Source organism: Canis lupus, chromosome 6 (genome assembly GCF_048164855.1).
Source record: "Canis lupus baileyi chromosome 6, mCanLup2.hap1, whole genome shotgun sequence".
Taxonomy (NCBI): Eukaryota; Metazoa; Chordata; class Mammalia; order Carnivora; family Canidae; genus Canis; species Canis lupus.
Genome location: NC_132843.1, coordinates 55,969,500 through 56,257,857, shown reverse-complemented (window position 1 = coordinate 56,257,857; position 288,358 = coordinate 55,969,500). Strand labels below are relative to the sequence as shown.

General features: G+C 38.3%; 6 protein-coding genes, 1 long non-coding RNA gene, 9 other non-coding genes and 1 pseudogene across 31 annotated transcripts; 14 read left to right on the top strand and 3 right to left on the bottom strand.

Annotated features, from left to right (window-relative positions):
• The first annotated feature begins 30,895 nt into the window (after window positions 1-30,895).
• RC3H1 (ring finger and CCCH-type domains 1) lies at window positions 30,896-105,319 on the top strand. 5 transcript variants are annotated; one of them, XM_072830687.1, is made up of 20 exons: window positions 30,896-30,958; window positions 63,728-64,101; window positions 67,890-68,010; window positions 68,886-69,125; window positions 69,769-69,944; window positions 72,862-73,062; window positions 76,160-76,292; window positions 81,861-81,979; window positions 83,933-84,045; window positions 88,276-88,557; window positions 88,877-89,091; window positions 91,116-91,486; window positions 92,508-92,675; window positions 96,649-96,801; window positions 97,729-97,942; window positions 98,511-98,601; window positions 98,863-98,995; window positions 100,371-100,541; window positions 101,468-101,583; window positions 102,783-104,656. In XM_072830687.1, the coding sequence occupies exons 2-20, from the start codon at window positions 63,871-63,873 to the stop codon at window positions 102,934-102,936; spliced, it is 3,402 nt and encodes a 1,133-aa protein (XP_072686788.1). In that variant the 5' UTR covers window positions 30,896-30,958; window positions 63,728-63,870; the 3' UTR covers window positions 102,937-104,656. The 5 variants fall into 5 exon arrangements, with proteins under 5 accessions (XP_072686788.1, XP_072686790.1, XP_072686789.1 ...); XM_072830689.1 differs by lacking the exon at window positions 30,896-30,958 and adding an exon at window positions 30,995-31,124 and having other exon boundaries at window positions 100,398-100,541; window positions 102,783-105,319; XM_072830688.1 differs by lacking the exon at window positions 30,896-30,958 and adding an exon at window positions 30,995-31,124 and having other exon boundaries at window positions 76,166-76,292.
• A 15,225-nt stretch (window positions 105,320-120,544) lies between these two features.
• SERPINC1 (serpin family C member 1) lies at window positions 120,545-131,095 on the top strand. Its single transcript, XM_072830684.1, has 7 exons — window positions 120,545-120,756; window positions 122,153-122,522; window positions 122,833-123,048; window positions 123,860-123,997; window positions 125,726-126,116; window positions 127,510-127,574; window positions 130,866-131,095. Exons 1-7 carry the CDS (start codon window positions 120,716-120,718, stop codon window positions 131,040-131,042), a joined length of 1,398 nt encoding a protein of 465 aa, XP_072686785.1. The 5' UTR covers window positions 120,545-120,715; the 3' UTR covers window positions 131,043-131,095.
• A 524-nt stretch (window positions 131,096-131,619) lies between these two features.
• Window positions 131,620-160,820, bottom strand: ZBTB37 (zinc finger and BTB domain containing 37). Of its 4 annotated transcripts, none has more exons than XM_072830681.1 (5): window positions 160,559-160,820; window positions 159,330-159,524; window positions 157,201-158,160; window positions 155,654-155,753; window positions 131,620-148,371 (listed from the first exon to the last, which is right to left on the bottom strand). In XM_072830681.1, exons 3-5 carry the CDS (start codon window positions 158,121-158,123, stop codon window positions 147,883-147,885), a joined length of 1,512 nt encoding a protein of 503 aa, XP_072686782.1. In that variant the 5' UTR covers window positions 158,124-158,160; window positions 159,330-159,524; window positions 160,559-160,820; the 3' UTR covers window positions 131,620-147,882. The 4 variants fall into 4 exon arrangements, with proteins under 4 accessions (XP_072686782.1, XP_072686781.1, XP_072686783.1 ...); XM_072830680.1 differs by lacking the exon at window positions 160,559-160,820 and adding an exon at window positions 160,057-160,141; XM_072830682.1 differs by lacking the exon at window positions 160,559-160,820 and adding an exon at window positions 160,057-160,141 and having other exon boundaries at window positions 157,201-158,157.
• Window positions 160,699-160,778, top strand: LOC140636120 (small nucleolar RNA SNORD74). Its single transcript, XR_012033440.1, has one exon. It is a non-coding gene; the product is annotated as a small nucleolar RNA SNORD74 (small nucleolar RNA).
• Window positions 160,821-161,189: 369 nt separating the features above from the next.
• Window positions 161,190-161,251, top strand: LOC140636132 (small nucleolar RNA SNORD75). Its single transcript, XR_012033452.1, has one exon. It is a non-coding gene; the product is annotated as a small nucleolar RNA SNORD75 (small nucleolar RNA).
• Window positions 161,252-161,693: 442 nt separating this feature from the next.
• Window positions 161,694-161,762, top strand: LOC140636130 (small nucleolar RNA SNORD77). The gene has a single exon (XR_012033450.1). It is a non-coding gene; the product is annotated as a small nucleolar RNA SNORD77 (small nucleolar RNA).
• Window positions 161,763-162,065: 303 nt separating this feature from the next.
• LOC140636121 (small nucleolar RNA SNORD44) lies at window positions 162,066-162,127 on the top strand. The gene has a single exon (XR_012033441.1). It is a non-coding gene; the product is annotated as a small nucleolar RNA SNORD44 (small nucleolar RNA).
• Window positions 162,128-162,370: 243 nt separating this feature from the next.
• Window positions 162,371-162,435, top strand: LOC140636131 (small nucleolar RNA SNORD78). Its single transcript, XR_012033451.1, has one exon. It is a non-coding gene; the product is annotated as a small nucleolar RNA SNORD78 (small nucleolar RNA).
• A 275-nt stretch (window positions 162,436-162,710) lies between these two features.
• LOC140636116 (small nucleolar RNA SNORD79) lies at window positions 162,711-162,787 on the top strand. The gene has a single exon (XR_012033436.1). It is a non-coding gene; the product is annotated as a small nucleolar RNA SNORD79 (small nucleolar RNA).
• A 174-nt stretch (window positions 162,788-162,961) lies between these two features.
• On the top strand, window positions 162,962-163,041 carry LOC140636122 (small nucleolar RNA snR60/Z15/Z230/Z193/J17). The gene has a single exon (XR_012033442.1). It is a non-coding gene; the product is annotated as a small nucleolar RNA snR60/Z15/Z230/Z193/J17 (small nucleolar RNA).
• A 567-nt stretch (window positions 163,042-163,608) lies between these two features.
• LOC140636118 (small nucleolar RNA SNORD47) lies at window positions 163,609-163,686 on the top strand. The gene has a single exon (XR_012033438.1). It is a non-coding gene; the product is annotated as a small nucleolar RNA SNORD47 (small nucleolar RNA).
• A 158-nt stretch (window positions 163,687-163,844) lies between these two features.
• Window positions 163,845-163,921, top strand: LOC140636111 (small nucleolar RNA SNORD81). The gene has a single exon (XR_012033431.1). It is a non-coding gene; the product is annotated as a small nucleolar RNA SNORD81 (small nucleolar RNA).
• Window positions 163,922-168,533: 4,612 nt separating this feature from the next.
• On the top strand, window positions 168,534-174,033 carry LOC140636063 (large ribosomal subunit protein eL34-like; annotated as a pseudogene).
• Window positions 174,034-176,531: 2,498 nt separating this feature from the next.
• Window positions 176,532-205,310, bottom strand: DARS2 (aspartyl-tRNA synthetase 2, mitochondrial). Of its 7 annotated transcripts, none has more exons than XM_072830672.1 (18): window positions 205,184-205,310; window positions 204,402-204,595; window positions 203,673-203,772; window positions 201,230-201,296; window positions 199,437-199,538; window positions 198,951-199,046; window positions 197,597-197,720; window positions 196,828-196,874; window positions 195,571-195,677; window positions 194,372-194,441; window positions 192,669-192,848; window positions 191,498-191,605; window positions 189,008-189,070; window positions 183,558-183,710; window positions 180,986-181,204; window positions 180,659-180,769; window positions 179,040-179,115; window positions 176,532-178,053 (listed from the first exon to the last, which is right to left on the bottom strand). In XM_072830672.1, exons 2-18 carry the CDS (start codon window positions 204,520-204,522, stop codon window positions 177,839-177,841), a joined length of 1,959 nt encoding a protein of 652 aa, XP_072686773.1. In that variant the 5' UTR covers window positions 204,523-204,595; window positions 205,184-205,310; the 3' UTR covers window positions 176,532-177,838. The 7 variants fall into 7 exon arrangements, with proteins under 7 accessions (XP_072686773.1, XP_072686772.1, XP_072686770.1 ...); XM_072830671.1 differs by lacking the exon at window positions 205,184-205,310 and adding an exon at window positions 204,999-205,152; XM_072830669.1 differs by lacking the exon at window positions 205,184-205,310 and adding an exon at window positions 204,999-205,144 and having other exon boundaries at window positions 204,402-204,684.
• CENPL (centromere protein L) lies at window positions 204,883-228,467 on the top strand. Of its 3 annotated transcripts, XM_072830678.1 has the most exons (6): window positions 204,883-205,827; window positions 208,511-208,679; window positions 209,575-209,742; window positions 214,443-214,694; window positions 217,841-218,383; window positions 221,608-226,372. In XM_072830678.1, exons 3-6 carry the CDS (start codon window positions 209,578-209,580, stop codon window positions 221,677-221,679), a joined length of 1,032 nt encoding a protein of 343 aa, XP_072686779.1. In that variant the 5' UTR covers window positions 204,883-205,827; window positions 208,511-208,679; window positions 209,575-209,577; the 3' UTR covers window positions 221,680-226,372. The 3 variants fall into 3 exon arrangements, with proteins under 3 accessions (XP_072686779.1, XP_072686780.1, XP_072686778.1); XM_072830679.1 differs by lacking the exons at window positions 208,511-208,679; window positions 221,608-226,372 and adding an exon at window positions 228,383-228,467 and having other exon boundaries at window positions 204,884-205,827; XM_072830677.1 differs by lacking the exon at window positions 208,511-208,679 and having other exon boundaries at window positions 204,886-205,827.
• KLHL20 (kelch like family member 20) lies at window positions 227,935-282,640 on the bottom strand. The gene is made up of 12 exons (XM_072830675.1): window positions 282,496-282,640; window positions 281,492-281,555; window positions 264,460-265,033; window positions 256,591-256,749; window positions 255,721-255,815; window positions 253,083-253,198; window positions 247,219-247,402; window positions 245,168-245,311; window positions 234,935-235,068; window positions 233,800-234,008; window positions 231,961-232,067; window positions 227,935-229,485 (listed from the first exon to the last, which is right to left on the bottom strand). Exons 2-12 carry the CDS (start codon window positions 281,512-281,514, stop codon window positions 229,401-229,403), a joined length of 1,830 nt encoding a protein of 609 aa, XP_072686776.1. The 5' UTR covers window positions 281,515-281,555; window positions 282,496-282,640; the 3' UTR covers window positions 227,935-229,400.
• Window positions 228,516-232,172, top strand: LOC140635684 (uncharacterized). Its single transcript, XR_012033031.1, has 2 exons — window positions 228,516-230,037; window positions 231,341-232,172. It is a non-coding gene; the product is annotated as an uncharacterized lncRNA (long non-coding RNA).
• Window positions 282,641-288,358: the final 5,718 nt, after the last annotated feature.

Sequence of the window (288,358 nt, the reverse complement as noted above, 5' to 3'; positions counted from 1 at the left end):
GCTGAAAGCGGCGCTAAACCGCTGAGCCACCCGGGCTGCCCACAAAATACAATTTTAAAGCATAAAATATAAGCAGTACTATATTACTGCTGTATATATTAAAATAATGTCCTAATAAACAATTTTTCTCCGGATGCCTGGGTGGCTCAGCGGTTGAGCCTCTGCCTTTGGCTCAGGGCATCATCCTGGAGTTCCAGGATCGAGTCCCACATCAGGTTCCCTGCATGGAGCCTGCTTCTCCCTCTGCCTGTGTCTCTGCCTCTCTCTCTGTGTGTCTCTCATGAATAAATAAATAAAATCTTTTTTTAAAAAAAGTTTTTCTCTATATATGCTTAAAGACTAATCTATTTTATTTTACTTTTTAAAAGATATTATTTATTTATTTGAAAGAGAGACAGAGAGATAGAGCATGAGTGGGGGTGGAGGTGAAAGGCAGAGGGAGACCATCAGGTAGACTCCCTGCAGAGTGGGGAGCTCAGTGCAGGACTTGATTCCATGACTCTGAGATCATGACCTGAGCCAAAGTCAGATGCTTAACAGACTGAACCACTCAGGTACCCTAAGGCTTATCTATTTTAGTATAATAATGACCTAGTTTCCTCTTCCTCCACAAATAGTGAAACATTAGTGAGAATTTTTGACTATCACTTTTTAAAAAAAGATTTATTTATTTATTTATTTATTTATTTGAGAGACAGAGAGAAAAAGAAAAGGAGTTAGTTCATGGTGTACAGTGTGGGGCAGAGGAAGAGAGAGAGAAGCAGATTCCTGGCTGAGCACAGAGCCTGATGCAGGGCTTGATCCCACAACCCCAAGATCACCACCTGAGCTAAAACCAAGAGTTGGGCACTTAACTGACTGGGCTAAGGTGCCCCTATCACTTTTTTGTGTGCTATTAACTGAAGTTAAAATACATTCTGAGTGTTTTCTTTTTCCTTGAAGTGTCATTGTCGTTGAATTTTCCCCAAATTTAACACCATAAAACTGAACATAGCAACTCCGGCTTCATGCTTAAAACCTGAGAATGGGGGGCCTGGGTGGCTCAGTCAGTTAAGCAATCAATTCTTTTTTTTTTTTTTTTTTTTTTTAAGCAACCAATTCTTAATTTCAGTTCAGGGTTTAGTCTCTGGGTTGTGAATTCAAGGCCTGTGTTGGGCTCCACCTTGGGCATCAAGCCTACTTTGAAAAAACAAACAAGCAAATAAATCAATAAAACCTAAGAATATTGTTAGCCAAAGTAAATGTACTCAAAATGCACAAAATGCAAAAGTAACATGAAATAAAATACTCAAACCCCTGGAGAGTTGATTCCATTAATTTCATTTCTTGGAAGTAAATTATCTGTGTTAGGGACTCAACAGATCCTTTTTTCCTTTTCACTTCAAATACAGTTGCACTTCTGCCACTGCGTTGCTCATTTTCTTCTTCCCATAAGTATCTAGGAGAAATGGAAAAAAAAGAACCAATATTTTAACTCTTGAACTTTCAAGAGGACAGTATATGGTATCAAGAATGCTGAGGTCTGCCAGGAATACCGACTGGTGACTCACAACTTCGAAACCAAAACTCTCTGGAAATTGCTGTCAGCTGATTAAGAGCCACTGTTCCAGAAGTTCATGCTCCCTTCCTGGGATAGTTCTCATCCAATAACAGGTCAATGCGAGGTTATAAAATCTGGCCTCTTATCTCAAAGTGGGACAACTCTGAAGGGACTTCCAGATCTAGAACTTCTTGTGGGATCAGTTGAGGACTCTGTTGTGGCTTCATGGAGGATCAACTTCCCCCACTGCCCTCAGTCCCTTGTAGCGTCGTCCCTGAGAGAAATCCTCAATAAATCTTTGTCCACAAATCGCCATCTAAACTCTGCTTCTGGGGAAACACTGGAAAACATATGGAATGATTTTCCCTTAGCAGAAGTAAACTGATTTATACTGATAGGTCTGTACTCTTTTTCTCAGCATTTCCCTTTGTCAGTGTTTTTTTGTTGTTGTAGTTCCTTTTAAGTTCCTGCAGCAGCATGTTGCAGAACTAACCTAGGACACAGAATCTTAACAGGAGCAGTAAAATGAAAGCTGGATTATTCCTTGCCTATTTTATAACTACCCAAAACATCATTCTTGACTTGGTGAGTTAGGGGAGAAGATGGAGTCTGTGAAATTAAGTAAGGCTGATTGACTTTCCTGAAGATCAAACTCATGACCTTGGCATTATTTTGCTAATAGGCTCACCCAGAAAACTTGGAAGTGGGATTTAAAGACTGATTCTGGAAATCTTGCTATCCCTGTTCATGACAATCATCAAGAGTAATCCCCAAACTGTATTTTTCAGAGCTTTACCATTTCTCCAATAGATTCTGGTTCAAGAAGACAGATTGTGTATATGAATTTATCACCTCTCCTGCCTAAGACTACCCCTAAAATTAAGGTAATTGGACAAGAAACAACAGTAGATTAAAAAAAAAAAAACAAAAAAAAACTTTAACAAGCTTTTGAAAAACTGAAATCAGATAAAGTAGTAGTAATTCATTCTGCAGAACAGAAACTGAATAGCCCCAGGGAAAAAAAATTCTGTGGCCCTGCTATGAAAATACTGGCTCCTGCCTAATCATCCTAAACTATGTAAATAGAACAAATGGGCCCAGAGAAGACAGAGACAACGTAGGAAGAAGAAAACTCTTTTTAAAACTCCAAAACTTTCAGAGACGAAATTATATGATGCCCATTAAAAAAGAAACAACAAAAACCAAATTGTATTTAAAAAAAAGAACACAAAAGATATCCTAGAAATTAAGAATATAATAGCCAAAATAGTAATGTAATTATTTTTTTAAAAGATTTGATTTATTTATTCATGAGACACAGAGAGAGAGAGAGAGAGAGGCAGAGACAACAGGCAGAGGGAGAAGCAGGCTCCATACAGGGAGCCCAATGTGGGAGTCGATCCTGGGTCTCCAGGATCACACCCTGGGCTGCAGGCGGCGCTAAACCGCTGAGCCACCCAGGCTGCCCTAGTAATGTAATTAGAAGGGTTGGGAAAGAAAGTTAATGAAATCTCCCAGCAAGCAGAGATAGAAATGAGAAAATTAAAGAGAGACCAAAATCCAAGATGTAGAATTCTTGCAAAAGGAGGGTGTAGGGACACCTTAGTGGCTCAGTCAGTTAATTGAAATCAAGTCTGACACTTGATTTCAGATCAGGTCATGACCTCAGGGTTGTGAGATGAAGCTCCAGGCTGGGCTCCACACTCAGTGTGGAGTCTGCTTGTCCCTCTTCCTCCCCCTCTGCCTCTTCTCTTTCTGCACCTCCCTCTGCTCATGCCCTCTCTCATGCACTCTCCCTCTCTCTCAAATAAGTAAATAAAATCTTAAAAATAAATAAAGAAAAGAAAAAAGTATTTTATTTTCTAAGGCAATCACTGGGAAGTATAAAGAGGTGGGATAAGAAACTACTGTTTGTCTTTATAACTTATTTGGTGCTACTTGATATTTAAAAAATTGTAAGTATATAACAAATACTTTAATTTTTTAAGTGGAGCGAAATAGATACAAGTTTAAAATAAAACAATTCTCTCTAATATTTTTTAAAAAAAGAAAGTACTGAGCAGTAGAAGCTGAACACAAAATGGTCCTACGTCCTTTATCAAAAAAAAAAAAAGCCAAACAAAATCCCACTTGTTTTGTCACCTTGACAAAAGGTTCATTAGAAAAGGTAAGGATGACTGAGCCAATAAAATTCAAGTTTTAATGCACTTCACTTGAATGGCATGTGTTTATAATGAATTTAGAGAATATATTAGTGGTGATTTATTTAGCATGACTTATGGTTTAACTTGGCATTACAACAGTGGGCACAGTTAAACTATGCCTTACTATGTAATTATGGCTATTTGAAGTTATTGTATTGCTGACTAAATGACATATTTATTCATTTGATCATGTTAAGAATTCTAGGCTACTTTTAAATGGAGCAAATGCAAGGTAGAATTAATCAATTCTTTTGCCTTAGCTTTGGTGCTAAAACTTCAACAATATTTTTTATTTATTCTATTTTTTATTTTTTATTTTAGGTATGCTCAACATGGTGCTTGAACTCAAGACCCTGAGATGAAGACCTGAGCTGAGACCAAGAGTCAGACGCTCAACCAATTCGACCCAGGCTCTCCAAAACTTCAACAGTTCTTATGGATGTTTTACACCTCCCACCAAATTGGATGTTTACCATTTTTGTCCCTCTCTAACATCAGTAACATATGTCTTTTGAGTTGATATCCAGTAGGTCCTTTGACTACAGTTAATAAAACAAAACAGAAGCTTTCTTTCTTTTTTTTTTTTTTTACAGGGAATAATACATTTCTTTCTTTTTTTTAAATAAATTTATTTTTTATTGGTGTTCAATTTGTCAACATACAGAATCACACCCAGTGCTCATCCCGTCAAGTGCCCACCTCAGTGCCCGCCACCCCTAGTTCGTTTCCCAGAGTTAGGAGTCTTTCATGTTTTGTCTCCCTTTCTGATATTTCCTACTCATTTTTTCTCCTTTCCCCTTTATTCCCTTTCACTATTTTTTATATTCCCCAAATGAATGAGACCATATAATGTTTGTCCTTCTCCGATTGACTTACTTCACTCAGCATAATACCCTCCAGTTCCATCCACGTCGAAGCAAATGGTGGGTATTTGTCGTCTCTAGTGGCTGAGTAATATTCCATTGTATACATAGACCACATCTTCTTTATCCATTCATCTTTTGATGGACACCGAGGCTCCTTCCACAGTTTGGCTATTGTGGACATTGCTCAAAGTAGAAGCTTTAAAATCAGGTAATGACAATTATTAATTCTGTTGCTTACTAGCTATGACAGTAAGTCTGTTACTTAGCTTCTCCAGGCCTCAGTTTCTACATTTTTAAAAAAGTTTATTTATTTATCTTTGTACATATGTATGTATATATTTAAGAAAGAGAGAATGGAAAGCACGAAAACAAGAAGGGACAGAAAGAGAAAGAAAATCTCAAGCAGACTCCCTGCTCAGTGTGGACCCCGACACAGGGCTTGATCCCATGGCCCTGAGATCATGACCTGAGCCAAAACCAAGAGTCAGACATCTAACCAACTGAGCCACCCAGGTGCTCCCAGTTTCCACAGCTTTAGAACAGGGATACTAATCTTACCATATGGTATTGTTGATAAAGTTAAATAAGAAGTCAGTGTGTAGAATAAATGCCTAGTAAAGTGTGTAACACTTGACTTAATAAATGGCAGGTGGTATTATTGTTACTTAGAGTTTAGAGATTCTGTTGTTTGATTTTGTGACTTAGTTTTCTTATTTTCCCATAACTTTGCCTTATGACATGAGTATGTACTTTTATTTTATAAACTTAACTAAAATGAATTAAAATTTGGCTTTCAGGATTCTGTGAAGCTCTTTCTGTCTCTCTCTCTTTTATTTTTCCATGAGGAGCTTTGAGATAACTGTGTTGTTTCTGTTGTGCTGGGACTTCCTGCAAAGTGTTCATTTCATGGCCATATTTAAGAGGAGCCAAGGTGATCATTGTTAGAGTTAAGAGATGGGTACATGGGGTGTTTGTTATATCATTCTATCTACTTTTGAATATATTTGAAAATTTCTATACTAAAAATCTAGAATACAGGTGAGCTTTCAATAAAGGAAAAATATAAAATCAGTTCCCCTGAGCAAAGCATTTATTGGTATATATCCTCAATTGTTTGGTGAGTCAATTAAGAAAACAAAGAGTCCATTTCTTGTGAATATTCTCCATTATAGATTCTATTTCTGTTTTTGTTCTTATTTTAAAGAGTAGCTTACATAGCGATAATGAACATTTAATCTCTCTTTAGCTATATAGGCCTTGGCAAGCTACATACCTGAAGGAGAGACACTCCAGGGAAATCTAGGTGGGAAGCAAAGTGTTGATGAGTCAGCCTGTGGCACACTTTCTCTGCATTGATACTAAATCAAAGTTTCAGTTAATGACAAGAACTGCTTTGTTGCTGAAGCACTTGTCTTGGGAGTGACAATAAGATTGAGAGTATAGCTATTAATAGACCAATGCTTCCTTCTTTTTTGTGGTAATATTTGTTGCAAAAGTCCAAGTATTGTTTGTGGAAACCTAGATAAGTCATTATTTGGATAATTATTCTCTTAGTGAAACTCCCTTGGTGTTTTTTAGTCAAATAAAAATAGTGCTGCCTCTCCTGTTCTAAACTATTTGACTGGGCTGTTTATACTTTAAGTTGTGCCAAGCCTACAAAGGCTTGCCTACAAAGGCTGTGTTTTGCTGGTCCTTCAGGTGATTCATCTACCATATACACATAAAAATTATAGTTCAGAAGGTTGTTGTAAGAATTAATTAATGTTTGTCGTGCCCCTTATGATCCTCAGATGAAAGGCACTAAGGAAATGTAGCATGCCTACATAATATAATAACATCAGTACACACTGTAAAGAATGTTGGGATCTTTCTGAATGAAAGGTGGAGTATGAACTTCAAGTTAGTTTTATTAGTGTTTGCAGAAGAATCAAACAGTATTTGGAAGAGATTTTCAGGTGAACACATAACTGACAAAAGAAGGTAGTAGCCAATAATTCTTGTTGTAGACTAAGGAAATGGAGTGTTTCACTTTTGGATTCCTACATATGAAAAAGGGGAAAAAAAGAAAGAAACAAAGAAAAAGAAGAGAAAAGATAAAAAGCACATGCTCAAGTCTCAAAGAAGGCAACCTACACACAATGATGAAGATCCTTGATTCTTGAAATTCTTTTCCCATTGAGATAAACATTTATAAACTGGCCAAAAAGAGTTTATCAGAAATATTTGATCTTTATGTGACTCTTCAAAGTTTTACATGTGGTTGGGGGAAGAGAGTTCAAAGAAAGTGAAGGGAATGTGGGAAGAAAAACTGGTTAAACATAAATGTCAGTGGACAAGGGAGAAACCTGAAAGTTATTTTTTTTTTTAAAGACTTTTTTTTTTATTTATGATAGTCACAGAGAGAGAGAGAGAGGCAGAGACATAGGCAGAGGGAGAAGCAGGCTCCATGCCGGGAGCCTGACGTGGGACTCGATCCCGGGACTCCAGGATCGCGCCCTGGGCCAAAGGCAGGCGCCAAACTGCTGTGCCACCCAGGGATCCCCTGAAAGTTATTTTGAACCCATCCTTCTAGTTCATTCCTTCTGATGTTGAAGGCCGAATAATATCTTCTTCTAAGCATCAGTTCCTTCTGTCCATTTCCACCTGCCTCACACTGGATCCCTTAGCGTCTCAGATGTGGATGACCACAGTAGCCACCTGACTAGCCTCCCTGAACACTCACCCTGTGTAGCAAACTCATCACACCCACACCCTGTCCTGCGATCATCAGGTGCCCCCACTAACCTAGCCTGCAGTAATTCTCTATTCAGTGACATTGTACTCCTTGGAAGTTACCCTACCTTCATAGTCTTTGAACCACAAAGATGTCATATCCCTCCCCTTTACCAGTCTACATTGAACCCATTCCTAAATTTTGTGATCAATTTTAAAGTCTCTCCTGACTATGCCAGCTCTGAGTCATCCTTTTCTTTTTTGACTTTTTCAGAATCTGGGCACCTAGAGTTTGTATCATGGACTTTTACATTTGTTGCTCTTACCTACACAAGTGAGGGCGAGGACTGTTCTTTTTTATTTACTTATTTAAATTCAATGAATTAGCATATAGTGTATTATTGGCTTCGAAGGTAGAGTTCAGGGATTCATCAGTTTTATATAACACCCAGTGGTCCTTACATCACGTGCCCTCCTTAATGCCCATCCCCCAGTTACCCCATCCCCCCATCTCCCAAGGACTGTCCTCTGTACACACTAAGCGTGATAGAATGAAGCACTTACAAGGAGCACAATAAATGTTTGTCTGATGGCTGATCTTGACCATGGTCTACTGCCATCTTCCTTTTTAAAAACTAAATTTATTTATTTGAGAGAGAAAGAGTGAGTGAGCATGGGTAGGAGGAGGAGCAGAGGGAAAGGGACAAGCAGACTCCTCACTGAGCAGGGAGCCCAAGGCAAGGCTGGATCCTGGAACTCTGAGATCATGACACAAGTCAAAGGCAGACACTCAACCAACCGAGCCAACCAGATGCCCCTGTCATTTCCCTTTTAAATCAGAGGATGGGGTCCTCTGAAGAGCTCTGGCTTTGGAGTCAGACTGAATGAGAATTCCTCCCTGCCACTTATATTCCACCTCCATTGTTGAATGTGTTATAAAATTTTTGTTTTCTAACATCCCCAAATCTACTAAGACAAATAATAGATATGTTCATCCTACCCCTCACCAGTGAAGAAGGCATCAGATCTGGGAACAAGAGCCATCAGGTTGCATCCTCTCGCATGGGGGAGAAAAATCTTTCATCAGCTACATCCTAAGCCTAAAGAAGCATTATCCCCCTAATTTGTGACTTCTCTTGCTACAGTTCTACTCTTACTAATAAACTTTCTGGTTTTTCAGTTTCACTGATACCAGAAAAACTGAGTTTGAGACAGAGGGTAAGAGTTTCCAGCCACTGGAAAGGAATATATCACTTGACATTACGGCTGTTACATTACTGTTGTATGAATTTAGTCAATGTGAATTGTCTGTAAGACACTCATCAACTCTGGGTAATTGAGAAAACCTGGTTTATAAGAAAAGCTGAAGGGTGCCTGGGTGGCTCAGTTGATTAAGCATCTGCCTTCTGCTCAGGTTAGGATCTCGGGGTCCTGGGATAGAGAGCCCCATGTCACCTCCTGGCTCAGTGGGGAGCCTGCTTCTCCTGCCCCTCTTCCTGTTCATGCTCAAGTGCACACACACACTCTCTCTCTAATAAATAAATAAAATCAAGAAAGAGAGAGAGAAAGGAAGAAAGGAAGAAAGGAAGAAAAAGAAAGAAAGAAAGGAAGGAAGGAAGGAAGGAAGGAAGGAAGGAAGGAAGGAAGGAAGGAAGGAAGGAAGGAAGAGAACAAAGAAAGGCTGAGGAGCAGTCACTGGGCAATGCTGATCCTGCCAAGTATTCCGACAAAGAGGGTCTACTAGAACAGCTGGCTCCTAAGCCATATTTCCACTTAGTCGCTGGGACTGTTACACACTTCTGCTTGTCAAACCATCTGTCCTGATTTTTGCTACACCAGAGGATCAAGAAAGTAGATGTTAGACCCAGGCAGCCTTAGTTTGAATCAAAACTCATATAATAAGTCACCTTGAGCAAGTAGTCACCTTGAGCAACCATTCTGTCTCTAAATTCTCTTACATAAATTCAAATACTGACTGCACCCACCTCATAAGGATGTCATGAAGAACTAACATATGCAGGATGCCTGGGTGGCTCAGTGGTTGAGCGTCTGCCTTCGGCTCAGGATGTGATCCTGAGGTCCTGAGATCAAGTCCCACATCAGGCTCCCAGGCTGCTTCTCTGCCTTTCTCTGTATGTCTTTCATGAATAAACAAATAAAATCTTAAAAAAAAAAAAAAAAAAAAAAAACACCTCACATATGCAAAATACTTGGAAGAGTGCCCAGCATGTAAGTGCTCAATAAATAATAATTATGCAAAAAGCAAGTTCCAGGAAGGACTATGATAAAATTAATTTAGCCCCAGTCTACAGACTCATTTTGTTAAAATGTGAGGACTAATTAAAGAACTTGTTGACATTTTGTGAATATTTGTTACTTCTCTGTTGTTTGGTCAGTTTCTTTTAGCCACACATTTGTTTCCCCATAGCAATGAACAGGAATTCCTTAAAAATAAGAAGGACCTCTGGGCTTTCTTTCCTAAGATCAAGGATGGTTAGAGAAAGCTAAAGAGGTAGTTTTGTGGTTTTTTTTTTTTTTTAAGATTTTTATTTATTTATTTGAGAGAGAGAGAGAGAGAAAGAGAGAGAGAGAATGAGCAGGGTGAGGGGTAGAGGAAGAAGCAGACTCCCCCGTCAAGCAGGGAGCCTGATGTGAAGTCAGGGCTTCAATCCGAGGCTCCATCCCAGAACCCCAGGATCATGGCCTGAGCTGAAGGTAGACGCTGAATCAACTGAGCCACTCAGGTGCCTCTAAAGAGGTAGTTTCTAAGATAGTTTCTAAGAATGTATATGGGTGGTAGCAACTGTGAAGAAGAAACGAATACAGGAAGAATCCCATAAACCTGAAGGAAGCAAGGTGCCCGGAGGTGTCACTGGATCTCCAGAAATGTTCATAAACTCCTTACAAACCAGAGCTTCTGACTTAACTAACCATCTACTCAATGCTTTCTTCCTTTTTTTTTTTTTTTTTCAGTGCTTTCTCTTAGCTCTGCAGAGAGATAATCTTCAGTCCTTGGATAGGTAGAGTTACTTGTACTACAAATGAGCTAGATACCCAAGAATGTGCAAAACATGCTTTTTTGTGGACACTCTCCTAGGAGACTGAGATACATTGTATCCAATATGATTTAAAACACTGATGGAATTTTTAAAAAATCTACTCCAACTTTCAACATTTCTGAGTCTTTAACGTCTTATAAAAGCTCAAAACCAAATTGATTTTTTGGTTTGATTCCAAAATCTCCACTAAGTATATTTGAAAATATGTTTTCTCATATCCAACTATACTGGGCTGTTTTTTTCCCTCCTCTTCTTTGGCAGCACAGCCTGAGAATCCAGATTCAGGAGCCAACTATCAGGACTCAGTTCCCAGCCCTGCCACTTCTTGATGAGTGATTGCAGGGCAAGCAACTTAGTGAAGATAATAACAATAATAATAATAATAATACCTGTTTATACATGTGTTATAAGAATTAAAATTCAGTACTTTTAGGACAATGCCCAACACATAGTAAGCACTCAATAAGTATCAAGTCATACTTTTATTGTTGTCATTTATGGAAGTATCTAAAAATGAGATTTGATACGGCTTATCTAAAAGGAAAAGTGTGTGATTCCAGGGTCCTAGGATCGGGCCGAGTCAGGCTACCTGCTAAGCAGGGTAGCCTCTCTCCCTCCCCTCTGCTTGTGTGCTCTCTCTCTCTCTCTCTCTCACACACACACACACACACGTGCACGTGTGCGCATGCTTTCAAATAAATAAAATCTTTTAAAAAATAAATTAAAGGCAAAGTGTGGTGAGCATATGATTTTAAAAGATACTGCAGCATTGATTTAGCTGCCTAGCCTGTTTCTTCTGGTTCCATCCGGTCTTGGTGGAGTTAGTAATCAAGGTCCTCATTTTCCATACCACAAGAGTGGGCACATACTATGGGTTAGGCCAATCCCTTCCTCTCCTGGACTGCCCTGAATGCTGTGCCGAGGATGGGGTTGAGACTGGGAGTCTCTCTTCCTTTTGCATTATGTATTATAAGAATATAACCTTGAGATTACCAGCCACATTCTCCCTCCCCTTTCTGCTGCAGAAGAGAATGATACCATCAGACAATGATTGGCAGATAGTCCCAAGAGATGCAGAAAGAACACATTTCTCCCTGCCTAAACAATCTAACACAGTTACATGAGTCAATATATTCATCGTTTTAGTAAAATTGTTTTGAATGGAGCTTCTATCATTCACATGTGCACATGCACACACAAGTCCTATATTTTCCAGCACAATTCCAAGTTCAAACATTCTGTTTTATTATTTCCATAATTAATACTGCTAATAATAACAGCTACCATGTATGTCACCTTGCATGTGCCAGGTACTGTTCTAGGCACTTTATGTATTCTAATTCAGTTAAAGCTCCCAACTATGCTACAAAATGTGTATTATCATTATCCTTATTTTATGGATGAGGAGAGAAACATAGGAATTATTATTTTGTTTTTACAGAATTTATTTATTTATTTTAGAGAGAGAGCACATGCATGCGAGCACAAGCAGGGAGAGTGGTGGAAAGGCAGATAAAAAGGAAACTCCTACCCTGGGCAGGGAGCCTAAAGTGGGGCACAAACTCAAGATCCTGGGATAGTGACTTGAGCTGAAGGCAGATGCTTATCCAACTGAGCCACCCAGGTACCCTCAAAGAGTTTAATTAATTTGCGTAAGACCATGTAGATATAAGATGGAGGTAGGATTCAGATCAAGATGGTCTGAATCTCTAGTCCATTTTTTTTCCTGCCTAACCATGTGCCACACGGTCCCTGGTCATATACATGCTGGTAGAAATTAAACTCTCAATAGTGTGCACTAAGAAGGACATGGAAAATGATCCAAGTAATACAGGTGTACTAATTTGAAAATGAGGAAGAGGGAAGAACACACAGGCCAGTTATATTCCTGTATCTACTAAAGCATACCAGAAAAATCACAGTAATCCAAGAGTCTCCAATTTAGGTTAGTTCCTTAGATATTCTTCTCCCAAATTCCATTCATTCCGCCATGCCATTGCATGTTCTCTAGCCTTCTTCCAACTTTAGAGAAGTCTTACACAATTTTTTGTTCATCTCTGGGATTCCTGAAACATTTGATACCTCTACTGTTGTACCTCCCTTTTAACCTGGATCCCATTGAATTCTGGCTTAATTGCTACCCCCTCCTCACTTGGATGGAGTTGCCAAGAACTTCCTACTTGCCAGGTCCATTGAGCATGTATTAGTAATATGTTACTTGTCAGATACTGTTGCTTTTTGTTTTTGTTTTTGTTTTTACAGTGTTCATCTATCCTTCTTTTTTTTTTTTTTTTTTTTTAATCTATCCTTCTTTGAAGCCATACCCCTGGGTGTTTGGGTCACTACTTCTCTTCATTCTCTTTTTCCATTCTGATTATCCTTTTTAATCTCTTTGTAGCACCTTTTCTTTTTACCATTAAATATTGATATTTCAGGGGGCACCAGCCTGGCTCAGTTGGTAAAGCATGCAACTCTTGATCTTCAGGTCACAAGTTTGAACCTCACACTGGGTGTGGAACTTACTTAAAGATAATTTTTTAATGTTTTAAATTGATATTCCAGTTCAACTTTCTAAATTCTAGTCAATCTTTATTTTTTTCTAGAAAGTCTTCCCTGTCACCTACCCCCAGAGAGTTCATCAAACCTTCATCTGGTCTGGATCTATGCTTTGCCTGTGCTTGTTGCCCTTCTGTTGTATCATTATTTATCGCTACTTATATCTCTTTCCCTTTAGGCTGAAAATTCCCACAAGGGAATTTTTTTTTCATCTCTGTATCCCCAGCACTTAGCAAGTTTTCACCACAGAGCAGGCTCCCTGTAAACGTTTCTAAAAAAAATAAATAAACCAGTTGTCTGGTTTTCAACTGCAGAATATTTGTCTATTATGACTCAACTTGACCTTTCTTCTATAAAGTAAGATGCCTAGAGACAATAATTATCCAAGTAAGTCGAAGGACACTTGAATACCCAGTAGTGAATGTCTGATATCCAGTATGTCTGAACATCTATTTTCCTACTCATTGATGATACCAATGTGTGTATACTTGCCTGTTCATAGGGAATTAGGGAAGAGAAGGTCATTGGTACCTGGCACAAAACTCAAAATGCCTGGTTCGTACTCCTGGTTCTATCACTTATCACTTAGCTCAGTTATTGTAGGCAGGTTATTTGGCTAATGTGAAGCATGAATTTTTTTTTTTTTTTTTTTAAGAGAGGGAGGGAGGAGGAGCAGAGCAGAGAGAGAGAGAAAGAGAATCTTAAGTAGGCTCCATGCCCAGCACAGAGCTTGACACAGGGCTTGATCCACAACCTTGAGATCATGACCTGAGCCAAAATCAAGAGTTGGATATTTAACTGACTGAACCACCCAGGCTGCCCAGCTTAATTTTTTTTTTTTTAATGATAATAAAAATCTCTACTCTAAGTCCTCTATCCGGCTCCCTGTTCCACGGGGAGCCTCCTTCTCCCTCTCTTTCTGCCTGCCACTCCTCCTGCTTGTGCTCTCTCTTTTTGTCAAATAAACAATTAAATCTTAAAAAGAAAAATCTCTACCCTGCCTAAGCTCGTAGAGTTGCAATGTAGATAAGATGGAAGAGATATATACATGCTTTAAAAACTGTTTTAGGTGGTTCAGTTGCTTCTAAAAAACATGAACACACTCAGATTATGTCAGGGAGTGAATGGCTTATTGGAAAGATACCTAGGGAAATTTTAGAAAAGAGAATAGAAGCAGAAATCTCAGCCACAAGTTTCAACCAACCAGAAAAGCAGGAAGTGACACAGTCCCTGGGTCACACAGGAGTAATGAGAACCTGAGTATAGCTGAACTGGACAAAAATTGTAATGTGATTTCTAAACTGGAAGTTTCTTCAGAGTCCAGCACAGATAAACTATCAGCCCCCCCAATCCTAACCACAAGAACTTGCTAACTTTTCCTGAGTGCCCTGCAGTTGACAAGTCTTTTCTCTCTGCCTTTGTTTCCCTCAGAGTGACTTTCTGCCTTTTCTCCTCCAACCAACTAACTAACCTCCTAAATCTATAGATCGAATACCAGACAGATTGTTGCTAAGGACCTGATGGCAAAGCTCTGGCTCCAACTTCCCTCATAGGAAGCCCGTCAGCCAATTGTGGGCTGTTCTTGAGTTAGAGCTGCTCCCCTGGTCCAGTTGGTGGTGGCCATGGTGATAGAGCCAAGAGGAACAAACACACCTACTTATTTCTATACTCAAGATTCTTGCTTTAGATTAACCACAGGAGGATGCCACTAGGCTAAAGGGACAAAGGGAGGAAAGATTGGTTTTTATTCTTTTTTTTTTAAGATTTTATTTATTTAATCATGAGAGACACTGAGAGAGAGGCAGAGACATAGACAGAGGGAGAAGCAGGTTCCCTGTGGGGAGCCCGATGCGGGACTCCATCTCAGGACCCTGGGATCACGACCTGAGCTCAACGACTGAGCCACCCAGGAGTCCTGGGAGGAAGGATTGTTAAGAAAGCCCAGGGACCAGGGTTACTGGGTAAAAGCCTGCACAGCTGCAGCTGGAATAAGGAAGGACACAGTTGATCCCCCGGATGTCAACCAAAGCAGGTGGAAAGGGGTTTGATGAGAAACAAGCTGGCTTCCTTTTCCTGCTGCTCTCCAAACTCCTCTAATTAGCCACACACACCAGGAAGTCAGAAGAAGGTCAGTCCTCCCTGTGATACAGAGTTTAGGAAAGGCAAGAAATGTATCTGCAGGCAAACAGGCTCAGGACCAGCTCTATATCTAGTTAACTGAGTCAATTCTTTGGTTTACTTGGGAATGACTAAGAGGGTCAGAGATGTGGCAATAAAGACAGTACATTGGGATGAGCAGAACTGGTTTTGAATCTTAGCTCTACTATTTGTTCTGTTTTATTTGCAATGCGTTACTTAAACTTTACAAACCTCAGGGCCTTATTTTGTAAGATGGTGATAATAATACCCATATCCTATAATTGTAAAGATTCAACATAATAAACATAAAACTTACAACACAGGGCAACCCTGTTGGGACCCCTCTCACTCCTGAGAGCTTTCTCTGTATCTTCACTTAATAAATTTCTTTCCCTTTACTCAAAAAAACAAAACCAAAACCAAAAACAAAAAAACAACCCACCAAACTTACAACACAATGTCTAGACGTGGGGAATGCTTTATTGAGATGGAGGTGGTAGTGGTGGAGATGGTGGTGACAGTGGTTGTCTACCCCGTGCTCCTGACAGTCTATGTTTCATCTCCAATAGCCTGTCTTAGCAGGTTTTTCAAAGCTACTTAAAAACATAGGCATCACTGGGCCTCTGAATAACCTTACCAATATTAAGGTTACCTGAAGTTAAAAAGTCTGAATTGTTAAAATGACATAAAAGTTTCTGCAACTCACCAAGAATATTGTAAGGTGATTTGTGCATACAGATATGCTTCATTTTATCATGTTTTGTGTGTGTGTTTTACTTTGTTTGTTTTGGGGTTTTTTGTTTTTTTTTGTTTTTTTGAGAGAGAGCACATGAGCCTGGGGGAGGGGCAGAGGGAGAGGGGGAGAGAGAGAGAATCTCAAGTAGATTCCCTGCTGAGTGTGGAGCCCAATTTAGGGCTTGATCTCACAACGCTGAGATCATGACCTGAACTGAAATCAAGAATTGGATACTTAACTGAGTCACCCAGGTGCCCCTATTGTGCTTTGTTTTATTGCACTTACAGATACTGTGTATTTTACAAAATTGAAGGTTTGTGGTCACCCTACATTGAGCAAATCTATTGGTGGCATTTTTCCAATAGTGTTTGTTCACTTCATGTCTGTTTTGGCAATTCTTGAAATATTTCAAACTTTTTCATCATTATTATATTTGTTAAGGTGACCTGTGACCAGTGATCTTTGATGTTACTATTATAGTTGTTTGGGGTGCCATGAACTGCACCCATAGAAGACAGCCAGTTTAATCAATCAATATTGTGTGTGTTCTGAGTGCTCCACCAGCCAGCCATTCCCCCATCTCTCTCCACATCTTCAGGCCTCCCTGTTCCCTGAGACAAAACAATTTGAAATTAGTCCAATTAATCCTACAATGGCAAGTGTTCAAGTGAAAAAAAGAGTCACATGTCTTCCACTTTAAGTCAAAAGAGGAAGGCATGTTGAAAGCACAGACAGGCTGAAAGCCAGGCCTCATGAGCAAAACAGGTAGCCAAATTGTGAATGCAAACGAAAAGTTCTTGAAGGAAATTAAAGGTGTTACTCTAATGAACACAAAAATGATAAGAAAGCAAAACAGACTATTGCTGATATGGAGAGTTTCATAGGCCTGGATACAAGATCAAGTTAGCCACAACATTCCCTCAAGCCAAAGCCTAATACAGAGAAAAGCCCTAACTCTCTTCAGTTCTATGAAGGCTGAGGGAGGTGAAAAACCTGAAAAACAAAAGTTAGTTTCTTTTTTTAAAAGAGTTTATTTATTAATTTGAAAGATAAAGAGTGAGAGAATGAGCAGAGAGAGTGGCAGAGGGAGAAAGAGAAGCAGATACCCTGCTGAACAGGGAGCTGGATGCCGAGCTCCATCCCAGGACTCTGGGATCGTGACTTGAGCTGAAGGCAGATGCTTAATTAACTGAGCCACCCAGAAACCACTGAAAAAGAAAAATCTGAAGCCAGCAGATGACTATTAAGAAGCCATCTCTGTAACTGCAGCAAGTGAAGCAGCAAGTGCTCATGTAGAAGCTGAACAACTTCTCCAGAAGGTCTAGCTAAGATCATTCCTGAAGGTGGATACACTAAAGAAGAGGATGATTCTAAGAAAATATATTTATGTTCTTACATTCTAAGAAATTTTCATATTATATTCTAAGAAAATGCCATGTAGGAGAAGTCAATGCCTTGCTTCAAACTTCAGAGAACAGGCTAACTCTTGTTTGGGACTAATGCAGCTGGTGACTTTAACTTGAAGCCAATGCTCTTTTATCATTCTGAAAATCCTAAATCCCTCAAGAATTATGTGGAATCTGCTCTGCTTGTGCTCCAGAAATGGAACAATAAAGACTGGATGCCAGCACATCTGATTACAACATAGTTTACTGAATATTTTAAGTCCACTATTGAGACCTACTGCTCAGTAAAACCTATTTTTTTCAAAATACTATTGCTCATTTGAAGAACTTTTTGAGCTTTGATGGAGATTAATGTTTTTATGCCTGCTAACATAACATCCCATCCTGTAGCCCATGGATCAGGGGGTAATTTCAACTTTCAAATCTTCTTACTTAGGAAATATATTTCATAAGGCTATCACTGCCATGGATAGTGATTCCTCTGATGGATCTGGGCAAAGTCAATTGGAAACCTTCTGGAAAGGATTCACCATTTGAGATGCCATAAGGACATTTGTGATTCATGGAAAGAGTTCAAAATATTAACATTAATAGGAGTTTGGAAGAAGTTGATTCCAAACCTATTGATGACTTTGAGGGGTTCAAGACTTCAGTGGAGGAACTAATTGCAGATGTGGTGGAAATAGCAAGAGAACTAGAATGACAAATGGAGCCTGAAGATGGGATTGAATTGCTGGAATCTCATGATAAAACTTGAATGGATGAGGAGTTGCATCTTCGAGATGAACAACGAAAGTGGGTTTTTGGGATGGAATCTGTTCCTGCCTAAGGTGCTATGAAGATTGTTGAAATGGCAACACAGGATTTAGAATATTACATAAACTTAGTTGATAAAGCAGTGGCAGGGTTTGAAAGGATTGACCCCAATTTTAAGTTTTTCTACCATGGATAGAATGCTATCAAACTGGATCACATGCTACAGGGAAATTTTTCATCAAAGGAAGGGCCAATCAATGCAGCAAACTTCACTGTTGTCTTATCTTAAGAGATTGCCACACCACACCAACCTTCAGCAAACACCACCCTGATCAGCAACCATCACCATTGAGGAGAGACCTTCCCACAGCAAAAAGATTTTGACTCTCTGAAAGCTCAGAGGATGCTTAGCATTTTTAAGCAATAAAGTATTTTTTGAGACTAAGATTTATTTATTTACTTAATATTAACATTTTAAAATATTTCATTTCCCTCAGCAACATGGAAGACAATTGAGGGCACTGTTAAAACACTTAAAATCAAGAGATGGTTGGGCCAAGAAATATCCCAACCCCATTTTTGAGGTGAGGTGAAGGATTGGTGCTAGGCCTCCAAACTTGGCTATGCTCTGGCACATAGCTGAGACAACCTAGAGATAGGACAGCCTTGGCCTCATCCCCACCAAGAGGCAGACTTACCTGCTCACAAATAAGAAAGAGCTAAATTATGTTGGGGATTGTTTCCCAAATTTTTTAGTTAAGGTATTTACATTGTCTTTTTAAAAGATATAATGCTATTTCACACTTAATAGGCTACAGTATAGTGTAAGCATACTTTTATATGCATGCACTGAGGAACCAAAAAAATTCATTTGGTTCTCTTTATTATGATATTCACCCTTATTGCAGTGGTCCGGAACTGAACCTACAAAATCTCTAAGGCTCCGTCTCTGTGTCTCTAGTGAATAAATAAATAATCTTTTTAAAAAATCATTTTGACCTTTTATTTTGTTTTTTGATAAGATAAATTCTTAACTATCATTTTAATTTCTTTAAATGTATAAGTTTATTCAAGTTCTCCATTTCTTCTCATGGTAACTTTAAAATTTCATATATTTTTAGAAATTTTTGCATTTAGTCTAGGTTTTCAAATTTATTACATATAGCTTCTGTTTTAATTATTCCCTGCCTTATAAGTTCTTTCATATGTTCAAGATTTTAAAAATATTTTGACCATGGATATGAGGGCGATCTGGCTGCAACATCTGTCACCCCATTGATCAGCAAGTTTGATTTGGCTGATCTAGCTGGTTAGGCAGCCAGAGTGCATTCCCTACTCCGAGTGCATCCCTCCCAAAGCTTTGTGCTCAATGGAAGAAGACCACCTACCCACCAAAGGAGGACTGTCCTTGAGTCAAGGGTATGTGAGTAGCTACACTCCCCTGCTACAACCTCCAAACAAGCTCCCTAGGTTCTTTCATAGGAGAACTTAGGATAGTCAAATTTCCAAGATTCCAATTAAAAAAATTATTTTTTTGACCAGCTTTTCTGGTTGTTCTCAAAAAAGGATTGATTTCAGTTTCCTATCCACTGGTATCAGAAATAGATGTTTCATTCTTTTTAACTGCCCACTTTTGACTCACACTTTAAATATTTATTTATTCTTTGAAACATTAAACTTATTGATTTTCTGTGTTGAAAATAATTTCCACATCTGAAAATTCTATGGGTCTGATTCTGCCATAAGGGCTCATGATGCCCATTATTTTGGATGATTTTTGCTGATTTGATGCTGTGGTTGTTGTTGTTGATGATGATGATGGCATTGTTTTACTATGAATTATGATATTCCTTTGAACTTTTAGTGGAAATTCTTTTTTCTTAAGATTTTATTAATTAATTAATTAATTTATTTAAGAGAATACAAGTATGCATGAGCAGAGGGAGAAGCAAAGAATCCCAAGCAAGGCTCAATCTCAGGACCTGAGATCATGACCTGAGCCAAAATCAAGTCTGACACTTTACCGTCTGAGCCACCTAGGTGCCCCTTCAGTAGAAATTCTTAAAACTGGGGATTCAAGAGGGCTCCTTCAGAAAGGATTTACTTTACTTCTTTTTAAAGATTTTCTTTATTTTGAGAGAGAGAGAGAGAGACAGAAAGAGAGAGCACTAGCAAGGGGAAGGGTAGAAGGAGAGAGAGAAGACGACTCCCTGCCAAGCAGGGAGCTGGACACAGGCCTCGATCCCACGACCCTGGAATCATGACCTGAGTTGAAGGCATATGTTTAATAGACTGAACCACCAGGCACCCCAGATTTGCCTTTACATCTATCAGGTGATTGGGGCATTTTAGCCAGGAGAGATTGAGAGATTTTTGACTCAATTGACGCTCATTGACTTGAGAGATTTTTGGCCCGTCCAAGAAGTGTGAATTCAAAATATAAACCTATAGAAGGGTTTGTTGCAGTAATGAGTTTTCAGGGAAAAAAAGTTTCTTCTCTTCATTCAGCACCAAAGTGTAAAATAGGTAGCATTTTCCAGCTCCAAGGAGGGGAGAGGTATTTATTTATCATTCATCCTATACTGAGAGTGCAACCTTTTGGGTCTTGCTTTATGAAGTGAAACTCTCGTGGTAGACTTTTTTTTTTTTTTTTCGTGGTAGACTTTAAATCTCGAATCTTGCTTTGTCTTTTGTGCCTCTAGTCCTTCTTGGCTGTGAAAACTGACTATACCAGAAAAGGCAAGTTCAGCTTACTTTGGTTTCCATTGCCTACCTGCTTACCTCTGTAGCATCTTCTTTGCTAGGTTCCTCTTCACTTTCTCCAGCCAAACTGGATTTCTGTTAGTTCCTGAAACAAACCACCATTCTTCTTGCCTTGCTGCGTTTGCATATGCTGTTTTCTCTGCCTGAAAGATTTTGCTCTCTCTTTGCCTCACTCATTTCTGCTCATCCTGTAGCTTTTAGTTTAAATGTCATTTTCTTGAGGAAGCTTCTGTTCGACTCAGATCCAGTCAATTCTCACTGTTAAATATGCTATGTACTTTGGCCTTCACACTTGTGGTTGTTTAATAATTTATAAGTATTCTATCTTCCCTGCTAAACTATAAGCTCTGGAGGAATAGACTCTATCATATTCACTGCTGTACTACCATAGCACAGTGACTGGCACATAACCAGTTATCAGATATGTATTGTGATTGTTTGTGATAAAGTGGGTGCAAATTAATTTCATTCTGACTTTCATATAATTAGTTGAGAACATCTGGGGCTCAATTAGATGTTGTAGAAACAAGGTTATAAGTCTCTGCAAAAAAGAACCACAAATGAATACTTCAATGGTGGTAGTTGAAATATTTTTGCAAAAAATTATAAAAAAGAATCCCTTTTCCATGTAATCTTAGCAAAGAGGGCTTTGATTGTCCCAAAAGAAATGCTTGATTAGGAAGATTCTTGTTAGCAGAAGGAATTCAAGAGAAAAGTAAAAACCACTTTGCATTTGTAAAAAATTTTAGTCAAGAGAGATTTATATGAAGTCTTTCTCTTGAAAAATGCATGCAATATTAGTTTTTAATGTAAGCACTAAACATTCTTGGCAGAGCTAGTAAAAAAATCAAATCAAAATCTTGAGAGGAGTGCTTATTATTTGGGTATAATCAATGAACTGAGTAACAGAAGGGAACATGTAATTTAGGACACTTCACTTAAGTTTAATTGAAAAGAATACAGATGAACTCTTAAGTTTTGAAACTCCAGTGACTAGAGTCATAAAAACAGGACAAAACAAACAAACAAACAAACAAAAAAACCAAAACAAAAAAACACCAAACATGGATAACTTCCATTAAAGCGAGTAAAGGGAAACTATATGAGAAATGGGAAAAGTGGATTATTTCTGCAATCTCTTGATTTCTGTATCCTTCCTTTATATGTAAATCATCTCAGTGGCTAATTGAAGCAGAAAAGGAATTTTCTGGAGGAACAGTTTTTTTTTTTTTTTTAATTTATTTATGATAGTCACAGAGAGAGAGGCAGAGACATAGGCAGAGGGAGAAGCAGGCTCCTTGCACCGGGAGCCCGACGTGGGATTCGATCCCGGGTCTCCAGGACCTCGACCCGGGCCAAAGGCAGGCGCCAAACCGCTGCGCCACCCAGGGATCCCTGGAGGAACAGTTTTGATGGTAAGGAAGGGAGTAGAGGGAAACTGGATAGCCAGAACCACAGCTAACGTTGGTCCTGAAATGGCCTGGTGAGGGGATCACTGCCATTGCCAATAAATGCTGGATACCACCAGACTCTGGGCTCTGGGTATCACAGGTTCCAGGGGATGAATTCTGCTTATTCTGTGTAACTGAGTCCTGATTTAAAGTCCTAAGTAAGAACATCCAGTCTACCAACGTTGGTTCACTTTCCCTCACTCTAGGGTGACTGGGCGGGGTAGGGGTGGTGGTGGTGCAGAGGGCACTTGGAAGAGCAGAAGGCAAGTATCTGGACTTTCTGGCCCCTGTAGTGGAAGAAGAGATCCTGTCACCCACAAAAATTGCCAAGTGGAAAATTTCCAAACACTGTGAAAGGGGGAGGGTAAGATGCTGGGCAGCCATAAAATTACAAGTAACTCATTATGTAGGTCCACCTTTCAGAAATACAAGGAGATGTAGGAGAATCTTGCCCTATCCAACAACTATTATATCATTTCTACAAATGGAAGCAGTAGATCACTAAATTACCAGTCACTTGATTTAAATAAACTCACACATACACATAGACGCACATACAAACACACATATTGATCCACTGATTTTTCTTCTAATTTATCATTCCTATTGAGAAAGGGAAACATTTTCCTTTGTCCCAGATTAAATAAGGGAAATAGTCACATGTTTCATTAAACTACAACCATAATGCAGCCCTTTACCTCAGAGGATAAATCTGATGATAGTGTGTTTGATGAAGAAGTTACAATTGAGAGAAGGCAAATTTGGCCATGTGGAGAGCCATGAAGTCTTGTTTAAAAGATAAGACCCTTCTTTTTTCTTTTTCTCCCTACTTATCTCTCTGCTCAAACTTGTGACCCTGAAAACAAGAGTCACATGCTCTACTGACTGAGTCAGCCAGGTACCCTAAAGGACACCTCTTAAAAGATGCTCTCTTATTGCCTCCTGCTCAAAGAGGGAAGCTAGTCTGGTGTTAATGCTCTCCCCTTTACATTGGTTATTGAATGCTCCATCTATTTTATCTGATATTTGTAAATCAAGAGCATTAGGAAAATCTGCCCACTTATGAACCCAGTTTCACATTAAGTCTTATATAGTCATCTGTTTATATGACAATTAGTCATATGGGATTACTTATAAACATTAGGTCTACGCTGTTGTTGTTTTAGAAACTAATTCCTTGGAAGGCAGGACTTCTGTTTAGTTAATTGTGTGTAACACCAAACATTGGTCATTACATGTAAAGCTTTTAATGCTGCTGTTCAACATAATAAAATACTTTCCCTGCCATTGGCAAATAAAAGCTCTCTTCACATAAGACTAGGTTGGGAAACAACAGTCTGGGGGGCACATCCAGCCCACCATCTCTTTTTGTCTGTTTTTGTACATAAAGTTTTATTGGAAGGCAGTCATGCTCATTTATTTATATTTTGTCTGTGGCTGCTTTCCTGCTACAATGGCAGAGCTGAGTAATTGTGACAGTGACTGTATGGTCTGCAAAGCCTAAAATATTTGTTATCTGGCTATTTACTAAAAAAGCTTGCTGACTGGCCCTTGACATACATCAGTAGTTCTTACCTCAGACAGTAGGATAGGATCATCCGTAAAAATACAAAAAAATTAAAGATCCCTGGCCCCACATTATTACCTCAAATGTGAATTTCTAGGGTCAGAGCTGGAAATATAGTTTTTATTTATTTATTTTTTATTTTTTTAAAAACTTATTTATGATAGTCACACACACAGAGAGAGAGAGAGGCAGAGACATAGGCAGAGGGAGAAGCAGGCTCCATGCACCGGGAGCCCGACGTGGGATTCAATCCCGGGTCTCCAGGATTGCGCCCTGGGTCAAAGGCAGGCGCCAAACCGCTGCGCCACCCAGGGATCCCCGGAAATATAGTTTTTAAAAGTTCACCACAAAAGAGAATCATCAGCCTAATACAACACATACTACCTAGTATAATTTTAATAACTCTCCCTCATTGAGTGTCTGATAGACGTCAGGCATTGTATTAGATGTGCTACATGTATTTTCTCATTTTAATATCCATAAAAACCATCTTAGATACATTTTACAATCCTTAATTTATAGTGAAGGAAATTGAAGCTTTCTAATTGTAACTTATACAAGCTCACACAACTAATAAGCGTACAGCAAGGGTTTTTTTTTTTTTTTTACTAGGTCTTCCTACCTGTTCAAGATTATAAACAGGAGACAAATATCCAGGCGAAGAAAAACTAACACTTATCCCCAAGATTTGCTTTTCCTCTGGGGGAACTGTATTTCCCATTACCAATGCTACACTGGCCTGCATGAGAATGCCTGTCCTAAGTATGGCAGCAGAACTCTCCTGTCGATAGACAGTAGCATAGTTGAGAAAACAATAGAACATTCAAACAAGATTTCATTCAAACCCAGAGGATAATAAAAGGGAAATAAACTCAAGGAGTAGCATATAGCTGAATATTCATCTTCAATGAAGAAGCTACCATAGAGATATCTTCCTAATTGGTTTATGATCTGCCCCAAGTGGCAGAGCTCATATTTATGTGCATATGTATTTATGTCAGTATGTATTTATTTTTAAAGATTTTTTTATTTTTATTTTTTTAAGATTTACTTATTTATTTGTGAGACAGAGAGAGAGAGCGCATAAGAGCAAGTACAAGCACGGTGAGGGAGGGACAGAGGGAGAGAATCCCAAACAGAATCCCCCTCCCTGCTGAGGAGGGAGCCCAACGTAGGGCTTGATCTCACCACCCATGAAATCATGACCTGAGCCAAAACCGAGAGTCAAATGCCCAACCGAGTGAGCCACCAGGTGCCCTTTAAAGATTTTATTTTTTAACTAATCTCTACTCTCAATATGGGGCTTGAATTCACAGCCCTGAGATCAAGAGATCATGCTCCAGTGACTAAGCCACTCAGGCATCCCAAGCTCATCTTTAATCCCTAACCTCTTGGAAAATCATAAAGAACTCTAAAGACTCCCCCCAAGTCCAGATCCTAGAAAGGCATGAAGCAAAAGAAAATTCCTCTCCATCTTATTTAAAGCATATCTTTCAAGTTCTGGTCTCCAGAATAATTTATACATGAATGTCCAACTTGTTCTTAACCGGCTTGTCATGACATGATAGACCTCATATCGCCTAAGAGATACTGAACATACATTTGTGCTAGAGGATATCATTTGGTTATAAAATGTATTTGACCTTAATATATCTATAATTTCTTATTTAGAGCTAGAGAATATCATTTGGTTATAAAATGTATTTGACCTTAATATATCTATAATTTCTTATTTAGAGCTTTAAATGAGGGTCAAATCATCAGCTATATAAATCCTTTCATATTAATCTTAAGTCTATTCAAGTTCTATCTGAATAGACCTCAAATTCTATCTGTTTTCCGATAACACTTACTGTGGTATGACTCAGATAATTTTGGTAATCAATTTTTCAATTTCAGTATCCTATTTGTTATTGCTAATTTATACCCAAAAAGCATTGATATTTTATGATATAAAGACTAATTAGAAAAGCTTCAGTTTTAATAGAATAAATTGAAAATTGTACCTTCATAAGGATGCCTTTTATAATTATGATATTCTTAAAGTGAGCATTTATTATTGTTATGGGCTGAATTGTGTTCCTTATCTCCAAATTCCTATGTTACAGTCCTAACCCCTAGTACCTTAGAATGTGACTGTATTTGGAGATAGGGCCCATAGAGAGGTAATTAAAATAAAATGAGATCATATGGGTAGGCCTAAGCCAATATGCCTTGTGTCCTTATAAGAAGAGACTGGGATTTAAATAGACACAGAATAAATACAATGTGAAGACAAAGGGAGAAGATGGCCAGCTGCAAGCCCAGGAGAGAGTCCTTGGAAGAGACCAAACCTGGCAACACCTTGATCTTGGACTTCTAGCCTCCAGAATTATGAGAACATTTCTGTTGTTTAAGCCACCAGTCTTGGTATTTGTTAAAGCAGTCCTAGAAAACTAGTACAATCGTGAAATCCAACAAAGTTTTTGGTAAATTTTGCCAAGGGAAAAGTGGAGCTGCTTTCTCTTGATCCTGTTTATATTAGTGTGTAGAATGGGCCTCTTGCCTGAAAGTTGTTTGATGTCTCTTTCATAGAGGTGTTCTGTTTACTATCACCTCGGAATAAGTCTCAAAAGGTCAGCTGAAGTTCAGAGATGCTCAGTCTTGGGCTAGAAGGCCTTCATGAAAAGTAGATTAGTTTGTTATCTAAAGATCTATCATAGCCGCTGACTCAGGAAGCAAACTGGTGAGCCCCAGCACACTTTGGGGCCCAACTGCTCCATCCTGGAAAAATCCCAAGGGGGGATAAATTGAAAGCAGAGTTCCTGGCTGGGTTCGCCAAAAACGTTGCAGAGGGAGCAAACTCAGATAAACTTGTCACAAGAGAAGCCAGTAACTCAAGAGATGAGAATTTGGAAAAGAGGAAGAGAGAAATCTATTTGGGTGTGCGCAGCTTGGGGATGTGGCAGGCTTAAGTCTTGACAACGGACCTCTCCACTAGCAAGATGGACATCTAGAGTTTGATAGAGAGAGGTTCGGGGGATGGGGGGGAGCTGAGTGCAAGAAAGCAGGCAGAGAGCTTGTGGTCATAGGTGGAGGTTGGTATGCATTCAGCTCATGATCATGGGCAGGGACGGGGATATGAGGGGATATGTAGGGAGTGGTCCTCTAGGCCTTTCATTGCTATCACGGCTTTTCTGGTCTGGTGTCATTAAAAAATGCTTTCATCAATGCCTCAGGGAAGGACGATAAGAAATAAATACAACAGATTTTAGAGCATGAGTTAAGCTGTCTGGTCTGTTTCTGGTTTTAACTGTTTGGGTCTATCTACAGTTGAACTAACAAGTTCAGAAATAGTTTCAGGAGGGACTCAGAAACATGTTTATTGAACTCTTTTGGGATCAAGCCTACAGAGACCTACCTCCAGAAACCCCAGAACTAGCTTGTGCTACATCTGTCATGATTATGTTGGATTGTTACCCTAAATCTAAGGCAACCTCTTACACCTAGTTTGTAAATACTGACTTGGGCCTGGTTTCGGACTGAACTCTAAAGGTGAAGGGTAGGTCAGAAACTACTGGTTTCCTTATATTTCCTTAGTGTAACTACTTAGAATATCTTCCTCTTTTCCATTTATTTTCTCTCCATTTATTTATTTAATGAACAGTGGTAAGAGGTGTGTCGACTATGGGAGGGAGTAGGTTATGGAGAATCTATGTATGAGGGAGGGTTGGGTGGGGAGGATAAAAAGGATTTATTTGGACTCCTACCCTTACTTTACCTAACGCAGTCTAGAAAATCCAGGTGACTCAGTTCTAGTGCTGTTTTGTGCTCGCATTTGTGTTTGAGGATGTCATTCCCTCTCCCTCCATAAATGATTTACATTGGAGAGGTCTCAGGTTCTAGCTGTACTTTAACCAGGTTTTTCTGTTAATCTAAACTCTATTCACACACCCTTCTGTCGCCTGTTCCTTAATCCTTCCTCATCCCCATCCTGCCCTGAGCTGATTATACTTCCATGACTCTGGGTACATATCTAATATCATACATAGTTATTTTAACTTGTCAAAATGTAGTCTCTGTGACATTAGAATGATTCCTATTAATTCCTCCCTTTAACTTTCATAGAACCTTAAACTTTCTATGCAATAATGATCCAGTTTATTTTATACTCTAGTTGTTTAAACGCATATCTTATTGTATTGTTCTTACTAGCTTGTTGAATTTCTTTAAAGCAGAGACACATGACTTATTTACATTTTCTCCTCCTATTCCAGTTCTCTACACTTTCTTCAATAATACGATATTTATCTATAAAGGAGTTGGGTAGATTTGTGATCTATCCAACCTTTCTCAGTCTCTGTTTCATAAAAGTTGGTTGTATCTAAAAATCATTTCTATTTTTAAAATAAACAATGTCTTAGATTGACAATCACACATTCCAGAGTATTATTTAAGGATGTGCTAGCTTAATCACTCTGTATAACTTGAAAAACAAAGTTTCGTCTCATACACACACACACACAAGACAAAATCAAAGGAAGAACAATCGAGTACAGGCATATCAGGAAATACATTGAAAAAATTCATAAGGCATTATTTTAACTGGTTTTGTGTAATCTAAAATCTAGCATTAGAGTTCATGCTAAGAGCAAAAATGTATTTGATGAGTTTCATCCTCATCTGATGAAAAAACTGAATACTACAATGACATATACTTAAAACGGATATTTAAAAATTATTTGAGTACTTATGTGTCATGAACTGTTTTAAGTCCTTTACATGAAATGACTCATTTAATTTTCATAGTATACCCATGATGGAGGCCAGGGCAGAGTCTAAATTTCTAGGCATTCTATATGAGAATTAAATAATAAAATGCAAAATAAAACTAAATTGTTTAAGTTATGTTAAAACTGCATAGTAGTGATTTCTAAGCACAAACAACTGCAAAACATATAAGCTGTTTGTCTTTAGTAATACATTCTTTAGAGTGTGATCTTAGCTCTAGGAAGTTCTCAAACACTCTTTCACTGGATTAATACAAATCGCTGGATTAAAACATACAATTTTAAGTGGTTGAAACGTTAAATATATGTATCAATTTCAACATGTCTTATTAAATCTTATTTATAGTACCTCTCAAAACCCTGAAAAATGTTAGTACACAGCAGTAGCAAAAATTTTAAACAGCACAATCAGGGGGAGAAACAAGCTTAGTTCAGTAGCTAAAATTCTTACTGCGTTATTAATTTGGGAATACCATCCAGAATCTCTATTTTTTTTCTTGCTAAATAACCATATTATCTTTCTTCTAAATAGCCGCAGTCTCAAGGAACAAATTATTCTCGTAATCTACACATCTGCCCTAAGCGGGGAGTTCAAAGCATGTAAATGTTTCTCATACATTAGCTTTTATTGTAAACACTCAAGTAATTTTCAAAGCTGCTTTTCTCCTTTTTCTGCCAAATGTTTCTGTTTAATTATATTAGTACAATGAATTCTGGGAAGCCCCTTGGCTTTAAACCTAGGTTTAACCGAAAAATTGATGAAACAAAAATAAACTTAACTTCAGCATCGTATTTTATTTGCAAGGGATTTACCGACGGAGGTACAAACTATTCGTAGTTTAAAGCAACTGTGTTATCTAGGTAGCTTGTAAGGAAAGTTGGGTTATTTGCTTCACCTCAACAGGGAAGTTGGCTTGTTTGCCTAGCAACAGCCGCTAAAACCTTCTGTTGTGGAAGGTTCCCTAGGAGGGAGAAGCGAGGAGGAGGAAAAACAGGAGGAACAGATTAATCTGTTTTTCCTAGCAGGGGAATGAGGCCTGGCTCCTTGAAGAGGGAAAGGCCATCCGAGAGGTAGACGGCCTTTAGATTAGCACACACTGACCTAATCCCTCTGTGAGAGCTGGAAGTTAGTTCTTTGTAGGATTGGGGTTACCCCCGGGCGGGCTGAAGGCGAGCTTACGGATTGAGCCCACTTCAAAGGGAAGTGGATCCCAGTCGATAGAAGCACGTCAGGAGGTCTTCTGGAAAGAAGCTGGAATCGCAGTAGCAGGAGGGGCTCAGCAACTGAGAAGACCGCCGCGCAGGGTTTGGGAAAGGTGTGTGGTGTGTCTTACACCTATTACAAAGCCCCGTTCTAACGACGGAGTTTATCGAGCTAGAGGCGGCAGCTTCTCTACACATAGCCCTGGCCTGGGGAGTGCTGATGTCCGCAGCGAAGAAAGGGCGGGATAAGCCAGAGATCCCCGCTCTCTTGGCCAAGACCTGAAGCCACAAAAGGGGAATCACGGCAGAGGGGTGCTCGCGGGGCGGGGTGTCCGTGCGAGGCCGCCCCGATGCCGGACGCTCCATCTGGAAATCAGGCCTGAACGGCGGGGGGTGTCCCTCCGCTGCTCTCCCTTACAAGCACGGGGTTGGCGAAGCGCGCTGGTCCGCACGGGGTCTTCCCGCTACCCCCAAATCAAAATGGCTTCTTTTCCACGAGGGACAAGAAACTTTCAATCGTCGCAAGGTTCGCTTTTAGAGCTAGGAACTCGTCCACGGGCCGGACCTCCCCGCCCCACCCCCCGCCCCACCCCCACCCCCACCCCGACAGGTATCCCCGTCCCCTCGGGCCTCCAGGCGGTGTCGCCGCGACGGGAAGCCCGACCTCTCTGGGGACTCGGTGAGACGCAGGGCAAAGCTGGTGTGATCGAGAACGTGGGTGACACGCACGAGAACAACAAGTCCTCCGGGGCGGGGGGCGCGGGGCGCGGGGCGGCCGCGGAGGAAGCCCAGGGGCGGAGGGAGCGCGGGGTTCCGAGGGGACGTCAGACATTTCCCAATCCCCGCTCGCCGCCCGGCGCCGCGGCGCTGCTGGGGGAGGGCTGGCGGGCTGCGGGACCAGTTCGGCGGCTCCGGGCGTGGGTGCGCCCCGGGGGCTGGCGGACGGCGTCGCGGGCCTCCCTCCCGGGCGTTGGCGGCCGGTGACTCAGAGCTTTCCCCGCGCGCCCCGCCCCGCCCCGCCCCCCCGCGCGCCCCGCCCCCCGGGGAGGAGCCTCGCCCTCGTCCCCGCCCCAGTCTCCGGGGCGGGCCGGAGCCCGAGGAAGAGGAAGGGGACGAGGACAACGAGCGACGGGGCGGAGGAGGAGGAGGAGGAGGAGGAGGAGGAGGTGGAGGAAGAGGAGGCCGACCAACAAGATGGCCCCTGCTGCAGGAGCAGCCTCAGCAGCAGCAGGTGGGAGGCCGGAGGCGACGCTGGCGGTGGCGGCGGCGGCCGTGGCCCGGCGGCCTGGGACAGAGTCAGAGTCGACGGTGGCGGCGGCGGCGGCGGCGGCTGCCGCGGCGGTGGCGACGGCCGCGGGGACTCGGAGCTGAGAGGAGCTGCTGCTCGGACCAGCGCGGTGAGCGAGCAGCAGGCGGCGGCGGCGGCGGCGGCCCGGGCCCGGGGAGTGCGGCAGTCGCGGCCCGGCCTCCGTCGGGAACAATAGGCGGCCGCGGCGGGGAAGGGGCCGTCCTCGCCCGCCCTCCGCCCCTCGGCGGCAGCGCCCGGCCCCCCGCGCTTCCCCCGCCCCCCCGGGGCCTCAGCCCGGCCGGCGGCGGAGGGTCTTGTCCGCGGCCGGCGTCCCGAGGCCCGAGGCCTTGGAGCGCGGCCGGGAGGGCCTGCAGGAGCGGGTAGGCCGTGGGGAGGAGCGGACGCCGCCCTGGGCGAGGGGAGGGGGCCCCAGGTGCCCGGCCCGGCGCTTTCTCCTAGGGCCTCGGGCGGGGTGCAGGGTGTGCGCAGGAAATGCTTTTTGGACCCCCGGCCCGTGGGGGTGGGGAGGTGAAGGCGGCTGTAGACGGGCACCGCCTCCGCGTCCCTGCACCTCGCGGCTGCCCCCTTCCCTAACCCCTTAAGCGCTCTCCTTCCTCGGCCAAGCGGGTTTCACGGGCTCTCGAGCTCCCTGAAGCTTCTGGAGATGGAGCCAGGTGGTCTTCTCTCTTGCTGATGGCGATGGGGAAACTGTGTATGCGGGTGTCTTAAGAAACATTTTGAGTGCAACAGCCAAAAAAAAAAAAAAAAAAAAAAGCCTTACAAGGTAAAACGTGATTATCGATAAGGGAGGGGTGGGGAGGGGTGGAGGGCTGAGGGATGTTCTTAAAACGTCCCTTCGCTCCGGTTCTCTCTAAACCTAAGTTATGCCCACGTCCCGGGGGAGAGGGAAACAAGGGCTCTTTTGGACCAGTAATAATATAACTCTTGACATCCCAGAATAGTCCACGAAACTGGAAACAAAGCCACTAACTGGCGAGGCGAAGACAAATCGTAGTGTCTGAATAGGACTTTGCTTCAAACGCACCGTTTTTGCACTGTTAATGTGCCTCATAAGAAATAACTAACAACATGAGCCCAGAATGGACCTAACGAAGCATTTCTTCAGGAGAGAAGTGGTTTCCCATCTCCAGGCTAGAACTTCTTGTGCTCTGTCTCCTGTTTTGATTTTGCCTTTCAGTCTTTTATTCTAAGACTAACCGTTGCTTTGGGTTTGATATTTGGTTTCTAAAGCAGATGTTAGTAGGATTTCAAAACTTCTTTGTAACTTTCAAAAACTGGAAACAACTGTTCTCTTTTGAATGTTTAGGCTTTTGGAGAGGCAAATAACAATTACACCCGGCAGTGATGCCTGTAACTTCAACAGTTAATTGCGACAACACCTAAATTTAGGTGTTTTTTTGTTTGTTTGTTTTTTTGTTGTTGTTGTTGTTGTTTTTTGTGGCATCTACCTCGTCCCATCTCCACTGTTGGGGCGGGGGCGGGGGGAATGATTCCAGTTACTTCCATTCCAGTTTATATGTAGGTTTGCAGATATTTATATTAAACTTGTTTGGATGCAACCGGGAAGATTGCTTTCTACTGTTTAACATTCAGTTACTTGGTCCCTCCATTCGTGTTCTTGAAAGGAAAATTGACCTGTGCAGAAAAGATGCCAGTTAATGTCTTCCATCCAGTTTTAGGGTAAATTTCTACTTAGAATTGTCTGTGTTATAATTCGAAGCATTTTTAGTGTATGTGAAATTTAATGAGTGGCACTAGTCCTTAATTCTTTCAAGAGAATTGACTGTAAATATACTAACAGCCAAATAAACATGGAGGTTGCACTATCTTGTTGTTTAGAATTATAGTGGAAAAATATGCATAACTCATTTTATGCCTAGTGTAAATAATGTGGATGTTTTTAGACTTTAAAGTGATGGGGAAAGAACAACTTTCACATGGTTCCAGCTAATAAGTCTCAGAAAGAATACTTTTTTTTTTTTTTTTTTTTTAAGTACTGGAATCCATAATTCCTTTTTTATGCTGGATTTTGTTGGGTCAGCACAAAATGCAAGTAGAGTCTATCTTGTAATGACCTTATATTTATCTATGACCCTAAACCTATTAGACCGTACAAATTCTTAAATTGTAAGTGGTTAGTGTGCTTGGTTATTAAAAAAAAAAAAAAATCTTGTGTGAAGGACCAATTTGCCTCTTAATATCATTTTCCTGAAAACAAAAGATTTTTAAATGTTGAGGTTTTGTGTTTGGATGTTGGCTCAACAATTTATGGGTAGGGTCTGGGTCCCTATTTATGTTTAATTTTGAAAATTTTTTTAGAGAGTTCTAGTTTTAATAGTTGTCAAAACTATTTTAAGATATGATCCCCGCATTGTCATATTTTTTCAATGTTTAATCCGATAATTTCAGTTTTTCAAGTACTATTTAAGAATTTCTCTAAGGTTTGGAACCTTAAGAATAGCTTAAGAATTAGATTTGAGAAGAAATTAGATTTGAATTTTCTTGGTAATATTAAAAGTTACTATATATTTGATTAATTTGAAGAAATTTGAAAGGATTTTTTGTACATAAAAATGAGTTTTTTAAAGCATCTCTGTTGAATGAGTAAAAATATTCCCATTTAAATTCTCCTATTTTTGCTGTAATATTGGTGTTATTATTCTCATTTTATATATGAAGAATATGAGGCTAAGAGAAGCTATGTAACTAGCAAAAAGGCCACATAATTAATAGGTTACAGAGCTTCCTCAAACCCAGGTCTTGTGGCATAAATTAGATGCTTTACTACTGCCACCATGTGTCTCAATGTTTAGTTTTGAAGCCTCTCCTATGTTGACAGATTTCCTTTTTTTGACCAGGAACTATGCTTTGTAATACTGTACTTGCTTTTAGCCCTAATACCTTTCTATTAACATTATTTATACCCTGCCAAATAATCACTTATAAGTTTGAGAAAGTATTTATTCATGTGAATTACAAATGAAACGCATATTTTTGTTTTTAGCAAATTTAAATGCTGTTGATCTAGTAACTCATCTATTTACATAGGAGAGATTTATGGCATTACTATAATGGTTTCATGGCTTTAATTTGCTATGTAAACAGTTACTAAATTGTGCCTTTGAACTATTTCATGGTAATTTAAAAATGATTTTAGTAACAATCAGGGATATTCAAGCTGGGTCAGCTAACATTTGAAATTCTTCATTTATAATTTTTTAAAGCCACAGATCATTTAGAATTCTGCAGCATTTTTTATGTCTAGATCTTAGGGATTCAAAATGGAATTTTAGGGGGGCGTCTAATCAGTCTACTTTTGGATATATCTTGAGAATGGTTGGTACTCAACAAAGTGAAGAATACACTGATAAATGATCCTTGTTTGGTGGATACCTCGGAGCAAGATGTTCTTTGGCAGGGTATACTGACCTGGTTTAGCTTTGGCCCTGTCAGCACTCAGGAGTTCAGGTATTCTTTGGCATTAGATTCAAATGGATTTAAATTCCCACATCAGTCTGTGTCATAACAGTCACAGTAGATTTCACAATTAGCTGATTCTGTAGGATGCTCTTGAAGATCTCCTTCTCTTGTTTAGTCCTGGAGTCTAGGACTAGGATTTGGACCAGGACTAGCCTTGGAGATTGTTATGGCATAAGATTAATTTTGTCTGGCATTATACAGAAGATTTTTTTTTTATTTCAGAGTTTAAGTAGATTCTATATATTTTCAAGTGACTGGTTTACTAATCCTAAATAATGTCACCCTATATCCCCAAGACTGTTAACTTCAGCACAATTATTTATATCCATTATTGGTCAGATTTGTGCCTGTTCACTTCTTACATAATATTCTTGTTTACTCTTTATGTAATATTAGACACTTCTTATTAGTTCACAGTATTTTCTTAATTGGTTGAGGTTTGGGAAAAGAATTCTAATAAAAAAATTTGCGTTGACCTTTTAAGCACGGGTTAGCTGACTGAAATTGTGACCTGCCAAGGAGGAATAAATATTTTAAGGTTCATTTATATTTTTATTTTTTTTTAAGATTTTATTTATTTATTCATGGGAGACACACAGAGAGAGAGAGTGAGAGAGAAGACGAGAGGAAGAGGCAGAGAGAGACACAGGCAGAGGCAGAAGCAGGCTCCATGACGGGAGCCCGACATGGAACTCAATCCTGGGTCTCCAGGATCACGCCCTGGGCTGAAGGTGGCGCTAAACCTCTGAGCCACTGGGGCTGCCCTCATTTATATTTTTCTTTGAGATTATTAGCAAATGTATGTCATATGTTAGCAATATTTTGATGTTAAAGCATTTTAGCATTGATGTCAGTACTTAACTCTCTGATTATTACTATGCATATATGGTAATAATTTAACTTGTAATGCATCTAAAAATCTCCAAGATCTAAATAGCATTTGAACATGGTAGCAATGTTTTTGAAGAAGAGTTCTAAGGGGATCATTATATACATATATGTACATATATATTATATATATATCTTAACATAATTTTTAAATTAAGGTTCAGTTCATTGAACATAAAACTAGTTATTTTAAAGTAAGCAGTTTAGTAGCAGTATATTCACAATATTGTGCAACTACCACTGTTTAACTCCAAAACCCTTTTATCACCCCCAAAGGAAACTCTGTACCCATTAGACAGTTACTCCCCATTTCTCCCTCCCCTTGGTCCTTAGCAACCAGCATTCTACTTTGTCTCTGTGGATTTAACATAAAATTCTATTGAATCAAGATTAAGGAGCAGTACTATGTATAATTGAAATTGCAGAAAAAACTTTGGGATATGATTGTTAGGAATCAAAAACCACCTCATTCTTTGCATGCTTCTCTTGAGTACAGTAGGCAGGCTGCCAGGGACTCTTTATGGAAGAAAAGTTGAAAGTCACAGCAATTTGCAGTTTTAATTTTGATCATTCCAAAGGAGTTCTACTCAAACTCTCAGACTCTTTTGTATTTCCGTATTGGGTTATGAGAATTAACTAAATTATAATGTTCTATGCAAATATGAGCACTAATATTTGTTAGTTTGTTCTCTATAATTTATTTGCCTTTTGATTTTTCTCTTACCCCTCCTTTTTTTTTTTCTTAATGTGTAGAAGAAACTTGAAATGTTAACAGACAAGGTCTTTACCTGACATTATATTGGAAGAAGATTTTTAGGTTGAAACTCTTTGATCTTTATGTATCTAACTTTATAATTATTTTATTCTGATAATCTTTTAGGATATGTAGAATTATAATTTGCCTGACTCTGCTTTTAATCCCATGTTGAATAAGTCTTAAAAACCTAGGTTTTAGGGACGCCTAGGAGGCTCAGCAGTTGAGAGTGTCTACTTTTGGCTCAGGGCGTGATCCCAGAATCTGGGATCGAGTCCCACATCAGGCTCCCTTCGAGGAGCCTGCTTCTTCCTCTGCATATGTCTCTGCCTCTCTCTCTGTGTTGCTCATGAATAAATAAATAAGTCTTTAAAACAAAACAAAAAACCCCTAGGTTTTGGCTCTCCAGGTGACTCCCACCAAAACATGGACACTATTACTGAAGCAGTTGATTTCTGGCTTTTTTGATTGGTTTAGTTCATGAATTGAGAGAGAAGACTATTAGGCTTTTTTTCTTTCTGGAATAATGTACAGACTATTAGGCTTTTTTTCTTTCTGGAATAATATACTTGGACTTAAGTAAGTAAGTAATCTCTACTCACAACCCCAAGATCAAGAGTTGCACACTCTACCCATCCATGTAAGCCCGGCACACCCCTTTAAAAAATTTTTTTTTCTTTTTAGTAATCTCTACACCCAGAATCAAGAGTCGCATGCTCTTCTGACTGACCCAGCAGGTGCCCCAGACTTTGTAAATTTAGAATTGCTAAATTTGAAGTTTAGATTTTGGGCTTCGGAAATACTCTTGTATCTTTATCTTAAATTCAAAATGGTAACCAGCTTCCCCCCCCCACCCCGGGAATTAAATTGAGATCTTAAAATTTATGGTGAGAAGTGCAAAATAGGTTTCGTGTTATTAGTAAAGATTTGTAATAGTTGCAGAAGATCAAGGTGGAGAAGAATATTTTAAATTTTGATATTAATCTCCTTCCCCCTCCTTTAAACATGATTTTAAGTATTCATATTTTCTTAGTTGTTTCCAAATGTCAGAGTTCTCCATCAGACCTGATCCATATTATTCTTGGTGACCTTGATACCCCTCTGGCCCTAATCTTGGAACCAGAAGGGCATATGAAAAGTCACCTTATTGATATCCCCTTTTTAACGGTAAATTTATTTAGTTAAAAGAACAACTTAAAAAGTGATGAGAAAGAATTACTTAAGAATATTTAAAAATCGGGACGCCTGGGTGGCTCAGTGGTTTAGCGCCCACCTTCAGCCCAGAGTCTTATCCTGGAGACCCAAGATCAAGTCCCGTGTCGGGCTCCATGCGTGGGGCCTGCTTCTCCCTCTGCCTGTGTCTTTGCCTCTCTCTCTCTCTCTCTCTCTCTCTCTCTGTGCCTTTCATGAATAAATGAATAAAATCTTAAGAAGAAAAAAAAAGCAAAAACGAATATTTAAAAATTAGTGGTTTCCTTTATAGTGATTTTTTCAGAACAGTATTAATTCTTTGTAAATATTTCTTTGTTTTTATATATGCCTCATTAATTTTTATAGCAACATTGGAAAGCTAAGTATACTAAATTAATAAATTTAATCATTGGAATGCTTTAGTTGGTTAATCATTGGACTCTTGTTTTGTTTTGTTTTTTTAAAGATTTTATTTATTTATTTATTCATGAGATAGAGAGAGACAGGCAGAGGGAGAAGCAGGCTCCATGTAGGGAGCCCGATGTGGGACTCCATCCCGGGTCTACAGGATCAGGCCCTGGGCTAAAGGCGGTGCTAAACTGCTGAGCCACCCGGGATGCCCCTGTTTTGTTTTGTTTTTAAAGATTTTATTTATTTATTGGGGAGGGGCAGGCTCCATGCAGGGAGCCCTACATGGGACTTGATTCCTGGTCTCCAGTATCACGCCCTGGACTGAAGGCGGCACTAAACCGCTAAGCCACCGGACTCTTGGTTTTGGCTCAGGTCACCATCTTGCAGTCCTGAGATTGAGACAGAGTGGGGCTCCATGCCCAGTGTGATGTCTGTTTCAGAATTTTTCTCCCTCCCCCTGTCCCTGCGGCCCTATGCCCACCCTGTGCTCTCACACCCATTCATGCATTCTCTGTCAGATAAAATCTTAAAAAAAATACATTTAATCATTAAAATAACATCTTTAAATGAGGTGATGTTTAGAGATCTATGCTAAAAAATATGGTTTAGTGGAAGATTTCTGAATGAAATAGGATGATTGTATTCTTAGCTTTATTATAGAATAGTAGTTCCATCTTTCCAGGTCCCAGTTTAGAATAGGAAGTATACAAAAAGACTTAATTGTTACAAGATTAATGACCTCATCATCTGCACTAAGGCACTGATTTAGGAGCTCTCTTGGTTTGTACATAATTTTAATAAATTTGATTATCTGTTCTTTAATCCCATAGCAGATTAAAAGGTGCAAATTAGCTGTGGGAGTAGAGGCACTGTAGGTAAAAGGGACAGCAAGGGGGGCGTGACGGAAAAAAAAACACATTAGCTTGGGGCCATTTAACACAGGTACAACACCTCATTAGACTCTGTCATTAATTGATTATTGTATTGTGCTGTATAACCTATTCCTGATGATAAATTCATTGTGGGAAAATTTAATTATGTTCAGAATTTTGGGAGTCCTAAAAATATTGACATAAGCTTTGGAGTCAGAAATACCTAGGTTCCCATCTTTTATCACTTAAGTTTTATGATTCTTCATTTCTAAAAACAAATGGTAATACCTTCCTTTAAAGATTTGTTTTGGGGGCACTTGGGTGGCTCAGTCAATTCAGATAAGCAACTTATTCGATTATCTGCTCAGGTCATGATATCAGGGTTGTGAGACTGAGCCCTCCTTACCTCAGGCTCTGTGCTGGGTGTGGACCCTCCTTGAGATTTTCTCTTTCTCTCCTCCTCCCCCCTGCTTGCATGTGTGCTTCTACTCTCTCTAAAATAAATCAAATCTTAAAAAAAAAAAACAAAAAAAAAAACAAAACTTTGTTTTGAAGTTTGAGATAATATACATTTTTTTTTAATTTTTATTTATTTATGATAGTCACAGAGAGAGAGAGAGGCAGAGACACAGGCAGAGGGAGAAGCAGGCCCCATGCACCGGGAGCCGGACGTGGGATTCGATCCCCTGTCTCCAGGATCACGCCCTGGGCCAAAGGCAGGCACTAAACCGCTGCGCCACCCAGGGATCCCGAGATAATATACATCTTTAGTATAGTACCGGATACCTAGTACTCATTCAATAAATGTTATTTTCCTCCTTAAATTGTTTAACAAAAATCGTTTTAGAAAGATACTCATCTAGAATATTTGAAATAGTTTTGCTACTCAAGCTACATATAAACTGCGTAGTTTAGGACAAAATGTATGTGTACTTTTTTTTTTTTTTTTTTTTTTTTAGGTTTTATTTTTAAGTAGTCTCTGCATTCAGCATGGGGCTTGAACTCACAACTCTGAGATCAAGAATCACATGTTCTACTGACTGAGCCAGCCAGGTGCCCTATATATGTACTTTTGAAGTAGTGGTTAGGAATGAGATACCATTCTCATTTTCTGTCCACATCAGTCTTTCATTAATATGGATCTGTGCTATTCAGTACTAGTTGCTAGCTACAAATGGCTACTTAAATGTAAAATTTTTAATAGACTTGATTTTTTTAGAGCAGTTTTAGGTTTACAGAAAATTGTCTTGAAGGTGCAGAGTTTCCATATACACCTTCCTTTCAGTTACCTCTATGAGCATCTTGTATTAGTGTAGTGCACTTATTATAATTGATGAGCCAATGTTGATAAATTGTTATTAAATTCCATAGTTTATATGAAGATTCACACTTTGTGCTATATAATTTTATGAATGAGATTGTTTTCTTTCACTTAGCAATGTAACATTTAAGTTTTTTCTGTGTCTTTTTGTGGCTTGGTAGCTCATTTTTTTTTAACTACTAAATATTCTATTTTATGGATAAACTTAAGTTTTGTTTTTTTTTTAATATTTTATTTATTTATTCATGAGAGACACACAGAGAGAGAGAGAGAGAGAGAGAGAGAGGCAGAGACACAGGCAGAGGGAGAAGCAGGCTCCACGCAGAGAGCCTGATGTGGGACTCGATCCAGGGTCTCCAGGATCATGCCCTGGGTTGCAGGCGGCGCTAAACCACTGCGCCACCGGGGCTGCCCTAAACTTAAGTTTTAATTAAAATCAAATAAAACCTAAAATTTAGTTCCTCAGTTGCACCAGCTACGTTTCAGTGGCTCAATAACCACATGTGGCTCGTGGTTACCATACTGGAAACTGAAGACGAACATTTTCAACATCTCTGGAAGTTTTATTGAAGAGTGCTGATGTAAACTATCCTCCCAAGGTCCAGTTCTCTGGTTCTGTTCACTCTCACAGAAAACTTACCTCTTTACATGATCTCAGCTTGTCCTCAAGTCTACATTTTCAATGCTTTGTGGCTGGCAGCCCTGAACTTCACATAATAAAATTTATTCCCTGCAAGAAACAGCCTTTCCAAATAAATATTGTCCATTAATGGTTTCCTCAGTTTCCTATCAAAGTATCATCTTTTACTCCACTTTTCTGTGTTCCTAGAATCTGGAGTCACTTTTTCTTTTCTCTAACTTTTTCGAATATTCATCAAGGATATACAGATCTCAGAATAAATGGCAGTAGTGAGATTAGAATCTAATTGCCCAATATTAATACTTATAGATAAAAACTATAAATTTAATAGTGATATTATTCTTTATTAGAATTTTAACGGAATAAAAAAAAGAATTTTAACGGAATAAAATTATCCCATTTAGCTGCTTTCTTTCTATATAATTCAGTTATGATGGGAAAATATTAAAAAATATTTTTGAGTATGAGTCATTTTAGATAATAAAAATTAATTTCCAAGACTATTATGAATTAGCTGGTAAGGGTGAATAGAGGTGAACTGAACATTATTGGTATCCAGAATTCTCTTTTGGCAGTTGGATTTACACTTGGATTCTATTCAAACTACATTTTAATCTGTAAAATCCAAATTGGTTATCACATGAACTTTTATCTTCCTTGTTAAAGTTTCCAGAGCTTGAAAAGTGGAGAGCCTTATGTCAGTCTCTTTTGCTTTATTGTGTTTGGTTCTGATTTTACCTTCCCTGTATACTGGTCATTGCTGGCTCAAAATTCTGTTTTTGTGGTGACATGCTGTTAAAGAGTGGTAGTCTTCCATATTTAAGTGCTGTATTTAAAAAAAACAAAAAAAAAAAAACAAAAAACATGCACTTTGGATTTTTTTTTAATTAATTTATGATAGTCACAGAGAGAGAGAGAGAGAGAGAGGCAGAGACACAGGCAGAGGGTGCAGGCTCCATGCCCCGGGAGCCTGACGTGGGGTCGATCTCGGGTATCCAGGATCGTGCCCTGGGCCAAAGGCAGGTGCCAAACCGCTGCGCCACCCAGGGATCCCTGCACCTTGGATTTTAAGCTTTGTTTTGAAATGCTTTCCCAATAATTAGTCTTTTAAAACCCATGTTTTATATGTCAAATTTTACATTAATTACCCCATTGAAAGAAGCTTTTGAACTGTTTTTATTGAACGTTCTTTGCTTGAATTTACTTTTCTTTAAATTTATCAGAGACTGAAATGTAAGGCTCTCCATATATTTAGAAAAATTGAGTTATAGGTTCTGTGGATTGACTCATTAACTGAATCAATTTTTTCAGAAATGTAATTTTAATATGATAGGTCTGTAGGTCTGCAGTTGATGAAAACCTGTTAATAAGGGCAGAGAAGGCCAATTTATTTTCTTTCTGTTGCTTTTTTTTTTTTTAGAGATGGTTTTGTGAAATAAAATCCTTAGAATAGATAATCTCTAAGTGCATTTAGGAGCAATTTAGAATATCACAAAGGCCAGAGTAGATCATGTTCTTATGAAAGCATCATTGAATATTGAAGTAATAGCACCTAGTTTCCTAATGATTAACATATGTTAGTTAATTCCTTGTACTCTGTGTCGAGATAAAACTCAACAGTCTCTTAGGTGCATAATGACAAAATGGTAAGGGGGGTGGAGGGGAAAGAAGTAGGGAGTAAAATCCGGTCAATAGATTCTCCATATTTGGGAAAGATTTCAGGTTCAATTGTTAATTTTTTTAACTCTTTAAGACTTTTTGTAGAGCAGTTTTAGATTCACAGCATAATTGAGAAGAAGGTACTTAAGTTTCCCATATACTTCCTGCTGTCAAACATGCACATTATCAGCATCCACCACCAGAGTGGTATATTTATCACACACACAAAAAAAGATTGATGAATCTATATTGAGATATAAAGTACATAGTTCACATAGGGTTCATTCTTAGTTGGCACATTCTGTGGGTTTGGCAAATGTATGATGACAAGTATTCATGGTTATAGTATCATACAGAGTATTTTTTTTTTAATTTTTATTTATTTATTCATGAGAGAGAGAGAGAGAGAGGCAGAGACACAGGAGGAGGGAGAAGCAGGCTCCATGCTGGAAGCCTGATGTGGGACTCAATCCTGGGACTCCAGGATCGCGCCCTAGGCCAAAGGCAGACACTAAACTGCTGAGCCATCCGGGGATCCCCCAGAGTATTTTCATTACCCAAAAAAATCCTGTGTTCTGCTTACTGATCCCTCCTCACCCCAACTCTTAGCAACCAATGATCTTTATTGTCTCCTTAGTTTTGCCTTTTCCAGAATGTCCTGTAGTTGGAATCACACAGTAAGTAGCCTTTTCAGATGGCTTCTTTCTTTTAGCAATGCATTTAAGTTTCGTCCATGTTTTTTGTAGCTTGATAGCTCATTTCTTTTTAATGCCGAATAATATTCCATTGTCTAGATGTACCACAGTTTATTTTTACGTTCACCTACTGAAGGACATCTGGTTGATAGCTTCCAAGTTTTGGTAGTTATGAATAAAGCTGCTGTAAACATCCATTTACAGGTTTCTGTGTAGTCAAAATATTAAACTCCTCTGGGTAAATAGCAAGGTGAATGACTGTATGGTAAGAGTACATTTAGTTTGTAAGACACCAACAAATTGTTTAAAGTGGCTGTCCCATTGTCCTGTTCTATATCTTTTTTTTTTTTTAAGATCTTATTTATTTATTCACGAGAGACACAGAGAGAGACAGAGACATAGGGAGAAGCAGGCTGCATGCTGGGAGCCTGATGTGGGACTCGATCCTGGGACTCCAGGACCACACCCTGAGTGGAAAGCAGACACTTAACTGCTGAGCCACCCAGGCATCCCTGTCCTGTCTATATCTTTGCTACCATTTGGTGTTGTTGGAGTTACAGATTTTGGCCATTCTGTTGGGTGTGTAGTGGTATCACGTTTTAATTTGCATTTTCCTCATGGCTTTTGATGTAGAATATCTTTTCATGTTTTTATTTGGAATACAATTAAATTTCATTTCAGTAGGCTCCATACCCAGCATGGAGCCCAGCATAGGGCTTGGACTCATGACACTGAGATCAAGAGTCGGACACTTAACCAACTGAGCCATCCACATGCTCTAGAATATAATATTGTATAAGTGGAATCATACAATATGTACTCTTTTCTGATTAGCTTATTTATTCTTATATTTTTAATTTACCACTTCACTTTTAGTTTTCCTAGCTTATACATATTTTTAAAGATATATTTAATTTTGGAGACACTTCTACATTAATTAAAAAATTTATTGTGTGGTGATACATCCTGCTGTCTTAATCCCATTGCCATTCAGCTTTATCTTTTATGTGAATTGTCCCAAGTTGACTATCTTTAGAAAAATGAGACTTGTTACTGTCAGGCAGAGAAGTAATTTTTTTCAGTCATTGAACAATTATTGAGCAAATATATGCAATGCAACATACAATAATACGGACTTTCTCATTACATGAAGGTATTTCATATTTCTCAGAAACATGAGAGGAATACCTAATATATGCTGGGCTAAAAAGGATTTCTTGAAAGAACTTCCTGAACTAAGTGGGACTTTAGGATGAGTAGAGGTTTAACATTCTAGATTTAGGGGACTACTTGAACCAAACAAGACCTAGAGTGAAAAAGAATATATTGTGTGCAGGGAAATTTGATATGTCTGTTGGTAAAGAATAAAATATGAGGCAGATAGTGATGAAAAGTCAGATTGGAGGGGTAAGTGGGGGCCACATCCTAAAGATTTTTATGGCATGTCAACTACTTGATCTTCTTCAGGCACCATCAAAGAAATTGTTGTTGATGTTACTTGTTTTTTAAATTGAGGTATAATATATATGGAATTAAGCGTGTCTTTAGGGGTCTATCTTGATGACTTTTTAAATATATACACTTGTAATATACCAGATCATTACCTAGACCAAGATATACAGGGTCTCTAAGAGCACTTAAGAATTCTTTCTTCTTTTTCCCAGACAATACCCTCCCTACTGTCACCCACCTTTCCTAACAGTTATTCTGACTTCTAGCACCATGGATACTTTGCCTCTTTTTAAATGAAGTCATGCATCATGTATTCTTTTTCCTTCCTCTATAAATTAAATCTTTCAGTAGGTGCTATTTTGTATCTGGCTCTGTTTATTATAATTATCTGTGAAATACATTCACCTTATATGTAACATATCAATCTTTTATTATTGCTATATAGTATTCCATTGTGTGAATTTATTACAATTTATCCATTCTATTGCTGGTTATTTGGGTTGTTTCCAGTTTGTTTTGAGCTTTTTATGAATAAAGCCACTATGAACGTTCTTGTATATGTCTTTTGATGGACATAATTAGTCTTCTCTCTTGTAAAAATACCCAGGATTGGAATTTTTTGGGTCATTGGTAGACTTTTTTTTTTTTAAGATTTTATTTATTCATGAGAGAGAGAGAGAGGGGCAGAGGGGGAGAAGCAGGCTCCCCATGGGGAGCCTGATACGGACTCGATCCCAAGAGCACAGGATCGCGCCCTGAGCCAAAGGCAGATGCTCAACTGTTGAGTCACCCCGGTGTCCCTCATTGGTAGACTTTTGTTTGGCCTAAGGAGATGCTGCCAGTTTTCCAAAACGGTGGCCAACTTACACTGCTGTCAGCATTGTATGAGCTTCTAACTTCTTTAGTATTGTTTTAAAAATTTTAGCCCAGGACACCTGGGTAGTGCAGTTGGTTAGGGATCTGACTCTTGGTTTCAGCTCAGGTCGTGATCTCAGGATTGTGAGATCAGGTTCTGTGTCAGGCTCTGTGCTCAGTGCGGAGTCGGCTTGAGATTCTCCTTCTCCTTCTGCCCCTCCCATTCATCCTCACTCTCTCTAAAAATTAAATACATGTCTAAAAAAAATTAGCTCTTCTGGTGTATATGGAGGTTGTATCTGTCATTTTTTAACTTAAATTCCCCTCATGTATAATGATAATCCTTTTAAGTTTTTTTCATTTATTTATTTGGGAGAAAGAGAGAGCAGGAGCAGGGAAAGAGGGAGAGGGAGAAGCAGTTTCACCACTGAGCAGAGAGTCCAATGCAGGGCTTAATCCCACAGCCCCAGGATCATGACCTAGCCAAAGGCAGATGCTTAACCAACTGAACCACCCAGGTACCCCTTGTAATGATAGTCTGTAACTTCAATTGGCATATGGTATGCCTGTTGGCCATTTGGATATCCCCTTTTGTGAAATGTTTGAGTCTATTGTCCATGGTTTTAGTTGAGTTGTTTGTTGTGGAAGCAAAACATAGGTGAATGACCAGTAGCTGTGAGGAGGATAGAGGAAGACGAGAATAATGTAGAGGCAGATTGGTTAAAGGGTTACTACTATGATCCAGATGAGAGAGACTGTGGTCTGTGAGAGCAGTGTCGTTGTTTAAGGGCTGCAAATTCACATCCTAGGGCACTGTCTGGCATACAGTAGGTATGCCTACTTAGTATTTTTTGAGTGAATAAATATGGGTCCTCAGAGAAGTAGAGATGGAAAGAATATATGATCCGTTTAAAATAAAGTGATCAAGTAAGACTCTTCATACGGGAATTCATATATTAAGGCTTAAAGGGAAATGAGAAAAAAAGGTTCAGGATTGGAATAGTGGGCAAACTGATCTTAATTCCTTAAGATGAAAAAGCAGAGCTCCCTGTTTTTACCAAAGAATGTAATAATATTAGTACATAATCCATTTATTGTGCAATCTAGAGCAGTTAGACTTACCTCAGCCTTTATTCCTTGCTGTCTGAAACACCCATAAATATACTGCACAAAACTGAGCATGAATTTAATCTCCAAAAGGTCATCATTATGTATATTGAAGGAAGTGTTTTGTGTTTAATTCTGACATAGTAGCAACAAATTAGTGAATTCTCTAACAGTAGCTAACTACTTGGGAATCAGCAAAATATCTTCTTTTACAATTTTTACCTGTTCCAAACCACTTTATATAAATAAAATACATTGTAGCTATATAAGCTTCTTGTTTGGAGGCCATGTAGCAGTTTGTCCATTTTTTAAAACTCAAAATGAAATTTTTGCCAGGGATAGTCTAGAAATAATTCTAAGTTGGAAAATGAATCCATACCTCTTATTTTGTTGCATTACTTTTCTTTCTTTTTTTTTTTTTTAAAGATTTTATTTATTTATTCATGATAGTCACACAGAGACAGAGAGGCAGAAACACAGGTAGAGGGAGGAGCAGGCTCCATGCAGGGAGCCTGACGTGGGATTCGATCCCGGGTCTCCAGGATCGCGCCCCGGGCCAAAGGCAGGCGCCAAACCGCTGCGCCACCCAGGGATCCCTGTTGCATTACTTTTCAAGCATGTGTGCTTGAAAATCACTGAATTGTTTTCTGGAAATAGTGTAAACTCTTTCAGATGTATTCTGTAAAAATAAAGTAATGTCAGTGCCTGTAAGCCTTGGTTAGTAGATTATGGGGACAATACATTTTATTAATACTAATATTTTATTATTGTTACACATGTTAGAACATGTCTCTAATGCAAAAATTCCTTAGGCCAGAACATACACTGAAGTATCACCCAGCTCTTGCATCCCAAGCATGTTGTGGCTTACCTATTCTGAATATATCTTCCTGTTTTCTCGTTGTTGCCCAGTTCTAGAATCAGTCAGCCCTATGGTAGCCACCAAGGAAGTCCAAGGCACAGGCTCCCTGGAAAAAAAGATAGGAGCAAGCAAAAGGAAAGAAGTGGGGATTATTAGTGTGACATGCTGCTTTGTTTTTTGGAGTAAAGAGGTGACTCTTGGTTCTCAAGTTTTGTTATTGACACCTGGTTTTTGTTTCTAGTTCAATACCAGAAATCTGCTGATAGTCAAAATCCAAATGTCATCACTGCTTCAAAAATGACTTTATGAAGGGTGGTTTTCTGACTGATTAGTTTAACTGGAGTGTTTTGTAGCACTTTAAAAATATAAATGTAGAAAAAAAATCTAACAAATACAATGCTAAATGAAAGAAGCCAAAATACAAAAGAATATATACTGATGATTCCACTGAATAGAGGTGGTTTTGTTTTGTTATTTTTGTTATTTTTATTTTATTTTTATTTATTTTTTGTTGTTTTTTTAAAGATTTTATTTATTTATTCATGAGAGACACACAGAAAAGCATGTTCCATGCAGGGAGCCCGATGTGGGACTCGATCCCGGGACCCCAGGATCACGCCCTGGGCCAAAGGCAGGCGCTAAACCGCTCAGTCACCCAGGGATCCCCCACTGAGTAGAGTTTTTAAGCAGGCAAAAACTAATCTATGGTATTAGAAGTTAGGATAGTAGTGACCTTTGAGGAAGAATAAAGGAATAATGATTGGAAGGGCTGGTGAGGGGACTTTCTGGGGGTAATGCTGTATATCTTGGGTATACAGTTGACCCTCAAACAATTATGGATACCGACCCCCCCCATGCGGTCAAAAATCTGCTTATAGCTTTTGACTCCTCACAATTTAACTACTAATAGCCTACTGTTGATCAGAAGTCTTACCCATAATGTAAAGTTGATTAACATATATTTTGTATGTTATATGCATTATATACTGTATTCTTAAACCTAGAGAAAAGAAAATCAGAAGGAAGGTAAAATAAATTCATAGTATTGTATGTATGTTATTGAAAAAAGCCATCTGTAGGCAGACCAGTACCAGGGGCAGCCCTGGTCCTGGGATGGTAGTGTTCTACAGCTTGGTGGCCTTGGTTCAGGAGGGCAGCTCCTGGGTGGCTTGCTGGCTGTGGCAGAGGCCTGGAGGCACAGTACAGCTATCCTGTCTTGCCATATAGCATTGACCTGTGCTATAAGGAGCTGTGGCCATGTGTAAGTGTAGCTGGCCTCCTAGAGACTCTGGGCCCTGAGTGCTGTTGGGCAGAGGCTGGGGAGTGTGCCTGGTGAGGAACCAGTGCTTGGAGGATTGGAAGGTTGAGGGCCCTGGATGTGATCCTCCTTCAGCTTAGCCTTCTGCCTGCCCGCCCCCTGGTGCTTGACCCAACCCCTCATGTACACATTCCCTTCACGCCGGGGGTGACCTGAAGTCCTACACTGTCCCAGGGCACCCAGGGACTGCTGACTACCTCCATGGGTTTCCCTGGCGTTGCCAGGGAAACGGGCACAACCTCTGTGTCAGTTGCCTTTGTTTTGTTCTATGGAGACTGGGGTTGGCAGTTATAAGTAAATGCCTTGTGGTTTTTGCTGTTAACTCTTTTTAAAAAATCAGTATAAGTGGACTCATGGAGTTCAAACTGGTGGTGTTCACAGGTCAACTATACAGGTCAACTGTACAGATACGCTTACTTTGTGATAATTCATTGACCTGAACATTCTTGATCTATATGCCTTTCTGTATGTATGCCATACTTCAATACATATTAAGTATCTTAAAACACATATAAGGTTAAGATTCATTTTCTATTTTAGTCCTCTGATTATTTCTCAGTGAAATGTCCTAATGTTCTTTGGGATTCTCCCCAGAAAACATAGAAGTTGCTGTAACCTAATTTTTTTCTTAAATAAACTAGTAGGCTTAAACAGTTCCAGGATACCTGCACTAAATCAATCTTTTTCTTTCTTTTCTTTTCTTTTCTTTTCTTTTCTTTTTTCTTTTCTTTTCTTTCTTGATTTATCTATTCAGAGAGAGAGAGAGGCAGAGACACAGGCAGAGGAGAACAGGCTCCATGCCAGGATCCTGATGTGGAACTCGATCTCAGGTCTTCAGGATCACACCCTGGGCTGCAGGCCGCGCGCTAAATGGCTGCATCACTGGGGCTGCCCTAAATCTACTTAATTTAAAAGTAATCATGCTCAAGTTAAACTGCAAACAAGGACCATTTAATTTAGATTTTTAGTTTTGGCTAATTAAAAATTACAGGTGTTGAAAATTAGAAAACATTTATTACAGTGGAAAATGTACAGGCTTTAGAGTGGACAAACATAGGTTTGAATTATGACTAGACCACTAAATTAGCTGAGTTTTCTTTCCTTCATTAGTAAAGATGATAGGTATCTCAGGTTATTGGAGGATTAAATGCAATCATCTACAAGTACTTGGCACTCAAATCCCACAGTTTGGGGATGGAAAGGGAATAGATTTGGAGAGTATATAAAGATAGTTGTGAGTAGGTAAAAACAAGTATAACCTGCTGAAGATCACTAAGGTGAGGAATGGTAAGGAAAGTTAAGTCTTTAGGTTATAACCAGTAAAGACTAACAACATCCAACTTGGGAACCTAGGAATCTATCAATATTAAGAATTAATAATTTAAAAAAGAGTTAATAATGCTTCTCTGGAACAGCAGCATGGAGGATTGTTAGTATAGATAACAAATGTATTAAGTTGTAATATAGTAAAAAGTTTCAGATGGATTTAAATTGAGCCTAAGTGGAACATGTTTTGTCTAGAGGATTTGTTGTCCATGCTGTGCTTTGAAAGTATTACCAGTGACATACTTAAATGCTTTTCCCCTTAGTTACTGTTAATTTATGCTGTAGAATTAAGAAACTAAATTTAGGAATGTTGTGTTTATGAAGGTACTTCAAAATATTAGTAATTTTTAGGGTCTTAGAAAAAGGATAGGTAGATATTCACTTTTTTAAAAGGTATAATTCAATTGAGAGAAACTTTCAAATTCCAGGATCAATATTACATTCAATATTACTGTATTCTCAAAAGACTATGATGAAATTTAGAAGTGTTCTGTTGTTATATCTTAATTATACAATTATTAGATATCTATCATGGAGTAACAAACCACCCCAAAGTTCAGTGGCTTAAAACAGTAACTGTTTTATTTGTGTCACACTTCTGAGTCAGATTTGGAGCAGGATTTAACTGTGTGTTCTGTTGCTAGTCTCCACTGAGGCCACTTATGCAGCTTCAGTCATCTGGCAGCTTAGATTGGGACTGATTGCTCTTGGGGTTTGAGCTTGGACCGTTTTACTCTGTTCTGTTGGTTTTACCTTTCGGGACTAGTTCAAGCTTCCTCACATAGTGGCACCATGTTCCAAGAGAGTGGGGGTAGAAGCTGCAAGGTCACTTAAGGCCTAAGCTCTGAAACTCCTCCAACATCACTTCTGTTCCATCCTACTATTCAGAATAAGTCAAGGCCATCCAGATTCAAGAGGTGGGGAAATAGACCCACTCTCTTAATAGAAAGAGCGGCAAAGTCAAATTGCAAAGGAGGAATTTTGCAAACTGACACACAAAATGATTTAAAAACCTAAGGAGACAGTCTTACAATGGTAAAGATAGACACACCAGGGTTGGAATCTAAACTCTACCAGCCCTTACTGGCCGTGAACTTTGAGAATATGGTTTAACTTTTCTGAGCCCTGTTTTTCTCAAGGGTCTAATAATAGTTTGCAAGGTTATTATGATAATAAAAAAATAGAATAGTGTCCTTTTTAAAGAATATTTTAACCATAGTAAATGCCATTATTTTAAAACTTAGCATTCCTTTTAAGTCTCCATTTGCTTATATTGAACCTATGAAAATCTCCTTCATAGGAAAGCCAGCATAGCTTGCTTGTAAGTGGTATTCCAAATGCCCTCTGAAAGATAAAGTTGGGTGTTTTTTCTGTTTGCCAGCTTTGATATATTAAGACTCATTTCTCATGTTATAAATTGTTTGCCTAAAATAATGAAACAAAAACCTGGATTTTATATTTGAGTTTATAAACCTTGAGGTGTCTTATTTCCTTCCAAAATGGAAATGTGTGTGTGTGTGTTCATTGGGAAAAGGAACCACCAAGATCTTTTAAGATTGCATTTATACCTCTTAAACTAATTAATGTTACAGTTCAGGGTATAAAACACTTGAATTTTTTATCTTTTTAAAAATGTGTTTTTATTATTTTTAAGCTCTTAATGTGTGGTTTATAAGTTTCCATTCTATAATGTGTAGGGGAGTAATTGTCTAAAATTGGCATCATTTGCTACCAATGTAAATTCAGAGTTTATATTTTGGCCACAGTTTGTCATTAAGCTGCTGATGTTAAATATCTCATTTTCTCCCCAGTGTCTTAAAGTGGAAAGTAAAATTATTGATTTGAGATTTTTCTTTTTAATTTTTTTTACTGGTTTTTTAAAAATTTAACTCTGTATAATTAACATACAATGTTATATTAGTTTCAGGTGTACAATATAGTGATTGAACAATTTTGTACACTAGTAAGTGCTCGTCATGATAACTAGTAGTGTTAATCCCTTTCACCTTATTTTACCCATCCCCACACCCACTTCCCTCTTCTCTTTATTTTTAAAGGTTTTATTTATTTGAGAACGAGAGAGCACAAGCAGAGGGAGGGAGAGGGAGAGAGGGACAACCAGACTCCTAAGTGGGGACCCCTACATTGGCTTGATCCCAGGACGCTGAGATCATGACCTGAGCCAAAGGCAGACACAACAGACTGAGCCACCCAGGCACCCCCCCCCCTTCTTTTTTAATATAGGCATTTAAAGTTGTAAAATTCTCTCTAAACCTTGCTGTAGTTGCATCTTAAAAGTTTTTGTGTGGTATGTTTTCATTTACATTCATCTCAAAATATTTTCTAATTTCCCTTTTGATTTCTTATTTGACTTCTTGGTTATTTAGGAGTATGTTAATTTTTCTATTTGTGAGTTCCCCAAATTTATTTCTGTTACGGTTTGTAATTTCATTCCATTGTGTTCAGAGAATATAACTTTTGTGATTTCAGTCCCCTTAAATGTATTGACACTTGTTCTGTGATCTACCGTGTGGTCTGTCAAAGAATGTTCCATATGTACTTGAAAAGAATTCTGCAGGGTAACTGGGTGGCTCAGTGGTTGAGTGTCTGCCTTTGGCTCAAAGCATGATACCGGATTCCTGGGATCAAGTCCCGCATCAGGCTTCCTGCAGAGTCTGCTTCTCCCTCTGCCTATGTCTCTGCCTCTCTCTCTTTCTCTCATGAATAAATAAAATCTGAAAGAAAAAGAAAGAAAGAAAGAAAGAAAGAAAGAAAGAAAGAAAGAAAGAAAGAAAGAAAGAAAGAAAAGGGAAGAAAAGGGAAGAAAAGGGAAGAAAAGAAAAAAGAAAGGAAAAGAAAAGAAAAGAAAAAAGAAGAAAAGAAAAGAAAAGAAAAGGATTCTGCTTTTGTTAGGTATTCTCTGGATGTCCTTAAGGTCTAGTTGGTTCATAGTGTTGTTATTCAAGTCCTACAAATCCTTGTTGACCTGTGCATACTTCTGAATGTTAAGGCCCTAAGTTTCTTCCCTAGCAGCTAGCTTTCCATCAGCTCAGTTGGCTTTATATTGGGGAAAACAAATACTCCAGCTTGATAGGTTTACTGATGTATATTGGCTGACATTTTCTGTATTAAAACCATAGAGAAAATAGCAAGAGAGAAGACAAAACAAAATTTCTCTGATTTTAAGGAACTTAGTCTAGTTATAGCCTAACTTTGCTTTACTGAGAATACTATTAACAGGGGTACCATAGTTAAGAAATCTAGTAATATTGATAAGAGACGTTGCTAACCTAAACTTAGGTATTGGGAATGAGTAGGAAGGTGTTTCAAGAAACATTAAAAAATAAAATGGTAGGATATGGTGACTGATTAGTTGAGGGAGAAGGGTTTGGGGAAAAGGGAAGTCAGTGATGATTCCCCATGTTTCTGTCAATGGATAAGTGACTCAGTCATTGACATGAGGAACAAAAGGTTTTTGGTAAGGTTGAAATTATTTGAGATACTAGTTAGACATGGATGGCTAATAGCCTACTGATTGTATGGCCCTGCCTGGCATTCAGAAGAGAAGTATGACCTGAGATATAGATTTGGAAAATCATCAGCATTGTAGTTGGTATTTGAAAGCTGAAAAATACACAAAATCTCTCAGGGACATTTTTTGAAGGAAAGAATTGAGAAAGGAATTCTGAAAACCACATACATTCCAGAGATGGGCAGAGAAGGAATAGCCCTCAACAGACACACAGGAGTGGCCTGCCATTAGTGGAATATCTGAACAGTATGCCATTATAGAAACCTGAAGGGCAGCATTTGCAGGAATAACTGGTCAACATTATTAAATGCTATATCAAAAAAAAGATAATTACTGAGATTTAACTGTTGAATTTCAAAAGAAGGTTGTTGATGTGCTTTTTTTTTTCTTTTTTTTTAACTAAAGGTCTGAGACAGGTTGGAGTTAGAAATGTGGGTTTTTTTTTAAGCTCCTCTGAATAAGGATTTAAGCATGCTGGTAGGAAAGAACTAGTAAGGGATAAGTTGAACAAAAGAATTATTAGTGCTGCCCCTCAAAATGTCTCAATTTCATTGTAATTAACAGTCTGAAATAATGAATTTATGGGGGACAAGTTAGATTTTCTTTTCCTTGTGAGCTTTTACCCCTACATTCAAGATTACTGAGTACTTGCCAATCAGATTTGTCATTGTGTCTCAAAATAACTTGTGCAGACTGGAGGAACAAACTTCCTGTTCTCAAAAGGAGCCATTATTGTAGCAGCAGGAGAGATTTCAAAACGTGATCTGAAAAACTAAAGTCTGGTTAAAATATTTGGCCTAGGTACTAAAAATCATTCATGGATATTTTTGTGTTGGGACTGAGTTACCTTTATGTTTTAGAAAGGAGGCCAAATTAAGGAGACATCAATTTTTACAAAGAAAGCAACCAATATCAGAAATTTGCATTTAGTTTGAAAGCAGTGAACAAGATAACAGATCAACTAAAATGTGTAGTGTAATCCAAAATATACCTGATTTTGGTTATTAGTTCTTGTTGGGTTGTTCATGTTTGGAATACATTGAATATATTGAATTCGATCTATGTAATATACAGCAGGATACTGTATGTAATACATCTCAATCCTAATGAAAAGCTGAAAAAAATACAATAACCTTTGGGCTGTTTGCTACTATGGGTAAGTTTTCCCTGCTTGTTACCTCACAGATATTTTCAAGATGACACTTTTCTACCACCTCTTAATAACTGGTGATGTCCTTTTCAGTGTAGCACATTTACACACAATGCATAACTTTATGTAGGATAGAAACCTGGAACTTGAAACTGTACACAAAGTTGGAAGTTGTCGTTCACTTTATAGAAAGTATTATTTCAAACTTCAGGTCACACAGCTTCCCCATGAATGGTTTTATCTTTCCTTACTGTTTCTTCTAAATTTGGCATTAACTTTCAGATAGAAATGTTTCTTTTTGTCTTTCTGAACACTGGGAAAGTAAGCCAGCTAAATCAATCCTTTGCTGCTTTCTCAACCCTTCTGTGTTAAGTTGTATCTTTCAGGCTCCCCCCCCCCCCCCCCAAATCAGAAGCCATTCTTTTTATACCTGTCCCAAGTATTTGTCCATTTGTACTAACATTACTATATAAATTATATTAGTTATATCTAGAATGTTGTGTACAATATAGGGTTACAAATTCACATATTTTGGGAAGAGAGATTTTTACAATCAAAATTAGATCTTTCTTCACAGGGTATTTTTGCCAAAAAAACCTTGAGGTTCCTCAGAAATCTCAGCCTAGTATTTCATCTGTAAGTTAATTGATACTTTGCTGAGAATTATAACACTGAAAAGTGTTATAATTTATTATTGATTTTCCTTTTTGTTTTGATTTCCTCTTTTTAGCTTCATTTTTCAAGTTGGTTAAAAATGTTCTGATATTGCCCCATTGGTTGCTATGGAAATGTTCCAGAGGATGGAAAATTAAATTAAGACCAAGAATAAAGGATTAAACTCCTCTCATAGGGCAGGCTGAGAGGAGATCCAAGATTTTGTTCTTATAGACAATAAGGTTTTATTTAGTATATCTTTCTCAGGACAATTTATACTTCAGATTCACTTAAGAGCTGAACTGTGGTCTCAGTCCACAATTTATTAGCTTTAGGCAAGTTATTTAATGCTGTTGAAGCTCAAGCATTACCTATAAAATGGGCATAAAAAATGCCTCAGAGCAGTGACTGGCCCAGACTAGATACTTGATGAATTTTATTTCTGTGTTTCTCCCTGTAAATCAGAGGCAATTTAAATGAACCCATATAAAGGAGATGATACTACAATTTTAACACGTTTTTGAATGTCAGTTTTAATATATTTAAATGACATCTTCAAAGCAGTGTAATTTAGCTTTTAATAGGGCTATTGCTGCATTCATAGAACAAATCTGAAGGTGTCTTTATGTTTTTAAATTATTATATTTAAAAATTTGAAAATTAAGACCATTTATAAGCCTTTAATGGTGATTTTAATGGTTTTATTGAAGTATACTTTACATAGTGTAAAATTCACTTATTTTAAGTGTGTAATTCAATGAATTTTAGAGAATTTGCTGAATTGTGCAGTTATCAAGATAATCCAATTTTAGATCATTTCCATCACCCTTAAAAGTTCCTCTACCTTAATGACTATATTAACTCTCTATAAGATGGCACAAATTATAGTATTTAAAAGTACTAGCTTGGTAGTTAGGCTGGCCAAGTTTGAATCATAGTCCTGCCACTTGCTAGCTTTGTATCTTTGGGTGCTTGTCTGTACTTTGGTTTCTTTATCATTAAAATGAAGATAATTGTATTACAGCATTGCTGTGAACATTTAATTAATTTGATACTGTATATAGAGCACAGAAAGTGCTGGCATTTAACAGTTGTTGGTGACTGGTGGTAGTTTATTTTGTTTATATTTATGGTATACATTTAAATAAGAAAAGAATGTGAAAACACCTTGCATAAAGCCTGACCTTTTAGAAAACCAAGCTCTTTTATGTATCCTATCATGATTTTGTTTGTAGTAGCCAAGAGCACTAATTCTGCTGTAAAAATGTGCATGTTTTGGGGGAAGTTATATGATATTTTAAAATTTGGGCCTTCTTCAAGGTGGACTGATTGCTATATAATTGTTGTATGTTCTGTGTTATCAACTTAGTATCAGTAAAATCACTAATTGCCATTTACATAGGGGAGTAGGCCTTGTTTTAACCAATAGGAAGTTAACCATTGGTTTCATCATTGAGCAGCAGCCTCTCCTTTGGATTTTGTTAGAAGTAAAGAGGGGGACACCTGGGTGGCTCAGTGGTTGAGCGTGATCTGTGAGTCCCAGGATCTAGCCCTGCATAGGGCTCTCTGTGGGGAGCCTGTTTTCTTCCTCTGCCTGTCTCTGCCTCTCTGTGTCTCTCATGAATAAATAAATAAAATCTTAAAAAAAAAAAAAAAAGAATCTGGATGTTGGTATTTGGTGTTTTAGTAATTTTATTTCATATATTTACTCTTGACTGAAAGGATGTTTATTACATTCGCTAAGCCATATGTTCTATGTGGTTTAGATGTATTTTGTGGTTGAAGATGATATAAACATCTGTCTTTGAGAAAGCTTGGAGAATGTTTAGAAAGATGCCTTTGGAGAAAGATGTTTAAAGAATGAGGAAGTAGAAATTGTTCTTAGATCTAACAACTACAATGACATTTGCTTTATGATTTTATATTCCTGAAATAGAATCATCAAAGACTGAGTTATTATTTGTAATCATCAAATTTCCCAAGCAAAGTCAAGCTTTTAAAATACTGTTTTCCCTTTGGTCTCTTCATATGTATCTTTCTGATCAAAAGAATGCTTTTATTTTCAGTGAAGAACCTGATGCTGGTTCTGTATGTTTATTCTATCAAGTTTGTTATAGTTGTCTCTAAGAACTACGTTACTAGAAAATGTAAGAGATTAGGGCAGCCCCGGTGGCTCAGCGGTTTAGTGCCGCCTTCAGCCCCGGGTGTGATTCTGGGCTCCCTGCATAGCGCCTGCTTCTCTCTCTCTGCCTGTGTCTTCCTCTCTCTGTGTTTCTCATGAATAAATAAATCTTTTTTAAAAAATGTAAGATTAGCAACTGTACCTCATTTTACTAGGTTAAGTGAGATGAAATGAAAAATAAAATTAAACTTGTGCTAGTTCTTTGAACGAGGTAATTTATAGAGAAGTTATAAAAGGGCTTTTAATAAATTTTGAAAAGGACTCCTAAGTTTTGATTATTTGGATATCCATAAGTGTAAAATGGTCAATGTAATAAGGAAAAATGTTTTAATTTTACTGTAATTTATCTTAGAAATAGGCTGAGTTGTATTCCAGATATAGTTAGCTTCTCTTTTTGTTCTTTCAAGTTTATTTGCACTTATATAATTATTATATACATTTTATTAGTTGTCCAATTGTGTAACTGCTATGTTTGTTAGATGTCTTTCCAGACTTTTTTCTTCCATCCATTTACATCCATCAATACCAAGACTAATATATAGAATTTTTTTCTCCAACACAAATGATACTATATACAGGTCTGCAAGTTTTGTTTTGCTTGATATATCTTGGATCCCTTTCCATTTCCAGTGCATAAATTTCTTTTTTAATAACTGCATCTGTTTCCATAGTACAGGGATACCCTCTGTTTATCTAGCCATTCCCCTATTTTGAACACAATATTTTTAATTTGTCTCAATTACAAAGATTTCCAGCCTTTCTTTTAAAAGAATTCTGTTATGGATGCCTGGGTGGCTCAGTGGTTGAGCGTCCACCTTTAGTGCAGGGCGTGATCCCGGTCCCACATAGGGCTCCCCGCATGGAACTTGCTTCTCCCTCTGCCTGTGTGTCTGCCTCTCTCTGTGTCTCTCATGAATAAATAAATAAAACCTTAAAAAAATAATTCTGTTATGAATACATTGGTAGATTATGTTTGTGTAATATGAAAGTCAGTGTAATGTTTCTTTGCTGTATTAGAATTTTTACGTATCAAGTTTTCTAAAAGGCATGATGGTGGTATAACCATAACCATGATGGTAGTATAATTATTTACTTTATTAAATGAGAGAGAAATCCCATAGTATTGTTAGATTCTCCTTCCAATTTGGGCCTTGAAGGAGATCTCAGTGGATGAGGATTGGTAAGAATAGTATGCAGATTGGGGAGTATTAAAAACAATGAAGTGGGATCCTTCCTGCCTCTTTTAGTGCCCTTTTGAGTAGTCTTTACATTATGACCACGCACAATAATAGTAGATAAGAGATCATGTATTATTTGGTCCTTACTGATTCTTTAATCTCATCTCATGCATATTTCTCTTGCTCTCTTTGCCTTTTGTTTTTGTTTTTCATTTCCCTGTTGTTTTTTTCTAGCTCCCTAATGGTAGTATATTCTATAGTCTTCAGAGCCTGTCGTTCTACTTTTCCTTACCTAGAATGGGTGCACACATTTTATGCATTATTTTTCCCATAACATTTATTCTTCATCTTTAAAATATTACCATAAATATCATTTCCTCAGGAAAGCAATGCCCCATACAACCCCATCCCAATTTGTTTAGATTATCTCTGTTATATGTACTTAAATCCCTGTCCTTTGCCTTTACTTTAATATCATTTACCATGCCTTGGAGTCATGTACTTACTTTGTATCATTATTGTTTAAATAGATTAGATAACGAAGGAAACAATGTAAGGTCTATGCAGACTTGGAATGACTTGCTTGTGGACTAATTTTTAGCCCCACTCCTGGGCACATAGTAAAGACCAATAAAACATTTTTTTTGCAAGTAATGGAATATTTAATTTTTACTGGGAATGGAGAAAGATTTCTAGGTATAATTTCTAAGAAAAACTGGTTTAATAAAAAAAGTTGTAAATAACAGCATTTAAAATGCTTTCTTTCCAATTAATAACATATATTTGACAAATGAATAAAGAAACTGAAGAGAGAATAATAGCTATGGTTTTCCTGTGGAGGTGGGATGAAAATGAAGACTAGAGGGATGGGAGATAGGAATGAGAGGGAGATACTCCAGTGTAACCGTATAAAAAAAATGATGCCTGCAAATATCACTTTTTAAAAATTTCCAAGAGTTGTAGTCTGTTGAGACTGTGGTGCAAATACAGAGGAAATATATATTCATATAAATTTTTATTCCTGTTTTTTTTTTTGTGTGTTTTTACCAGTTACTTTATTTCACTGAGTCTGTGATTCTTATCTTCTCTTTCCCTTCCTCTCCAAATAAAACCTTTGAGAATCTGATAAAAGTCACGGATCTTATTCCCAGAAGAATGAGCATGTATATATAAATATTTTTACATATTAAAGATTAATGGATGCCTTGATCCAAGCCAAATATTGTTAACCATGGTTTTAGTAAGCAAGAGTATTTTAAAAATCAGGTGTTTGGTGGTAGTTTTCTATGCAAGGCAATCCGGTGGAGGGTGCAGGGGATGCTAAAACTAGGAGTTAGGAAACTTGGTTTCTAATCCTAGCTCTGCCATTATCAAGCTGCATGACTTTGTAACTATTTTACTTGTTTTGCCTTTTGGTCTTCTCCATGTCAAATTGGTGCAGTGGAAAGTGCACATAGGCTTTAGTGTGTCAAGTCCTGACCTGAGGTTGTTGTGTCCTGACTTTGCCGGTTACTACCCTGTGACCTTAGACAGTTCTCTGAATGTTTTTTTCTGAAAAAAGAAGGAAAATTATTCCAAATTCTTTGGGTTTTAAGATGAAAAGAGTTGTTTGAAAAAGTTTCATAATACTTGCTACTAATGAGGACATAAGTAAATATTAGCTCATCTTGAAAAATTAGGCTAGAACCAGATGATCTCTAAGGGTCTTTTACCAGTAAAATTTTATGATTCTATTTTAAACAATTCTTGTTACAACAGGATAATTTGGAAAATTTGTAATGGCAGCACAGATCTGAAATCAGGTAGGAGAGTCATGAGTTTTCAAATATGTAAAACTGATGTTGACCATATTTTCTACCTGTTATCCATATTGCAATGTCTGACATGTAATAAATCTCAAATATTTACTTGCAATTTTATGACTCATTAGGAATAATATAGATAAGAATTTCTTAATGTAGAGTTTTTAGGTACCTTAGAGATTTCTGAATAGATTTCCACAGATCTATGAACTCTGAAATTATGCAAAATTTTTAGTATGCCTAAATTGTGAGGAGCTATAGCTTTCATAGTGAACAAGACAGATGAGGTCTCAGTTCTTGTGGAGTCTGTATTCATATAGAATATAGATATTGAGTAAGCAGATAAAAATATAAGAAAGAAAATGCTACTTATAGATGATGGAAATGCTTTATAGAGAATTTAAATATAGTGATGGACTAGAGTGATTTAGAGTTTTGAGTGGTCAGGGAGGACTTGACATTTTTGGTGGCATCTAAGTGATAAAGAGTGGTTTCCAGTTCAAAGATTAGATAGAATAGCTTGTAGTAACATACTAAAGTGGGAACAAGCTTCATTTGAGGAGCTGGACAGTACTGGGGTGGTGAGGATAAGTATTAGAAAATAAAGTTAGAGTAGAATTAATAGGTCTTATCATTTAGGATTTTGTAAATCAGAATATGAAATCCAGACTTTATTCTAAATCAGAAGGCTGTTTTGGGATTTTAGCTGAAGGATGATGAGAAAGAGAAACTCAAAATGGAGATCTGATGATTCTAGCATTTAGAAGAATTTAGGAGGTCAAAAACATAACAAATTGGAAAGGATGAGGGGAATGTGGTTCATGCACACTTTCAAGAAGCAGGGAGTTAGTAATTGTTTCATATCTTAACTGAGAAGACAAATGAGATTAGAACAGTGACCTGACCATTAGATTTGGCAGTTAAATTTAGCAGAATTGCTATGAAGTTAGTAGCTGTTAGGGCAGCTTTGTGACATTGGTTTTTGAATGAAGTCACAAATAGTTCCTTTATATTTAACCTTTAATCTTAATATGGTTAAGAGTTTGGATTTTGTGCCAGTATATCTGAGTTAATATCTTAGTTCTATTTCTTCTTACCTTACTCAGCCTCTCTAAACCTCCGTTTCTCAAATCTGTAAAGTGGGATAACGGTAATTACCTACCTTTTATAAGTCCTCTATATAAGGCGTATGTGGCACATAGCTTTGTAAATAATAAAAATTATAATTAAATACAATAAAACACGTTTTGTGCCCTTTGGCACTTGTATAAAGTGTTGGAGAGACTAAAGTGTGCTGAGTTTTATCTCTACTTTTATAGTTAACAAATTTTAAGTTGTCTACAATGTCATACTAATAAAAGGGAACCATTTAACTCTACAGAGATTAATGTAAGATCAGATTATCCACAGGCATTGATATAAATTGCCATGCTAATCTATAGAAAAGTTCATGTGGGTGATATTTTATTGATTTAATCAAGCTCAAAAAGCAGTTTGTGACTGATACCAGTTCCTTTTCTGAATATTCTATCTTCTAAAAATTTTTTTTCTTTTGGAGCATTCTTTAACCCCATACACAAATGTAGCATTTGAGTCTGCAGTTGAATAGAGTAATTAGATACTGTATTCTCTTTTTTACCATTCTAGATGAGAGTTTCAATATGTTAAATAGTAATAATTTAATATAAATATACTGGGCAGCCCGAGTGGCTCAGTGGTTTAGTGCCGCCTTCAGCCCAGGGCGTGATCCTGGAGACCCGGGATTGAATCCCCCATCAGGCTCCCTGCATGGAGCCTGCTTCTCCCCTCTCTCTATGTCTCTGCCTCACTCTCTTTGTGTCTCTCATGAATAAATAAAATCTTAAAAAATAATATAAATATACTTGTAGTTATTCATAATCTACTTGATTAAATCCATTTTAGTAGAAGTATTTATCTTTAAAACATTATGGAAATCAAAAGATTTTGATTTCTAGCAATTTCTTTACTCATTCTTGTTATTGCCGGGGCCATTTTAACACACATGCAGATAACTTTAATTTTAGATCCTGAACATGAAATTAACTTGGTTAAATCCATTTATCTTACAGCACACTTTGCAAAAACCCAAACAAAGCTAAGATTACTCAGAAGGCAGATATTATGACTATGCTGTTTCGCTAACAATTCAGTCTGGCACATAAGTAGTGCTTAGTAAATATTTGTTGAGCGAACAGATACATTGTTAGCATACCTAATGGAAACTGCTCTCTCAGCTCTCTCATCAATAATAGGCTTGCATTTAAGATTGAGTTATTTCGATAAAACAAGAATTAAATGTAATGCTCAAAAAGTAAGGTATATAGAGGATTTATTTTCCTAGTTAATTACAGCTTAAATAATTTTTTCGTCTTTGTAAGTGGTCTCTCTTGAGCATAATCAAATCTTGAAGAACCTTGTAATACTGTTACTTTATTGTTCTGTGCATCAATTCTCATTTTTAGAAACTACAGTTAGAGATAGTATAAATTGTATTGTTTAAGATATATTTTGGAAGTTTTAGGTTGACTTTTGTATATAAGAAGAATTTTTTTTAGATATAGGTGATGAGTTTTACAATTTGACTTTTATCCTCGGCCAAAAACAGGATAGGCAATGAAATTTCATTTAATTTGAATTATAATTATTTTGTCATTTATAAATTTGGGGATTTAAAAAATCTTTGAAGTAAATAATTTTAACTGTGCATTTGTTCTAACACAACGCACAGTAGCAACAAGTACAGGCCATATCAGAGGTTTAAAGATAACTATCTGCAAATAAAATTCTTAACAATATCTAAGACCCTTAAAAACAGACTTTAAAAAAGCCCACAGACTCTTTATCTCATTACCCATACCTACTTTGATGAAAAAATATTTTAATGTTTTTACTTCAGGCCAATTTTTAAAAATTTTATTGAGGTGGAACATACACAGAAGCATAAATATCAGTGTGTAGAGCTTGTTAAATTTTCACAGCTGAACAGATTGATGTAACTGATGTTTAAATAAGAAATAATATTCTTAACCTTAAAAAGGCTAATTCTTCATTATAATTCTAGACTTCAATAAACTTCAGAGACTTAGATACTGTATTTAACTTTATTACTAACTTCATTTGTTACCTGGGGCAAGTAATTTTCTTCCTGGGGTCCACTCCCCATCTCTTCAGTAAGGGGATGAGACAAGATGTTTTGTTAAGGCTCTAATTTTATAAAAGTGTGAAACAGTGTACTATAGTGTTATAAATGGGGTATAAAAGGTTGTAAGTAGTAGAGTGTAAATGCATAGTTTAATTGAAAAGGAAGACACACTAATTTTTTTTCTTTTTTTGTTTTCCAGGTTATATTTCACACTATGTGCTGACTGTATCTACAGAAGATATTTAAAAAAAAAAAAAACTTTTTTCAAAGATTTTGATTCCAGTGGAATCTTTGCTTTAGATTATTTTGTGTGTGTGTTAGTGAATTATAACTCTAGTAACAATGCCTGTACAAGCTCCACAATGGACGGATTTCCTCTCCTGCCCAATTTGCACTCAGACTTTCGATGAAACAATTCGAAAGCCCATCAGTTTGGGTTGTGGTCATACTGTCTGCAAGATGTGCCTGAATAAACTCCACCGCAAGGCTTGCCCATTTGACCAGACCACTATCAATACAGATATTGAGCTCCTCCCCGTGAACTCAGCATTGCTGCAGCTAGTAGGTGCTCAGGTAAGATGAATGACTTATTATTCTTTTAAATTTCTGAGTGTGTTTTCCTTCTAAGAGAAACCTGTTGAATAAAAATTGAGCAATGTTGCCTTCTATTTAATTAGATAAAATTCTATTCAGTACTGTGTAAATCCTTCATGTCAGTGTGTTGAGAGATATACTGTGGCAGTGCAGGATTTTCAGTCATAACACAGTAACAGCCATTTAATCTTGGTGGTCAGCCTTTCTCAACAGTCTTAGTGGTTCAGATCACTAGAGAAACCTAAGAGGGTAAGTCACAAGGACCTCTTAATTAATATTGAGGAAAATATTACTCATAAAATTATTGCATTTTACTTAATAGGAAAAGTGAAGCTACTTCAGACAATTTTACTTAGTAGACACTAACTGAAATGAAAGATAAGGACAGTGACAAGAACTGTAGAGCGTAACCTTTGGGAACCATTTTTCTAGAATAGGAGCAAATATCCCCTGGTACCTAAATGTAAAAGTCAAGCAATTCTGATGGTAATACTCTGAAATTTTATGTCTGTATTCTTGAATCTAGTTGTTAGTAATATATTCAGAAGATATCACAAAGCCAAGAAATGCAGGTTTTTGAAAGATAGATATGATTTACTTAAGTAATCCTTTACTAAATTTGCATAGTGAGTCTGAAATGCCATGTATTTACCATAAATCATTTTCTGAATAAATATATTAGAACTTCGGATCTGGCCCCATTAATGTTCTCTAGATCAGTCTTGATATAAGCTGCTAAAATGTAGGAAGGTTGATATTATGTATGTTGGAGATGAAGAGAACAGTTCTAGAATAGCATATTCAAAAGGAAAACTTATTTATAAACCTCTCTTGGGGATCCCTGGGTGGCTCAGTGGTTTGGCGCCTGCCTTTGGCCCAGGGCACTATCCTGGAGTCCCGGGATCGAGTCCTGCATCGGGCGCCTGCCATGGAGCCTGCTTCTCCCTCTGCCTGTGTCTCTGCCTCTTTCTCTCTCTCTATCACGAATAAATAGTAAATAAATCTTAAAAAAAAAAACCTCGTGATGTCACCAATACTACAAAATATTTGTCAAATGGGAAAGTGCAATTGATCCTTTTTTGCTTCTTGTCCTGAATTTTTCGTTTCATAATCAAGTCTCTTAATTTTGAAAATCCCACTGTGACATTTTGGGAAACATTTAAATAGACTCATTAAGGATAATTTTAGAAATACACTGTTTTAATAGCAAATAACTAAAGGTTGCTTTTTTTCATTAAATTGTCTAAAGAGGAACTAACTTTCCATAAAATGAGTAAGACCTTGTTATATCTTAACTGAAACAACTAATTTTAATGATATTTGAGTATGGGGCATTTTATTTTATTAATTTTTTAAGTTTAAATTTTAGGTAGTTAACATACAGTACAATATTGGTTTCTGGAGTATAATTTAGTGATTCATTACTTATTCACAACACCTGCTGCTCATCATAACAAATGCCCTTCTTAATACCCATCACCCATCTAGCCCATCCCTACCCTATGTCCCTCCATCAACCCTTAGTTTGTTTTCTATCTTTAAGAGTCTCTTATGGCTTGTTTCCCTCTTTCCTTTTTTCTTTTCCCCCTTCCCATGTGTTCGTCTGTTTTGTTTCTTAAATTCCATGTATAAGTGAGATCATATGGTATTTGTCTGTCTCTGACTGACTTATTTTACTTAGCATATTCTAGTTCCATCCATGTCATTGCAAATGGCAAGATTTCATTTGTTTTGATGGCTGAGTAATATTGTTATACACACACACACACACACACACACACACACACCACATCTTTATCCATTCATCAGTCAATGGACATTTGGGCTCTCTCCACAGTTTGGCTATTATTGATATTGCTGCTATAAACATTGGGGTGCATGGATCCCTTCGAATTTGTGTTTTTGTATCCTTTGGGTAAATACCTAGTAGTACAATTGCCAGATCACAGGGTAGTTCTACTTTTAACATTTTGAGGAACAAGGATAGAGCATTTTAATGTATAGTAGCCACTATTTTACCTTTAAAGATTTCCTTTAAAAAGCTGTTAGAGTTTATAAATGAATTAAGCAAAGTTGCAGGATACAAAGTCAACACATTAGTTGCATTTTTATACACTAGCAATGAACAATCCAAAAGGAAATTAGAAAAACAAATCTACTTACAGTAAGCATCAAAATAATAAAGTACTTAGGAATAAATTTAGCAAAGGAAGTGAACGAATCATGCACTGAAAACTACAAAACATTGCTGAAAGAAATTAAGACAAGTAGGCATTGCATGTTCATGAACTGGCAGACTTAATATTGTTAAGATCATAGTACTACCCAAAGCAATCTACGAATTCAATGCAAGCTCTTTCAAAGTCCCAATGGTGGTTTTTCTTTTTGCAGAAACAACAACAAAAAAACCCATCCTAAAATTCATATCAGAAGGGACCACAAATAGCCAAAACAATCTTGAAAAAGGACAAAGTAGGAGGAATCATACTCCAGATTTTGAAATTGCAAAGCTACAGTGATCAAGACAGTGTGATACTGGTATAAAGACAGACATTTAGATCGATGGAATAGAACAGAGCTCAGAAATAAACCCACACATATGAAATGATTTTTGACAATGTTGCAAGACCATTCAGTGAGAAAAGGACAGTTTTTCCAGCAAATGGTGCTGGGAATATTGGCTGTCCCAATACAAAAAAATGAATTTGGACCTTTACCTCACATCATACACAAAAATGAACTCAAAATGAACCAAAGGCTATGTATAAATGCTAAAACTACAGAACTCTTTTTTTTTTTTTTTTTTTTTTTTTCAGAACTCTTAAAATAAAATACAGGCATAAATGTTCATGACCTTGGTGTAGGAGGTGGTTTGTTGTTTGGTTGGATTTTTTTTTTGATAAGACATGAAAAGCATAACAAATAAAAGATTAGTTGAACTAAAGACTTAAAACTTTGTGCTTCAAAGGGCACCATCAGGGAGTGAAAGAACAACTCACAGAATGAAAGAAAATCATTGTAACTCATATATCTGAAAGAAAGTTGTGTCTGGGATATGTAAAAGACTCATAACTCGAAGATCTGAATAGACACCTTACAAAAGAAGATAAACATACAGATGGCAAATGCACTAATGAAAAGTTGCTCAACATTATTTGTCATTAAGGAATTGCAAATTTAAGCAATGAGATTCTGCTACATATCAATTAGAATAACTAAAATCCAAACACAGAGAAATGCTGGTGAGGATGTGGACGAACAGAAACTCATTTATTGCTGGTGAGATTGAAAGATGGTATAGCCACTTTGGAAGTGATTGTATGATTCTATGATTCTGCTTATGGAAAATGTCCAAAATAGGCAACTCCATAGAGACAGAAAATAGATCAGTGTTTTCCTGTGGTTGGTGGGGAGTTAGGAGGAAATATGGGAGAGGGGACTTAAAAGATTATGGCATTCTTTGGAAGGGTGATGAAACTGTTCTGAAATTGTGGTATGGTTGCACAGTTATGAATATACTAAAAACCATTGAATTGTACGTCTTAAATGGGTCACTTATATGGTATACAAGTTTTATTTCAGTAAAGCTATTACAAAACCAAAGTAATCCATTAAATTTTATGTGTTAGTATAGAAAAAGTCTTCTGGAAGAATTCAATAAATTTAGTGGGAGCTTTGATGTTACCACAGAGTAGCATGTATAAAATACACTCAATAAAACGTTTAATTCATGAGTACTCATACAGACCTTTTCTTTTGACCTCAAGGTCCCTGAGCAGCAGCCCATTACTTTGTGTAGTGGGGTTGAAGATACAAAGCATTATGAGGAAGCTAAGAAATGTGTAGAAGAATTAGCATTGTACCTGAAACCACTCAGCAGTGCTAGAGGTAAATCAGAAGCTAAACAAATGTTTATTAAAGATGTTTTTATTACCATTAAAAATGTGGCCTGTAGGGGCACCTGGATGGCACAGTCAGTTAAGTGTCTGACTCTTGGTTTTGGCTCAGATCATGATCTCTCATGGTCAATCATGAGATTGAGCCCCATGTTGGGCTCTGCACTCAGCTCAGAGTTTACTTGAGTTTCTCCCTCTCCCTGTGCCCTTCCCACTCCTCTCTAAAATAAATACCTCTTTTTAAAAAATTGTGGGCTGTAAATGAATGCTAATGAAATACACTTATTTATTGTAAATCAAACCTACGAGCACTAAATAATATCATTACAAACCACATCAAATAGGTAAATTTAGAGTTTATATGATGTTGGAAACATTTGAATGAGTTTCAAAAGTGTGAATATACTAGTGGTTTCATAATAGCTTTCCATCATTTGACAACTCTGGGTTGCCTGCCTTCTATTCTGTTTTATATTTTTATTGCCTTGCCATTATGGCTTGTTATTTCATTAGAAAGATAAAATTAACCATTATGAAATAATATGCCAGAACTATTATGTTCTCAAGATTCGAGTCTTAAACTAAATATTAATGCTGTCTAACCTTTTTTTCCTTTTCTCCTCCGTGGCTACGATGAATAATGATATATTTAATGTTGTAATGAGTGGTATATTTACATGACATACAGCTTTTGTATATTTTTAACATGCAAATTAGGCTTTATATAATTTTATCTATTATTTAAGCATTCTAGTAGAACTGGAACTATTCATGTATGCATAAGTCAGTCAACTCATCAGAGGAAGTTTTTGTGGACTCTAAAACTGCGTTGTAAATCTACATATAACTTTTTACTCTCTTTTAAAGGAGTGGGTCTGAATAGCACTACGCAGAGTGTTCTGAGTCGCCCAATGCAGAGAAAGCTGGTGACTCTGGTCCACTGCCAACTAGTGGAAGAAGAAGGCAGGATTCGTGCTATGAGAGCAGCTCGATCTTTAGGTGAACGGACAGTTACAGAGCTCATTCTTCAGCACCAGAATCCCCAGCAGCTCTCCTCCAATCTCTGGGCAGCAGTCAGGGCTAGGGGCTGCCAGTTCCTTGGACCAGGTATGTGATTAAAGTTTGATATTTGTTATAGTAATAATTCTAGGAGTATGGTGTAAGAACTATAAGTGTGATACAAAGGCTGGTTTTTAGCAGTATTCTGTTGTTATCAAGAAATACCCCACTTGTGGTGCCTGGTGGCTCAGTAGGTTAAGCCTCTGCCTTCGGCTAAGGTCATGATCCCAGGGTGCTGGAATCATGCCCCATGTCGGGCTCTGTGCTCAGTGAGGGGCCTGCTTCTCCCTCTCCCTCTGCCTGCTTCTCCTGCTTATGCTTGCTCTCTCTCTGTCAAATAAATAAATAAAACCTTAAAAAAAAAAAAAAGAAATATGTCACTTGACAATCATGGCTTGGGTAATTCCATGTCAGTATTTTAGAGCCTCTAAAACTTTTCTCAATGTCAAAAGTTTTCATTTGAAAGAAGTTTTTCTTGAATGTATTATTTTTATATCTGTCTTAAATATACAGAATAATACAAATTTTTCCCAAAATGGTTAGAAAGTGTAACTGTGAATATGTGTTATTATGTTGTGTTGCTCATTGAGTGGTGGTACCTGCAGCAATTACTGAATATTGCCCTTCTAATAAATAGTTTAATCTTATCCTTGCACTTTGATAAATTTTGGTTTTGCCCAACTTTTCCTAGCAATGCAAGAGGAAGCTCTAAAGCTGGTTCTCCTGGCCTTGGAAGATGGTTCTGCTTTGTCAAGAAAAGTATTGGTTCTCTTTGTGGTGCAAAGGTTGGAGCCACGGTTTCCTCAAGCCTCTAAAACTAGCATTGGGCATGTTGTCCAGCTCCTTTATAGAGCCTCCTGCTTCAAGGTATGAACTAATGTTAAATTTCAGCTTAAAAGGAAACATTGTCTTTTCCCCAAACTTATATAGTAATACTTTGAGTTAAATAAAGTTGCCCCCTCAGAAAATTTCAACAATCTTTTTTCTTTTCAAAAATATAAAAAAAAATAAAGAAGAATGTAGATGGTGTTTTATTAAAGTTAAATCTTGTTATTAAATTTTGTATTTTGGATATTGCACAACATAGATCAAACTGAGGCTTACAGATTTTTATATTTGAAGAGGCTAAAATGCTGTGTTATTTTTCCACCAATACTGTAGGCAGAATTGGTCTGAGCAGAGAGTCATTGAAGCAAGAAGTTTCATTTTGCTATTTGCTCCTGCTGTAATTCCACATACACAGTACTGGAGTTCCATTTGCCATTTCATTTTCAGTGTATATAGTAATGCTGGACACACTCTTTTGTATCTCAAATTGAATCAGCACTACTTCAAATATCCGTGCTCACTATGTATCATTTATCATTCATCCTGTTTTCCTGACTTCTTAATGTCAAGGCTTCTTGCTTCTGACACACGCATAACTAGTACTTCATGGACCAGGGAGGCATGCCTCTAAAAAATTTTTAAATTCATACAAACTTTGAGAATAGCCATTCCTGGGTCACTACATCCCCTCATCTGACACTAAAAACTAAAAAATCCTACAATCTATAGTTTATTCTCTCATTTCTGAGAAAGAACGATTCACAAAATCAACAGGGAAACATACCACTTTAATTTTTAAAAGCTTTAAAGCTCTGACTAAATGCCCACATTATTATGTTTCTTTCTAGAGTCAGATTATATATATACTGAATACTGAAAATGAGGTGTGCACTCCAAATCTGCACCCAACCCTGTCCTTGCCTTATTAGGTGCCTTTGGAACTGTCAGAAACTCTAGCCAAAATAACTCCCAACCAGTTCAGATTGTCACCAAATAACTCATATTTGTTGTAATGATTATAATATGATTGTACAGTATAATCTGGAATACACTTCAGAATGTCTGCTTCCAAAGTTCTTGTTCTCTAATAGTACCAGACAGACTCAATATTGCAAGCTTAAAAAATAAAAGGGAAGTCCACCCCTTCTCTGTTAAGAATAATAAGGGGTCCAAAAACCCCAGAATATCCACAGTGAACCTCTCTCAATCCTAATTAAAAGAATTAATAGTAATTGAAAAGAGACTGGAAATTTGTAAAAATCTAATGATTTTTCACTTGGGTCATGATTATTTCCCTTTTTTTCATTATACACCTGTTTTCTTCTCTTGCTGGTAATATGTACTATTATCTCCATCATGAAAAGATTTATTTCCTCTCATCACAATAGGTCCATACCCTAAATTTTATTCACTGTGGCAGAGTTTCTGTTAAGTATCTACCAATACATGCCTATTTCATTTTCTTTGTGGAACTCACATTGGTAGGCATTTTGCATTCTTCCTTGTGGCCATATGTATCGATATAGATATGTTCTAGCTGCATCATTTTAGCATCTCTTTTATTTGCATTTGAAAAACCTTTTCAAACAGGGATAATTCTATTCCTTCTTAGTACAGTATAGTTCCAGGACTTACTTTAGACATTGCATCTCTTGGAAATCTTTGTTTTTAGTTAAAAGAGAGTTTAGAGAATCAAGTCCAGGAAACCCTAGTATACCATATAGAAAACATTCTGCATTTTAGTAAGGTTTAGCCTATATTGAGAGGATATTTTTATACATACACATAGGTATTTCGTCTTTTGATTTGCCTTTGAATTGTGGCAAAATATATTTTGTTTTTGTGACTTTAGTTCTTGATTTTTTTTCATCTATTTGGTCTTTCATGGACTTACCTAACACAATTTATTTTAGACTTTCTTGTAATAAAAATGGAAAACATTTAAAAATATAATATCAGGATGACCTAGAAGTCTTAACTAATAACATGGCTGTAGTTTTCTTTGGTAGAAGAAAAAAAAGGGAATTTTCTACTAGAGAAATTTAAGTCTTTATGGGAATAAAAGGTTAACAGGGTATAATATATACTGAAATATGTTAGGATACAAGTGATCCTGGACTAGAATTAATTATTTTACTTTTATTTCTTGAGCCTTTGGCCTAAATCCAGCTTGACTCAAAATGTAACAATATAGCAAAAATGGTACCTACCTGAAGAAGCTTAGAGAATTAAATGAGTTAATATGTCAGTATGATGGTTAATAAGTTAACACACTGACTAGCACATACTATGGGCTCAATAACGGTTATAGTCATTTTAATTACTAATAGACATTATCATCATCATTATTTTACACTTTCTGTTGGTGGCCCAGACTGCAAAACTCTGGAAAATTAAGCAGAGATTAATCATCTTTAGAATCACACCAGCATCTGAATGAAGCTCTTTCAGTTAGGGGTACCAGCTAGCTTAATGCCAGGCAAGCCCAAGTTTAATAATCTATAGTTATGAGAAAGAAACATACATTTTGTTTTGTTTTATTTTGAGAATAATTGCATGAGTATGTTCCTTTGTTTTTTTTTAAAGTCTTTGCTTTATTTGTGTGTATATATGTGAGTATAGTTGTATATATAAAGAAGTAGGCTCCATATCCAGTGGGGCTTACGCTCATGCCTTGAGACCAAGAGTCACATGCTATACGGGCTGAGCCAGACAGCCTTCTCAAGTATTTTCTTCTTTTCAAAAATGCATATACACACATATACAATTTAAATTTTATGTCTATGAAGGGGGGAAATGTTTCACAGGCTTAAAACTGTGTTCCACTTTAATCTTGCTATTGTTGCTAAAAGAAATTTGTTATTTTAAAAATTGTATGTTCTCTATATGTGTTCATATAAAGTATAAACTCATTTTGTTTTTTACCTGACTCATGAGATTATGTGTGTCTTACTAGGTCACCAAACGTGATGAAGACTCTTCTTTGATGCAACTGAAAGAAGAGTTTAGAACCTATGAAGCTCTGCGGCGAGAACATGACTCCCAGATAGTGCAAATTGCTATGGAAGCAGGCTTACGAATTGCACCAGACCAATGGTCCTCTTTGCTTTATGGAGACCAGTCTCATAAGTCTCATATGCAGTCAATTATTGACAAGGTAGACCCTTTTTTGTTTTTTACTTCTTGGACGAATCTTGGAGTTTTGGTAATTCATGATTTAGTAATCTATTTACTAAATATATGTTAAAGTGAATACCATGTGTCAGGCTCTTTAAAATTACATTATTTGTAGCTGAGTATTCTAACTAGTCATTAGTCATAGAGTAATGCCAGTTTGTTTACATAAGGGTTTTTTTATTTGATATATTTGACATCATTAATATAAGATTTGATTAGTATTATAATAGTCTATCCAGCACTCTCTTGTATTCTTCTGAGAGTCTTCATCTCTATTATTGTTGCCTCCCTCCCTTCTTGTTTGGTCCCCTGAGTTTTAGTTATTGTGTGTGTTAAACCCATTTTCTGAATGCCTTCATTGTCTTCCTGTAACAGCCATTTAAGAGTCTGGAAGATGTATACATTGAGGTTTCTTATGATTCTCAGCCACAGTAATTTCACATAATAAGTTACCAATCATTTTAGATTTGATCAGATTTTCAATAAACTTAATTCTACTTTATCTGTTCTTTGTTATGATAAAAAGATAACGAGAGTATACACAGTCAGGCTCCATTGTTTGTTGCTTACTCTAAGTGCTGTATTTAATTCTGTTAAAACTGGGCCAATCCTATAATTGTTTTTGTTGTAATTCAACATGAAGTATATGAAAGTATGAAAAAGTCTCAAAGCACCATTTAAAAAAAATATATATATATATAATAGTATTAACTTTTACTGCTTTACCTTAAATACTTATAACCAGAGAGATGAGAGTCCACCCACATTTAATTTAAAAAAAATAAGATCAAGATATAAGGGTATTTCAAATATATTACTGTGTAACACTTACTGAGAACTTGCTGATGCCTGGTGGTTTAAAATAATCTATTTAATCTTTTCAATAGCTCTGTATTGTCCTAAAGAGATAGATTAAGTACATTTCTCCAGAATCACATAGGTAATCAGTGGCAGGGCTGGATTTGAAGTTGGGTATACTGAATTCAGAATCCATGTTCTTAACCACTAAACCTTTCCAGACTATTCTGTCACTTTTGTTGTTGTTGTTGTTACTTCTAAAGATAGTTTTATTTGAATGATAAATGTATTTATCATTTGTATTGATGTCAAAGGACAACTGGGGAAATGTAATTTTCAGTATAATGTGTATTACTTGTTTTGTCCTATAAATCTTTTTAGATACCTTTGCCCAAACTTTACCTTTAACTCCTAAGTCTGCAGTTATGTAATTGATTGATAATAATGTATTGAAACCTTAGTAATGGTCTCTTAGAGGAGTAATTTTCTACCTCTGAAGAGAAACTTGGCTCACTTTTATAAAGATTCTGCAAGGAGGTTGACCTTTTTGTGCGAACTAGACTATATAATTTATCCTGTAACAGTATCTTCCCATCATGAGCAATAGTTTGAATGTAATATCCAGCAACCTTCTTACAAGAAACTGGTAAACAAACTTTGCAATGTGTGTGGCACTTTATCATCTAGAGCAGTAAAACTTTCTGTGGTGATGAAAATGTTCTATATATGCAGTCTAATATGGTGATCACTAGCCAGCCATAGCTGTTTAGCACCCAAATGTGACTGTGCAACTGAAGAGCTAAAAGCTACATTTTTATTTTATTTAGTTAATTTTAACTTAAATAGCCACATGTTGCTGCTGGTACTGTGTTGGACTGTAAAGAGAATTTATTAAAAGTGATATGAAAAGCAATAATCATAGTAAATTAATGGATAAACGTGAATTATAAGTTCACAAGAGAAAATATATGTAATTGATAGGATAGAATATAGCTCCAGTAATAATTGGAGGTAAATACACCCAGGGGAAATTAATGGACTGTCCTGTGTGTGCCTTAGTGCTTGCTGCTCAGTGATTTTTATAAAAAACTGGCATAACAGATATTAAATTAGCAAAAGAGACATCTATTGCCATACATTGCTGATGGTTTATAAAATGCATTATATATATCTTTTGGGAAATAACTTACCAGTAAATAAATACTCAAAATATTCATATCCTTTGATCAAATTTGCTATTCCCAGGAACTTATTATAAGGAAATAATACAAACTTCCAAAAAGGTTATGAGTTTATAAGTGTTAATAACCACATTATTTATAAAGTAGAAAATAAGCAGATGGTTAAAGAATTTATCTCTGCTCAGAACATGGTTATATGGCCATTAAAATTAGTTATTTCAAGACAGATACTCTCTTCAGCTGATAAATAACATTTAGCTTTTTAAAAAAAAAGTAGTGAAACATTTTTATTAAGTCTCAGTGATGAACACATGGGTATTGTAATTATTTTTAAACATTTTGAAATATTTCATAATAAAAATGATTAGCATTATAAAAATGTTTTCTAATATTAACGATAGCCAAACCCATAAGTTTGTAAATGGCTGATTAGAAGTGTATAAAAAGCATGCAAAGATGAAAAAATTGAATAAAGGCATGTCAGCATTCAGATGAGTTATTTTTCATGTTTCTTAATATGTATGCTTTTTTTAAAAAGAATTACCTCTTAAAAAGTGACCTTTTAGAGGAGAAAAATTCTTCCAAGAATCCCAAACCATTATAAAATTCTGAGTTGGAGTGCCTTTTGAAATTATTTAGTTCATATAGCAGATGGACTTGAGATTGAGTTCATAAAGGTTATATCCGGTGTCATGATATAAGCTCAGTTTGAGTTCAGTTTCATTGTTCTTGGTATTGTATAACATTTCTAAATTCTAAATTTCAACTATTTGGAAGCACTCCCAAGAGCCAAGCTAATATAGTGCCCTAAGAACATAAGATGGAAAGGGTAAACTTCCAAATTGAGGAATTGAGAAAGGTCTCACATTTGAGGAAAGTGCCATCAGGGAGAAGAAAGTTTACCATCTGCCAAGCAGTAAATGCAGGGAAGTGCAAGGATTGTTCAAGCACCAGTAATCCAGTCAGGCCAAAGCCTAGGATGTGTTGCAGGATAAAATTAAAAGTAATAAGTTGCAAAAGTGACTGCAATATTTTAAATAGTCTTTTCTTTAAAAGTATTATCTGGTTTTTGGAAAGTTAATATTTATCTTTTTTAAGTTGCAGACCCCAGCCTCTTTTGCACAAAGTGTTCAGGAATTAACAATTGCTCTCCAGCGAACTGGAGATCCAGCAAACTTGAACCGACTAAGACCCCATTTGGAGCTATTGGCAAACATTGATCCTAGTCCAGGTAAATAAACCCAAGGGAAATTAATAGACTGTCCTGTGTGTGCCTCAGTGCTGCTCAGTGATTTTTTTTTAATAAATTAATTTTTTATTGGTGTTCAATTTACCAACATACAGAATAACACCCAGTGCTCATCCCGTCAAGTGCCCCCCTCAGTGCCCATCACCCATTCATCCCCACTCCCCGCTCTCCTCCCCTTCCACCACCCCTAGTTCGTTTCCCAGAGTTAGGAGTCTTTATGTTCTGTCTCCCTTTCTGATATTTCCCACACATTTCTTCTCCCTTCCCTTATATTCCCTTTCACTATTATTTATACTCCCCAAATGAATGAGAACATACACTGTCCTTCTCCGATTGACTTACTTCACTCAGCATAATACCCTCCAGTTCCATCCACGTTGAAGCAAATGGTGGGTATTTGTCGTTTCTAATGGCTGAGTAATATTCCATTGTATACATAAACCACATCTTCTTTATCCATAGAAGATGGATACACCGAGGTTTCTTATGATTTTCAGCCACAGTAAGCCACAGGTGTCTTTCGATGGACACCGAGGGTCCTTCCACAGTTTGGCTATTGTGGACATTGCTGCTAGAAACATTGGGGTGCAGGTGTCCCGGCGTTTCATTGCATCTGTATCTTTGGGGTAAATCCCCAACAGCGCAATTGCTGGGTCGTAGGGCAGGTCTATTTTTAACTCTTTGAGGAACCTCCACACAGTTTTCCAGAGTGGCTGCACCAGTTCACATTCCCACCAACAGTGTAAGAGGGTTCCCTTTTCTCCGCATGCTCTCCAACATTTGTGGTTTCCTGCCTTGTTAATTTTCCCCATTCTCACTGGTGTGAGGTGGTATCTCATTGTGGTTTTGATTTGTATTTCCCTGATGGCAAGTGATGCAGAGCATTTTCTCATGTGCATGTTGGCCATGTTTATGTCTTCCTCTCTGAGATTTCTGTTCATGTCTTTTGCCCATTTCATGATTGGATTGTTTGTTTCTTTGGTGTTGAGTTTAAGAAGTTCTTTATAGATCTTGGAAACTAGCCCTTTTGCTCAGTGATTTTTTTTAAATTCTCTTCTGTTACATTCCCTAAGAATTTCCCAGAGTAGTTATTTCAGACCTTTGACATTGTATTTAAGTTTCTGGCCCTAATCTTGTCCATCTATCTCTTTATTACTTCAACTAATATTTATTTAAAGCCTTTTTACTGTACTACTCACTTCACCAGGGAGATAGGTTCACTCTGGAATCCTTTGTTTTCTCTTTTTCGTGTCACAAAATTGTGCTGTATTTACTATTCTCATCTGTTTGACAAAACAAAAGTTCTCTTATTTTTTCTATATCCTATGTCCTTAGTTGATTTATCTTGGTCCCATTTTTTTGTCTCTCTGTGATAGTAATGTCTCGTTCATCAAGTTTCCTCGTATTTCTTAACTTTTGTCAGCCCTTTTCTTGCTCCTTGCCCCTTGACCTGAAAATCACCCAACCTTCATTTTTCACATCTACAGTATTTTAGCTTGTGTCCTGTTGCTGTCCCTGTATTTTATTCCTGCTCCTGAGCTAAAACTCTCATCATTCACAAGTAATCTCCCAGCTTCAAATTCCAAAGGCTTCTTCTCATTCTTCAAATGACTTGATTTCTCTTTAGCATTTGATAATATTGTTGACTAATTCCTCATTATAGAAACTCTCCTGATATCTTTCTGTACTCTCATAGTTTCCTTCTGACTCGTCTAAATCCTGCTGCTGTCTTATTTTGACCACTTTCCTCTCCTGCCCACTAATGAGTAGGCCACTTGTGTTCTTGGAATTTTGTTTTCCTTGAATTCTGTTGATGATGGTCAGTCATTCCCAGCATTGATACTACTCTCTGCAGAGAATGGACTCATGAATATCTCTATCACTGTTCTCTCTTTATTACTCCTCCTTACTTTCCCAGATGCTTTCTGAGACTCATCATCATCTCTGTGTTCTTCAAAGCAAATTCTTCTTCACTTGATACTACCTCTTCCTCTTCTGTGTCTCTCTGTTAAATGACCTCATTGTCTGAAATATTTACACTTAAAAACCCAAATCTTTTGTCTTAGCTCATATCTTTTCCTTTTACTTGCTCTGTATACCATTTCAGACAACGGGATCTATCTGTTCTTTCCAACATATCCCTCTTCCATGCCAGTTAATACTGCATTGTTGAGCGCCTTATTTTTCCTGAAACTGAATGCCTTCTGTTTTCCTCTACTCTTAATTCTTTCAGTCAAGTCTACTTAACTGCTGCAAAATAAATCACATCTCTGATCTTATTTCTGTGTTCTTAAACTTTCAGTGACACCCCATTGCTTATCAAAGAAGGTTTGGAACTCTTTTGACAGTAGCATTCAGGGCCCTCATTTTTTTTTTTTGTAATAAATCTACCTTTATAGAATTTACTTTGAAAATTGCTTAATCAAACCAGGTCAGATATATTCCTAGAACACATTCATTTTTCTTTTTTCACTATTGTGCTTTGCTTATTCTGAGCAATCAGAAGAGCACTTCCACAAGTTCACCACCACATTAATGACCAATTTATTTATTTGTATCCATGCCAATATATTCTGCTCTCCTTGTGTAACAGTGGATAAACTGTACCTCTAAGCTAAGGCCCCTCTTTCTTCTCATGTTCTAATATCTTGTCAAGTATAGTCCTCCAGTATCTTCTGTTTCTTAGATCACCAAGTTTCCTTCTCTACTAGAGTATTTCTGTCAACAAACACTGTTATTCCTGTCATCATAACCTACTTTTGACAACATTTGCCATCCATCTACTACGCTGTCCCCTCCCCACCTTTTTCATATGCTCTTGAACTCAGTCCAGCCAGGCATTTATCTCTGTTGTTCGAAACTGCTTTGTCAGGGTCACAGGTGACTTCCATGTAGTTAATTCCAGACATCAATTTTTGGTTCTCATTTTATTTGGCCTATTAAATGCAGCATTTAATATTGTCATTTACTTTTTGATCCTCTTAATACTTTCTTTTTAAGATTTTATTTATTTGAGAGAGAGAAAGCCACAGACAGACCATGAGCTGAGGGGGAGAGGTAGAGGGAGAAGCAGACTCTCTAAGAGCAGGAAGCCTGATGTAGGGCTCTATCCCAGGACCCTAGGATCATGACCTGAGCGAAAGTCAGATGTTAACCTATTGAATCACCCAGGCGCCCCCAGTCTTAACACTTTTTTCCCTTGGCTTCCAGGCCACCACACTTTCCTCCTTTCCTTCTCATTTTATTAGACCCTCCTTTGAGCCTCATCTCCATAGCCTGTCACTTTTGGATTGCTCCCAGAGTTTAATCCATGTATCTCTTTTCTAATTATACCCATTCCCTGAAGAATATCATCTAGTCTCATAACTTTAAATATTATCTTTATGACTCACAAATTTACTGTTTTTCATCAGTTCTGAAGCCCACATTTCTTTTCATCTTGGTGTTTTTGAAATTGAGATGGTTCTGTATAGGTAATGATGTGGTAATTTAATTAACAATCTTTTTCTATTTTGGTGGCACATAAAATAATGGTGTATGTTGCAATTGATTTAGAATCTGTGAAGCATGTTGTATATCTGGATCAAACCTTCTTCCTGAATTATTTTGTATATCCACCTGCCTGCTGAACATCCAGCAGGCCTACTTGAATATCTAATAAGAATTTCAAACTTAATTGGTCCAAAAGTGAGTTCCAGGCACTGCCCTCATCCCACCTCCCCTTCCTTTTAGTGGCAGCTCCAACCTTCCATTTCATTTCCTCACGCCAAACACCTGGGAGATCTCAACTCTTCTTTCTCACATGTGGTACATCTGATCTAACTAACATACCCCGTAGGCCTTTCCCTTTAAAATCCATCTGGACTCCTTCTGCTTGTCACCTTCACTGCTACCCATCCTCATCTCTCATCAGGGATTTCAGAATAGCCTCCTATTGTCGGTCTGGTTTTAGCATAGGAACTAGAGTGCTCCTGTTACCCTTCTCAAAAATTCTCCCGAGCTGAGTGAGCCCTGTGTTCAGCTCCATGCTAAGGGTGGAGTCAGCTTCAGATCCCCGCCCTCTCCCTGCTCACATGCACACGTACACTCTAACTCTCTCTCTAAAAATAAATAAAATCTTAAAAAAAAAAATCTCCAGTGCTTTCCATTGTTCAGTTTTGTCCTAATGTATCCACAAGTTACACTCATTCTCTTTTTTTCAGGTCTTTTATCAGATATAACCTTCTCAAGGAGACATTCTCAGGCCACACAGTCCAATATTTTACACAGATCTGTCCCATGCCTCTTCTTTGCTCTATTCAAGTCATCATTATCAAAATTGTTTTTATTTCAGTTATTTATTGTCTGTCTCCTCTCTTGGGTATGATGTTTTTTTTGTTTTGATCCCTGTTGCTTCCTAACAAATAGAACAATACCTAGGACTTAGTAGGTGTTCCAAACAATACTTTTTTGTATGACTGTTCTCTTCACCTCTCTATATCTTCTTTTTTTTTTTCCAAGTGAAACTCCATGTGTCCTTCAAAGCCTCATTTACGTGCCATCACCTAGAGAAGTCTTTCACAGTGTCTCCAATAGGAAGTCATCTCTATATTTGCATTCTTACTTCTTTTTATATTTTTTTTTAAAGAACATTTCATATTTGTGGTTTTTTCCTTTATAAAATCACAGCACTGGGATCCCTGGGTGGCGCAGCGGTTTAGCGCCTGCCTTTGGCCGAGGGCGCGATCCTGGAGACCCGGGATCGAATCCCACATCGGGCTCCCGGTGCATGGAGCCTGCTTCTCCCTCTGCCTATGTCTCTCCCTCTCTTTCTCTCTCTCTCTTTGTGACTATCATAAATAAATAAAAATTTAAAAAAAAATAAAATAAAAAAATAAAATCACAGCACTGGCACTGGACAAATGCTAAATGAAGAGGATATATAGCAGAGTTGCTTCATATAGTGACTCTTCTATTAAACTTTTTAAACATTTTGTATACCAATACTTGATTTATGCCAAATTTCAAAATGGACATTACAAAATGGCTAATCTACAGTTAAGTTTTTTTTGGTCCACACAATGTTGGTCTGCATAATATTCTAAAATTTTTAGGTCCTGACACTTTAAACTGGGTGATTTTACATGAAAATCTTAAAGTTTAGTCTTCCCTGGGGAAAAAACGGTGTGTCTGGCAGTGCCCGCCTTGCCTCATCACATAACAGCAATCTGCTAAAGCTGAATAGTAACCATAACCTTAGATGTAGGCCATACTCTCCGGTTCAGCACACTCCCTGTCTCTGTGTTGTCATTTCCAATACTAAGAGTCTAATGATGGTTGCCATTTATTGTCTGGCCTGCTTATTTTCTTTATGTTACCTTCCCTATCTCTGTAGTTATTTTAGTTTACAATCTATTCCTTTAAATGATGTTTGGGTGAATAAGTTATTACCTGATAAGTTGTATGAAACCTAACTTGATTTCACTGAAGGGCTGACAGTAACTGTTTCTTAGTTTAATATGACAAATATCGAATAACATCATTTAAAAATTGTTTTAATTTGTTGTGTAGATGCCCCTCCTCCTACTTGGGAACAGCTAGAAAATGGACTGGTTGCTGTGCGTACTGTGGTACATGGGCTAGTAGACTACATCCAGAACCATAGCAAAAAGGGAGCAGATCAACAGCAGGTAAGGGGGAAGTTTGAAACTTAGAAGTAAGCTACTATGGTTGTTATAACAGATACAAACAAAGCCAACAAGATGACATGAATATTTTGAGACTCTGACTATAGAAACTATAAATTAGTTTAACATGGTTAACAACCAGCTTAATGGATTAGTGTAGTAATTTTAACTGACAACAATGGAATTAAATAATCCTGTTGGTCTTCTGCTGTACTGGAGTCATTTTTCACATATAGCAGCATTTGATTGTGCTAAAGATTATATGTTAAAATAAAATGATTCTCTTTGGTTACTATTACATTTTAGTTGGACTATCAGTTTTTTTTTTTGTTTTGTTTTATATATATATATCAGTTTTTAATGCTGTATTTGTCTAGTACTGTTCACATATTTGTAAATGCTTTTTCTCTAGTAGTAGTTCAACATTTTTTTATTCATATAATGTCTATTATACAAGTGGGCCAAATTTTCCTCAAATACTTTTAAGTGAAGTATATGGCAGTAAAATGTAATAGCTTATGTTATGGCTACAGTTTTTCATTTTTCATTTTACCTCAGTAATTTTATTTTGCCTTCAGGATTTATGTTAGGTTCACTAGGTCTTTTATTTTGCAATAGTGAGCTTGTGAAATTAAAACCTTGTTATTAATTTATCTGGGTCAGGTAAATACTAAAAATAGATTATTCAATATTTCTTTTTTCTTTGAGGGGCAAGGAACATGAAAAGTATCCTGCTAAGTAGGGGGTGGTACTTGGCTGACTTAGTCAGTAGAGCATGTGACTCTTGACATCTGGGTTGTGAGTTTGAGCCCCCATGTTGGGTATAGAGATTACTTAAAAATAAAATCCTTTTTAAAAAAGTGTCTTGCTGAGTAGAATAATATGGATACAATTTTCCTGAATAAGCATAGACCAAACTTTATGATAAGAAATAAAAGATTAAAAACTTATTTTTAACTCTGTATTCCATTAGACATCACGAAGAATGTAACAAAAATAGTAAGATTAATCTTTAAATTCTGTCAATAGGTGATAAAATGCAAATTTCAAATTTCATTTAGCTTAGTATTATGTTTGGTAGCTCATTGACTTCCTAATCCATCATGTCTTATACTGGAAAATAATAATAATATAATAATTTTCATTTGCACTTTTAGAGTTATTGTAGGTCCTTGATATGTTCTTCTGCATATCAAGAATTGGTTATAGAGGGGTGCCTGGATTCCAGAGTCCTAGGATCAGCCCTGAGTTGGGCTCCCTGCTCAGTAGGCTGCCGGTTTCTCCCTCTGCTCCTCACCCTGCAGGTGCTTTCTCTCTTTCTCAAATAAAAAAGTAAAATCTTTAAAAAGAATTGGTTGCAAAGTATTTTTCAGTTATAGAGCCTATAGTAGATTTGTGTTCTAAGAAAACCTAATTGTAAATATGGCTATACAAAACATTGTCCAAAACAAATATTAGAACACATATTAAACATTTGAAAGCCCTAAACTCTAGTGGTTTGTTTGTCCATTATAAAATCTGAAAAGAAAATCATAAAGCTGTCATGAAATTTAATCCAGGATTCTTTTTAAGATTTTATTTATTTATTTGAGAAAGAGAGAGAGCGAGCAGAGAGCACAAGTGGGGAAGTTAGGAAAGGGAGTAGACTCCCCACTATCAGGGAGCACCATGTGGGGCTCGATTCCAGGACCCCAAGATCATGACCTGAGCCAAAGGCAGACACTTAACTGACTGAACCACCCAGGCGCCCCTAATCCAGGATTTATATGATACTACATATTTGAGAATTAATGCCAACATACCAAAAAAATCAGGACCCTGTTCTTTATAATCAATTTCTTTTTGAACTCTGAAACTTCTGACAGAATGACTTTATAACAATTTTTGTTCTGGGCCATCTAGGTAATTGTGTGAGTTAGTTTAAATCAGTGTCTAATGTTTTAACTTTGGTCTCAGCCCCCACAGCATAGCAAATATAAAACATACATGTGTCGAGATATGAAGCAGAGAGGAGGATGCCCTCGTGGGGCCAGCTGTACATTTGCACACTCACAGGAGGAACTGGAGAAGTAAGTATGAAAGTTATTAAACTCAACCTTCTAATAACTTGTTATGAAATAAGGTAGAATTGCTGAGTAGAATAATTTGCCACTGTTAAGAAACAGAAAAGGAGTAGTTGCATTCTCTTTAACGAATGGGAAATGTTTAGAGAATAATACAGAATTTTAAAAAACTGAAGCAGTTTCTTCAGCTTTGATTATATTGTACACAAATAGGAAACTAAATATAGAAGTGAATCATTTGCACTACCAAAAAAAATTAAAACTCTAAGAATTTTCATCAATTTTAACTAATTGAATAATGTATTTCTGGTTTAAAAAATTGCCCTTTTCTCTATTTGTGAATTTATTTTATTACCAGGTGTAATTTCACAGATTTTTGTAAATTTCAAGGATCAGATAACTCCAATGACGTTAAATTTTCCAACACATACTAGGAAGAAAACCTCTTAATTTTTTTATAAAGCCAGTGTAAAAAAAAAAAAAAAGGCCAATGTAACATTGCCACTAATCTTGATGAAGATAGCACAATTAATGAAAAATACAAATCTATCTCACATATTAATACTTTAAAAATCCCAAATATTAGAATTCAGTAATACATTAAAGTAGGCACCATGAAGTACAAAAGTAATACAATGTAATTAGTATAGGTTAAAGAAGAAATACCATGTGATCATATGCAAAGATGCCAAAAGACATTTGAATAAAATCAAATGTTCGTAACAGATGAAAATTCTTTAATAGAAGAAAGCTGTCAAAGACATTTTCTCAACATAATTGTATCTCAAAAGCTAGTATGATTGCGTGATGCTCAATTAGTAAAATATTAGATTCAGTCTCATTGAAGTTGACAGTAAGGCAAAATTTAGTAGTAGTGAGACTATTCCTGAACATTCTGGGAGTGGTAGCCACTGTACATAACCAAAAAATTAAATTGCCATAAAATCATTACATGGAAAAACTCAAGAAGTACTTAGAAACAAAAGAAATGAAAATTTTAGCAAAACAAAAAATTACAAAAATGAATTGCTCCTATATACTAAAAAGGGAAACACAACCAGTTAAAAAGTAAAGGAAATTAAAGCTCCGTTTGGCATTACCAACAACAACAAAAAAGATAAATACCTAATAATAAACTAACCAATATTGAGGGCCTAGATGGATTGAATTAGTAAGCTACCTTATACATAAGAGAATTGAATAAATGAAACATACTATGTTCTTGGTTAAGACTTAACCATTATATAGGTTTTATCTTCTCTTACACAATAAATTCAGTGAAATCTCAGAATCTTAACATGATTATTTTTTTAGGACTTAACAAAATCCTTTGTGAAAAGTAAATTTATACAAATGGTCAGAAAAATTCTGAAAAAATAAGTTTTCAATGGGCTACACTAACAACTATTAAGGTGTATTATGAGCTGAAGTACATATAAAGACTGTGGTATTGGGGCACCTGGGTGGCTCAGTCAGTTAAATGTCTGCCTTTGGCTCAGGTCATGATCCCGGGGTCCTGGGATTAAACCCCATGTCAGGCTCTCTGCTCCAGGGGGAGCCTGCTTCTCCCTCTGCCTATGGGTCCCCCTGTTTGTGCTCTGTGTATGTGTCAAATAAATAAATAAAATTAATTAAAAAAAAAAGACTGGTATTGGCATAGGAACAGATAGATCAGTGAAGTACAATGGAAAATCTGGAAAGAATGCAAGATACAGTAGGAACTGAGCATTTGTGCTGAAGATGGCATTTTGCATCAGTAACAAAGATGACATTGAAACAGCTGCTATCCATTTGAAAAATAATTAGAACTCAATTCTTACCTTAATATTAAAATGAATTAATGTTTATGTTTTTTAAATATTTTATTTATTCATGAGGGACACACATACACAGAGACAGGGAGAAGCAGGCTCCATGCAGGAAGCCCAACATGGGACTCGATTCCAGGTCTCCAGAATCATGCCGTGGGCTAAAGGCGGCACTAAACCACTGAGCCACCTGGACTGCCCGATTAAAATGAATTATAAATGTATCAATCTTTAAGAAGGAAACCGTACTTAAGAGATCTTTGCTGTTGTTACTTAGCCTTTTAATAGGAAAGAAATTTTGAAAACCCAACATCTATATAAAAGAGAAAACTGATAAATTTGAGTACATAAAAACTATTAAGATGTGGCCCAAACACCACAATTAGAAAAAAAAAGATTGGTAGGAAAGTGACATACAGAGGCCTGACAACTCTAACATAAAATGAGTTACTACAAATCTGTAAGGAGAACCAGTAAATGCATGGATCATGAACATACAGGCAGTTCACAGAAGAATCCAGAAATAAAAAAAAGTGTAAAACTATGTCAACTTCATTGATTATTAAATACAAATTAAAACAAAATGATATTTTGAGGGGCACCAGGTAGCTCAGTCAATTAAGCATAGGACTCTTGGTGTCCACTCAGGTATGATTTCAGGACCCTGAGATCCACACAGGGGGCCAGGTTGTGCATTGAGCGCAAGTCTGCTTATCCCTCTCCCTCCCGCCACCTGTGCATGCATACACATGTATGTGCACTCTCTAAGTAAACTCTTTTAGAAATGATAGTTTGAACTATCGAATTAATAGAGACTGTGATACTACCCACTGTTTGAGATAATGAAAAAGGACATTTCTTTTGTTATCAGTCGGAGTTATAATAGTTTTGGAGGGATCCCTGGGTGGCGCAGCGGTTTGGCGCCTGCCTTTGGCCCAGGGCGCGATCCTGGAGACCCGGGATCGAATCCCACGTCGGGCTCCCGGTGCATGGAGCCTGCTTCTCCCTCTGCCTGTGTCTCTGCCTCTCTCTCTCTCTCTCTCTCTGTGTGACTATCATAAATAAAATAATAATAATAAAAATTAAAAAAAAATAGTTTGGGAGTATTATAACAATTTCTAATGTGCATACACATTAGAGTTCTGCTTCTGGTTAGTCACATGAGGATGCAAGGAAATGTACATAAGCATCTGTTACTCCATTGTTTTATTTTTTTTTTTAAGATTTTATTTATTTATTCATGAGAGATACAAAGAGAGAAAGGCAAAGACACAGACAGAGGGAGAAGCAGGCTCCATGCAGGGAGCCTGACGTGGAACTTGATCCTAGGTCACCAGGATCAGGCCCTGGGCTGAAGGCAGTACTAAACCACTGAGCCACCTGGGCTGCCCTACTGCATTGTTTTAACAGCAAAAAATTAAGAACCTAAAATGTACTGACATAAAGGAATTTCCAAGTTATGAAGTAGAAGGAAAATATACTAAGCAGTTGTATATGACCTTATTTCTGTTAATAAAAGTCTTAATATACATAATAATATTAAGGTACCATATGGAGGGAAAAATCTATATAATTATGTACTAAACTATTAATGGTGGTTACACTTGAAGAATACTGTCTCCTTTCCACCTCTGAAATTTTCGGATAAGGGAAACATTCAGAAAAATAGCATTATTCTTATAGGGTGTTGTCTTTGAGATTATTTTTTAAAGCTTACTAGCAGATGTAAATAGATATGCTTTTACTGTTGAGGAACAAAGGTACTAGAGTCTGATGGCTTCATATTTTTCCTGTAGTTAGATTTAGAATCTACTTGTCTTATATACCACCATGTCTTTTTAAATTTAGGCATTATTTTATTTTGTTTATATTAATCCACTTTTAAAATGATTTCAATTTTGTATAGGCACACAATAGCATCAGCATCTCTGAATGATATCTGATACAAAGTACAGTTCTTAATTATTTAAACATTTTAATAGAATAAATGGCAAATTTTTCTGTACACAAGAGCTTTTTGTTTTATTGTTAATTTATAATATAGGCTGACTGTATCCCAAGGCATTTGAGGGAAAGCTAGAGTTATTTCAGAAACTGCCTTCTAAAGATTTTTCTACCCCTTCCAATACATTTCAGAAATAAAAATTACAATAAAAGTAACTTATAATACAAATATTAATTAGCATAATTTGTAATGTTACAAATACTCATTATAAGGAATTTTATACTTGGTGTTTTGCCTGAAATTCTACAGTGTCTACACAAACAAGTTTTCAAGTTGATAGCTACAACCAGTGTTTTAAGAGAATTTCTAGAAAGTAATGTTCTTGGTATCTTTTCCTTTGTATCTGTTTCTCAAATACATTTTAGTTCTTGGTTTTGCTTTTATAATTTTGGGTTTTGGTGTACGCCTTTGCTTTCTATATAGGTTTCGTAAAATGAACAAACGTCTGGTTCCCAGAAGACCCCTGAGTGCCTCTTTGGGTCAGCTTAATGAGGTGGGCCTACCTTCAGCAGCTGTCCTTCCAGACGAAGGTGCAGTGGATCTGCCTAGCAGAAAAACCCCTGCTCTGCCCAATGGAATTGTATCAGCAGGGACTACAGTAACACAACTGATTCCACGAGGGACAGACCCCACCTATGATTCCAGTCTGAAGCCAGGAAAGATAGATCATCTGAGCAGTAGTGCCCCTGGATCCCCTCCTGACCTGTACGTCATTTCTCCTAAGTTTTATTTAAAGTTTCTTCTTTATAAATAGAGGGAAGAAAGAATAATCGGTGTTTTATTAAAAAAATAATAAAACACTGCATTTTGGGGTTTATTTCCTATGCTAGTGATTTTTAAGAAATGGTTAGCATGTGTGAAATAAGATCAAACTTTACAAAATTTGTAGAAGAAATGACTCTTGGAAAAACCAATTTCTCAAGTTAAGGCTTTTTTAAAAAAAAAAACATTTAACAATTTGTGTATATTAGAAGTATTTTTGAAACCTTAACCTTGATTGACTTGTAGAATCTTATTCCTTTAGATTAGAATCTGTCCCTAAGAGTATTTCTGCCTTACCTGTGAATCCACATCCTGTACCTCCAAGGGGGCCAACAGACCTGCCTCCTATGCCTGTCACCAAACCACTTCAGATGGTACCACGAGGTTCTCAGTTATATCCAGCACAACAGGCAGATGTTTATTATCAGGATCCTCGAGGAGCTGCTCCACCATTTGAACCAGCACCTTATCAGCAGGGTAATAATCTTTTATTTACATTGCCGTCCTTTCTTAGGAGTTATGAGAACAGTTCCAAAAAAGAGTGATCATATTTGCAGCAGCCTCAAGATAGATAAATGCATTTATTTAATACTTTGGAAAAAGCAGAGGTTTTGTCATCAACTAAATAGTATAAAATAAATGAATTAGCAGAAGTATCTAAAACAAATTGCCCATCAGTGGAAGCTATTTATATTTAAATATATGCATATATTTATGGAAATAACAAGTCACCCAAGTAGACAGTAAAAATTTGCTTAACTAAGGCAGTATCTATTTTCCTGACTAAAATTTTCTTTGAGCATGAAAAAGAATTTAATATTACAGTGGGTATAAATTAAACACACAGTGTGTTTTTCTTGCTTTCAGTTATCACCTAATATTTTTTCTGAGCCCTGTAATATATATAAAAAAATACAGTATACATATTGTAGAGAGTTAATAGTGTAGAGTCAGTATTAGTAAAAGAGTATGAGTATACGTATGATGTATATGTGTGTGTGTATATATATATGTGTGTGTTAAAAATTAAGCATTCACTTGTGGTTATTATTAGTGTAGTAGAGATTAACTGTAAGACTCAAGGGGAGATCATTGAGAACTTGAGGAATCTAAAAGACTTCATGAAAGAATGCCCTAAATAGAAGTATGGGAATAAAAAGATAAATTAACAAATGGATTGCAAAGACAACAGTTTAGAGTTGAGGGTGGAGTAAGGGGACTGTTGTTAAACCAGGTTTGAGTATTAAGGCCTGTATTAGTGTGGTGAGAAAAAAGGGATTTCATAAAGTAGTCAAATTTGAAAAGCCAGCTTTAGTGACAATACTAGATATGGATAAGTGATGGAGTGGAGATGACTGAGGCTTCACATGTACAATTCCTGTGAAAAATAGGAACACTAATTTTTAAAGTAAAATGTTGGATCTCTGTCAGATACCATGTGGTGCTATGACTTTTTTTTTTTTTTTTTTTTTTTTTGCTATTACTTTTTAAACTGAAGTATTTAGCTTCCCAGTCAGGGAACCAAAAAAAAAAAAAAAAAAAAAAACCAAAACAAAACCCTGAAGTAGATTAAATATATTCTCCATTTCCTTTTCCCAAGGCTATCTTAATTTTGAATCAGAAATGTCTTCTCTGTTCTCAAAAGAATAGCTTTAAATTGGTATGGCACTATTAATACATGTAAAAATAAGATGAAAGTTTTTTGTATCTTCCTTTGGGCCATCCATCACAGGAAAAACTCAACTACTTTTGTTAAGGTGACCTTAAATACACTGTATCAGTCAAGGTCCAGTGGCAGATAACAGAAATTATGCTTGCTGTATTAAGCGGAAAGAGGTTTAAAGCAGGGAGTTTAGGTGCCTACAGAATCAGTGGAAGTACTGGAAAGGGCGGCTTAAGCTAGGCTTCCAGGAATGAATCCCAGAAGTAGCTACTGAAAAAGTCTGTTAATAGGGAGAAAGCAGTAGAAATAGGAAGTGTGGGTTCTATCTGTGCACCAGAATCATATCACTGGAGGCCAAAGTCTGAAAATTGGGAAGCTACTATCATAGCTGTTGTCTCTAGAACTCCAGAGCTATGTAGCAGCTACTAGATCTGCACCAGCAGAATGGATCTGTTGTATGCCATACTACTTTCCAATTAACTCACTTTCACATTCAGAATTCATGCGAGTGATTTGTGGAACCTGAGTTTCAGGGAAATGTGATCTTTTGCTTTCCAGTATTTGCATTGCAGTAAGGTACAGCAGAAAGTCAAATTGAGAGCCAATCTACTATTGTAGATTACATATAGGTTAGTTTTTTCAATGACTTTTAGGGGTTAAGGTTAGTTTTTGCTTATTTTTCATAAAGCCAACCTGACTACATAGGCAGAGGGGGAAAATGTAAAGAAATGAGTGGATTATTCTTTACTGTTGAAGTATTTTAAAAGGAAAAATTTTAAATAGATGGCTTATTGTTGCTTTGGGTTCCCTTTTTTTTTTTTTTTTTTTTATTGTGCAGGTATGTACTATACTACACCACCACAGTGTGTATCTCGCTTTGTCAGACCTCCACCATCTGCTCCTGAACCTGGTCCTCCCTACTTGGATCATTATCCACCCTATCTCCAAGATCGTGTAGTAAACTCTCAGTATGGCACACAGCCACAACAATACCCACCTATGTACCCACCACACTATGATGGCCGCCGAGTATACCCTGCTCAATCTTATACAAGAGAGGAGATTTTCCGAGAAAGTCCTATACCCATTGAGATTCCACCTGCAGCAGTGCCATCCTATGTACCAGAATCCAGAGAAAGATACCAACAGATGGAGGGTTACTATCCAGTGGCTCCTCATCCAACTCAGATCAGACCTTCGTACATGAGAGTATGCTGGTTTTCTTTTTATTATTATATAGATTTAATTTGGTTATTGGTTGCAGTGATTTACCTTCTCGCCATGGTAGTAACCCTTTGATCAATTACTTTTAATAAGAAAGCTTCCTCCTTCCTTTTTTTTTCATCTTTTCACAATTTGGGTAGGGTTGTTTTTTGGTTTGTTTAACTATTAAAGGGGGGGAAAGAAATCCCACCGCACTCCCACTAACCCTTCTTACTTAGTTTCTGAACCTTAGATTGTTTTTTTAACATTTCTAGATCTGGGGTGCCTGGGTGGCTCAGTAGGTTGTTTCTGCCTTTGGCTCAGGTCATGATCCCAGAGTCCTGGGATCGAGCCCTATATCAGGCTCCCTGCTCAGTGGGCCGTCTGCTTCTTCGCTCCTCCCCTGGCTCATGCGCACATGCTCTCTCTCTCTCACTCTCTCTCATTCTATCTCTCTCAAATAAATAAATAAAATCTTCAAAAAGAAAAATCTCTAGATCCACATTTGACTCTTGAGCAACACGGGCATTAAGGGGCACAGTGCCCCCATGCAATAGAAAACCCATGTATAACTTTTGGCTCCCCAGAAACTTAACAGAAGCCTAATATCAACAGCCAGTTAGCACATATTTTGTATATGTGTTATATAATGTAATCTAACAATAAGGTAAGCTAGAGAAAAGAAAATGTTATTAAAATTGTTAGAGAAAGTATATTTACAGAACTATTTTTATTGAAATAAATCTGTGTGTAAGTGGACCTGTATAGTTCAAGCTTGTATTGTTCAGGGGTCAACTGTATTTGGAAATTATGGTCTCAGGCCAAGGAAAAAAAAATTTAATTTGCTCTTTGGGAAAACCTCAGAGTTTTGGGGGAGCTTTATTTTGTTTTACTTTGTTTTATTAAGTCTTAGTATGTTCAAATATTGAGATTAATATGCAAGCTGCTACCTATTAAAAATATGTGCTAAATGAATTAATGTGTTCTGAAATTATTTTTCAGTTTTTACTAATCTTTGCATTTCCAGGACCCTCCTTATAGCCGGCTTCCTCCTCCTCCTCAGCCCCATCCTAGCCTAGATGAGCTGCATCGCAGACGAAAGGAAATAATGGCCCAGCTAGAGGAAAGGAAGGTTATCTCTCCACCTCCTTTCGCACCTTCACCAACATTGCCTCCTACCTTTCATCAAGAAGAAGTAAGCGCATCATTTTTAGTCTCATTTATCAGTTTTTCCTTCATCAGTTGTTTGTTGTATGTCTTGTTTAAGTATTAAGTAATCTTGGCTGTTTCTAAGATTATGAGGATATTTTCCTATGTTTTCTTCTAAAAGGTTATTTTATTTTACATTTAAATCTACATTTCATCTAGAGCTGATTCTTGTTACTGTTAGGATAAAGGTCCATTTTTTCCCCCTAAGGGTATCTCATTGACCTACCACCATTTAATGAAAAGAACATCTTTTCCCTAGTGCCCCGAAGTCCCCATTATCATAATCAGGTCACCTTTATCATAGTCGGGTGATTATACATGTTTCTGGACTCTATTCTGTTTCATTGGTCTATTTCTTTGTCTTTGAACTAACACCACCTGTTTTAGCGTAGTTTTATAGTATGTCTTAATATGTGGTGATGTATGTTTTCTAGTTTTGTCTTTCAATATTACTTTTGCAATTTCCAAATATTTAAAAATTGTCTTGTTGATGTTCACCAAAATATATGCTGCAATCTTTATTAGGATTACATTGAATCTTTGGATCTGTGCTGTCCAATATAGTAAACACTAGCCACATTCTGCTAAGGAGTACTTAAAGTGGCTAGTCCAAATTCATTTGTACTGTAAGCATAAAATATGCACTGGATCTGATGTTTTAATACACCGCAGGAATAAAAAATTAATATATTCCCCTTTTTCCTCATTAATGTATTTATTAATCACTTATTAAATGATAATACTTTAGGGGTGCTTGGGTTGCTCAGTTGGTAAAGCATCTGATTCTTGATCTCAGCTCAGGTTAGGTTCTTGTTCTTGTTTATTATTAAAATTAATTTTATCTATTTCTTTTTTTCATGTGGCTGTTAGAAATTTTAAAAATTATATATATGTAGGTTTCATTATATTTTCATTGGGCATTTTTTAGATCCATTTAGGGAAGAGTGACATCTTTACAATATTGAGTCTCCTAGAACATTGTATACCGCCCATTTACTTGGATCTTATTTAATTTCTTTCAATAATGTCCTAAATCATAGTTTTCAGTGTCTTGCATATCTTTAATTAAACTTATTCCTAGATAACTGATGTTTTTTGAAACAAATGGAATCCTTTTTGAAATTTCATTTTGTTAATACAGAGAAATTAAGTAGATTTTTGTGTATTGACCCTTGTATTCAGCAGTGTTGCTGAATTTCCTTATTGGCTCTAGTATTTGTCAGTGGATTCTTTTGAATTTTTTATTCACACAATCAGATCCTCAGATCCTTAAGAATGACCATTTGACTTTCTCCTTTTCAATTCTTATGTCTCTTCTTTTTCATACCTAGTGCTAGCTAAGATCCTCCAGTATAATGTCAAATAAAGGGGATGACAGCAGGTATTCTTGACTTATTTCTACTCTTGGAGCAAATAGAGCTTTTAATAATTTATCATTATGATGTTCACTGTAGGTTTTTTGGTAGATGATCTTTGTCAAATTAATGAAATTCCCCTCTGTTACTACTTTTAGACTTTTTATGAGTTAGGGACATCAAGGATTTATTTAACTCAGTAATGAGGAAAATAGGATGGTGAAGTTGATTCAAAGAAGAAAGATGGGCTAATATAGTAGTGTGCAAGGCAGAGGAAAAACCACTGAAATAAAGTTGATAGAATAAACTGGTTAATGTACTATAGAGTATAAACCATAATCTTGGGGATTATCTTAGTGTTTCAGCTGGACAGTGCTGCTTGTTACCATGAATGAATGTTGTCTTATCTTTTTAATATCTACATGGTCTATAGTGGTGTTCTCTTTTCCACTTATAATATTGGTAATAACTTTTTTCCTGACTTTTCTGTCTAAACACTTTACATGAATTTTCCACAATAATGTAGGTTAATTAATAAAGTCATAACATCTTCTATTAATGTAATTTTACTTACTTTATTTAAGTATAAACATTACAGTTTTTCAAACATTATATATTAGAGTTCTCCTAGAACCTTGTTACACTATACTATTTTTTTTTTAGCAATATGACACTGCAAAAAGTAAGCTAATTTTGGAATCAAACATAATTACTTTTGAAGTTCAGCTGTGTCACTCTGTGTGCTCCCTTGTAAGTTACTTAGCCTTCCCTAAACTCTGAAGCTCAAGTTTTTCCATTTGTAAATCCAGCATAATAAAGCCTACTTCATAGTGGTGTAGTAAAAATTTAATGAGACACAAGGCATCTGGCATGTGTAACACATTCAGTAAATAATAGCTATTTGTATTTGCTATTTTTTTTTACTTCTAATAAATATAATAATGTCTTGCTATTAAGGAACTTTATCTAGAATTATTTTAGTTACTGACATACAAAGCTATATTTAAAGTTCAGTTCTAAACAATCTACATATAAGTTGTACTATATTCATACATTATGGGACACCTAGATGGCTCAGTTGGTTAGGCATCTGTCTTTGGCTCAGGTCATAATCCTGGGGTCCTGGGATTAAGCCCTGCATCAAGCTCCCTGCTCAGCAGGGAGCCTGCCTCTTCCCCCTGCTCCTCTCCACCCATCTTGTAATCTCCACCTCCCCCACCTAAATAAGTAAATAAATAATAAATACATATACACACATATACCATAGAGAAATTTCTCCAAAATCCCATTTTGTGTGCACGAACTAACCTATTACTTTTTGATAGGATCATTTAGTAATATATCCTGAGGTTTTTATATTTACATTTTTTTGTTCATTGTTTTTACTTAACCCAATTATCCCAGATGTCTTTCTTTGTTAGTATATAAGTTTATATCATCCTTTTTAACAATCACATAATGTATCAGGATGGTAGGGATAAGCACTGTTGTTAGTAGGTCATTTCTTTAAAAAAACTGGCTTTTCTATGTGAAGTTTACATGTGGAAGCAAAATAAAGGAGATAAAATTTTTAAATTGAGTTAGGACAAAAAAGAGTTTATAAACAATAGAAACGGGAGTTATGGTTGAAAATGAGTGATATTTATGAACAGCAAGACCCTTTGTCAGTATAGAAAACCAGTAATGACTCAGAAAAGAGGTTTTTTGTTTTGTTTGGTTTTTTTGGTTTTTTTTTTAGTTAGGGGGAAGCATAGAGCCGCTTAGATATACCAGTAGATCCTACATTATATCAGTGTATATATATATATTTTTTTCTTTTAGTGTATATATATTTTTGATAAAGTGAAAGCAGTATTAAAGTTTTACTTCTAGTACCGCCCTATAATAGTATAGCCTTAGATCAACTGTGTTCTCCCATGGACCTGAGGAACATATGAGTTAGTTTACATAAAAGCACTTTCAAAACTGTAAAACCGTACACAAACGTGAATATTGTGATTTTAATAACAATACATTAGACCTAGAATAGCTATTCTCATAATTTCAGAACTCATCTTGAGAAAATTGGGTATCTTACCCTTTTCACTTCACAGAATCAACCTAAGGACCAGAATTTATTTAAAACATGAATTAATAATGTTAAAGAGATTTCAGTAAAAAAGTTACTGCATCATGATGTACTACATAGAATGTTCTAAGTTACATTTTAGATAGTTTTAGTTTTCTTGTTTACCTGGAATGTTATTGAAAGAAAGAATGAGAAGTGTCCAGCAAAACTAGGGCCTGGTCCATATTAGCTTAAGTGTTGACTTCCATCCAATTAAGAAGAGGATTAGCAAACCTCAAAAATCCTGTCTTGATTCATTGAGATACTTGTTTTTGACCCTCCGCTAACAACAGGTAAAAGTTAAACATCTCTCTTCACTTGTTTTATATTTTTCACAGTCTACAAAAGTCTTCTGTTGTAGCATAAATCAAATAACCATCATTATGTTGCTTTAGGATGGTGTTCTAAGAAATTCCTGCTTTATTGCATTGTTACTTAGAAGACCCGTTTCCTATATGTTTATATATACATACTCACATTTTTTTCCCCATCTGTAGTTTATGGATGAAGACCTGAAGGTAGCTGGGAAATACAAAGGAAATGACTACAGCCAGTATTCTCCCTGGTCATGTGACACGATCGGCTCCTACATTGGAACCAAAGATGCCAAACCCAAAGATGTGGTGGCAGTGGGGAGTGTGGAAATGATGGTATGTGTAATAACTAAGCCATAATTAATGCAAATCAAGATAAACCAAACAAGTCAGACCCCATTAATAGTGTAGACACAAATAATTGAGCTTTCCTTAAGAATTTCAGGCCCCCTTCCCTGCATGCTCTCCCTGTCTCTCTCAAATAAATAAATAAAACCTTTTTTTAAAGGAGGGTTTATTATATTAAAGTAACAAAAATTAGTAAAAATACAACTCATTTCCTTAAATCACTAAAGAATAAAAATACTTGTCAACTTAACCTAGAGGTAATTGAAAATTTCCCAAATGAGTGAAAGACTATCAGTGTTTTTCAGACATTAGTGTGCATATAAATTCTGTTGGAGTCTAATTAGAACATGTTAAAGTGCAGGTCCTAATTCAGTAAGAATGGGGTGAGACCTCTGAGATTCTACATTTCTAATGAGTTCCCACAATGCTACTGCTGATGTTATTGGTCCCCAAACTATGAGTAGCAAGGATCTACCAATTAGATTTCTGTTTCCATTCATGGTGGTGCTTATTTCTTTCTGACTGGAATCCCTTTGAAACATCTGTGTTGGCAGTTAATATTTTTAGGCAGTGGTCTTCTAACTATTGAGTTTTGAAATAGAGTGGGTTGTGATGAGTTTTTTTTTTAAAATAACAAAAAATACAAGAGCACATACAGTAAGAAGTAAATATTTGTCATGAGATTATATCTGTATATTGAATGTGTATATATGTACTGAGTCATGATGTAAAATACATTTCTTATTGTGGGGAGTGATCAGAGGTTTAAAAAACAATGTTTACGATGACAAGCAAATTATTTTAGTCATACCAATAAGAACATTATACTCTTTTTTTTAACTTTATCACAGACCTGAAGGAAATAATGTTAGAGATCTAAGTCTAGGGTGGATTTCTCATTTTACTTTTTATCAGAATGTGGAGAGTAAAGGAATGAGAGACCAGAGACTGGATCTTCAGAGAAGAGCAGCAGAAACCAGTGATGATGACCTTATCCCATTTGGAGACCGACCAACCGTATCTCGGTTTGGTGCCATCTCTCGAACTTCCAAAACAATATATCAGGGTGCTGGTCCAATGCAGGCTATGGCACCTCAGGGTGCTCCCACAAAACCTATTAATATTTCAGGTAAGAATTGAAGGTAAGCTGATCTGGTGGGTTCCTATTCATGATCTTCAGCCCCCATCCCTACTCCCCATTTACTATCAGTTGCTTTCCATAATCTCCCAAAACAGTAATCTTCTAAACTCTTCTGTGGAATTATCCATGTAGAAAGCTAATTATAATCCAGGGAATTCTAAGGATACAAACTAAAATTTCTCTATGTGAAGATCATCTGTGTTGGTTTTTGTTTTAATAGCTTTGTTGCTTTTATTAAAATAATGCATTCTCATTTTTAAAATTTTAAATGGGTGCCTGGGTGGCTTAATCAGTTAAGCATCTGACTCTTGATCTCAGTTCAGGTTTGATCTCAAGGTTGTGAGTTCAAGCCCCACAAGAAAGAAACATTTACAAAGACTGATACCTTTCGGTGAGGAAAAAAAAAAAAGACATTAGTACCCTTGTATCATATTGATAGACATTTTTCCAGATAGCTGTGTATACAATATGTTTGTGCCTTTTAGATTATGTCCACCTTAAGAGAAGAATGAAATCTCTGAATTGCATCATTGAACAGTAAATTATTCTCTTATAGATTATACTCCATATGGAACCCATGGCGGCTGGGGAGGTTCTCCATATTCACCTCATCAGAACATACCTTCTCAGGGACACTTCAGTGAGAGGTATGTGTCATTCTTTTTACTTTTATAAACCTTTCAAATTAATTCAGCTTTTCTTATCAATAATCTCTATTTTTTTCATAGTGAAGTAACAGGTTTTTATGTCAGAAAAGATTAAACCTAAAGATTAAACCTAAGATTAAACCTAAAACCAACCTTTTTTTTTCAGTTGAAGTATAGTTGACACAATAAGTTATATTAGGTCAATACTATTTTTTTAAAATAAAACTTAAAATTTATTCCATCCTTTCTTTCCCACCAAAGGGAGAGAATATCCATGTCAGAAGTGGCCAGTCATGGAAAGCCCCTTCCATCTGCTGAGAGGGAACAGCTACGACTAGAATTACAACAGCTAAACCACCAAATTAGCCAACAGACTCAGCTACGTGGACTAGAGGTACCAACTTACAGATATTTTTTCATTCCAATTTTTGAAGAGTTCTCAAAGGAGTTTTAAAAGGAAGAATTTTTGAGGTAGGATGAGCATAAAAACTTAACATCTGTTTCTTAAAGAGTTAGTATAGGTGTCCATTCTTCAAAGAGTTTAAGTACTTAAGAGTCCAGTGTGGGACAATAGAAAATTTAGAACTTTCTATTCCATGAGAAGAGAAAACAGACTATCTAAAATACCCCAGCAGGAATTTATATTCCCTGATGGCACATTTAAGGTATACAGTTTTTATAAACAAATGCTTTTAGCTTAACATTTTTTCATTTTTTCATACTGCCTTTCTTAATCTAAAAAAAAATTCTCATTTCTTTTAGTCTTCAGGATATATTTTTAAATCTTTAAAAGATAGAAGCTTAGAACTTAGACTTTAAAAAAACTGGCCTCTGTATAGTGATTATGCCTTTCATTAATATAGTTCTTTCAGTTGATGAGATATCATCACAGGTCCTATTTGACCCTTACAGTGACCTTGACTGGTGGTAGGTCAGGCAAGTGCTATAGTCCTCCTCTTCCAGTTGAAAGATAGTAGTTATCTTTCTACCAAGATCTTTAATAAGGAAGACATCCCTTTGGAAATAAATTTTTAACTAATTCTTAGATTCCCTTATTACAAAGACCAACAGGAGATTGCTTTTTTGGGAATACATGTCTGACTTGTGTTCTTTATGTAAGCAGTAAGGCTTAGAATTTTTTTTACTATATAACATTCATATTTTGTCTTGTGCCATTTCATTTACATTGGTCTAGAACTTCTTGCTGATTCCTGTTGTAAAAAAAAAAAATGCTGTGTTTGACTGTGTCCTTTGGTTGACTTTTTTAAAGATTCAGACCATTAACTCCATCAACTCTTATTCCTTATCATACTAATTCATGGTTTTTTGTCTAAGTTGAAATTTGTAGACCCATTTTCTGTTCCAAAAGGATAATCAGCATCAGTTGGAAGTTTGCCACATATTTAACTCAGTATGGTTAAAAGTCCTTGCCATTACTGAGGTTTCATTGAAATAAATCGCAGGATTTACTTCAGAAAATTGAATTTAAGAAAGAGGGGGAAAGATGTACATTTATACTTCTCTTTCAAATAAAGTAAGAGCAACTTCTACCTAATGTTAAATTACTGTTTACTAAGTTTAAATCACCTAGTTTTTCTTTTTTAATTCAGATGGCACTCAAAAGAGACAGTGCCTTATAGTTGCATCATTTCTATTGCACATATCTTCCTGATAAGCTACTTTAGGCAGTGGTCTGAGAATGGGCCTGGTCATCCCGTGCATGGTGTGAAATGTGTTGAGTTGTGTATGTGCTTGGCTTTATGCACTAGGCTGTTAGTAACAGGCTGGTGTTGCAGAGGGAGGTCAACACCCTGGCAGGCCAGTCACAGCCCCCACCACCAACTCCAAAATGGCCTGGGATGATTTCAAGTGAGCAATTGAGTTTGGAACTGCACCAGGTGGAAAGGGAAATCGGGAAGAGAACCCGGGAACTGAGTCTGGTGAGTGTTTGGTGGGAAAGGGGTGGGAACTAGAAGAGGTGAAAGGAAAGCTTTTGTGTAGTGATGTCTTAGAACTTGCAGCTCTAGAGCTCTAGAATCATCACCCCTAAGGCACTCCAGTGAGTGGTTAATACCTAGAATTATCATGAGGATGGGCTGCCTCCCTTTTTTATTCATTCCTCCTCTCATTCCCTTTTGATGTGAGTGTTCTTTGTCTTAGGATTCTGCATTATGAAAAACTTGCAGGGAAAACAAGGCAGTTAATTGGGTATTATTAAATTATTGTTAAACATACTGATTAGGGAAGCTGAGAGGGGATGATGTTATGATTTTGCAATACCATGATCTTAAAAAACTATGTGTTCACAAATAGCAGTCAGTTTTTATAGCCCTTTAGTTATTGAAGACCTGTTTTTTTATTACGAGGGAAATGCAGTCTGCACATTCCTTCCTGAGGAATTGTATCCGTGGAAATGCCTCCTAATGCACAAATACTGGTTTTGGGAAATTTTGGATTTGGGGGGAGTGAACCATTCCCCTAGGTTGCATGGTAATTGACTCTTTTGTTAAATAGTTATAAGTTCTTTCCAAGCAAATAAATGAGGTATTTCATTTTTTTGCTTTCAATAAGTATGTTATAGGTAGTGATTATATTTTTGCTTACCTTTTCTAAGTCATCAGTTTTTCTAACTTGGGGCATTCTCTCCCTTGTTTTCTAGCTTGGATAGTGAGCAGATGTACTCTCTTATTATCATGTATGTCTCTCTTTTAGGCTGCCCATTTCTTTGGTCATTTTATAAAAATGATTTATAAATATCATATAAAAATACGATTTTGGATTATCAATTTGTATTATCTATATTTGGTCTATTTCATTAGCACTGTTAAATAGAAGATAATTTAATTTACTTCCTTCTCTTCCAAAGGAGAACCAGTGTACTCTGGACATGAAAAGCAAATTGAATACAAGTAAACAAGCAGAAAATGGACAACCAGAACCACAAAATAAGGTTTCAGCTGAGGACCTTACATTGACATTCAGGTAAAGAAAGGGACATTTCATAGTCTTATATTATCCAATCCTGACAGAAGTTCCCTCATAAATATGATTTTTTTTTTTTTAAATACCATTATTCAGGTGTGCCTGGGTGGCTCAGTCAGTTAAGCGTCTGCCTTCAGCTCATGTCATGATCCTGGGGTCCTGGGATCAAGCCCTGCATTGGGCTCCCTGCTCAGCTGAGAGTCTGCTTCTCCCTCCCTCTCTCTCTGCCTCTACATTCTGCTTGTGCCCTCTCTTCTCTCTCGCAAATAAATAAAATATCTTTTTTAAAAAATCATTCTGTATACATTGAGAAAATATTTTCACATAAATTTAGTTCTAAAACTTGTTTTTCTGAGTCATGAAACTTATTTACAGATCCAAGATTGTTAATATATAACAAATGAGTTTTTCTGGTTCCATTTCTTCTTTCTCCTATTTTTTATTTTATTTAAAACCAATTCAACATTTTGGTGTAGACCTTTCCAGTCCTTTTAAAGTGTGTGGATATGTAGCCTCTTTCAAATCCACCTTCCACCCTATCCCCCTAGTTTTTAATTCGGCCTATCCCACATCATCTAGAGGTGTGGAAGGATATATGTCAGCTATGATTAAACAACCCCGCAAAAAACCGTATCACAGTCAATTCTTTGTTTGCATAGCTTTAATTATTTCCCTAGGTTATTGTGAAGTCATTTACTACAGAGTCCTGAGTTACCTTCCTGACGATTGTACAACAATAATTTCTAATGCTCTGTTGGTTTCAGGCTTAAGTTTTAGCTGTTTAAATCCATGCATTTGTCCTAAGTTCAGAATAATTTCTCATACGAGTAAGCCTGCTAAAGCTTAAAGGGGTCAGAACTTTTTCTTATTAAAGTCCTGTTAGTAAGTATTTAAAACTATGGGTCTTACAGTCTCTGGAAATGCTCAATTCTGCCATTGTAGTGTGAAAGCAGTCATAGACAATACATAAACAAATGGCAGGCTGTGTTTCAGTAAAACTGTACTTAGAAAAATAGGCACTGATTAGCCTTCGTTTGCCCACTTCTATAATAAAGCATGGGTATAGAACTGTAAACTAAAATTTAAAAGCTACTTGTGTATTTTTCCATACTCCTAAAAGAAAGACCCTATTGATTTTATTCTACTAATCATTTTTATCTCTCCTTATTTAATATTGTTGTTGTTTTTTTAATTAATAGTGATGTACCAAATGGCTCAGCTTTGACACAAGAGAATATCAGCCTCCTGTCAAACAAGACCAGCTCTCTGAACCTGTCAGAGGATCCCGAGGGAGGAGGTGACAACAATGACTCCCAGAGAGCCGGAGGAGTCACATCCACTTCTGCTCCCTAAATTATGAAGAGTTCGACTTTTATCTTTTGCTCCTGATCAATTTGTGGGGCATAGGGGTAGGAGAACAGATAACTTCTAAACTTTTTCTCTGAGAGTGGTCAGAGAAATCCAAGAAAAGTACCGGAGGCAATGTGCACAAATACCACTACTAAAAACAAACCCTGCACATAGTTCACATTAATGCATTTTTTAATTTAAAAAAAAAGAAAAAGAAAAAGAAAATTAGCAGTATCTGCAAGCAATTCAGATTAAATTTGTTTTTGTTCTGTGAATGAACTTTATTTTAATAACTTTGGACGCCTTGGATCCAGGGCTTTAAAAAAAAAGAAGATATTATATATACACTCTGTTTGATTAATTGTATGATCTTAATGAAGTAGGTTTTTCTTGTATTTTGGTATTATTACATACCCAGTGTATAATTCCTTATCCCCGATCCTTCCCAACTTTCACAACCCCATAAGTTAAAACAGACAGAAAGCACCGGACTGTCTGAGAATTCTGTGGTGCTTGAGAAACAAAGAGACAGTAGTAGACTAGTTATTAGAAAATGTGCAGCAAACCAACTTTTCCAAGAGCTCTTATTTGAAAGTCATAATTTTCTTTCCCTTTCTGGTTTCTGGCTTCATGTGTGTGTTTTTCATATGGCACTAAAACTTTTTGTTGTTCAGGTGGGTTTTGTTTCTTGTTTTTGTTTTTACTTCCACTTTTTCAGAGAGATAATTCCTAATTAATTTTTTGAAGTCCTCATTTCCATATTATGGATCCATTTCATTCTCTTGATGTAATCAGAAAGCCAGGCCAATATTGTAGGCTGTTCGATTAGTTTTAAATGGAGATTATTTTAAGAATGAACTGTAATTTATTAGTTAGTACTGAAAAATACATGGTTGGTATATTACCTGTACTGAGCTGATGGTTGGAAATTTGGAGTTGTGCTTTTCAAATTAAACTTTTGTTAAAATCATAAAATGTTTTTTAAAAACCCAGAAAACAAAAACCACTGGGAAAATCAACCATGTTTTAAAACTGCAACACTTGAATTGAAAATGAGCAGTCACATTATTTCTGTTGATGTTTTTGTTCTGTTTTACTGTCAGAACCCAAAAGTATAAAATAAAATTAAAGCCCCTGGTTTTCAAATAGATGAGTCAAATACAAACTGCCCAGTTCTTAAGGATAGTTTATAAATTAATAGTTGTTGTTCAGAATCATCGGCGCAAGTAGGCAGTTAAGTACCTAAAAGTTAGTTTTCATAGTGAAGAGATTCTTGATGAAAATGTTGAAAAGAATAAGAAATTTTAAAATTTAGTTCTGCTGCACATATTCTGATGCCATGTGTCTATACTGAGCTAAGACCCTATAAAACATGTTTAGGGGGGATTATTTGATATAGTCACCCTCCTCATTCCTATGTTTGCCTGATTTTTTAAAAATTTCCCTTTCTGGATTATACTACTACAACAGAAAGCACTGGTTATGTAATAAGTTACTGCATTGCTTTGGTTGGGTAAAAGCAAGAGTTTGTATTTTTCTTGTTTCTTATTTTCTTAACCCTTAACTCCTGCTGAGGTCATAACAACCTCAGTGTAAGCTCTATGTCCATCATACTGTTAACTGAAACAAATGGGGGGAGGGGGGAGGGAAATACAGTCCTGCCATTGCCTACCAGTAGGAGAGTCCAAACAGAACACTCTTTTGAGTAGCGATTATTTAATTTGCCCAGTCAAGGCACCGTGTTTATATACTATTTCACATTGAATTTGATTATGCCCTACAGACCTGGCTGGTCAAGGATTTGATATACACATATTGGCTTGGGATTCGAGCTTTCTTTTTTATTTAAATAAAAATTTATATATATTATATATATACATATATACATAGCTATATCTGTATATATATTGGGTATGTTTTAAGGATTTTTTCGCATGAGCGCAGCTGTTGCGATAAAATGACTGGGAGGTAGAAGCACTGAATGAAGATGAGGCATTTTTTTTCAGTTGATATCCATATTTTCCTTTTTAAAAATACACACTTGCTTTTTTTGCTTTTTGTTTGTTTTCTTTTTTGCTTAAAACCCTCTTATATGTAAGTGCTTATTGTTTTTTGGGAGAAGGAAAGAAACTTTGTGTGTCTGACAGAGTCCCAAGATTTTTCATTTCTTTGTGTAACTATAAAAGGCAACATTCTTGGCCTCCAACATTCTGTAGGCAGATTTGGGCAGTCTTATTTCTCCTTTGGACATGTTAGATAATTTATAAATTTTAGAAGCAGTTGGTTCAGCTTGGAACTCAGAATGATTCTGATATTGGAAAGGAATTTATGAGTATTGATTTTGTTGACGTTCAGAATAAAATTAAAATTCTATTTTGGAACTCCATTGAGACATCTAATAAGTCAACTTATTTTTATATCTTTCAAATACACTCCTTGCTTTCACCATTTTGATTTGGTAAGTTAGGCAGGAATAGGTGTTAACTTATTCTAACTTTATTACTATTCTGAATAAAACTAGAAAAGCCACAGTTGAATTGACTTAAAATATTCTTTCGCTTTTTAAGATAATTTCATTGGGGATGGGGATGGGAGGCAGATCTCTTAAATTGTAGCCTTAATTCTAGCTATAACCTCAGTAAGGACCCACACACTCTAGAGGAAATCTAGTTGGCAGAAAGGCAAAAGAATGATATCCTGTTCTCATTGTGCATATGACTTACCTATTTAAATTGGTCACTGCTTTTTATCTCATGGAAATTCTTAAAACTTTCTTAGTGTTCATAAGCAGTTTTAGGAATTAAATAAAACCTCCAAAGTTTGGATTTTTTTTTTTTCTTTTCTTTTCCTTTTCTCTGTGATACACTTTGTAAAATGATGAACCTATAAGGGTAAGTGGCCTATTTGGGCAAAACTACTTGATTCTTTAAAAAAAAAAAAAAAAAAAAAAAACTACTCGACTCTTCAGCTGCTTTGTCAAAGCCTATAGAAGCCATTGATTTTTTTTTTTTTTTTTTTTTTTTTTGGCTTTTAAAATGTATGCCTTTAGAGACAGTTAAGAAATTAAATCAGTCAGGAAATAGAGTTTTTATGCTTTCTACTTAGTAAAATATGGATTTCTTCTGGAGATGACTTTATTTGCTTTTCACTGAATTTAGAAGCAAGACTGACATCACAGATGAACACAAGCAATTCTTAGAGAGTTATGGTAGGAGTATATTAAGCACTATGTTCATTCTTGTTTAGATAACAAAACCGGAATCTTATTATAGCTAGGGATATAAAAGTACTTTGACTTTATTTTTTCCCCAAAGGTATCTCTGGAAAAGAGTAGAACTGAGAATAAGATATCTACACGCAATTTCCTAACTTATATATAGTTCTTTTGCCTTACTTCTAGATACTGTCACAAGATAAATCCAATAGCCGCCCTGTCTTGGGTAATTTACAGAAGCTAAAGTGACCAAAGATCCATTCCTTATTACTTTTGTAATCAAAAGAACAATTAGCTGTAGTATAGGTTTCTAGTAATAGTATTCACATGATAAGACACTATTTCTAATGCCAGCTACAAATATTCAACTACTCACAATGTATAAAAAATTATTTGGTATGGCATTTATGTGGCTGATTCCCTTCTCTCATCTTATTTCCCTTTCCCTTCTCCTCCACTTTCCTGTGTATTTATTCTTTTGCCTAAAATAAAATTGGTATGATTCTCATTTGCTACCATGAATATGTAACTCCATCAGACTTTCCATAGGTCTTCAGGGTTGGAGCTCAAAGTTTTGTGGTTTTTTTTCTGGCCCTTTTCTATCTTGCAAATTCCCCTTGACTTACCCACAGCCCTCCCTAATCTGCAACAGTGACAGTTTGCTGCCTCAAAACAGAGCATTCAAATGAATTCGCTTAGCCAATAACTTCTGTGAAGTTGCCTTTTCTAATGGTGTTATTACTCAGTGATGCACAAATGTGGTATTTGCCCTACTGGTAGGCAAACAAAGGTCTGGTTAAGAATGGTAACCTGCTGTTTTCTTTAAAGGAGAGCCAAAGACTTGTGCTTTACTCTGTTTTGGTTTGGGGGGGAAATAGCCATTTTGATTGTGAAACCTTTTAGTATTTGTGATTGTATTGTGTAAGTAGATTTGTCTAAAGTTAACTGTTAAAGGTAGCTGGCCTTATAAAATGTAAAAGTAATGAAAATTCATCAGTTTCTCTAAACCAGTGAATGTCATCTTTTACAGTATTTTGTGTAAGCAGTCCCCCCATTTTTTGAGATTATCTTGTCATAATAGCATCTTGTGTGTTTTGGTTTTTTACTTGTATCTGAAGGACAATCTATATCACTTTGGTCAAGCTATGAGACTGGGTAAAAGAATTCATGAGCATGTGACTAGTGAGAAATAAACTGTAGTCACTGCATATGAGATTATATTCAGATTTGGAGAAAAAAACAGATTCTTTTCACTAAAGTATTTGCTTTTAAATACAAATGGTGATGGATGGAGGTCTTACCATCTTCCACTTTGTTTTTGCTCATTTTAAAGAATTGAGTAAAGGTTTCATATATAAAATCTACCTGTAAAAAGCACCTGTAATGATACATATTTTATTAAAAGGAAAGACCCAGTTACTTTTTAGGAGAAATTAATATAATCTGCCTGGAAAGTAACTGTACTCTAAAAAAGCCTGATCATGTGTATTTTTAGTTGGTGATACATGGTGATGGTGATGCAAGATGATCTCTTCTCTGAAAAATCAGCCTGTTCTTGTAGATGAAAATTAGAGCAACTAAACTAAAGCAGATTTCACTTTAAACATTAGGAATTGAACAAGCAAGCAGTCTACTTCTATTGTCATTTTACCCATTTTGCTGGTCCTCATTCATACCTTTCTACCTTGAACATCTATGGGTTTTATATTTATTTGTTACTTCAGCTCAGCTTTATGAAATTTTCCTGCTGAAATGACTTATTGGGAATTGTAGGTGGATTGCAGTTAATATATTTTTTAAGTTATTAATTCAACTTTTTGAGCCATTTGAAAAAGAAAGCTATTTTTGTCAAAAAGTACTATTAAATATAGCAAATGCCCTTATAATTTGGTTTTTAAAATTTTATTGCTTTGACTCCTAGAGATGTTTCCATATATAACATTCTCATTGGTAAGTAATACTAGCTACGATGTTAATAAAGAATAGGACACTGCCACCACCAGAAAGAAATAACACCTTTTAATAATAGTGTTCCCAATAGGTGGGTTTTCAATACTGCACTGAACAAAGTGGGTAAAGCCCTTTGAAATCCTGTTGTGATAAAGGGACTTAACCTCACCACTGGAATCCTTGTTTTCAGAGCCTCTGAATTTTCAGCCAAACACTGAATTTACTTTAAATTTGATTCCTGAACAAAACATCCCTAGAGTAATAACCTTTATTTTCACAAGAAAATAAGGCACAATAACCCAAGAGAGAGAAATTAAACCTCAAGATTATATTGTGTCCAAAAATGTGTATTTAGGAAAGTTACATCCTGTGGAGTTAGTATATTATCTACTAGATAGGGTGACTTATTTTCTTGTATTGAGGTCTCTGTTTCTGATTGTTTTTGTTTTGTTTTGTTGTTTTTAACTCTTAAGTAGACAGAGCTCACAAGTCTTTGGCATCCATTTTAGGTTGTACACTCAGAGTCATCTTATAACTGGAAACTGTCAGGCAGCCCCTGCCACCCACCCCAGCTAGTGCATTAAAGGGTCAAGAAAAGGATGGAAAGAAACTGTTGGATAATTGGTTGCCTAGTTGTTCGTTGGGTGGGGGCTGATTTAAAAAAAAAAAAAATCACCATTTATAGTGTAATCACTGATTGGCTGCCATTCTTACAACAATATCTAAACAACCCTGTAAAATATTCCTCTGATTTAAAGGTAATTTAAACATTTGTTTATCATTTTTACATCCTCTGTTCAACTAAGGCACTCTCCTGAGTGCTACTTTTTCCAAGTGTATTATTGCCCACATTTTCATTACCCCAGCCCCACCCCCTTCATCCTTTCTCTTCTCACCTTCTGGAAATGAAAGGAACCTGGAGGGACTTTTTTCTTTCCTTTTCTTTTTTATTTACTGATCCAGAGGTCTCATTGTCTTACTTTATGATGATACTATGACTTCTTGGAACAAGAGCAATGGAAAAAGTGAATTAAAGTGATGAACAAAATCTTTTACCCACTTAAGCATTTTCCAGTTGTGAGATTCCTCTTTGTGTGCGGTCTGTTCCCTTGTTACCCCTGCTACCCACCCCCCACCCCCCACACTATGGTCAATTTGGTCTTTAGGCCCATACCAGTCTCCCCGAGACATTCTGCAGTCATTATCACCTTTTTGGGTGGATTTTTTTTTTGTTTTTTTTTTTTTTTTTGTTTTTTTTTTTTTTTTTTAACTTTTTAACATTGATGCATATTTGCTTGGGATAGAGCTTGTGTAATTTACCAATCGTATTGATTGTATGTGATTGTGCCCTGCAGAGGTATATTTAACAAGACAAAAATAATTTAGATTAATAAAGGAGCCCATGAGATTTGAGTCAGGTTATAAATGACTTCATGAAATCACTTAGTTTTGGATAGTGAGAATTTATATCTCCTGTTCTTAGAAATCAGTGCTAGACAAAAATACCATTTTTTAAAAGTTCTCTTGCATTCCTATTTTTTCCTTGCCTCAGCCCCATTTTTTTTGCCTTTCTCCACCCACCTGTTCAGAAATAAAAATATTGAGTCTTAAAGTGACAGCTGATTTTAAATTGCTAACGTTTGTGAAATTTTACTTTTTCCCAGTGTTTTCAACTTAAAAAGAAGACAAATAGGTTAGAATTTCAATCTGTGTGAATAATTCTTTAGCATCTTACAAATTGTGAAATCTTATTTGAAGACTCTCTTAAAAGTTCTTTTGAAATAGGAAAAAGAACCCTGTTTGAAATGGACCATTTTCTTCTCTTTAATGTGTTTATATTTCCAATTTTTAAACAGCCTTCAAAATAAGTGAGGTGGAAATAGAGTAATAGGAAGATGTTTAGGGCAGCAGAATTCTGGGTCTGAATAAGTAGACGTTACACTTGTCAGGTTTTTAAGAGGATTAAGGCCATCTTTTTCAATTTTGTATTATTTGTGTGCATGTTGTTTATATCAAAGATGCCACATTTGTTAAAATGCTATTTCCTTTATTACCTTGGAAACTGACTCAGCCTCATGTTGCTCCTAAGTAGTGTTTAAAGCTCCCATGAGTTGCAGATAAAAGGGTTATTTTAACAAGTAGAAGGAGGTGATTCACCTTTTGGTTTGTAAATATATGAAAGTGTCTACAAGGTCTTTATCTGCTTTCTGTCAGCATTTATATTAAATGATAAATTAATGAGGAGAAACGTGTAGTCTTTTTTATAAATGAGTCTGTGCCATTTTATTCTAACCTTGGGATTGTTACACCTTTCTTACACTTTTTATGTAAAAAAATAGCGAATTAGATACTATGCACAAGTAAACACATACTTGTAGTAGCCAATTTTGTAGAGATATCATAGGAATTACTCCAGCCTTAAATACATTGCAGTCCAGTTCCTTCATATGTTCTACAGTAATTGCACATTAGCAGTAAAAGTAATGGTTTTGAGATCCTACGGTCAGTGTTCAATGAGACTCCATGGCTAACATCCAAAGTTCTGGTTCTTAGGGCTATTCTTAATCAGGACCTTCTTTATTTTTAAGCAACATGGAATTCCTCTGAGTACCTTCCTGATGCAAATATTTTTTTTTTCTTTCCATTCTTCTAATTGTTCTGAAATCCCCACCAATTAGTCATTCCTCGCAGTTAGAAGATAAGTGTAGATTGGTTTCTCTTAGAGACTGGTGTAAAATATGCCTAAGTCAGCAATTCAGTGGTGTGAAGAAGAAAAAAGGGGGGGGGGAGGACTGCTCTAGATTCAAAGGAAAGAGGAAAAAAAGAACAAATACAACATGTAGAGTTTATTTGGATCCTGATTCCAACAAATCAAATGTGCAAAGGCACTTTTTGAAGTAATAATTGGGTACTAGGTAAGACCAAGGAATGACCTTTTTGTTCAGTGTAATAATATATTTATAGAAGTAATCTTACAGAAATTGGCTGGCATTTCCTTTATTTTTGAAGAAAAGTAATACACATAAACAGGATTATTTACACCTCCTACCAACAATTAGCAATTAGATATCCTTTGGTACCATACCTGACCCTAAGGGAAGGAACCATAGTTAAAAAGGTCAGAGGACATTAAGGATGGTAACTACAGCAACCATCCTTGAATATTAAGAAATCTAGAGTGGGAATTCCAAAGCCAATTGTACCATCTTTACCACTTTGCTACTCCTACCCTGCCCACAAGTGGTAGGGTATTTCCTGACCCCTTACAGACTCAAATAGAGTAATAGGAGTTTGTATTTTCTGTATATTAGCATTTCATTCCCATTAACCAGCTAATCTGCGATGATCAATTAGTAAATCCCCTCCACTTTTTTGTTTACTTATTATTTTTTAAAGCTTTTATTTATTCTTGAGAGACTCAGGCAGAGACCGAGGCAGAGGGAGAAGCAGGTTCCATGCAGGGAGCCCGCCATGGGACTTGATTCTGGGACCACAGGATCACGCCCTGAGCTGAAGGCAGACACAACCACTGAGCCACCCAGGTGTCCCCCTTTTTTTTTTTTAAGACCTCCACTTTTCAACATGGTAGCCGTTAATGGCTGCCACCTTTTTTGAAACACGTTGTAAATCAAAAATGAACTTTGAGCTACTCACTGAACACCCACTTAGGTATTTATTGAAGTGATTTATTGAGTTGAGTTCTTAATCACATGTACAACACTAAAAGAGAACACTATCCTCAAGGAGCTTGGACTCTAGTTATGAAAATTGACACGAAAACAGTTGAAAAATAGGTACAATCACGAGTAAAACACTAGAATTACCAAAAAATTATCCAGCCGCAGGTGTCTTCAAAAGAAGAGCAAGGAGAGAATGAGAATGTATGCAAAGAAGATTTAACCTGTGATGCCTGGGTGGCTCAGGGCATGATCCCTGAGTCCTGGGATCAAGTCCCACATCGGGCTCCCTGTGTGGAGCCAGCTTCTCCCTCTGCCTATGTCTCTGCCTCTCTCTCTGTGTCTCTCATGAATAAATAAATAAAATCTTAAAAAAAAAAAAAAAAGATTTAACCTTGCTTGGCTGGGCAGCAAAGGCTTTCCTGAGGAAGATGCATTGATGGTGAGATGTGAAGAATGGACAGAATGGTGGGTGATGGAGACAAGAGACTGCTAGTCAAGAGAAAACAGGATATGTGAATTCCATCTTTGGAAAGAAGAATGCATTACAGACACCAAGTGGTTGAGGCAAAGACCGTGGCATGAGATGAGGCAGAGCTGGATCACAGAGGCTTGCAGACCATGCTAAAGTATTTGGATTTTATTCCGAAAGTAAAGGGAATCCAAGGAAAGTTTCCAAGCAGGGCAATGAGGGGATCTGATATGTGCCTCTTTATTCACATTTATTGTAGAGCTTCTGTGTCAGTACTTCTCAGACTTAATGTGCATACATTTCACTTGGTGCTCCTGTTTCAAGGGCGGTTACCATTTCAGCAGGTCTGGAGTGGGGCCTGGGATTACCCAACACACTACCAGCTGATGCCAGTCCTATTTGTCCAAAGACCACACGTGTGAGATTTAAAGCAATTTAGAAGCAGAAAGTTCCAGTTTCTGCCATCCTCAGACTTCTGTGAAGGAAATGAGACCTAAGATACAATTAGCATCACCCAGAGGCTACTTCAAGGAGCAATGCATAGAGATGGAGAAGCAAGGTGATTCAGGAAAGTTTTACACCTGAAGAGTTGATTCTTAAAAGGTATGGAAGTGTTTACAAGATGAACAAGGTAGGGAGTAAATACTCCCAAGCCTGGGAGCACATAGACAATCATGAAAGATTGTGGCCTTGTAGTGAACTTTAAGGAGTTGGGAGAGCTAGAAGAGTTAGGTTGAGACCAGGCCCTGAAAAACTTTGTGGACAGTTCTGAGTCACTTGTATTTTATCATTTTTTTGTTATTTTTTATTGTTATTTTTAAGATTTTATTTGAGAGAGAGAGAGCATAAGCAATGGGAGGCACAGAGGGAGAACCAGACTTCCCAATGAACAGGAGGCTCAATGTGGGACTTGATCCCAGAACCCTGAGTTCATGACTTGAGCTGAAGGCAGTCGACTGACCTACCCAGGCACCCTTGAATTTTATCTTTTAGCAGTTGAAATCCGTAAAGTTTTTTTGTTTTTTTTTTTGAAATCCGTAAAGTTTTTAAGCCAGAGTGAGATTTGATTATTGTGATTTGAAGTGGAATAGGGCTTGAGACAGAAAACCCAGTTATGAATCTGTTGCAGTAGACTTTCAAGAAATAATGAGTGCTGGCCAGCACCAGAATAGTGAGAATGAAGAGGACGGAAGAACTTCGGAGGTAGTGTTTGAACTGTAACTTGACAACAAGTGGTAAAGCATGATTGGCATTGCTCAACACCCAAACGGGTGCCCTCAAAGTCAGCTGCTTCCCATGGTTCCCTTCACCAAGCACTAGGTCTATTCCTGTATCATCAGTTTAAAGGGGAAAAATTACCTTTGCAATATTGAAGCTCTTGAAAATAGTTTCAAGGAAAACCTACAGTCACCTCAGCTTATCATCTTCTTACACCCCTCAAGTGTAAAGAAATTCAGGCTACTGTGATCTAAAAAGGGCCCTCTGATTTTCCTCAGTCCCTAAGCTTGTCCTCAGCATCTCACTTGGGCCTTTTGTTATCCTGACAAGCTAGGGAGACTAACCTGATGGAGGAATCCTGCACCTGGGCATGACCCAGGCTGCCTCTCCAGAGCACGCCGGCCCACTTCTCTTAGGAGCAGCTGGAGGGGTTTGCCTTCAGCGCCCTTCCCTGGTTAGCTGACCTTCGGTAGGCACACAAGATGTGATTCCTGAAAGCTCGTTTCTGTCCCAAGTTGGAACAGCCTATCCCCAAGCAGCTACTGCTGGTTTTCAGCACTGGCCTTCTGGAAAGGGCCTGAAACCAACTATGTGTCCCAATGGGATAAAAGCTACCAAGCTACATTCATTGCAGATCCTCGTTTCCACCTCCCCTCTCAAATGGATTTGGATGGATCTGCTAAAGCAGCTCCCTGCAGAAGTGGGTAAGAGACACAAGTCCCATGATTGACCTGTACTTATCAAAACACACGGCTTCTGCCTTAGCTTCACAAGGAGTTGCTTCCTGTTGCTTCAGGGTTTGCCCAGCCCATCTCCTCGTTCTCCAGATAACTTCCCCCATGCCTCTGCTTCTGCTCTCTGTCTTCTCCCCTCCTCTATTTCTCTTTCACCACCTACAACTTCCTGAACTAAAGTAGGACAATGAGCTTTGACTACATGCAACTCTCTCCTGTTCAACCTCCCAAGAATAACCTCACTCAGTATTTCTGTTCATACAAGCTGTCAGTCCCTCTGGATAAGTAAGCATTTTGAATAATCTTAACTTTCCATTTAGGGGGAATTTAAAGTACTATTCTGTTAATACGTCAGCAAAACCACTCTGAACCTGGGTTTCTTCAAACACAAATATTTATTGAGTACCTGGTACATTGAAGATCCAGTGGCCTGTGCACTGGGCATGTTCGATAAATATTTGTTGCTTTGATTTGGTTTCCCTGAAACTAAAGCTGGACTTTCTAACAGTTGTGAGAATTTGAACAAATTCTGATGATGTGCTTTGAGGATCTTACCTAAAAGCTGACAATAATGCAGAATTATTTTGATAAACTTTATTTCATCTTAATTAAAATAGCATTTTAGTAAACTAGAAACTCAGGAGAGTTGAAGATGGCTTTTTGTGTGTGTGTGTGTGTGTGCTAGATATTTTGCCAAATTTCCACAAAGAGTTAAACTTTTGAGTTACTCAATAACCAACAGCAGGAGCTCAGCTCTACTATTTGTTCTCTGCCAAGGTCTTCTTGGATCTAAAGAGAAGAATAGAATGGCCCAGATATGAGGGAATGGACAGTAAGGATCAGCTGAATTACCTGCTCAGAAGCTGCTGCTGAGACTAGAGGCAGAGTAGGAAAAGAGGAATTTTTAATTTTTATTTTTATTTTTTGGGGGGGGGGAATTTTTAAATTTTACTACTGAAATTGAAGGAAGTATTTTTTAAAAAGAGGGTAGGGTGCCTGATGGCTCAGTTGGTGAAGTGCCTGATTTGGCTTCAGCTCAGTTCATGATCTCAGGTTCCTGGGATCGAGCTTCCTCATCGGACTCCACACTCAGCAGGGAGTCATCTTTTCTCCCTCTCCCTCTGCTCCTCCCCCAAGTGTGCATTCTTGCTCTCTCTAAAATAAATAGAAAAATTTTAAACCAATAAATAAATAAAACAGAGAGAGTGACTGAATGCTATATTCTTTCTGTGGCCCCTCAAACCTACCTGTAACAAAGCAAAGCACAGAGAGGCCCTGGCTCCTTCCAATCTTGTTCCCACTCAGAGGAAGTAGTCTGCCCCCAATTCCAGAAATGGTTGGAAGTTACCATGAAAAATTTGATTTAAATATAGACAATTGTTATTATATATTTAAATATAGACAATTGTTAAAATAATCAAGAATATCGAGTCTGTGGATGGGTGGGTTGGTGGTGGAGGAAGGGGGAACCACATTAGCTTGCCCAACATGTAAGCCTTTTTTTTCCCCCTTCCCTCATCAAACCAGTCTAAGGTGAACTAAGAGGAAAGGGGGTTGGGTCATGAAAATCTGGACAGTGAAAAGGCAAGCGGGAGCTGTATGAGACCCAGAGATGAGGCTGGTGTTAAAGATGCCCAAAGACCAACTGAAAATCTCATTTGGAATGTGCATCAGAGGCAAATGATTTCTGATAAAATATGTGTAACCAAAGAAGGTGGCAATTCTTGGGTTCATTTGGGCCCTGGATGTGGAGGGAATCATGGACAAACTTGATAGAGAATATTCAGAGGAGAACCAGGTGGTGACATATAAACCCTGCTCCAAGAAAAACTGGACACTGTGAGTTTTAATTTGGGGAGATGGACATTTTCTTCATAGCGATCGTAGAGGAGCACAAAACCTGTGAGACAAGCACACAAACGGCCTGAATCTCAGCTTTGCTAGCTGTGTAATCTGGGCAAGTTTTAACCCTTGTGAATAGCAGTTTTCTGATCTGTAAACTGGGCATAATAATATCTAACTGGTAAAACCAACAGAAGAATTACATAAGCTAATGCCTGTAAAGCACTGAGCATAGATCCTGGTATGTAGTAAGTGTTTTAACATGGCACTATTATAGTGAGCTTTAAATTCAAAGATTTAAAGAATTTGACCTAGGCTAATGTAAAGTAGTGGTTAAATAATAGACCATGGAGTGTTCTACAGCTGTGAGAAATTACTTTTCCAGGCAGGGCACAGCTAAACACTTCTGTTCTACCTGTAGACGCAGAACTGGGCTTCTCTCCTCTCCTTTTCTCCTTTATTATAATCCAGGGGCTCAGCCTGATTCAGATCCTCTTTGGTTCTGCCACCACCTTCATTATACCCTTTTCTCTCCCCACTCTATGGAATCCAGTACTGACACCCTTATTGCTCACAAAGTCAAGATCTTTTGAATAAACGATAATTGGGCATGTTAAAAAGTAGAACACGAGGGGCATCTGGGTGGCTCAGTTGGTTAAATGTTCAACTCTTGATTTCAGCTTATTGATATCAGGTCATAATCTCGGGGTCATTAGATGGAGCCCAGTGTCAGCTCCATGCTGGGTGTGGAGCCTGCTGAAGAGTCTCTCCCTCTCTCTTGGCCCCCTTACCACCCTCCTGCTCATGTGCATGCTCTCTCTCTCTCTCTCTCTAAAAGAGAAAAAAAAGTAGAACACTAAATAAGAAGGTGCATACTGAAGTCTTGCTTCCTCCCCTGTCTGCCCACCCCTCACCCCTATCATCTCCACTTTGTGATACAAAAGGTAGCATACTAAACACTTATCTGCAGCTTGCTTTTTTCCCCCATTTAATTATACTGGAGATCTTCCATATCAGTTCAAGAAAGGATCCTCATTCCTCTTGACAATGGCATAGTCTTCTAGTGGGAACGTACCTTGGTTTACTTAACCCTATAGATGGAAATTGTTTGTAATCTTTTGCTATAATTACAAATCAGGTTGCAATTAGTAATCTCACTGACCCCCATGCAGATATATCTGTAGGGTACATTTCCTGAAGCGGGATTTCCAGCTCAAAGGCTAAATTCATTTGTAATTTTGGAATTGTCAAATTTCCTTTCAAACAGTTACAGCATTCTGTACTCCCATTAGCAATGGATAAAAGAGTCTATTTCCTCACACCCCAGTAAGAGAGTGTGTTAACTTAGTTAGTCTCTTTTAATTCTACTAATTTTTAGTGATAATCCTTTTTAGTCAGATAAGAAATAACTGGGAAAGTACAGTGCTTAAGTCTTGCAAAAGAATTATTGAGGGATAATAAAATTAGCAGGTGAAAGTTTGATGAAAAACAATGTATTTACATACTCTCAAGGTATCTGCCCACAAGATACTTATTTAATAAAAAAAGAGAAAATTGCAAATTTTACAGCAGAGGAAGAAACTTGGCAGACACCATTCTAACCAAGTGATCAACATTAACATCACACCAGTAATGGAACAAATTGACATCACGTGTCTCCTGAAGTGATGCACTGAGGAGGACACAGTATTTTGTAGTATGACTGCCCCCTAAAAAAGTATAACTTGAATCTAATCCTGAGGAAACCTCAGACATACACAAATTGAGAGACAGTCTTCAGAAATAACTGGCTTGGGGACACCTGGCTGGCTCAGTCAGTGGAGCATGGGACTCTTGATCTCAGGATTGTGAGTTTAAGCCTCACACTGGGCATGGAGCCTACTTGAAAAAAACAAATAAATAAAATAAATAAATAAATAAATAAATAAATAAATAAATAAATAAATAACTGGCTTGTACTCAAAAAATGATTTAAAAAAAGAGCAACTTTGGGATGCCTGAGTGGCTCAGTGGTTGAGATTTGCCTTTGGCTTAGGGTGTGATCCCAGAGTCCTGGGATTGAGTCCCGCATCAGGCTTCCTCGCATGGACCTTGCTTCTCCTCCTGCCTGTGTCTCTGCCTCTCTCTCTGTGTGTCTCTCATGAATAAAGAAATAAAACCTTAAAACAAACAAACAAAAAAAAGAGAGCAACTTTTCCAAACCAGAAGACACTAGAGACATGGCACCCTTCTGGCTGGATTTACCATCTTCCAGTAATTTGCCAAAAGAACAACACAAAGAGAAAGAGGAGAGTCACATCTGTAGCCACATCTGTAAGGACTCTAAGGACTCTTAGGAAACATCAGGTTCTTCCTTTTGGCCACATACAGGCAAATCTATAAGAAAGATGATATGTACACGTCAAGGAGATGGGCACTGTGCTGAAAGGAATGCCCCATCAAGGTTAACATGACAAAACTGGAAAAGTCAACAGTGCTGTTGGCATTGTTGTAGACAAATTAAGGGCAAGATTTTTGCCAAAAGAATTAATGTACATATTGAGCGTATTGGGCATTGTAAGAACCGAGATAGCTTCGTGAAACCTGTGAAGGAAAATCATCAGAAAAAGAAGCCAGAGAGAAAGATACTTGGGTTTAATTGAAGCACCAGCCCACTCCACCCAGGGAAACACACTGAGAACCAACAGAAAGGAGCCATAGAACCCATTTCCTATGAACTTATGGCATGAAGGGTGTAGAAAAAATAAAAGACCTCTGGACTATAAATGAAAGAGAGAGGGAGAGGGAGACATGGTAACTAAATGCAATTTGTGATCTTAGAAAAGGAAAAAAAAATTGCAAGATGGGACACTAAAGTCTCCAGGACTCCTTCAAGTGTGCATAAAGTCAAAATTTAATTACAGTTTTTAATAATACTTAAATGTTACTTAGCAAGATTACAAAAGGATCCTGAAGGCAAGAAGTTTGAGAACCACTGCTATAAAAAAACATTAGTGGGACAACTGGCAAACTTAGGTTACAATTTATAGATTTGAATATAATACTATATCATCAGTTTTTCTGACTTTGATCATTGTACTGTGATTGTGTAAGGGTGTGTCCTTGTTTTTAGGAACCTCACACTATTTAGAGATAAAGGGACATTATGTCTGCAACTTACTCCCAAATAGTACAGAAAAATAATATGTATGACATAAAAATATATAATATATGAATTATACCTATGATTGTACCACTTTCAAAGAATCTTCAATCCCACAGAAGGCATACTTACCTTTGAATACTGTTTCAGCAGTCCATATGGTATTGGTTTTGGCTATTTAGGAAGAGGAAAATATAAATAAACCTACCCTTTATCTCCATTAATTTGAATTCATTTAATCTCTCCAAAAACTTAAAGTAAAAATAATGTTATACACAAAGAAATAGGATTTGGTTTCTTTGCTTTTAAAGAAGTATCTTGGGAAAAAATTAAAAGTATCTCAGGAAGCCTGGGTGGCTCAGTGGTTGAGGGTCTGCATTCGGCTCAGGTTGTGATCCTGGGGTCCTGGAATCAAGTGAGTCCCACATTGGGCTCCCTGTGGGAGGTCTGCTTCTCTCTCTGCCGATGTCGCTGTGTCTCTCATGAATAAATAAATTCTTAAAAACAAACAAACAAACAAACAAATAAATAGAAGTATCTCAAGGGTGCCTGGTTGGCTCAGTCAGTAGAGCATGAGTCTTGATCTTGGGGTTGTGAATATGGGGTTGGATGTAGAGATTACTTAAAGTCTTTAAAAAAATTTTTCAGGGCAGCCCCAGTGGCACAGCGGTTTAGTGCCGCCTGTAGCCCGGGGCGTGATCCTGGAGACCCGGGATCGAGTCCCACATCGGGCTCTCTGCATGGAGCCTGCTTCTCTCTCTGCCTCTCTTTTGCTCTCTCTGAATAAATAAATAAATAAATAAATAAATAAATAAATAAATAAATCTTAAAAAAAATTTTTTTTTCAGAAGTAGCATGTTTTTTGTTTTTTGTTTTTGTTTTTTAGCTGCCTCATACTTTGTCTCCTGATCCCCAAGTGGGGTCAGTTACTCCCCTGTATGTCCTGGGCTGGGTCGTGGACACGTGGGCCTTGTTTTGGAATGATCTCCCCTCTGACCAGCTATTATGGACTCTCTCTCTGTCTCCTGAAAGAGAGCTGTAAAAGAGAGCATATTGTCCTGAGCGGGGAGAAGGCTAGAAGTTTCTGGACATTCAAGTTGGCTGGTCATCTTCAACTATTTTCTACTTCCTGGTTTGGTTAACTAGGAAAAAAAAAATTCCTGAAGGCAAAGTTTTCAGTCAGGCATTTTCTGACCAAGTTTGAATTTGAGAACATGTCCTCCTCTTTCCTCTTTTATAAATATAAAGAAGAGAGTGAAGGTGTATGGGTAAGAGAGGTGGGCCTTGCCTTCCCTCGACCTGACTGAACTTTAAAACTTCTCTACTAATTAAACAACACTGGGCTCTACACTTTGCTTAACCCTGGAAGCTGGTCATCAGCCTTTGACCTCACTTTTCCCCTCGTCACCAGCTCCCTCCCCCACTCCAGCTTCGGGAACCTCAGTCAGATTCAGAGGAAAGAACCAGTTTTCAGAGGGATCGCCTCAGAACGCACTACCTCCACTCGCCGGGCCCTGTGGAAGATTAGTGACCATGTTTTCCAATGGGATAGGAATGATAGCTGCTGGAAAAAGGTAAGAGAGGCAACTCTTCTCTTTTGCATGCCCTCGTTGGGTTTTTTGACCTTTGAAGTTCTCCTGAGGATGGCCTCAACACCTTCGAGAAAACCAGGCCCTCTTCCTGGTAGTTACAATAAAAGATGTGTTTGGAAGACGTCATTCGGAGCGCCCTTCCTCCCACCCCCTCTTGGGGTCAGCCACACCTTGGGTCCTCGAGCCCACAGAACAGAAGCGGTGTCTTCCCTGTGGTAAAGGTGCGGTGTCAGCACCAGCGCCCACAGCAGCCCAGCAGACGCTCCAACTCGGATTCCCAGCCACACAGGGGAAGAGAGGGGAAATGTAACCCGTGAGGGTCTCCCCACTCCTTGTTTGCTGCTGCTTCTACTCAACTGCCCCTGCTGCAAGCTCTCAGACACCTTAGACTCTAGGACAGCGGCCCTGTTCCCTGGCCTCACAGTGAGGTCCCCTCTTGCCTCGATAGCACACACATTCCCTTCCTGACCTGCTTGTTTTAGGAGGCTACAAGTGAGGCTGTGCACCACCATCTTGTTTCCTTTCCCCCACGAACGACGCTCCCCGACCCCCCTCAGCCTCCACTGGTGTTTCCAAATGTAGCTGAGGGACCAAAACGGAAACAAAAGGCAAGCAAGGTGGGGAAATGAATGGCGAGGTTCTCTCTCTCTCTCTCTCTCTGCTTCTTCACTCTGCCCTCTGAGTCTCCCTGAGTGTCTCCGCTTCTCTCCCACTTGGTGCCTCTGTTCTTAAAGTTAGCCTCACCCCACACAAGAAGCCGAGTACCCCTCGGGCCCCCCAGCTCCCAGCCAGCCGGGCACTGGCCCGCAGACCACGTCACCGAGCTCTCTCCGCCTTGTGTGTGGCTGGAGCTGGAGGCCTGGGGGGGCTTCGACCCTTGGGGGCTTCGCGCAGTTCATTCCTTCCCACCCCTATTGTATGACTGAAGTCTCTGCTGCATCAATCAAAATCTGCAGCCCTTTCTTATCCAGGTGAAACTATCCATTTCTGAGGCCTTTCCTAAACAGCGCCTGTAAATGGCTCCTTCTCTTGCCCTAAGTCCCCTGGACACTAACGCTCCCTGCCTGTTTTTCATGCGTGCATGTCCCATCTCACCAACTGGAAGCTTGGCATTCTTTATTTCTTCCAGCCCGGGGCACACGAATACTTTATAGACATCGGTTGCTTTAATAGTTGCTTTTGATTTCAACCTGACTCTCCACTTGCCAGGAGTCCAGGGCTGGACTTGTCCTGGGCCCTTGTACTTTGCAAAGGCCCGTGCCCGCCCCCTGGCCACACCAGCTGGGCTGGAATCCTACGCTTTGCTGGGCCTGTGCTGGGCAGTGGGGACAGGGGTTCTTCCAGCCAAAGCTTAACTCACCTTTCTGTCCCCCTACAGGAGGACGTGTCTCCTGTCCTTGCTGCTCATTGGCCTCTGGGGCTGTGTGGTCTGTCCGTGGAGCCCGGGGGAGGACATCTGCACAGCCAAGCCTCGGGACATTCCTGTGAATCCCATGTGCATTTACCGTTCCCCAGAGAAGAAGGCAGTTGAGGACGAGGGCGCAGAGCAGAAGATCCCCGAGGCCACCAACCGGCGAGTCTGGGAACTGTCAAGAGCCAATTCCCGCTTCGCCACTGCCTTCTATCAGCACGTGGCAGACTCCAAGAATGACAACGACAACATTTTCCTCTCGCCCCTGAGTATCTCCACAGCTTTTGCTATGACCAAGCTGGGAGCTTGTAACAACACCCTCAAGCAGCTGATGGAGGTACAGTCCGAAGCCTCCCCGCCCAGCCTCGTTCCTGGACACCCCAGAAAGCATGTATTGACCTAGTGCCCATTAGAGACTCTAGTGGCATCTCAGTCTCCTTGTGCTTTTCCCCTTTCTCTTTCCTACCCTTTATTCTCCTTTTAGCCATTTATTCACTCAGAAAACATGGGCTGAGTATTTACGGCCGTGCCAGGTGCCGCTCTCGAAGGAGCTCATACGTGAGGCGGCTACTGGTCGGGGCCCGACCAGCACTGTGCTCCCACCAGGTCAGCCAGGCTTCTCCACCATTTTCTTTTGGCTTCTACAGGTTTTCAAGTTTGATACCATCTCTGAGAAAACGTCCGATCAGGTGCACTTTTTCTTTGCCAAACTCAACTGCCGACTCTACCGAAAAGCCAATAAGTCCTCTGAGTTGGTATCAGCCAACCGCCTTTTTGGAGACAAATCACTCACCTTTAATGAGACCTATCAGGACATCAGTGAGGCCGTATACGGAGCCAAGCTCCAGCCCCTGGACTTCAAGGTGAGTTGCCAAAGTCGTCCCTGACCCCAGAGTTCTTCCTCTCCACTCAGAGGTTGAGAAGGTAGAGAAGCAGGATCCCGGATCCAACTGAACCCTTCTGTGCTGGCTGAAGGCAGATTGGGGGTGGGGAGTGACTGGAAGTCAGGACCCCTGGAATACATCTTTTTGCTTGAAACCTGAGAAATCAATGGTATCTATGTCCTAGATTGTAGTGGCTGCTCTGAAAAAGTTGTATAAGTGAGAAATTCTCCATTTCATCCACCAAGACAAAAAAAAAAAATACTCTGGAGATGCCAGTCCTACAAGACACTTTATTTAATTTTTAAGAATTACCATGGTCAGATAGAACTGATGTATGGTGCATGTTGTATTCTCCTTTTGGAGATTCATGAAGCCCCTGAGCCTATTAAGTTTTCTGACAAGTCCTGCAACAATGAAGTCTATTGGCTTTTTTCAATCAGCATTTCCCAGTTTTTCTTGACCGCGTGGGCATCCTTCCTGCCCCCCCCCCCCCCCGCATAACTCACAGCTTCCCAGAGAACATGTCAGAGAAAATAACATTTTGTTTTTTTTTCCCAGACTATTTTCTTCTTTTCTGTTTCTCCTTCTTTCTCTTTCTTCTGTTAATAGTTCCCGACCATATGGAAGATTCGTGGCATTATACTAGATATGTAAGGTCTTCTCAATCTGGATTAGAGTGGGAGATGTGGAAAAGGGCAAAGGGCTGATGAATAAAATGAAATACTGCGTGGGGAAGTGGAGAAGCCCACCGAAAGCACAGGTGGGTAGGTGTGTTTCCTATTCTCCTCAGGAAAATGCAGAGCAGTCCAGAATGATCATCAACAAATGGGTATCCAATAAGACCCATGGGCGTATCACTGACGTGGTGCCCCCGGATGCCATCGACGAGCTCACGGTCCTGGTGCTGGTCAACACCATTTACTTCAAGGTACTCAAAATGACTCTGGAGAGACCCAGAGATCTTCCTCTTGTACTTCCAGTTCACCTTTTTTCACACCATTAGGCATTAGATGAATCGTCTCTGAGAAATGGTCCATGCATGGCTTGTGCAGAAATACAAATTTACTGGCAGTCTAGAATCATGTCTGGGGCCATGGCTGCTGGCCTGAGGTCCAGAGGGGCCTCGTAATGTCTCTGGGCCCAAGGAAGAGGGTACACACTCACAAACTCAGCATGCCCAGCTGCGAAGTACGAGTGGTGATGAACTCTCATGCATGTGACAATTTTTGCTCTCCAGCTAACTCCATTTTGAAATCTGGAACAAAATGTCCAACTCTATTGATAGTCCTCAGTGATGAGGTTTTCTCCATCATCCTGGAGCAGCTTCTACAAGTGACTAAAAGCTCCCCTTGCCTGAAGTTTCTGAACTTCCAAGTGCCAGGCTCGCCCCAAATTTTGCAGATGCCCTGTGATTTGATTCTGCAGATGGCTTTGTCTTTTTCAGAGTCAAGAGTTCTAAAGGTGGTTCCAATTTAGGAAGGAGAATGAGGGAGAGGGGACCGGGAATAAGCAGACCATTGATACTCAGTAGGACCTCACATTTAAGACGGGGGGGACTTGTGGCACCTCTACCCATCCTGGGTTCTGTCCCATGAGCATCCTGACCACCACACAGGGCATGGGAAGTTAGCAAGCCTGTCACTGCTATTGCCAACCACTCTGTCTCTTGGGGTTTTCCTCTCCCCAAGAGTGGAGGAGGTTGAAGTTACACAATGTGTGCTGCCTTTTATAGTTTACAGAACGCTTCGCTGTTTATTAACCCTCTTTATTCTCATAAAGAATAGCATACATAAGACCTTGGGCCTCTCAGAGAGATCACTTAGTTTAAATCCTGACTCTCCCATTTCTGCTGTGTGAACTCAGGTGAGCTACGGAGACCTTTCTTTGCCTCCAACGCTGCATCTATAAAGTGGTAATAATGATACACCTACCTTACAGGGTTGCTGAGAGGACTGAATAAGTGAATGCAGGTAAAATGTTTAGAGCAGTGCCTGGCACCCAGGAGGCATCCTGCAAACGTTAGCAATCACCAGCTCCTAGTTTTACAGATGAGGACCCATCACTCCAGGAGTTAAACGACTTGCCCCAAAATCAACCAGCCAGAATCTGACAAGGAATGGTAATTACATCTCAGAAAGTTCAGAGGGATGTCTCGTAGCCCAGGGTCCCTCCCTCTTGGAGCAGGAAATTAGCTAGGACTCATCCTCTGCCTGGCAAGGCTCCCAGACAACCCCCTGGGTTATTATCTGTGTCTGGCCTTTACTTATCAGGGGTGGAGTCCAGCATCTTGGAGGACAGTCTTTGAGAAAGAGGCTGGTGGGAGGCAGAAAGCAAAAAGGCAATTAGATTTAAACTCAAAAAGACATTTGTGAAAAGGTCAATGGGTTGTTCTTGGTTTTAGTTTTTATTTTTCTAGTTACAAAGCAAATAAACAGCCACCACTGAAAATCTGAGAAACACAGAAAAGTTCACAGAAAAAACCCGTGACAATTCCATTACTCTGACATAGTTGTCGTTAACCTTTTCATCCATATCCCGCTAACCTTTTCTTCTACTAATTCTGCCTCCTATTAGGGTGATAAAATAATGTGACTATTCTCCTATGGATGGTTTTGGCCTTCTCGCCATGATTCTCCCACTCAGTGTCTCCTCCCAGGGCCTGTGGAAGTCCAAGTTCAGTCCCGAGAACACGAGGAAGGAGCTATTCTACAAGGCAGGTGGAGAGTCATGCTCGGTGTCCATGATGTACCAGGAAGGCAAGTTCCGCTACCGGCGGGTGGCAGAAGGCACCCAGGTGCTCGAGCTGCCCTTCAAGGGGGACGACATCACCATGGTGCTCATCCTGCCCAAGCCTGAGAAGAGCCTGGCCAAGGTGGAGCAGGAGCTCACCCCGGAGGTGCTGCAGGAATGGCTGGATGAAATGACGGAGACCCTGCTGGTGGTCCACATGCCCTGCTTCCGCATGGAGGACAGCTTCAGCGTGAAGGAGCGCCTGCAGGACATGGGCCTCGTGGACCTGTTCAACCCCGAGAAGTCCAGGCTCCCAGGTGAGCCTAGGAAGGATGTGTTTTCTTGCCCCTGCTGCCCAAGGCAGTCTGAGCAGAGGTGGAAGACTTGGGGAAAGAGAAAAAAGCAATGGGTCAGGACACCTGGACCCTAATCCCTGTTCCACTGCTAACTTGGGGAGACCCCTTCCTTCCCAAGGTCTGCTTCCTCTTCCGGTTCCCGGGGAGTTTGCGCTTGGATCTCCAGGGGCCCAGCTGTCACTGGAATGCTTTGAGACTGTAACTGGTATGGGAGATGGGACCAAGTAGAGAACTTGAAAAGAGAGCAGAATTCAGAGCAAAGATACGATTCAGAGCTGAGGACACTTGGTGCCACAAAATATGCAGAGCTGACGTTGAATAGCCTGATATTCCAAAGGCCTCATGAGTTTTCCTTAAAGTTACTTGGACAACAGATGCAGCCAACCTTCCCCAGCGAGGCTTAAGTAACAGTGTTCTGTTGTCTTGGTTCCTACAGTCTACCATCCTTTAAAAATATGTACTTAGAATATCTTTTAAAAAAAGAAGTTTAGGGATCCCTGGGTGGCGCAGTGGTTTGGCGCCTGCCTTTGGCCCAGGGCGCGATCCTGGAGACCCGGGATCGAATCCCACATCGGGCTCCCGGTGCATGGAGCCTGCTTCTCCCTCTGCCTGTGTCTCTGCCTCTCTCTTTCTCTCATGAATAAATAAATAAAATCTTTATTTAAAAAAAAAAAAAAGAAGTTTATTATGTCAGGTAACTGGATTTACTTTTTTTTTTTTTTTTTTAATTTATGATAGTCACAGAGAGAGAGATGCAGAGACATAGGCAGAGGGAGAAGCAGGCTCCATGCACCGGGAGCCCGACGTGGAATTCGATCCTGGGTCTCTAGGATTGTGCCCTGGGCCAAAGGCAGGCGCTAAACCGCTGCACCACCCAGGGATCCCTGAATTTACTTTTAATAGGCTGCCAATAAGCAAGGTCTAACCAGGGGTGCCTGACTGGCTCAGTTGGAAGAACATGGGACTCTTGATCTCAAGGTCATGAGTTTGAGCCCCACGCTGGGTGTAGAAATTACTTAAATACAACTTAAAAAAATTAAATTAGGCCTAACCAACTTCTCTCTTGAAAGTGTTGCCAGACTGGAAAGAAAGACATTCCTACTAGGTGGAGTGAGTTTTTCTTTGAGAACAGAGTCCCCTGCCTCCTTTTGAGAGCTGAAGCATGAGATTAAATTCACAGAAGCCAGGCTAGAAAAGCTTACAGTACTTTATTCTTTTTAACATGTATTTACTTATTATTTAGGGAGTATCATTAGGTGAGGGTTCAGGATTTTTATTTTCCGGAAAAAGCCTTTCTGTGGGTTGAAGCCAACTTTCTCCCATTTCACAGAACCTTCTCTGGTCTTCCTTCTAGGTATTGTTGCAGAAGGCCGGAATGACCTCTTTGTCTCAGATGCATTCCACAAGGCCTTTCTTGAGGTGGGTACGCCTTCCTTTGCTCTCTTCTTACGCTGTTTCTTTATTCTCAGGCAAATTCATTTTTCAGTACATCAATATCTCATGTGACTTGGAACTTTGGAGTTCTTGCTCCATTGGGTCTATGGCCTTAAGGCAGGTGCGTGAATAGCAGGACACACTGTGGAAGAAGGCATGTTCCCAGTGGCCTTCAAACCCCAGATCTGTAGCCCCCTCCTCCATGAGGCCTCCATAAGACAGCCCTCTCCTGGAGTCCTCATGGTCCAATTGCCCCACCCTCCCTCCCGCTACTTCTCCTCAAACAGATCAAACAGGAAAACAGACATCTAGGGGAGGGTGACACAGGAAAAGAAGCCAACCAAGACTACTGAGAAGGAGTTCAGAGGAGAACCAGGAAAGTCGGGGCTCACGGAAACCCAGGGAGGAGTTAGAAGGAAACAGCATCTAGTAACAAGATTGAAAATTGACCAAAGGTTACCACTCCCCGAGGAATTTAGAACAGTGGGGCACATGCCTGATTGTAACAGCTGAAGAGCAAAAGGAGGGTAAAGAAGAGGAGCTGACAAGAGTAGATCATGTCCTAAAGTATGTTCCAAAGAACTAGAACTCTAGACCACACTGCAAAAAACAAAGTTTGGTGGTCAAATAAATATATATCCTCTTCTTAGGAAATTACCAATGCACATTGGCATTTTAGCATCTAAGAAGTTCCACAGTGAAAAAAACCGGTTCAATATTGCTTAACTGGGGATCCCTGGATGGCTCAGCGGTTTACCGCCTGCCTTTGGCCCAGGGCATGATTCTGGAGTCCTGGGATCAAGTCCCACGTTAGGCTCCCAGCATGGAGCCTGCTTCTCCCTCTGCCTGTGTCTCTGCCTCTCTCTCTCTCTCTCTCTCTTTTATAAATAAATAAATCTTTAAAAAAAAATATATATTGCTTAACCTACCAAAGGGGAGGTGGGTGGCTGGGGGAATGGGGGAAATAGGAGATGGGGATTAAGGAGAGCACTTGCCATGATGAGCACCAGGTAATGTATGCAATTGTTGCAACACTATATTATAGACCTGAAACTAAGATAACACTGTAGGTTAACTAACTGGAATTAAAATAAAAACTTAAAAATATATATTGCTTAACCTAGTGTTTCCCCCACTCAAGCGCCCATGGAACCCTTCACTAGAGTAATAGTATGTAAAGCCTGTAGAAACTCTGGTTCTCAAATATTGAACCATGGACCAATAGCGTTAGTTAAGTGGGCTTGAGCCTTGCAGAATCCAGGATGGGGCCTGAGAGTCAGCATACTTACAAAGCTCCTCTAGAGATTTTAGTCCATAAGCAGGTTTGGGAAGCACTGTTCTCAGGGGGACCTGGGCTATGAGGAAAAGGAGATGGCCACTGGTAGGGACGATCACAGGATTGAGGAAACCGCAAAGAAAAGGTTATGGTCAAAGAGAGTTTCAGAGCGTGGTGCCAGTAGATACAGTGGCCGAGTACAAGCTCAGTGAGAAAATGTAGTCAGGAGGAACGTGGAGGGATCAAAGGACTAAAGGGAGGCAGAATAGTCACAAGAGTGAGGAGAAGCAATAGCTTGAAAAAAAGACTATGTCTGAGGATAGTATAATTATTATAATTTCTGAGAGATGGCAAGTTCAAGACATGGCCATGGGACTGGTTTGCTTAAGTCAAGTGAAGGTAATGCTCATTGGGGTTAATGAGAAGAAAGGAAGGGGAGGTTAGGGTGTGTAATGGGTCTCCTACCAACCTATTTTAATTGTCTACATCGAATGATTGCAGGAGTTAGGGTGGACAGAAAGGCTATGAGCTAGGTGCCAAAATCCTCAATGTGGGGTTGTAATCCGTAGGACAATAGGTGTCAGTGACCTGCAGGACAACAGCAAGAGCAGAGGGCTGTATCTTAAAGGTAATGAGGTCAGACCCAGGGATTTTACAAGAGTACTGGACTAATGGTTTTGGAAGTATAAATGACACACCACTGACACCCTCTTCTACATGAAGGGAAGCATACTTAGGGAGACTGCAAGGAAAGCTATGTCCTAGGTATTTTAGCGATGATTGAAAAATCCTCCCCTAAGGACCCTAATTAGACATCAACTCAGACAGACACCCTTGATGGCTTTGACTTACCATTAGGGAGAAGCAGAGGTCCAGATTCATTTTATTCCCCTTAGGCCACTAAACAATGGCACAAGGTTCCTCCGTAGCTCTAGGAACAAAGTTGCTTTTCTTGAAAACCTTGGGAACCCAATATATAGGACCCCAACTGATTATAGATCTCCTGGAAAGCCGTTAGAAGTCAGTATCTGGTTTGAATAAGATGATCCTGGTCGTGCAAAAGCTCTAGTCTGCTTACAAATCTAGTCTTAGAATGACCATGAAACTGCACGGGGAGATGGGGGCAGTAGGGTAGGGAAGTAGGGAAGAGGAGTGATGCGGAGACAATATCTTCAACCAGCTCTACAAAGCTCAGGGATCTGAAGTGCTTTCATTAAGAGGCAGGAACAGAGTTTTGGTGCTATTCTGGGTCCCTAAGCAAAATTTTCTGAAGGCGTCTCTGGCAATTCTGCTTATCAGCAAGTTAAAATACCAATGTGTCAGACTGTTACTCCAACAAATACTCATCTCATTCAGCCAGAGGGCCCTTGTCTTTTCCTGAGTGGCTGTTTGGGGTTACAGCTGGGTCTTGATGTTCCAAGAGTGAACCTCTCTCAACTATAGAGTTCTGATCTTGAGTCAAATCTATTTTTATTTTTTTTAAAGATGTTATTTATTTATTCATGAGAGACAGAGACGGAGGCAGAGACATAGGCAGAGGGAGAAGCAGGTTCCTCATAGGGAGCCTGATGCGGGACTCAATCCCAGAACCCCAGGATCACACCCTGAGCCAAAGACAGACTCAATGGCTGAGCCACCCAGGTGTCCCGAGTCAAATCTCTTTGAGCATGTAGTACAAGATAACTCTCTTGTAATCCCACATACAACGGTGCTAGCCAGAAATGTGACAGCCTTGTGTGCATCCACATTCCTGGCTCAGAGTTATATGAATGGAACCCTTGTACTTACCCAGCACAAGACCTGGAGAAACACAAGTGCTTACATCAATATTCACTGGGTGAAAGAAGGAGTAAAAGTAGGGTTCTGTTGGGAATGCAGCCTGACCCAAGTGTACTTTTGACTGGAAAACAAATGTCATTTTGGAGAACTGCGTGTCTGTGGATGATTCACTTTTCTCTAATGAACTGCAGAGGAGCTAATGTTTCTTGTTTGTTCTGCAGGTAAATGAGGAAGGCAGTGAAGCAGCAGCAAGTACTGTTATTGGGATTGCTGGCCGTTCGCTGAACCCCAACAGGGTGACCTTCAAGGCCAACAGGCCCTTCCTGGTTCTTATACGGGAAGTTGCTCTGAACACTATTATCTTCATGGGCAGAGTAGCCAACCCTTGTGATAACTGAAGTGTTCCATTTTGGTTTGTGATAGTAGTAAAAATAAACACAACTACTCCCAATTATGAATGGATTTTGCCACATGAAATGAAGACAAGGAAAGGAGAAATGGATAGAGATTCTATTGGGCATTTGGTCAACTGAGTGCTTTCAATCATTCTCTACCAGTGAGCACACTTGTGTCAAGAAAGTGATGGGGGTGGGAGGGTGAGGGAGGTGGTGCCTGGGTGGCTCAGTTAAGGATCCATGCAACTCTTGATCTCTGCTCAGGTCGTGATCTCATGGTCCAGGGATGGAGCCCCCAGGCAGGCTCCATAGTTGATAGTCTTCTTCTCCCTCTGCTCCCCGCCCCCACACTTGCTTATGCATGCACTCTGTCCTAAAATAAATAAAACCGTTAAAAAAAAAGGTGGCAGAGGGAAATATGTTACTGCCGCAGCTTGAAAGACGGTAGGATGGTAGGCATCCTGAAAGGGCAAGGGGGAGCCAGAAAATGTCAGTTTTCCCATCATACTAAAAAAAGTCCCCAAAACAAAAATTTTAAGCGAATTAATCTCTATATACAGAAAAACCAGATAGTCAAATCTGAGTATTAAACCATTTAATTCTCAAACCACTCACATGCATAATGTTCTTTTACACAGTGTTAAAATAAAGAGGAAAATGTATTTTTATACAAACAGAATTTCAAGTATACATTAATAGACTTTTCAAATTACTAACCAAGTTGCTAAGATTTCATTCACATTGTTCTTAAAGCTGTTCAACGAGAAAGCTTTTGCTAAACTGCTTTAAATATGTTTATATAAACCCATATCTTCACTCTTTTTCTGAATCTCCCTCCCCCAACCCCAGTCTCTGCCCGCCCTCTGGCCCTCCCCCCTCCCCCGACACGACAGGGCTTCTGGGGCTCTAGGAGACATGCAACCCCACCAAGGACTATTGGCTTGTCATCAGGGGAAGGACAGACTCTACAGGAGGAGAGACTGAGGACACCCGTCAGATTAAGGGAGAGAACAAATCTAATATTTAGAAGTGACACAAATCAGAATCATATATTTATAGCCTTTATATTTTCACTTGAGTTTTTAATTTGAAAAATCTCAGCCTCCCACAAAATAACTTAGAAGTTTCTGACAATTTGGTAGCTGAGAAAATAACTTAATCTTGGGTATCTTCCCCAGGGAAACTTCCGCAATCAGGGTAGACATTTTCAACTTCTTCATTTTGGTTGTTTCTTTTTTCCCTTTGGCAGGGGGTGGGGATAGCTTAAAAAGGGGTAGGATTTGTGTGTCTACATAGGAATTTGGTTAATTTCACAGGGTCTGGCAGGAGTTCTCCCTCCTCGACTCTCCTCCTGAAGTTATCTGGCTTCAGGGCCGGGAACAGCCACTCTCCTTAGGAATTAAAGTGCATTTGTTCAGTAAAAGGGGGGTGAGGGGAGGTGTGGTTTACACTTAAGTGATAATGATTAAAAGAGGGTGGGGTGAGAGAAAATCCTATTCCTATATATAGGTATTTATAATTAAGGTCATAATAAAAACAGATATTCTCTAAGGAAATAAGATGCACGAACCCAGGCCAGCGCCCCCAGAGGTAGAGGACCAGCCTGGCTCACAGACTCTTCGGAGGCATCTTTATTAATGGTGTAATAGCTTCAGATGAAAGACACAAACCTCAAATGTTTGTTTTTTCAAAGGGAAAAAACAGACCGGTAGGTTCTTATAGTTTAAAACTCTACCTCATTCCCTTTCAGGGATAACAACATTTTAGAAAGTGATTGTCTGTTTTCATAGGAATCTTTGATTAGCAAGTTGTGATAAAATGTTACCTAAGTTTGTCACTGACAAATATCATGGTAGCCTTTAAAAACTCAGGGAGAGGGGGCATGTCGATCCCTGCTACCGGGATCAGCTGAGGGGAAGTGAAATTTTCCTATCATCTCTTTGACAGCTACCACCAGAATCTTATTTTCTGACTATGTTCCTTGAAATGCTTTACTATTTCTTGGGGGACAAACCCAAGAGTTTTCCAAAGAGAAGTAAATGCTACATTATTAGCTGTATGAAGAAGTGATGGGCTCAAGATGAGAAGGGGGGGAAGTGGTCCTGGGTTCTGGCCTCAGAGTCCAGTGTGATCTGCTTTTCACAGTGACCAGTGGGAAGGCACAGTGCCAGGGACAGGTAGATGGGGGACAGTGGTCACCCACCATATAAGCACCATAGAGAACAGGTGGACAGATTTCTTTTCAGACCATGTCCATCTGAAGGAAACCAAATTTCAGCTACCTTGACTTTTCCATCTTTGAACACTCAGTCTTCCCTTCTCCTCTCAGGGGCAAAGTATGAGTGGGTTCCACCCCAAATGAGGAGGAGACAGGAAATCTAAGTGCTCTTCCAAATATACTTCTCCCTTTACTCACTAATGCTGACGTGCCAAAGATGGAGAGTCCTGGTTTTAAGATTTCTTAAAGGAGAGGCCATTGGTTCCTTTCTGAATTGGCAGATCTCTTTAAGTTCTGCCATCAGATCACAAAATAATGCAATGGGCTACAACTGTGAACACAGACCAGAGTAGATAAAGAGTTAATGGACTGAGACAGAACACACTGCTATAGTTTGGGAATGTTTTTCTTTTGCTGAGTAGGGGGAGGGGCAGGGTGGTAAAACTGTAATCAGACTAGCATGTGCGTAGCTGTTTCAGAAAGGACTTCTTAGAAGTTGAAGAGGAATCAGCAAGCTGATCCAGCAGGGCAGAGAACTTGCCTGAACTTCACAGTCCTGATAGAGAATTCCTGATAGGGAATTTGTTTCACTCCTTGCTTGACATACAGAACAAGTTTATATATTTTGTACCATTACTTCCCCTCCTCATCCTCCACACCCCCACCAGGAATCATAAAATCCAGTGCAGTGTGATTTGCATAAAGTTCAACAATGTTTCACAGTACTCCACAATCCTCCTCAGGATGAAACCCTAACGCACTCCTCTCTGGATGCATGCAAGTCCCAAAGGCTACCAAAGGCTACCATTTTTCTACTCCACCCCATATCAGGAAGCCTTCATAAATTATCTAAGGCATAGGAGGCATTTTCTCGAAAAGACACTGCAGCATTTACATGCTATGTAAATAGCCAGGCCTCAATGTTATTTTAATGAAATTTCACAGCCTGATACTAATTCAGTCTCTGCACTAGCCAATCTTTCCTTCTAACCAATTTTTCTTCCTGAACACACTACCTATTTGAAATTTAAAGTATCGATTATTGTAGGCAATTTATGAATAAAAATTTCTACAGTGCCCAGAATTCTCTCAGAAGAGAGACTCTATATCTGAACTTGCTCTTAAAAAAAATTTCTATCATGAATGAGAAATCAGTTGGTAGCTAGTCAGTTTGAAAGGGGTGGTGGTAGGGGGCGCTACGTATCTCACTTTTAAGGGAATCCAACAGTTCTCCCCATTATCATGTGCGAAGTTGCCAAGGGCAGGCATCATTACAACCCAGGGTGGGAAGAAAGAAAGATACGGAACTTCATTTAGGATTACTGGGTTAGGTCTCTGACATCCTAGAATAAAGATGCTAAAATGACTCATTTCACATTTCATGTAAAATTCAGAAATATTTAAGCCTTAGCTAGTGCATTTCATTCACAAAAAAACAAAACAAAACAAAAAACAATAAAATACCCAAGGAAAAGTGAAAGTCACTTTACATTGGAATCCCACTTAGAAGACAGGCTAAGAGACAAATAATCAAATGTATCACCATCACCCCCAGAAAGGATCCTTCTCTTTTTCCACTAACTTGAATAATGCTATCTGTTCAGTTTACAAATAGAAATCATCCTAGGTGTGTTGGGCTTGGCCCTTTTAATAATTTCAAGTGCTCTATTTTAGCTAGAAGAGTTGAGAAATCTCCACTCAAATCACATATGCAAAGAAAAGAGGATTCCAGAGACCAGACTTTGAAAATATGTTTTGCTTACTTATGCACACCTTGTATTTGGTATAGAGATGAAACTGGATGGATGGTAACATCTCTCTCCAGAATTACTTTGAGGACAAATGGATGATCCATCTTACCACCTGAGCCTTGGCCACCCGAGCCTTAACCTCAGAGCCATGCTGGGATATCAATAAAGGTATCTTATGACCAAAAAAGAACCAACTGAGCTTATCCTGCTGAAGACCACTCAAGACTACCTGGCCTGGCCAGTGATCCTCAACCTTGGCTGCCCACTAGAATCATCTGGTGAGCTTTTAAAGCCCAGGTTGCAGAGCAGACCAATAAAACATGAATATTGGGGGGGAGGAGCAGACAACAGTAATTTTTTTAAAATGCCCCAGGTGATTCTAGTGTCCAGCCGAGTTAGAAAACCACTGGCTTAGGCCAACTGGCTCCATAATAAAAAGCATTAAGGCCAGTGTTCACTTAAGCCAGAGGGAAGAAAGGTAAGACTTCATGCTTCCTCTCATATTCATAGATTTAATATGTGCCCCAAAGAAGTTACCTAGGTGTTTTTTGTTTTGTTTTTAAATAAATCACTTTGGCTGTAACAGATCACACTGTCAACAGTAAATTTCAGTTTTAGGTTAAGTCTGCACTTAAGTATGTGTTATCACAAAACAGCTGAGGACAGACCTAGGACAGACTTGGCACAAAAAGATAAGCCAGAGGGAAGAATTTTCCTAAGCAGGAGTTAATTCCTGAATCTAGGATATTAGCACGGCTTATAGGCTGACAATGATTCTACAGTTAGAATAACAATAGCTGGAGAGCTTTTTCTGCCCAGGGTCCTGTTCCCATGCTTTAATACACACACAAAAAAAGAAAGAGAAAAGAAAAGAAAAGAAAGAAAAGAAAAGAAAAGAAAAGAAAAGAAAAGAAAAGAAAAGAAAAGAAAAGAAAAAAGAAAAGAAAAGAAAAGAGTAGAAGAGAAACAACAGCTGTGGTGAGTAGTCACATGATTTCCCTGCCTCATCTCCCAGGACTCTACTGTATTCAGGCAGAGGTCACTAGATCACAGTTGTCACCTAGGAATAATGCTTGTCTCATTATTTGGAACTTCACACTATATTCATTGCTTGCCCTTCCCAGTCACCAGGAATGCAAAAACTTATCAGCTAGTGCCTAAACAGAGAGGCCAACTTGTAAAAATCTGAAAATAGATCACTCTCATTCTCACTCCTAACCCGAGAATCCCTGTTTAGACATCACAAGCAGCCAGTGCCTTGAGATGAAAAGGTGGAAAGCACTGCAGTATATCAAAGGGCCAATAATCCTTCCTAAGCTATAACACATGTTCAAAATGTAGGTAACCTGACATGGCTCAATGTACTAGTGCCCCAAATAGTAAGTTGATTTTTACAACCGGATTTAAAGATAAGGTGGTGTGCCTAGTGGCAGTTTACTGCTGAAACTCAATTTCCCGACACACACAACGTTCAAGTAAGGCCATCTTGACTATTATAACAGTATAGGCATTAGATCTCAGGAATATCTCTTTGGAGTGACTAAAAGCAAAACAAGTTATCCAAAAATCCAGGTCATGCACACCTGTGTCAAGATATTGGCAGAAGGCTCATCATCGGGAAAATCCGGTTAACCATCTAGGCCCCCAGTCATGCACTGCAAACGGCAATTAACAAAAAACCCCTCAGATTCAAACAAAATTTTCACATCATTAGAAGGAGTTTGGTGCGATTTTAAAAAAAACTGAAAGACTCAGTGTGCATTGGCTGCTCTTGGCAAACAGAAGCCAGCAGATAAAAGCACTAAACCAAGGCATCCTGACACTGTTTGGTTCGGACACCACAACTAAGTATAACATCTACACATGACCAGAAGTGTGATACTGCAACCTCTAGATATTGTGTCGGGCTTTCCTTCGCTCGCTACAAAAAGCACAGTCTTTCTTCAGCCAAGTGCTCAGAGGTAGAGGAGCTGAAGCAAGTACAAAAGAGGATGAGGTGGGCAGTGCCTGAGGAATTCAGCCTCCTGCCCAAAGAGCTACAGGGCAATATTGGAATCTGCTCAGTCTTTAATGGGAGGTAGACTATTCTACATTGACTCATCTGCCTTCATCAGATGCCCTTTTCTCACATATACACATACAATCACACACACACAGCTGGCAACTCACAATAAAATTGCAACTTGCAGCAATAGCACGCCTACCCCAACAGCTACTTTCACTCTAAATTTGATATTAAGCCCCAGCTCTTCTCAGGTAGATGCAAGCCAAGTTTGTTATTTTGAGGTCCCTCCTTTTGCCAGGCTTTTTCAACATACATTTTACTTCAACACCTACATTTTTTGTCCCTAAACAACAGCTACACTAAGTGGGTGCAATGTGTTATAACATCTTTATAAATAGAAAGTGCAAGAAGTAATTTTCTTAGCCAGAATACAAAGCAACAAAAAAGCTCTCATAGCCTACTATGCTAAGAATTTGATATTTTATAATCAATGATACAGCTAACAAATGCTTCTAACGCTACCAAGGTCATAGTGGATGAGTAAATATATTTATAAACATACATTTATGAAAAAAGGTATTACGAAAATAGCCAAACTTCCCACAAAAGTTATTTGCATGAACTATCTTTAGTATACCACTCTGTGTTCAATGCACATGCATATACAATTGAATTATATTAGTGTTATTTTTACTGGGCCAGTTTTCCAAAAAGAAAACAGGCTCATTTTTTAAAACTTCAAGTTACACGATTTAAAATCATTTTTTGTAAAAATATTAGAAATACCATATAAATCCTAAATATCTCTGCTATCTCACTGATAGCTGTTCTAGACGTAGAATTCAGCCACACTCTCAGTGACCCCTGCTGGAGCATCTCAGCTTCCAGAGGAAACACATTTTAAGCTTTGTTCCCTATGCTGTAATTCTGTTTTTTTTGCAGTGGTTCTTAGACAACCACTACAGTGAGGACTCTATTACTCTGTAGGAAATTCAGTAGATCGTCTTCAAATATGTCACAAAGTTCTGCTTTAAGACGGAGCTGGGGATCCCTGGGTGGCTCAGCGGTTTAGTGCCTGCCTTCAGCCCAGGGCATGATCCTGGAGTCCGGGGATCAAGTCCCACGTCAGGTTCCCTGCATGGAACCTGCTTCTCCCTCTGCCTGTGTCTCTGCCTCTCTCTCTATCTCTGTCATGAATAAATAAAATCTTAAAAAAAAAAAAAAAAAAAGACGGAGCTAAGAGAGGAATTGGAACCCAAAGGAACTGTTATTCCCACAGGTTGCTGTGAATGGCCTGAATTGCCGGAAAGACAGACTCAATATGTTGTCAAATCTACAAATCTACTCAATATGTTGTCAAATCTCCTGACTTTGTTCTCGCCTGCCAATCAAGACCATAGTACTTCATTCTCATGCCACCAGCAGAAGATTTTAAACTTAAGTGTCACAGAGAATCCAGAGGAGGGCCCAAAGAGCTATGCCAGACAGAATGAGAGACTTCTCCATTGATCACTGTATGATTTCTCATTCCCTGGGAACATATTTTCAAAGGCTTCTCTGTCACACACAAAAAAGCAGACTTTGAGGTACATTAGAGTGGAAATGTGGATCAAAAAGAAAATGTTAAGGCTCATTTGTTTTTGTTCATTGAAACTGGCCCCAATTCTTGTATGCTAAAATCTGATCTTAATGCCTCAAACATTTCACCCCTGGTTATCTGACTACAAATGCCGAAGTCTTCTTTTTCCCTTCCCAGCATGTTAGAGCCCTAAATCAAGTCTTCAGCCCTGAGTACCCTTTCCTGTATTTGCAATTCCTGAGGCCTGACCTAAGGAACAGAGACTGTTGTCTTTCATTCTGTGATACCTGGGGATGACCAGCAAGAAGCCCTCACAGCTAACTCTCTGGGAATCCATTGCCTATGGAATGGATAGGTAATCCCAAATCTCTCTCCTCTTACAAATCGTATTGGTTTGGGGGTAATCATTTTTAGAGCAGAATTTATGTTCTGCCCATATTTCTTCTGTCATAGCAATAGTCTAATAAGTTTAAATAAAGGAGTTTAAATAAAGCACCCTAAATCTGACAAAGATCCTAAAGTTCAGTCATCTGTTATTTTGGATGACAGGTTGATAGCAACTGCTAATTTTACAGGATTAATAACATATAAAATTGAGCAATGAATTCTCCCATATGAAAGGTAATACAAATTATTTATCTTCTAGCACAGAACTGTGCCTGAGGTGGTGTGGTGACGGTAAAGATGGAACTAGGACATGGAGGCAAGACTTGCAATGATCTCAGGAATATGATCCAGGTAGCCACTCAATAGAAACTCCTGTTGAAAGAGATTTAGTAGCCATATGAATTTTCCTTACCACAGGAGTTTTTGCCTGTCTGTAAACTTAAATACAGCTGACATCTCTAACAAATAAACTTCTCTAACAGTAAGCTTTTTACTCCCTCTGGAGTACTTTTGGCTCAGTATGTACAATTACTATAGCTTCACAGAAAACAAAGAGCAAAAAAGCATCAGTAAATGCTCACAACTTGGAACTTGGAACAAAAGAAAAATGAAATGGAAATTTTGCTCTAAATAAATGAAACTTGGGTAGCTAATGAAGCATGTTCTGGATATTTGTCTCATTCTCTTTCTTTTTTTTTTTTTTAAGATTTTATTTATTCATGAAAGACACACAGAGAGAAGCAGAGACATAGGCAGAGGGAGAAGCGGGCTCCTCGCAGGGAGCCTGATGCGGGACTCGATTCCCAGACCCAAGATCACGCCCTAAGCCTAAGGCAGATGCTCAACCACTGAGCCACCCAGGTGTCCCTGCCTCATTCTCTTTCTAGCTCCTTTCCTGACTCATGGTAGTCATCATAAGTGGTTTCAATGGCTCAAACAACTAACCCAAATGAATGAACACAGAGAAGTCCAGAGCAATCAAAGACCTAATGTTATCTCTGACAGATTAAAGTGGTCCCAAATCCTTGACACACATGCCATCAATGGTAAGGTATTTCCACTGCCCTTGAATCTGGACTGACCAGTGACTTCTCTGTTCAAGTGTATGGCAGTGACTCTATGACAGCTCTGAGCCTGGCCTTAGGAGGACTGGGACCTTCTGCCCAGCCTCTAAAGAGGCCTGAGCTGCCATTTAATAAGTCTGACTGCCCCAGTGGAGAGACCACACGGTAAGTCCCCGGGACTCCAGAGTGGGAGAGGAGGGCCTGCTGAGCACCATCTTCTATTCCTCCCTAAAGGTGTCAGGCATATGATGAGGTCAGCTTGGCCACTCCAGACCACTGCAACCACCTGTGAATACTACCAGGTGACCTCAGTCATCATCACAGGGAACAAGAGAACTGCCTAGATGAGCTTTTACTGGATTTATGATTCACACCATCACAAGATATATAAAATTGTTGTTTTAGGTCACTATAGTTTAGGGTAGTTTGTTACAAAGCTAGTAACTACAGGAATGCTATCTTTCAATCGTTGCCTTGGTGGTAACTTAAACTGATTCACAATTAGATTTATTAAAATAGGCAACGCGAGTAAATGGGCAATAAATACCTCCAAAAAATATTCACCATTCAACATCTGCCCAGAGACATTATCTTTTGAAGAAATCTCCCAATCATGCTTTCTTGAGTTAAAAATTCATTCAAAGCAGTACTGTTACTGGCTATTGTTTATTTCAGTTCACCTCAATTCTTTACAACTAAACAGAGTCAGCATGATGTAGTGGAGAGAGTCTGAGCTTTGGAATCAGACGGGTAAATATTAGGTCTGAAATTTATTCATTATGTAACCCTGGGCTCCTCAGTTTCTTCATCTACAAAATGTGATATAATTACACCTCTCAAGGGCAACATAGTCTATTAGAGTGTCAACTCTAGTGTCAGATAGCCTTGGTCATCCTCTCTGTGCCTCCGTTTCTCCTTCTCTAAAGTGAGGATAATGATGGTGTTTACCCTAATGGGACTATTAGAAGGATTTGGGGAGTTAAGTAATATGAAACACGTAGATTTGTGCCTGGCACATAGCAAGCACTCCAAAAAACTGAACTATTTTTAGTTCTGTCATTACCTCACAGGATTATTCTGAGGATTAACTTCGAGTATGCCACTCAAGCACTTAGTACAGTTAAATTCTGTCCCCTTCTCTTTGATATCTGTGGTGAAAAGTGCAGGCTTTTAAAAAGCATATATCCAGACTCCAACCAAGTGGATTCAGGATTCTCAAGTATAGGAAGCCACATCTAAACTATGTCTAAAATCAATTTTGTTATATAAATTTCAAGCACATAGTCTGGTACCAAAAAAGTACTTAATCTTACTTTATGGAACAGATTCTCCTATATGCTACTTATCGCTTAAGTGATTTCACAGAATAGGAAACATTTCCCCATAAGATACTCTGACTTTTGGCATTATGGATTCATTCAGATTCTAAGATTCACAGTATATTAAATTGTGCTGTTGTCCATATGAGATGCTATACATGTATCTCTCTTAACTGGATAATGAGTTCTGGCCTCCTGAACAGGACTTACTGAGTAGACAAGAAAGAAGCAAGTTTAGAAGTTTCATTTTTCATGAACTGCTTTGCCTTCATAACTTAGCTTTGTTGTTTAAAGCTTCCACTATTTGAGTTAGCAGGGCCTTCTTAACTGTGTTAAGATGGGAAGTATTTGTTCTATAGATAAGGGGGAAAATGTGGGAGATGAAATTTATTCATGTATGTACTCTGTGAAGATAATATACATTTGAAGTAATGATTGCCTTTAAAGTCATTGCTGTTTCTCACAGTGGAGGGAAAAGGTAGGCTGCCTATACAACAAAACTGGATAGTCTGTACAGATTATTTTCCAGGTTTATGCATCACTGTTGCTGTCAGTTAACTACATCCTTCGAAATGTAACTAAGTCAGGTGTTTTAAAGTATGCACAATATCCAATTTTGGCTTGTCCTGAACAAGAAAACCTACTGACTATGAAGTACAAAGACTGGCCCTGGGGAATGCACTACCTAAAAATGAGAAAATTGAAAACTGAAAAACAGCCTCTAGAAAGCAAAGAAGGCAAGACGTAAGACTGATAATTATCAAAGAAATCATAATGCTAGGCAAACAACATTGTTTTCAACATATTTATATAGAAATAACAACTGTCCCTTAGACCTCACACAGAGCTGGAGGCAGATGATTCATTGGGCTATCTAAATTCAATTTATTTCACAAATTCTACATTCCAGATTAATCAGAATCCCAAATGAATCAGAAAAGCAACACTCTAAAAATCTCAAGAACCCTGTATTACTATAAGTGCTCTAAGACAAGGCAGTTCTAACCTAGACAAATATTCTGGAACTTTATAGGTAAGGATTATCTATTACTCATAGGGCATATAATATAAAACTTACTAGTACTCAACTTAGAAAAAAGCAACCGTGAGAATAAAATGCCTAGTAGAGAGGTGCCGTACTGGAGGGCTAAGTCACTCATCCGAACTTGGTATGTGTTGGCTGAGCTGACAACAAAGTACCAATCAAACTCACTACATCGTGTCAGCATGGCCTAGTTCATTTGTCCTGATAAATAAATATAACTCAGAAGTCTATGCATGGTTTCCATATGGAGAACAATTATACTTTCCTCTTGCAAGGAATTCTCTTTACAATCATCCTAACAGTTTCCAATTTTTGCATATCTGGCATAAATAGGCTATTTGAACAGTAAGAATGAACAGTCAGAGAGCAAATAAGTAATGGCCCAGTATATATTTAGAAAAATGATAGTAACAGAAATCAGGAGATAGGTTTAAGAGGAATTTGAAATCCTCAGAGATTTCATTATGCTTTAAAACATTCATTGGGAAAAAGAAAGGAACGGAGTAAGATTTGGCTTTTTACTACTCCACATGGAACAGAGTGAGTTTGAATAAATGAAAAGGAAGATTTGTAATACAGGGAAAGGATAGAGGTTTCTAATCTAGAAAGACAGTATTCTGGGTAAGAGTCAAACCACTTATTCATAACAGAAGTTAAATTCTTAATAATAGTGGGAATAAATTCATTCTTGCCATCATTATGCAAATCAGTTCAAGTGATCTCAGAGGAATGGCAAAACTTACTTATAAAAACATTAATTTTTTTACAGTATTTTATGTAAACATGGTACTCATTTAATCCTACATTATTACGCATGGGAATTATTTTCTAAATTCCTTTGTTACATCTGTAACTACCATCCTAAACTTTAATCTACCTGCACCTTTAAGGCAAGGACAGATCATAAGGCTATTCTAAATGCTTTTAAAGCAATGGGAATCATTAAGAAGGAATACAAAGAGAGTTATGAGAAAAAGATCCAGAAAAAGATGATAAGCTCTTTCAAGAAACTGATGCATACATGGCAACATGAATTTAAAACCTCAATGGAAGTATTAAAAAGACAAAATGGCAGGAGTGACAAATTTGGGGGTCTTTCAAATCTGAATCTTTCAAATCGAATTCTGGAGTTAGCAAACTTTTCTGTCGAGTGACAAACAGTACATTTTCAGGCATTGCTGGCCATGTGGTCTGTGTCACAAAGCACTCAACCTTGCCACCATAATAGGAACAATACCTGAAGAACAGGTGCCACCACCACTCTCTTTAGACAAACAGATGACCTCAGGATTGGGCACTTGTGGCCGCAGTCTGTGGAAGCCTGATCTAATTCATAAATTCTAGGGACATAATTCTGCTAAGGGGCATCCTCTCCAGCCCAGGATATACCTGACATCACAGAGCTTGGTGTCCTTTTTCTAAATCTCAGCAACTAAAATACTCCAATATTGTGCGCTCTTTCCCAAATGGCAAAGCTAAAGAGCCCCATTTTCAAAGATGAGTTCAATAAAGACTTCTCTGTTACGCCTTAAACCAGGAAGCAGATGAGAAGAGAATCTGAGGAAGAGAAAAAAAAAAAAAAAAAAAAGCCACCTGTCATAGCTGAAGAAAGAGAGACTTCCAGGATTCTGACCCCTTCCTAATTAAGCACCTTCCACTAGGATTAAGAAGACTGCCTCCTTTGTTCCACTTAATTTCCTTTCCATTATCCACTGTTTTTATTTCTTTAAATTAGATCTCCTGAAAAAAAATAAATTAGATCTTCTGGTCAAACAAAATATAATTTTTACCAGTTAAAGAAAGAGATTGGTGTCAAGTAACAGCTAATTTTTTTTTCAGCTAAAATATTTTTAAAGTTATTTCTTGACCAGAGACCATTCAGCTATTAAGGATGAAGTTCACTATTTCACTTTTCCTCCAGACCACTTCCAACCAAGGCCAGATCTCAACTCCAAAGCTGGGAGGAGAATGCTTTATTTTTATTATCACATCTTTGGAAACTCTGTTTTCACTGATGTAGAGAGAACTGGAAACATTTTAAAATACCAATAAAACAAAATGACAAGAAAACTTTCCTTAATGGCTATCTCCCTTCTTGTCCAATCTTTATCCTTTAGGAACACATTTATTTTTACTTATTCAAGATTAGATTTAACTGTCTGGTACAATGATGGCTTGGGAGTAGTTGGCAAAGTACATAAAACTCAACTCGGTTCAGAGGTAAGTATGGTTCTGAGTAAAGAGAGAACAAATCATTAGAAAGAGCCTTTCTGCCTAAGTACAGTGTCCCTGTTCATGCCAATGCTCTATTTATACTGGTATCAGAGTTCAGAGAGAAAAAGTACCGCTTGGAATGAAAACAGATTAATATATTGCCATCTCTCTTCTTTTGCTGAGAATATTGGGTAGCTCCTAGCTATTAAGTGCCACTCAATGAATGAAAACGGTCCCAGTGTTTGCTATTTCATGGCATTAAAGTACTTAATGATGATTTAGCTCTCATTGCTAATGCAGTTCCCTTCACAAGGTGACATGTGCAAGTTAAGATTTGGTAATGAGTTTTCAGCATTAGCTAAAGTCCATTTAGTACATCCGTATGAGAGGTATCCTCTGTGCACACATCAACACAGCTATTCATTAATGTAGATAGAACACTACTAACTCCTATGACCCTACAATGATGTTAGCTAAGAACTAGGACAATGTCACAGTGAACCTGGATAAGAATCTTGGATAGTTATTTAGAATAATAATATCTTTTCTGGCTAAAATGGAAATTGCTTTTAGAAACTTTAATTTGTTTAAAAGCTAGCCTGGCTTGAATGTTCATGAATTTCATGGCTCTGGGCTTGGCCAATTAAGAGGCAAGAACCAGCAAACATGATTGTGCTGATGTGGTCCTAGAAGACCGGGTAGCACTCTATTCACAGTATCAATACAGCAAAAACCTATTACAAGTGAATGAAAAGGGAGGGGAACCCACCAAACACTCATAGCATTTCCACATCTACTAAAGAGTCCCTATGTTGTTTAAAATGTTTGTTGCTAATCTTGGATGGAGTACTGACAAATGCTGCAGTTTCTCTTTACAAAAATTACTGCACTTTACCTTTACATTTTGGAAGAGTTTAAAAAGCTCTATTTTCTCACAGAAAACCTAAGAAACTAACGAAGCATAAAGAATTTTCCAGCATACTACTTCTCAAAAGTAGGATGGACTTAAAAAAATTTTTGGTAGGCTTAAAAGCTCCATCAACAGCAGCATATTTTGTACTTCTCACCTTCCTATTCAGTAATGGCGAATCTGTCCACGGATAGCCTTGATTACCAGCTAAAATGTTTCCCTAAAGATTTTAGTCTAATTTCAAATCCACGTCTATGCCACAGAGCATAGCTGGTCCCTACAATGGCCCTATCATGCTGTTGCCCAGCTAAAGAAGAGAATGCCCCAGTCTATATCTCTAAAAGACAAAAGACAACTTCGACAGCTGTAAGGGTAGGCTCTTATCAAATGGTGACACCATTATATTCTTATTTAAGATGCATTTCTACGTTTTTCCAGAAGAGAAAATAAACACTCTGTAGTGACATGGTGCAGCTTTATGCATATGTATAATTCTCAGATTGCTTATGAGCTACTCTTTGCACTCTAACTTCCTATCATCAAAGAAATGCCATTGTTTCTACCCACCTTTCCATATACCACAAAGCATTCTCAAGAAGGGAACACGCTATTAGCATTCTCACAAATGGCTCACCAGTGCAGGCATGACCAGCCCCACCCCAAATATCTTGTATTATCTACAAGATATATCTTGTATATCTTGTATTATCTTGCATCAAAACAACTGCTTAAACCACTGCATATTTAAATACTCTTAAAACATTAATGATCAATTAGGAGAAGCTATAGATTTTTCCTTTTCTATTTGCACTGTAAGCATATCCTTGCCCGCATCTCTTACTAATCCTCCTTCATTCTCTGAATGCGAGACAGGACATCTAAAACTCTACATGTTTGGTAAATTTTTTCTGACTCTCAGTGCTGGATTAAGAATCTCAGAAATCCCCAGAATTATCAAAAAGGTCCCTTGAAGTTTTAAAAATCTTAGGAATGATTAAGTAACCAAACCTGATCAAAACTGATCCCTTGATCAATTTATTGCAACATGATTGTGCATGATGTTTTCTGGTGAATGCCCTGTAGTGTATTATTAAAAAGCAAAGCTCTTGGAGTCACCAGCAATTTGCTGATGGTGGGTTTATGAATTACTAGGTTTGCAGACGTGAGACATGGATTTAGTGAGGTTCTTCTATTGGCTTGAAAATATAAACTATTACATATGTAGAAGGAAATGCTATTGTGGTTGCAATAAGAACCATAGTGTTGAATTTCTTCAACCACAATATTGCAGAAAAAATGTGTTTAAAACTTCATATAAAAGTTATCAAATATGGAGACCTGTAGATTTAAAAATACAGTCCAGGCTCATTTCACTGGAAAGTGACATTTTTGATGTACAATATTGCTGTTATGTGAAAGGAGGAGCCAGAGAGACTGGATGAAACTTTGGTACTCAGCCTAACACATCAATTCATCTGGACGAGAGCCATTTCCTAACAATCAAAGATATTTAAGCACTATGGTTTACAAATACTGATCAGGAAGTTGCAGTACTCTGCACCATTTGACATCTGCAGAAACACCCCACTTCCTTCCCTGCTTCCCCTCTTCCTCAATATTATACTTGAACCCCCCCAATGTAGCAGAACCTACTGCAAACACTCTTGTTGCTCATTTCCCGTCCAGGTGCCTAAAGTGCTTCAGGTGGTGCTGCTGACTAGAACACCGCTCCAAGATGGCTGCTTACACGAGACAATCAGGCAAAGGATCAGTTGCCCAATTAGAGCAAAGATAAGGTCTAACCTTTCGAAACAGTAAGAACCACCAGGATACTTTTTTTTCTTGAAACGTGAAACTGCATGTTCTGGCAAGGAAGGAAGAGGAGATGGGCCTCCTCCCTGTCACCATCATGACTACTTCCTTCTCTCTTGTGGCTGGCTGGTTCAGATGACCAAAGCTCCTGCAGTTTATTTAGATCCGGGCAATGACAGCCACCAGGATGATATGGACCAAAGTACAGTGTTCAAACATGACTGGCAGATAAATGACCACTTATCATTGTTTTGTTAAAAAATTTTTTTCTTATAAAGTTAACAAACCAAGGCTGTTGATCCCTGAATTAGAAAGTTGATTTGCTTGATTATTTTCCAAAGTATGAGGTGGGAAGGAGGAGGGGAAGAGCCTCTCGTGCTTCTGTGTATGTTGCTGATCCTCTAGCTTGGCAACATCTTGGGAGCATCTTCTGATCTAGTGATGTGACATTTTGTGAATCTAAGTACCAGCCGATGGCCCCGATGCTGGCTGCTCACGGCCCAAAGGGGAAGAGGGTCTGCCCCCTCCCCCTCGAAGTTTCAGTCTGGCCCAGTGGTGGACACAGAGCCCTGGGCAGTCTCCCCAGGAGCAACTGTCTCTTCTTGTGATGGTGACTCTTCCTCAGCTTGTCCTCGAGATGTGACAGTTGTTTCAGGGGAGATGCTGTGAGGCCCCTCCAGGGGTATACAGCCAGGGTGGTTTTTGCGAAAGTGCTGATTCAAGATGGCCTGGAAGGGGAAACTTTTGCCACAAACATGACAGTGGAAGGGTTTGTTGCCTGTGTGCTTGCGGATATGATACTCCAGCTGATCTTTCCGGGTATACTTCTTGCCACACATGCGGCAGACGAATGGCGTGATCCCCATATGCAGGCGCATATGGCGGTCCAGGCTCCCCTTCTGGTTGAAAGATTTGGCGCAGTAGATGCAGGTGAGACGAGGGTTGTACCGGAACCACCGCTCAGATACTTCTTGCTCTCGGAGATACTCCACATAGCCACTTACTCCCATCATTGCTGACTCTTCTACCTGTGCCAGGTGAGGATAGCAAGAAAGAACACAGACGCTTAAGTATACATCTTAAAAGAAATCAAATCTCTGTTTACCTCTAATACTAAGCCATGTGCTTATTTTTAGGAGAGATCCAAGAATTAATTACTACCAAAAAGTAAAGATGTTAACATAATTAAAAGAACAATCTGTGGACACTCTATTCCATTACTTTAGAAAGAGCAAGACAGTGCAGTTATTTGGGCTGACAAACGGCAAGCTTATTAAACCCTTGCTGAGGGCAGCCCCGGTGGTTCAGCGGTTTAGCGCCGCCTTCAGTCCAGGGTGTGATCCTGGAGACCCGGGATCAAGTCCCGCATGAGGCTCCCTGTATGGAGCCTGCTTCTCCCTCTGCCTGTGTCTCTGCCTCTCTCTGTCTCTGTGTCTCTCATGAATGAATGAATGAATGAATGAATGAATGAATAAATAAATAAATAAATATTAAAAAAAAAATAAACCCTTGCTGAATACTGTATTTTATGGTGACAGGAGAACCTGAGGCCACTCATACTATCCTCTTGGACTCTAATCAATCAAGTAGGTACTTAAGCAGTGCTGGTTCTAATAGAACTTTCTGTGATTATGAGAACGTTCTATAATCTGTACCATCTCATAGAGTAGCTCCTAGCCATATGTGGCTATTAAGCATCTGTAATATGGCTAGTACAACTGAGGAATTGAATTTTTAATTTTAATTGCTTGCAGTTAATTAAAATTTAAATTTAAATAGCCACATGTGACATGGCCAGTCATAACAATATCTCATAAGAAAGAATATAGTATGTATGGCAAACACATCACAAGTTCTATTTGTGGCATTATCATTAATACCAGAATCGAATCCTGAAGTAACTACCTTTATAAAAGAGATTTACAGTTTATCAGTAACAGTATTGCTTTACTTAAAAATATTTTGGTGCCATACCAATATATATTATCTTCATTCTAAAGGCTACTCAAGGGATCCCTGGGTGGCGCAGAGGTTTGGCGCCTGCCATTTGGCCCGGGGCGCGATCCTGGAGACCCAGGATCGAATCCCACGTCGGGCTCCCGGTGCATGGAGCCTGCTTCTCCCTCTGCCTGTGTCTCTGCCTCCCTCTCTCTCTCTCAGTCTGTGACTATCATAAATAAATAAAAATTAAAAAAAATAATAAAGGCTACTCAAATTGTACCTGACCTCAGAGCAAATTTGCAGAAGAGGTGGGATAGGAAACCAGATTGAGACACAGATTTACTAAATTTGGTCATTCCTTTCTGTACCCTTTTCACAAATTGATAATAAATATTTACTATTGTCCACCAAATACAATGATAGGTAACCACAGAGAAAAAAGAGTAAGACTTGGTTTCTGATTTTGCCCTCTGAACAAAATAAAACTTCTGAACAAAAGCCAGACTAAGAGAAACAGGGTCAGTACATATTCCTAATGATGTTGTTATTCACTTTTCAAACTGCTTATACTAAAGGTTACCTTTGAAATACAGCACAGACATGTTACCATCTCATTCTACATACCTATTCTTTTTATTTTATTTTATTTTATTTATTTATTTATTTTTATTTATTTATGATAGTCACAGAGAGAGAGAGAGAGAGAGAGAGAGAGGCAGAGACACAGGCAGAGGGAGAAGCAGGCTCCATACACCGGGAGCCCGACGTGGGATTTGATCCCGGGTCTCCGGGATCGCGCCCTGGGCCAAAGGCAGGCGCCAAACCGCTGCGCCACCCAGGGATCCCCATACCTATTCTTTATACTGGTTTTGAATTCATTTAAGCAGATTATTAAAATAGAACAATCTGTGATGTATATATGATCTCCCCAATCTTTCCTGTAAAAGTATCTCCCCACCAAAGTTAAATTTCTTATGCTATGGTAATAAATATACCTAAGACATTAAAAAAAAAGCAATTATTATAAAGTAACATCAGAATGCCACTGTTAATTACATCAATAACCCTTTAGATTACTGAAAAAAAGGCTTTCCTTTTCTGATTTATTTTTCTTTATGAAGGTCAAATGATACATAATTTTTTAACTTTTCATGAACAATTTTAGAATGGTATGTTGAGTCCCCATCATCCAAAAATTATCAACCACTGGAAAATTTTGTTTCTTCTTTAACCTTACTTTTTTCTCTCCTATTATTATTTTTTATTTTTTAAAAGATTTTACTTATTTATTCATGAGACACAGAGAGAGAGGCAGAGACGTAGGCAGAGGGAGAAGCGAGCTCCTCGCAGGGAGCCCAATGTGAGACTGGATCCCTGGACTGGGATCATGCCCCGAGCTGAAGGCAGACTTTCAACCGCTGAGCCACCCAGTCATCCTTTATTATTTTTTTTAGAGAGAGAGAGAGAGAGAGTGAGCAAGCGGGAGGGCCAGAGGAAGAAGGAGAGAATCTTAGGCAGGATTCTGTGCTGAGGACAGGCTCTGTCTCACAACCCTGAGATCAATACCTGAGCTGAAATCAAGAAGTGGATGCTTAACTGACTGAGCCACCTGGGAGTCCCCCTCATATTATTTTTGAAAAAAATCCCAGATATAATTTCATCCATAAATACTCTAGTATGTATCTCTAAAAGACAAATATTATTTTTCTTAATATAATCAAAATACCACTATCACACCTAAAAACCCCAGTAATTCATCAATATTAATTAAAGACCGGGACACCCAGGTGGCTCAGTGGTTGAGCGTTGGCCTTCGGCTCAGGGTGGGATCCCGGTTTAGGATGGAGTCCTCCATTGTGCTCCCTGTGAGGAGCCTGCTTCTCTGTCTCTTCCTCTCTGTGTCTCTCCTGAATAAATACATTTTAAAAATCTCAAAAATATATCAATTAAAGACCTTAATGTTGTTTTACCTAATATGAACATTAACAATGTAAATAAAAATTTTAAGAAGATATTATTTATTTGACAGAGAAAGAACACAAGCAGGAGGAGCAGCAGGTAGAGAGAGAAGGAGAAGCAGGCTCCTCACTGAGCAAGGAACTGGATGTGGGGTTCAATCTCAGGACCCTGAGATCATGACTTGAGCCAAAGACAGACACTTCACTGATTGAGCCAGCCAGGCAGCCCGAAAATTTTTAATACATGAAATAAACAAGGGCTCCTCCTGGGACACCTGGGTGGCTTAGTGGTGAAGCATCTGCTTTTGGCTCAGGGTGTGATCCTGGAGTCCCAGGACCTAGTCCCACATCAGGCTCCCTGCAAGGAGCCTGCTTCTCCCTCTGCCTATGTCTCTGCCTCTCTCTCTCATGAATAAATACATAAAATCCTAAAAAAAAAAAAAAAAAAAAAAAAACGAAAACAGGAGCTCCCCCTATTTGAAAGCTGGAAGTGTGAAAAATATATTTCTTTTAATGAAAATTTTAAAATCTTCGATTTTTTAATAAAAATTTTTTGAAAGTTTATTTATTTATTTTTTTGAAAGTTTATTTTTATTATATTTAGTAATCTCTACACCCAACATGGAGTTTGAACTCATGACCCCAAGAACAAGAGTTGCATGCTCTTCCAACTGAGCCAGTCAGGCACCCCTAAACATTTTGGATTTATAAATGCCTTTCATTCAAAGTCTATATTAAGATATCACCATTCAGAAATTACTGATATTTTCAGTCTGATGATTCTGAAACATTATATGCTTATATTTAAATAACATATAACAATGTTTTGAATAAAAATCTTATATAGGTATATAGGTGGATGTGGGACAGAGGCTAAAGTACCAAAGAGGAGAAAATATAAAAGTTGACTGGACTATGAAGAAAGACTTATCTAATTAGTAATTAATTCTGTGCCCTTTTCTTGAATTTCTAAAAATGTCTTGTCTCCTTTCACATACGTAAACTGACAGTGCTCTTTAGCATTTCCAACAGAACAGAAGCGGTTCTCAGCAGGTCTGGGAAGCAGTATGTGAAATCAAGCGTTGAATAGTAAGACTGAGATTTTAGATGATTTCTGATTCTGATTTGTTTTATATAACATTTCTTTCTGCTCCATTTCTCTGGATAATCAAAACTGAGCTCCCATAAAGAATGAAGGATTATCCCACTAAAAGTTCCTGGACAAACCACAGAATAACTTCTTTGAGGCTTAGTTTTTTCATCCACAACATTACAAAGTTAGTATATGCTCTGCTAGCTCTACTGAATTATCAAAAGAATTCTCAGGAGACTCAAACACAATAAAGGTGCCTTGAAATACTCTGAATGCATGTTACTACCTTGTATAGCAATTAAGAGTACTGAAAAGTGGGTTCAAATCTGCATCCTATTTATTGTGACTTTTAGCATCAGTTTCATTTGTAAAATGATTATAATAGCATCTACCTGATTAGTTGCAATGAACACTGAATGAGTTAATATTCTAAAGTGCTTAATGTAGCTAAGTTAAAGTATTATTAAACATTTCAAACTCACAATATTATTCATAATCTTGAGGGTATTGATTCTCTACAAAAACCCACCTAACTTTAAGGAAAATAATGTCATACCAGTATTGTCCACGAGCAGAAAGTAAATCTGTGATATCCTTTTAAATCATCTTTTAAAATATATTTGATTTTTTTTATCTTTTTAAGCGAATTATTGTATATACTGAATAAATTTCATATAAATGAATGATTTCCATATTTTCTAAAATACCAGGCTAGATTCTTGACATGGCCTTCAAATATGTTCACCATTGGGACGCCTGGTTGGTTCAGTCAGTAGATACCTGACTCTCGATCTCAGGGTTGTGGGTTTGAGCCCCATGTTAGGTGTAGAGATTACTTAAAACAGTAAAATCTTAAAATAAAAAAAAAGAACACAGATATGTTCACCATCCTGATCTTTAATTACTAATCAGACTCAATTGAAGTGACTTTAAAAAGTCATTGATCTGGTTCACTTATTTTATTTGAAGATCTCCACAGCTGGAAATTCACAACCAAATAATCCCCTAGTTGGTAGATGCCTCTTTAATGAGTATCTACTAAGTAACCTTAGTTACTGAGAATTAGTGGTAAACAACACTTATTTATTGGGCACCTGAAAAGACTACCAGATATGAAGACTAGAAAATGAGGACTCTGTCCTCAAGGAAATTTCAAAGTACAAGGAGACCTAAAATTCATTCAAATAGGAAAAGAATAATTTATATGAGTCAATACAGAGTTAGGAAAAATTCTATTGTGCCACCTGTAAATGCTACGGTGGTGGTGTAAGGAGAGATCAAAGAGGACTGAACGAGTCAGGGCACATGAAGCAGGAATTGGGTCTTGGGTGAACCCAGACACCTGGGAAGAACAGGGCATTCCAGACTCAAGGTCTAGAGACAAGAATGAGTTTGATGTTGTTCTGACACACAAAGTAAGCCTGTCCGTTTGTGACAATAAATGCTGATGAGTGGTGGGAAAAGCTAGGTTAGAAAGATTTTAATTCCTTGGAAAATGAGGCCAAGTATTTTCACCTCCATGTGGCAGAAAAAAGAAAAGGCCATAGAAAATTTTGGATAAAGAACTGACCAGAGCAGTTTAATCACCCCTGTATTCAGAAAGCTCTTCAAGTCTATCAAAATTTGTTCTTACTGTAATGAAGTCCATGTCTTGTTTTGGTTCTCCGTGGCCGGGAAACTGTGGTGGAGACTCCCCAAAATAAACTTTCACACATATTAAGGTATATAATAACTCATCTCTTAATAACATGTCCAGATAATATTACTTATCTGCTCTTGCTTTATAGCCTGTACCTTCTGCTCTGGTCAGGTACACACCCTTGCAGAATTCCCATTTTTATCCCCATCCCACCTACATATAAGTAAGTTATCTCTTCCTAACTACTACTTTAAAAAGTGCATTTCAAAAAATAATAATAAAAGAATAAAAATAAAAAGTGCATTTCAGTCTCTCCTGAATAACACTTATGTGGACAGTGATTCTAATAACGGCCTGTTAGCACCCCCACTCCCACAGTGCTGCTTCTAAACTTGCTACAGTCTCAGCTATGCGTGTTTTTTCTTTTCTTTTTTTTTTTTTTAAGACTTTATTTATTTATTCATGAGAGACAGAGAGAGAGAGAGAAAGAGGCAGAGACACAGGCAGAGGGAGAAGCAGGCTCCATGCAGGGAGACCAACGTGGGACTCAATCCCAGGTCTCCAGGATCACACCCTGGGCCGAAGGTGGCGCTAAACCGCTGAGCCACCCGGGCTGCCCACGTGTTTTCTGTTTGTCTGCTCCACTCAGGCAGTTGGAAGGTCTGTCCCACTGCAGGATTTGCCTGACAGGCACTTGCATCCTATCTGGCAGGTGAAGAGAAAAAGGGGCCCTATTATATGAATAAAGTTACTTTTCCTCCAAGCTCCTAACATTTTCTCTAACACCTTATTAAAACCAAAAAACTATCTTCTAATAGTTACCTTCCTTTTCGGGTACCTTGGTATAATAATGTGCAAATAAGGACAGTTTCTAACAAAGTCTTACCACAGTTACTATACTAAGGACACAATAAATATCCAATGGTTTACATAAAAATTAAACAAGACACTATCATACAATGCAGAAGCCAAAAACATTAGCTATCCAATCTTAATCCACCAGTATCTCCTTTGAAAGGGCAAAAGTGTTTACAATTTATTGTGTTCTACTAGGTGAGTGCACAATCTTTTTAAAAATCAATACTCAATGGTACGGACTTATGAGAACATACAAAAATATCAACTAGCTACTTATACTACTTGCTAAGGAGAGCTGCAAAGAAGATGGAAAAACATCATTCCTAGCCTTTCTAGAACATTTCGGTCTAACAAAAGATTCAGGAAGAAAAAAATGAAAAGATACAAGCATACAAAAAAAAAGCAGTCACACAAAAAAGTGCATAAACAATTTATTTACATATATATGATACTATATAAACCAGTAATTATGTAGTGTTACACCCACGCAAATACAAAATCAGACTCTCTCCATCCCAGGTCCTAAGTTACCTGCACGTAGTTTTCAGGCGTTATTTCTATTATTCTCAGGAATATAGACTGGCTCCTATAATCGGCAGAGTTCCACAGTCTTATCTTTTCCTACTTCCCAAACTCTACGGACAACAAAAGTGTATCTCCTACATGCTCACAAGCAAGAATAAAGAAAAAAGGAATCAAATATAGTATTAATTTAACAGGGCCGCTGTCACCTTTCCTATGTCTTTCTTATTCATGAGATTCTGTTCACACACAGTGGCACTTTCTTCAACCAGTGCAGCAATCCTAAACCCACTACATACCTGGGAGCTGGGCTGCTTAGGCTCATCCATTCTCCCGGGAGACTCACTTCTGGCTCTGTGTCTCTCCGCCAAGGGAACCACACTGCCGGAGGGGCTAAATCTGTTGAAAGAGGAGCAAAAAAGAAACTAACAGAAAAGTAGTGTCAAGGAACTTAGAATATGGTGATATCTACCCTTTCTATCCCATGGCTGTGCAACAACAGATGACTAAGAAATACTTTCGTGGGGGCCAAAACAGGATCTGATGGGAAATGAGAGGTCTCCCCTGGTAGTGAACAAATGTAAAATGACACAGACCACAGGGCCTGGTGAAACTAAGAGTAAATAGAAGCTTCTACTCTAAGTACTGAGGAGACCATTAAAGCATTCATTAAAACTGAGTCTATGATTTTGTTTCTTCTATGTAACTATTAGATTTTTGATTGTTCCTTCCCCCAAGCCCCACGGTAATTTGTTATATATATTTGGGACTGCTGATACAGATCATGGAGATTTAAACATCTTTGCATCCAGAGCCATTACTTCTGATACAGTTCTAACACTGGACCACAGTGCCAACATTGGGGGTGGATGGGACAGTAAGCGTTGTGCACATGGGGATTTTTTTAACTGTTAAGGACACAAGAAGAGACCACCTATGGAGGCTAAAGGATATATTCTCTGAATTTCTGTGACCCATATATGGCTTTCAAGACCAGGTGTGAATCAAAGTAATAGCTTCTTTAGCTTTCATTGTTCATGCAGTCCATCTTAATTAATTTTTAAGAATGGAAAAAAAACCAATCTTACCAATCTAAGTTGGTAATATTTCTTTCAACTTTCAACTAACTTAGATTAAAATTATTGCTACTTCCACCAAAAAAGAAATGTTCCAACAATTGCAACACATTAGACAAAGAAAAGTGAGGCATGGGGCATTAACAGCACTGGTGAAAAAAAAAAAAAGATTGTCAGGCTTGTGGTGCCAGCAGTCGTTCATGAAAGAAAACAGGAAAGATATTATCAGATGACAAATGGGGGTGGGGGTGCGGGGACATCAAAAAAGCTTTTCTTTGGAATTATTGTGATTACATTAAAAAGAACAATCACCACGGGTACCATACTACTTCTAATTTGGCAGGTGGGGGCAAAGGAAAGTAAACAGTGTTACAAAGGAAAGTAAAAGTCCCCAAGGCCACCTACCTGAGTGATAACATACCAAGGAAGGGCAAAGATGCCAGGTTCCCAGCTGCTGATCAGCTCCCTGCCTGGAAATCCGAGGAGGCCCTGGCAATTACTGATGCTAGTATGGCTGCAGCTGCTATTCTGATTCACAGAAGTGTCTAACTTTACCATAGTTCTCACAACATTGTGAATACTTCAGGACTAGGAGCTTCCTGCTTTAAAAAAATAAGAATGCAAGCCTTTTGGCACACTGCCAGTTTCCCCAACATCAACTTACTTTGGCTAAGAGCATCAAGTAAGAAGATGCGCTCTGTATCACAGAGGGTCTGCTTCAGTGATGTCTGCACAACAGCCATCAGATGAGCAGAGAAAATAAAACTTACCTGTCAATTTCACTGCTTGTTGGCCGAGCCACCTTGGCTCCTGAAGATCCTAAAGTATAAGTTTCCTGTCCCACAGAACTGTGGCCGGTGGTGTCAATCACCATGGCTGTGACTTCCTCTGCACTACTCCCATCTTCTCCGGAAGGCTGATTCTCAGGCCCGAGCCACTCCTCCAGGTTCTCAGTTTTGATGTGTACTGCTCCAAGAACCCTGACTTCATCATCACTCCGGGCCCCGCGGTCTGCTACTCCCGTCTCCACGTACCATTGTCCTGCTCGGTTGATTCGGAGGATGGGCTCCCGGCTCTCTACGTCTGAGCTCTGTTCAATTATCTGAGGGCTGGTGGACTCCTCAGGGGGACTGAGCTCCCGGATGTCCAACACAGCACTGACCTGACCTCGCCGGTTTCCCTTGGTGGTATTATGTCGTGGGCTCAGGGAACGGCTCAGATTCGGGGTAACCCTGTGCGATTCTGGAGGTCTTTCTGGATGCTTTGTCCTCGTTTGACTTAATTCTGCTTCTACCTCTGCCACATTGATTTTGAAATGAATACCCTCCAGGATCTGTGTACATTTGTCTATAATATGCTGCATCTGCAGAAAACTGGCAGCTGTCAGGTAGCTGATGATATCTGCCAGCTGCAGGCAAATCCGCCCTGTATAGCAGAAAGAAAGGAGCTGTTCAAAAACAGTAGGGTTCTTGATGACTGAAATGGAGACAGTACTCATCTCATTCAAGGACATGTGATCCCGGAAATAGGGTGAGCTGGCAGCCAGTACCACTTTGTGGGCCCGAAAAGCTTGTCCTTGCACATTAACCACAATATCACAGAGGCGGCCCTGCATGCGCAGCTGGTTTAGATGGCTCAGAACAGAGTTGCTGAAGTCGGGGATCTCCAGTTGTATGTTCCCACCTTTCTCCATGGTCGTGCCTGAGGGTGTAGGCAGACATTCAACCCTGCTGAAAGAGGAAACCATATTCATCGATAGTTAGAATTTCATTCCTCTCATGCTTTCCAATTCAAAGGTATGTACAAATATTTTGGGGTAAAATTTCAAATCTCCAAGTAAAAAGAGATAACTTTCCTTACATTTAATACAGATAAGAAGTACCAACAGGTTTTCTAGTTCTGGTTTCAGAGCAAGATACCCTTAAAACCAAAATGTGATTGCTAGACTTGTGTCAACTCGAGTTATGTCCATACTTCCCTTACTAAGAAGCTATGCAACATCAAAACAGAAGTTCAACAAAACAGAAGGGGCAAAAGCAGTTGTGACAGCTTTTTTTCCCTTTTTCTTTGATCATAAAGTATTTGCACACTGCACATAAAATCCTGCGACAACTTTTCACTGGAGGAGAAAGCAATAAGCTCTTCTAATGAATGCAATTACCCACAAATGGGATGATTAGGTATCCCTCTTGTTAATACTTTACTACACACTGTGTACGTTATGTTTATTATTTAAATGGTGACTAATAGCCCACATAAATATAAGCCATTATTTCTAAGCTTCAGAGTCAGAGCCCCCACCAAAAACAAAGGCTTTGGGTTTAGGGCTCCTAAGCAAACTCTAGATTAGGAAACTTGCCACAGCTGTGTCAGAACTCAGTGACGCTGCAGAGAACTTGAAAAAGTTGACTCTCAGAATTAGGAAAGAGTACCAAAAAAAAAAAAAAAAAAAAAAAAAGAATTAGGAAAGAGTAGGTAAACCTACTTCTACCTAAACTCAAAGTTGGGAATTTCAGGGTGGTGATGATACTGATTCTGAAATTTAATTCCCCAAAACTGGTAAAAAAAAAAAAAGAAAAAAAAAAGAAAAAAAAAGTATTTACTAAGTATTGCCAATATGTTTACATTAAAAGATTTTTAAGAAATAGCTGAAACACTATGCGGGTAACCGCATCCAGTACCCTTCAATGGTTGAAGGTAGTTTGTATAAATCTCAACTGGAAGACACTGCCTTGAGCCCAATGTTTCCATTTCTCTGTAACTTTATAAGACATTACGTAGTTATCTAAGATCTAAAATCCTGAGAAGCTCACAGTATTGCCCCACATTTACAACACACTTATCAGTAAATAGGGAAGTGTATACACTGCTTTTAAGAACCAACTTTAGCCAATCTGACCTTTTTCCAAAGCGTTTTTGTTTGTTTTGAAACTTTTAATCCAATAAGAGCCTCTGTCGATGCCATCATGAATTCAGATGTGTTTATTTTGGAGCCTACACCAGCGCCTTTTTTGTTTGCTCTTCCCGGCAATTCCCCAGTGAGGAGGAAGCCCCTGGAGTAAGGTCTTTACCGTCGGCACTGGAAGGGTGAGAGCTGCAAGAGGGAGAACCGGGAACGCCATGGGGTTGGCCACTCCGGTATTTGAGTGGCTTCAGTCTGCGTTAGGAAGCGTGGGTAGCGGGGAACTGGCGGAAGGGCGATATGTCACCGAGGAGCGGGGGAGAAGAGGGGTGCAAGGCGTGAGGCTGGGGAGCTAGCCTTCAGGTGAGGGCAGGGCACCGGGAAGGGGGCGGCGCCCGGGACCCCGTCCAGGCGGCAAGCGGAGGCGGGCGCGGAGCTGCCCAGAGGTGGGTGTGTGTGTCTGGGTGTGTCCGGGCTGCGGTGGGGGAGGGGGCCGCCCATCCCGGGGTCCTGAGGGAGGGGCCCGGCGAGGGGGCGGGTCCGGCAGCTCAGCCCGGCCCGGGGCCAAGGGGGTGGAAGGTCTCCCGTGCCTTGAGGGTGGGGTGAAGGGGAGTGGCTGAACGCCCCAGGAGCGGGCTGCGGCGGAGCCCGGACGAGGCGGCCCCGGGGCAGGGCAGCGGGACCGGAGTGCGGGGCCCGAGCCCAGGCAAGGAGCAGCACCTACCTCCGGGGGTGGAAATGGGCCGGAATGGGCCGGAACACCGTCCCGGAAGTGAAACCCCCCACCCCCTCCCCCGGAGCGGGCGACGTGCCGGAAGGAAATCACTCACCCTTACACCGCCCCCCTCCCCCTCCCCCAGCGCTTTCCGTCCCTCGCGCCCCCTCCCCTCTCTTCCTTCTCAGGCGGCCGGAGGGCGGGAGCATGGAGTCACGCGGGCGGTCGCGTCGCCGCCCACAACGGCGAGGCGGGGCGGGGCCAAAGGGGAGGTGTGGCTGGAGGAGGAGGAAGAGCTGAAGGGAGGAGATGGGGAGGAGCTGAAGCCGGCGCTGGCGGAGACGGTGCGTCATGACGTCAGGAGAAGCGTCCTTATATACCGGCGCTTGGACGCCATCTCGGTCTTTTGAGGCTAGGAGTCGGGTTTGGGTACGTATGTGTTCTTTTTGTTTAATAGCTTCTTGGCTATAAAAGCCCCCCCCCCCCCAAAGCTCTTGGCAATTGAAGGCACCTTAACCTGGTACTTTTAGGCTGGTCGCGAGCCTTTGCAGGAGTCACAAGATGAAGATGGTAAACGATTGCGCGTTGGGTGCGGCCCAGACTCAACGACGCGGGTTGTTGGGGCTGAATGCGAAAAACCCGTGGGCTCGCGTTTCCTGCCTGTGATGAAGCCTGTGTTGGTAGGGACATCTGAGACTGTTGATGAATGCCAACGGCTCTGATGGCGGCGCTTGCCGGGTCCCCGAGTGGGCCTTCGTTAGTGGCCTCGGCCCGGGCCTCCTGCGGCCTCGCCGGGGAAGGCGGGCGGTGGCGCTAGTCCACGTGGTTCTCAGCGGCTGCGGTCCGCGGTGCGCCGTTAACGTCAGTGCCTCCCAGCCTTTGTGCGGTGCTTTCTGTCTAGGCTGTTCAGTGCATGCACCCTTTATAGTCCTGAAATTATGGTTGAACGACCTGATTCAAAACGACATGCTTAGGCTTCAACTTAGAACAAAATGACTTACCTTAAAATCCTAACCTTTTTTTTCTAGGAATGGTGCTAGGCGCGAGTGCAGTGCGGCTTTTGATGGCTCCTGATGGACAAGGTAAGAAACGGGTAGATGCAGTGGTTGAAATCTGATCTGCTTGGAGGTGGTATTTTGTTTAGCCTGTGATGGTTGAAGAGTAGTGGACAGAAGGGATTTCTGAAAAGTTTTACTCTGAGGCTGAAATACCCAGAACGTTGATAATTAACTTGGCTGCGCCGCGTGTTTCATTGGATTTTCTTTGTCTGTTTTCTAGTTCTGTGCCAAAGGGGTGGAAGTGGCTGCCAAGGTAAGTTAACAGATTTTCGCACACGGGGAGCTTGGCTTGAAAGTGCTGCAATGATGACATTTTATTTGCTACTCTTGACTGTGAGAATGACGAGAATTATTACCACCGTTAAACTAACTGAGGCACCCAAAATGGTGATTTAAAGGATTTAGAGATTACAGCTAAGTTTACATGAAGCTGTTTCTTCCTAGATCCAAAGCTCAAGTTTCACATCCTAGCCATGGGCAAACAGGTGAGAAACCTCTTAAGTAGTCTATAATTTACCCGGTACTTTGCTGCTGTGAACTTCTGTATTCTGGTATTTGTATTGAATGCTTGGGGAACCTGAAAAACAGATACTTATGATGGTTGCATAGTTCAGCAGATTGGATCATGAAGAGAGACACCATTTGTCTGATGTATCTGAGTGGATAGTAAAACTGGGTTTGGTATGAAATAGCACAAGCAAAATGCGACTAAACCAATTTCTCTACTTTTTCATAGGCATTCAACAGAATTAGCTGGAAGTTGAAAGGGTGAGTAAAATTATAGTTCAACTAAACATTGGTAACAGGGCAAACATGACAAAGCATGCCACTGATGGCTTTTCAGAGTCTTCTGCACAGAAAGCATTCCTACCATGGAATGCTTGGATTGCTTACTGCATTAAGCGGCCAGATCCTTGTCCTGTTACCGTGAGTTAGGACTCTGTCATTTGTAAAAAGCAGCCTGTATGATGATAAGCAAATACTGACTGAACATGAAGGTCTTAATTAGCTCTACCTGACATCAGGCATTTTTTGGATTTGTGGGGAGGAAATTCATCTTTTGCCCTTTGCTAACTATATTTATTTTTTAGGTGAACTTGAGCCTTTGACCTGTCTGCACCAACTATTTTTGGGGTAAGTGTTAAACATCTGAGTATGTCCAGTATTTACCGTGAAAGCTGAAATAGAATGCTAAACTACTAAGTTACTAGTTTTCTACATCTGGTTAGTAAATGCATCCTGAGGATGCTTTGAGAACGGGGTTTTTGAAATGATGTTGATCAAATGTCTGACCTGAAATGACCATGTAGACAAATTTAACACTGAAGAACCCTGTGACAAAAACTTTAGAAAAATTCAGGATAATTAACATTTTAATGAAATGTCTTGTTTCCTTTCTAGCTTACAGACCACTATCATGGATGGCTTGCTTGGGGGTAAGACCTAAAAACTCTGGTTTCCGAACTCGGGTCTGTATTTCTGTAATGTGCTTTCTGGGTATTGTGAAGTGTGTCTAAAATATTTTTTGTTAGGTGCTGATTTTAAAGACCTCGTATAAAGGTATGTATTCTATTATTACTACTCCTACTTGATTACTAAGTAAAATGCTGTTAGTGATGATTTTTGAAATAGATGGGAATCTCTCTGAAAAAGAGTGAAGATTTTTAAAAACTGAAACAGTATTGGGAAAGCTTGAAAAACCTACTGTTAATATTACTTATTAATAAATTTGACTAAATTTCTGCAGGTGTGAAGAGTTTTGAGGCCAGCTTACAAGACCTGGGAACACAGGAGTTTAATAAGTAAGCCATGGTATGGAAATCTCAAGTTTGGTTTCTACATGTAGTGACTTAAAGCCGATACGATGATGAAGCCATAGTTCAGCTGACTAGCAGTGATGAGCAAAATTGTCTTTCGCTCCTATCTGACGTATCGGCTGCAGCAATCCTATCCATAGCTGTGAAAAGGAAAATTAGTCATTCTACCACAGAAGATACGGGTTTTGAATACTATAGTGGCTCATGCACAAATGTTCTGATTTTAAGGATTCACAACTTGAGAAACATCGTTTTTGCAAGGTATTTTATGGCATTTGAATGCCAGAGTGAGTTAATATCATTTTCAAGAGCAGTTTCAGTATTCCTAGCAAAATTGAATGTAGGATTTCTAAATACTGTCTTCACACCTCACTGTCCACATTCACCAGAGTGAGGATTTTGCTACAATTATGAATCTATAATAGACAATTACCACCCACATCCATAGTTTACATTAGGATTACTCGTAGTGTTCTATGATAAGGGTTTGAACAGCATATACTTAAACTATTAATGTGTGGAATAGGTTTGCCGCTCTAGATGTTCTTAGTTACAAATGGGGAAAATTAAGTAGTATGAATTTTAAATAAAAGGCCTTTTTTCCTTTTTCAAACAGGCAGACCAGTCAACCTGAAGATTTAGAGAGAGGTAAGTTGGTTTCTCATCCCTCTGATAGATTAGAATGTAACCAGTGATGTAGTGATTCTGCCAAATGAAATCGAATGATATCACTCATAAAACCGTTCCATTTTGATTCTGAGGTTACTTCATTAGCAAGCATCACATAGGGTGTGGGTTTTAAAACCAAGATTAACCTGCAATCCTTGCTTGTAGGGCATTTACAAGAGCAGCAGTGCAGTTATGAGAACATCTTACCAGCTAAAGGGTAAGGCTTGAAAATATCAGTACTTTTGTCCTATTCCAGAATACATGATGATCTCATTGCAACTTGAACTCTCTCACTGATCATTTGATGATTTTAAAAGATCTGATATTCTGTGTACTCAAAATATTAGAATTGAAACTTAGAAAGAAATGTGAATAAAAATGGCTTCTTTGTCCTTGCAGGTACCCGAATGGATGCTCATGGGATAGAAGATCATACTTTCAATTTCAATAAATTTTTATAAACCATCTGTTCAACTGTGCTTATTATTTCAATTTCATGGGATGGAGGGGAAATAGGACATCTTTGTAGTTTAAGACCCTGTGACCTTAGTTTTTTTTTTTTTTTTTCTTAACAAAATGAGACCTTTCCACATAATTTAGAAAATGTCTTGGGCTTGAAAATACAAATTTGCAGAGGAATATACTATAGCCTTTTCGTTTAAAACACTTGATTTAGAATAGTGATATGATTGAAAGATGAGCTATATATTTTGCAGAAATATTCTAGAGCTGAATGGAATCTCTGTCCAAGAAATACTTGATATTAAGCACCATAATGATGGCTCTTTTGATAGTGTCCATACATGGTATAATGGAAGCAATTCAGTTATCTTCTCCCCATAACATAATTGAAAGCCCCCAAATTGTGTAGATTATAAGAATGTAGGGAGTACTGTGGTTCTACCAATATCCTTTATAAAGTAGGTATTTTGTAGGAGTGCTAATTTGGTAAATGAAAACTGGGGTTTTGGCCATTAATGAATGCATACAGAAGGTAACAAGCCTCATAAAAACATGCCAACCAAATTGCAGCTCACATTTAATGCTTAAAGGGGGTGGGGTAGAACATTTTGGGTTTGCAATTTATCTTAGGACTTCACCTACTTAGGATAGTTTTAAGACCGGATACTCCAAAATCATTCTGGACTTTTGTGCTAAAGGATTTTTTTTTTTTTTTTCTAAAGGATTTTTAAGACCCAGGCAGAGGGAGAAGCAGGCTCCCTGTGAGGAGCCTAATGGTCTTGATCCCAGGACCCCTGGATTTGAGCCAAAGGCAGACGGCCCAACCACTGAACCACCCAGGTGACCCATTCAGGATTAAATGCTCACTCCAAATTAACATTGGGGTCTGAGTTTTGATGCTTTGAGTAAGAAAATTGGGTTTTGAATTCTTGCCACACTGACCTCCGCACTTGAGAGAGTACATGTGTTTTACTTGGGAGTTCTTGGTGCCTTCATGTACAGGCTGTGAGGCCCTATGTAAAGTATGTACTGCCACCTGGCTCCAGCACTATACCACCTGTGGTGATCATTATTGCCATTATATGTCCCTGTTTTCCCCTAGAATGTAGACTCCATCAAAGGGTCTTAAGTCTATTCTGTTAGACTATTTCCAAAGTTGTTACCAATAGGCAGTTGACATTTGGAGAAAGTGAATCAACTGCAGATGGGATTAGCTCAATCTCAGAATTTGTGACTGGGTGCCAAAGGTCCTGACAAATTACGCAGTCTCTTTCATGATGGTCTATAGCCTGGATGGTGAATTTGTGGCTGATTGAAAAACTGCAGAAGGGATATCTCTAGTGTCCTGGAAGCACAAATCCTGTTTAATAAAACCTGAGTGAGGCAAGAGAAATAGTTTTTGAATGTTTATAATGACAGCAATTTACTCCATTTTACAGATAACCTTAGGATAAGAAAGTTAACATTGCACAGGTTATAAATGGCAGTATCAGAATATACTGTATCACCATTGTAATGGGCAGAATTAGTACCCTGAAGTATAATTCTACTTTGGAGGGCCAAAACCACTAGAACCTACAGGCGGGAATATTAAAGGTCTTGGCGTTTGGTCTGAAAAGTCCCAGTGTGTACCTAGAACCAGCATAGCTGACTTGAGGGAAGATTGGGAAAGACTTCGGAGCTTTATGGAACACAGACGGGGTTATCCAAAAGTGGGGCTGGGCTGATTTAAAAAAATGAAAACCCTAAAGTGATTTAAGCTCCTGGCACTGAGTGGGGAGCTTGGACTACAAAAATTACAAGGTGCTCTCCAATCCTTGGAACCTGTAATCTAACTTGTCGCACATACGTTTATTTTTTTTTTTATTTTTTTTTTTTAAATTTTTTTTTTTATTTATTTATGATAGGCACACAGTGAGAGAGAGGCAGAGACACAGGCAGAGGGAGAAGCAGGCTCCATGCACCGGGAGCCCGATGTGGGATTCGATCCCGGGTCTCCAGGATCGCGCCCTGGGCCAAAGGCAGGCGCCAAACCGCTGCGCCACCCAGGGATCCCCCGCACATACGTTTATACACCGATGGAGGTGAGGGATGGGTGTGTAGGATACTGTTCTGTTGCCAGGAACTCCAGTTTGAATAACTGGTTTCCACATTTATTCTTTCAATATGTGATTTGGCCCCCTGGAAAATTACACCCATTACTAAGTGAAAGCACATGTAAATTGTTTTCGTTGAGCATAATGGAAATAACCCATTAGTTGACCCCAGTCTACCAGAAGGCCAACAAATGGCAATTCTAGTTTAGTATGTCATCTGTTTTACTAATTGTCTTGCTAGGCGTACAAAGATTCTCCATGTAATTATGTTCTCAAGCTGGATTCCAGAATTCAAAACGAGTGCTTAATTAGCCTCCAAATGTCACAGCTTCTAAGGTAGATAAATGGACTTTTCAAGCTGTACATGTATGTATTTTAAAAGGATCTTCATGCTCTTGAAAATCCCTGAGCTTGGAAAGGATAAACTTTATTTCCTTCTCTTTTACTCCTGGTGTTAAGCCAGGGGAAGTGTTGGTGTTTTGTGCTGCACAGATGATAAAGCTCATTGGACTTGGGTTTAACGTTACTTTAAGTGACCTATTCATCTCAAGCCATCCCAGCATGGGGCCCAAGGTGGAGCCTGAACACACACAACCCTGAGATCACAACCTGAACTGAGGTCAACAGTAAGCTGCTTAAGTGACTGAGCCACCCAGGTGCCCCCAAGTCAGTGCTAGCAGAAACAGACCCATACATACAGAGAACAAACTGATGGTTGCCAGAGTGGAGGGATGGGCAAAATGAGTGAAGAAGAGTGGGAGGTACAGGCTTCCAGCTGTGGAATGAATGAGTCACAGGGATGAAAGGTTATAGTGGAGGGGTATCATCAGTGATCTTGGAATAGTATCCTATGGTAATAGATGGTAGATACACTTATGGTGAGCATACTGCAACATACAGAGAAATTGGATTACTATGTTGTACACCTGAAACTAATATAACACTGTGTGTCAACTGTACTTCATTAAAAGAATTTCTTTTGGGGCAGCCTGGGTGGCTCAGCGGTTTAGTACCTGCCTTCGGCCCAGGTTGGATCCTGGAGACCCGGCATGGAGTCCTATGTCAGGCTCCTTGCATGGAGCCTGCTTCTCCCTCTGTGTCTCTGTCTCTCATGAATAAGTAAATAAAATCTTTTTAAAAAAATTTAAAAAATTTATTTACTTGAGAGAGCATGAACCTCAGAGATTGGGAAGGAGCACAGAGGGAGAGGGAGAAGCAGACTCCCTACTGAGCAGGGAGCCCAATGCGGGGCTCGATCCCAGGACCCTGAGATCATGACCTGAACCGAAGGCAGCTGCTTAACAGATTGAACCACCCAGGGCTGCCACTAATTTTTTTTTTTTTTTGAACACAAAAAAATTAAAATGTAAAGAAGTAAAAAGGTCAATACTTGCTAAGACTTACACTACCATCAGCAGCAAGCTGCCAGCATTTGAGAGAGTAGAGTATCTGCTTTAAGGAGGCCTTCCCTGTTGGTGAGGTCTGTCTCAGGATCTCTTCTGTGCATGGCTTCATCTAACCCCACCACGCCATGTCAATATGATCTGTTTGTGTGTCTGGTCTCTACCAGGCAAAAAATTCCATCAAGTCAAGATAGGAACTACAATCTATTCATCATCATGATGCCCCCCTCCCAATTCCCCCAGAGCTTGGCCTGTAATGATCATTCATTCACTTAATTCACTCAAAAGATGTTTATTGAACATCTATTATACCAAGTAGTGCTGGGAATAGATACTGCAAAAACAAAACAAAAACAAAAACGAAACAAAAAAACCCCACAAAAATAAAATCCCTCATGGAGCTGACATTCTATTGGGCAAATAAAATCCAGCATGAAAAAAATAAAATAAAATCCCTCATGGAGCTTACATTCTATTGGGCAAATAAAATCCAGCATGCCAGATAATGTGATTAACACCACAGAGTAAAAATAAAGCAGGGAAAGGAGGGCAGAACATGCTGGTGGGTGGCAGGAGCTCATCTGAATAAGGTTGAATATGGTCGTCAGGGAAATCTTCACCAAAAAGGCAGTACATGAGTAAAGGCATGCGGGTATTAGGGAGTGAACAATTATCTGGAGGAAAACTGCTAGGTGACAGCTAGGACAAAGGCCTGGACGTGGGCTCATGCCTGGTGAACACCAGAAAAAGCAAGGACATCAGTGTGGATGGGGCAGAGGGAGCTCAGGGGAGATGGTCAGCAGGTAGCAAGTGGCAGGTTATGGAGGGCTTTGGAGGCCACTGTAAGGACTCCAGCTTTTCTCTAGGATGGGAAACCACTGGAAGGTTTTGAGCAGAGGAGTGATCTGGCCCTACAGACAGATGGTTGAGGGGGTCTAACAATCTAACAAGCAAGATTGTTACAAGCTTTTGCCGTGGAAGATGGTCACCCAAACCAGGGTGCTGGCCTGGAGGTACAAAAAAGTATCAGATGCTGGCTATACTTGGAAGGTAGGGCTGGCTGACAGACATTTGAGACAAACAAGTTTCTCCAGATTCACTTTCTTGTTCTGACCATAAATCTAAGGAACTATTACATGTTTCCAGGATGACCTTGAAATGTCTGGGAAAAGAAATGTCACATGATATTAAAGCTACCTTTGTGTGGCACTTAACAACATCCAGGGACATATGGCAGGGACTCTACTAGGCACTTTCATATAAAACACCTGAGGAAAGGACTGTGCCACTGTGTAAGGCAGAACAAAGGCTTTAAAATTATTATATTACTTCCAGACTCATGTAACTGTGGCGCTAACACAATATGGCCTTATCCATTTTTAGAGTATAGGTACCAGGTAGCATGGTGGGAAAGACTGGCACTATTTATTTATTTATTTATTTATTCATTCATTCATTCATTCATTCATTCATTCATTCATTCATTCATGATATTGCATACAACCAAAGGCTTCCTCAGGCCCCCCTGTAATTCCTTATGCCTTCCCATCTCCCCATCCCCAGGTGACAGCTGATCAACTCTATTTCTATAGATTAGCTTGTTTCTAGAGTTTTATATTAATTGAACAATAAAGAATGTATTTTTCCTCCTTTGATGATTGGAATTGAATTTAATCTATTAACACTTTAGGAAGAGCTGATAGCTATATTGCACCTTTAAATTCACAAATATGGTGCCTCACTTTTTCTGGGTTTTTTTGCCTTCTCTTTTCCTTTCTTCCTTCCACCTTCCTTCTATTTCTTTTATTTCCTTTTTTTTTCATGCATGCCTTATTTTTATATTTCAAATTGTTTCTTCTTTTTTTCCTTTTCATTCTTTTCTTTGGAAGTTAAATACTCTAGTTCTATTCTTTTAGTGGTTATCTCAGGCATTTTATTTATTTTTAAAGATTTTATTTCTTTATTCATGAGAGACAGAGAGTGAGAGAGGCAGAGACACGGGCAGAAGGAGGAGCAGGCTCCATGCAGGGAGCCAGATGTGGGACTCGAGCCCGGGACTCCAGGATCACACCCTGAGCTGAAGGCAGACACTTCACTGCTGAGCCACCCAGGCACCCCTTACCTCAGGCATTTTATTTTTATTTTTATTTTTTTTTAAAGATTTATTTTTATTTATTTATGATAGACATGGAGAGAGAGAGAGAGAGAGGCAGAGACACAGGCAGAGGGAGAAGCAGGCTCCATGCTGGGAGCCTGACGCGGGACTCGATCCCGGGACTCCAGGACCGCGCCCTGGGCCAAAGGCAGGCATGAAACCGCTGAGCCACCCAGGGATCCCCCTACCTCAGGCATTTTAATGTAAACATTTAAAGTCTAAAGTAGGGGCGCCTAGGTGGCTCAGTGGTTGAACATCTGCCTTTGGCTCAGGGTGTGATCCCGGGGTCCCAGGGTCGAGTCCTACATTGGGCTTTCTGCATGGAGCCTGCTTCTTCCACACAATATTTGCAACATTTGAGACATTCTTATGCTAAGAAATTGTTGCTTCTGAAAATCCATTTTGACTGGGCTTCCTGTATTTTAATTTGCAAAATCAGGCAGCCCTACTTGTGGATTATTTTTGCTTCTTCCTAAAGTGCCTTTAGAAATTCCCTTAGAGGGGCACCTGGGTGGCCCAGCGGGTTGAGCAGCTGCTCAGGTCATGATTCCAGGTTCCTGGGATTAAGCCTTACATCAACTCCCTGCTCAGCTGGGAGTCTGCTTCTTCCTCTTCCTACTTCTGCCCCTGCTTGTGTTCTCTGTCAAATAAGTAAAATCTTAAAAAAAAAGAAATTCCCTTAGAACAGATACATTAGTGGTAAACTTTCTCAGTTGTTTGTCTGAAGTTACCTAAACATTTGCAGGCTATATAATTCTAGGTAGACAGCTGTTTGAGCACTTTGAAGATAGAATACTTGTACAGTACCTGTCGCTCTCTGGTTGCTTTTATGATTATATCTTTGGTTTTGGAGTTCTGTAATCAAGGTATAAATTTTATTTTATTTTATTTTATTTTATTTTGAAGGAAAAGCATGTTTTAAACATATTTTTTTAATTTTTATTTATTTATGATAGAGAGAGAGAGAGAGAGAGAGAGAGAGAGAGAGGCAGAGACACAGGCAGAGGGAGAAGCAGGCTCCACGCACCGGGAGCCTGATGTGGGATTCGATCCCGGGTCTCCAGGATCGCGCCCTGGGCCAAAGGCAGGCGCTAAACCGCTGCACCACCCAGGGATCCCAAGGTATAAATTTTAAACTGCTTTATAGTACTTGAGATTTGTTTGCTTTCCTCAATTTCTTTCAATTATTAAATTCTCAGTCATCATTTTTTCAAATAATTCCTGTCTCCAATTTCTTCTATTTTTCATTTTGGCATTCTGATTAGACATACTTAGTCCTTTTTACTCTATCCTTTAATTTTTTCTAACTCCCTTTTGTATTTTCCATAATTTTCTGCGCTTTTTGAATAATTTCTTCAGGTTTATCTTTTGGCTCATTAATTCTTTTGTCGGTTTTTTTTTTTAAATTTTTTTATTTTTTTTAAAGATTTGTTTATGATAGAGAGAGAGAGGGGCAGAGACACAGGAGGAGGGAGAAGCAGGCTCCATGCAGGGAGCCCGATGTGGGACTCAATCCCAGGACTCCAGGATCGCGCCCTGGGCCAAAGGCAGGCGCTAAACCGCTGAGCCACCCAGGGATCCCTGTCAGCTGTCTTTTTAATTCATCTATTGAATGTTAATAATTATATCTATTTTTAAAAAAATATTTATGTACTTGAAAGAGAGCAAGTGAGAGAGACAGAGTGAGACAGCATGAGTGAGAGGTAGAGGCAGAAGGGGAGGGAGAAGCAGACTCCACACTGAGCAGGAAGCCAGACTCTGGAGTTGATTCTAAGACTCCAGGATCATGACCTGAGAAGGCAGACGCTTAACTGTCTGAGCTACCCAGGTGTCCCTATATGTAATGCTCTTTATTCCCCTCTAAATTTGCCTATTTTTATCATTTCTTATACCCTACTCACAAATTTAATTCTCTATTTCTATAAATATCATATATGGTTTGTTGTCAGGCTCCGATAGTACCAATACATTAAATATTTGCAAATCTGATTCTGTTTGTGTGTCTACAGATCATGTCTTAATAGCAGCTTGTTTCCTTGAGTGTTTTGTGATAAAAAGAATTGGGAGATTATGTTCCTTGGAACTTTATCTTCAGAAATTCTTTGAGAACTGGGCTTAAGTGGTTTTCTTTTGCATTTGCTTTTATCAACCTAGGAACACTATGAAGCTTAGCTTGGAAATTGTTCAAACCTCTGTTAAGTGTCAGCTTGTGGCTGTTAATGCTCAGAGCAGATTCCCCACCAACACCCCTCCCCCACCATCCCCCCCTCTTTCCCTGAGCTATTACCCAGAGCCAAAGCAAACAGAAAAATTTCTTCATCATCACCCTCTACTGAGGGGGTATCCTTTCAGGAACTTGTTTTACATGGGGATCTCTTATCTAAGTTCTCGACTTACACAGGAGGCAGTAGGCTTTGTTTGCCTATTTCTTCTCATGATCCATCAAAACCAAACCCCTAGGTCACACCAGATCAGCATTACCCCAGGACACTGACAACTTCAGCACCTAATTACATCAGTGTCCAGACATTTCTGGTCTCTAAGGAGTTCCCTTACTTTCTTACTAGTTTATTTATACATTTCAAAAGATTCAAAGAGGGGTGCCTGGATAGTTCAGTTGATTACATGACTGACTTTTGATGTCAGCTCAGGCTATGATCTCAGGGTCATGAGATCCCACGTCAGGCTCCGTGCTCAGCACAGCACCTGCTTGAGATTCTTCTCTCTCCCTCTGCCTCTCCCTCTAATTGTTCTTTCTCTCTCTAAATAAAATTAAAAAAAAAATAAAAAGATTCAAAGAAATATTTTATGTAGGAATTTTAGGTGTTCTGTACAAGAATTTCTAGGATAGTTACTCTACCATATTGCTAAAGTGAAGTCCTAAGCTACTATTGTTTAAATATTCAGTGATGTTATATGAATAGTAGTTGTGTGCCAAAATATTCATTTATAAACTTCCACTGCCTGAAATAGTATTCTAAAAACTGCCCCCAAAATCTAGTTTTCTAATTTTTTATATACTTTTTTATATATAAAACTTCTATGTATTCTTTGTATATGCTTTCTTGTTCCCTCTTATATAAAAGTGCCATTATCTGAATCAGAAAACTTTTTGAGGGATCCCTGGGTGGCGCAGCGGTTTGGCGCCTGCCTTTGGCCCAGGGTGCGATCCTGGAGACCTGGGATCGAATCCCACGTCGGGCTCCCGGTGCATGGGGCCTGCTTCTCCCCCTGCCTGTGTCTCTGCCTCATTCTCTCTCTCTATCACAAATAAATAAAAATTAAAAAAAATATATTTAAAAAAAAAAAAGAAAACTTTTTGAGAAGCATAAAGATTACAAATTTTTTTTTTTTTAATTTTTATTTATTTATGATAGTCACAGAGAGAGAGAGAGAGGCGTAGAGACACAGGCAGAGGGAGAAGCAGGCTCCATGCACCAGGAGCCCGATGTGGGATTCGATCCCAGGTCTCCAGGATCGCGCCCTGGGCCAAAGGCAGGCGCCAAACCGCTGCGCCACCCAGGGATCCCAAGATTACAAATTTTGATATATTGCTCATCATTTTGGAATTTTACTTATTGAATCCTGACTTTGAATACACGTCATTTAAATATTTTGACAGAAGAGGACATACATGAGAAGCATTCCATCGTATAACAAAGTATGATTTTTTTTTCTAGAAAAATAACGTGCAGTGTTTTTTTTAAAGACATCTGAATCTTTTATTTTTTAAATAAAAAATTTACACCCAGTGTGGGGCTTGACCCTACAACCCTGAGATCAAGAGTCACACACTCCACTGACTGAGCCAGTCAGGTGCTCCAACAAGCTGAACTATGTGCTTTTTTCCATACAATAATCATTTTTGCTTAAAACAAGGCTAACAAGTTGAGATTATTCATATTTGGGTATTTGGCAGATATTTTCTAAAAAAACGAATAAGGCTCTTCCAGGGACAGCATCTGTAGGCGTTCAGAATAGTTCAGCGTTTGACATACCGTCATAGGCTGTCCTACAATACAGCCTCTAGCAAAACTACGCTGTCCCGGACCCCTGATAATAGAATCATTTACCTTTATACCAAGACGGTTGGGAAAGCACCATAGTCTGCATGTGGATGTGTCCAGGCCGACTTCGAGGAGTTTATGCCATGAGACCTAAAGTCCTTATGAGATTGTCTAAAATGAAAAAACACGTCAGCAGGGCCTATAGTGGTTCTATGTGTGCTGTGTTTGTGACAGGATCAAACATGCTTTCCTTTTTGAGGAGCAGAAAATCATTGTGAAAGTGTTGAAGGCACAAGCACAGAGTCAGAAAGCTAAATAAAAAGATGAAGCTTTATTAAGTAATAAAAAAAAATCAAAACAAACAAACGATAAGTTTGGGGGCACCTGGGTGGTATAGTTGGTTAAGTGTCTAATTGGTTTCGGCTCAGGTCATGATCTCGGGATTGTGAGATCAGGCCCCACAGCAGGCTCCCTGCTCAGCCTGGAAACTGCTTGGGATTCTCTCTCTCTTACTAAATAACTACATCTTAAAATAGAAAAAAAAAGAAAAAATGAGTAAGTTTGGAAAATAACTGACGGTCTTTCTTTGTTGGCAATGGGGAAATTCAAGCTTTCAAATGAAAAACAGAATTTTGGAAAGCTTGTACCGGTCACCATGCCCTTACGGCTTCTTCATACTTAAAGATTTGTGATGAGATCAGTGGTGATATTAATGTCACTTTTTAGATATTGTGTGCTGAAATATGTCAACATTTGGAAGACACGTATAACTCAGTGTACCAATATTTTCCAAATGATCAATGTGTGGTGTTACAAAAGCATGCATAAAAGTTGTATTCAAAATACAAGGTCAACCCAATGGTCTTTAGAAAAGTTTATCAATAGGATTTCAGATTCCACATTGCCACTAACCTTTAAGGAACCTGTCAAGCTTTTGTATAGTATCAAAGAAGAATACCCGTAACCATCAGGAAGGCTATTGAAATACTTCTCCCTTTTCCAACTTCACACTTATGTGAGGCCAGGTTTTCTTCATATATTTCAATGAAAACAACAACTCAGGTTTGTCCAACTCACACAAGCTCTTTCTACCAAGTACATTGTCTTAAATAGAGAAGACTGACTCAAATGTGCACTATTGCAGGACTTACATGTGTAACTCTTTACACAGCTGTCTCCTCTGATATTCTTACAATGTACTTGGTTATTTCTCATGTTACAAAGTAACTCACCTTCCTCAAAATAAGGGAAAAAAAAGTATCCTTAAGGCAGTATTTTTAGGATGGGTTATGCTTAAAAAACCAGTAGCAAGGAATGTGATCAGTGCTACAGAGTTCTGGTTCTTTGGAGAAGGGAATACTGGAGTAGTTGGATAGATGCATCATTTTATGCAGGGAAAGCCCAAGAGCATAAAGTGATCCCATCGTACTCATCATCTGACAATCTGTTCCCAAAAAGGAAATATTGTTCATAAGACAAAGCTCTCTTGAAGCTAATAAAAATAACTATTGACGTTGTAGCTGGCACTGGCTTACCATGTTTTTGAAACCTGAAACACAGGATAAATCTAAGTTTCTTAGGAACTTTCTTAGGAAAGTGGGGAAATAGGATTTGAAATAAACTCAGCGTCTGGTGTATGATCACACTGTGCCTTTCAAAGTCTTGGCTGTTTTATTTTCAACTTCATTAAGTAGTTCCTTAATTTTTGAGAAAAGACAATTTAAAATTTCACCCCCACTCATAAAGATTAAAATAGTGACTTTTCCTTGGATTTCAGAATAAGCATTTTGTTTTTTTCCCCAGAGAGGCAAGACTGGAGAAAAGCCAAGTGATGCCCAAAATGACCAGGTCTTTGAAACATAGGACTGTTTGACTTCTGAGGACTGGTAGCCTTTGGTATTTATAGCCTAGAATATATTCTCTGGATTTTAAGTGTCTTCTGGAACTCTCATTTCCAGGATAGAAAGACAACATTTTAGTCAGAATCAGGCTTCCCACAATCAACAGTGAATTACACTTATCCCACAGGGGATATATGGAAGTAAACTCCACTTCCCCAACTGTTAAATGGTATCTCTACAAATTCTCTCCACCGAGAAAGGGTAGACAGACTTGGATACCCTTTCTCACCAGGAAGGCCCTGCCAGCAAGAATTTTCTCGCTCCAGAGTACACTCACAGATGGGAAGATTAGGTTCAAGGACTTACTTTTTATGATTGTCCTTCTCCGGTTGACTTACTTCACTCAGCATAATACCATGGCTTCACTTGCACAGGGGAATATAAAAATTAGTGAAAGGGATTATAGGGGAAAGGAGAAAAAATGAGTGGGAAAAATTAGAGAGGGTGACAAAACATGAGAGACTCCTAATTCTGGGAAACAAGGGGTAGTAGAAGGGGAGGCAGGCGGGGGGATGGGGTGACTGGGTGACGGGCACTGAGGAAGGCACCTGACGTGATGACGCACTGGGTGATATACTGTATGTTGGGAAATCGAGCTTCAATAAAAACAAATTAAAAAAAAAAAGGACTTAGAAAATATCTCCACCTAACGGTGAACCACTTTTCTGCAGCAGTGAGAAACATTCACACTCTTCTTGGTCTACTGAGCAAGAGATTAAAACCGGATTAAAACCGGAAGGAAAGCTGATTTTATTTTCAAATAGAAACAACTAAAGGATTGTTTTGCTTAGAACACTAAGAAAACTAGGCAAGGATATAGACTGATACTTGGTACTTAGAAATTATACTTCAAAAGAATGTCAAGGCAAAAGTGAAGATAAAGGAGAAAAGAACACTTTCATTAATTAAGGCCTAGTTCTCATTTCATAATGATTAAGTATAAATTTTATTTATGTCATAGAATGTGTAAGAAAATTACAATAGTCGGTGTTCACTTCTATATATTTGAGGTTGGCCCAAGATCAGTATTTTCAATTACTTATGATTGAGGAGAAATGCTATTTAGGGATTATTATTGTTTTATTATTTTTTAAAGACTTTATTTTTAAGTAATCTTCACATACAATGTGGGGCTGGAACTTACACCCCTAAGATCAAGAGCTGCATGTTCTATCCACTGACCCAACCAGGCACCCCAATAATTATTTTTAAAGATAGAGGGCAGCCCCAATGGCCCAGTGGTTTGGCGCCGCCTTCAGCCCGGGGTATGATCCTGGAGACCCGGGATCGAGTCCCACATCGGGCTCCCTGCATGGAGCCTGCTTCTCCCTCTGCCTGTGTCTCTGCCTCTCTCTCTCTCTCTCTCTCTGTGTCTGTCATGAATAAATAAATAAAATATTAAAAAAAAAAAGAAACAAATAGAAAGCTAATTAATAAAATTACTGTTTTTCCTATACTATTAGATATCAGTTTTATTTAATCTTAGGCTATAAGATACATAGATATACTTGTATCTGTTTACAGATAAATGATACCATTATCTTACATTTGTACAATGCTTTATAGTTTTTCAAAGCTTTTTCACTTACATTTCCTTTCATATACATCATTTTCTCTAGCTCTGGCAAGGAGAGCCCCGTGAGGTAGCCAGAGCAAGTAGTGTTTCCGTTTCATATAAGCAGGAAAGGAGGCTTATGTAACTTCCTCAAGGTGAAACGCTAAGATTCTGTGACTTCATTTCAGTAATTTTTTTTTTGCATTATATCATGATGTTTCTTACTATATTATGCTAATAGTTGAAAGGTCACTATCTAGCTTAATTTGTAGACTCTCTTGATGAGGGTGGTTGAATTGACCCCTCCAACAACTGACTAGTCTAAAGGGCAAGCATTTCCCCACATTTCACATGGTCTGATTACTTCTGTCTTAAGTGAACAATCTACTATCCAAGCACGAAAAACATGATGAGAAAACACTAAGCTAGTATATTATTCAGACAAAGGATCATTTTCACACCTCTCCAAATAACAGAAACGGAAAAAAAAGTCCCCAAAAATCCTAATAATGCATGTTATCAAGTCAAAATCGGATACCTTCTGTTTCTTAATTGTGGTGAGAACATGGTCTGGATTCCTCCCACCTAATGACCTGCTTATCAGACCCCTGGCAGAAGTCCGCGTCTGTTTTTAGCCTCAGGAAGCAATGCAGACGATACCCAAAAGCTCAACTTTCTGGACAGTATGGCTGATTCAATGAGCTCTTTTTTGCTTCTGAGTCTGCTGGCCAGGAGACTTGGATATGATAGGGCTTTAGTTCCTCAGGAGGGAGAGAATCTGGGGCATTGCTCATGAGGTCATGCCCCCTGAAGGACTTAGGGAAGGCTATGACATCTCTGATGCTTGGTGCTCCAGTGACAAGGCAGATCAGTCTGTCTAACCCTGGAAGTAAAATACAAAGGTAACAGATGAGAATGTAATCTAAGGCTGGTGTGAGAACTTTTCCACAAAGGTTGTAAAGAACTTTTAAATAGAAGTCTTTAACAAGCTGTAGCAAAGCAGGGTTTCCTGCCTTTTCAAGGGAACTTCTGTCTGTCTGAAAGGTTCTTTTCTATCTTATTCTAGAAAAATGCTCAGGATATTTATAGGCTCAAATTAAGTCACAGCAATTAATAAGTCCTTAGCAAGGGTTTTCTAAAGGTTGACAAAAATCAAGTGCTGTGCAGGGTACTCCAAGAACACAGATGGAAGCCCAGGCTGGTGGGGCACCTAGGTGGCTCAGTGGCTGAGCGTCTGCCTTTGGTGGTTCAGGTTGTGATCCTGGGGTCCTGGGATCAAGTCCTGCATCAGGCTCCCAGGAGGGAGCCTGCTTCTCCTTATGTCTCTGCCTCCCTGTCTCTCATGAATAAATAAGTAAAATTGTTTAAAAAAAAAAAAAGCCCTTGCTAGTGAGGACCTACAATCTAGGTGAGCTTCTGAAAATTTCTCACACTCTTCCATGTTTGATTAAAAAAAAAAAAAAAAGCAAGGTGAGCAACCACAGCAGAAGGGCACTGGCATATTCCTACTTTCACACAAGCTGAATACTTGGGAGCTGTGCTTTCCAGACTCCTATGAATGCATCTATGAGCCCCCAGGGATCTGAGCAATACTGACTTAAGACTGAAGTTTTATTCTATTAAGAAATCTTTCAAACGCAAATTATCAGTCAAGTTTTACCTTTAACCAGTAAAATGCATTTTAAACCTGTATCAACGAAATAACAAAATGAAAATATAAACTTAAATTCTTCTAGAATTCTTGGGTTCCTTGAACCCTATCCTTTTTACCCTCTCCTCTCCTTCTCTGCCCTTGCTTGTAAACTGAGCCCAAATTGGAGACACAGGACTATGGAATGAAATTTAGCTTGGAAAAGGAGAGTTGTTTACCTAAGGCAATTCCTCCGTGAGGGGGTGCCCCAAATTCTAAAGCCTGGAGCAGATGGGAAAGCAATTTCACATCTTCCTGAAATTCAAAACATAATTCAATTTGAATATACACTGAGGGTCCTTGGTAAGCTTCGGTGCTAAAGGGAAAAAAAACAGATGAATTAAAAATATCTTAGGAGGTTTATAGTTTAGCAAGAGAATAGGGCAAGTCCCAGATATTAAAACATGCAGAGAAATGCCTGGCACTCAGTAAATGTAGCCAGGATTATACTGATAATGCCAACAGAGTAACACCAATCAAGGACATGGAGATGTGGGCTCAGAGAGGTAGGAAACTGTCCTATCACTATCTCTTCCCTGTCAAGGGAAGAGAACATTATTAAGCAGGGAAGAGGAAGGTAGGACATCTTGGGAGCCAAGAACAGGCTTGTTCTTTGGTGGCTGTGCAAGTTAACTTATGTGGGGCAATATGTGTGGATATGCTGAAAATGTACCTGACAATGGTTCTCTCACCAGGCTACAGATCTGAAACAAGTGGGGAGCTTTTAAGGAACAAATGCTAAGGCCTCACACTTAGAGCCTTTTATTTAATTGATCTGGAGTAGTGGGGTGGTTTTTTGTTTTTAACACTTTCCACTTGATTCTGTTCTAATGTGCAGCAGGGCTGAGAACCACCAGTGGTAGGGAAGAAGCAGAAGCAATGAATTTTCACTGACTCTTAAATGAGCTTAACAATTAAAGAAAGGAAGAAAATCGGCTGGAAACTGAAGACTGGATGCCTCAAGTTGGGAGGAGAGAAGTTAAGGGAGGTCGCAATGTCCTTAAAGCTGACAGGGAGTTTGGGGTTTGATTTTTCCAATCCTGTTCTCAAATAAAGTTCTTTCACCCTACCTCCCACCTGTTAGTTAATATGGCAAAATGATCTCTCAGGATCAGATTTTCTTGGATGTTTTCTTTCCTGAAATCTATCCTGACCTTCTTTGGAATCATCAAGAAACTGCAGATTCTTAAAGCATGTATCTGTAGAGACTCTTCTTTTTAAAATTCCGATTATCCCACTATCATTAAAATACCTCCCTGCCCCTATTAAATGATACAAAATTCTTTTAAATCTGGCCCTTTCTCTAGCATCATCATTTCCATGCATTTCTGACTGCATCATTTTTGTGCAGGGTGGTGGTTAAGAAGTTAGAAGCTCGGGCTGGAGAGCCACTGACCTGGATTCAAATAGTGGCTCAGTTTACTTCTGTGCTGTGTGACTCTGGGCAAATTAATTAATCTGCCTCGGTCACTCATCTTTGAAATGGGCAGAATAAGGGTATTTATCTCAAAAAGTAATTGTGAGGATTAAATGTGTCAGTGCGTATAAAGAACTTAGTGCCTGGCACAAATAGCACTAATAAACGGCTATTACGGTCATTTACTTTTCAGTCTTACACTAAAGGTAGAGAGACAAGCCAACACTACTCTGTATCTAGTCAATCCTTCATTCATAACAAACTGAAAAAAACCCCACAAACATTCTGGAAGGCAGCTATGCTCATTATTATACCACCAATGCCAGCTAAAACAACAGATACTTTGGTTAAAAAACCAAACAGGTTAGAAGATGATGTTACCTTTAGTAACTCTGCCAGAATGTAACGCTGGAGCTCCGCATCATGAATTCGGATAGAACCACCTCCTATCTCATTGCCATTTAAAACCAAGTCATAGTGTTGGCTACGGACCTAGAAGATTCACAGAGCCTTTACATTAGAGAAAATTTCTAAGTTTCTGTTCTACAAGTTGAAGTCACTGCAGCTACTCAGAGACTATGTATTAACTATGGGCTCAAAGCTGACCATCTCTTCTGAGGCTTCCAGAACTGGGTCAGACTGTGAAATCTGAATGCCTCTGGCTTTGTTGCCACATTTCCTTTTTATTTGGAAGTACAGACATGGTACCTTCTCAGGTTCGGAGTATAGGAGCTGGACATCACTGGGGTGAGGAGCAGTAAATGGGTGGTGGGCTGACTCCAGCTTTTCAGGATTTTCCTCCTTGGGAAGGAAGAGTGGGAAATCCACAACCCAAAGGAAAGAGAAGAGAGCTGGGTCACGAAGCACCAATCCTCTTGCTTCTAGAAGGTCAGCACATTCCAGTCTTAATTTTCCCAGCACAGAGCACTGCCAACAGAAGATGCAAACATTGATTTAACCGTTATGACACAAGCTGGACTCTCCAGCTGGGCTGTCCTCTGAGAAGGGATTAGACAATTAATAGATGAGATACTCTGGGCCTCTTGGGGGACAAAGATCGGAGGATGATGGGATTGAAACATGGTTGACAATGACCATCACACTGGGTAGACCAGGTGACGATTTGGTAACAGTGACTGGGCAGAGGTACCTGAGCTTGCCTGACCTGGCTGTATCTCCAGTTTGGCTACTGACTTGCTTCTCTGCACCCTTTTCTACAGGATAGTTTAGATAAGCAGATCTACTCCAAAAGGCTGTTGTGAAGATCTAGTGAGATAGGACATGTGCGGTGCCATTATGGCAGCTCTGATGGGATTGTTTTCCTGACTTCTTCTGTGGGGTATTTTGAGGCTCTAATGAGTGCCTGGCACATAGCTGATATCCAATAAATGTTGGCTATTATTAGAGGGACAGTACAGATGAGAGGTTTGTTTAAGAGTGACTTTTTTTTAAAGACTTTATTTATTCGTGAGATACATAGAGAGAGACACAGGCAGAGGGAGAAGCAGGCTCCCTGTAGGGAGCCCGATGTGGGACTCAATCCCAGAACCCTGAGATTACAACCTGAGCCAAAGGCAAATGCTCAACTACTGTGCCACCCAGGTGACTTCTGAAGCCAGACTTCATAGGTTAGAAACGTGGTTCCGCCACTGCCTCACTGTTGTGTGAGCAAATTCTAATCTTAGTGCTTCAGTTTTATCTTAGAATAGTAACTGTATCAGTCCTTCTCTCAATACCACTGGCATGAGTATTAAATGAATTAATCTACACAAAATACTCAGAACCATGCTGAGCAAACAATTAGCTTACTAAGTGCTAAGTACTACAATATGCAGATCTTCCATGAGAAGGGGCTGTCAGAATGGAAACCAGGCCTGGAGACATGTACTGAATATCATTTGATGGCTTCCTCTAGCTTACATAAAATATCCACACAGGATACTTGAACTGTGACATATTCAGAATGCTAATGCTATTCGTTGTAAGTCTGGTTTCCAGTTCTTTCAAGGAATCCTAGTAGGAATTTGAACGGTATCTTCCTCAGAGAACACCACCAGCAGTTTCAACCTCATACTAGGGGAAAGTGGAATGACCAAATGAGTTTGCAGCAGGATATTCATATAATACAAAATCCCAAGCTCTTTTATAAGTAATGAACTGGTGCATTCCGCAGCAAGTTTATCAGCACTGTTCATGTGGTATTAGAAACTAATGTTGATAAATGAGTTCATTAAAAACATGACTATGGTATCAAAATAAATTTGTAATTAAATAGCTTTCTTTATTTCAGTATTGCAGGGGAAAGACAGGGAGTTACATTTACTTATTTAAAAGATATCTTTAAAAATTTTATTTATTTAATGTAATCTCTATACCCAATATGGGGCTTGAGCTCATGACCCTGAAATCAAGATTGCATGCTCTTCCAACTAAGCCAGCCGGCCAGCTCTGACAGTAGGTTACATTTAGCACTGAAACGGAACTCTGAAACTTTTCCTTTGGAAGAAACAATGAAACAATAGCACATTATTAGAAGAATGGACTTGATAAAGCACTAATTAGACACCATAGCTATAAAGAAATCATGTTGTACTTCAGTGCAACAATGAATTTATATTGCACTTGACCTTCCTATATTTTCAATATTCACGTTTGACTTATATTCCATACTTCTATGTATTTTACAATGATCTCTATGGCTAAGTTCAGTCTTCCATACATCTGCAGAGTGGTGATTTAGCCAGGGTATGGTGGTATTCATCACCTGACAGCTGCTGTTCCAGAGAAAGAAGGGTCCTGCCTTGACCAAGTAGGGCCAGAGATGTCTGTCAGTCCAGTAGACTTCTGATCTATCCCTCCACATTTTTAGGAATGCATTATCTACAAAAGTTTGGGATTACCAAATTTTCCTAATCTGCAAAACCTTGACAATGAAAATATTTTTTCACAGTCCTACAAGGAATACCAATAAATAGCCTTTTACCTAAGTAGCTTTCCTAATCAGAGCCAGATCTAATCTGTGTGAACAATGCCAATTATCACAATTACCACTGTGTGAGCAATGCCAATAGAGGCCAGTAGCTGATGAAAAAAAAAAAAACTCTAGTTTTGATACAATGCATTATTTAGTGCTCAAAAGTATTTATTAACACAAAACTCATGTAGAACAGCTTCATTTTATGAAATTAAAAGTCAATTTTAAGTATGTACTATGTACACAGGAGAAGAGAGGCATCATTCAGCATCAACAGCACAAATGTTTAAAGGTAGTTTTTCTTACTGCTTTCTTGTGCTCTCCAGCAGTTAGCAGGACCACATCATCCTCTTGGATTTCCATTAGTCTCGTTAGTCCTGATCTTTGCTCCTCCATTATGGACTTAGCAACTGGAGAATTCCAGTTTCTATTGGCTTTCAGGAATATAGGTAAGACTTCCTGTGATAAAGAAAAAGACTTATTCACATTCTTTTTTTTTAAAGTGGGGTTGATTTATTCTTCTTGCTGTACAAATGATTTCTTGTTCCCAATAGAACATGAGATGATCTTCATTCCCTCCCTCAACCCTTTCAAAATGATACTAAAGGAATTACAAAATTAATCTCACCATAATCAAAAACAGAAGGGAATAAAAATAAAAGGTGGGGGGGGCCCACTGGCAAAGAGATTTCTGCAAATTTGTGGTAGGCTGCAAATGAATGGAATAGGAACAATTAAAGCAGCAAGAAGCTCTGGCCTGGAGAAATATGGAGTGGTCTCAGCACAGAAGGAACTGATTCTACCCTGCAGAAGGCTAGAGGGCAGGCTCAGGACTCTTATGGAGCTTTGGTTTCTCAGGGAATGGTCAATGGCTCTGCTGTTCCCCCCCTACACTAAACCTACCCTTTTTTTTTTTTAATACAGATTTTATTTATTCATTCATGAGAAGCACAGAGACAGAGGCAGAGACACAAGCAGAGGGAGAAGCAGGCTCCTCACAGGGAGCCCAATGTGGGACTTGATCCCAGGACCTGGCACCATGCCTTGAGCAGAAGGCAGATGCTCAATGGCTGAGCCACCCAGGCGTCCTCCGCAATCATCTTTTAAATGCCTCATTCTGGGATGTGAGTGGAGAATGGGTGAAATAAGTGATGGGGATTAAGAAGTGTACTTGTAAGGAGCACTGGTATTATAAGGAAGTACTGGCTCACCAAATTGTTTTTTTTTTTTTTTTTTTTTCCTGGCTCACTAAATTGTAAACCTGAAAGTAATACTACACTGTATGTTAACTAACTGGAATTTAAATACAAACTTAAGGGCAGCCCAGGTGGCACAGAGGTTTAGCACCGCCTGCAGCCCAGGGCGTGATCCTGGAGACCCTGGATTGAGTCCCACGTTGGGCTCTCTGCATGGAGCCTGCTTCTTCCTCTGCCTGTGTCTCTGCCTCTCTCTCTCTCTCTCTCTGTCTCTATGAATAAATAAATAAAATCTTTTAAAAAATAAAAATAAAAAAAATAAAAGCTTAAATGCCTCATTCCAAATATATGCAATCAATAATTATCATATATCAAAGAAGTTCTGCAGTATTTAAAAAAAAAAAAAAAAAAAAAAAAAAAGAATAAAAGGACCTGAGAAGAAAGAGGTAATTTAGGGACCAAAGGAGGACTGAATCCTCAAAACTATATTTTGTCAAAACAAAAACAAACTATATTTTGTCAATAAAACCAGAATAAAATATGATGGGAAAAAGCCAAGAAACAGCTACAGGGCCGTAAAAATAATTGTTAAAAAAGAATTCAACAGAAGAGCTGAAGAAATCTCTCAGAAAGAATAAAAAGGACAAAAGAAATGGTTGGAAAGGACACATGGGGAAAAAAAGAAACATACAAGTTACCAAAGAGGTCCAAATACAACTAAAAGAAATTCCAAAAAAAGAGAATAGAGAGAATGATGAAGTCAAAACAATTAGTAATAGAACAGTTTTCCATAAGTGAAAGACAGGTGCCATCATATTGAAAGGGCCCTTGTAGTGTACAACGCATCAACACAAAATGACCCAAAGGTACACAAATTGAAATTCTGGAACATCAAGAATCAGGAGGCTGAATGCTTCCAAAGGAAAATAATCAGGTTTGCTGTAAAGGAATAAATTCATTTCAGCATCAGGCTTTCATCAGTAACAGCAGGTACAAGAGAAAAAAAAGCAGTGCCTTCAACAAGCTAAGGCTGTGTTGTCTAATGCAGCAGCTACCACTCGCATGAACCTATTTAAATTAATTGAAATGAAATAAAATTTTAAAAATTCAGCTCAGGTACACTAGCCACATTTCAAGCATTTGAGAGCTATGCCGGCTAGTGGCTACCATATTGGATGATGCAGATGTAAAACATCTCCACCATCATAGAAAGTTCTGTTGGACAGTATGGTTCTGTTTTTTTTTTTTTTTTAAAGATTTATTTATTTTAGGGGATCCCTGGGTGGCTCAGTGGTTTAGCGTCTGCCTTCGGCCCAGGGCGTGATCCTGGAGTCCCGAGATCGAGTCCCACATCTGGCTGCCTGCATGGAGACTGCTTCTCCCTCTTTATTTATTTATTTATTCATTCATGAGATACACAGAGAGAGAGAGGCAGAGACACTGGCAGAGGGAGAAGCAGGCTCCATGCAGAGAGCCCGATGCGGGACTCGATCCTGGGACTCCAGGATCACGCCCTGGGCTGAAGGCAGGCGCTAAACCGCTGAGCCACCCAGGGATCCCCCTCTGCTTCTCCCTCTGCCTGTATCTCTCTGTGTGTCTTTCATGAATTAAAAAAAAAAAAAAAAAAAAAAAGGTTTATTTATTTTAGAAACAGTGAGAGCAAGTGGGGGGAGGGGCAGAGGGAGAGAATCTTCCAGTTGATGACTCCCCACTCAGCGGGGAGTCCAATGTGAGACTAGATCCTAAGACCCCAAGATCAGGACCTGAGCCAAGATCAAGAGTTGGGAGGCTTAACCAACTGAGCCACCCAGGTGCCCTGGACAGCACTGTTCTAAAAGGATATGACTGCCAATTCTGAATTTTATACTAAGTCAAATTAGTAATCAGGTGTGAGGTTTTTTTTTTTTTTTTTTTAATTTTATTTATGATAGTCACAGAGAGAGAGAGAGAGAGAGAGAGAGGCAGAGACACAGGCAGAGGGAGAAGCAGGCTCCATGCACCGGGAGCCCGACATGGGATTCGATCCCAGGTCTCCAGGATTGCGCCCTGGGCCAAAGGCAGGCGCTAAACCGCTGCACCACCCAGGGATCCCTAGGTGTGAGGTTTTGAACACAAAGACATTATTTTTGTTTTTGTGTTTTTTAGAGATTTTATTTATTTGAGAGAGGCAGAGAGAAAGCACAAGTGGATGGGGCGGGAGCAGAGGGAGAGGTAGACTCTCCACTAAATAGCGAGCCCAGTACAGGACCCTATCCAAGGACCCTAGGATCATGACCTGAGCCGAAGGCAGACACTTAAACAACTGAGCCAACCAAGTGGCCCTATTTATTTTATTTATTTATTTTTAAGATTTTATTTATTTATTTGAGAGAGAGAGCATGTGCAGGGGGAGGAGCAGAGGGAGGAGAAGCAGCAGACTTACTGCTGAGCAGGGAGCCTGATCTGGTGCTTGATCCCAGAACCCCAGGATCATGACCTGAGCTGAAGGTAGATGCTTAACCGACTGAGCCACTCAGGTATCCCCATAAAGACATTTTTGGACTAAGCAAGTGTATCTCTTGCATGCTTTCCTAGGAAGTTACTTGAGGATATAATACAGTAAAATAAGAGGAAGATCTGGATCCAGGAAGAGTGGCTTCAACTCAGAAGAAAAATGAAGAAAAGGTCCAGAAAGAGAGCTGTGCAGAAGGTATAGAATAGGTAAAGTCTGTGTGTGGGAGCTTTATCTCTCATGCAGGAAGTTAACAGAGTTTAAAATGGATAAGTTAAAAAAACACACAAAAATACCAGTATGTAGATAGATTTCTAAAAACAGAGACATTCTGGATGGTGCGGGACTAGAATGGTGTGAGCTTACAGCAGACACTTGTTGCATCTCATTATTAATCCTTCTTTACTATTTGCGTTTTTTTTTTCTATTTGCGTTTTTAACCATGTGCATGTAGCATATTGCTAAAAATTCATACACGTATTAAAAAAAGCCAAGTTAAAATATATTAATAAATTGAAAAAACAGAAGAAGTGCCCATTTCTTCTATAAAAGTCCAGTTAAGGGGCGCCTGGGTGGCTCAGTTGGTTAAGCATCTGCCTTCAGCTCAGGTCATGATCCCAGAGTCCTGGGATCAAGCCCCACATAGGGCTCTCTGCTCAGCAGGGAGCCTGCTTCTCCCTTTCCCTCTGCCTCTGCCTGCCACTCTCCCAGCTTGTCAAATAAATAAAATTAAAAAAAAAATCCAGGGATCCCTGGGTGGCACAGCGGTTTAGCGCCTGCCTTTGGCCCAGGGCGCGATCCTGGAGACCCGGGATCGAATCCCATGTCAGGCTCCCGGTGCATGGGGCCTGCTTCTCCCTCTGCCTGTCTCTGCCTCTCTCTCTCTCTCTGTGTGACTATCATAAATAAATAAATAAAAATTAAAAGAAAAAAAAATCCAGTTAATGACAAAGGTAAAAGAAAAAAGTGAAGAGGAAAAGAAGAACATGTAAAGAATTCCATCAACTAAAGACTATTGAAGTTAACCTTCAGGCTTATTTCCTGGTCCTGTTATTCCTAGATGCAAACTTCAAACACTAGGAAGATAAAAGTAAAGAAATATAATTGGGAGATCTAGAGAGGCCAATTTTGAATTTTATCAAAGGCATAAAACAAACCTAAAACATTATCTGCTATTACTATCATTACATGAACATGTCCCCCATACTACAAACTCTTTAAAAAGGAAATTTGGTATTAATTCTTCTGATGATACATTAATTTAATTATTCCCATAGAATTTCATCTTATTTCTGTTGTAAAGGTGCTGTAATGAGCATACTTTCCTCATATTTAGATGTTTTTTTACAAAGTATGGCACAGAAAATTAATGACTCAAAGAGCATGATTATTTTTAAAGTTACTGATTCTGAGAAGGCTGAGACAATTTACAAGTCCCGTGACGAGGTAAGAAGGCCCATTCCTCACTCCTGCTCCTCTGGATTTCAGCTCCTCCATTCACCAAGCCAACACCACAAAATGTGTCTGGCAATGGTGTATTCAGAATTTTAAAAGGGTATGGGAACAACAATGAATACAGTTGTTTTTTTTTTTTTTTCCAAACCTTGGGCACATGGGGCTCTAATCTAATCCTGACTGGATTAAAATTCCATATTTATTTTAAAAACTATGGTTGAACTTTAACATTCTAATTAATGGTGAACTCAACTGTCTAAGTCGAAGTCTTTAGAGTTATACCTTTGGATTAGATTAACTTTAAAAAGAAGAAAAGTAGAAGAATGGTCTAAAATAACAAAACCTTGGGCAGCCTGGGTGGCTCTGCGGTTTAGCGCCGCCTTCAGCCCAGGGCGTGATCCTGGAGACCCAGGATCGAATCCCATGTCAGGCTCCCTGCATGGAGCCTGCTTCTCCCTCTGCCTTTGTCTGTGCCTCTCTTTCTCTGTGTCTCTCATGAATAAATAAAAATCTTTAAAAACAAAAACAAAACCTCAAAACTAATGATTGTATAGAGTTCTAACACTTATGGATCCCTAAAAAGGGAAAAAAAATAGTTGTAATCAACTCCTTACCTGATTAAAATGGTCAGCTGCAAATTTTCTAATGGATTCAATGTCCTTCCTTTTCAAGTATTTCTGATGAAAGAAAATCAAAGTGAACTCACCAATATGACAAGTTCATAAACATGTCTATGATATCAAATGGGATATAAATACATTTTGTGTCCTTCCATCACAATAGTAGGATTCAATATAAAATTTAATTTCTGCTACCAAATGACAAAATTTTAAAGCTTATTACAGGGCTTATTATCCTTCATCCCCACCCCTTCCATTATGCAGGCCTCACTGGAAACAACTATGAATGTATTCCACAGAAGAGCCTGCATATGTAATATATAGGGTAAAAATGTTCAAATCTTTACAATTGAATTGTCTAAGAAAAAATAACTTTGTCAGGTCAGAAAGAGAACTCAGAATATGCTTATCTCTTAAAACTCTTTATTTTTTAAAAGATTTCAACCACTGAGCCACCCAATTGCCCCTCTTAAAATTCTTTATATCTTACTTTTTCTAAATTATTTCAATGCCTTTGACTATCATTGTAATTAATATTCTTGGGGTACTAGAGTAGGTATGGGAGGTACAAAAAAATGGAGACATGGCTCATAATCTTGCACTTCTTATAAATTGCTTGGGGAAGACTGGACATACTCAAATTGGTGCAAACAATAATACCCAGCAGTATATGTGTTACACTGAGCTTACTTGAACGCATTCATTATAGTATGGGCTCAAATTACTTTCCACTAAACATATGATGTGAATAAAAAGTAATGAGATTGAATTCTTATTCCCATTTTGAATACACTAATATGTTCAAGTCTACAAATGAGCTGTCTTTCAAAATAATAATTTCAAAGGGCTTCTGGAATTCCTCTTACCAAATTCTGTTCAAAGCAGATGTGCTAACTACAGAAAACAGATGCATCTCATCACTTCAGAGTCAGGGTTGCCTAGCCCCGCCATTCTTTTTTTTTTTTTTTTAAAGCCCAGCCATTCTTTCTCCTATCCTCACTTACCCTCCTTTTGGCTCTTCACAGCTCCATTCCTTCCCCTCCTCCTGTTATTAATGCAATTGAATGCAGTTGAGACCAGAGCCCTTGGAAGACCCAAAACCAACATGCAAGGGAGATGCTGGAGCTGATACAGGCTGAGAGCCTCTGGATAAACTGAGGCTGGCAGACAGGGTATGAACACTATTTCATGCTCATGACTGGTGGGAATGATCCCAAATGAAGTATGGGAGTACTTTACAGCATTTTTAAAAAAGATTTATTTATTTATTTATTTATTTATTTATTTATTTATTTATGAGAGAGAGAGAGAGAAAGAGAGAGGGAGAGAGGGAGGGGCAGAGACACAGGAGGAGGGAGAAGCAGGCTCCATGCTGGGAGCCTGACGTGGGACTCGATCCCGGGACTCCAGGATCACGCCCTGGGCCAAAGGCAGGCGTCAAACCACTGAGCCACCCAGGGATCCCCTATAGCATTTTTAAAAGGAAGATAAAAACTCTAGATCTTGGGATCCCTGGGTGGTGCAGCGGTTTGGCGCCTGCCTTTGGCCCAGGGCGCGGTCCTGGAGACCCGGGATCGAATCCCACGTCGGGCTCCCGGTGCATGGAGCCTGCTTCTCCCTCTACTTGTGTCTCTGCCTCTCTCTCTCTCACTATGTGCCTATCATAAATAAATAAAAGTTTAAAAAAAAAAATTAAAAAAAAAAAAAACTCTAGATCTTGAATATAAACTCACACAAGATTTTATTCTCTACTTATATTTTCAGGGACACTGTTAGGCTTTATATACAAATATATATTCTTTTTCCTTTCTTAGAGAGGGAGAGAGTGTGGGGAGGGGCATAGGGAGAGAGAGAATCTCAAGCGGACTCCATGTCCAGTGCAGAGCCCAACTGGGGGCTCAATTTCAGGACCCAGAGATCATGACCTGAGCTGAAACCAAGTGTTGGACACTTAACTGACTGAGCCACCCAGGCACTCTTAAAAATACATACTCTTACAAAAAGAATTGCTGGGGACCCTGGTTAGTTCAGTCGGTTAAGCAGCTGCTTTTGGCTCAGGTCATGATCCTCGGGTCCTGGGACTGAGCCCCACATTGGGCTCCCAGCTCAGCAGGGAGTTTGCTTCTCCCTCTCCCTCATTTGTTCTCTCTCTCTCAAATAAATAAATAAAATCTTGGAAAAAGGGTAGCCTGGGTGGCTCAGCGGTTTAGCGCCGCCTTCAGCCCAGGGTCTGATCCTGGAGACCCGGGATGAAGTCCCATGTTGGGCTCCTTGCGTGGAGCCTGCTTCTCCCTCTGCCTGTGTCTCTGCCTCTCTCTCTCTCTCTCTCTCTCTCTCTCTCTCTCGGTATCTCTCATTAATAAATAAAAAAATCCTTAAAAAAAAAAATCTTGGGGAAAAAAAAATTGTTTTTTAAATGTGCCAGTGTTGAACATATTTACTTCCCACATACACTCTAGAGGAATAGAACTGCGCATCACTTACTGCTCCTTCAGAGATACACATGGCTTTGACAGTTCCTTGGGGTTTACTAAGTGCATCTTGAAGAAATCCAACCTCTGTGTTTCTGAACACATTACTAATATCTACAATCTGTAAAATGGGTAACAAAAAAAGGTAATAACTAAAAGTGAAGTAAATTTTATCTCAAAGCATTTTACAAATAAGATTCTAAAGAAGCGAGTAGATTTCATTAAGTTCATGTTTACAAAGTGCAGTCACAGTGTTTACCATGGGCTGGGCACATGTGACAGGAATTAATGTACTAATGGACTATTCATCATTATTAATTCATTTAATCAGTACCACAGGAGTATGAAATAGGGGCTCTCATTATCCCCATGGAATACAGTAAGAAACCAAGGCATAGAGAAGAAAATAACTTGGCCAAGACAACACAGAGCAAGAATCTAACTTGAGAAGTCTGATTTAAGCACCGCTCTTCCATATTACAAAAGAGGAAATAAGGAGTGGTTAAGCTGCAGCTGTAAGTAGGCAGTTAGGGCATTTTATATATTTTTTCCTCATCTTAAGAATTGAGCACTCTCTCTTTATAGATGAAGTGGGACTTCAATTTCTACAGAATTTGCACTGAGAACTCTGATACAGAAATGCCATCAGCCTTACAGACACGAAGAGCCACTGTTCTCTAAGAGCAAATACTGAGAGGCTTGCTAATGGAAACTACTTGATATAAATTCTACTCCTACCCTTGGTTAAAATATGTAGAGATCTTAATAATTTCAATAAACATTTCCATATGTTTGAGCTCTTTGTAGACTAGGAACAAAGAATAACTCTTAATCATTTGCCTTCAAGTGCCATTTTAGCTTAGGAAAAATTGAACAGGAAAGAAATAGGGTTTTTTTTTCTTTCAAGTGACTATTCATGTCCATATAATTAATAAATAAGTTGTCAGTAATAAAAACTTTATGCAAGAATGTTAGTCTTGGAAATGGTCTTGGAACATAGTAGATAGAAAAAAAAAAAGTACTGTAGTGCTGACATGCTATTATTCTCTCTTGCTATATAGCTTGGTAACAAGCTAAGGCAACAACAAAAAATATAACTATGTGTAACTGGTTGTAAATTTCAAAGTGGTTTAAAAGACTGGAGGACTATGGTGGCACAGTCCTGAAAAAGGGAAGAGAAATACCTTCATCCCAAAGCGAGTGTCAGGTTTATCAGTTCCATAGCTGGCCAATGCCTCAGCAAAAGTCATAGAAGGAAAAGGAACTACCACAGGATCTTTGTCACTTGGCCAGGAATACTGGAGCAAGCCCTCAATTAGACTCTGGATGCCGGTCTGGTCTACAAAAGACATCTCTATGTCAATCTGCAACCAAAATAACATATGGAAAGTAACTTGAAGAGCCACAATATTAATATGTACATATTTATATATTACTCTGGTTTCAACATATTTCTAGGATTCTGCAAATAAATACTTAATACATGGGTGGGGGTTGGGAGGATAAATATTATTGTACATCTGTTTTATGTCAGGCACTGTGCTAATGCTTCACATGTACCAACTTGTTTGGTTCCCATCACTATCCTCATGGCTTAAGGCTCAGAGAGGCCAAGTAACTTGCCTGTGTACATGCGGTTAGTAAGTAATGAAGCTACATTTGACCCCAGGTCCGCCCAACTCCAAAGCTTATGATTTTGTTTCACCACACTGATTAACATGCAATCGTACAAAAACAGCTTTGATGAGTCTAACGATTAGACATATTAGGGGTGCATGGGTGGCTCAGTCAGTTAAATGTCTGCCTTCAGCTCAGGTTATGATCCCAGGGTCCTGAGACTGAGCCCTCTGTCCAGGCTCCCTTTTCCCCCTGTTTATGCACTCTCTCTAATAAATAAATTTTTTAAAGGAGATTAGACAGATTAAATACCAATTATAGAATTCTTGGTTCTTAATGTGTAAGAGATTTAAGAACTTTATCCTAGCAACAACCACTAAAATACTGCAGGAATCTCTGGCATTTCTTAGCTGATAACCATACTCATTATAAAAAGGACACATGAAATGGATGAAAAAGTAAATAGTATATCAACTGCAGATTACTTTAATTAAATATCTGATGGATAAAACGTAATGAGAAGTAAAGCACTGGCCTACTATTGTGGGTTCGGTTCCAGACTGCCACAATAAAGCATATACCATAATAAAGAAAGTCAAAGTAATTTTCTGAAAAAGAATTAATTTTCTGGTTTCCCACTGCATATAAAAGTTATGTTTAGGGATCCCTGGGTGGCACAGCGGTTTGGCGCCTGCCTTTGGCCCAGGGCGTGATCCTGGAGACCTGGGTTCGAATCTCACGTCGGGCTCCCGGTGCATGGAGCCTGCTTCTCCCTCTGCCTGTGTCTCTGCCTCTCTCTCTCTCTCTGTGACTATCATAAATAAATAAATTTTAAAAAAATTTAAAAATATTAAATAAACAAGTTATGTTTATACTATGCTATAGTCTATGACACGTGCAATTAACATTATGTCTAAAACAAAATGTACCTAAATACTTTATTGATAAAAATGTTAAACATTATCTAAGCTTTCAGTGAGTCATAATCACTGATCACAGATCACCAAAACAAATAATGAAAAAGTTTGAAATATTGTGAGATTTACCAAAACGTGACACAAAAATATAAAGTGAGCAAATGCTGTTGGAAAAACAGTGCTGACAGGATTGCCACAAACCTTCAATCTGTGAACTATGCAATGTCTGAGAAGCACAATAAAGCAAAGTGCAATTGGACAAGGCCTGCCTATATATAAATTTACTGCCCAGTCTTGAAATATTTGGCTGGAGCAAGGCTGACTAAGAGAGAAAAGTGAGTATCACTTAGTACCTGAGTAAACTCGGGCTGTCGGTCTGGTCTTGAACCTTCATCTCGGTAACACCGGGCAACCTGAAAATACCTACAATTGGAAAAGTAGCATGAATTGAGTCATGTTTCTAGGAAGATACACATACTTTTCCACAAAAGTTCATGGCAGTGCAGTCTATGAAATAAATTAATAATGGTACCTAAAGGACATAAGAAATTTAAAAATTCTTTATGATGCTCTAAGTAGATACACAGTAGACCTATAAAAACTATTCTTTTTTTTTTTTTTATAAAAACTATTCTATATGCTGTTTTAAACATATACAATGGCACCTTTCAATATTCATATATTAGACTGGCATGTAATGCAGTTTATGCTTATATATATACATATATATACACACATACATACATACACACTCTTTTGCTTTGGCCAAATTGAAATACTTACTGCTCCATGAATACACTTGAGCTTTCCTGTGCTATGCCATTCCCATTCTCATCTTCATCTGCTGAGATGCAACACTGTCCCAGAAGGCCTTGCTCACAAAGTTTTTTTAAAATAGTATTTCCCCAAACAAAACCTAGTTTGCAGCCCTCAACAAATCGATCTTTAGGTTCTATTCCAGTTGGTTTATTTATTACCATATTCCACCTTACTATATTAACTCCTGGAGAGCAAATCCTTTTCTTTCTTTCTTTTTTAACTCAGGGCTTGAACTCATGACCAAGACCTGAGCTGAGATCAATAGTTGGATACTCAACCAACTAAGCCACCCAGGGCCCTAAAATCTTTTTTTTTTTTTAAAAAGATTTTATTTATTTATTCATGAGAGACACAAAAAGAGAGAGAGGCAGAGACACAGATAGAGCGAGAAGCAGGCTCCATGCAGGGAGCCTGACATGGGACTCGATCTCAGGTCTCCAGGATCATACCCTGGGCTGAAGGCAGCGCTAAACCACTGAGCCACCCAGGCTGCCCTCTTTTGTGTTTTTAATTCCCTGCACATCTATACTGGCATAGGGCTTTGCACATGGTGGTCACCCAATACATCTTTACTAAATAATGACCACAAATGTTTAGGGTACTTTACAAGTATTTTCCAAATGCTCATCATACACTTTTAAGAGATCAGATAATTTTGTGTTTTCTTTTTTTCTCCCCACCACCCTCCCCTTTCTTTTTCTGACAACTTACTACCAGCATAAAGAAGGCTCACCTGTCTAAACCACCAACCATTAGAAGTTGTTTGAACTGTTGAGGACTCTGAGGGAGACAATAAAACTTCCCAGGTTCCCTAGATGGTATTACAAACTCTTTTGCACCCTTTTAATGAGAGAAGAAGAGTAGAAATATTGTTAAAAAAAATTGAACCTAAGACCTGGTAGAAGTTGACACTTCAGTTCATCAATGAAATTAACTAAAGAGAAAATGACAGAGATCATTTCTTGCTCATCTTCTACTCCTCCAAAAGGCTTGCACCTAGTAGGCTTTTAACAATGTTTGCATGTGGTAGGTAATAAATGTATACTTGTTGAAATGAATTCCCAATTCTGCTACTATCTAAAAGAATTTTGTGCAATCCAATAATTGCTAACTGCTTTTTTAAACTATAGTTTTGTAAGTCCATGGACTGTGTAGATTAAATAACAATGTTTAGAAATGTCAATTCTTAATGAACAAGGAGTTTATTTTAGGATTTTTTATTTATTTAAGTAATCTTTATACCCATGTGCGACTTGAACTCACGACTTGAGATCAAGAGTCATGTGTTGGGGCACCTGGGTGGCTCAGTTGGTTAAGTCTCTGCCTTCGGCTCAGGTCATGATCCCGGGGTCATGAGATAGAGTACCCCCATCGAACCCCACATTGCGCTCCCTCCTCAGCGGGGAGTCTGCTTCTCTCTCTCCCTCTGCCACCCCCCCCCCACTTGTGTGCTCTTGCATGCGCTCTCTTAAATAAATAAAAAATCTTAAAAAAAAAAAAAAAATCTCATGCTCTCCTGACTGAGCTAGCCAGTCGCCCCACAAGGAGTTTATTTTTAAGGAACTAATTCATTACTGATTTGCATTTATAAGCCTCAAGGGGAAAACTCATGTAGAATAAAAGTGTTCTGTCTCAAAATACCCATAAAAATTTCTCGACTTTTTTTTTTTTTTTAAGATTTTACTTATTTATTCATGAGAGAGAAAGGCAGAGACATAGGCAGAGGGAGAAGCAAGCTCCTTGCCAGGAGCCCGATGCAGAACTCAATCCCAGGACCCTGGGATCAGGCCCTGAGTCAAAAGCAGACGCTCAACCACTGAGCCACCAGGTGTCCTAGGTTCTTGACTCTTAACCAAACCTAGTTAATATGACCACTGTGAAGCAGTAAAATATATGAAAAAAATAGAACTATGTGAATATAAAAACAAAGTGGTTCAGTTTCCTATCTAAAAGGACATTATTAGTGGGCTGACTTAAGGAATATACATACCCCGGGAGTCCTCTTAAACAATGTTGGTGTTTCTACATCCACAAATCCTAAAAAGAGGGAAGTGGCAGAATAACAGGAATTTGTCAAATATGTTGTCTATGGTACAGTTCAACAAATCTGAGGCTATATTTTAATTAGGAATTTTGACTGAATTTATCAAGCCTACTGAATACTGATTTCTACCCAAGAAAGAAGCTGAAGATTTTCATAAAATCCTATTTGGTCATAAGGTGATACTTCTGTCACAAAATAATTCTATTTGATGGATTCTTGTTTGCTGAACTGTTTTGGTTTTCCAAATGCTCTGCTTGTATAGCAAAAAAACTTTGCAAATATACTAGAAAAACTCCCAGGACTGACTAAAGAGTCTAGTTTAATTCAAAGGACATTTCTGAGCTCCCAACAAATTGGTATAAGCATGATAAAGAATTAAGAAAACTTATAGGTAACAACCAAAGGGCTGTTAACCCTTCAACACGGCATCTTTAAAAGACTGTATCTGTGACCCAGCAGGGAACTAAATTATGCTCTATGTTACCTAATTGTGCTCTAGGACAAAACATCTGGAAATTAACCTTTCTTCACTGCTTTACACATTATGTGAATTCCAGACCTCTGGCAACTTTTGACCCAATGATGCTAAAGAGAGGATACAATAAAACACTGAATAAAACAGAACAGATGCTAAAAAGCCCTAGAACAATCGCTTCTTGGCCTTTTGGCTAAGATCAAGTGAAAAAGCTCTAGAACATTCAGGCATGTCCCTTACCATGTAGATTACAGAGATATTCCCGCATTTTCATGACCATCTGGGACCTCAGTCGCAGGTTATATTGCATTTGGAAACTACGTAAGTCTAAGTAGCGATACTGCAAACGAAGAGCCTCTGTTTTCTAAACAAATTTAAAGATTTTCATGTTTAAATTTTTAATATTAAAAAGAAATTAATTTTAATACAGAGTTTGGATTTTCAAAAACTTCAGTTCTATCTCTAGTTTTCACCATTTGTGAGTACACTACCATCCTTAATTCCTACAACTTCTAAGTTTGTTACTAATATAGATTTTATGTTTGTTTTTTTTTTTACTATTATTACCACCACCCTTCGCTGATTGGAATTTGCCTACCCTCACTAAACAATTATCCATTCCTTTAAGCCCATAGTTGAGTCTGAAAAAAATATTTAAAGACTTCAAAGATCTTTTAAAAATACAGACAAAACAGTTATGACATCATCACCTGAGCAGGACTACAAATGTAAGAAATGCAAGGGGACAGCATAGGGAATCTCCATGGTTGTACTAGTAGGAAGCAGTGAGAAGGTTTGCTTATTTTCAAAGCGGTAAATCTCTGCATCTCTCTCTGTGCTGACTTTTTTAAAAAGTCCTTTTTCCTGGATTAGCTTACCTCTTTGACACCAGAAAAGGAAGAACTGTCATTTCTTTCTGAAGGGTTAGCTACAGGAAAACTATATTCCCTCTCCCCCTCAAGGCCAATCCTGTAATTATGTTGCTTTTTCTCATTAAAAGATTAAGTATTAAGAATTTAAATGTAACGCTAAGTGGCCATACAGTTATTTTAAAAACTTTTTTTTTTACAGATTAGTTTACAAACTAGATGTATATACATCTACGACTGCAGATAACTACGTCAAAGCTGCAGGTTATCCATGTATAATCACCCAGAGCTATTTGGCTTCAACAGCCCTTCAAACTTTGGCGAAGTACACCCTAACTTATAGGAATCAGATGTATATGCTTCGGAAATCAAGCATTTTATTACTGTTAGAGGCTTAAAGTTAACAGATGTAGGATCTCCTATGCCATGTGACCATTTCCATGCTAGGCACAATTTCCTTTCAAAATGGAAAACAACAGCAACAAAAACCTTGAAAACAACACCTCAGGTCTTAAAGGTAGAACCATGTTTCAACCTGTCTGATAAAGCAGCCTAAGTATTTAGGAACTGCAATAGCTTAATTCAGAACACCATAGAACACTTCATGATAAGTCTATAATAAAATGCTTAATTTCATAGAACTTAAAGTTTTTCTTTAAAAAACTGAAAACACTTTACTGGTTATCAACATTTTCTAGATACTCTATTAATAATGAGGATGGTACCTTCACAAAGTCCTTAATTTCAAAGGGCAGCTTCTTGCAGGAATTCAGAAGTTCAGCTGTTTTAACTTTGATTTCAATCTCACCTGTTGGCATTTTCTTAGAGAGAGAGAGAGAAGACCTATTAAAAAAAAATCACTCATCAGGACATGTACACAGTGGCCATTTGTGAAACACATGCATTTATTTATACACGTAAAATGTATGAGTGCTTTTGGCATATAGTCTAAAGCATAAATGTCTGTGCATGATTTTGATATTCTTACGTGAATCTGTGGCTGATGAGCTCATTAACAGATGTCCTAACATGCCTACTCACATTGGTGTGTGTTTGTAGTGAAGATTTTGGACTCTGTAGGTTCATTCGTAGAACCCAGAGAGCTTTCAGAGCCTGATGTCTAACAGGTACTCAATCTCTGTTGCCTGAATGTGTAGACAGAGCAAAGGTATACAAATAAAATTTACATAGACCATTTATAAACTACTAACTGGATTCTCTTGTCCTGGAGGTCGGGAAATTACTGTCCCAGACACTCGTACCACCGATTCCACAGGAGCTTCACATAAAATCTTCTTCACAGAAGCAGCTGACTACAGAATGAGAGAAAAACAGTTCCAACAAACAAAATGAATTTAATGAATGACTGCAGTAATTGCAGTCTGTGGCTTAGAAAAATATTAATACTCATAGCTTACCTGCCATAAATACTGAGGTTGCCCTTAATGAAAAAGAATTTGGTAAACTGCATCCCCATTTTGACTCCACATGAAACAGCAAGTTAAACTATTAAGAGTTTTAAATTTTTTTCCTTAAAGGAAAATAAGGAGAACAATGATTGATAGAAACAATTCCTATACGCTTTTAAGGTAACTATTTCCAGAGTTAGTCTTAGGGGCAGTTACATGCAATAGCAATAATGGAGTCCAAATGAAAGGAATTCTCCTGGGTTAGCTATGCTCATCTCTGGATCCTGATCCCTGGAAGATAATTCATTGCTCTTTACTTCAAAGACTAAGAGCTGAGTAAATGAGATGTTTCATAGGTATACAAGCATTTATAAACACTACCATAAGAAAAACCAATATTGCCCAACAAGCATGATGAGAGCTATTTGTCTAACTTTAATGCTTATTTTTTTTTTTTTTTTGAGCAGGTGGTACCCTTCACATGACTCAAAATTCAAAGGGTACAAATAGATATACAGTAAAAAGTCCTTCTTCCCAGAGGTAACCAATGTCACCAGATATGTATGTATTATTCCAGGAGTATTTCATATCACACACACACACACACACACACCCTCTATTTATATAGATAACAGCACTCTGCATGCTCTTCTGTATCCTGTTTTTTTCATCTAACAATATGTTTTGGATATTCTTCCATATCAGCACATAAAGAGTTTCTTTAATCTTTTTTTAGGGTGTAGGGATGTATATTACTTCTTATACGAGTCTCTTATTGGGGGACATCTGGGTTTTCCAATTCTTTCTACTGAAAATGATCCTATAAGGAAGAACCTTGTATTTTGCTTTGTAAGTCTAGCTGTAAGATAACTGACTAGAAATGAATATTTAAAAAGACATATGTACTTACTATTTTGATATTGCCAAACTGCCCACGGTAGACCTAGTGCCAGTTTGTATTCCCTCCAAGAATGTAAGAGCACTTGTTTTCCCAAACGCAGTGCACTGTCAGTCCAGAATGCCAAAAATGATAATTCCGTGTAGTTTTACTTTAGATTTCTCTACCTATGAGTGAGGTTGGGCATATTTTCATGTCTATAAGCCATTTACATTTCTTCTGTACATTTTATTGCCATATCCTGGGTTCATACTTTTACTGGTTCCCTGGTCTTTTTTTTTCCTTAAAGATTTTATTTATTTATTCATGAGAGACACACAGAGAGAGGCAGAGACTTAGAGGGAGAAGCAGGCTCCCTGTAGGGAGCCCAATGTGGGACTCGATCCCGGGTCTCCAGGATCACGCCCTAAGCCGAAGGCAGGTGCTCAACCGTTGAGCCACACAGGTGTCCCAGTTCCCTGGCTTTTTTTGTTTATTTTGATTTGTAGTAGCCATTAGTCCTTTGTCTGTGATATGAGTTGCACATATTTTTTTTCCCCAGTTTGTCATATGTCTTAATATTGTTTATTGGTAGTTTTTGGTTTTCATTAACGAGAAACTTCTGAATTTAAGACCTCAAACATGCTTATCCAACATACTTCGCTTACTCTACTACAGCATCAAACAGGCTTTCAGAAAACAGCAGCAAATCAATTACCTCATCCTGGGGGATGACAACTTGAATAAGCCCATGGGAATCCCTTAGGACCAGGAAGACGTTTTGCCTGATCAATGAAGCAAATGAACATGTTAGGATAAAAACTCTGAGCCCAAAACCTAAACGGGCAAAACAAATTAATAACAAAAATCCATGCCATTTCCCATGTTCTTTTTATAATAATCATGTGTCTTCACTATGTACTACATTTATGTAATTATCTATGTAGCTTGTTAACAAAAAGACTTTGCATTTACTTTTTCTTAATCATTTGATTTTTTCTTCTTTTTTTTTTTAAAGATTTTACTTATTTATTCATGAGAGACAGAAAGAGAGAAAGAAAGAGAGAGAGAGAGAGAGAGAGAGGCAGAGACAAAGGCAGAGGGAGAAGCGGGCTCCATGCAGGGAGCCCGACGCGGGAATTGATCCCAGGTCTCCAGGATCACGCCCTGGGCTGAAGGCGGCACTAAACTGCTGAGCCACCCAGGGATCCCGTTTTTCATTTTTAAGGTTTTATCTATTTATTTGAGAGAGAGAGAGAGAGAGAGAGAGAGAGAGAGCGCACACGCACAAGCAGGGGAAGCAGCAGAGGGAGAAGCAGGCTCCCCAGTGAGCAGGGAACCCAATCCCAGGACCCTGGGATCACCATCCGAGCTGAGGGCAGACACTCAACAGACTGAACCACCTTGGCGCCCTTGTTTTTAAAAAGTTTTATTTTAAGTAAACTACCTGCCATAAGCAGGGCTCAGACTCTCAACCTTGAGATCAAGAGTTGCATACTCCACCCACTGAGCCAACCAGGTACCTCAATGCTTTTCATTTTCAATTTCAATTTTTACTGGTTATATATGTGGTTTACTAATGTTATACAGATGGCTAGTTAATGAAAGGCAAATTTTTAATTTTTATTGGCTTAAATCTTTATAAGAAAATTTTATAAAACTTGGAAACTTTCCACATATTAAAACCCAAGATTATATCTTTAGATATCAGAAATATCTAATTTGTCATTTTTGAAATATAGCAATATAAACTCTTTTCTTAAAAGACACAGTCTACACTTTTCTAGAGGAGGTGAAACTACTAATTTAATACTTTTTTGTTTTAAAGATTTTATTTTTTTATTTCATGAGAGACACAGAGAGAGACAGAGACATAGGCAGAGGGAGAAGCGAAGCAGGCTCCTCACTGGGAGCCCAATGTGGGACTTGATCCAGGGACTCCGGGATCACGCCCTGAGCCAAAGACAGCCACTCAGGCATCCCTAATTTAATACTTCTATAAGTCATCAAAAGGTCCCCCAAATTCCAACACTTTAGTGTTCAACCTACATTTCTCATACTGTCCTAGTACTAGGAAGAGGTAGAGTAAAACTCAGATTTTGAGTTCAGAAGATAAAGTCACCAAATTTATGGGTCCTATAACCACCCACTCAGAACATATGCTTTAGGAAGGCTACACAGTCTACGGGTTTTGGAACTCCTCATTGTTAATTAATGTACTATTTGGGTACATGCTGGAATACAGAGACAACAAAATGGGCTTTAATTTTAAGGAACACTGTTCACGTTTTAGGCTTTTTTTCTACCTCAATTTAGAATAAAATAAGCTTTTTCATGCTATTGAAGCTTACCAGCTGGCCAACTCCCAATCACTGGTCCTAGGAACTCTTTGACTTTAGTAAGCTAAGGGACGTTTCAGTCCATTGGTGGAACACACTTTATTATTACACCCTTAAACAGAGGCCACTCCAAATCTGAAACTCAGTGAATTCTGAGAATCCTGCAGGAGTTGCAAAGCTTTTGTTGTTCTGACTGACTGAAAATTAATAAAAGTTTGGAATTGACTGGGGGAAAACCACCAGGCATTCTTTTTTGGGGGGGAGGGGGGCGGTGGGAGGTGCAGAGAGCTTTTTTTTTTTTTTAAGATAGTCACACACAGAGAGAGAGAGAGAGAGAGAGAGAGAGAGGCAGAGACACAGGCAGAGGGAGAAGCAGGCTCCATGCACCCGGAGCCCGACGTGGGATTCGATCCCGGGTCTCCAGGATCGCGCCCTAGGCCAAAGGCAGGCGCTAAATCGCTGCGCCACTCAGGGATGCCAGGTGCAGAAAGTCTTAAGCAGGTGGATCAATCTCAGGACCTGTAGAGCATGACCTGAGGCTGAAATCAAGAGTTCAAAGCTTAACGCACTGAGCTACCTAGGCACCCCTAATTCTCAAGTATTCTTTTTTTTTTTTTTTTTAAGATTTCATTTATTTATTCATGAGAGACACAGAGAGAGAGAGGCAGAGACACAGGTGGAGGGAGAGCAGGCTCCATGTGGGAAGCCTGTCATGGGACTCGATCTGGGACTCCAGGATCACGCCCTGGGCCGAAGGTAGGCGCTAAACCGCTGAGCCACCCAGGGATCCCCAAATTCTCAAGTATTCTTAAGCCAATTTACCTTCGGTACTGAATCCATCCACACAAAGTGACTTCTTGGCCTAAGTGAGAAGAGCGCAACTCTCCACATGTGTTGGTCCGAGCAACAAAGCTACTGAATTCTTTAAGGAAAAACAAGATTAAAAACATAACATTTGCAAACTGCTTGAAAATAAAGATTCTCAGGTTATATCATCTTAAGTATTTCATGTCAATGAATGAAATTTATGGAGTAAGTTTAAATATGATTTGCTTCAATCACTATTAAATTTACCTGCAAATGTGTCAAAAACCAAGTGAATTAACAGTCTTACTGTAAAATTCTGCTGTTAGGAAATCTAAATTTTGCTCATGTATCATTTGCACTGAGACCTAAAACTGCCCTATTCTTAATAGTGCACATTAAGAATTTTCCAAATGATACCAGATCTCGGAATTACAGAAATATGATGGTATGAATCCCGAGTGAAACCGGTCACTTGCATGCTGGAAAACACTTCAAAATATCCTCAAACGTGAAATAATTTTTGAGGCTAATTAGTAGCATCAGCTAAAGGCAGAATTCATGTGGTTACTTTTTTAAACTCCAGAGAAAAAAACCTGTATTAGGAGAAATAAAGAGAGAGAACACGAAGTGGCTCTACACAGAAAGCTGCCCAGTGCAGACCACAGGAAAATGGAGTAAGGGCGCTCCGATGTAGAGACCAAGAGGAAACACCGTTTGGAGGACAGAACTCTTCACGGCTTTCACCTGGAATTCTCCTCTGTGAACTGAGCGCCAGCCTCCGGCGGAGAGAACTCGGCCTCAGGTGGGCGATCCTTCCGGTGGGTGCGGATAATGCCCCGTGCAGCCGATTTAACCAACAGAGCATGGTGGAGCCGCAGGATGGCGAGAGAAGCTCACGAATCCCAAGGTACCGGCGTCGGATGGCGGCCAAAAGTCAGCTTCGGAAATAGACACAAATCCCTTAAAATGCTAGGAGTTCTTTTCCAATATTTAAGCCCTTCTCCGCTGAACATTCAAGTACACGTGCCTAAGGACGAGATAAATCTACAAGTAATCTGGGGCCTTTGGCGAGCGGGGGGTGGGCGGGGGTGGGGGCGGAAGATCCTTTTTTCCACCTTCAGTGCATCAGTTTCCACTTCTAACCAACCGGACTGCGGCCGGAAGAGCCGCGAGCACCGCTGAGGCAGCAGGGCAGGGTGGGGCGCAGCGGCCACGCCCAGGCGGAAGGCGCCGCTCACCGAGCGCGCACCCCTCCCTCCCTTCCGCGCTTCCCCGAAAGCTCCCGCCGGCCGAACTGGCGAAACAGGAAGGAACTCTGTCTCAGGCCTCAAGCTTCCCTACCCCTGGCAGCCGGCCTCCGGTCTTCAGAAGGAGGAAGGCCAGTAAACCCCAAACCTTCTCCGGTCCAGGACCCACACCCAGATCGTCGCTAAGAACCAAGCGCTTCTCAGGCGGCCCCGGCGAGCGCCCAATTTAGGGTAAAGGCATCCAGCCAATCAGAGCAGGGCTGCCGCCACCATGCTTACTATGGGCGGAAATAGGAAGGACCGCTTCGCGCTGGTAGAAAAACCGCAGAAGACGGACACCGTGCGATTAGCCACGTTGACGATAACGGTTAGGTCGCTTGACCTCAATTAAAATGGCGACCGTAGTCGCTTCACTAACGCGTGAACGGTACCTGGGAGGCTTCCGGCGTCGGGCCGCAGAGCAAGACGGGAAACGATTTTAAACTGAGGCGGCGGCTGAGGAGGCTCGGTGGCCGTTCTCAAAGGCGGGGTGTCAGAGCTGGCCTTCCGAAGGGCTCCGGTGGAGAGGGGCGAGTTGTGACCCCCTGCCCCTTGCTCCTCCCCTCCTCAGGCAGAAGCCGACTCCGCAGGAGCGAGGGTCGCAGAGCAGGCGGTTGGTCGCGGAAAGGCCCCTCCCCGGGTGAAGTTGCGGGACGTCCGAAGACGCCGAGGTCTCCTTCCTGCGCGGTTTGTGTTCCTGGTGAACCCACTTCTTGTGGAGCGAGAGGGAATTTGGGAGAGCCAGCGGTTCCTCCGTTTTGGCGGCTTTTTTTTTTTTTTTTTAAACTTAAGGGGATTTTAGTATCAACCTCAAATTTAGGAACCAGATGAAGAATGATTCGTGAAGCCGGCATGGGCGACAGCGTCATCACGGCATTTTATTGGTAAGACGCTTTGTATTTGTCCAGGACTGGCGGTAAAGTTTATGTTGTGCTCTGTTGTGTGCTCGTCATCTTCGCAGCACTTGGGTGTTTAGGTGGCTGCACACTGCGTGCTTGGCACTGGGCCAACCATTGGCGGTGGGATGACACCATTATCGGTGACAATGTAGAAAAGTGAGTTAGGTCAGGGTCCCTTCCTTCAAGGATTCACCACAAGAAAAACAACTAACTTGTAACTATGTAGTATGAACTACAAGTGCGAGAGGAGCCGGTGGTGCTCCCTGGATACCGGCCAGCCTCTGAGGACGTGAAGCCCGCGGGATGAATTGTTTTAGTTCAGGGAGGAGAGCATTCTTGGTTGGCTGTAGGCTGAATTAAAAAGTCAGGGCACAGAAGCCAACCTGATAGGCACGAAGGGCAGTAGTAGGGTGATGACCAGTCCAGGGTAGGGAGCATCTATTTGGGTGTAGGGCAGTGGTTCTTAACCTTTTCAGAAATTCAGAAATACTGGGCCTTGCTTCATACCCCTCCACCACCAAATACACATGCATATGACATTTTGGATACAGCCTTAGAGGGTTGTTGGATTTTGGAAAGGTCATATGTGTATAGATCTTGGGCTAAGAACTCTTGAAGTAGAAAATGAACCTGGATAATCTCAAATAATGAGATCAGATAATGTAGCGCTATGAAACTAAGAGCAGTTCTGACTTCATCTAAAAGATGTATGGGAATTTTTTTTTTTTAAGATTTTATTTATTTATTCATGAATACATAGAGAGGAAAGAGACACGGGCAGCGGGGAAGCAGGCTCCATGCAGGGAGCCCGATGCGGGACTGGATCCCGGGACACCAGGATCACGCCATGGGCCAAGGGCAGGCACCAAACTGCTGAGCCACCTAGGGATCCCCAGATGTGTGGGAATTGTTAAGGGATCTCCAGCAACGTAATGACAGGATAGAAGTGGCGTCTATGGACCACTAGTTATGGACTGAGAAAGGGGGTTAAGACTGGGACATTAAAATAATGAGTCAAGACATATTTTTAACCTCATAATTATTGGGTAGGACAAAATCGCACATTTTTGAGTGCGGAGTAAGAGAGTAAAATAGATGTAAGTCACTTTCTAATCTTTCATGCATGGATTGGGATATTTCACATTACCATAATTGAATACTTAGGGGAAAGATTTTCCCAAAACCAACGGTCTCAGTGCTAATAGCCTTTTTCTCACCTAGATAGATTTTTAAATCTTTTTTGGAATTTGTAGCATTTCTCTTTTAAGGAGTCAAATTCAGCAGGGCATATTTTTGCCTTGAAATTGATCCCTATTGAAAGGCAATGTGAAAAAAGGAGTTAAGAGCACCTACTCTGGCATTATCTTGTCTGGGTTCAGTAAATGTATGACTTTGGCAAATTACTTCTTTTTCTTTTTGTCTAACTGGGAATATAACAAACGACCTCATGGGGTTTGAGTATTAAAGGAGACAATATTTGTAGGGGCTTGGATAAGAATCTGGCACCTGGTGAATACTTAATAAATGTCAGCAATTAATCCAAATTAAAATTTGAAAGAAACATTCTGTGTAGATGGGACTCATTAAAATTCTCCCCTCTCTTTGTTTTTTTAAGACCGAGCGCCAGTGAAGGGGTGGGTGTAGGGGAAAGAGAGAATCTCAAGCAGGCTCCATGCCCAGCCCATGGAGCCCCAACCTAGGGCTCGATTTTATGACCCTGAGATCATGACCTGAGCTGAAATCAAGAGTCAGACTCTGACTGAGCTACCCAGGGGCCATAAAACCTCCTTTTAAAGAGGTAATTCAGTATGCATTTAAAGGTAAAATGCTTTAAAGTAGCTGCTGCGTAAGTTGGTGGTGTATGATCTTGCTTGGGCATTATGTGAGCATTGCGATACATATTTATAAAGTTTTGTGCAAGATACAGGTGGTGTCCTACTTCGACATAATGAAATTTAAATACTCTATTAAATACAAGGTTTCGTTTTTTTTTAAAGATTATATTTATTTCTTGGAGAGAGAGAGAGTGTGCAAACACAAGTAGGGTAGGGGAGAAGCATAGGAAGAGGGAGAAGCAGACTCTGCTGAGCAGGAGAGTCCATGCAGGGCAATCTTGGACTCTAGTATCATGACCTGAATGGAAGACAGATGCTTTTTTTTTTTTATTTGTTTTTATTGAAGTTCGATTTGCCAACATATATATAGTGTAACACCCAGTGCTCATCCCATCAAGTGCCCTCCTCAGTGCCTGTCGTCACCCAGTTACCCCAACCCCCAGGCCACCTCCCCGTCTGCAACTCTTTGTTCATTTCCCAGAGTTAGGAGGGAAGACAGATGCTTTGCCTTTTTTTTTTTTTTTTTTTTAAAGATTTCATTTATTTATTCGAGAGAGAGAAAGAGAGAGAGGCAGAGGGAGAAACAGGGAGAAACATGCAGGGAGCCTGACATGGGACTCAGTGCCGGGTCTCCAGGATCAGGCCCTGGGCCCAAGGTGGTGCTAAACCGCTGAGCCACCCGGGCTGCCCGGAAGACAGATGCTCAACCCCGACTGAGCCACCCAGGCACCCCTGCAAGTTTCATTTGAAAAACTTTTTTCAAAGGGTAATTGTGCCAGTACTTGGGAGTAATTATTGTAACTTTTCTTTTTCTTTTTTTTTTTTTTTTTAAGGTTTTATTTATTTATTCAGGAGAGACACAGAGGGGCAGAGACACAGGCAGAGGGAGAAGCAGGCTCCATGCAGGGAGCCCGACGCGGGACTTGATCCTGGGTCTCCAGGATCACACCCTGGGCCGAAGGCGGCACTAAACCGCTGAGCCACCCGGGCTGCCCAATTATTGTAACTTTTAAATTGTAATTCCTTTCAATGAAAGTTATAATTTCAGAGTTCTATGAAATTTTTCTGTTCAATTAAACTGATACTTGTTAGGGGAAGTAGGCAGAGGGAGGATGGATTAAATGCGTGATGGGAGGGCACTTGTGATGAGCACTGAGTGTTATATGTAAGTAATGAACCACCGAACTATACTCATGAAACTAATATTACACTGTATGTTAACTAACTGGAATTTAAAGAAGAACTTAAAACTACCAAAAAACCCCAAAAAACAAACCCCAAACCCACCCCAATACTTGCTAACAAAGAACACTCAGCATTATATTAGGGTAATTATACAAGAGATATATAAAGCATGGTTTCAGTCAAAGTTTTTTAGTCTGGGGAAGAGATCTCATTCTATACACATACAGCCATGCCCCGATACACATTGCTTCTAGGAATGAGCTACTGATCCAGACAGAAGTGTATAAAATAGGTATTCTGGGGAAAAAAGATTAACAAAACCCTACTACTTGAAAGGAGATCAGATTCAAGCATGGTCCTAAAGGAGGTGGGATGGGAAAAGGATACTTCAGATAAGGAACATGATTGATAGGCAAAAACACGAAGACGAGAATATGGGCCAAAAAGAGTGATACTGACTAGATGATCAAGGAGAGCTACTTATCTAGGACAAGTAGGGTAAGGGCAAGCTGAATTATGAAAGATCTTAAATAACAGAAAAGTAGAATTTTTCTCATCACTGTAAAGTTTTTTGCCCAGGGTGACTAGTAATAAAGTGTCATTGCTGAAGAATGGATTACCAAATTCCTTTATAGTAAGGACAAGAACCAGTGAAACTGTGAGCATGAATTAACTTTTTAGTTAACTTTTAGTTTTATTTCTTTTTATGTAGACCATGGATTCTTATGAGTCAACTCATCAGCACATTGCATCCTCAAGGCTTAAAGATTACTTTATAGGTGCCACCCCTTTGCAGAAACGATTAGAATCAGTCAGGAAGCAGACTTCATTTGTCCCAACTCCACCTCGAAGGAAAATTCCTCAGTGTTCACAATTACAGGTATGCCTTTTATGTTCGTTCATGTTACTCAATAATTGAGAATATCTGTGAGCAAAACATTTTGATTTTTGTTACTTTTTAATAGTATTTTTAGTATCTTCTTAATCTCTCAGGTAATTAAATAAATGAGAAATAGCAAAAACAAGCAATTATTCACACTATCAATACCGCCCCTCTTATGTCCTTTAACTTCCATTAATCTGGAGCATTTCCACGGTATTTCTTTGTCTTTTATGACATTGATGTTTTGAAGAATGTAGTTTCCTCCCTTTTCCTTTTTATTTTTTATTTTTATTTTTTTAAAGATTTTATTTATTCATGAGAGACACACAGAGAGAGGCAGAGACACAGGCAGAGGGAGAAGCAGGCTCCATGCAGGGAGCCTGATGTGGGACTTGATCCTGGGTCTCCAGGATCACGCCCTGGGCTGAAGGCGGTGCTAAACCGCTGAGCCACCAGGGCTGCCCCCTTTTCCTTTTTAAATAGAATATTTTTAATTTTGTGTTTGTCTGATATTTCCTCATGGTTAGATTGATGTTATGTATTGGATGGAATATAGCATAGAGGCTATTGTGTTGTTCTTGGGGAATAACATCTGGTAGTACATAGGTGGTATCAATTTTGATTATCCTGTCAAGATGTTGCCCAGAGATTACTGTTTTATTCATCTCTGCATCTGATAAGCAGTCTGGGATACACTTTAGGATAATGTAAATATTCTGTTCCTCATCAGAATTTCCCCTAATACTTACTATCCATGGATAATTTTTGCCTGATTCTATCTTTATCATGATATTCACAGTATAATGATTTTCGAACTCCATTTGTTTCATATTTACTAGCCAGCCTTTGGGATTCTATTGTAAACCCTTCTTATTTCTCCACCATTTATCTATCTATCTTTTTAATTTAATTTAATTTTTTATTTATTTATGATAGTCACACAGAATGAGAGAGAGTCAGAGACACAGGCAGAGGGAGAAGCAGGCTCCATGCACCGGGAGCCCGACGTGGGATTCGATCCCGGGTCTCCAGGATCGCGCCCTGGGCCAAAGGCAGGCGCTAAACCGCTGCGCCACCCAGGGATCCCTCTATCTATCTATCTATCTATCTATCTATCTATCTATCTATCTATCCATCTATCAGATTTAATTTTTTTTTTTGTTTTTCAAATTTTTCTGAATCATTACTAAATTATTTTGGTGTTTATATTGTCTCAGATTTGTCTGCTGGCAATAGTCTCTGTTTCGATTATTCATAAACAACTCTGAAAGTTTATCAAATTAGTTATTTGTGATTTTACCAGAACTTGAAATAAAACCCTAGTCATGCAGATTTGACGTATGGTTTTATTTTTTAAATATTTATTTATTTATTTATTTATTTATTTATTTATTTATTTATTTTTAAACCTTTTTTTTTTAAATTTTTTATTTATTTATGATAGTCACACAGAGAGAGAGAGAGAGAGAGAGAGAGAGAAGCAGAGACATAGGCAGAGGGAGAAGCAGGCTCCATGCACTGGGAGCCTGATGTGGGATTCGATCCCAGGTCTCCAGGATCGTGCCCTGGGCCAGAGGCAGGCGCCAAACCGCTGCGCCACCCAGGGATCCCTAAATATTTATTTATTTATTTTAAAATTTTATTTATTCACGAGAGAGAGAAAGAGAGGCAGAGACACAGGCAGAGAGAGAAGGCTCCCTGCAGGAAGTCTGATGCGGAACTCAATCCCCGGACCTGGGATCATGCTCTGATTCCAAAGATGCTCAACCGTTAAGCCACCCAGGCATCCTTGATGTGTGGTTTTAGAAACATAGCAAGGAGACTGGCTGATCAGTCACCCATACTTCCCGGTCATCTTGTTTTCTTGTCAATATTTTGTGCCTTGTATCTTTTGAGATATGGAAAAATTTTTGTTTCTTTCTGAAAAGTTTCTTAGATTACTAGTGCTGGTAATGAAAGTGATAGTTCCTAACTATAAAACAGAACTTATATATAAATTAAAGAATAGAATGTCTATTTCCTTATCTTTATGATACAATTTTCCTGTATCCTTTGATCATAACTTTTTATACCAGTTTTGTAAAAGTTGCCATGAACACTCTAGTCAGAACAAATATTTATCAAATAGACAACTGTAATGAAAGTTCCAAAAGATAGTTGGAGCTGTAAGACTATGTCGTAAAGTATGGATTTTATAGAAAAATTCAATTCAGGATAAAAGTAGGAACCTGCACAGGGGTGTATGTGAAGCTCCTCAATAATGCCATGGGGCCAATATAGAGGAAGTGGTTTTTTTTTTTTTTTTTTGGATGGTGCTTGTGGTTCTAATAGGGCATGGGAAGAAAGATCCCAAGTATCTTTTTTTTAAATTTTTTTATTTTTTAAGATTTAATTTATTCATGACAGTCACAAGGAGAGAGAGGAAGAGACAAGCAGAGGGAAAAGCAGGGTCCTTGCAGGGAGCCTGATGCTGGACTTGATCCCCAGACCCCGGAATCACGCCCTGAGCCAAAGGCAGACACTCAACCACTGAGCCACCCAGGCATCCTCCAAGTATCTTTTTATTTAATCTGTCGATATTGACATTGTATCATAGAGTGTATTTACTGCCAAACATTTAAGAAAATTATCTAATTAAATCTAATCAAATTAGATGCTCCAGGAATAGTTACTATTTTCAAAATCTATAATTTTTAATTTCTAAAAGTAAAATATAAATGTTCATCCAATAAGTTTATTGAACAGCTGTTCTAGATGGCAATGTTCTAGATGTTAGAGATATAGTACTTAATAAAATAGACAAAATCCCTGTTCTCATCATACTCCTACTCTAGCAAGGAAGACAGTAAAAATCAGAAATATGTCATATAGTAAATGCTGTGAGGGAAAAAAAGCATGTTAAGGAAATATAAAGTGACAAAATTGGAGTGAGACAAAATTAGATAGGGTGGCTTGCTTGAGTGACATTTGGACAGATGTGAATGAAGGAAAGGAACATTCCATGTTCTTCATGTGGGAAGAGTATTCTGAGGTGAAGGTACTGCAAATGAAAAGGCTTGTTCAGGGATCTTCAGGGTCCTACAGGCTACTTTGGCTGCAGTGTAAAGATCAGGTATCTACTAGTAGATTTGTTTTTTGTTTGTTTTTTGTATATTTTTTTATTGGAGTTCAATTTGCCAACATATAGTATATCACCCAGTGCTCATCCCGTCAAATGCCCCCGTCAGTGCCCGTCACCCAGTCATCCCAACCCCCTGCCCACCTTCCCTTCCACTACCCCTTGTTCATTTCCCAGAGTTAGGAGTCTCATGTTCTGTCACCCTCTCTGATTTTTCCCACTCGTTTTCTCTCCTTTCCCCTATAATCCCTTTCACTATTTTTTATATTCTCCGTATGAGTGAAACCATATAATACTTGTCCTTCTCTGATTGAGTTACTTCACACTTCACTCAGCATAATACCCTCTAGTTCCATCCATGTTGAAGCAAATGATGGGTATTCGTTGTTTCTAATGGCTGAGTAATATTCCATTGTATATATAGACCACATCTTCTTTTTTTTTTTTTTTTATAGATTTTATTTATTTATTCATGACAGACACAGAGAGAGAGAGAGAGAGGCAGAGACACAGGCAGAGGGAGAAGCAGGCTCCTTGCAGGGATCCCGATGTGGGACTCGATCCCGGGTCTCCAGGATCACACCCCATGCTGAAGGCGGCACCAAACCGCTGAGCCACCGGGGCTGCCCCCACATCTTTTTTATCCATTCATCTTTTGATGGACACTGAGGCTCCTTCCACAGTTTCGCTATTGTGGACATTGCTGCTATAAACATTGGGGTGCAGGTTTCTCGGCTTTTCACTGCATCTGTATCTTTGAGGTAAATCCCCAGTAGTGCAATTGCTGGGTCGTAGGATAAGAGGGTTCCCCTTTCTCCACATCCTCTCCAACATTTGTTGTTTTCCGTCTTGTTAATTTTCACCATTCTCACTGGTGTGAGGTGGTATCTCATTGTGGTTTTGATTTGTATTTCTGTGATGGCAAGTGATGCAGAGCATTTTCTCATGTGCTTGTTGCCCATGTCTATGTCTTCTTTGGTGAAATTTCTGTTCGTGTCTTTTGCCCATTTCATGATTGGATTGTTTCTTTGCTGTTGAGTTTAATAAGTTCTTTATAGATCTTGGATACTAGCCCTTTATCTGATATGCCATTTGCAAATATCTTCTCCCATTCTGTAGGTTATCTTTTAGTTTTATTGACTGTTTCTTTTGCTGTGCAGAAGCTTTTTATCTTGATGAAGTCCCAGTAGTTCATTTTTGCTTTTGTTTCCCTTGCCTTCATAGATGTATCTTGCAAGAAATTGCCGTGGCCAAGTTCAAAAAGGGTGTTGCCTGTGTTCTCCTCTAGGATTTTGATGGATTCTTGTCTCACATTTAGATCTTTCATCCATTTCGAGTTTATCTTTGTGTATGGTATAAGAGAATGGTGTAGTTTTATTCTTCTGCATGTGGATGTCCAATTTTCCCAGCACCATTTATTGAAGAGACTGTCCTTTTTCCAGTGGATAGTCTTTCCTGCTTTGTCGAATATTGGTTGACCTAGTAGTAAATTTGTATTAAATATTTAAAATACCGTGATTAAGAATTAGGAAATATTAGTAAGTGAGAATTTAAACTTTTTTTTGTCTTTTTTCTGTAGGAAGATAATGATCCTCAAAAAGTTGCATTCCTTCTGCATAAACAATGGACTTTATATAGTTTAACTCCCCTATATAAATTCTCCTATACTAATCTCAAGGAGTATGCTAGTCTTCTGAGTGCATTTATTGCTGCTGAAAAGCAAAAAGGGCTTGCTGTGGAAGTGGGAGAAGACTTCAACATCAAAGTGACTTTCTCCACTCTCCTAGGAATGAAAGGAACACAAAGAGACCCTGAAGCATTTCTTGTCCAGGTATGTTACAGGGGAAAAGAATCTGCACTGGCTTGATTTAGAGATTGTGGTATTTAAATGGTATTTTCTTACCATTTAAAAAAATTTTTGTGCTTGTGATTTAGAATCTATTATATGTCTTGTTTGACCAAATTATAGTAATTAGATATGGCCAACTTAAAAAGCTTTTTTCCAATTACATTATAGTCATGTTTATTTTAGAAAACTTTGGAAATACATAAAAATACAAAGAAAATTGAATACAAAGGAAACAGTTTAACATTTTGGTATATATATGTTTGGCAATAGACAACCTGAGGAAGCTTCAATTTATTAAAGAAATTGAGTCAATACTTTCCAAAATAGAAAGCACCAGGCCCAGAGAGGTTCACTGGTGAATTCTGCCAAACATTTAAGGAAGAAATTGTTTCAATTCTCACCAGTCTTTTCAGAGTCTGGGGCCAGAGGGAACACTTCCTAACTTAATTCTGTGAGGCCAGCATTACCCAATACCAAAACTAGACCAAAAGGGGATCCCTGGGTGGCTCATTGGTTTGGTGCCTGCCTTCAGCCCAGGGCGTGATCCTGATGTCCCGAGATGGAGTCCCACATCAGGCTCCCTGCATGGAGCCTGCTTCTCCCTCTGCCTGTGTCTCTGCCTCTCGGTCTCTCATGAATAAATAAATAAGATCTTTAAAAAAACAAACTAAAAAAAACCACAAAAAAACAAAACTAGACAAAGATTATTAAATCTACAGATCAATATCTCTCATGAACATAGATATATCTGTCTGGCTATCTGGATCTACTAAAACTGAGATTGTATTGTGCATAGTTTTGCATATGGCCTTTTTAAAAAATAATAATGTTGTAGATAACTCCTCATGTCATTAAGAATGCTACATTTTTGTAAGTATATCTGTATAATTCTATGGACTAAATTTAAATTCTTAGAGGTGGATTTTAGCAAAAAAAAGATATATATGTATATATATTTATATGTATAACCTATTGTCATATAATGTAATATATCATGCCAAGTTACTCTTAGAATTGTAACATTCCTTTCTATGTGTAATATTTAAAAGTAATATGGACTATCTTTGGATTTATTAAGAAACTGGATTTATGCCTGGTACTTCTGTTTCTTCTGAGTGAACTTGTCTTAGTCATAAATTAAATCTGAAACAGTCAAAAAGGCCTAATTTTGTTTATTTGTATACATCAGGGGTCAGCAAACTGGCCTGTAGGCCAAATCTGTTTTTGTTTTTGTTGCTGTTTTTCTAAAGAAGATTTTATTGAAACAGTACTGCTTTCATTTGTTTACATATTGTCTATGGCTGCTTTTGTGTTACAACAGGAAATTTGCTACAGAGATCATAGGGCTTGCAAAGCCTAAAATATTTACTATCTGACTTTCACAGAAAAAATTTGCTATCCCCCGGTATAGATCATGGTATTGACAAGGATCTTCAAGATTCGTAGGATTAGGTTTAGCTGCATAAAACAGAAAGCCTAAATAACCGTGAATTAAATGTCTATCTTCAGGTTTAATAGATAGAAGCTTTTTTTTTTTTCTTTTTCAGTGGGTACTATGCCACCTCATTAAAAGGACAGTTTTATTGTGGAAGGAAAAACAGGTACTGGATAGACAATTAGCAGTCTTTGTCAAATGAAGGAGTTGATGCCCAGAGAAGTAATGTGATTTGCATGTCGACAGGCAGATATTCTTTTGAGGAATAAAAGTGACCACTTGAATTCTTAGTAGAGTGTCCTAATAGTTTCCAAATTAAATCTCATTTCTTCACAGAATTACAGGACCTTTAGGTTGTTAAAGTGTGATGGCTTTAAGGCTTTTGTGTCTCTTAAAAAATCTCTTGAACAAGAAGGAGAAATATGCTAAAACTAACAATTTAAATAATTATCTCTAAAGGGGTACGATAATGGGATGTGAACTTCACTGGTGAAACTTTAAAACTTCTGTGAATATCTGGGAGGTGTGTTTGTCATATGGTTTATAGATTTGAAGTTTAAGAGAGTAGTCAATCTGCTGGAGGACATAATCAAGATTTAAAAAAATCTGAATGGATTGGCGCAATGGGTCAAATTGAAAGAGATTAAAATAGGAATAAACCTACCATTTCTGTATATTAGGGGGAGATTTACCTTTTTTTCAAGATTTATTTATTTTAAAGAGCATACAAGCAAGGGGAGGGACAGAGGGAGGAGAGAATATCAAGCCGACTGCCCACTGAGCACAGAGCCTGATGTGGGGCTCATTCTCTGGACCCTGAGATCACGACCTGAGGCAAAATTAAGAGTTGGCTGCTTAATTGACTGAGCCACCCAGGTGCCCCAAGATTTACCTATTAACAGCAAAGATGAATAGGGATAATTTATGTAAAGCTGTCAACTAAAAATTAGAAAACTACTGCAATCTAAGATTTTATTAAGAGTAGTATAATCTAGGTTAAAGATGGTCATAGTCCTTTAATCAGATCTTTTTGAAGTAATTATATTCACTTATGAATGACTCCCGGGCAGAAGACTTTCAGAGTGATATATTGTATATGTCATAAGAGGAATGTTTGAAGAAACCGGAGATTTTGAACCTGAAGCATTACATATGATAGGGATAATCAAATATTTGAAGGGTTTTTCCTGTAGAAGAGAAATTAGATTTGATTTGTTTTACATGCACATAAGGAAAAAAACAGGACCTACAGGTGGAAACTGTGGACCTAACATATTAAAGAACATTTTTAAGTTGATAGAGCTGCTTTAGGAAATCCTGAATTCTTCCTTCATGGAAGGATTCAAGCACATTGAATTTGGTGACTTTTTACAGTACCTCCTCAAGTTGAGATTTTGAGATTCTTTTTTTCAGGATAGTATACTTGGTTATACCATATTGGCATTCCTTATTGCATTTTGGCTGCACCAAGATCTTGCCATATACCATGTCCTAATAAGACTATAAGGAGAAAGGTCAGTTAACTTGATAAACCCTAAAAATGATTAGGGAGATTATTCTTTTTTTCTTTTTTCTTTTTTTGGCAAGTAGCACAACATACGTTTCTATTTTTCAATGTACTAATTTTGAGAAGATGTAATTTAGGAGTAAATGTACTTTTGAACTTAATGAACCTTTTTTTTTTCCTTTGTAGATTCTGTCAAAATCTCAATTGCCGTCTGAGAACAGAGAACATAAAGTGTTGTGGACTGGTTGGTTCTGCTGTATATTTGGAGACAGTCTTCTGGAGACTGTTTCAGAAGATTTTACCTGTGTCCCCTTATTCCTTGCAAATGGAGCAGAGACGAATACAGCCATAGTAGGAACCTGGTTTCAGAAAACTTTTGATTGTTACTTCAGTCCCTTAGCAATCAATGCATTTAATCTTTCCTGGATGGCTGCTATGTGGACTGCATGCAAAATGGACCAGTATATGGCAGCTACTGAATTTCTTTGGTCTGTACCCTGTAGCCCTCAAAGTCTGGACATTTCTTATGCCATACATCCAGAGGATGCAAAAGCTTTGTGGGACAGTGTCCACAAAACACCTGGGGAAGTTACTCAGGAAGAAGTTGACCTATTCATGGACTGCCTATACTCACATTTCCATAGGCATTTCAAAATTCATTTATCAGCCACAAGGTTGGTCCGTGTTTCCACATCTGTAGCTTCAGCACATACTGATGGAAAAATAAAGGTTAGTTTGAACAAATCTAGTTATGTAATTTTTCCTTATTGTTACGTAGTTTTCAAAATGTATGGCATTTGTATTTTCCACATTGAGGAAGCACAATGGAATGCTAATTTGAGACAGTAGAGATATTTTATTATATACTTTATAAATGATTTACTAGAAAGTCTTCAGTCTCTACATACAGCTTTATAATACTATTTGCTGTGTGCTAGAGACTTTGGTAATAATAGGAATTATTTTGTAGTAACTTTGAAACTAAAAATTGTTTTGTTAAACTTTGAAATAATTACTGGAGCAACAGAGGATTTTGTGTGTTAGAAAATTATAGCCAGAAGTATATATGTTAGGCTTTTTTCTGGCTCCTGGGAAAGAAAGAATTAACATTTTTTACTCATTATCAAGTACTTGCTAGAGGAAGTATCAAATAAACTGAGAGTAGGCACCTAAATATAATAAAATATATTAATATATTTAAAATGTATTAAAGTATAGCCACAATAAACATGCAGTGAATATTGGTCTTATCACTGTGCTAGGAGTTTAATTCACCTTAATTTTAATCTTTAGAGCAACGCTGTGGGTAGGTGTTTTTATTCACATTTTTATTTTTAAAGTTTATTTTTATTTTATTTTTAAAAATCATTAAAAGATTTCATTTATTTATTCATGAGAGGCACAGAGAGACAGAGGCAGGGACATAGGCAGAGGGAGAGGCAGGCTCCCCTCAGGGAGCCCGATGCGGGACTCGATCCATGAACAACAGGATCAGGCCCTGACCTGAGCTGAAAGCAGAGCTTAACCGCTGAGCCATCCAGGGGTCCCTATCCACATTATTTTTATTATTTTTTATTTTATTTTATTTCTTTTTCCACATTATTTTTAAACAAGGATACAGACCAAGATAGGTGAACCTTAATTAAGACCCCTTAATTGAGAAGGAGTCAATATTTGGACGCTTATCTCTTAGGTTCCAAAAATCTCATACTCTATAAGCGCTATATTAGTGTTTTCAAACTGAAAGTCATAATGCAGTAGTAAGTTGGAAAATAATTTTGAGGGACACTGGGTGGCTCAGTGGTTGAGCATCTGCCTTCGGTTGAGGGAGTAATCCCAGGATCCAGGATCAAGTCCCACATCGGACTTCCTGTGAGGAGCCTGCTTCTCCCTCTGCTTGTGTCTCTGCCTCTCTGTCTGTCTCTCATGAATAAATAAATCTTTTAAAAAAAATAATTTTTATGGGAAGAGACCAGCTTTTAAAAAATGAAAGAAATATAATAGAAAATATAAAAATGAGTGTATACATGTGCTTGTACTGGGTCATGATGTTAAACTTATTTCTTTGGTTTGTAGTAAAACATTTGAAAGATTATACTATACTTTGTTTCTTTGATATTATAAAGGAAAAAAATTCCATTTTAGCACTTTAGAATTCAGTGTTTATGAAGTCCTTATATATTTTATTTTATTTTTATTTTTTATTTTTAAAGATTTTTTTTTTTTTTTTAAATTTTTTTTTTATTTATTTATGATAGGCACACAGTGAGAGAGAGAGAGGCAGAGACACAGGCAGAGGGAGAAGCAGGCTCCATGCACCGGGAGCCCGATGTGGGATTCGATCCCGGGTCTCCAGGATCGCGCCCTGGGCCAAAGGCAGGCGCCAAACCGCTGCGCCACCCAGGGATCCCCCTATTTTTAAAGATTTTTATTTATTCATGAGACACACACACACACACACACACACACACACACACACACAGGTAGCGGGAGAAGCAGGCTCCATGCAAGCAGCCTGATGTGGGACTTGATCCTGGATCCAGGGATCATGCCCTGAGCCCAAGGCAGACGCTCAACTGCTGAGCCACCCAGGTGTCCCAGTCCTTGTATATTTTAAAATTTTGTTTTCATATGCTCTATTAGTAAGCTACATTTAAAAACTGCTATATATGTGTCTTAGGAATATGAAAGTGGTTCTTAAACACATTCATTTTATCTCATTCTACATCTAAGAGCCTCTTTTTTTTTTAAATTTTATTTATTTTAGAGGTAGAGTGAGCGAAGGGGAGGTGGGGGGAAGAGCAAAGGGAGAGGGACAAGCAGACTCCCTGCTGAGTGTGGAGCCTGATGTGGGGCTTGGTTTGGGGGGTTGATCCCATGACCCTGAGATCATGACCTGAGCCAAAATCAAGTCAGTTGCTTAACCGACTGAATCACCCAGGCGCCCCACTAAGAACCTCTCTTAATGATGTGAGATGGTAACTGACTCTTAGCTTCACACAATGCTATGATGAGAGCTAACATTTTAAAATTTATTTTTATTTTTTATTATTTTTTAAAAGTATCTTTTTTTTTTTTTTTTTTTAAAGATTTTATTCATTTATTTAACAGAGAGAACAAGAGAGCACAAGCAGGGGGAGCGGCAGAGGAAGAGGGAGAAGCAGGCTACCAGATATGGGGCTTGATCCTAGGACTCTGGATCATGACCTGAGCCAAAGGCAGATATTTAACCAACTGAGGCACCCAGATATTCAAACATTTAAACTTTTTTTTTTGATAGCTAACATTCATTAAGCACTAATCGTGCAAGGCATTATTAAGCTTTTTGTATATACCGTCTCATTTAGTTTTTCACAACAATCTATTTATATAGGTTGTAAAGAGGAAACTAGCACAGGGGATAAGTAGGTTCCCCGAGATCACATAGCTACTAAGTGGAGTTTGAATTTGAAACCAGTCATTTGACTCAAAAGCTTATGCTTTTAACTGCAACAGTGTACTGCCTCTCTAAAGTTTGGAATTAGTGTATTAACCAGATTTCTGCCATCTGCTTAGTTTCTATAAGATACTTTTGGAATCATAAGTTCCTTTGAGAAGAAGGAAGCTCTGGAACCTCTTTCTAGATAACGTACATACTCAAATTGTATATAAATCCAAGGGATTCAGGGATTCCCTTTCTCCCCTTACTCCTTATGCAGATAGTCCATCCACAAAGTCAGGATAAATAAGAACTTTAATTATTTCTAAGTACTATTGACTAACAGTTGTATATTTATTAAAGTTAGTAGTCTTCATTAAATAAAATCTATTTGAGAGCATCAGTGGTTTGGGTTCATCTTAGCTTGCAGATAGGGAATTTAAAATAAGCCCAGAGTTTATCAAATATCACACTGCTTTGTTATAATTCTAATTTTAAGTGTTTATTTTTTTTGTGTGTGTGTGTTTTTTTTCAGATTCTGTGTCATAAATACCTTATTGGAGTCTTGGCATACTTGACAGAACTGGCAATTTTTCAAATTGATTAAAGTCTTGTGGGTACTATAAATGATGGATTATATACTTTTTTCTCACTGATTATTTGCCTAATTGCTATACGGAGGGGGCCTGCAGGAGAAATATGCATCTGTGTCTGCATCTGTTTTCCTCTCGGTGCCTTTGGGATTGCCCAGATTGAATTCAGGAAGGATCTAGAAGAACAAAGAAGGTGGTAGCGAATGAATCACAGCCAAGTGCTTGATAATAGTCATGCTGATCTGGGATGCCAGTCTCTAGAAAATGCTGAGTTATTTTCTTGACCATGTTTCTAAAAAAATATGTAATGTTTTTTATATCAAAATTTTAGGATTCAAATAAGTAATCTCTAATATTGAGTATTTCTGATTTGGGTCTTTAAAACCTTCAGTTCCTTTTAAGCATTTGAGAGTTGGATCCTGAGAGAATTTCTGTCTTCTAAAGACATTTTCCTAGATTTCACTGTAGAGAGTTGGCAATCAAAATCTTCTCCAGAGGAAACCAGAGATTAATATACACTTCTTAAAGCCACTGATATGCTTCTGTTTTTAATACTTTTCAATTATTGTTGCAATGTTGAATTAAATATTCACTTTTAAAATGAAGCAGTGTGTTTATCAGTGTCATGGTGACAGATCTTTAAATGTCTCAGGAATAATAAATTGTAGGCTTTGTCTCTAGCACAAATGTTACAAGCCAACAATTATTTGGAATCCTACAAATAGTGGAGTTGAAAGGCACCTGTGAGCCTTTTTTGAGGGCAGAAATTATCTTTTACTTTCATATCCCTGATTTTGCTTTAACACAGTGCTTGGTAAATAACTTCAGATTAAGTGAATGCATTTTAACCAACTCTTCCATTTTATAGATGCAAACTATGAGATTGAGCAATTTAGGAGACTTGCCCAAGATGTTATATCTAAATTTCTTCTTTTAATTTATTGAGAATAGGGAGATTTTGTTTTACTTTAGAAACGATGTTTTTAAAAACCTGTCCAAAAGGAAATAACTTTCATAGACTTTCATTCTAAAAAAAAGTTTTTCTTGTTTTTTTAAAGATTTTATTTATTTATTCATGAGAGACACAGAGAGGCAGAGACATAGGCAGAGGGAGAAGCAAGCTTCCTGTGGGGAGCCTGATGTGGGACTCGGTCTCAGACCCTGGGATCATGACCTGAACCAAAGGCAGACGCTCAACCATTGAGCCACCCAGGCATCCCAGTAGACTGTCATTCTAAAAGTTTAACTTCTGGAATGGGGTATTATTTTACATATACCACGAATAGCAGAGAGAGTGGAAAAAGCAAGGGCTTTGGAGTCACACAGTCATTCATTTAACTGATATTAAGCTCTTACAGTGTATTTAGAATTGTATTGAGTAACAGGGACATCTATGATGAAGACAAAGATCCTTATGTGGAATTATATTCTAGTGGAGGGAGGCAATAAAGAAAATAAGGCAGTACATTATGGAAAGGGGTGACTTTATACAGTATCAAAGAAGGTCTCTCAGAGGAAGTGACATTTGAGCTGAGTCCTGAATGATGATAGCTATATGAAGATGCATGGAAGGGTATGGTAGGCAGGTGAAATGATAAGATCACAGGCCTTGACATCGGTAAGAACTTGGCTTATTTGAGGAATAAAGGAAGTCTGTGTGGCTGGAGCATAGTGAGTAAGGGTGGAGTAGTATTAGATGAAATTGAAGAGATTATGTAGCAGAGACTTACTCCATTGGTTATGTCTCCCAGTTTTTGACTGGGCATGTGGCTGTCCAGAATAAAGACCTTTACAGGCCTTTCTCAGAGCTAGGTATAGTCCTATGACTAAGTTCTGACCCATGGCCTCTGAATGGAAGGGTCATGTAGAGCTTCCAGGAATCTTCCTTAAAAAGTAGGCATGTACCCTTTGCCTTTTTCTTACTCTTCTTCCATCTTTTCTGCTTGAAACACATGTAATGACTAGCCATTCTTTTTGGTCATGGGGATGCAGGTCAGGTCATAGGGGTGGTAGAGCATGGTCTGGAAGGAGTTTGTGCCTTGAGTATTTCTTGAAGCTGAACCTCATTGCCACCCTTGGGTGGTCTTCCTCTAGACTTATGTATCAAAGAAGTAACCTTTCTTTTTTTTTTTTTTTTTTTTGAGAGGGAGGCATATAGGGGCAGAGAGAGAGAATCTTAAGCAGACTGCACCTCCAGCATGGAGCCTGACATGGGTTTGCTCTCACAACCCTGAGATCATGACCTGAGCTGAAATCAAGGATTAGTGCTTAACTGACTAAGCCACCCAGGTGTCCCAGAGAAGTACTTTTTCATTTTGTGTAAGCTATTGTTATTTTGTTATTAGTCAAACCTAATCCTGATAGAAGGAGGCAGGATCTACATCATCTAAGTTTTTGTCAATGCTGTAAAAAGACTGAATTTTATTCTAAATGGAGTGGGAAGCCATTGAAGTTTTAAGCAGGAGAGTAATACTACCTAATCTGTATTTCTTAAGATATAAGGGAGAATGAGTTATAGGTGGACAAGAGTGAAAGGGAAACAGTTAAAAGATTGTTAGAAATGGTACAACCTCTCTGGAGAAATTAGCAATATCTAGCAAAATTATGTAGGATTTACCCTTTGACCAGCAATCCCACTTCTAGCATTCTATTTCCAAAACTCACCAGCAAAGTAGAAATGAAGTTGTATAAGGCTATCTATTGCAATAGTATTTGTAGTAGCAAGACAAAAAAATCGAAATGCCTATCAAAGGGGGATTGCTTGAATAAATGATGGTGTTTGCTGTACAGTGAATTACCTGTATGTAACTAAAAAAGGTTTGAGAAAGATGTCTAATACTGCCATGAAGTGATCTTGATCTCTAAGATACGTTGTTGAGAGAGCAACATGTGGACAGTGTATCTATAGTGTGCTATCTTTTATGGAAGGAATGGGTGAAATATGAGCATGTGTATTTCTTTATGCTTCCAAAAAACAATGGGAGGATAAGCCAAAAACTAATAAAAGTGGTTACTAATTTGGGGGAAGAAAGGAACTGGGTACAGGGGACAGGAATGAAAGTTAATACTTATGTCCCTGTTTACAGTTTGTTATGTAAGCGTTTTATATAATTACAAAACAAAATTGGATCAAAAAGAAAAAGCAATCCTTCAAAATTGAAAACATAAAACTGCAAGTTCATATGATAATCACTCAAGGGATTATTTTTAGTATCTTTAAATCCTAGTATTTTGACTGTACATTGTCAGCTTTATCTTAGGAAAAGAAGAGTGGCAAAGGAATGTACGTTGTATTTACATTGTTATTGGTATTCCTTGTTATTGGTATTATTGTTTTACCATCGTTTGTAATAAGATAAAGCTTAAAACAATGTTATGAATCAAGAGTTGGAGCATAAGAGAAAAGCTACACAATTATAAAGCTAAGTAGATACTAGGTGCTGTATGTTGGCAAATTGAATTTAAATTTAAAAATGTAAAAAAGTAAAAATAAAATAACGCTAAGTAGAAACAATGTAATGTTAAATTTGAATTGGACGGATCCCTGGGTGGTGCAGCGGTTGGCGCCTGCCTTTGGCCCAGGGCGTGATCCTGGAGACCCGGGATCGAATCCCACGTCGGGCTCCCTGCATGGAGCCTGCTTCTCCCTCTGCCTGTGTCTCTGCCTCTCTGTCTCTCTCTGTGTGACTATCATGAATAAATAAATAAAATCTTTAAAAAAAAAATTTGAATTGGAAATAGAGTGAACTGATTTATTTTCAAAATGTAAAAGTTTTTAATTTTGATGGAAGTCCAGTTTATCAATTATTTTCTTTTATTTCTTATGCCTTTGATATTATGTCTAAGAAATCATTGCTTAATCTGAGGTCCCAAAGAGTTAATACTCTTATGTTTTTCTAAGGATCTTATAATTTTAGTTTTAAATCTAGGTCTGTAATCCATTTTGAGTTTTTTATATATGGGATGAGGTAAGCATCCAAATCCATCTTTTTGGATATGGATATTCATTTATTCTAGTACCATTTATTGAAAAGACCGTTTTCCCCTGTCACCTTTCTTAAAAATCAGTTGGCAGTAGATGTTTATTTTTGGACTCTTAATTCTGTTTCATTGATGTCAGTTCCTATGCCAATACCACACTGTCTTGATTACTGTAGCTTTGTGGTGCATTTTGAAATTGGGGAGTGTGAGTCTTCTAGCCTTTCCTTTTTTTCCAAGATTGTTTTGGTTATTATGGGTCTTTTACATTTTTAAATAATTTTATTTCAAAATTTCCTTCAACAGTGTTTTATAGTTTTCAGCATACAAATATTGCACTTTTTGGGTTAAATTTATTCCTAAGTATTTATTTCATGGTATTGAGGATGGAAAGAAATTTTTTCAAAATAAGTGAAAGTTACTTTATTTTGGATAGGTAAGTAGCCAGGGAATTTCAGAGTAGAGTTACATGACCATCCATCCTAGATAGAGACAGTAAAATTTTACGTTTTCTGTTTTTGAAGATACACCTTTCAAAAATATGCTTGCACTTTTATACTTTTGGGATTGCTTTCTTAATTTCATTTTTGGATTGTTTGTTGTGAGTATATATTGCTCTTATATCGTGTGATCTTGGCAAACTTGTTTATCCTAGTAGTTTTTTCAGTGAATTCCTTAGGATTTTCTGAAAAGACTCATTATCGTTTGTGAATAAAGAGTTTTACTTAATTTCAGTCTGGATGCCTTTTATTTCTTTTTCCTGCCAAATTGCCTTGGCTAGAATCTCTACCACAGTGACAGAAGTAGTGAGAATGTAGTTTTATATTGTTCCTGATCTTAGTGGGAAAGCATATTTCACTCTTAAATATGATGTTAGCTGTAGGTTTTTTCATATATGCCCTTGGTCAGGTTAAAGCAATTCTCAATTTGTTGGTAGTTTTTATTCACGGATATTGGATATTATCAAATTATTTTCCTGCACCTATTCATGATTTTTTACTTAAAACTACACATTTCAGGGATGGTTGGGTGTCTCAGTGGTTGAGCAACTGCCTTTGGCTCAGGGCATCATCCCCGGGTCCTGGGATCAAGTGCCACATCAGGCTGCCTGCGGGGAGTCTGCCTATGTCTCTGCCCCTCTCTGTTTCTCATGAATAAATAAAATCTTAAAAAAAAAACAAAAAACCCACCACAAAACTACATATTTTACTCTGTTTTGGTTCCTCATATGAGGAACTTAGAAGTAGCCACTGTGTCCTAATGAGTAAAAAGTTGAAGAGATTGAAAAAATCAACAAATCTTGGATCCATAAAGGGAGGACACAGGGTAAACTGTTCTCCAGGTTAGAGAATAGCACAGAGAACAGTGAATAAGTTTGAATCAGGGGATGTGGATTTGAGGTTCAGTTCCTACCATGTCCTTTTAACTTTCTAAGCTTCAGTTGTTTATAAAATGAAGAGGACTGCCAACTCAACCCAACTCTGAGCTCACTTCCTAGTTGTAGAAATCACTATGCAAATGATATTTTTACAGCAATGACATTTACATAATATGTACATTTTACCCAATAATACAACTTGACCACTTCAGTGGAAGAACAAAGTATAAGCCCTTAGGCTCCAATGAACTCTTTGGCCAGTATTATAGTTCCTGGGTCTCTGCTCTTGAATGACTGCCATATGAATTGCTACTATTGGAAAGTTTAATACTTACTGGAAGTCTAATCTCTAGAACTTTGTTCCTGTTCTCATTCCTTTCCTTTTCTTAAAAATATACGCAATAATAAAATCTTGGGAAGTGAATTTTGTCTTAAAGACTGACTTAATGATGCAGTACTATAAGGATCTCATAAAGTGTTTATACTTTTTTTAATGTTACATACCAGATTTACTTAGAGTCTGTTAGTATATTTAATCCCAGGCCATGTTTTAAGTGGAGGTGAAGTTGCAGTGTGGCACAGAAAGAGAAATGGAGTGGGATTTCGGGGCACTGATTTTTAATGTTGGTCCTATCATTGACTGTATTTACTCTTACCAAGGACATCCTTGGTTTTCAGTCTTAGAGAAATAGATGGGTTTGGATCAGATGAGTATTAAGAGTCCTTCTAGCTCAAAATTGTTATGATTCTAAGTGCTACACCAGAAAATAAGTTTAGAGGTTAGGAAATATAATACTATTGTATAAAATATATAATAAAAGTTCATAATTCTAGCTGGCAATCCTTTATTCCTTCATGTTGAAAGTACTTACAATGTTAAACTAAATAGCAAAGACACAAACACTAAAAAACATTAACCAAAGTTTTTTTTTTATGGTAAATACTACCTTTATTTAAAAAAGTTATACATGCTAGAAAAAAGCATAAATGATACATGTAAACAACTGTTTACCAAATACTTATTTTTTTCCTTGTAAAGGTGCAAATGATCTTTAAATGTAAACACAAAAGTTGCCAAACATTTTTGTAGTAAGGGGGAGGGAAGAGAAAGTTATTCCTTTTGGTTGTGGTTAAAGTCTTATTCAAAGATTTTCCAGCAAAATACATTGAAAATTGGTCTATGAACACAATGACAAAACTGACCACTGAGGTTTGTATCATTTTCTCCTTAAAAATTTTAACTTTTCACCAGAAAGTGCAATTTGAGAGTAACAGTGGCTTTATAGAGTGAGGATAATGATATGTTTGTATAAAAGAACCAAGATTTTACTAATAAAATGCCTCAATTTTACACTCGTTAGCGTGTACTATTACATGAACTGCAGAATTCATTCTCTTGGAGGCTGTGATTACAGGTAAGCCTCAGCTTCAGCAGGCCTGAGCAAGTGTAAATTGCATAACAGTATTCACTGGGCGGGGGGGGGGGCGGGGGGAGAAGGCATTTCTCCCTGCTGGTCCTTAGTAGCAATAAGGAAACAAAAAGGTAAGTTGTTTGAGTCGATATTTTTGAACATAAACTTTTGCAGAGTAGCACATGATTCTATTGGAGGATTCTCAAGACAGCATAGAAGAATGGTATACTGTTTTTATAGAGGCACTGAGCAGAGCTCTAGAGCTAGCAGAAATTCTATGAAAATACTATGAAAAAAGACTTTATAGTGGAAAACAAGTTCATATGGAAGGAAACAAGATGCAAACTTGCACTGATGAAAACGTTAGTGTCTGAGTCCTGGTTTTATCTAACATTCCTTTTGAATTGTACTATTTAAAATGAGTGTTTCCTTTTTTTTGTTTGTTTTTTAGATTTTCAAGTCTTCTGGTGCTTAGTGCAAGCATGATGGCTAAATAATACATTTTACATACCCTATCTTTGTCACTGATAGTTCTTGTAGGTAGTGGAGTCATGTGGATGGAGTGCTTAGAAATAACAATTAGATCATGTATAGCCCTTCTCCCTTTATTAGTATTTTCAAACTTAACATCTTAAAAATAAACTTTCTGCTTGGATTTTTTATCTTTTTTTTCTTTTCCTTTTTTAGTGGGAAGAAGGCTAAATCCAAAGCAAAACAAAATGACAAAAAAAACAACAAAAAACCCATGATAAATTAAAACCAAAAATAAATATTCTGCATGGAATTGAAAACTTTTGTGCAAAGGTGGCATCTTGCAGCTGAAGTACTTTCATTGTATTTGTATTTCCATATGTTGAGGCACCGGCAAAGAATAATTTGTTCTAATGTTTTCTTGAGCTATACAAAGCTCCAAAGTCAAAGCTCTCCAGAACACAGTGGAGCATGTACATGACTGTCTTCTAGGTGATCACCATATATGGGATTCACAATGTGTCATTTTAATAACTCCTACACCACCCCCGAGGCGACGGTAATTCATCCCACCATATAACCTGCAAAGAAAGAAACAAAATCAGATTCCAAAGCGCAAAAAGCACTGTTTCTTCTATAACTTAGATGTTAATTAAGCACGTGTTTCCTATCATAATATTTTTAGCTTCATACATCTCTTCCAAAGATTAGGACCTGGAATTGAGCACTGGCAAGTAGCAGAATTATTTCACACATTGGCTGAAAAGGTCTCATTTATAGGTTACTGTTTTAAGAATAAGAGAGTGTCATTCCCACATTTTGCATCACAACTTTATAACTTCACACCTAAATTGACTTCTAACAATTACACAGAACCATATATTCTACATTTTTGTGTCTAGTTTTGACCACGGCTATCTTATTTTCCTACTCACATTTCCCTCTGCCTAAATATCGATAATTTATTTTTATCCTTTTGCCTTATATGTATTCTCACAAACCTCCTCCTTTATGGAACAAACCTGGATATGAGTAAGTAAACTCAGCATCTAGTTTGTGACCTGTGAACAAGATCATCTTCAAAGCTAAAGATTTCCATGGAAAAGAATATTAGATCCTCTGTCAGCTGTAAGGTAAAACTGGCTTTAAGTTTGGGATATATAACTATAACAATTTAGATAGTAATCTCTTAACAGATGATCCTTAAGAATTTCATAAATATTACTCGGTCACATATTACTAATTCTACTTAGTGACAGTTACTGAGAAATAGGTCCTTATGTAGGATCGTAGTGATTAAGTAGCAGAAGTAAATCTGGCAATCTTCCCAAATTCCCATTAAACATCGAAAGCTGAATATGCAAGAAAATATGCCACAAGTGGGAGGCTCCTTTTCAGGAAAACTTCCCATTGTCTCTCCCTTACCTCTATTAGGTTTTGCTAAAATGTGACCTTGACAGTTAGGCCTTCCTAGGTCACATTTTAAAAGGAAGCTCCTCCCTGGACATCCTCACACCTCTCTGCTCTTTACCACAGTACTTCTATCCCTGACGTGGTACTGTTAGTCTCCTTCCTAGAATGTCCGATCAAGGAGGGCAGGGAATTTAGTTTTTGTTCACTGTGGTATCTCTGATGTCTAGAACACTTAGTAAATCTTTACTTAGTGAACAAGGTTGTGAAAATGTAATCTAGTAGAAGCCAAAAGTGTCCAATGTCTGACTTCTAGTCTGACTTTAGTATTGTGACTTGGTAGTCATACAGAGCCATGAGCCAAAGGCAGAATCCAAAGAACACCATTTAAACATCTGTTAAAGTGTGGCTTTCCCAGACATGAAGACTGTATTTTTTTTTAAAGATTGTATTATTAGAAAGAGAGAGAGAGAGCATGAGCCAGGGGAGGGGGGTGGTAAAGAGGGGAGAGACTCCCCACCAAGTGTGGAGCCTGACATGGAGGCTTAATCCCAGGACCCCAAGATCATGACCTGGGCCAGCCAGCCAGGTCAGGTGCCTCCACTTACTTATTTTTAGAGATTTCTTTATTTGATATATATATATATAAAGAGCATGAGCATGGAGAGGGGGTCCTGGGGGAGGGAAAAGCAGACTCCCCACTGAGCAGGGAGCCCAAGGCATAGCTCGATCCCAGGACCCTGAGATCATGACCTGAGCAAAGGCAGATGCTTGACTGACAGAGCCATCCAGGTGCCTCAGTTTTTGAATACTTAAATGCATGAGTAACATGATTTATGTGAATTTATAAGAACCACTTAAGCACTTAGGAAAGATTTGTTAAGATTGTTAAGACAAGAATTTAAAAGCAAAGTAAAATTAAACCTATAAATATAGTTTAACATAGTTAAGCCTCTTAAATGAGAGGTAGATTTCTTCCTAGAAGTGACTGTTAAAATTTAGTAGACTTTTTTTCTCTTTCTTTAGGTAGGCTCCCTGCCCAGCATGGAGCCCAATGAGGAGCTTGAACTCACAACCCTGAGATCAAGACCTGAGCTGAGACCAAGCAAGAATAGGATGCTTAACCAACTTGGACTTTAAAAGAGAAAATAATATATTTAAATACATTTTAAAAACTCAAGGAAAACAATGATTTTAAAATGAAATAAACTATTATTAAAAAAAAAGTATCTACAATTTTTTTTTCCTGTGCATAAAGCTGCCACTAAGAACATCATAAATTGTGACAGATTAGAAGCAAGAAATCTAAGTTCTAATTCTATGACTAACTTGCTTCATTTTATTTCTCAGTGCCTTACTTTCCTCAGCTGAACATGATGAGGCTAGAAAGGAAATTATTTTTTTCTGCTTGCCATCTCTATTATAAAACCGAACAGTTACCAAAGAGAAGATGTAAAATGTCAGCCACTTTAGAGCAAAGAATTCAAAATAAGCCATCAAATATGGGTAACTTGGAGCTCTCTTACGAGTATTGCAAAAGCACTTCTCAATGTATGACCATCCCAATTTTTAAGGTCATGGGCTACCTTATTCCCATGATTTTCAAGTCAGCAGTGAGGTGATCTGCAATGTAGCTTAAAGGTTACCTCCATGTATTGGCGTCAGGATCAAAAACTTCAATGGTCTTCAAGTACGTTGTGCCATCAAAGCCTCCTACAGCCATGAGCTGTCCGTTCACTACTGCAAGGCCAACCTACAGGACCAAAACACAGTGGCCACTGAAGAAGCCAGAGGATCACTGGGAAAATTTTAACTAGTTTCTAGATAAATCTTTTTAATAAAAGATAATTCTTTATGACTTTACATTCTGGCTTACTTGAACACAGAGGAAAAAAAGTAATGACAAAAATCTATTATATGTGGGAACAATAAAATTATATATTCAATCAGAATATTTATAAAGTTCCAAACATAAATTTCTAAATTTTTGGAAAAGCATCACTGGGAGCCGACAAGAACTTCCAAACTGCTCTCACTTCTTTTGGTATTTGCCTATTCTAACCCACTATCTAAAACTGCCACTAAAATTCTGTTTAAAATACAAACCTAACCATGCTGTCACTTCCCTCTAAAAAATTGCTAAGCCTCCCTACCACCTATGGGTAAGTTTAAAGTCCTTTCTAGGTCATTCAGGCCCTCCACAAATCCATCCTAGGCCATGTTTTAGCCTCACCTCCTTATGTACCCTATGCTGCAAGAATACAGATTTAACTGCTCTTCCCAGAAAATACCATGTTTTTCTGATATTGGAATAATACCGTATTAGGATTATACTAGTAATACCTCCATACTTTTGCACATGTTGGTCCCTGGTTTTCTTTCCCTCTTCTAGAAAATCTTAGTTTTCTTTCACGGCCTAGCTTACATCTGACTTTTTCTGGTAAGTTTCTTCACTGCCCCCAAATACATTAAGCATATCCTCCCATGTTCTCTTACAATGCACATGCAACCGTTTCTTTTTTGTTTTGTTTTTATCATTTTCTGTAAACATTTCCATTTCCTCCACTAACTTGGGAGCTCCTTGTGGAGTTGTACTCACTTTTGCTTTCCAAGCACACAGTAAGAACTTCATAAATATTTGCTAAATAATACGAATGTAGCAGTGAAAACAACAGGAATGTGACCTAGAAGCTGTTCATCACCAGTAATAGCAAACCATAGATATGGGAATGTTTTGCCTTGCTGATGCCTATCAGTGATATTCTCTGATATCTCTGATTCTCTGATTTATTCTCTGACCAAAATTGATTCCTTTTTATCCTCAGATAATGGAGTCTTTCAGCTACTGCTGCATTCTCCCACCTGTTGTTCTACATCAATGGATTCCTGACACAATCAGTGGTTTATGGGTTACATTTCACTACAAACCAAATGTCCTAGGATGGATGAATGCTATACTCCACCCTAGAAGTCTCTTGTGGTCACAAGTCATCCACGGTCTAGAACATGACATAGGTCAGCCTGGCCAGGTCTAAACTACAGATGGGACAGACCCATACCAGTTTGTGAAGACTGGTGGTGGGGCCAGATGTGTTTCTGCCTAAACATCTGTATTGGTGTGCCAACTACTTAGAATATTACCTAGGAACATTAGTTCAGAACATTTAGCTCTAATTGAGAGGGATGAATATGGGTGAAGTTAGATAAGGTAGTGGAAAGATAATGTTTTTCAGGGAAACAATCAATGAAAGATAAATCACAAAAAATAATTCTATTATTAAAGATATGATTGAATAGAAGGTATTTACGTACTTGAGATAACAGCAATTATAAGAAATTAATTTTTTCCAGTACAAAAGTAGGTAGGGGTTGTTTTGCCTAAACAGTGCATCTCCTTACTGTACCAGTATTTTAAGATCAGAGCTCTCCTGCATAGCCCTCTCTTGTTGTTCTTTTCCCAAAGTTTTCAGTAGCTGGGCACTTACTCCACTACGGCGGGATGTCATAGCCACCACGGGAGACCACTGGTTAGTTCTGGGGTTGTATCTCTCAGCGCTGCTCAGCTCTGTAGTATCATCTCTACCTCCTACGGCATAGATCATGTCCTGATACACTGCACAGCCTAGATGTTTCCTCCGGGTCCCCATAGGAGCTATGGTGTGCCATCTGTTTTCCTGAGGATTGTAGCGCTCCACTGCAGGGGGAAAAAAAACCAGTAAGTGACCATTCAGCCATTTCTTCTAACTAGTTTTCCTAATAGCCATTAAAACTTTGTGATAATACATATTTTCAATACACAATCTGATTTTTGCTTATGAGGACTTGTGTACCTTTGGATAATACCACTATAATCTTATTGGGGCTAATGGTTTCATCTGGGTACAGTATGGTGGAAAGGGCATGTGTTGGAGTCAAGGTACCTTAGTATAGTTCTGACTGTATGACTTGAGGCCTCATCTTATCTTTAAATGAGGGGATTAGACCATAGGATCTGTAGGCACCATTCTATACTAGTAATTAATTTTCATAATCAGATAACTTCTGTACTCTTGTATTCCCTTTGCCTGTTAATTCCTACTGCATTCTAAGCAGAAGACAAGATATGTGACAATGAATCTGATCCAAGTGTCACACGACAATATCCTTAGGCAAAAATACCATTATCTCTCAACAGAAAGGACCGACACATAAACCAGCTTATAACTATAGCTTTTTATTTATTCTTAAGTTATAATACAGGTTTTGTTTTGTCTTTTTTTTTTTGGCTTTAGTTTTTTAAGGAGAGATGGTTGGGGGTGGGGCAGAGAAATAATCATATTAGGAAAATAGTTCTTTTATTCATTATAAATTCCTAGAAGCTTATAAAGAGGAGGGAGAAAAATATTTTGGGAATACGCTAGGAGAATATGGCTGCAGAAGGATCTGAGGAAGAGCTAGGAGTTGTATTCTAAGGGGAAAATAAATTTCAAATATTTAAATTATTATAAGTAATTATACTATTTACATAAATATATAAATTGTCTAAATTTTATAATTTAAAATTATAGGATAACCTGGAGTTTTAAAATTTTCTGTAGGGGGAATATCCTGAGGAATGTGCTGATCTTGGAAAAGACTAACCTGTGTTTAGTGGAGATGTCCCATCAGAGCCACCTACAGCATATAAGAACCCTCCTAACACAGCCACGGCCACGCCTAGTCTTCTTGTGCTCATAGAAGCCACTCGGGTCCATTTGTTTTCCTTTGGATCATACCTGCAGTGAGGGAGAAAACAAAGACTGCATGCCTGTTTTTATGAAGTGAGGCCTTTCTCAGAAGGTGTGAAATCACGCTAAAGATATGCTGGATACATACACTTACTATGGTCAAAAGCACAGTGAGAATCTAACATATTTTACTTAGTAGGAAAAAAAGTCTTAGAATTTGTGCCCATGTCAGTCATTAAGCTACTTTCTATAGTCTGCCTTGTGATGCTGGGGCTAGAACTCTGAAAACATTTTCCCTTTGCCAAGCTGGCTCTCTATTAGATTCTGCCAAGAGGAAGGATTAGTTGCTGGAATCTAGGGGGAGGAAAATGGACAGACTCCTTTCTGTGTGCTTGCCAATCCTGTTAGTGTTGTCTCAGCAATGAGCCCTTCCCTCTGACTAAACCAGTTAATTTTAGTTTCTAGCCTTTTTCTGGCACTTCCAAAACTAGTGTGCCTGTTCGAAGTCTCTGCTGTGGCTCTGTGGGGCACCTCCTCTGAGTCCCTGAGGTAAGAGTACCAGTGTTCCAATTATCCACAGCTCTATAAATCACTTCAAAATTCAATGATTAAAATAATTTTATTAACTCTCCTGGTTCCATGGTCAGGGATTTGGGAAGGGCCTCACATGAAGTTCTAGCTCAGGTGTCTCATGTGGTTGCTATCAAATTGTGGCTGGGGCTGGAGGAGCAGGGTGCTAAAGCAGCAGGGGGTTGGCTGGGTTTCAGAGTCTCTCTATTTGGCTAGTTGGGGCTTCCTCTCAGCATGGCAACCTCAGTTCAAGGCTTCAAAGGTACCCCCTGAACATCCAACTAAAAGATATACCTTTTATGACCGAGCCTCAAAAGTCACATCCATAGTGCCATTTTGGCTGTTCTTATAAGGCAGGCCCAGAATCAAGGGCAGAAAATGTAAATTCCACTGTTCAATAAGAAGAATGTCAAAGGCAAATGATACAGAGCATGTGACATGACAGGTACTGTAATCATCTTTGGAAAATATAATCTTCCAAAATCAGCCAGGAAGAGAATCCTTCATGGATGTGTGTCACAGCTATTCAGGGCACCCACTCCTCAGGTGCTGATGGTTCTAGCGCTGTGGGATCTCTCCTCTGGCTTCTAGGCTCCCATAGCTCTAATCTCTCTCTTTTGTGTTCCCAAATCTGGGTTCCTACAGTTACTTCAGTGTCCTCTTTTTTTTTTTTCAGCCCTTCAATATCTGCTAACCAATTTTTGAATATTAAATTCTCTCTACCAAAATAACTGGTATGACTTCTGTTTTCTTTACTGGGTCCTGACTGATAAATGACTAGGTTCAGAAAATCACTTGGAATAGTGCTGGCATTTTATTGCATGGATGGGAAATTCTGCTAGTTTATTAAGTACCATTAGCAAATTCTATCATTATTGCAGAAAATATAAAATAAAACTAAAAATAGACCTTGCTCTTAAGAAGCAGGTGAGGGAGACGGAGCATGTTCCTAAGGAAAAACCTCCAAACAGATTCTGAGAATGTCATAACAAATACAGATGAAAGCAGCAGAAACATAAATACTGGAGAATGGAGCCTTGGAGAAAGGTTATGTTAGTGATGGTTTCTTGAAGTTCATGTACTTTGAGATTTTATTTATTCATGAGAGACACAGAGATAAAGAGGCAGAGACGTAGGCAGAGAGAGAAGCAGGCTTCATGCAGGGAGCCTGATGGAACACTTGATCCCAGGACTTCAGGATCACACCCTGGGCCGAAGGCAGGTGCTCAACTGCTGAGCCACCCAGGCAACCCATGTACTTTGGACAAAGTTTATCTTTAATGCCTTTTGGAAAATTCTTAGCCAAAAATTCTATCTGCAAATACTGCTTTTGCTCTTATCTAGCTCTCCTTTCCTTTTGGGACTCCAATTACATGTATGTTAGACTGTTTGTGTCAATGAGTTCTTACTTTTAGATATTATCAGTTGTAGAACGCACATCTTGGTTTTAGACTTCAATTATATATTAAAATTCTCCAACCTTTTATCCATTTTTAATCTTTTCTCTATTTTAATATATATATTTTATTTTAATATATTCATTATACTTATTTTAAAGTTTTTTTCTGTTTAAATGGATTATTTTTTTACTGACTGATAAATTACGAGTGTTCAGATAAATAAAGATTTATTTATTTGAGAAAGAGTGTGCATAAGTGGGGAAGGGCAGAGGAAAAGGGAAAATGGGAGAATCTCAAGACTACTCCCCTCTGAGCATGGAACCCTAAGCAGGGCTTGATCTCACTACCCTGAGATCATGACTTGGGATGAAGCCAAGAGTCCAACATTTTATTGACTGCACCACCCAGCCACGCCTCTAAATGTGGATCATTTATAAGTCTGCTTCTATTGTCTATTTTTTCTCTCAGCTACTGGCCATATTTTTTCAGATGTTTCACAATTTTTTATAGTGTGCTGGACATTTTATAAAGAAATGGAATCCTAGAAATTGAGGTTGATATTATCCCCTTATTCCAGCACTGCCGCTACTACACCTATCCCTCCCAGTTACCAGCCGGGATTCGCTCTTTCCTGTATTAGGCAGGGAGGGTGAAATACTAATCACCTCAGTCCAATCAGAAATTCAGCTTTCATTAGACTCAGTCCACTCAGTTTTCAAATGTCTCAAGGATGAGATCCATCCTGTATTTGTTGCAGGCCCCTCCACACAGCAGGACACTATCTTCTAAGCACTGTCAAGTTGTAGGAGATTTCACTCACCTTAGTTCCCTAGTCCCCGGAGCTACCCCAGCACTTAGCAAACACCTCATGGAGAAAAAACAGCAGTATGTTTGGAATTGTTCTAGATTCCAATCTGTTACGCCAACCTGCATGACTGTTAATAGTTCTACTGATTTACCTCTCCTACAAGAGAATGCCTTCGCCTAAGACAAGTCCAATATTCAACACTTCCGATCTGGCAAATGTCCCTAGGGAAGAAAACAGCTGATGATCTCAGCTCACATAAATGAGCTTTTTCTTCAATGGGATTTTCGTTCATCTAGTCCTTGTTACTTCCACATTTCTATTTTTTTTCCACATTTCTATTTTTTTTAAAGTTTATTAGAGAGAGAGAGAAAGGCACAGAGGGAGAAGCAGGCTCCATGCAGGGAGCCCGATGCAGGACTCGACCCCGGGTCTCCAGGATCATGCCCCAAGCGGAAGGCGGCACCAAACCGCTAAGCCACCGGGACTGCCCACATCTCTGATGTTTTAAAGAATATTTTTGGGGACACCTGGGTGGCTCAGCGGTTGAACATCTGCCTTCGGCTCAGGGCGTGATCCCAGAGTCCTAGGATCAAGTCCCACACTGGGCTCTTTGCGTGGAGTCTGCTTATCCCTCTGCCTGTGTGTGTGCATCTCTCTCTTTCTCATGAATAAATAAGTAAAATCTTAAAAAAAATTTGTACTCAATTAAAAAATAAATAAAAATAAAAAATATTTTTGTACTCTCATTTTTTTCCTAGTTGGTGCAGTGGGAGTGATGGCTGTCACTACTCACTGAATTCTACTTGGAAGCAGAAGTTTGCATAATTTTTAAACTATAAAATAAAACATTGATTCAGAAAGCCACACAAAACAAATGCATTGTTTAATGAGTCATTATAAGGAAAGCCCATCACCTAGGCTAAGAAAAATAACTTTGCCTGCCACAATGAAAGCCCTCCCATGTGTCCCTTTCCAAACTCAATGTCTTCTTCCCCACAAGATTACCATTATCCTGATTTTTACAGTAATCACCTCCTCCTTTATAATTTTTTCTTTTTTAAGATATCATTTATTTATTAATTCATGAGAGACACAGAGAAAGAGAGGCAGAGACATAGGCAGAGGGAGAGGCAGGCTCTTCACAAGGAGCCTGATGTGGGACCCAATCCTGAGATTGGGATCATGCCCTGAGCCAAAGGCAGATGATCAACCACTGAGCCACCTAGGCATCTTTTTTTTTTTTTTTAATTATTTTATTTATTTACTCATGAGAGACATAGAGACATAGGCAGAGGAAGAAGAGGCTCCATGCAGGGAGCCTGATGTGGGACTCGATCCAGAGACTCCAGGATCACGCCCTGGGCCAAAGGCAGGTGCTAAACTGCTGAGCCACCCAGGGATCCCTCTTCATCGTTTTTTCTACCCACGTGTGCATCCCAGACACTTGTTCATTATAAATTTTTCAAGTCTCTTTTATCTACAGGTTTTCCTCCATTTCCCCTTTTTCTTTGTACCCCCAAAATTCATCTCTTAGAATCTGGGGCATTTGACCTGCAATTCCCCCACAACATGGATTTGATTGACTAGACACTCACAGTCCAACACACTGGTCTATTCTCTGTATGTTCCACAAACTGGCAGCTGGATCCAGAAGTTTGATCAGACCACATTTGGTCCCTTTGGCAAAACTACAGAAGGTGTGTGTTAGCAGCTGCTAACTGCTAGGTCCATTTATTTACTGAGTGTTGCAAAATGGTTATATTCAATCATTTATTTTCTTTTATTGGGAGATTTTTATAAAGAAACAATCCTCAGGGTCCCTGGGTTGCTCTGTTGGTTGAGCGGCTGGCTCTTGATTTTGGCTCAGGTCATGATCTCAGGGTCCTGGGTTTGAGCCCTACATTGGGCTCTGTGCTTGGTGGAGTTTGATTTAGGATTCTCTCTCTTCCTCTGCTCCCCTCCCCCCACGCTAATAAATAAATCTTAAAAAAAAAGAAACAATTATTTTATTGACTATTTTGTACCCAATTCATATGTGATACAGTTCATACAAGAAATTTGGGTATATGTGTGCTTCTTTCACTTTAAATACTAGTATTCAAGATGATTCATTCTCTGTGATCTTCTAAAGGCAACTAAGTAGTTTTTTTGTTTGTTTTTTGTTTTAGGGTCAATAGGAACTCACAGATTTAAATATATTTATTGGATTTTAATCAGTCACAATTATTACTTCTTTTAAAGTTAAAATTGTCCCATCTTTGGTCAACTGGGAACATCTTCAAGTTTTTCCTTGAGTTTTTTTGACATCTCCTAGTCTTTGACAGGTTGCTTGCCATCCGGTATGACAAGCTAGCCCAGGCTTATCTGTATATTTCCTGTCCTAAATCTGGAAAAAGACATTTCTCCAAGAAGCCCTAGTTTCTTTTTGGGAAATAGAACTTCAAGATACAATTTAGGAATGGAGCTGTTCACTGCCACTATTTGGTCATTATTTCCAGGCCTCTTCAGTTGACAGAACTAGAGTATAATTTTTTTAATGAGGAACTTAATTCAAATGGAAAATCAGGACTATAAGTTCTTTTACTTAACTTCTTCTATTTTACATTCATATTCTTCCATGTCAAGAACCCTAATTTTCAAGAACACAGGAGAGGACAGAATTGGAATAACCCATACCCATATCTCCTTTATTCCACATTATACATAGCAGTCTTAGATTAGCAATACTATCACTTTGATATCCCTGAGGACAATTAAAATTCTTTTTTGCATATCTCTTCCCATTCTCCTCCCACTTTTGAAAATGTTTGTACTACAGCTGCACTGAATGAGCATATAGCCAGTGCATGCTACTCTCTCTTTTAACCCTTATCTACTCAGAGTTCTCTGATTGACTATGTTTCACACTCACTCTCCATCAATGTCTCTGGGGTAATTTTGTCTGAAGCTTATTCTGTAGTAAATTACTCAGTAAGGACTCATGGGAACAATGTTGCCTGATTTCTTACATATTAACTATTTGTGCCCTTGATACCTCAGAGTCAGTTTCTCTAGATATAAAATCCTTATCTTTTCTTTTTTTAAAGGTTTTATTCATTTATTTATAAGAAACACACACACACACACACAGAGAAAGAGAGAGAGAGACACACACACACACAGAGAGAGGCAGAGACAAAGGCAGAGGGAGAAGCAGACTCCTCGCAGGGAGCCCAATGTGGGACTCAATCCCGGGCCTCCAGGATCATGCCCTGGGTGGAAGGCGGCACTAAACCGCTGAGCCACCCAGGCTGCCCTATTTTATATTTTCTTTGGATATCTTAAATGTTATTCCATTTTCTTATAGTATAAAATCTTGCTTTCAAAAAAGTATGATGATAATCTAAATTCCTTTCCCGTATAAATAACATGTATTTTTTTGTTGATTGACTAAAGAATTTGTTTCCTTTTTCTTCAAGGTCCAGTAATTTTTTTTAAAGATTTTTAAAAATTTATTTATTCATGAGAGACACACACAGAGAGAGAGAGAGATGCGGGGACACAGGCAGAGGAAGAAGCAGGCTCCAGGCAGGGAGCCCGAGGTGGGACCCGATCCCGAGACCCCAGGATCACACCCTGGGCTGAAGGTGGCGCTAAACCGCTGAGCCACCTGGTCTACCCCAAGGTCCAGTAATTTTATTAGAATATACCCTGGTGCTAATTGTTCTGGGTCAGTATTCAGAGAATATAGTGTATTCTTTCAAAAAACAATTTGTTTTTTTTATTAGAACAGGAAAATAATTTTGAATTATAGTTCTTAGCACTTGTTCCTTTGCTCCATTCTTTTGCTTTGGTTTTTTCCTTGTGGACTCCTATTATCTGTATATTGGATTTTTTACTTATCTTCAATATTTGTGGTTATCTCATATCCTTTTTTTTTTCTCTCATATCCTTTTTATTTCTTTTTTTATTTTTTTGACTTTAAAACATTTCTTCTGGGATCCCTGGGTGGCGCAGCGGTTTGGCGCCTGCCTTTGGCCCAGGGAGCAATCCTGGAGACCCGGGATCGAATCCCACGTCGGGCTCCCGGTGCATGGAGCCTGCTTCTCCCTCTGCCTGTGTCTCTGCCTCATTCTCTCTCTCTCTCTCTCTCTCTGTGACTATCACAAATAAATAAAAATTAAAAAAAAATATTAAAAAAATAAATAAAACATTTCTTCTTTCACTTTCTATTTGTCTTCTGGCATTATCTGTCTTATTGTTCTAGTTTTATGTTTATTCTGAAGTGATTTTTCCTTTTATTTCCAATATTTTTCTGAGGTTTTGTCATTTTATATCTGGGTTTTTCAAATTCAGACGTATGTAGTGTTTTCATACCTTGCATCATTTTCCTAACGTGAAATAGTTGATTATAGCTTTGTTCTGTTCCACGGGTATGTCTTTCTGCTGTGCTTTTATTGTCTATAGAGATGTTATTGTGCTGCTTATTCTCTCTTCATCTATTAACTCTGTATTGGATCTAACCTCAAAACGTTGCTATTTGTTGTTCATTTTTTACATGAAATGAGCTTTCCTCAGGAGTGGTTCATGGTTATTTTTCTAACTTCACGGAACTCTTTCTAGTTTTTTCATATAGTGTTAAAGAAGTATAGTGGTTTGCCTCTTGAGATTTATTGGCTTTATTCACTGGTCCTCCTTTTTATCTTGGCCTTCCCTTCTTGTATGTTAATCTTGTCCTGCTCAGTTTTGATCCTGCATCCAGAAATGTGGGCCCTGTTCTGGAGGGTCATCCTGCTGGTCAGTTCTGAGGGTTCCTAGCAACTAGATAGCTCTAGCCCAGCTGGTTCTCAACTATAGTGGCTTTGCAACACTCCTCTCCCCTACCTTGAGATATGTGGCAATGTCTAGAGACTTCTGGTGTCACAACCAGGTGTGTGCTACTGGAAACTAAGGAGTAGAGGCCAAGGATGCTGTTAAATATCTGACAATGCACAGGACAGCCCCCCACAACAAAGAATTATCTGGCCTAAAATGGCAATAGTGCTGACGTTGAGTAACCCTCTTCTAAGTCCTTCAGATCTTATTACAGGTCTCTTGCACTTACTCTATATTGGGATTGAGCAAAACTCCTTAGTTCCAGTTGTTGGTCATAAATTTTCACCTTCACTCTTTCTAGTAAATATATACTGTCTATTTTGGAGTTCTTCTGTTCTTAGATCTGTCAAACTTTCAAGTGCTTCTCTGTATTTTCTCCTGCATAGACAGTAATATCATACAGGTCTTGTGGCTTTTGGTACTTTGTCTTTGCCCTTGCCCATTGATGTTTTGGTGTTTATGGGAATACCTCTTCCCTAGTTATATTTTAAATTGTCTATAGGGATTTTTATTTTATTTTTTTTCCAACCTACATATCTTTCCATAGGGGTTTTTTAAAGTTGTGGTAAGATGTACCACCAACTGACATTAAATTTTTCACTGTAACCATTTTTAAGTGTACAGTTCAGTAGTGTTAGGTACATTCATACTGTCATCCAAACAAGCTCCATAACTCATCCACAGCTTTTTAGCTTTGCTGTTTATTGTTTTTTTTTTATATAAAGATTTTATTTATTCATGAGAGACAGAGGCAGAGACATAGGCAGAGGGAGAGGCAGGCTCTCTGCAGGGAGCCTGATCTGGGAGTTGATCCCTGGATCCTGGGATCACGACCTGAACCAAAGGTAGACGTTCAACCTCTGAGCCACCCAGGTGCCCCTACTGCTCTGTTTTTATGTGGGAATTTAGAGAGATTAAAGAATTGTGCTGTTTTTGCTATCTTCCCAGAAGCCTCTTGCATAGAATTTTCAAAGTGGGGAATTAAATTTCTTAATAGAAAAATAAAAAGGAAGATTTCAAGAGTTACCTACAACTTTATCTCTATTTAAGACAGTTAACCTCTTCAATTTAAACATGGTAACCCAACTAGTAAATGCTATTTGAAAAATTCCAGAGACATGAAGCATTTGTTTTTAAGAAGTGAGGATGAAATACAGTACATTTTTGCTAGTAATCGTTAACCCATGAGACTCCAAAATCTAATCTCTAGGACAGAATGACAAAAAACTGATGGAGCAAGAAATTAAGAATAGAATCTATTTCACTAGTTAACTGATATGTAAAAGCATAAATTAAACTTCATAGCCAACCCAGAGTTCCCTAAGTACACTTCAAGAATGAGAATCCATATACAAAATACTTTGGGGGTCTTTATAAGATATGCTAGACTATTATTATGCTATCTTTATAAGATATGCTAGATTATTACTTGAATCATTTTTTTTTTTTTTTGAGGAAGTCTGGGCATCCATATATTAAGTACACTCCACGTATTGGGGAAAAAATTAGAACATATTTCAGCAGTGGTATGCTTGATATCATATACAGAATATAATTTATTTTATTTTATTTTTTAAGATTTTATTTATTTATTCATGAGAGAGAGAGAGAGGCAGAGACACAGGCAGAGGGAGAAGCAAGCTCCATACAGGGAGCCTGATGTGGGACTCGATCCTAGGTCTCCAGGTTCAGGCCCTGGGCTGAAGGCGGTGCTAAACCGCTGAGCCACCAGGGCTGCCCCAGAATATAATTTAGAATATGATTCCAACTCTTCAATGTGAGGCTCCGTCAGTATAAAAAATAGTTTGAAAAATCAGGTTATCTTTCATTGTCCTAGACCCTTAAGATCAACTGAAAACTTTTCCCCTAAAGCCCATGGGATATCCACTGAACGGTGGATACCTTGGTGTCCTAAATGGTTTCCTTTAAAGAACCCTTTATATTCCTTCATTCATTTTATTAGTTTCAGAGGTAAAGTTTAGTGATTCATCAGTTGGATGTAACACCTAGTGCTCATTACATCATATACCCTCCTTAATGCCCATTACCCAGTCCCCATCCCTCTACGTACCTCCCCTCCAGCAACCCAGTTTGTTTCCTATAGTTAAGAGTCTCTTGTAGTTTGTCTACCTCTTTGGTTACATTGTTTTATTTTCCTCTTCCTTCCTCTATGATCCTGTTTTGTTTCTTAAGTTCCACATGTGAATGAAATCAAATGATAATTCTCTTTCTGTGATTAACTTATTTCCTTTAGCATAATACCCTCTAGTTCCATCTATGTCATTACAAATGGTAAGATTTCTTCTTCTTTTTTTTTTTTTGTCGTTGAGTAATATTCTATTGTGTATACATACCACATCTTCTTTATCCATTCATCTATCATTGGACATCTGAGCTCTTTCCATATTTTGGCTATTGTGGACATTGCTGCTATAAACATTGGGGTATAGGTACTCCTTTGGGTAAATATCCTTTATATTCTTTTAAAAATTGAAAATGACTTGAAAAAAATCACCTTTCAACAATGTTGAGGCAGGACACACCATCCTGACCACCCACAGCATAGAGAAAACCTCCGAGTACTGCCACACCAACACTTGTCCTGCAGGTGCTTGTAGGAGCCACATCACTGCTCCATTGGTTTGTTTTGGGGTCATACCTACAGAAAACACATTAAGAGCAGAGTTTGTATTGCACAAAGAAAGTTTGGCTCTGTTTACATATTCTATATTCTTTCCTCTAAATATGGGCTGATTAACAACTAAAGGATATGAAAAGCTAATTTAGGTTTTATTTTTTTAAACAATTTTTACTTATATAAATTACATATGGATATATTTTCTTTAAAAATTTTTTTTCAGAATGTTATAGATAAAGCTAAATTTCCTCTTTGAGTTCCACCCATTTCTGGTCTCTTCCTATTTTGGACTTGGTGTATGCCTTTTAAGACTTTTCACTAAAATACTTACTTACTCACTTATTTATTTATTCATGAGAAACCCAGAGAGGCAGAGACATAGGCAGAGGAAGAAACAGGCTCCCTGTGGGGAGCCTGATGCGGCACTCAATGCCTGAAATCCAGGATCATGACCTGAGATGAAGGCAGACACCCAACCACTGAGACACCCAAGCGTCCCAAGACTTTTCAGTAAAATACTTGTAAATAGGTATATTTATATGCAAGCATGTTTTCTTTACATAAATAATACCAGATAGTAGGCATTGCTTTTTCACTCAACATACTTCTGAGATCCATCCACACTTACAGATAACGCTCTAGATTTTTCCAGCATTTCATTATTGTGTGTGCCATTACATATCCCTATTGATGTATCCTGACATTATGTCTGACATTTTGCTATTATAAACAGTGATTACCTTTGTATATTTCTCCTTGTTCAAATAGATAATGAGAAGCAGAATCAAGGGACAGAGAATAGAGTCATTTTCAATTTAAAAATAAAAAAACTATCAAACTGCTCTTTTTGTAATTCTATCAGTTTTATTTGCTTTCAATTTCATTAGCTTTTTCCTTTTTTCTACTTAATTGCTTTCTATTTTATTGGGTTTTGTTGCTCTTTTTATAACTTCATGATTTAAAAGCATGATTTATTTTCTCATCTGTCTTATTTTCAAATGAATGCATACTAAATTATAATGCACTATAAATTTTCCCTTGGATACTACCTTAGTATCCACACATTTTGATATACTTGGGCTTCCCTGTTATAAAGCTGTAAATATTTAATCATTTCCATTCTTATTTCTTTTTCTCAATTTATTTTAATCATTTTTATGTTTTTAATTTTTTTTAAGTAGGCTCTAATGCCCAATGTGGGGTTTGAAGTTACAAATCTGACATCAAGAGTTGCATGCTCTACCAACTGAGCCACCTGGGCATCTCTAGCTCAATTTATTTTTAAGTGTGTGGTTTTTTTTCTTTGACTTCTATGGAGTGGATCCCCCTGTTTTATTTTTCAGCTATATAATCTATACCTCTAGATCTCTCCATGCTGCAGGATGTCATAGATATGTTTAGGAAATACCAAGAATCACTGTAAATCAACACAGTTGAATGAAAAAGGGTATATGAAAGCAAGAAACTACAAGTTATTAAAAATCAATTATTGTAGGATTCCAGTGTGCCAGGCACTATGATAGATGTGGGAAAAGACATTTTAACAATGATAGCCAATCAGATGTTCAAAATACTTATAAAAAGGCAGAGGAATGAGTAACTAATTGTATAGTGTCAGAAGGCTTTATATAAGAAGTAACATTTGAGTCTTGAGATATTCCAGGGAAGAAATAACAGCATGCATATGGGTAGACAAAGAGGAATAACTACAGGCAATTTGGTGGGTCTGGAGTAGCATTAGGCAACAGTGGTGTGGCTGGAGGAGACTGCAAAAATAGGTGGAGGTTACATTATGAAGGACTTGCATGTCATGTTAAGTGGTCAAGGCTGCCAACTAGTGCCACAGATGCAACACTAAAGCAGCAAATCACATTTGTTTCTTAGTTAACATCTCAAATGGAAAAAAATTTCAAATTGACCTTACTTACCTTTCAACACTATTGAGGTAAGAGGATCCATCATGGCCTCCTACTGCATATAGCAGGTCATCAAGAACACTGACCCCAACTCCACATCGCCTTTTGCTCATTGAAGCTACCATTCGCCATTCATTGGTCTGTGGATCATATCGTTCAACACTAGAAATGGCATCTCCACTGCACCAGCCACCAACTGGGGAAGTAATAGAACTGATCAGGAGAATACTGTTCTAAAGCATAGAATGTATCATCACAGCAAAATTTTATTTTATTTATTTATTTATTTCACAGCAAAATTTTAAATTGTGACCTAATGCTTGGACTTACCAAATATCTCTAGAAGTAGGTCAAAATATAAGTTACAACATTTACTTATTCCACTGGGGTTGCTATAATCTTTAATTTTCTAAATAAGTTAGTATTAGGTCCACTTTACAGAGGAGGAAGGACACCAATTTAAATCAGACTGAAAAGTAATGTGGCATTTAATGGATAGAACACTGAATTTAGTTAGAAAACTGGGGTTTGACTGTTACATCTACTAAGCGATGTGATCTTGGGAATATCTTTTAAAATACCTTATTTATAAAATAAGGAATAAAAATTTAAAAGAAAAATAATACATGCATGAAATTTTCTAAAGAATACTACATAAATATAATTTGTTATTGAAAGCTGAAAGAATTAAAACCCGACAAAAAATAAGTGTTGAGGGATCCCTGGGTGGCTCAGTGGTTTAGCACTGCCTTCGGCCCAGGGCGTGATCCTGGAGTGCCGGATCAAGTCCCACATCGGGCTTCTTGCATGGAGCCTCCTTCTCCCTCTGCCTGTGTCTCTGCCTCTCTCTCTTTCTGTGTCTCTCATGAATAAATAATAAAATATTTTAAAAAATAACAGGTATTGCTGAGGATGTGGAGAAAACAGAATCCTCATACACTGTGGGTGGAAATGCAAACTGGTGAAGCCACTCTGGAAAACACTATAGAGGTTCCTCAAAAAATTAAAAAAATAGAACTACCATACAATCTAGTAATCCCACTTCTGGACATTTATCCAAAGAAAATGAAAACACCTCAAAGAGATCTATGAACCCCTATGTTCAATGTGACATTATTTATAAGAGCCAAATTATAAAAGCAACCCAAGTGTCTACTGATAAATGAATGGATATGAATATTACTCAGCAATAAAAAAAAAGGAAATCTTGCCATTTGTGACAACACAATTGGATCTAGAGGGATCCAACTAGATGAAATAAGTCATTCAAAGAAAGACAAATAGCATACAATTTCACACATGTGCAATCTAAAAAACAAAACAGAAACAAACTCATAGATATAGGAAATAAATTGTTGATTACCAAAGCAGGGAAAGAAATCAAAGACAGATTTGGTCAAAAAATATTACCTTAAAGAGGCAACTTTTAGAAAGTATCTGGAATAAGGATTGCTGAACTGTGAAAACTTAAAAAACCTTAAACAAAACCAAAACAGAAATACAAAATGGTAAGTATCAGGAGCCTAATGGAAAACAAAAGATACCAAGAAAAGTAAAACACTCCTGGGAAAAAATTACTAAGATTATAGATTTGATCTTAGGTTTCCAGGGTTTATTTCAACAGAGTGATGAAGTAAGGAAGGCTCAATTTCCCAAAGTTAAGTGAGAATTGGTAATTTGGCATTCCAAAGATAATGAAAACAATAAAAAACCAAAGGAAACTGAGGATTAAGTTTTACTGAAGTAGAGACAGAGAGGTCAAGATCTAAAATGTCAATGAACAGTATCACTCAAGAATGATATTCAGATCTGCAAAACATAAAAAGACAGAAAAAGCAGGGAAAACTAATACCTTGTTGTAAGGTTGTAATACCTTGTTGTATTAGTTGTAAAGGAAAAGATCCAATGGCTTTTCTCCACAAATGAAAACGAAAAGCTTCACAGTGTAAAAATAATGGCAGATAATTTAACTTTTTTTCTTTATATTTTTGTTAATAAAAATTTCTTATTTATTTGAGAGAGAGAGCGAGTGAGTGTACACACACGCTGGGCAGAGGGAAGGGAGGAGAGAGAATCCCATCAGGCTCTGACCCTAGCATGAAGCCCCATGGTAGGCTCAATCTTATGATCATAATATCATGACCTGAGCCAAAATCAAGAGTCAGGCGCCCAACTAAGTGAACCACCCAGGCCCTGCTGTAAATAAAAATTTCTATACTGCATATATATAATCAGAAAAAAAAGGTGTTATTTATTTATTTTAAAAGATTTATCCATTTGAGAGAGACAGAGAGAGTGCACTAGCAGCGGAAGGGGCAAAGGGAGAGGGACAAGCAGACTGCCTGCCAACTGAGGACTTGATGGTGGGGCCCAATCCCAGAACCCCGAGATCCTGACCTAAACTGAAGTCTGACACTTAGCCAACTAAACCACCCAGGTCACTCAAAGGTGTTATTTAAAAACAGGCTATTCTTCATAAGCAAAGTGACATTAATGATCCATTATTGCTACTGGCAAGTGCTTTCCAATTTTCTTTTTCCATCAATCATGGTGGGTTGATGCTCATTTCTCACTAGTATTACTCAGGATCAACAGAAAGTAATTAATTTTATTGAGTGCCTATTCTGATAAGATTGCTAAACAATCTGGAAACCACAAAGAAAAATTAGAAATAGTCCTTGCCTTTAAGTACTTAACAATATTGCCAAGGAATCAGAGACTTGATCAGCAATATGAAATTATGTGATCATTAGCAGGAATTTGAAATCATAAAATTGATCCAATTTAGCTGACTTCTAAAGAAGGCAAAGTATGGTTTTATTAATACGATGAATTTTTTTTAAGATTTTATTTTTATGTAATCTCTACACTCAACATGGGGTTTAAATCTACAATCCTAAGACCAAGAGTCATCAGCCAGGTGCCTCAAAACGTGTTCTTTTTTCTCTATATCCAACCTGGGGCTTGGACTCATGACCCTGAGATCAAGAGTTACATGCTTTACTGACTGAGTCAGCTAGGTACTCAATATCATGATTTAATTAAAGAGGCAAATGAAATTTTCATGAAGATTGTTATATACTGGAAATATGCCCCCCTGGCAATTTATAATCAGGTCACATTGGAAAAATATGGTAGAAACCAGCAGGCTAAGGATGGCAGTTGTTGCATAACTCATGTGAGGTTAAGTTTAAATTTATATATAAGGGAGCTGTATTAATGTCTCTCAGCATTCCCAAAGATATGCCTGTCCAATTCCACTGGATTGGTATCCCCATTGAGTCTGGAGAAGACCCTGAACACAAAGTATACTTCCATATACCTTTTTGGCTTAGTCTCTAGCTTTTGATCATAGGGGGGTTGTTTCTGTTTCATTTTTCTGAGTTACTGTTTCCTTCTCCTCTTAATATAGCTCTTAAGCATCACCAGAATGTTCTGAAGATGATGAAACAGTACTATACTGTCATCCCTACTCCAGGCACTAAAACTAACAGTCAGCCAAATAAAACAGTTAATAGATCTTCCTAATAATGGACATAATTCCACAAAGATGACCAAACTATTACAATTCTTAAAACCAACACAACATCATGAAGCCATAGGTACCAAATAATTAGATCTTGCAGTGTTCTAATTTTAAAAACAGACAATTGACTTGCAAAATTGAAAAGAGAGGGGGTGCCTGACTGGCTCAGTCGGGTAGAGCATGTAACTTTTGATTGCAGGGTTCTGAGTTTAAGCCCTATGCTGGGTGTGAGGCCTACTTAAAATATTTTTTTAAATGAAATAAAATATCAAAATTTGGAAAGAGAAACTCTAAGACTAGTATGTGGGGGCAAGAATGCAGATTTAAGTGTGAGCATACAAAAGTGTTGGTGTAAACCACATAAACAGGTGACTATGTACCTGTGCATGAATACATAGGAATGAAAGTCATAGGAATAAGAATGGTAATACATATGCTAAATCTATTAATAACAATAGAGGCATCTGGACACTGGGAGTATGGGAGAAATCCGTGCCTAGTAAATTAATAATTAAGTTTGAAATTTAAAACAAGAATGAAGAAATTCCTTCAAAAGAGAAGAAAAAAGCCTCATGAGGACTGGAGAGAAAAAACTTGGCATCGATTTTCTTCTTAAAGAAATACTACTACTCTCTCTCTCAAATAAATAAATCTTTAAAAAAGTGGGGGCACCTAGGTGGCTCAGTTAGTTAGGTATCCAACTTGTGATTTCAGTTGAAGTCATGATCTCATGAGTCACGGGATCAAACCCCATGTCAGGCTCCAGACTCAGCAGAGAGTCTGCTTGGGATTCTCTTTCTCCCTCTCCCTCTCCCTCTGCTCCTCCCCCTGCTCTTGTGCACTCTTTCTCTCTCTCTCTCTCTCCCTCTCTCTCTCTCAATACATCCTTAAAAAAAATGCTACAGTCCTCTACATGAAGAAATTTAGATGAAAAAATTTAAAAAGTGAGAATTCAAAACAAATCATCAAACTTTTCTTTTTTTAAAAAAGATTATTTACTTATTTTAGAGAGAAAGAGTGAGAGAACAGGGGTGGGGAGCTGAGGGACAGGAAAAGAGAGAATCTCAAGCCAACTCTGTGCTCAGTGCATGCCTAACACAGAGCTCAAGACCCTGAGATTTATGACCTAAGATGAAACCAAGAGTCAGATGCTCAACCCACTGAGTCACCAAGGAACCCCTTCTTCTAAAAATATAGGGGAAAATATATTTCTACATGCCAAGAGAAAGTTACATTGGAAAGAAAAAGATAGGCAGTGGTTAGGCTGACAGAAAAGGATACTATGCCCCAGAGATTGCACGAAATTGTCCGATAAAAAGGAATAAAACACTTTACGTATTAAAATGGAACGAAAAAAATCCAAACATGCCTACATCTAAGAAGCCATAGAATTTGTAAAGTCGGGAACTTAAATACAAATACTATATAATAAGTCCTGGTTAGCTCCATGCATCAGAATTAGAAAAAAAACTCAAAGAACTTGCTACAGATTGAATGTTTGTATGCTCCACTAAAATCTATAAGTTGAAATCTAGTTCCCAATGTGATGGTATTGGGAGGTGGGGCCTTGTGAGGTACTTAGGTCATGAGGGCAGAGCTTTCATGAAGGAGACCTCAGAAAGTTCCCCTGCCTCTACCACTGTGTAAAGACACAGCAATAAAATAAGGTGGCAAGCCTCTTTGCAGAAGCAGGTGGGCTCTCACCAAAAAGAATCTGCTGGTGACTCGATCTTGGACTTCCCAGCTTCCAGAACTCTGAGATATAAATTTATGTTGTTCATAACTACTCAGTCTGGTTTTCTGTTAAAGTAGCCCAAATGGACTAAGACAGAACTAGTAAGAAGTAGTTTGACTAAACAGTGAGAAAGTTGTTCAGATGAGCAAGGGAGCTGAATTTACATGGATGGAAAGGAAACATCTGAGGCTGAAAGTTCTCAGAGATTTAGGGGCAGAGAGTGGGAGCAAAATGATAGAGCAGATTGTCTTGAGCTCAATCTAGCTGAGCAGAGCTAGGAAAACATGTAACTGTTTAATGTAAGATAATGTTTTTTGACAGTTCTAGGTCAATTATGCGGTGCCTTGCACACTGGTATATAAATTAATGTGCATGACTCATTTTAGCAAAACATCCACTGCATGACATTTTTAGCCTTATATAAAAATAGAGCACTCTCAGAGAATACCAGTGCTGGGTCATGAGTTAAGAGTCAAGCTAAAAGGTAACTTATGTGTTTCTTATGATGATGGCTATCATAGTTGTCCAAAGCACAACTCAAATGATAATATAACACGTGATAATATAACACGTGGGAAAATATTCAATTTAGTCACAGTATATTCAGACTCAAACCTGCAAAGAGTACTTCTCCACATCGGATAGGTTTCCGTGGTCTTGTCCTTGGTCCCTGCATTAGTGGTCGTTCTTGAGGCAATAGGAGATAGTTTTTAGCTTCATCTACCAAGTCTCTGTGGAGAAAACCTTGTCTTTATTCCAAATGTCTAAATAACATTGTTAGTCAAATCCCAATATGGTTTAGGAATATGTAAGTTGGCAAAGGGGAGCAAGCATAAATCAAAACAAATCATGAATGCCAGCTAATATTAAAAAGTCACAAACATGAGAGAACTGATGCCAGTCACATTACAAGTTGTAAATTGATTGGTATTTCCACCAAGACTTGCTATCTTAGTGTAAAATTTAGCCTAAAACTCAATAGGCTCGGGGCCAACAGTAATGTATGGGAAAAGTAAAACTTATAACTCAATTACCAATCTCCATAGTTATTGCTTTCTAATGAATTTTACTAGATTCTGCAGGATACTAGCAAAGCAGCACATCAGCCCTGGCCCTAGATATTTGTTAGGTGAGTTAAACATTAAAACTAGGTCAAAAATTGGACTGCTAAAAAGAAACACTGTACTTTCATTTGATATTAATTATCTGGTACTGTATGAAATGGTTTACTCACAAGTCTACTGAGGATGAACAATTTTTTTTTCTATTATAAGGTACTTTCTTTTTTTTTAATAATAAATTTATTTTTTATTGGTGTTCAATTTGCCAACATACAGAATAACACCCAGTGCTCATCCCGTCAAGTGCCCCCCTCAGTGCCCGCCACCCAGTCACCCCCACCCCCCGCCCTTCTCCCCTTCCGCCACCCCTAGTTCATTTCCCAGAGTTAGGTACTTTCTGAGAAGATCCTAGTAATTATACTTATTGAATACAATATCCTAACACAAAATATTTATGTGTGTACTCCTCTTACTTGAGTCCTCTGAGTGATTCAGTGCCTGATCAGTGCAAATTCAATCTCAAATTCTTTCTCAATTTTGAAAGTATTTCCTAAAATATATTTTCATTTCTCTAAATTTTTATGTTATAAAGAGTAATTTATTCCTGCACGACCTAGTCCCAAGCATGATCCAATAATGCACTTCCAATATATGGCTTTGATAAGACTCCTTCTGAGTTTATTTAACCTAAAATAACCCAGAAAAACCAATAATCTTCTCCCCATAATCCCAAGCTAATGACCAAGAGCTTTTTCGAGCTTTTTCAGCATTAAAAACAAAGACTGTGATCTCCTAATGGCCAGTTTTAATTAAGTGCTCAGGGGTTCCTAGAAAGAGTACTATAGTATAGTATAGCATAGTATAGTGAATATTTAGCAAGCCAAACCAAAATTAATAGTAACAACAAGAACACTTACAGTTCTGTGTCAGTTCCTGTTTTGAGGGTTTAATATGTATTAACTTGCCAATTACCCTATGGAATAAGTACTATTATTATCCCTACTTTACAGATGAAGAAACTAGAGTAGAAAGAGGTTAAAGTAACTTGCCTAAGGTCCCATAGCTAGTAAATGGTGAGGTGAGGATATCAGGAAGGGGCTTCTTTTAAAAGTGACTTTAGAAGTACTTTTACTTTGTGTATTAGAAAGAGTACAATCTGATTTATGTTTTATGAGGGAAGGACACCTTTGCCTGTTTCTTCAGCTTTCAGAATTCATAATTCATATGGTTTTCTTTCTGCTATTGTAATGTTTGAGGGAATTAATGTCATTTGTTTGTTTTTTAAGTTTAAAAGACAAATATCTAAAACCACCTCTGACATCTCTTGTTAAAAGGACAGGCTTCAGATTATAGAAGAAATGCAAATGAATCTACATGTTCTACCTCTGTTCTAGGGATTTGTAATACTAGAACAAGTTTCTTTAGTCACTAAGGGAGACCCAAAGGTCAGTGTAGCTTAAGGAGTTCTGAGTACTGACTTGCTCTTTCATTTTTATATACAGAACATGCTGGGGGTAAAAATGGTTAAAAATACCATATGGCTTGATTTGAATCTAAATCTTAAAATCTATCAAACTGGGAAAAGTAATTTATTAAACTGTGCCTATATTATAGAGATAGTCCAATAAAATAGGTGTTTTCTTTGTATTATAAAAGCATTTAGAATTTCTTTTCTATCAAAAAACATTATGAAACTACTCCATCAAGCTCTAGTGGAAATCTTTCCACAGATGCTTGAGGAGTAATCCTTTGACTCTGTCTACATCCTCAAAAAGTAAGGCTGGTCCTATTCCTTAGGCAGGCATTGTGATGGAATGAAAAAGTGCTCCTGACACTTGTTGACAGAGTCAACAGCATTAACTATCTCAAGAAAAACAGATATTAGCAGAGAACTGCCTCTTCAAATTCAAACTTGCATTAAAATCTTAGAAATCTACCTCTTTATTGTCACTTCTACACCAATTAGCACCACACATAAAAACTAACAGAATGGAATACTGGAAGTTCAGTCATCTCTTCTTCCATCTCCTCCTCTTGACCCTAACCCAGAAGAAAAAACCTGTTAAATATTGTCCTGGTGTCAGCACTAGAAATACAAATATTTAGGAAGCAATATGACTAAGGAAATTAGGAGAAAAAGGAGAAAACAGGAATGCTAGTTGTTCATTTTTCCTACCTAGGGCCATTCATACCTGCATTCTTCATCACTTTTGATGAGGGGATCAGAGCCTACGGTGCCCACCAGGAACTTGGGACTAAGCAAAGGCAGACGAACATGCTGCAGTACCTAAGAGGTAATAAATACCATTAAAGGCACAAGCTTCCACTTGCAAGATATTTGAGAGAATACATAACCCCTGCTCCCATACTGTGGTTTCCAATTGCTTTGGGATCTAACTGAATTAATTTGATTTAATTAATAAATAATAAAGAGGGAGGGACAGCATAAATACTAAACCTAAATTGACTCTACAATTCAGTAATCAGAACAATCAGAAAATTGAAAGCACACTAATATCACTTTAGAATGCTTTCAGTAATATAAGCTCCTCTATAATTAGTTTATATGACTGGACTGTAATAATCTGAAGAATATCCTATTAAATTGCTAAAGACTACAGTCATAATAACAAGAACACTAACATTTCATTTAGTGATCACTTATGGCCCGTATCATCCCTGTACTCCTCAAAATGAGATGGGATTTCCAAGCCACATTGGGAAGGAAACTAAGATAATGGCTTTGTTTTCTTTTGTTCATTTAGTATTTGGGTTCTGACTTGTGCTATAACCCTAACTTAGGGTTGATGCAAAATAGAGTAAACCAAGGAGCAAAAATTCATAAACACTTACAATGCTTCTAAACACTATCTCCTTAAAAAAATAAAAAAATAAAATAAAATAAAATAAACACTATCTCCTTGATTCCTGGGAGACAGATGGTCTCTCTTACAGTCTAATATAAGGGGCAGTGACAACTGTTTCTTTTTTGCAAGTCAAATATATACTATTTCATCCAGTACAAAAGAAGACAGTTACTTGGAGAAACAGTCCCATCATACCTGGGGTAACTGAGGACGTCTTTCTTGAATACTGTATTTGACCCAGGCCATCACTGCATTGAACACCTGTTCTTCACTGCGAACGTTTAGCTCATCACTAGATATTATATCAATGAGCTGATTGGCTGGAAGCAACATGAACTCTTCACTTTCCATTACCTGTTCAAAGTTAGGTTAAGAATAAAGAAAAAAAACTCTGTGATCTGTGATCACATTTAATGTACTGTTTCAATACTGTTCTTTCAGGGTTATGTGGCAAAACTCTATTCCATAATGGAGCTGAAGCTAAAAATAGTCTAGAATTGGGGACACCTGAGTGGTTTAGTGGTTGAGCCTCTGCCTTTGGCTCAGGGCGTGATCCCGGGATCCAGGATTGAGTCATAATAAATTTTTATTTATTTTTAAGATTTTTAAAAAAGATTTTATTTATTCATGACACACACACACACAGATAGAGAGAGAGAGAGAGAGAGAGAGAGAGAGGCAGAGACATAGGCAGAGGGAGAAGCAGGTTCCATGCAGGAAGCCCAATGTGAGACTCGATCCCGGGACTCCAGGATCATGCCCTGGGCTGAAGGCAGACGCTTAACTGCTGAGCCACCCAGGCATCCTCTATTTTTAAGATTTTAATTAATTTATTTGGTAGAGAGAGCGAGAGTACAAGCAGGGAGAATAGCTAAGGGAGAGGGAGAAGCAGGGTCTCTGTGGAGTAGGGAGCCCAATGCGAGCTCAATCCCAGGACCCCTGGGATCATGACCTGAGCTGACTGAGCGACCCAGGCACCCCAAATCTCTAGTTTTAAAGAGTAGATTTTGATATTTGAAAATAGTGGGATAAAATTAAATGTCAAATCTGTTTTTAAAAAGTGTATGAAGAAGTTAGATTATTTTAAATGAGAAATTAAGTATAACTATAAAATATAACTCTATTATCTTTAGTGGGGTATAAACACCTTTTAGTCATGGTGTATTCCGCTTTTTAATTGTAATCAACTTACTAATACTTTATTGGCATTTTTCTCATCTAAATTAATGAGAGAGATCTATCTGTAGTTTTCTTTTACTATCTGTGGTTTTGATATCAGGGCGATTTTGTCTTTATTTGCCAACCTCCTTTTCTTTAAATTAAAAAAAAATTTTTTTTTAAAGACTATTTATCTCAGAGACAGAATGAACAAGGGGAGGGGCAGAGGCAGAAGCAGATTTTATTATCCAGGGAAATACATACTAACAAAACTGATCCTAGTAGAAAAGGGAAATTTCATAGAATAGAGAAAATTAAACTATTTCACAAAAAAGTACCAAGCCTAGATAGTTTCACAGAAAAATTCTACCTAATTTTCAGAAAGGATATAATCCCAATGTTATATATATTGCTTCAAAGCATAGAATATGCAGGAAAACTTTGAACTCATGTTCATGAAGTATATATATTTAACCTGATAAAGACAGCACAAGAAAATGAAAAGACTAGCATCACTTAACAATATCAATATAAAAAGACTATATAAGGGGCACCTGGGTTTGCTCAGTGGTTGAGCATGTGCCTTTGGCTCAGGTCATGATCCTGGGGTCCTGGGATTGAGTCTCACATCGGGCTCCCCTTAGGGAGCCTGCTTCTCCCTCTGCCTGTGTCTCTGCCTCGCTCTGTGTCTCTCATGAATAAATAAATAAATCTTAAAAAAAGGACTACATAAAATATTAGTGAATAGATTCCAACATCACATTAACAGTACACCATGACCAAAATGTGTACCTAAAATACAAAGATGCTTTAATTTTAGGACCTCACTTATGTAATTCATAATAATGGGTTTAAGGAGAAAATTCATATGATTACCTCCATAAGTACTGATAAAACCCTTGACTAAATCCAATACCATTCCTAATGAAAAGCATTTAAGAAAACAGGAATTGGTGGACATGATAAAATATTCACACATCAATCCTAAAAACAGTATATTAGTTAATGGGTAAACACCAAAGTCATTCCAAGTAATTCCAGAAACAAAGCAAGTATGTCCAATATTTCCATTACTATTTAACATTTTACTAGAAGTATTAACCCAAGCAACTAAAGGGGAAAAAACAACCAGAGGCATCAACAACTGGAGGAGGATAAATAAAATGATTAATATGCAGATAACATGACAGGATATTCAGAAAACTATAAAGAATCAATGGCAAAAAATAACCCAAAGAATAAAAAATTTAGTGAGATAGGTTTCATACACACTAATGGCAATTGGTTTAAAGCTGTAATGAAGGGGGAAAAACTACTTACAATAGCAACAAAAAAAATACACTTAGTAACTTGAGAAGAAATGTATAAAACTTAAATGAAGAAAACTATAAAACATTCCTAAGAGATAAAATATAAAACTGAAGAAACGAAAGACATCTCTCATTTCTTAATAGAACTCAACATCATAAAGTGTTTTCTTTTTTAAGATTTTATTTATTTATTTAAGAGAGAGACAGAGAGAGAGACAGAGACAGAGATGATAGTGAGAGAGAGCACAAGGAGGAAGGAGAGGGAGAAGCTCCCTGCTATGCAGGGAGCCGGATGTGGGGCTGGATCCCTGGACCCCAGAATGATGACCTGAGCCAAAGGCAGTCAGTCACTCAACCGAGCCACCCAGGTGCCCCACGATTGCTCTTCTACACTTATAAATTGATATGATCTCAATAAATACACCAAGGTTTTTTCTTAGAGCTAGATAAGTTGCTACTAAGTTTACCTGGAAAAAATAAACATACAATGAAGTTAGGAAAACATGAAAAACAGTTATATGGGAGGGGTATTAATGACCCTACTCTATATTAAAATATACTACAAAGCCTCAATAACTAAAACATTGTAGAAAACATTGTGGTAGTGCTGTATGGCCTACACTAGAAGATCTAGAACCCATCCCATACAGAAATACAGTATATAATAAAGATGTTATCTCAAATCATTAGGGCAAAAAGAGACTTTTAAATAAGTGGTACTGGGACTAGATAGATATTTACCAAAAAGATAATAGTAAGTATCTGATACCCTACACAAGATAAATTCAGAGAGACCATATACACACTAGAAAATAACATGGTTGAATTCCATTGTAACCTGAGGAAACGGGAAGCCTTCAAACTCTGACTCAAAACCCAGATGCAATAAAGTAAAAGATTTAAACATTTGACAATATTAAAAAAAAAAAACAACAACTTTTGCATGACCAAAAATACCATAAGCAGAGTTGAAAGGCAAATGCAAACTGGGACAGAGTTTGTCACGTAGCACAGACAGAAAGTTATCACTGTTAACACAGAACTTTAAAACACTGAAGAGAAAAAAGATTAATAAAATCGAATAGAAAAGTGGGCAAAAGATAATCACAAACAATACTAAAAATTATTTTAAAAGGCCTCCTAAACATATGGAAGATATTCAATTTTACTTATGTTAAGATAAATGCAAATTAAAACCACACTGAGATTCCATTTCTCATCTATTAGACTGGCAAAAATTCAAAAGGTTGACAATATATTCTGTTAGTGAGGTCATGAGGAAATAGTCACCCTCAAATATTATGGTCAGAATGGTTCCATCCCCAAAGAAGGAAATTTGGTGATATTTAACAAAATTACATACAGTTAACCATTGGCCCTGCAGTCCCATTTCTAGGAATTTATCCTGAAGATAAACCTCTAACGACACTGAAATATTCAAACACAAGACTATTCATTGCAGCATTATTTGTAATGGCAAAACACTGAACACTAAATGCTCAAACATAGGAAACTAATTGAACGAACTGTGGTAGTACACACAAGGGGAAAAATGCAGCTGTGAAGACAGAACAAGATCTCTATGAACTGATATGGAATGAATTCTGGAATAAATTAAGTAGAAGGCAAAGTGCAAGAGAACAGAATGCTACCTTTTGTGTAGGACAGAAATGGAAATTTAAAAACCATACATATATCTGCTTAATTTTGTGAAAGTAAGCACAGGAAGGATAAACCAGACTATTAAAGCACCAAAATAATAAGTGGTAACAAAAGATTATAATCTATCAACTAGAATAAAAGTCTAGGAGTCCATAATGCTCATTAATCATTCAGAACAAGGCAAATTCTTCCTGATAGCAGAACATTGATAGAAAAGTGGGGAATTTTTTTTCAATCCTCATTTTACAACTATCATAGTAATAACTCATTTGGGCAGAAATAATCAATGGACGTGAAAGTGAATAAAAGCTTTATAAGGAATAGGATATTTACATGGATTCAAAGCATCTCTGTAAAAGTTCTAATTACAAAAGGAAAAATAATAACTTAATAGGAAACTTTAGGGACTCCACTTAACCAAGTGATCAAAGTTAACATAATCAGTAATGGGACAAATCGATAACATGTACTTCTATCATGCACTGAGAAACATGAAATATCACTTACGTAGTACTTCTGCCAAGATGTATAACTTGAATCTACTCATCAGGAAACATCAGACAAGTGGCCTATGCTCTTAAAGGTGGAGGGAACTACTCCTGATTATCCAGAATTCAAAAAAACATGACAATTAAATGCAGTATAATCATCTGCTCTGGAAGCTGGACTGGAAAACAATTGTTATAAAGAACAATACTGGGACAGTTGGTGAAACTGGAATGGGGACTATGGATTAAATAATGTTTTTATCAATGTTAAATTTCCTGAATTTGATAAGAAGTGTTGTAAGAGAAATTTGTAAAAAACTCATAAATAAAGGTTCTTGGCCTTAGGAAATATATGCTGAAGTGTTCAAGTTCATATAGGAATATGATGTATACAATATGTTCTCAAATTGTTCAGAGAAAAATATTTGATTTAACAAGGAGAGAATGGTAAAGCAAATGTGGCAAAATGTTAACAACTGGTAATCTGGGTAAGGGATATATGAATTTCTTGTAAATTTGAATTTTTTTCAAATAAAGTTAAAATGTTGTTTTTCCAACCTGATAGGTTAACAATGGTATCTTGTTCTGATGTATGTTTCTTTAATTATGTGTAAGGGTTGCTAAGCTTTCATGTTTATTTACATTTGAATATCTTTTTACACATATTCATGCCCTTTTACCTAATTTTCTACTGTGTTTTTCATGTTTTTTTCTCACTGAATTTGTATGAGTTTTATAGGAATTATTTTTCTTTTCTGTTCAGTATGCTCCATGTAGGAGTTTGGCATGGATTTTTATATTTAGTTTATGGTGCTATTGCTGTTGTTGTTGACTCGATCCCAGGTCTCCAGGATCATACCCTGGGCTAAAGGCAGCGCTAAACTGCTGAGCCATCCGGGTTGCCCTGTTTTTAATATTTTTTATGGCCAATTGCCCTAATATTAATTTTTGGAAACTTACTGGCTATGCTAGAATATATGCACACAGACACATAATTTCCTCATTAAAAAAAAAATAAAATCCTTTCTGTTGCATTTCAGTATCTCACACTCCCAGTTTTCCTCTTCTCTCCTCTAGTTATTCCGTTTCCTCTGCCGTTGCTCTTTCACTAACCATCCTTCAATGTTGGAAGAATTTTAAGGCTCTTCTCTTCTTTCTCCTCTCTCGGTGATCTCATTGGCATTGATTTTTTACTTTGTTCGTGTTGCTTTTTTTGTTACAAAAGTTTTAAATTTTTATGTCAAATTAACCAATCTTTTACGGTTTCTGGATTAAAAAGGCCTTGAAAGGATTAAGCCATCATAGTTTCATTACTATGATCTAATTACTATTTTGATGACTCCTACATTTTAGTCTCAGGCTAACCTCTAAAATAACAGACTCTTTAACTGTGGCCTGGCTCAATATCTCTATTTAGACATCTTATAGGTGTCTTGAATATATCTAAAAGGAAACCCATGGGCAGGCTGCGCGTGGCTCAGCGGTTTAGTCCTGCCTTCAGCCCAGGTTGTGATCCCAGAGACCCGGGATCAAGTCCCACGTCGGGCTCCCTGCATGGAGTGTGCTTCTTCCTCTGCCTATGTCTCTGCCTCTCTCTCTCCGTGTCTCTCATAAATAAATAAATGAATAAATAAATAAATAAATAAACAAACCTAAAAAAAATAAAAAAATAAAAGGAAACCCATGATCTTATCTCCTCAAACTGCTCCTTTCTCCAGTACATTTGTAGTACAAATTCCCAGAAACTGGACTGCTGAGTCAAAGAATGTGGACAAATTGTGCAATTTTGATATATACTGCCAAATTTCCTTTCAATGAGATTGCATTGATTTATATTCATACTAGCAATGTAGCTCCATTACCTTGTCTCTATGGCCTTGTCAACAGGGTGAGGAATCAAATTTCTAGATATTTGTAATCTAATAGATTATAATTTTGTAATCTGAGAAATGAAGAATAGAACTTTGATACAGTTTTGTGTTACAGTTATTATGAACAATTAATTTGCTGCAGATTTCATATGCTTAAAGGCAATGTGAATTTTTTTACTGTCCATTTTAGGTTACATCATTGGTCTACGTTATTGACCAATAAGATCTCTTGCTGTATTAAAGAGATTATTGACTGTAACAGTTGCAAATATTTTGCCCCACTTTGTCTTTTTAAAAAAATATTTTACTTTTAAGTAATCTGTATATCTAACATGGAGCTTCAACTCACAACCCTGAGATCAAGAGCTGCATGCTCTATTAACTGAGGCAGCCAGGTACCACCCACCTCCTCAATGTCTTTGTCTTGTTATTGTTAGTTTTATCATGCAAAATTTTCTTATTTTTAGGTAGTCAAATCTATCAATATTTTCTTCTATGACTTCTGTGTTAGTCAATTAGAAAGGCCTTTCTCAATTCGAGATTAAAAAGGAATTGCTACATGTTATCATCTGATATTTTCATGGTGTCATCCTCCCTTTTGCTCTCTGCGTTTCTATTTATTTATTTGGTTATTTATTTATTTGATAGAGAAAAAAAGAGAATGTGTGTGTGTGTACACATACAAGGGGGAGTGGTAGGCAGAAGCAGACTCCCCACTGAGCAGGGAGTCCATGCAGGGCCAGGGCTCGATCCCAGGACCCTGGGATTATGACCTGAGCTGAAGATAGAAACTTAACTGACTGAGACACCGAGGTGCCCCACACTGGGTTTCTCAATCTAGTTATGCTTTTTTCATGTCTCAGAATTTTGCAGGAGCTGTTTCAAAACCAAAGTTAAATCTCTCTGTAATATGTTAAATCATCCAGGCTTTTTTGTAGCACCTATTAACTGTAATTAATTATTTGTGTAATTATGCACTCAATGGATATCCTCCTTGCTAGATTAAAACCTCTATAAGAACACACACCCTAGGCTTCTTGCTCACTACTATAGGTAGCCTTTTTCCCAAGCACAGTGGCTGAAACATAGTGGCTTTATACATATTTATTAAATAAATGAAAAATAACAAATTTAATGAAAAATTCTTTTCATATACATCTAATTTTATTTTTTTTGATGGTTAGTTCTCCAAGTAACTGATGACTTACTATTTATTCTGCTGAGCAATCTATATAATCAGGAAAGTAATGTTTCATGCAAATGACTTTTACCAGGTATCCTATCAGACACAGATCTCCTAATAAATTAATAAACTGTATTCTGACTTCTAAACTAGTTTATTAATATGGCTAAGGAGAATCAAATCCCTAAACCTTAACTTCTGTTAACAGAACATAAAATTGGTCTCTAAAATACAAACCAGCTAGAATTCATTATAATTTATTTCTTTGGTATTATTATGAATTAGAATCAGCAGTAAATACCCAAACAGGTACATGTTAGCAGAACGTGAACTCATATTACTCTCCTGACCAATACAGTATGACCACATTCAAACTACTAAGTACAACTCACCTCTTGAAAGTTATGTTGAGTGAACTTGTCTGCTATCCTGAGCAACTCACGACATGAATGTGTGTCAGCAAAAGCCCGAATGCCCAGGCAATTAGAAGGATCTAATTGTCTCTTTAAGAATTCACAGCAGGCTTCCTGTATTTCTGCCAGCTGAAGGAGGCAAGCAGCTGGCAGAAGGGTCTGAACATTGCCCTCTTCCACAGTTATCTGGGAGGTATATGCAAAGTCAATCAGTAGTTCCATAGCCCTCTCATCTATGTCTCGGATCACTACTTCTGTCTGACGGCTCTCCGCCAATTCTCCTGTAAACATAGCTCGGAAGTAGGGACTACAGGCTGACAAAATGACTCGATGGGCATATATCTTCTTAGCGCCCACAACTAGCACCACATCGCATAGCTCCCGGTGCTTTCTCAGAAGGTTAATCACTTCCAAGGTTTGTCGAGGGTGCTTGTCTGAGATATAGGGCATGCGGGCAGGTTGGGGAACCCCTTCTGGCAGTTTATTGGGGTCTCCAAGGGTGCAGCGGCTTGTTACATCCATTCCAGTCTCTCCTGGTCGAATGTTGGTACACCTACAGGAATGGGGGAAGGAAGGAAGAAGAGATGATGGCAATATTATTAGAAACTCACTCTTGCCATAAAGTGTTCATCAGTAAAGAGACAGGGAAACCTGTGGGTAATCAAGGGAGAATTAAGATCCCTAAGAGCATCCGTTCTAAGAATGCTAGGACTCATAAACTTCCTTAAAGTCTTCTGAAGAACAAACATTATTAATTCCAAATCAGAGCACTTTGACTATGTACTCCTATACAATAAAGGATAATTCTTTTTTCATCTCAAAAGCACTCAGATTAGACTATCTTGGGCTACATCTTTTACAACTACCTGCAATACATTAATAAAAATTTATGAAAAAAACTTTTTAAAAATTTATTTACTCTTGAGAGACAGAGAAAGAGAGAGAGAGAGAGAGAGAGAAAGAGAGAGGCAGAGACACACAGGCATTGGGAGAAGCAGGCTTCATGCAGGGAGTCTGACGTGGGACTCGATCCCGGATCTCCAGGATCAACACCATGGACTGAAGGTGGCACTAAACCGCTGAGCCACCCGGGCTGCCCCTACGAAAAACACTTATAAATGATTCTTTTTCTGCACAAAACAGACCTGTGGACTTTAATTACTTAATCTGGTTTAGCCAAAATATTGTTACGTTATTTTTATAAGACACAGAAATGTTTATTTCTCATTATCATGGATAATATTCTCTCAGGTTCACCACAAAAGCTATAAAATATAGCTCATGCTGCATGAAAAGATCAGAAAAATGAGGCCAGGGACCCCCAAATTAACTTTATATGTATTACTACATTTACTTATTCTAAAATACATAGTTTTCACAGTTTATACAGGCTATCACAGTGGTTCTAAGTAAAAAACAAACTAAACTTAAAAAAAAAAATCACAAGCATGTTGCTGGGATGCTATAGATAATTGCTGATGGCCAGACATAATTCAGGACATTCTCTGGTCTGTGAAAGAGAGGAAAGCTTAGAATTGAACTTTGTGATATTGAAGAAAACTTAGGTATCAATTTATATGGGTAAATACATGCCAGACTGTCAGCTAATAAAAGCTTTACATATCTTTAATGTAATGTTTACACTTCTAAAAAGTTATTAAGTGAGCCATTTGTCTTATAAGCAAGGAAGTATAGTAAATAACTGTAATCACATTAGTTTGTTTGTAAAAAGGCAAAGAATCAAACCAAATATTTTAGAAGCCATTCCCAGGGAGAAATGAGTTAAAGTTCTCTTCTCTGCATAAGTTTTAGTCCAACCAAAGATGTCTCAAAATATTTTACCATACCTTAAATTAAGATTTTTTTTATTCCCCCCTTCCAAGTCTAACAGCTGACCCTTGGGAACTATGGCTACTCTGTCACTAGCGAGCATAAAGTTTCAAAGTATACTGTGGAACAGATAGACCTGGGTTGAAATGCTAGTACTCACGATTACTGGGCAAGTTACTTAACCTTTCTAATTCTGTTTATTTGGCTTTAAAATGGGTAAGTATCTATTCCCTATAGCAAAGATGAAAGGAGATAATGTATAAAAATGCTTCTAGCTCAAGACTTAGTACATGTTAACAATTTTAAATTTTAGCTGCTCTAGTAATAGAACTATCTACCTTCCTTTCAGAGAAGGTGGTTATGCTTAACTATATTAGAAATTAAATCTGAGGGCAGCCCGGATGGCTCAGCGGTTTAGCGCCTGCCTTCAGCCCAGGGCATGATCCCGGAGACCTGGGATTGAGTCCCATGTTGGGTTCCCTGCATGGAGCCTGCTTCTCCCTCTGCCTGTGTCTCTGCCTCTCTGTGTCTCTCATGAATAAATAAAGTCTTCTAAAAAAAAAAAAAAAGAAATCAAATCTGAGTTGATATGCTTCAATTAATATTTAAATAAATTCTGAATAACAATAATCTGAAGGGTCTGGATTGAAGTTTATCTTAGAAATCTTTTCTTCACAGTTTATGAACATTAAAGTGGTAAAGAAAATAGCAGGTGAAATATTTTTTTACTTAGTAGGACTCTTAAGAACCTCTGGACAAAGATTTTGTTAGACTACTTTGGGACTAGAGACATTAAATCTGACAATAAGCCTCATTCGTTTAAAAGTACTACATATGTTAGGGTGTGTGGGTGGCTCAGTCAGTTAGGCGTCCGACTCTTGATTTCAGGGTTGTAAGATCATAGCATTGCATTGGACTGTGTGCTGGCATGGAACCTGCTTAAAATTCTCTCTCCCCCACTCCCTCTCTCTCTCCTCCTAATAAAAGTACTACACACGTCCAATTATTCCTACCAAATCAGTCAGAATCAATGAAGGTTTACACTATGATTACAAAAGAAATGTATGGGTCCATAAATAGAAATTCCTCACTTTACAAATAAATAATTTTCTAAAGGTTTAATTTTATGTTGACTGTTTGGAGGTTTGTATTTTTCTACAGTAAGAGTACTATAAATGAGGGCTAGGTTTAGTTGTAAAATCAATTCAGTGTGTCACAAGCAGCACTAAAACAATGAAACAGAAGAAAAGAAAAAAATATTGGTATGCATTCCCTTTAGTTAAATATGTTTTAACTCTGTGTTGCATAAACATATAAATTTATATACATTTGTATAATTGGGTCCCTCTGTAGGCTGTATGTTATATCAAATAAGTTTAAAAGCTACTGACACAGAGTTCTGACCTGAGTTTTGAAGTCCTAAGACACAAGAGCCAACAGGAACAAGAAGAAGAAAAAGAACATCTGTCCTTTGGGATTTATTTAGAATTTGCTGTTGTTGTTTTTGGTGGCTTTTGGGTGGGGTGATGACTGGAGCTCAGGAAGCTACTCTTACACAAAGACTCTGGAAGTCTGTAAATTGGGCATTTTAAATATATTTAATGATGTGTTACCCTAACTATGTTAAAGGACACACTCTTGAGAGACTGTAATAATTATTTTCCTTTGAAAAGGGATCTGAAAAAAAGGGGGGATGGCAGCTCTGTAAATTTCTCAAATTTGATACATACCACATCATAGGATCAGGGTATATATGTGTTGTTAGTAAATTTTACATGTTAATGTTCTCCAGATGTCTTTAAATGTGAAAACCACCCTTCCTTCCTTGGTATAATCTGTCACCTAGATTCAAGAATGGAGAGAGATTTGAAATAGGATGGATCATCAGATCATTTAGCATAATACTTTTCAGATGAAGAAACTGATTTGGTAAGGTGACTTGCTCAAAATCATGAAGCTTTCCTTTTAGTAGCAGAGGAGGTCTCCCTGACACTTTTAGATAAACCGCAACTATCTCTTGGGGCACTGTAAATATTCAGTAACTGTGACTGATGTGAATGCTGGGTTGGGGAAAGAAGAGAGTTTTAGAATTATTTAACAATTCAAAATAAGATTTTCAGTTTTTTTCCTTATGGATATCCAAATTTCTGTACAATTCTTTTTTACAAGCCCAGGAAGTTGCAATAAATGCAGATTATTTTGGTCCAGTCATCATAAAGAACTTCATCAGTTAACTATCAGAAGAGTCAAATAACTTGGTAAGATGCCTACAAAATGAATGTCAAGCTTGAAAATAGCATAACAAAATTGAACCTAAGTCTTTTCCAGCTAGAAAATACTCAGATGGTCTAAGAAATTTTCAGAATTATCTTTAAACATTTCTAATAAAATACAGTCAAGGGTTTATTACCTTTTAAAAAGTTATTCCAGATAATATATAAGAGAAGCAAGTGTATACCTTATGTTCATATTTCACAGGTAGAAATTCAGGTGTTTACTAGGTAAATACCACAAATTTAAATTGACAAATAACTGTAATGAAGATATTTGCATTTTCATAAACATCAGGCTCTATCTACTGACATGCAGAGAAAAGAGAATCTATGCCCAAGATGGTAATTATTCTTTTTAACAAATATTTACTAATTGCATATAATTTACAAAATATTTAGTTTGAACTGAGAAAAATTCAAAGGAATATAAAAAGTCGATCAGGAAACCTAACTGTCTAGAAGGAGAGATATATGAATAACCAGAGAGAGAGGGGAGCCAGGGTACAAATTGTGGTCAGAAAGGCAAAAATCAATAAGGTATTTGTTGATCCTGGAACGATCCTACATCTAATTAGCATTCTATACTCACTAAGCAGTCATCTGATGAATAATTCTTCCAAAGATATCACATTATTTAAAAGGAGGGTGTAGGTGGCTCCCACATTCTGATCACTGGGTTTTAGGTTAGCCTCATGTGAGTCTCACAGACTTAATCATCTATGACTATATTGAGATAGTCTAAATATCTGGCCTGCAAAGGACAGTATCGGTTTACTACCCATAATGCTATAGCACCAAGAACTACAGTATAATAAAACACCTGTGTTGAAAGAGCCCCTTGAGAAGGAAAGAGGAACAGAAAAGGACGTTTTGGGGGAAAATAAACTACATTTACATTACAAAGGCACAACCTGAAAACGAAGAACACAGCTGTTCCTTTCTCCAACAGCAACCTGTTTTTCCCAAGTACTTATAAATGCTTCTTGACCTTAGCCCACAGGTGATTCTGTATTCTAGAATAAAAAAATGTTCATAATTCCTGACATCTAGTAGAAACAGCACTGTTTATGCTTGACAATTTATAGACTGAAAAAAAGTGAGTGGTTAAAGAATAATTTTACCACCTACATAAACAATCAAGGAAACTTTTAATCACACTGTTTAAAGATACCTTGTACGTAGTAGATGCTGAAAAAATAAATCACATGGTTAACAGCAGTATAATCAAGCTTCTTTAAAAAAAAGAACCACCATTAAAAACAAGATAAATTCAAAAATTCCTATTTTAATATTTACATTGAATGTTGAAATGAAAACATTTTTGTTGTAACCATTATTATGTACATAAACATAGTACTGTTGAACTCAGATATAAACAATTTTTATTGTGCCTATGTACAATATGTAAGCTCATTTCTACATATCCATCTTTTCATTAAAAGTATTCCACAGCAAAAAAAAAAAAGTGCTGTTACTACCATATTAGCATAGATCCTGATTTTTAATAATGGCTAATTTCTCTAAACTCTTATCAATGGTCTAGTTTGCAATCTTGCAAAAAATCTTAAATGTGGTCATTTGGAGAATTCCTGAATTCTCAGAATTCCATCCTCTCAGCTCTCTATACACATTCTTAGGGGAACTCATCTAATCTCATGGTTCCAATCACCCTATGTGAGTGGCTAAAAGATCCTTATCTCCTGCTTGGATAAGTTCTTCTGAATTTGAATCAATATGAATGTTTCTTATCACACAAACTAAATATCTCAGTGACATATCTTTTTTTTTTTTAGCTTTTATTTATTCATTCATGAGAGACACAATTTTGCCAATTTATATTCTCTTCTCTAAACAACCTGAGTGATCCTGCAGAAAAGTCAGATTGTGGGGGACCTGGGTGGCTCTGTTAGTTAAGCATCAAACTCTTGGTTTCGCTCAGGTCATGATCTTAGGGTCATGGGACCTGGCCCTGCACTGGGCTCCATGCTCAGTGCCCAGTCAGCTTGAGATTCTTCTCCCCTTCCTATCCCTCCTCTCTACTCTTCCCCTCTTCTGGTGTGTGCGCCGTCTCTCACAAATAAATACATCTTTTTTAAAAAGCCAGATTATACTACTCCTCTGGTCAAAATGCTTTCAACATTCATAGTAAAAAACAAAGCATGTAAGGCTTACCAACATCTACAGGACTCTTCCCCTTGCTAACGCTCTGAATTTATCTCCTACTGCTTTCCTCTTGCCCATTATTCTCTGGACACACAGACTTTGTTGCTATTTTCTGGGATATGCCAGACTTCTCAGAGCCTTATTCCTTCCTCCTGAAGGGTTCTTCCCCCAAATATTCATGGAGCTCATGCATTCATTTCTTTCAGATCTCTGCTCAAATGTCAACTTATCAGACCACTGTAAGGGCTAAGGGCAGGCCACCTTAAGATGGGCCACTTTGGCATGAATATTATTTTGAGTTAAAAGCAATCCAAACCCAGTAGACTCAGAAAAAGCTCTTTATATCCCCCTCAACTGCCTGCTTTATCAGAAGAGAGCTATTAACAGAGATTTCTCTTTACCTAAGAAACTTATCTACAAATTAGGGTACCCTTGTCTTCCAAACATCTTTCCCTTCTGCTAACGGTCTTTCTCCCCCTTGTACCCTCAGACCCTACCCCTCTCCTTAGCTCATATAAGTATCACGTTGTCTGACTATCTTTGGAATTTCCATGTGTGTGTGTATCCTTACAGCAGGCTATTAAATTTTACTTCCTCCTGTTAATCTGCCTCATGGTTAATTTGATTCTAAGTCCAGCTAGAAGCATCTTGAAGGGCAGAGGAAATCCTTCCTCCCCAACACAATGTTATATGAAATAGCATCTCTTAATTCCTACCACTCTATACCCTTTATTTTTCTTCATAAATATATTACCTACTGATATATTAGCTTTCTCCCCCAACTAGAATATAAGACCCATGAGAATAAGCCCCCCCCCCCTTTTTCTTTGCTCACTGCTATACCCCAATACCTGGATTTAGTGTTAAGTGGTCGTTAAATGAATTCAGCTTTTCTACCTGCCAAAATAAACTATACCATCTGAAGTCTTATTGAATTCTCTTGAAACCAGTTTTGTAACCAGGCAGACTTATAGCTAGGTTCAAATCTTACTTCTATCATTTATAATCTTGGGCAAATTACTTAACTTCTCTCATCCTCAATTCCACTATTTGTAATGTAGGGATAATCACATAAACCTTACAAGGACAGTTTTGGAATCTGTCTGAATGTAGGTCCTCTGACTTCAAAGTCAGTGCTTTATTATCCCAAACAGTCTTGGGCAACTGGATTGAGTATTTGAAATAGAAATGACTCTGGCAATCTGATTTATGTGGTTGTTATTCTTAGATGGAAGGAAAAAAAGTAAGCATACTGCCACATGGCTGGACCATATTGCCTTTTTAGGAGAATGAGAAGAAATGAAAACAAGGATTACTGGTAGGCTGAGACTTTAAGGAGTAACTAATTTTAAATGTCCTGAGAAGTAATATATAATTCTATTTTTTAAGATTTTATTTATTTATTCATGAGATATACAGAGAAAGAGGCAGAGACACAGGCAGAGGGAGAAGCAGGCTCCCTACAGGGAGCCCAATGTGGGACTCAATCCCAGGACCCCGGGATCACGTCCTGAGTCAAAGGCAGACACTCAACCGCTGAACCACTCAGGTGTCCCCAATTCTAGCAATTTAATTCTAGAAGCCATATTTAATTCTATACATTAAGTTATTTCTCCTATGTTCTGCTATTGTTTGTAAATGTGTACTTTTAAAAATCTAAGTGCACAGCCTCCATTATTCTCATTATATCCACAGCATTCTAATGGCAGAGAAGTAGGGGGTTTTTACATTTTTCTGGGCACCTTCAGAAAGGAAGTTATAATAAGGGTCCTAGAAATAGACTGTGTTCACACCTTGTCACATCTATATTCACAACTTCTTTGTTTGGAGTCTGATGAAATAAATACTCTAAAGATTGGGAGGGGGGGTTGGATGGTAAATTGAGGTGTGAATTGGTCCCCAGGACAGAGCCCTAGGAAAGGTTTTAATTAAATCTTGAGGCAGCAAGCTTTATGGTCCAAGTAAAAATTCATCTGGAAAAACTAGAAGATCTCAAATTATTTGCTTTTACAAATTATGGCTTTCTATCTCAATACTGAACTAACGACATCACAAATACAAAAAGAAACTGAAGCCAAATAACATTTTTATAACCTTAATTTGCAAGATTAATCTACATGTATTTTAAGGTTGAAGGAGGCAAGTAAAAGGATTACTCTGAACTCTATCTACAGTTAACAAACTAGGGAGACCAAATAGAGCTTTTGCCCTCTCCTACAAAATGACTCTGTCAATTCTTGGAAAGAATCAGTCTTTCTAAAGTGAAATGGTATAAGATCTGCTCATAATAAATTTAGCATAATAAATTTAGCAAATAAATTTTTTATTCTTTTAGCACTGATGAAAAGCATAACTTCAAGATAAATTCTAATATAATATTTTACCATCAACTCTTTCAAACTTTAACAGAACCTTGATTTTGTTCTTCTACCAGCCATGTGCTTCAAGAAAGATGACCATGCCCCCCAGTTTTTAAGGATGAATCCTGAATTGTCTCAAATCAACTAACTGATGGTATGTTCTTACCTAAACTGGTCATCAAAATACAGGAACAGACTTATATTCCATGATTTAGGGAGTTTCTTCTGTAGGGCATTAACAAAGAAAAACACAGCATTCTACAAGATGGTAGTGGGATGGAAGGTCCATTTGGGGTTAGGATAAAGCTGATATTCCAAAAGCTACATTGGAGAGACAGACAGAACTTGGGTCCAAGATGCTATTATCAAGCCACTGTATCAACCAGCCTTGGAGCTGACCTCTACCTCTGGCCTTCCTGTTATATAAATAAAAAGTTTTCAGGTTGATTAAATCAGTTTGAGTCAGGACTTTCAGTCCAAAACACTCTTGATACTAAAAACATGGTAGTTAAAATGAGAAATAGGAAAATCAGCGAATATTCTAAATTTACTAACCACCTTGAATACAGAAATTTACCCTTGCTTTGAACAGTCAAATACTCTTCTATCTAAAAGGTCTTCTTCCATTATTATCAGATTTTCTAAACATAGTATTGATAGATTTAAAATTATGGCTTGAATTTGTGGCCTTTCTTTCAAAAGAAGTGAAAATGTGAGAAGAAGATACATTTCCTATTAGGCTGTTATATTAACTTTCCAATATTGTGTTTCTCTGACACCAGATGTACAGGGGTGTTTGATAAAAATGCAGGCTCTTGAGGTACTAGAGAATCAGAATCTCTGGTGGCATGCCTCTAGAATCTGCATTTAACAAGCAGGTAATTTTAACACACATTAAAGTCTGACTAATAATTGGCTAATAAAATTTTAGTAATAAAATAAAATCTCTTTTTCAGTGGAAATCAGTTTTTACAAAAGAATATATTGACCTACGTTGAAGGGAAATAACAGAGTGGAGAAAGCAATAATTTAAAATGCAGCTATAAAGGAAACAAGAAAAAGTAAAACCATTATTGTCAAAAACATAAAATCAAATAAAATAAGAAAGATTCTTATTTTTACCAAAATGTCAATTAATCCAAAAAACCCTGTAAGGCAGGCATCAGATATTATGGAATCCATTTAAGAAACTATAATTACTATATTTGAATCGCTACATATGGTGAGAAGAAAAAAATTGCTATCAATTATTGTTCTTTTACATTCTGGGGAAAAGAACAACATTTATTTCAGAGACAGATGGTGCTTTGAGAAAACAAGGATTTAGACCTTTTAATTATAAAAGGCAAGTTGAGGGATCCCTGGAATGATAAAGACCATCATAAGGGTTTTGCCTACCAGTTTCGGTTTGTTTCATTTTGAGATCGAAATTGAATTTGAGTAGCATAAAAATCATTTTGAGTATCAAAAAAAGAGTACAAGGAGAATTGTACTTTTAGTTCACCACAGTCCCTATCATTCTTTGTCTTATGTGAAGCTGTGCCCCCACGTTTATATGAACTACCTAAAGATAGAAGATTTTTTTTTTAACCTCTGTAGAGACATCAGGATTCTGACAAAGAGACTAAACTGCTCAGTATAATAAAGTAACAGTAGTTTAGAAGTAAGAAAGAGAATTACAACAGAAGAGAAAGGAAAGGGGGACTGATAAAAATGGTGGCAGTTTGTGATCTAAGGAGAGACAGCCAGTAAGTAAATGATGAGTGGCCAAAAAACTTCATTATCCCTAAACTTTCAGTAAAAAGCTGAGGTATTCAATGGCAGTGGTCAGTGAAGGTAAAGAGACAGTGGGAATGGAGTATTTCTAGAATAAAGCTTGCCTGTGAAAAGAAGAGACACACAGTACTATGTCAGTTTAAAGTTAAGGAAGACTGGAAAGTGATATACACTGATATGAAGAACAAGAAGGAGGAAGAAATTTAAAAATATAAAAGAGAGAGAATAAATGATGGAATAAGATCCTTGAAGAGTGGGAGTGTATGGAACCAAAATACAGAGGAATGACTCTTAGACAAAAGGTAAAAGGGCTTACATAAGAGATCAGAGGAAGGGAGAGGTGGGGAAGACAAGGTGGAAACAGATACATTTATTCTGTGGTAAGGAGGTATCAGAAGCTCGGAAAAGTTCATACCCGATGGCCCCTATTTTTTCTGTTAAGTTGCTGCCAGTGAGAATAGTGACAGGATCATTAGAGAATGGGTGAAGATGTGACACAGCTGCTGTGGAGAATGAGTAAGCATTACCTAGAGACGTACAGAATTACTGCAGGGGAACAATGTCCACTCAAATAATATTACAGACCTGATTAGAGTAGCACAAATATCCCATGGCTGGTTTCATCCAGCAGTAATCAACAGTCTGAATCAAGGAATATAAATGCTTGCACTAATCAAGAGCTGGGAAATGCCACAGACAACCTCAAGAGCTGTGATGGCTAGAAAATGGTTGAAGTGGTTGCAGAAGTGAATTATGCAAAAACAGAAGGGGCAAAGGTATGTTGATTATGACTACATCAAAGAACTGATGGAATGGGCACTCCAGAGGTTATGATCAGGAAAAAAGTTATGAGGACTTATGATTTCAGAAAGAGTTGTTCTCAGTAAGAGTAAGAATGAACTGCTGAAGTAAATAAAGGTCAAAGTCACAAGTATTTAGGTAGTTGAGGAAATGTATGCTAGGTAAGGGAATGAGTAATTTCCATGAATATCGATATCTCTTAAAATAATAGTAAGAATAACCAAATCATGTACAGGTAGGAAGCATAAACCAAAGAACAAATTAGATATCTTAAATATACTTCATGTTTACCAAAGGAATGGTACAAATTCTGGTACCTCCCTAAGTAAATAACATTCCTACCTACCCAAAATGTGTAAGTCACCTTCAAATTTCAGGGCTATCAGGTCACACATTCCTCAGACCTTCTATTTCAAAAGTAGTATTATTAACTGAGGAAAGAGCCATCCTCTGTAAGTAGCTAACATAATTTGAAATCCAACACAGTAAAAAGTTTAAAAAACATAGTCTCTGCTTCTAAAGCACTCATAATCAAGTTTTATCTTCTAGTCCAAAGACTTGCAGAATCTTTTCTTAGCCTGGAATTTTGCTCCCTACCTAAATGAACATCTCTCCTTTTATACTTCAAAAGTTTTGTTTTAATTTGGAAATTAATAGCATTCTCTTAAAAAAAAAGATTCAGCTGAACTGACCATCATTTAAAGTCCTAAACACTTGAATAAGAGAGCAAGCTACAGTTATGAGTATATGAATCCTTAAAACAGAAGTACCATCCCAAAGTGCCAACTCTGTTTACTAGAAGGGCACCACTAGCACTACATTGCATACCTGATTCCATACCAGAAATCCAGGCTGCTAACCCCTTAATATGAAAATAGGTCATAAATGCTTTAGCCCCATAAAATATCTCATCACTGCTTATTGCATAAAATGACTGCCAGTATTGGATGCCTTGGTCCAGCAATCAAGGCAAGATGAAGATGGAAGAGCATGCAAGCAAGCTAGTCTCCCTTTACGTCAGGAAAGCAAAAGCCTTCCTAGGATACCTCTTAGCAGCTTCTGGTGACATTTTATTGGCAGCATTGTGTTATACAGCATCCCAAAATGCAAAGAAGATGAAGATACCAAGCATAGTATTTCATTTTCTTGTTTCTATGTAATAAAGAAAGGAAGAAGAGGTGTTCAGCAAGCCAACCTCAAGTGCATACCACACCAAAGAAGAGTCAATCAAGCAGGTGTATCTTATGCTACTATTTTTAAACATACATTTTAGATTGACTAAATAGGAAATTCTAAAGATAGGAGATCTGAATGGGATTTTTAAAAAGATTTTATTTATTTATTCATGAGAGACAGAAAGAGACAGAGACAGAGACATAGGCGGAGGGAGAAGTAGGCTCCCTACAAGGAGCCTGACGCAGGACTCGATCCTGGATCCTGGGATCATGCATGCCCTAAGCCAGAGGCAGATGCTCAACCGCTGAGCCACTCAGGCATTCCTGAATGGGATTTTTTTTTTTTTTTTTTTTTTTTTTTTTTGTCATTTGAGGTTGAACTCAAGGAGAAGCTCATCTGATCTTCACCATGAGTGAAAATTATCAATAAAAAAATCAAGATACAATGAAATAAAACAAAACCCAAACAACGTTAAGCTTCTTATGTATTTTAGAATCTTTACTGGCTTTTTTTCTTAGGCCTCACCTTAAATACCACTGGCACTCCTTGAAGTTCTGTCCTTGGCATTCTCCTTTTCTGTTCTACTCTCATTCATGCCTACAACTTCAAGAATCTTCTGTGTACTGGTAACACAAATTTTTTTCTTTTTTTTAAATCTCTAGTCCAAACTCCTCTCTTCTGCCCCAAACCCATATTCCATATTCCAATTACATGCTGGCTATCTCTATTTGGCTCTTTCCTAGACAATAATCTTAAAGTGTATAAAAGAGAAATTATTGTTGGCTTACTGAAACCTGTTTGTTCCTCTTCCTATATATTTTTTTTATCTCAACAGGGCAGCACCTGGTTTCCCAAGCTGAAATCTCTCTCTCTTTTTTTAAAGATTTATTTGAGAGAGGGAGAGAGAGAGAAGAGCAGAGGGGAGGGGCAGAGGAAGAAGGAGAAGCAGACTCCCCACTTAGCAGGGAGCCTGAGGCGGGACTCCATCCCAGGATTCTGAGATCATGACCTGAGCTGAAGGTAGATGCCTAACTGAGTACCCAGGTGCCCCCTAAGCTGAAATCTTTAGAGTCATTTATAGCATTATCTTTCCCTTACTTATTCACCAAATCCTTCTGATGTTACTATTAAACTCCATTCCATCCTCTTCTCTCAATCCCCACTACCATAGATCTACTTCCAGTCCTTGTCAGGTTTTATCTAAACTACTTTCGGGATCCCTGGGTGGCGCAGCGGTTTGGCGCCTGCCTTTGGCCCAGGGTGCGATCCTGGAAACCCGGCCCGGGATCGAATCCCACGTTGGGCTCCCGGTGCATGGAGCCTGCTTCTCCCCCTGCCTATGTCTCTGCCTCTCTCTCTCTCTCTCTCTCTCTCTCTCTCTCTCTCTCTGTGACTATCATAAATAAATAAATAAATAAATAAATAAATAAATAAATAAACAAACAAACAAACAAACAAACTACTTTCAATAGCTTTCTTTGCCATCATTTCTTCCCTCTTTCTAGTCCATGCCCTATCTTTCCAAATATCAGCACCAAGAACAAATCTGATCTATATAATAATGTATACGGACTCTTAAATACCTACAGGATAAAGCCAAACCATTTCCCATGTTTGCAGCCTAATTTTCTATAATTTTTTGTTGCCACTTTTTTTGCTCCCACATACTTTACACTCCATATATACTTACCACTCCATTCATATCATATACTTGTAGGTATTCATGTCTTTGGGGGTGAGGGTGGGGCGCATAGCTGTTCCTTTTGTTTATCGTGTCTTTAATTAACTTCCTTCTTTAAATTACTATCTTTTAAAGTACATTCTTTAAAGCAAATCCTTATCCTTTCTAGAAGATCCAGCTCAAATATCGCCATCTTTGTGAAGCTCTCATCTCTACAGAGCAGACGCTCCCTTCTCTATTTTGTATCTCTATTAAAATTCTATTCATGTTGTATTATGGTGTCTATTTACATGTCTTTCCATCCCTTCATCTGTATGTATGCAGCATACAGGCATTTAACAAGTACTACATAGATGTTTGATGAGTGAATAAACTAATTTCTAATATAATCCGGCTCAGTTTCCTGTTTATATATTTAAGGAAAGAGGAAATAATTACATTCCAAAACATTTTAGTATCTCTAAATGAAATAAATGGTTAAAAATAGTATCTTGGGAAATAGGCACATTTTTGGTGAGACTACATATTGGTATAATCTCTAAGGAAGGAAATTTGTCACTATCTACCAAAATTTAAAAACACACATACTCTTTGGGCAGTTCTACATCTAATAATTTATTCTATACATACACATTTGGCCAAAAACCACTGACAAGGATAGTCACTGCAGAACTGATTGTAACAACAAAATGACTTAAATTGTCTCTAAAAAGGACTGGTTAACTATGGCACCTACAGACAATGAAATGGTATATAACTATTAAAAAGAATATTGTGGGCATATATGTATTTGTTACAATCTATAAAATAATGTGGGAAGTGAAAAAATAAAGAATGTGCATGATATGCTGACATTATTGTTTTCAAAAAAGGAGAGATATTTTATATAAATTGCATATGCATCATAATGTCTATGAAAATGAGTAAAAGACTGTTTATAGTGGTAGCCCATAAAGAAGAGAAATGGGAGCTGGAGTTGGCATTGGGAGCCCAATTTTCACTGAATATTTTACTGTATCTTTTACATTTTTCACTGAATATCTCACTGTATCTTTTAAGTTTTGTATCTGTACATATTATGATTAGTTAAATGAATACAATGAATTTTTACTACTGAGATGTCAACCAATTTCACAAAACTTTATAATTATTAGAATACTTTTAACCCTAGTTTTCAAACTTTCTGTGGTTCATATTTTTTTGGCATGGGGGAACACAGGGGAGAAGACTGCATATACTGTGTAGTCATACTATTCAGTAATCATTAGGTGCCAGGGCTACAAACATATAGAAGACATGAGACTCAAAGAGTTCACATCCTAGTAGGGAGAATGAACATGTATTCAAAAAATCTTAATATAAAGTTATTTCTCATTCAAAGCTTCTGCATTAGCAGCTAAATGTAAAACCAACATTACTTCACAGAGATTGCCTCTGTGGCTGGAACAGCAGAAATGATGGCCCAACAAGGAAACGTGACTTAATGTAAGCAAAGGTAAAATTAAATCAGAGAGCAATGGGTAGGCTGGGCTCTGGCCAAGTGATGCTGATGAAGAAAGAGCTGTAGTTTAACAGTTAATGTCATCAGAATTTTCCAACTTGATTTTGAATAACTGGGAGTATTACATAATAAAACAAGAAAAAAAAAAGAATAGGTATGAATGATTAAGCGAATATTTTATACAGAAATTATTGATAAACCAAAAACATTCCCACGCTGTGCCTTCCGTTTTTAAAAAATAATAGGCTCTTATTTTAGCAATTATATAAGATATGACATTTATGGCAGCTGAGGAAGAGAAGCAATTAGTGGTTTTTGCAACCATGATAAAGGATGAAGTGGTAAAACATTTAATATATGTGTTGTTCATTTCTTCATGTACTTTGCAGCCAAATATTATTTCTACATGGAGTTAGATACAAATAAGATAATGACATTTGTTACATGCATCACATCTTTTCATCTGGAGATCTCAGAGCATTTGCAAGTATTCATTAGTTCCCAATATCCTGATCAGATACATTAGAAAAATAAATTGGGGCACAGAGTAGGCTAATAGCAATCAAAAAATCAGTAACAGGTTTGGAAAAAAGATAGATATTCCAATTCTTGCTCCTGGTTCTAAGTCATAAGTCATACACCCATCATGAAATGTTTCTTCTCTTAAAAGGGTTTGCCAGAACTGTTTCTCTTTGATGTTGAATAACAAATGATTACATACAGTTCAATATATGTAAAATGAGTTTAAAGAACAAAGAAATAGAATTAGGCTGATTTTGATAAGGACTCTAGATCTATGTTAGAAACGATTAAGGAAAAAAAGGTACTAAATTCTAAAACTGGGAGGGTTTATGCTTGTCTATATTTTTCTTACATTCTGTTCTATTTTTCTACGGGCTAAGTTACTACGTCCAATACCTTTTTTAGTCCTTCAATAATCTTTCCTGCAATGCAGTTATTTTACAACACAGAACAAATGTATTATTGATCATCAATCAAATAACCAAAACCACAATTAGATATATAGTACAGTGTGTTATAAATAATTATTCTTCTTCTATGGCAACTGAACCTTTTACATTCTTTATGGAATCAAAGACTAATGAACCCATATAGAATCAAAGACTAATGAACCCATATAGTATCATACATATTATACTTAATGATTATTTATCACAATCTACCATGCAAAAAGGAAAGTTTAAACGTTCATAACTACATAAAATTCAGAACGCCCTTTAGAAATTTAGTACTATATTAGACCCTTATTTTAAAAAAGGACTAATTCCTGATAATAATTTTGATTTCCTTTAGAATGAGAATCATAGCTCCAAACTGAATTTGGTGAACTTTGAAACCCTTTAAAAAAAAAAAAATTAAATGAAGTCCTGAATTATTTACGTGCTGAATTTCAATCAGTGAAACCGAAGGTTTTCCTCCTAAAACCTACCTGCGCATTGGCTTTCCTTCCATGCACCATGAAAAGTACCCTTCACCACACTCTAAAGCCGAACCTAAGACAACAGAAAAGCAGTCACTTAATCAAAAAAAAAAAAAAAAAAAAAAAGAATCCGATCTTTGCAGTAACAATCTCTACACAATCATCTGGTTCAGTGGTAGAGAATCTTAAATTATATTGTACCACAGGCTTTTGCCCATAGCATGACCTTTATGTAGTGTCTTGACGACGACGACCCCTCCTCTGGATACAGAAAGCGCTTACACGAGAAGGTGAGGGAAGGCGCGCTACACCGTCCCGGTGGCCAGAGTCGTCTCGCCGCTCTCCGAGAAGTGCTTCAGGACATTGAACTCTGACCTCGTCGTCCCGTGTAACTACACAACATTCACCAGATACCCACACGAGCACCGACACGATGGCTCGGAGGCGGGACACGCTGGTTTAACAACCGATCTGAAGCTTTAACTCGTCCCGAAGTGACAGGAGCAGGGGGCGGCATTTGCCTTTAAAAACAACTCCGCTTCCGACTGCCGGGCAGCACCAACCCCACAGAGCCGCCCCGGGTCCAGGCTAACCCTCTCCTTACAAGCCCTCCCCTCAGCGCCCAGTACAATGTCCACCACCTACTTGGCAAGATTTCGCTAGGTCCCCGGGGTGAAACGGGACGCACGGTGCGTGTCCATTTCCGTCCCCCCGAATGCCAGCCCTCTGGTCCGGGAGGCTGTGCGGGGTGCGAAGCCCAGCGCCCCCACCCCGCCCCCCGCGCCCCGCGCCCGCGCCCCGGGGTAGGGCCGCCTGTCAGCAGCTCGGCGCCGTCTAGCGCCCCGCGAGGCCCAGCCCCAGCGCCCCAAGAGCCCCTTCTCCGCACCGACTGACAGGCGGCCGACGAAGCACGGCCCCTTACCCCACCTGGCAGCTCAGCAACTTAGGACAAGCTTTGCAAAGCCAGCCCGGGGCGCTGTCCACTGTCCCCTGCTCTAAGGCGGCTAACTTACCGGCTCTGTCACTTTCTTCTCTGCCGCCGCCCCCTCAGCCTCCTCCACCCGCCGCCCCCTCGCTGCCTGCTCCGCCGCCGCTAGCGCCAGCAGGATGCGGATCCTCGAGCTATTTCCTCCCCACCCCTCTCTTCACTTCAGCAGCGGAAGTAGTCCTGTTCCTAAAGCATTCCCTCTGAAACCCACGTAGCCTGCCGAAAGGTTCCGGGGCGGCTCAGGAAGTAGCCGCGCCCTTGGCTGGGGATTCGGATAACCTCCAAGGCTGCCTTAACTTCGCGTCCAGTTCTTCGTAACCCGAGGGTGATCACTGTGCAAGTTCTCAGCTGATCTGGCCGTGTTTGAATACTGAAGCCTCCTCCTCTCTTCTTTGTTTTCCGTTGTTTTCCCCAGCAGAAGGCAACAGAAAAATGAGTGCAGTCACCAAAAGCTAGGATATATTTGTGGCTGGTGGGTCTCCCATTGCACAATACGGGCACAATTGTGGATTGCATGCCTGGTGCATGCGTAGGCAGTGTCGACCCTAGGAAGCCCCTACTATGTGCAAGCTGCTGAGGATACACAGCCAAATCAGAAATAGAGCTGACCTTCCAGATTTCCCACGGTTTAGCTTTCAAGATACCAGGGCTTTATCCACTTTACCAAAGACAAACAGATTAACTGGAGAAAAATAAAAAGTGTTTTGTCCAAATGCTTTATCCAAACATTTAAACACTTCTTCTGTGAACATGTTAGTATTAAGGGGAAAAATTCCTTTTCAATCTGCCCTTTGCCTAATTTTACCAGAGCACACAAATAAACCAGTGATAGGGTAAAGATACAAGATCAATAGTATCAGTGAAAGACGGTTGCTGGTTTCCTAATAACTTCTAGGCTTAAGTATGAGTTTAATCAGGTTTTCTTTAGATATTCTTCACATGGGATTGACATGTTTGTCCAGTTGTTTCTGAAAAGGAAAGAATACCCTTTTTAATTAGGTTGTTGTGGGAAATGTATGTATGGCCTTTAGATCCAGACACTCATAGTTTCAAATCCTGGTCCTGTGGCTGACTGGCTTTATGATCTTGGCTAAATTCTTAATCTCTTAAGCATTAGTTTTCTTTGTGTGAAAGAATAATAATACCTTTTTTATGAAGTTGTTGGAGAAGTAAATGATAATGAGGATCATGTTGTATGTCTGGCATTTAGTAGGCACTCAACAAATGTCAGTTTTGTTTCTTCTTCCTATGCTACTTACTTAAATGGGCTTATTTATTAAATGAGCCCCTATTTCATGCCAAATACTACTCTAGGCTTTGGAAATACAGTCATGAATGAGATAGACAACATCCTAAAGCTCTAGTGATCATTTACATGTTGTGGTGGTTGACTTTCTAACATCCTTTCCATTAAGACTACTTGTTCTAAACCATCTCCATGCACGTGATCCAACACTGACTAATGAAAAGTCAGAGAAAATCTAATGAGGACTGTGGAAAAAGACTTCTTACCAATTTTATTTTTATTTTTTATTGGAGTTCAATTTGCCAACATATAGCATAACACCCAGTGCTCATCCTGCCATGTGCCCCCCTCAGTGCCCATCACCCATTTTAGAAGAGATATAGGAAGAGATAGCATCTTTTCTCTCTGGCCATTGTTGTGTCGCCTGGAACCAATGCAAGCATTTTGCAACCATGAGCAAAGCCAGAGGAGAATGAAGTTAGGCAATAAAGATGGTAGAACATAGAGACTGAAAGAATTTAGGTCCTTGAATGTTATTTTTTAAAAAGGATTTATTTATTTTAGAGAGAGAGAGAGAGCAGGGGAGGGACAGAGCATGAGGAAGAGAGAGAATCTCAAGCAGACTCCCCACTGAGTGCAGAGCCTGATGTGGGGCTCTATTGCATGACCCTGAAGTTATGAGCTGGGTCGAAATCAGGAGTTGGATACTTAACCAACTGAGCCGCCCAGGCACTGCTTGAATGTCATTTTTAAACTACTCATCCTCCCTTGCCCAGAGACTTCCCTATTGTTGGACATCTAGTCATGTGAGATAACAAATTTCATATTTTAAAGTGAGTTCTGGCTGTTACCTAGAGCTGGAAGCATATTAGCCCATGTAAGAGGATATAGACAATAAATAAGTAAATAAGCAAAATAATTTCAGTCAGTATTAGATGCTATTTAGGAAGAAGATAAACAGGGTGATATTATGGAGAGCAAATTAGTTGGAGAAAGGAGAGGTCAGTTTATTTTTAATTTTTATTAAAATTTTTTATGTCAGTATAGTTGACATAAATGTTACATTAGTTTCAGGTATACAACATAGTAATTCAATATCTCTATACATTATGCTATGCTCACCACATGTGTAGCTACTATTTGTCCTTTTACATCGCTATTACAAAATCATTGGCTACATTCCCTATGTTGTACCTTTTATTCCTATGAATTATTCATTTCATAACTGTTGCCCGTATTTCCCACTTCCCCTGCATCCATTTTGCCCATTGCCCCATCCTCCCTACCTTTGAAACCATCAGTTTATTCTCTGTATTTATAGGTCTGATTCTGTTTATTGTTTGTTTATTGATTTGGGTTTTTAATATTCTACATACAAGTGAAATATATGGTATTTGTCTTTCTCAGTCTGACTTACTTCACTTATCATAATATCCTTGAGGTCCATCCATGGGGAGAGGCTACTTTCAATAGCATGATCAGGGAAATGCTCTCTAGAGAGGCGGTTTGAAGTCAGAAGGGTAAGACAGAACCAATCCAGGTAGAAGGCAGGGAGAAGAGTGTTTCAGGTAGAATGAATAGCAAGGGGAAGGACCTGAGGCACTAGTAAATTTTTCTTGTTCAAGGAACACAAAAAAGGTCAGTGTGGCTAGAAATGGTATGAGAGATGAAATAAGAGAAGTAGATAGGAGTTAAGATCACATATTGTCTTGTAGGATAGTATAAGAAATTAAAATTTCATTTTAAATTTTATGGGAAGGTTCTATATAAATGGAGATATTTCAGCTCAGCTTAGTTTCGACAGGTGATCTCAAATTCAAAACCTTTGAAAATTAGAAAAAAGGAGAAATGTGGATGTTTCCCATAAAGTATATGAGACAACTGCATGTGGGAAAGAACACAGATCAATATTTTCAGAAATATTCTTGCTATAGTTGATGGGAAATGAGGGCTGATTTTATTTTATTAAATTAAGGACTTTAATAAAGACATTTTTCCTTGGTAGAATTCAGTTGTACAATTAAATAATGGTTATCATCCAACAATAGCTGTCTTCCATATCTAATTATTAGGCCCAGAGTGTTTGAATGATTTATGAAGGGAATAAATGGAGGCACCAAGATGCCCTCAGTTCTTACTTTCTCATCTGGGAATTTACAGTAGTCTTCAGGTGCAAGGGAATGAGAAAAAAAATGAAATAAAACAAACAAACAAAAACAGAAAGGGTGAATTTTGAGATGGGTATAGGAAATCCTAGGGATTTTTAAGAGGTCAGGATGGGTGTGTGGTTTTAGGTAAATTTATTTAAATCCATGATTTAACATCCATTAACTTGGATAGCCCGATATGGGACTTGATCCCAGACCCTGGGATTATGCCCTGAGCCAAAGGCAGACATTCAACCTCCACCCAGGCATCCCAGGTGTAGTGACATGGTCTAATCTTAAAAATACCAGGAGAGAGATAGTATCCCAATTCTACAGATGAATATATTGAGGCACATAAGTGTTAAATTACTGGCTTAAGATTCTGCAGCTAGTTAGCCTTAAACCAGTATGTGTTGAAGTCTGAATTTAAAACAAAATCAATCTAATGCCATTCTCCTTCATCTTAAAATTTTAAAAATATAGTGCTATGAATTATAGGAAAACCTTCTGCAAAGCAAGGGAAATCATCACCAAAATGAAAAGGCAGCCTACTGAACGGTATAAATTATTTGTAACACATATATTTAATAAAGGGTTAATGTATGAAAGTTCTTATAAAGAATTCATACAGCTCAATAGCAAAACAAAACAAAAACAAAATAACTAATGAAAAAATGGTCAGATCTCAACAGACATTTTTCCAAAGAAGACATAAGGATGGCCAAAAGGTACGTGAAAAGATTTTCAACATCCACTAATCATCAGGAAAATACAAATCAAAACCACAATGAGATATCCTCCCACCTGTTGGAATGGCTATTAGCAAAAAGACAAGAAATGACAAGTGTGATAAGGATTTGGAGAAGAGAAAACCCTTGTTCATTGCTGGTGGGAGTGTAAATTGGTGCAGCCATTATGGAAAACCATATGGAGGTAACTCAAAAAATTAAAAAGGGGCTACCATATGATCCAGCAATTTCACTTTTGGGCACTTATCTAAAGTAAACAAAAACACTAACTTGAAAGGATATATGCACTCCCATGTTCATTGCAACATTATTCACAATAGCTAAGATATGGAAACAACCTAAGTGTTCATTGATGGATGAATAAAGAAAATATAGTACATCGCTATGAATTATTCATTTAATAACTGTTGAAATCAAGGTCAAGTCTTGCCCTAGTTCAAGAAGAAAGTTAATGATGCTGTGTTTTTTCTTGTCTTGAAGAATGAATGTTGTAATACATATAAATACTTAGGAGATCCCTGGAACATCATAGAGGCTCAATAAATGCAATTACCTGGATTTTTAAATGAGAAACTCAATGGAAAGCTCAGTGAATCAGGTTACAATAATTGAGATATAAAAATGTGTATTAAAAAAGAAAGATGGAGTAACAGGGACCAAATTCCCCTTCCCACTAAGAACAACCAAAAGCTAGACAAAATATATGAAATAAACAGTTTTCAGACAGGACAGAATAGTAAACCCTGAGAGAGTTGGCACAATCGAGGGGAATCCTACTATTGCCCCAGCTTATTGCTTGGAGATTGTGCCACAGGGGGATCCCTGGGTGGCTCAGCAGTTTAATGCCGCCTTCAGCCGAGGGCATGATCCTGGAGACCCAGGATCGAGTCCCACATCGGGCTCCCTGCATGGAGCCTACTTCTCCCTCTGCCTGTGTCTCTGCTTCTCTCTCTCTCTGTATCTCTCATGAATAAATAAATAAAATCTTAAAAAAAAAAAGATTCTACCACAGAGCAGGGAAGGAGAACCCAGCTGAAAATTTCCTTTAATTGATGAGATAAAGTCAGGAGTCTGGGCAAAACTAGGCCGAGTTTGCAGCTAGAGTTAGTTTTCAGCTAGAGTTTGCAGCTCAGAGTACCAAAGAGGAAAGAGCAACAGTAAGAGTTCCAGACAGCTTCAGAGGATTCCTCTTGAATCTTCTCCTAGTTGTACTGAGATATAACTGACATATAACGTTGTGTAAATTTAAGGCTGTACCCTCTTGAGTCCTAATCTGAGTGCTGCTCAGCATATGCATGTGATGAACGTACATAAGGCTAAGGAAAATACTACCTGAAAAGATTAGAAAAAACAGTCTGTGGAGTGTATGTAGGTTAGGATTATTCTCACAAAGTGGAGTGAAAAATTTGCATAATTCACAAGCCATTGGGTAAAATATTTAGAAGACTGTGGTGTCAGTAGTGGGACAAATCTAGCCTTAGATTAAAAGCTGCTCTGATACTCTGTAACAAGACTTAAGAACAAGTCTTCAAAGGATCAAATTGTTTCCAAGTAATTTAACTGCGTTCCAGAACAGAGTTTAGGAATATTTATAGAAATAAAAAGAGGGGATCCCTGGGTGGCTCAGTGGTTTGGCGCCTGCCTTTGGCCCAGGGCATGATCCTGGGGTCCCGGGATCGAGTCCCACGTCAGGCTCCTGGCATGGAGCCTGCTTCTCCCTCTGCCTGTATCCCTGCCTCTCTCTCT

What these genes read in the sequence shown, in the direction of transcription:
- DARS2 (XM_072830672.1), bottom strand. Translation starts at nt 204,522, where the DNA reads ATGCTCTGTTGGTTAAATCGGCTGCACGGGGCATTATCCGCACCCACC. An exon ending in ATATCTCTGTAATCTACATG is followed by an intron (nt 196,875 to 197,596) that starts GTAAGGGACATG and finishes CCCTCTTTTTAG; the next exon opens with GATTTGTGGATGTAGAAACA. An exon ending in CTGGAGAGCACAAGAAAGCA is followed by an intron (nt 181,205 to 183,557) that starts GTAAGAAAAACT and finishes TTCTGTTGGCAG; the next exon opens with TGCTCTGTGCTGGGAAAATT.
- ZBTB37 (XM_072830681.1), bottom strand. Translation starts at nt 158,123, where the DNA reads ATGGAGAAAGGTGGGAACATACAACTGGAGATCCCCGACTTCAGCAAC. An exon ending in ACAAGCAGTGAAATTGACAG is followed by an intron (nt 155,754 to 157,200) that starts GTAAGTTTTATT and finishes CTCTTTCAACAG; the next exon opens with ATTTAGCCCCTCCGGCAGTG. An exon ending in CTAAGCAGCCCAGCTCCCAG is followed by an intron (nt 148,372 to 155,653) that starts GTATGTAGTGGG and finishes CACCTGGCACAG; the next exon opens with GTAGAAGAGTCAGCAATGAT.
- SERPINC1 (XM_072830684.1), top strand. Translation starts at nt 120,716, where the DNA reads ATGTTTTCCAATGGGATAGGAATGATAGCTGCTGGAAAAAG. An exon ending in ATGATAGCTGCTGGAAAAAG is followed by an intron (nt 120,757 to 122,152) that starts GTAAGAGAGGCA and finishes GTCCCCCTACAG; the next exon opens with GAGGACGTGTCTCCTGTCCT. An exon ending in TCCAGCCCCTGGACTTCAAG is followed by an intron (nt 123,049 to 123,859) that starts GTGAGTTGCCAA and finishes TATTCTCCTCAG; the next exon opens with GAAAATGCAGAGCAGTCCAG.
- KLHL20 (XM_072830675.1), bottom strand. Translation starts at nt 281,514, where the DNA reads ATGGAAGGAAAGCCAATGCGCAG. An exon ending in CTCAACATAACTTTCAAGAG is followed by an intron (nt 256,750 to 264,459) that starts GTGAGTTGTACT and finishes AACTTTGAACAG; the next exon opens with GTAATGGAAAGTGAAGAGTT. An exon ending in TGGAGAAGTACTCTTTGCAG is followed by an intron (nt 247,403 to 253,082) that starts GTTTGAGTCTGA and finishes TTACTTCCCCAG; the next exon opens with TTGGTGGCTGGTGCAGTGGA.
- RC3H1 (XM_072830687.1), top strand. Translation starts at nt 63,871, where the DNA reads ATGCCTGTACAAGCTCCACAATGGACGGATTTCCTCTCCTGCCCAATT. An exon ending in TGCAGCTAGTAGGTGCTCAG is followed by an intron (nt 64,102 to 67,889) that starts GTAAGATGAATG and finishes TTTGACCTCAAG; the next exon opens with GTCCCTGAGCAGCAGCCCAT. An exon ending in AGGGAGCAGATCAACAGCAG is followed by an intron (nt 81,980 to 83,932) that starts GTAAGGGGGAAG and finishes CTTTGGTCTCAG; the next exon opens with CCCCCACAGCATAGCAAATA.
- CENPL (XM_072830678.1), top strand. Translation starts at nt 209,578, where the DNA reads ATGGATTCTTATGAGTCAACTCATCAGCACATTGCATCCTCAAGGCTT. An exon ending in CTCAGTGTTCACAATTACAG is followed by an intron (nt 209,743 to 214,442) that starts GTATGCCTTTTA and finishes TTTTTTCTGTAG; the next exon opens with GAAGATAATGATCCTCAAAA. An exon ending in ATACTGATGGAAAAATAAAG is followed by an intron (nt 218,384 to 221,607) that starts GTTAGTTTGAAC and finishes GTTTTTTTTCAG; the next exon opens with ATTCTGTGTCATAAATACCT.